Source organism: Microtus pennsylvanicus, chromosome 3 (genome assembly GCF_037038515.1).
Source record: "Microtus pennsylvanicus isolate mMicPen1 chromosome 3, mMicPen1.hap1, whole genome shotgun sequence".
NCBI lineage: Eukaryota > Metazoa > Chordata > Mammalia > Rodentia > Cricetidae > Microtus > Microtus pennsylvanicus.
The window spans coordinates 141,119,710-141,408,067 of record NC_134581.1 but is presented as its reverse complement, the minus strand read 5'-3'; the positions used below and the strand labels follow the sequence as shown (position 1 = coordinate 141,408,067).

At 49.3% G+C, this 288,358-nt stretch overlaps 1 protein-coding gene across 3 annotated transcripts; it reads right to left on the bottom strand.

Moving 5' to 3' along the window:
* Nucleotides 1–110,105: 110,105 nt before the first annotated feature.
* Pax5 (paired box 5) lies at nucleotides 110,106–287,795 on the bottom strand. 3 transcript variants are annotated; one of them, XM_075967315.1, is made up of 10 exons: nucleotides 287,410–287,795; nucleotides 274,801–274,966; nucleotides 268,986–269,183; nucleotides 259,378–259,442; nucleotides 255,874–256,002; nucleotides 226,402–226,577; nucleotides 188,983–189,112; nucleotides 153,822–153,923; nucleotides 122,412–122,498; nucleotides 110,106–116,370 (listed from the first exon to the last, which is right to left on the bottom strand). In XM_075967315.1, the coding sequence occupies exons 1-10, from the start codon at nucleotides 287,453–287,455 to the stop codon at nucleotides 116,294–116,296; spliced, it is 1,176 nt and encodes a 391-aa protein (XP_075823430.1). In that variant the 5' UTR covers nucleotides 287,456–287,795; the 3' UTR covers nucleotides 110,106–116,293. The 3 variants fall into 3 exon arrangements, with proteins under 3 accessions (XP_075823430.1, XP_075823431.1, XP_075823432.1); XM_075967316.1 differs by lacking the exon at nucleotides 287,410–287,795 and adding an exon at nucleotides 280,538–281,670; XM_075967317.1 differs by lacking the exon at nucleotides 274,801–274,966 and having other exon boundaries at nucleotides 287,410–287,792.
* Between the last annotated feature and the right edge of the window lie 563 nt (nucleotides 287,796–288,358).

The following is a 288,358-nucleotide window of genomic DNA, read 5'->3' as shown; positions in this document are numbered from 1 at the left end:
CCATTTCTCCCCAGAAATAATTGTATATGGTCCGGTAAGTTTATTGTTCAAATCTGTTTACACTTTGAGCTGCTCAACGGGATTTGCTATGAAGGGGAAGCCACTTGCAAATGATGCTTTTTATATCTATTTCCCCAAGTTTTCCAAATACTCATTTTCTTCTTCTTCAATGCATGATTTCATTTTTTTCCCCAGTTTTTGTTGTCTTCTCTCTTAGAGACAGACATAAAAAGAGAAGTGCACACTACTTATTTCTCCTTTGCTTCTGGTTCCCCTGGGTATGATGGTGGATCCCCCCACTCCACCCCTCGTGCCTTCCTTTATGCTAAGACTTTCTTCATTAAAGTCTTCGCAGGTCTGGGTTTTCCCAGGCTGTGGAGAGCATGGGGAGACATGAGAAGGCAGAGATGGGAGAACAGAAAAAAATACAAGGCAGAAACAGAACTCTAGTGGCAAATGCAGGGAGAGAATTTCCAGTGTGCAGTGTCAGGACACAGTGTGAGCCAGCTGCTGGATAGACCTGACTGCAGGATGCTGGACTCCTGGAAGCGTCAGGAACCCCGGGGGTTTTCAGGGGTTGCAGCTGTGGCCAGGCTTCTGTTCTGTCCCACTGGTTAAAGTAGCTGAGTCTAGGAGCCCATTCCTTAGTCTTCCGGGTCTCAGTTTCTTGACTGAGAAAATGGGGTACTTACAACCTCTGCACCATGGGATCATGTGGCGATTCACTTCTGGGTCCATTTAGTCCATTGTTTCCAAGGTTTGCAGAACCCTGTCACGTGCTGGAGATTGAGCAGAGGGCAAAGTCCATCTCTGTCAGGTTAGGGCGACATATGTCCATTTGTCGTATGTAAATGGACAAGGGCTGTAAGGGAGGCAGCTGTGCCCTGAACTCTGGGATCTGTGTGAGTCTCTCGGTTGAGGAGTGGGGAGAGAGAAGCAGGAAGAGGTGGGGGGGCTGGAACAAAGCAGATGGGGAGCCTCACTCCCGGGAAGCTGGCAGGATGGGGAGGGACATCTGAGATGTCTCCTGTGTGTGAGAACAATGCTCCGTACAGTATCTGTGCCTGCCATGCATGCCTGGAAGGCAGAGGTGGTGGTCCAGGTCCCACAGTGGGTGCACCAGCTCAGCAAGGGCATCAGGTTGGATGAGGGACTGGATCTTGCCTGCATTCAGGGAAGAAGGAATGTTGGCAGCTTCCATGAACTGAGGAGTGAAGAGACCCAAGTCCTGGGGAATCCCAGCTGGGTCCAGGTTGCGTAGGCACAGGGAGAGGCTGAGCCAGGATTGAAGAGCAGGCAGACCAGTCAGGAGAAACTGAGAACTCTTGCTTGATCAGGCACCTTGTTTTGTTAGGAACCTCCCTAGTTTTAGCACAGAAAGTCACCGAGCCCAGGACAATCCAGATGGCTGGTTGACCTTAGCAAGTAAGGAGGTTGTCCTTCGTCTCTTGGGAAGATGGATTTCTCTGTTGTGCAGCCAAAATTTCATCCGCAGAGCTGATTATGGCTGCACCGCTGCTGGGTGACCCCGGCAAGTGTCCCCACCACTCTTGGTTTTGTTTTTTGGGGCTGACGAGGCATTTGGGGAAAGGCCATGGGATGGTACATGTGGAACCTTAGCATGGTGTTGACATACCTGTGTCATTGACAAATACAGTTTGGCCACTATAGCCACAGGTCAGCTGATTTTATTGAATGGATGTTGCCATTGATGAGTTGTATGCTACACAGGTATTGATGTACTAAGGAAAAATACGTTGTTAGTTACACTCACTTACACACCAGTTTCAGAGATGTTAGCATGTAACAAAAACACCACCTCAGAATCAACAAACCAGGTGCATGCCAGGAACCTCTGGGGCACCAAAGCCTCTACCTTGTCTCTATTTGCCACGAAGGACAAACTTCCAGGTACAGAGTCTTTTCTAAAAATTTCTCAAGTCCAACTAGGCAAGCGTTGTGCAACAGTTTTCTCCCAGATTGAAACATTGCATGGTCCAGGGAAGCTCCTTAAGCATGAAGGTAATTAACTCAAAACAGCTTCAGGAAGTCCCTGAAACTGACCAAGATCACTAGGCCCCTCCCCCCTCCCAGAGTAAGCAATAGGACAGCTTTCAGTCCCTCTCAGACAAGCCAAGCTGCAAAGAAGACTCATGAGACTACCCAAGATGCCCGGGAAAAGCAGAAAGCAGCTGAGCTGTCTGGAAGAGGTTTAGATGAGAGTCACTTGGAAAGGACAGCCTGCAGGCTTTGCAGTGAGCTTTGGAGACTCAGCTTTCATGGGCTGTCACCCAGGCTGCGTGGTGGTGATGTAGGTATCTTTGAGTCATTTCTGCTCCTGTAAGTAAGCCACCAACCTTACTCTTGTAGTAACCCCAATAAAACTCAGGGTTCACCAAGTTGGACTTTGGTGGTGTCCATGTATTGGTCTGTCATGAGACCCCTGTCTGGGGTGTGTAGACATGTGTGTTGCATCTCCACAAGAAAGTGTGTTCACACAACAGCAAGTCCTCCACTACTGAACTGTATCCACGAACTTCCTTTTACTTTTATTTAGTCTGAAACACAGTCTTGCTTTATAGCCTAGACAGGTCTTGAGCATTTAATTATCCTGCCATAGCCTTCTTGGAGCAACTGGGATTACAGCCATGTACCATGAGACTTGCCTGTGTGTTCAGTTTTGTTTTTCTTTGATTTTTCAAGATGCAGGGTTTCTCTGTAGCTTTGAAGCCTGTCCTGGAACTAGCTCTTGTAGTCCAGGCTGACCTCGAACCCACAGAGATCCACCTGCCTCTGCCTCCTGTGTGCTGGGGTTAAAGGCGTGCGCCACCACTGCCCTGTTGTGTTCAGCTTTAAATGTCACATTGTGAGGGAACCTGTGTGGTGGACCTGGGCCGTTCCTTAAGGGAGCTTTGTCAGTCTGCTGTGGAAATAGAAGGGGCTGGAGAGATGACTCAGCTGTGAAGAGCATTTGCTACTCTTTCAGAGGACCCTGCTTTGCTTCCCAGAACCCAAATCTGGGGACTCACAATTGCCTGGGACTCCAGTTCTAGGGGAGGCAATGCCTTCACGCTCAAGCATGAGGCCATGAGCAGCATCCACTTGGATGGGGCACTGATGTCAGTTCAGGGCACAGCGGAAGTTTCTACGCAGGGTCCTGAAGCAGTATGGCATTAAGTACTCAGGGAGGAAGGCAAGGCTGAGAACACCATTCATCGGGAGACTAGACACCAGGGCATCTTAGGGGCAGCTGCCAGGTCATTCTCTCACCCCGGTGCCTAGGGAAGCCAGCTAAGGAGGCAGCTCAGTACCCCAGGGTTGCTCCTGCTGGCAGTCTGAGTAGATATGAGGAGTGGGAACAGAATTAGAAACCTGTCCCTGGAGGAAAGGTAGGAAATCTCCTCAGGCTGGTGTAGGGTAAGCTGGAGAGCTAATGTGACTGTTAAAAAGATACAGTATTGGTGAATTTCTCCCTTTTCTAGCATACTATTTTTCATTGAACAAAAATCTAGAAAAATACAAAGTAAATATGGAAGAACCAAAGAAAAAAATACAGTGAAAACCCACAATCCCACTTTGCTCCAAATTCCTTGCCCCTAATCACATCACAGGCAAGAGTAAAGTTAGGGTCTCACATACCCTATGTTTCACTATTTAATTAAAAACATTTTTATTAGGGTTACTTTCCTTCTAAAATTATTAAAGGCAGTTGGGGGTGATGGTGCAATTCTGTAATGTCAGAATCTGGGAGTCGGAGGCCAGGTAGTGCTACAGAGCATGGCCCTGGCAGAGGGAGGGAGGGAGGGAGAGAGGGAGGGACGGAGGGAGGGAGGAAGGGAGGGAGGAAGAAAGGGAGGAAGGGAAAGAGGAGTAAAGAAGGGAAGGAGAGAGAGAGCGCGCGAGAGAGCAAGTGAGCACTGGGGATATGGCTTAGTGGGTAAAGCGTTTTCTGTGCAAGTATGATAAATGAGTTTGATTCTCAGAACCTTTACAAAAATCAGGCCCAGCCGGGCGGTGGTGGCGCACGCCTTTAATCCCAGCACTCGGGAGGCAGAGGCAGGCGGATCTCTGTGAGTTCGAGACCAGCCTGGTCTACAAGAGCTAGTTCCAGGATAGGCTCCAAAACCACAGAGAAACCCTGTCTCGAAAAACCAAAAAAAAACCACAAAAACAAACAAACAAACAAACAAACAAATAAAACTCAGGCCCATGGGCTCATGCCTTTAGCACCAGCTTTGGTGGTGAGGCGGATCCAGGTGCTTGCTGGCCAGCCAAAAAAAATGAGCTTCAGTAAGAGACCTCAAAAGTAAGGTGGAGACTGAAGGAAGGACATTCCAGTGTCAGCCTCTGACTGCACACCTGCACTTGGACTTGCATAGAAGAGTGCACCTCTCCCAAAGATGCACACACGCACATCACACACACACACACGCACATCACACACACACACACACGCACATCACACACACACACATCACACACACGCACATCACACACACGCACATCACACACACACACACACACACGCACATCACACACACACACATCACACACACGCACATCACACACACACACACGCACATCACACACACACACACGCACATCACACACACACACATCACACACACACGCACATCACACACACACACGCACATCACACACACATCACACACATACACGCACATCATACACACACATCACACACACACACGCACATTACACACACACACACGCACATCACACACACACACACGCACACACACATCACACACACACACGCACATCACACACACACGCACATCACACACACACGCACATCACACACACACACGCACACACACATCACACACACACACGCACATCACACACACACACGCACACACACATCACACACACACGCACATCACACACACACACATCACACACACACACATCACACACACACACGCACATCACACACACACACATCACACACACACGCACATCACACACACACACGCACATCACACACACACGCACATCACACACACACACACGCACACACACGCACATCACACACACACATCTTACCTGTGAGATGAAAAGACAAAAATTCCAATTATAATTAGTTTATATTAAAATTTTTATTAAATTATTTCAATAAAGCTGGAATTTAAGATTTTTTTAAAAAAGATTTGATTAAATCCAATTAAATATTAAAAACAATAAAGCTGTGCTGTTTGATTGCCGAGACCCCTCTAGTCTTCAGTGCTGTGTCTTGTGCATGTCCAGACCTATGTGTAGACAGGAGTGGCATGAGTTGTTGCTGGTGCCCTCCTGTGAGGCTGTTGCCCTCCTGTGAGGCTGTTGCCCTCCTGTGAGGCTGTTGCCCTCCTGTGAGGCTGTTGCCCTCCTGTGAGGCTGTTGCCCTCCTGTGAGGCTGTTGCCCTCCTGTGAGGCTGGTGCACGTGTCCTGCTCAGTAGTAAGTCACTTTGGTGTCTGGATTACAACCCGAAGCAAAGTAAGGAAACGGACCCTCCAACTTTGGGGTGCAAGAAGCACAAGCTCGTCATGCCATCTGTTGGGGGCTGTTTGACAATAAGCTGCCTTGTCTCCTGTGTGCATAAGTTTGTCCACTGTTCAAACCTCTAGTGTATATAAGGCCCCTCCATCTTTGGTGTCAGTAGCTCTAACCTCTGGTGTACATAAGGCCCCCTTTGGTGTCAGTAGTCGTGAAAACCACACAGGGCTGTGGCATTGGGATTTGGTTCCCCTATGTCTCAAAGACAGAAGGCAGGAGCTGCTTCCTGGGGCTGACTTTGGGGGTTCTATGATGCAGCATGAGTACCCTAATACCAGGAGCAGAAGACCAGCCTTGTGAAGATGGCGTTTATGAGCTGCATCCTCACCTGGGGCAGGGCCACACTTACTCAGACTTAATGTCTAATGGTGTATACACATAAGTATAGTTTAAAATATATATTCATTAGCCCCAGGCATCCTCTTGTCTCTGTCCCCTAAGTGCGTGTGTTCCAGCTGTGCTAGCACCTCCACTTCATGGTTCCAGGTGGGTTTGGGGGATCAAACTTCAAGTATTCCTACCCACTGAGCTATCTCCTCAGTTCCAAGGTCTAATTTTCAATTAATGCTAATTAGGATTAGGAAATATTTATGTGGACTTTGAAAATATTGGGAATGTAGTCGATTATTTCTATCACAGACATTTAAAAAATATTTATAAAATATATTAAAAAATTGTTTCTCTGTAGTTTTTGAGCCTGTCCTGGAACTAGCTCTTGCAGAGCAGGCTGGCCTTGAACTCACAGAGATCCGCCTGCCTCCGCTCCCCGAGTGCTGGGATTAAAGGAGTGCACCACCACCACCCGGTTTAAAGTACTAAAATTTTAACAACTGTACAATCGTGCATAAACGAGTGTTTAATAATTTATTAATTCAGCCCTGTTTGGGTTTCCAAGTCTCATGTTTCAAATTCTTTCCTATAAACAACACCAGCATGAGCATCCTCGCATCCCCCTGGAGTGTTTTCTGGTTGAAGGGGGACACTGTGGTTAAAAGGAGACAAGCTGTTTGCACCTTCGGGACGGAGCCTGGGAGAGCGACACCTGCCGGCAGAGCTCGAATAGCCTCAGTGGTTGGAGGGTTGGTCCCACCTCTAGACCTGCGCTTGCACAAGCTCTTTCCTCTGTCTGGGCCTCAGTTTCTCCATCTATGCTAATAGGAGTTTGACTAGCGGTTTTCTCAGACCGGGGAAAAGCCAGCTTCCCTCACTTTACACTCTGTCCTTGAGACCGCTCTGCCCCCTGCTGGTCGGCGGCCGCATGTCAGAACCATCCCAGACTGGGGACACTGACAATCCTCTGGATTTCTGTTGCACCCTGTTCCCAAGTTCCCCTTTGTGCCACGGCTGTTGGGGGCTGGCGGTTTGTCTCTAAAAAATGTACAAGTGTCCTTAGTTTGCTTTCGGTTGCGATAAAGACACCATGACCCAAAGCAACGTTGGAATGAGAAGGTTTGTCTTACCCAGCTCGATCACAGTCCATCACGGAGGGAAACGGGTGTAGAAACTCAAGGCAGGAGCTGAAGCAGAAGCCACAGAACGATGGTGCTTACTGGCTTGCTACCCATGTATTACACGACTCAGGACCACCTGCCCACGGGTGGCATCACCCACAGTGAGCCAGGCTCCCACCTCAAAACTAGCCAAGAAACTGCCCTCTCCACCTCCTGTCTCCAGGTCACTCCGAGGGAGGCGGTTTCTCAACTGAGGTTCCTCTTCTCAAATAACTAATTTGTGTCCACTTGACAAAACACTGACCAGGACAACAGGCTGTAAGGGGGCAGAAGAACAGGCCACCAGTTCAACCATGGAGCGCAGAGAGACACAGACACCTCTGGATGTTTAGTTATTTGACTCCCAATGGGCCTTTCAACCCACTGGTTTAGAGAAAAGACCCCAAATCTTTGTGTATCTGGTTGAATAGTGTCACTCTCCATGACTAAATTATACACCTAGAATATGTGACTTTGACATGGGGCATAAGACGTTTAGATGATGCCATACTAGAGGGTCAAATAATGGTGGCCTGAGAAAGAGGCCCATGAGGCCTAGGGAAAAGCCAGGGAAGATGGAGGCAGAGACTACAGGGGAAGTGACAGATGATGCCAGGAGCCATTGGGAGCTGGAGAGTCCAGCAGAATCTTTCCCTAGAGTTAAAATAACATGGTCGGCAGACACCCCGATTTTAGCTATCCAGAATGGAGGGGGGCAGTAAGTTTCTATTGTCTTTGAGCCAAGCAGAGTGTGACAGTTTGTTGTGAAGCCACAGCAACCCATAAAGCAGAGACTCTGAGGGGGAGGGTGCCCGGAATCGTACTTCCAGCTGAGTGGATGGCGGTGAAAGGCCTGCACTGTCACCTCCTCTCTGCTGCCAATGGCAGTAGGACCTTGGATGAGTCCCTTGCCCTCCCTGGGCATTGGTTTCTTGGTCTGGATAGGAAGGCGTTGGACTAACCGAGAAGTTCTCAAGACAGGGTTTCTCTGTCGCTTTGGAGCCTGTCTTGTAACTTGCTCTGTATACCAGCCTGGCCTCAAACTCACAGAGATTTGCCTGTCTCTACCCCCCGAGTGCTGGGATTAAAGGTGTGTGCTACTACCACCTGGCTCTGCTAACTTCTTAAAATTGGATTGTGCCAAACCATTTTTTAAAAAAAGAATCTTATTTTTTTCAAGCTAAACACAGGACCCCATATATAAGGACTAGAACAGATATATAGGCCAGGCAGAGGGTCTGGGGAGTGGTGGAGCCCCATTCCAAGGTCACTGAACCTGTGCTGAGCTCTCTGCTGCCCCTTTGGCATTAAAACAGCTCGTGTGCATTGTCAAATGACCCAGGGATAAGACACCTTCAGTAACATTTAACTGGAATCTTTGCTAACAGCGTTTGTTTATGGACCTTCCATTTGGGCTCCAGTGGGGGCACGTGTACCCAATTCCCGGGGCTGCTGTAACAAATCTTCAGAAACCCAGTGGCTTCAGACAGCAATGGATTCTCTCACAGTCTTAGAGTCCAGAAACACAGAATTGGTTCTATGGGTTGGAAATAACAGTATGCCTGGGGCTACTCACCCAGCAGCAACATGGAGGAAGGCTTTAAGAGAGTCTTTCCCTGCCACTTCCAGCCTAGGCTTGTGTTTCCTTCCTTTCAGCCTCTGCCCCTGTGGTCATATCTCTATGATGTGTGTGTGTGTGTGTGAGAGATGAACATCCCTCACTCTCTTGTGAGAACACTGTGACTGTCATCAGGCCCATCCATCCACTCCAGAGAAAGGAGGAGTCTCTGATTCAGAATCCCCAATTTATTCTGATCATCCCACAAAGGCAAGACTTACAGAGAAGAGGGCCTGGTATCTTAAGGGCTTTTTCAGCCCACAGTGAAGGGTGTGTGTACAGCGAGTCTTGGCAGAGATCTGTTGTAATAGGAGCGGCAGGCTGCGTCCCCGGCACCTGGCCGCCCACTTGGCTAGCTTATGCCCTGAAATAATTACACGGAAACTGTATTCTTTTAAACACGGCTTGGCCCATTAGTTCCAGCCTCTTATTGGCTAGCTCTTACATATTAATCTAACCCATTTCTAATAATCTGTGTAGCCCACGAGGTGGCTTACCAGGGAAGATCTTAACCTGTGTCTGTCTGGAGTGGGAGAATCATGGTGACTCCTTGACTCAGCTTCTTTCTCCCAGCATTCTGTTCTGTTTACTCCGCCTACCTAATTTTATGTCCTATTAAAGGGCCAAGGCAGTCTCTTTATTTAACCAATGAAATTAACACAAGACAGAAGACTCTCCCCCATCAGAGATCTGATCTGTCTAGCCCCCTTATACAATCTTGAGAACAAGACATGGGACACCCCACCCTGTGTGATGACTTCTTGGAGCATGGGGAGAGATGGGGACATAAATAGCACACAGGCAAGGCAGAGCCAGTTCAGACTGGCAGAGAGACACGAACTGTTAGTGGGGACACCGAGATAAGGTAGGCCCTTGGGGAGGACAGTGTAATTTTAGTCCTTTGTGTGGTCCACTTTTCTCACTCAGATCCTCATACACACCCTGGGGAGACAGAGAAAGAAAAATTATTATTACCACAAGTACCCTCTGTTGCCAGAGGTTTCTGTCCTACCTGGTCCTGCAGCCGTTCACAGAGGTCTACATTAATTATAAACTGGTTGGCCTATTAGCTCAGGCTTCTTATTAACTCTTATAATTTATATTAACCCATAATTCTTGTCTGTGTTAGCCACGTGGCTTGGTACCTCTATTAGTGAAATGTTCTCATCTTGCTTCCCCTGTGTCTGGGTGACGGCTGCAGACTGACTCTTTCCTCTTCCCAGAATTCTCCTGTTCTCATCACCCTGCCTATACTTCCTGCCAACCAGTTTATGATTAATGTGAAAAACGGGGGCAGGGGGAAGTGCTGTGGGACAGTGGTCTGGTACCCTGAAAAGATTGGTTACTTGTATTTTAATAAAATGCTGATTGGCCACTAGCCAGGCAGGAAGTAGTCTGCAGTCATCACCCAGATACAGAGGAAGCAAGATGTGAACACCTCACTGAGAAAGGTACCAAGCCACATGGCTAACACAGACAAGAATGATGGGCTAATTTAAGATGTAAGAATTAGTTAATAAGAAGCCTGAGCTAATAGGCCAACCAGTTCATGATTAATGTAGACCTCTGTGTGTTTCTTTGGGACTGAATGACTGTGGGGCCGGGTGGGACAGAAACCTCTGTCAACAGCCCTTCATTGTTTTAAAAGTGAGGCTGCACCAAGCACTGCAGGACATGTGGATAACACACATACACAAAACTAAAATCGCCCAGTTGTCAATCTCATTGCCCATTGCCATTACTTTAGTAAATTTCTTTCTTTTTTTTAATATTTATTTATTTATTATGTATACAATATTCTGTCTGTGTGTATGCTTGCAGGCCAGAAGTGGGCACCAGACCTTATTACAGATGGTTGTGAGCCGCCATGTGGTTGCTGGGAATTGAACTCAGGACCTTTGGAAGAGCAGGCAATGCTCTTAACCACTGAGCCATCTCTCCAGCCCCCGTAAATTTCTTTCTTCACGCGGTTTTGCTGTAGCCTGCTTTTTAAGGAAACCATATAAGGAATATTTTTCATCACTAGTGTTTTTTTTTAAACTAACTGTTAAACCAGATGTACAATATTCTACCACACACCACACTTTAGCCAATCCCTATGGTCCAGATGGCCTTTACCTCTTTTTCTTCTCTTTTTTAAAACGGCTACCAGCAGAGTCGGGTTCCAGTTCCTAACTTTTTACATCTTTGTTCTTACAGCCAATTATTTTCTCCAGACAGCTCCAAGGTGTGGCGCTGCTGTGGCCAAGAGCAAGCTCATTTTTGACAGAAATCCACCCTCTGTGGGGTCATCAGGCTGCCCCTCACAACAGTGTTAGGAAGCCCCTATAACTCCGCACCTTCACCAACACAGGCTTTGCCCACCTTGGACCCTTCGAGAGTTTGACTCTCCTCAAATGTATCTCTACCTTCATGAGGGATTTGAGACATTTTCCTGTGTCAGCAGGTCATGTCCATGGAAAGGTTTGGGCTTCCTTGACAGACTTGACAAAAACCATCCTGCTGTACTGGGATGGGATTTAGTTAGTGAGGAAGCTGAGGCCGCGCAGGCAAGGGACTTACTCAAGGTCACACAGGCGAGTAAGTCTGGAGCTGATCCACAGGCTCCGGCTTCGGAATCAGTCCTCTAGTATCTGCTGTGTCACGCTGATAGATGACCCTCTCCTGTGAGTCTCTGGGAGGAGAATTCAAGCCTGCCTTGTTTCAATTTAGTCTTGATTCTTAAAATAATCTATCCTGGAACATACAGTGGAGTTAGCAGAGAAAATATGTTCTGTCACTTACTGCTAAAGGAGCCGGAGATCCACGGCCGGCTGTGACCCTTTAAGAGTGCGCCCTCCGTCCTGATAAATCAGGTGCTGGAGGGCTGTGTGGGCAGGTGGTGCTGATGGCTGTGCAGTTCGTGCAGTTATTAGCAGACTGCCATGGCTGGAGACAAGCTGGCTCAGCGGGCACCAGGAGCACCTGGATACCCAACAGTGCTGGGGTGTCACCTACCTGCACAGTCACATGCTCCAGGGATGTCCCAGCCCTCCATTGGTTTCTGTCCTGTTGGCCTGTGGCCATTTACAATGCTGGGGTTGGGAGAAGGGGACAGGGTATCGGAAGAGCTGGGGCTACAATCTGGTTCTGTGTGGTTTCCCGTGTGATCCTATCAACCCCCAGCTTCCCTCTTGTCCTGCTTGTCTGGCTAGAAGACAAAGTGGGAAGGTTGTCTCAGGGAACTGTAAGTGATCTCAGCTGCTTGAGGGGTTCTCTTCTCTCTTTTCATCTGACGGATTGTACCTCAATTTTAGTGGGGCAGGTCTCTCAGTGTAACAACTAGAGAACTGGGTTGTCTGTGTTCTAGGGTTTCCTCTATTCCAGCTTCTTAAACCATAACCAGATGTGTGTGTGTGTATGTGTGTTGGGGGGGGTGGCAGCAGAAAAAGGTTTCCAAGTACTCAATGACCAAAATTTTATTCAAAAACTAAAGGTGATTGCACCCAGGGCGTTGACATCGTTGCAGCCTTGGTTCTGAACATATAACATGTGTGTATGTTATTATGCACATGATTTCATCCTGTGTAACGCCCCCCCAGCATTGCTGCCTGGGGCTTCTTTCTGAGATGATCGTATGTTAGGAAATTGCAGTGTTTTACGTTTTTAGAGAAGTATGATGGTTTAACTATGGAAAACAAAAACTCAGTATTTCCCTCCTGCCATTCCTCAGCATTTAAGAATCAAATTAGTTTATAATTTCATTGTGGTGTCTTAGCAAGCTGGATTCTAAAAGGTTGCTCTTTGACTTGTGGCTTGAGTATCATAAAATCATGACGTGAACTTTGACCTAGGGTTAGGACAGAATTTCCAACAACTTCTGAAATTGCCCTAAGCATATTTCTACATTTTTATACTGCGTATTTATTATGCAAAGCAGCATTATCAATACTTACAGCTATGAAATCAAAATACTAATCAACTCTGAAAAATGTTAATGATGCGTTATGTCCTACGATATCAAATATTCAGGCAGGATTTAATTCTTTCTGTAAAGATAAGCATATTCATCTCATTAGTATGTAAATTTGCTTTTGTCTTTAACAAATGGTAAAGTAATATGTACCTAAGGATTGCTTTAAGATATATTTCTTTATGATTTGTTGTCAGTAAATGCTTGATTTATATACCTACTTTATACACCAAGGTTTTTGAGTTTGCACACATTTCTTGGGTGGAAGGGGTCATGGATGGAGATGCCCATCCCATGGCTGCTCTTGTGCCCTTGTCCTGTCTCCTCAGGACCTCAGACCTACAGGCTGCAGCTCCCTTGCGCCCTGTTCCTGGCAGGACTCACCGTAGAAGTGAGAAAAATCTCAGCCGTCCTGACTTTTAAGGGATTCAAGAAAACCAACTCTCCTCCTATCCTGAAGCACCGCAAGGCTTCCTAACCCTCATGGCCATTTCTAGTCCATCTCTCACACAGCACCTTTTGTCCATGCCTCGTGTCTCCCTGGGCTCCCTGGGGAAGACTCAGGTCTCTTCCATTTTTAGAGCTCTCCAAATCCAAGGAAGGCTTTTGCTATCTCTGTAAGCCCTACTCAGACGGACAAGGGCGGAGTTCAGGGCTCTTCTCAGGGACTTCTCCAGCATCCAACCTTCATCCTTATTCTCTTCTCCCAGGTTTTTCCCCCCCTCTGGGGTGGACATATAGTTGACACCAACCAACAACGAACTGCTTTCAATCCCTCTGTTCCTTTCTCTATTTTTTTTTCTGACTCATTGTTCTGATTCTGCTAAAATCACCTCATTATCTAGATCATAGTTTGGTTGAACCAAGAGCAAAGGCCGTGGGCTAGATGGTCTATTCAGTGGTTAAGAGCATACACTGGTCTCCCAGAGGACCAGGGTTCAGATCCCAGCATCCACAGCAGGCAGCCCACAGCTGCAGGTAACTCCAGCTTCAGGGGTCTAACACCCTCTTCTGGACTCTACAGGCACCTGCATTCAACGTGCACAGACCCACACAGAGACACATATACACATAATAAAAAAAACAAATATACTTTTTATCTATTTATTTATTATGTATATAACATTCTGCCTCCATGTATGCCTGAAGGCCAGAAGAGGGCATTACAGGTGTTTGTGAGCCATCATGTGGTTGCTGGGAATTGAACTCAGGACCTCTGGAAGAGCAGTCAGTGCTCTTAACCACTGAGCCATCTCTCCAGCCCCCAACAAATATACTTTTTAAAGATAGCAAAAGCTTTAGGAAAACACGGGAGGAAGACCCCACCTCATCCCTGAACATTAGCCCTCCACAGTGAGCCAGAGGACCGGGAGGCTGGGTGGCACAGGACAGACCTGGGCTGACCTTGACTAGCCATTGGCTTTTCTCTGGAGCCACACCCTGATGCCAGCTTGCCTTCAGGTGACACCATCTTCCTGCTTATGCTTCCTAGTCCTTTTGCCTCTTCTCTAAGATCATATCGTGGGTATAACCCTGTCCATATTCACGTAATGCCACTGATAAACACCCACACTGAAGACATGGTTCAGGGGAGGGTAAGGGAGTATGCATTCTCCAGCATGTGCCAGCATCAGAGCCTACCCTGGACACACACTTAATGATCTGTAGAAATTCTTTTGCTGCTTCTGTTTATTAGTGTACTAGTAGTGCATCTATCTATCTATCTATCTATCTATCTATCTATCTATCTATCTATCTTTAGTTACAGGATCTCACTGTGAAATCCTCGCTGGCCTGAAAATCACAGAGATCCACTCCTGCTTCTGCCTCCTGGATGCTAGGATCTTTTTTTAAGGTTAGGAATACCGTGCTATGGTTTGACTATGGTACCCCATCCACCCACATAGAAACTAATAGCGGAGTTTAATCCTCACCGTGAGATAGGAAAGGAATGAAAAATCCCCAGCCACAGTGGTTACAGGTAATACCACTTGGGTGTGGTTAGACCTGGATAGGATGTTGTGGTTACAGGTGATGCTATTGTAGTTAGACCTGGAGAGGGTGTTGTGGTTACAGGGATACCACTTGGGTGTGGTTAGACCTGGATAGGATGTTGTGGTTACAGGTGATGCCATTGTGGTTAGACCTGGAGAGGGTGTTCTGGTTACAGGGATACCAATGGGTGTGGTTAGACCTGGATAGGGTGTTGTGGTTTGAATCTAAAAGTTCCTCATGATTTGAATGCTTGGTTCCTAGCTGGTGGCCTTAATTTGGGAGGTTCTGGAAACTTTGGGACACGGGGCCTGGCTGGAAGAAGTGGGTTATTGTGGAGGGGTGCTTGGGGGGGGTAGATTATTCTAGGATCCTTCCTGCCTCTCTGCTTCGAGTCTACTGTGATGAGACTGCTGTGTTCTGCCATGCCTCCCTGCATTGAAGGACAGAACCCTCTGAAACCATGAGCAAGGATAAACATTCCAACTAGATTACTCCGTCAGATGTTTGGTTACAGCGATGAGAAAGTACTTCCCAGGCCAGCCAGAGGTTGACTACCGGTGGCTTCATAAGAAGAGACACACTTATACTCCCTGTCTCTCGCACAAGAAGAGACACACTTATACTCCCTGTCTCTCGCACAAGAAGAGACACACTTATACTCCCTGTCTCTCGCACAAGAAGAGACACACTTATACTCCCTGTCTCTCGTAACATGATGTCTGGGTCATCTCAAGACTCTGAGGATGAAATGGTTATCACCAGATTCTGTCCCTCAGCTTTGGACTAGAGCTGTGAGCCAAAATGAAGCTCTTGTCTTTGTAACTTGCTGTCTGCGTCACTGTGTCATGAGCAAGAGAAGCGACCAGGGTGGACTCTGAGATGAGTAGAGAGGGAGATGATAAAAATCGTGGCCCATCCGGATGACAAGGGAAAACTCTTCTTAATGTCTTGAAGCCTATCACTTTCTGTACATTAATTTTTCATTTTTACAGAGAAGGAACCAGGCTGTAGGGATTATTTTAAGTTATGATAATTCTAAAATCTTTCTGTTCTTTTAAGTATAGATCTGTGACAGCCACCTGGTAGTCCAGGAGGTGCAGAAATGTAGCTTAACCACCTCGCCTTATTGGACATTGCCTAATTTTGTTCTGCTGAACAATATGCAACTTCCCACTAGCGACACTTCGGTGGCTGTCCTTGAGACCACTCTTCACATAATATTAGTACGTTTCCCGGGTAAATACATTAGGAAGTGTGAGCAGGAGGCAGCTGCTTTTAAGTAGACCCGCACTGTCAGGCACTGGCCTTTTGATGTATGCTGGAAACAGATCCAGAGAGAAGGGTAAGGGCTGGCTGTTAGGTGCGGGGCTTGGTAACCTCCTGGCTGCTTTTCTCTCTAGGAGTGGGTGGCACAGGCAAGGAGATAACCACACTCTGGAGCACAGACAGCAGGCATTTCATAGAGGAACAATAGTATTTTGCTTTGGAGATATTGGCCAGTTGGCAAAGGCTGGGCCATTTTGAATCAGTTTCACTTCCACCAAGCTTTCGAATTTCTGCCAGAGTTTAAGACCCCCTGGGCTTGGAGATCCAAAACCTTTTTAAGGACAGGTGAATCTCTAACGTTATTGCCCTTTCTGTTCCTTGAGATGAGGGCTCGCCCTTCCTTCCTTTCTTCCTTTCTTCCTTCCTTCCTTTCTTTTTTTTTCTTTCTTTCTTTCTTTCTCTTCCTCCTTCCCTCCCTCCCCCTCTCCCTTTCTACTCCCTCCCTCCCTCCTTCCCTCCCTTTCTTTTTTGGACTTGGAATCATGTCCATGTTTAGGATATTTAAAAATGCAGCTTGGCCTTGAGGGTGGACCAAGCTGGGCTTTTGGAAGGGGGATCTGATGGATTCTGTGGCGGCAGACCTTTTAAATCACTGAAGCGTGCTGGCTGAATTTTAAAAAATAATTGTCCTTTTTAATGATGTAAAACATGTCATCAAAATTAAAAAATAAACACATTTTATTACTTCCCCAGCCCTTTCCTCCTCCTTCCCAGGGCCAGATGGGGATTGCTCGGATATTTCTGGTGTATTTCACATATTTAATAACGCCCTTGGAGGTTCTTTCAGACATGGTGAAAATATGGGATTGAACTCTGCTTATAGACACTACCCACAGGAAAGCCTCTCTCTCTCTCTCTCTCTCTCTCTCTCTCTCTCTCTCTCTCTCTCTCTCTCTCTCTCTCTCTCTCTCTCTCTCTCTCTCTGTGTGTGTGTTACTGAAGTGGGAGCGTATTATTTTAGAAGCAGCTGGGACTTCAGGTCAAAAGGCTTGTACTTTTATATTGAGCAACAAAGGAAATCTTTCTCATCCTCCCCACCCCCCACCCCGCGCCTTTTGGGGAGTGGGGGAGGTGAGAGTCAAGCCAAGTGCAGCTTCTTCAACAGCTCAGCTCTGGCTACCTCTCTGGAGCTGCTGCGAATGCAAGAAAATAATTAAAGCTTTAATTTATTTATACATCTTCTCTGCAGATATTATAGATCCAGCCACTGCCACTTGCTAATTGGTGCGCAGAGCCCGGGCTCGAGCGGGTGGCAGCTCCGAGGGCCGAGCGCCGGGTCCGCTAGGCCGCCGCCAGGAGGGGGTCCGGGACCCCCCGAGGCGAGGGACCCCCGGCCGGGCTGTCACCCCCGCGGCGGGAACAATGGCTGGCGGCCGCCGCACCTGGGTGATAGGCACCTCGGAGCCGCCACGGGACTGAGGACCTGACAGGCGCGCGCTGCCTCTTTAATAGACTGCGAGCGAGTGCTCCGGGAGAAGTCGGCGGCGGTCCCCGAGGAGCCATCATCAGGCGAGTGGTCCCCGGAGCAGGATTTATTAGCAGACAGGATGGGGAAGTTGATTAGCCTCAGCGGCTGAACGGACATCCTGTCAGCCGGGTCTCTTAATCCAATCACTTACCTGTCGGGGCGCTTGGCCGCCCGCCCCGCAGCCGCCTCCTGCCCTCCGCAGCGCTCAGCGGGACGCGGCTATCCTCTGCAGCTGCTTGGGACCGGGGACCCAGACTAAGTCCCCCAAGGTCCCGTGCTGGGCTCTCTTGCAGCGGATGCAGCCTCTACCGTATTCTGTCCTAGGATCTTCTGCTGAGCAGAAACTCACCCTTGGTGCTCCGTCCCTGTTTCCCACTCAACGAGATGCCGCTTGTGGTCTGTTTTCATTTGACCCAGCTCCGTCCTGTGTTGATGCCGCTCTTTAAGGCAGCGGTTCTCAACCTTTATAGCCGCATATCAGATATGTACATTACGATTCATAACATTAGCAAAATTACAGTTATGGAGTAGTAGTAAAATACTTTTATGGTTGAGGGTCACCACAACGTGAGGAACTGTATTAAAGAGTAGCAGCACTAGGAAGGTTGAGAGCCACTGCTTGAGGATTCTGGCAAACTAACACCTTCCTTTTTCCTGAACTTCTGTTTACAGGGTCAAACTACAGTGGATGCCTCTCTCTCTCTCTCTCTCTCTCTCTCTCTCTCTCTCTCTCTCTCTCTTCTCTAATTTTTAATTTTACAATATTTTCAATCACATTCTCTCTCAGATCCCTCCCTCCATCCAACTTCATGTTCTTTCTCTTTCCTAATAATTAAAAGCTAAATAAAAAAGTGTGTGTGTGTGTACTCTCCATGAGAAATAAACAAAAAGTGTGTGTCCACTCCCCACAAGAAATAAAAGACTGAAATCTGCTTTGTGTTGAGCACGAGACCGGCAAAGCTCTTTTTCTTTTCTTTCTTTTTTAACCATGCTTCTGGTTGGAAAGCTGGCTCACAAGCCCCAGGCTCCTCGGCAGCGTCTCCCCTCCCTCCACGGCCTTAAGTTCAGATGAAGAATGTGCCTCCATCCTACCTCTATTGCTTCCAAGCTCTACCCTTGGCCAGGTGACCTCATCTGAGACTCCAGCCTCAGTGATGACATGTCCCTTAAAGGACTGTCCAGAGGACAGAGAAGGACTGGAGGAGCTACCGGGTGCCTGGTGCAGAGGCTCTGGTCCCCCCCTCTATAGGGTCACTTTGTGTGCTTTACTCTCATCAGTAGACTGAGTTCACCAGAACAGGAGCCAGGCTTTCCTCTTCTTCTCCCTTCATGCTTCCACCGCAGTACCGGGTACAAGGCTGTGCAGACAACATGGCCGAGAGTCGGTTGAATGAATGACGGCCCATGCTGTGCACCAACTGGCAAATCGTCTCTTTGAGTGACTTGCCAAGCCCGATCTTGGGCTAATGTGAGCAGTGAGGAAGCAGGAGAGTGAGGGGCAGGGGCTCATCCACTTTCAAGGGGCCGACATTGAGATGTGAGTTCTCCTCAGCTCTTGTCAAGAGTTTAGGAATTCAGACCCTATTGATTCGCTGCATCTTCAAAGCCATCAATCATCATTAAGAAACAAGACCTGAGAGCCCCAGGATGGGGTGGCTGGCACTGGGTAATAGAGGATTTTAGACGTGCACGAACCACACACACACACACACACACACACACACACACACACGTGTGACAGACAGACACAAAGAAAGAGATAAACATAAACCATAAACACACACACATATGTATAGGCAGGGAGGGAGAGAGGGAGGAAAGGAGAGGGAGGGAGGGAGAGAGAGAGAGAGAGAGAGAGAGAGAGAGAGAGAGAGAGAGAGAGAGGAAGAAAGTTGGCTAAGACAAGCACAGAATACCTAGCCCACTAAGAGGGGATGAATTCAGAGGACTTACAGAAACCAAACACAACAGAATGCATTTTAAATTGGACTTCCTGGCTGCAGGCTTTTGTAGTTGACTACTTCTGTGGAATCTGACTTGGGAAATGCGGATCCTGAGCTTTCTCCCCCTGGGCCCTGCCATCTCCCACTGATTCCACCTTTTACTGATCAGTCTTGCCTGGGTGAATGTCAGCGTCAATGATCTCTACTAGTTCAGGCCATCTTTATTTTTTTTAGACAAACAAACAAACAGAATACTATTTCTCACGCTACTGTTGGGAGCAGTGAGACCCCAGATCCTGAATTTCTTGTTCTCCCCTGGTCTGAGTGCCTACAGCTGCTCTGAGCATGAGACCTTCAGGAGTTCCTGATGGCAGGAGAGTGGTTTCTGGTGGGTTTGGCTGGGGTGTGGCTATCTTTATATAATCTGAACACGATAAAGGGGGCATTCTTGGGGAATTCAAGGATGACCCGTGTCGCTGTCTCTCCGTCTGTGTGCGTCTGTCTGTATTCTCAACCTCCAGCCTCTTGCCCGAAGTTCGAGAACTGGGTTCAAGCACACAGAGCGCAGACACTGGGGCGCGGTGCGCGGCAGGCTACAGCTTTCCCATGCTTTATTTCTCAAGTGTATCTTGCAATGTCTGGGCAACGTGGGTGAGGGGGAACACAACAAGGAGGTGGAAATTCAACCTCAGTTTCTTCATCTGTCAAATGGGTATGATATTTAGCCTACCACCATGGGAGGAGCAGTTCAAGATTAAAACTAAGGTAATTGATAGAAATATGCTTTCAAAGCATAGAACTGTACAAAACCACACAAAATTGCTATCATGAAATTACGCCTAAAATTAGTGTTGGGCCCTGGGAAGCTGAGGTGGCTTTCCTGCCCTAAGTAAGGACATGGGCTAATGGAGAAAAGATGTGAGTACATTGGCTGCCAGGACACCAGGCAGAAGGAAACTGGGACCTCGGTAGGCACGGGCGAAGTGCTGGAAGATCAGCCCTCCTGGCAGAGGCAGCACAGTGTTGCCTCTTGAAGAGACTTGGATTAGACTGGTTGAAGAGCCGCAAGCAGAGGAGACAGTGAGTGGGATGCCAGGCAATGGAAGGTGGGTGGTGTGGTTCTGGTAAATGGGGGAGGGTCCTTGTAACACCCCACCCTCCCCACGCACCAAGTACAGTCCTGAATTGCAGACCCCTGGGGCTCTCAGCAAGGCAGAGGCAAGGTCTGAGATGCATTCCAGAAACGGTGGAGACATAGGTGAGTGTTCACAAGTGCATGTGCACCCGGAAAGAGGACTTTTCCAAACCGCAGCGTCGTCTCTTGCATCAGGGTCAGTGGAGGGACAGACTGCACGAATGGACCCTTCCTTGAGAGCTGCCGTGGAGCCAGATGCTGTACTAAGAACTGGCTTGATGTCTTGCTCCTTCGCTTCCAGCGGTGCAAACCTATTTTAAACTGGAGACAGTGATCCTGGTAGTAAGAATTTGCATGGTTGGGTACTGTACTCAATCTTATTTCATCCTCCTGATTCAATTTGAGTAGAGAGATATTACCGCGCTCTCCAGTGTGGGAGACTGAGGCCCACGCTGTTACCCTTTGTGAGGTATAGCGTCCCTTTTGGGTATGTTTGGGAGATGCGTGCTGCATTCTAGACTTTCGCAGACAACACCTCAGCGCCAGCACAGAGCTCAGGGGAGGAAGCAAGCTCTACAGACTCAAGGGCCAGCCAGTCAGGAAGGTCAATCATATTACTGAAGGTGTGGAGCTGGCACTATGAAGTACACAGAAGCCCTTTCACCTCCCACGCACTTACCTCTTTTGTTTGGTTTCTGATCCAAGGTCTCACTGTGTATCTCAGACTGACTTTGAGCTTGTGGGCGCCTCCGAGTCAGCTTCCCAAGTGCTGGGGTCACAGGTGTACCCCGCCATTTCTCACCTCCATCTGTATTTTTTGTTTCCAGTTTTACTCTAGGCATTGATGTTAGGCTTGCCCTGCCCCCTTCCAGGACCCGATGGAAGGGCTTCCTGGCCAGGGGTCCACAATGAGCCATGGTGCTGCAGTTTTGACTTTGTGCAGAACCCTGTTCTGGCCTCCTGAGGTCTCCTTGATGCAGGGGCTGCTTCCTGGGCCATTTTAGAAGTGGTCCTCACTAGGGATGGGGAGAGGGAAGAGGACTGTCACCATCACACTTCCTGCCTCACCTGCCCAGCCCATGGACACCTCCTTCAGTGGGCAGAGGTGGGCCAGGACGTGGCCCCAGTAAGGAGAATGAGTTTTCTCAGATGAGAATTCCACTGTAGAGGAGGCTCCTGCCGTTTCCAGGATGGCTATAGCTCCACCGCTTTGAGCTGCAGGCTAGAACTTGAGCTGTGGAGGTAAAACAAGGAGCTGGGACCCAGAGCTGAAGGGATGAAACCAGGATTTGCCTGCTATCTCTGAACTGTGGCGGAGGCACAGCAATCAAGGGCCAGTGCTTGGCTGTTTCACAGTGCAGAAGTGGCCTGGCCTGAGTCTGAAAATACTTGGCACTGTGACAAAGCCCTTCTAGGCCGCTGCCTGGACTTCTTTGTGCTCCTGTCCACCCCAGACTTTAACCCCTGACCCCTACTCTTTAAGAGATATCAGAAGAGGGGCAGGTGATTCCTCATGGGAGGGGTAGACAGGGCTGTGTGGTCATGTGACTCTGGCTGGCTGTGCTCAGTGGGGTGGAGGGAGAAGCGGGGTAGTGGTTTGGGAGCTAGGCAGGGTTTGAGTTCTCTCTACCCAAGGCACAGAGCAGGTGCTCAGGAAATGGGTTGTCAAGCCAGAGGGCAGCAGAGTGAGGGACAGAGGAGAGGAAACAGTGCCAGCTAAGGCCTAGAAATGGTTGAATGGGGAGGAGGCTACGGAGAGAGGATCAGAAGCACAGGCCTGGCAGCTTCTTCTCTCCTTGACATCTTTTAGTGTTCTAGGGCATCTCAGATGGCTAAGAAATACATTTTTTTTCTTAAACCTGATTCTCCCAGGGGCCCCTGCTGCTCCTTGAACTGCCTGAGTCTTCAGATGCCTGCACAAGCTCCTTGGTGTTTGTTCTGCACATAGAGGGGGCTGTTGGCAGCTTCTGAGAAGGAGCTCTATGAACAGGCAGCGCCCGGTTCAGGAAGATGCTGCTGCTGCCTGGGTGGGGCAGAGTCCTTGAAGCAGGACAGCTTGAGAACTGTCCATCTTCCTCTGCTCCCATCTATGCCCTCTGCCTGTCCACAAACCCAACAGGGAACCAGTGGTAAGCAGTTCTCCTCTGAGATTCAGGACCAAGGTACAGATGGGAGGAGGGACGGTACAGATGTGTCATGGGGTACTTCCTCATCCAGGTATCAAGGGGAACCAACTCCAAATCCACATTCCCCCGGGGACCACCTTTCTGCAGAATTGAAGATGGCAGGCAGGTGCGGGCACCTGTTTGGGAGGGAATGGAGCCTCTGGCTTGCCCTGGTCCTGGTGGAGAAAAGCAGCTAGAAGTTGGCAGATGGCCACGGCGAGGAGGTCAGGACTTGTGCCGTCACCTTCACGTGCCCCAGGTCCCCTCTGACCTCTGTGTTCTCCAGAGGGAAAAAAGTCAAGGTGATGACAAGACACATCTTCCGCATCTCCACCATCGATACAGTTGAAAGACGGGCTCGGAGCAGGTGGACTGCTTCAATTATGATGGATGAAGATGGTGACAGCTCTCGGGAGAGCTGCGGGAACCTGGCAAGTGTGCACTCAGCTATGACTCCTCTGGTAGCAATTTGACAAGATCAGAGCACTTTGTGGAAGTAGAAAGTTTAGGGACCTTGGGGTTTGCTTGGCCCGGGGATTCTGGCTGCTGAAGCCCTTAACCAGCCACATAGGGTGGCCTAGCCACTGTGGGCAACCTGCCTCGTAGGACCAGTGTGGAGGAGGGCAGAGCCATCCCTGGGGAGCTTGTGTGACTTTTGGCCTTGACCATCAGGTCTGGGACTTTCCTGCTCTGTGTCCCTTCGCTGCCACTGAGAATAGTCACCCAGGGATATCGTTGTGACTTCAGCCACAGTCTCAGAAAACAACTGGGCATCTCCTTTAAGCCAGGCACAGTGTTAGATATGGATGGGGGACAGTGCTGAGAAGAGAGTCGCTTCTGCCCTTGTGACACACCACTCTGTGTAGACCCTGAGCTCTGTGGGGCTGTGTCTGATGATGGACCTGTCACCTCTCCTCTTTGGGCTTAGGTTGGATCACCGATCTCTTCCTGGGGATGGAGTATGGGTATTAAATTGAGATAGATAGCCAACACAGAGCGCGCGCACACACACACACACACACACACACACACACACACACACAGATCATCACAGAGTGTCATTTAGCAAATGCTGCTTTCTCTCCCTCGGTTGGCCAGTTTCCTTCTATGAATTTCTTCATTCACTCGGCAGGCTCGGTCAAGCACTTTCCGTGTACCAGGCCCTGGGCGTGGCTCATGGGAACTCTGCAGGATGGCAGGTGAGGCGCTGACAGCCTCCTCTGCTTGGGGACTGAGGATTTGGTTGGATCCGACAGTGCACTGGCCCTTGCTGCCCCTTGATGGTTTCTAGGCAGAGATGTCTGTCTTGCAGGATGCTAGGAACAGCCTTGACTATAGTCCTCCTGGATTAGAAACTGAGACCCTGGTGACCTAGGGCCTTCCAAATGTGTGTGTGTGTGTGTGTGTGTGTGTGTGTGTGTGTGTGAGAGAGAGAGAGAGAGAGAGAGAGAGAGGAGACAGACAGAGACCGAGAGAGAATGTGAGTATGTATGTGTGCATGTGTGTATGTATCTGTATGTATATATGCATGCATGTGAGAATGTATGCATGTGTATATGTATGCATGTGTGTACATGTGTATGTGTGTGTATGTATCTGTGTGTGCATATCTGCTGGTGTGTTTATGTATGTGTACATGTGTGTTGGGTTCTCTGTATCCACTTAGCTCTGAAGCCATATTCAGAAATCAGTTCAGAGAGTAACCTTCCCAGAGCTTGGAGGGAGCCCCAAGTTTGGATAGCTCAGCCTAGAAATACTTCATTCTTTGAATTCTTTATGTTATATGTGGTCGGATATGTGTCCCGTGTGCATGTATGTGTGGAGTCAGAAGATAACCTCCAGCGTTGATTCTCATGGGCTTTCCACTCTTCGATTGAGAGAGTCTTACATTGGGTTTTGAATTTCACCAAATAGGTTAGTTGTCCGGGAATCTGTTTACCCTCTGACCAGCATGTTCACTGCCACACCCTGCTTTTTCTGTAGGTTCTGAAGTTCAAACTAAGGTCCTCATGCTTGCCAAACAAGCGCTCTTCTGACTGAACCATCTCTTCAGCACCCATCCTTCAGATTCTTATCAAGCAGCTGCTGTCCACACTGGGGGTTAGGAAGAGCTGGGAAGAAACGGAGACTTGGCAGACCCTACCTCTAGGTCTGGCACTAGTTGAGGGATGGTGAGTTGACAAGCATTGAGTCACATGAGTAGGTAAGGTGAGGAGGCTGCTGTCCCTTCTGTCAGAGAACAAGAGAAGGGATGCTTAGTGCACTCGGAGGGGTGTTGAGCAAGAGTGGAAGAAGCAATGCATCTGCGTCCCCATGGAGAGACCTGGGTAAACTGCTTCCAATCCCAGGATCCTCATGTGCCACGTTCTTCTGGACCTGATACTGGCAGGTCAGTGCCCCCCTACTACCCTGAGTCAGCATCCAGGGGTGCTCAACCTCTATGTCTCCTCAATAACTGTGCCTGTTATCTAGAATTTCTCTTTGTATTAGCAAGCTAATGACATCCCCAAGGTGGCTGCTGTACACCCCACCCTACTCTGGGACAGAGTATAGCTCTTATCTTTGTTGCTTTGTTTTGTGTGTGTGTGTTTGTGTGTTTTGTGAGATCGGGTTTCTTTGTGTAGCCCTGGCTGTCTTGGAACTTACTCTGTTAACCAGGCTGGCCTTGGCCTTGAACTCAGAGATCCATCCCCCTGCCTCTGCCTCCTGAGTGCTGGAATTAAAGGTGTGCTCCACCACTGCCTGTCTTTGCCTTGGGTTTTATAAGTGGGTCACACAGTGAACACTTCCTGTGCAGATGTTGGATGTTTACAGGCATATTTCAATATGCTTCTGTTTTAGTTTGAGTCTCAAATGTTTCCCACAGACCCATTTGCTGAATAACTCATGTCTATATTGGGAAGTGATAGAACCTTTAAGAGGCAGGACCCCAAAAGAAGTTAGGTCACTGGGGAAGAGGGCCAGAGGGCTTCAAACAAACCCTCTTCCTTCTAAGTTTATTCTCTCAGGATTTCTGTTATAGTGGCAGGAAGCTAATCAATCCACTGTCGGCATTTTGGCTGGAGAAGAGATTCTGATGGTGATGCCTAAAATATTAAAATCATTCACCAGCTGTGCATCTTGGGGAAAACCACACCTTCCCTGGAGCTGACTCCATGGGGAGCTGATAGAGGAGAACTGGAGGGGAAGGTGGATACCTAGAAGTGTAGTAATATGGAGCGGCGGCTGGGCTGCGTCCCCAATACCCCAGCCGCCCGGCTCCGGCTAGCTTATGCCCCAAATAATTACACGGACACTGTATTCTTTTAAACACTGCTCTGGCCCATTTCTAATAATCTATGTAGCGCCCCTAGGTGCGCTTACCGGGAAGATTCTAGCCTAAGTCCATCCTGGGTCGGAGCTGGGGCATGGTGTGCGTCTTCCCTGGAGCAGGTAGCATGGCGTCTCTCCTGCGTCTGCTCTGGAGAGGAGAGCTGTGGAGTCTGACCTCACTTCCTCTTCCTCCCGGCATTCTGTTCTGTTTACTCCACCCACCTAAGGGTGGGCCTATCCAATGGGCCTAGCAGTTTCTTTATTGCTTAGAGCCAATGAAATCAACAGATTGATATATGACACTCCCCCATCACTTCCCCTTTTTCTGTTTAAACAAAAAAAAACGAAGGCTTTAACCTTAACATAGCAAAATTACATATAACAGTTATCAAGTAAAAGTTACATCAGAAACATTTATACATATAACAAAATTGACCTTAAATCTCTATCAATGCAAATTATTCATACCTATATCATTTCCCCCTTTAAATGTAAAAGAACACTTATAAACAATATTTGGGAACATGGGCGCAGTTTTTTCTCTCCAAACTGCTTCCTGCTGAATGGGGGCGCTGTTAATCAGATCATTTAGGGTGTAACCTGTGTGCCAGGTTTATCTCAGTTGGCAGTTGAGTGACGTAATTTTTTGAGGGCGTTCGCAGGAACATTTCAGGAGGTCGTGGTCTATCATACCAAATCGGGATAGAAGAAATCCAAAGGGTCTGGTCCTCTGTGAAAACAAAAGAAGACTCTCTCCAAAGCATCATATCCTTAGATCCAAATTTTGAAATCATACCCTCATGATATCCGTTCTGGTTCCACTTGGCAGCCCTTATAATGAAATGTCTCTCTGTACTTAGCTCCTTCACAGTCAAAAATTTTAAAGAAAACACAATGTACATAATCCAGACTTTCTGTAAATTTTCCATCTTTACGCGGCTTATTTTTATTTATATCTATAACTATCTGTACTCTGTCTCTTTAAAGACTTTACTTTTACTTTTTTCTTTTTAAACCATTAACTTTATTCTCTATATTCTTTTTCTTCTCTCTCCCAAGCCTACGTACATTCATCCAACAGTGTGACTCATTCAGTGGTCTGAATCTGTCCTATTGTGAATCTGCAATATTTTACTATCCAGGAGCACTTTTGATTTGCGCCTTTAAATCATTAGGCGCTTAAGAATCTAAGCTGAGACATTCCTAAGTTAACTTTTTGCTTTTTGAGCTTATATCTGTGGACCAGGCTGTCTTTGAACTCTCAGAGATCCGCCTGTCTCTTCCTCCCAGGCATTGGGATTAAAGGCGTGTGCTACTACACCTTGAACTCACAGAGATCTGTTTATCTCTGCCTTCTAAGCACTGGGATTAAAGGCGTGTGCTACCACACCTTGAAGTCACAGAAGTTTGCTTTAAGAATTTTAACTTTTAGTCTGCATATATTTTTAACACACTTTAAACCATTCAGAAATTTTCTGTCTTTGAATCTCTCTTTACTGTATATCTCTCTTTTTCTGACGACAAGAGCCTTTAATTTGCCAAGCAATATCAGTAGGACTAAAGGCGTGGCTTTGCCAGCTAGATCCAGTCCATTCCTTAGCTTTCCAGCCTCGTGGCTGAGGTATTGGCTGCAAGGTCCCTGCCAGCCAGCGAGCTACAACAGACAACACTCAAGTCCTCTCTCTGTAGCCGGCCCTCCTGCCTCAAACAGTCAGAGTTTGCCCTGGCAGGATGGCCCAGAAAGCCGGCATTTTTAAATGGCACAGCTTTTTTCCTGCTACGGCTGAAAACCAAAAAGCATGCGTTCAGCTTTTCATCAACACCGTTTAAGTGTTTCGTGGCAGGACCTCTTAATGAGCTTCAGGCTTTGCAGCTAAAGCTGAGTCAGGAAGCCTCTTGGGGCTACCAGGTAGGAGCGGCACTCAGCACTTTAATTCTGAGACTGAGCGTGCAGCACAGAAATTCTTTTCATCCAAGTTACATCCAAATCTGACACGCAGAGCACTGCGCAGTCTGAAAACACGTCCCTGAATGGCGGCAGGAATCCGCCATGCTCTTCCGCCTGCCTAAGCCTGATTCTGCCTTCTGCCCAGGAGCAGGCGGGGAGCTCTGAGTCGTCGTCAAGGTCTCAGAGCACTCTCCTTCCGATCCGAAGCGGGAACACAAACATAAAGCCAGAGTTTGCACTGGCGGCACAGCCCCAGGAAGCCACTCTTTGAAACGACACAGCGTTTTTTCTGCTGCTGTTGCCGAATCAGGAAATCTCTCTACAGCACGCCACCAACAAACAGCAAAAATCTGTGTTAAACTCTCTCTCCCTTATTTTTACAACTTCTCAGGTTTTTTAAGTGGGTTTAGTTAGCCACACGTCTGGGCGTCATTTGTAGTAGTATGGAGCGGCGGCAGGGTTGCGTCCCCAACACCCCAAGCCGCCTGCCCTACCCGGCTAGCTTATGCCCCAAATAATTACACGGACACTGTATTCTTTTAAACACTGCTCTGGCCCATTTCTAATAATCTATGTAGCGCCCCTAGGTGCGCTTACCGGGAAGATTCTAGCCTAAGTCCATCCTGGGTCGGAGCTGGGGCATGGTGTGCGTCTTCCCTGGAGCAGGTAGCATGGCGTCTCTCCTGCGTCTGCTCTGGAGAGGAGAGCTGTGGAGTCTGACCTCACTTCCTCTTCCTCCCGGCATTCTGTTCTGTTTACTCCACCCACCTAAGGGTGGGCCTATCCAATGGGCCTAGCAGTTTCTTTATTGCTTAGAGCCAATGAAATCAACAGATTGATATATGACACTCCCCCATCATAGAAGTTATGGGCAACAACACAGAGAGAACACACGCTTTTCGGTCAGTGCTGAACTGCTTTGCCCAGACACAGCATGTGATCACACGGAGCCAATCAGTGTCCTCGGAAACTTCCTATTGCAGTGGGGAAATACGGGTTCTTTCCTCTCTGTTGTAAGCTCTGCATTGACAGAGTTCCAGTCTTGGGCTGTGGTGGGGACAGTTCAACCAGCAGGAGACACCAGAGATGTGGAGAGAGTGACAGGGATTGTGTCATGCGGGGTGGGGTCAGATGTCTTGGTCTAAATGTACCTTGTTTTTCCTGTTTAAGTGAATGTGTGTGCCATTTCCCTCTTCCCCTGAGCTGATTGGGTTTGGGTTTCTATTATGTGCAACCAAAAGATCCCAACTGATGCATCTTGGTGTGTGTGTGTGTGTGTGTGTGTGTGTGTGTGTGTGTGTATGTGCTCGTGTTTATGTGCACGTAAGTTGTGTGTGCTCGTATCTATGTGCACGTAAGTTGTAGAGACCAGAGTGTCACACTAAGTGTCTTCCACTCTTACTCTCTGCCTTGTTTCTTGGGACAGGCTTTCTCTCTGAACCCAGAGCTCACTGGTTGGCTAGACTGTCTGGCCAATGAACTCTGGAGATCTTTCAGCTCCCCCCCCCCCCCCCGGCCCCCGGCACTAGGATTATAGACATGACTGCACAACTAACAAGTCTACTTAACACCGCATTTGACTTATAGCAAAGGCTCTTAAGCATTAAGTCAAGCCAGACTCTGTGCCCATTGGTGATGGGACTGACTTTCCATATCCCCTTGCCCCTGGCTTCTTGTTGTGAGCACGTGTGTGTGTGTGTGTGTGTGTGTGTGTGTGTGTGTGTGTGTTCACTGCCCCCAGATCCCAAGACTCTCAGGCATCCTGGATGAAGCTTGAAGCTGGTGGAGGGGACTTGGGTCTTGAGCCTGCACGATGATGATGATGATGATGATGAAGGCTGCAGCGCTAGACCATATAAAACAGGACCATGGACAGCGGCACACCGCCATGCGAATACCTGCCACAGGACACAGACACAATCAAGCTGTAGCCGTCTTCCCGTGTCGAGGACTGATAATGAACAAGTAATTTATGTCCAGGAGTCAGCGGAGCCTGTCGCAGGCCAGGGCTGAAATGTTACTACGAGGGATTCCTAGGAAGGTCATTGCCCCGCTGGTGTCACTGTTAAGGATTGTCTGTAAGTGGCTTGGCCTTGGAGCTGTCCTCTGGTTCTCTTGGCATCTTGGAGGGAGAAAGCATGGTGCTCCTTTGCATATCCTGGAACCTTTGCGAAGTCTGATGTCGGCTGGTGCACGGACGAGGAGGCGCGATGCAGGCTGGACCCGAGGCTGCACGGCTGTGAGGACTTGTGAGTGTGGAGGTTGGATCTTGGCAGCCTTTCTCGGTCAGATAGCAAAGCTAAACAAAACAAGACAAAGTGGCCTCAAAGCCTTTCTGTCTGAATTAATTTGAATCAAATGTTCTGTGTCACAGGGCAGGGTCCTGAGTACAAAACAACGGAGCATTTCCTTTGCGAGCGTGAAAAGAGAGGGAGGGAGGAATAAAGCGGAGCACCAGACTGGTGGGTGTCCCCCCCCCCCCCCCCCCCCGCCCGCACTCAACCCTTTCCTGCAGGCACCGATTTCTTTCCCCATCTGTTAATGGCTAGAGAGTCGTCACCGTTCCCACCCACAGTCAGAGCATGCCGTAATGCTCCCGTTTCATGGGTGGGGAAATTGGGGTTCAGGGTCTTCCAGCTTCTGTGTTCCAGAGCTGGCTCTTTGGATTCCTGTCTCAGCGCTCTGTCCGTGGCCTGCCTTAGCTGCTGTTTCCAGACACGGAAGGATGGCTCCCCAGCACAGAAATCTCTAGGACCTTCCCTGCTCTGTCCCACCATCATTTCAGAGTAAGAGTCCCTCAGGAGGTTTCCGGTCTGACTTCCACTGGGGACCGGGGGAGACACCGGGTGCTCCGGAGACAGGGATGGCCCTTGAAGGAGGTTGGGGCACTGGTGCAGGTGCTGCCTCTGATCAGCAGGGTCGTTTTCCAGGGGAGGGGTCTAAAAGTGGGTGCCACATGCATCCCTGTGCTACAGGGCCCTTAGCAAGGGCTTCCCTCCTTCTCTTGTAAAGAGTCTGCATTGCTTATTATGGGATGTGGGTTGCTAGGTGATGGTGAGTGGTGGCCATGACACCATGCAGAGTGTGACTAGACTCATACAGGCCTTCGGAGACATTTGCTTCTGGAGAAAGTTCTGTCAGCTAAAACCGAATGGGTAGGCTGAGCGCCTCTGCCCTGGTGTCAGATGTTGAGACTCCAGGAAAGTTCGGTTTCACAAGCAAAACCACACCACGAATGGGGACCTCCCCTCCCTGGGCTTTGCTCCCTGCAGCCAAGCCGAAGTAGGTCTTCCAGTGTGTGGCAAACTGTAGGGCGCTTAGTCGTCAGGGATTCCACAGCTCAGGGAAGGTGTGCCCATTTGGAGCCCGTCCCCTCTGGGAACCAGGCTTTCCTCCTAAGTGCCCTTGTGCTGGATGCAGAAAACTAGTAATTTCCTGGTGAAGTCATAACTATTCGGGGACTCTTCATCGCTGTGATCTCAGCTCTGTCACACCCAGAATTTACTCCTCTGTCACAGTTTTCTCTGTCCCACTCTCTAGATGACTAAGAGATGGGAAGGTACAGCCACAGTATGTTTCCTTTTGTGGCCCCGGGATCCTGCTCATGTGACCTTCACCCCCATATCAGAGATGTGTGTCTTGGGCTTGATCAGTGACCTCATGAGACCCCATGGTCATGGCCAGATGGCTCTGGTTTAAGGATACTTCAGACATACTGGGCTCATTTTCAAAGCCAGTTTAGAAGAGAAAACCTACCAAGTGTAGTCACACCTGTCTCTGGCCCCTCAGGAGGCTGGTCTGTTCACAATCTTTTCACTGGCCACGGCTTTCTCTTGTAGCCAAGATTCAGTGTCTCATTTGGAAGCCAGAGTTCTCTGAGTGTCTTCCTCGTGGTTCTGGGGCTGAAGGGAATTCCTCAGGGCGAAGACGGCTCTGCCCTCTCGTTTCATGTCCCAGAGCCATTGCCTGAGGGTAGCAGTGGGTGCAGGCATGAAAGCCTCTAGTGCCTTTTCCCTTCCTGTGAGATTTGGCCCAAACATGGCGATGGAAGAAATTAGGGGTCTCCCCCTCAGCGGCAGAGTACTGCCTCCCTTGCAATTCCCCACCTGACCCCCAGGCAGAGAGGATTTGGGGAGTAAGTGGTTCTGTGGGCCATGTCTACTTCCTGACCTGTCTCTCCTTCCAACACCCAGGAAATCGCTCTGCCTGCCTCTCGACTTGCCGGGCACCTAACCAGCTCTGAGTAAGAAGGCTACTGCAGCGTAGAATGGCGCCCTGCCCTGCCGCTAACTTCCGTACATCATGCGTGTTCACCACAGCCATCAATTTTAATGGCTGCACTGTATTTCATTGTCCACAAGCTTTCCAGCTTGACAAATTGTTGAGTGCTCAGATGTTGTGGCCCTCTTTTTAAAAATTATTCTTAGGAAAATTGCCGGGTTGAATTTCCCTGGGCCAAACTCCATCTGCTCATAAGTAATGGTATTTATTTTCACGTGGACATTTGAGGAAATCCTGTACTGCTCCAACATCAGTACTGTGCACATTTCTAGAGATGTTGACATACACACACTCATCTATGCACACTGCACACACACTCACACACAGACCCCTCCTCCACAGTCACACACACACACACACACACACACACACAGCCACACAGTCTTGTTGCTATGCCAAGCTGAGCTCATTGCTTTGAATCCAGACACAACTTAAACTGCCCCTTCTTCCTTCTAGGAACTGCCGAGAATGGAAACACTCGAGGGCTGTAACCCAGGACTGTGCTATCTGCAGTAATGAGTGTGAAACCCTTGAGAGCAGTTGTCCTGTGCAGGGTGGTCTCCCTCAGGTAGCAGAGTTCATTCCAGCTGGACTTTCCCGGCCTTAGGACCAAAGGTTCTGAGTCTGTGGGACCTCCTTGCTACCTGTCCAGGTGAAAACCAAGATGGCGGTCATGCATGCAAATGGCCGGCAAGAAGTCCTCTGGCTGCAGGCCTGCCACCATAGGAAACAAAAGGAGTGAGGACAAGAAGGACACAGATTTCCATGGCATCTGGAGTATCAAGGGAGACTAAGAAGCCCATCCTCTTTAGGGACAGCTTTGTCCCCTTGTAGTGGGCACCAGGCATCCTGGACCTGCCCTGGAGACCTGCTGGAAGCAAGAGGGTGTGAGGTTGGTTGCTTGGAGAACAGCCCAGCCCTTTAGGCCCTGATTACCTGAAAGTTCTTCATCTGAGCTCCACTTGACATATCAGAAAAGGGGTCATTGGATGAACACAGACAGTACGCTGAGCTTGGATTTCAGACAAGCAGTAAATGATTTTGTAGTGAAAGCGACAGACACACTTATTTTAAAAGTTACCTTCTGGGCCAAAGAGGTGGTTCAAAATGATGACTCCATAGGCAAAGGGGCTCAGTAAGCAAAGTGCTTACTGTGTGAACACGGAGACCTGATCAGAACCTTGGCACCCACGTAGAGGCTGATGCAACTGTGCATGTCTGTAACCCCAACCCTGGGGGTGAGAGAAGACAGGCAGAGCCTGGAGCTCAGCAGCCAGCCAGCCTAGTCGAATCGGTGAGAGTCATGTTCAGTAAAAGTCCATGGCTCAGAAAATAACGTGGAGCGCTATTAAGAAGGACATCTGATGTAACCCTCTAACCGCCCCCCAAAACTCTCGCACACGCACTGCACACACCCACACAATCACATGCACACCCCTGACAGAAATAATATGTTGCTTGTGTGCCATTCAAATAGCCCATGGTGTTTCGTGCTTCTGTTTGCAGTCTGCCCGTCCTGGGCTCGAGGAACACGGTAGTGCTGTGGCATCAGAGGGGTCATTACCATTTTTTGGGCCATTGCTTCATGAGCAGAGACAGATCGAAGCGTGTGAATCCCCACTGCACCTAAATGCAGATAAACATGACGAACGGTAATGGCTCAGAGGCGCAGGTGGCAGCGTTTCCGGGAGCAGGCGAATGATGCTGCTGCAGGCGAGTATTTGGATGCCAGAGCCCCCGCCTCACCTGCATCCTCAGCGTGCAGGTCCACAAGAGGACGTTCTTTTCTGAAGACACAAGGCTCCGGCCTGGAGGGGCAAAGTGAGCAGCGCCTGAGTCCCCAGGGCAGCTCACACGGTCTGTTCCGATGCTGAGGAACCTATTTCAACCATCAATATATAAGATTGGAGACTAGTTCAACTTCTGTTAGGAACCCTCTTTCTATGGTGAGGGGAACTCTGTGCCCCTGATAGAAAGAAAGATGGAGGTGCCTTAAACACTTTCTTCGACCCTGCCCTGGCTGAAGGGACCTCAGATATACAGAAGTAGGGGTGGATGATGCTCATATTCATGAGAACTAAGCAGTAATGAAAAAGCAGGTTCTTCCTCCCTGCTTCTCCAGCCCCTGGGTCTTCCTTCCTTTGTTGGTCACTGACTATGAGGTTAAGTATTTGGGTACGCTATCCTGGATGGTTTTATTTATTGTTTAGTTTTGTTTTTCTGTCTTGGGTGATTTTATTTTATTTATTTATTAGTTTATGATTGTTATTTTGTAGTGCTAGATATGTAACCTTGGGCTTTACACACGCTAGGAGAGCACTCTATCACTGAGCTCCATCACTGGCCTTCTTGGTGATTTTGTAACACTTGTTTGGCGTTACCTCATTTTATGGAGAGGAAACTGAATTCAGAAAGGTGAAATAACACATACACATGCATGCACACATGGAGAGAGAGAGAGAGAGAGAGAGAGAGAGAGAGAGAGAGAGAGAGAGAGAGAGAGAGAGTCACATCGTTCAGTATCAGCAAAGCCATGACCTGAATTTGTACCTGTTTAACTTCAGAATCTTGCTTCTAGGGACTGGAGGAATGGCTCAGCTGTTAAGAGCACTGGCTGCTCTTTCAGAGGACCAGGATTCATTTTCCAGCACCCACACCATGGCTCATCATCGCCTGTAACTCCAGCTCTAGGAGATTTAGTGCCCTTTTCTGGTCTCTGAAGGTGCCAGGCACACATGGTACACATTCAACAGGTACATGGGTAAAACACCCATATACATAAAAGAAAAAGAAAAGTCTTTATGTTCTGGGCTATGCTGGAAATCTCTCTTGGGGAGCTGCTGCTATGGCTCCATGGCATAGCTTCAAGAGTCTATACTCCTGAGCCACATCTTCTGGCCCAGCCACTCCCACCATGACACTTGGGCTGGTTGATCAGTTACCCACTGAGGCACTTGCTCTGTGGGACCTGAAGCTGCAGACTATTGTGCCTCCAGCAGGGACTCAGGCTTGTCTGTGGTTTCCTTTTCCTCAACAGCTTGCATCTTGAGACTACTTAAACCCTGGACTCTCCCAGCCTTAGACTGTGCTTAGTTTGTGGGCATACTAGAACTATTAGTGACACTAAGTAGAGGGATTTTGGAATATGGGCAGATCTCTTCCTCTGTGATGCCTCAGATGTACCTATGGAAGGGAGGAACTCCCAAAAGTGTGTCTGGAAGGGAGGAGCACCCAAAGGTGTGTTCACTGAGATCTGCCCAGGCAAGAAGAGCCAGTGATGATCCCCCCTGATGTGAAATGCTTGTTCAACTATGCAAAGATGTGTTGCATTTGTATAAGTATATAAAGATGTATTGCTGTTTTACCTTGCCTGCCTAAGGCACCTGATTGGTCTAATAAAAAGCTAAATGGCTAATAGTGAGGGAGGAGGTATAGGAAGGACTTCCGGGCAGGGAGAGTAATTGGGAAGAGGAATTTAGGCTCAAGAAGGGAAGAAAGAAAAAGAGACTCCAGGAACAAGCCAGCCAACCAGAAACAGAGGAAGCAGGAAAGTAGGACATATAGAATGAAAGAAGGGCAAAAACCACCAAGGCAAAACATAGATGAATAGAAACAGGTTAAACTAAGTTAAAAGAGCTAGTAGACAAAGCTAAGCTAAGGTCAAGCATTTATAATTAATAAGTCTCTTTGTCTTTATTTGGAAGCTGATTGGCCACCCAAAGAAAATTCAGACTACAAATGGTACCCAATATGGGGCCTGAATTTCCAAATAGGGTCTGAGAAAGCTGGAGAGAGAGAGAGAGAGAGAGAGAGAGAGAGAGAGAGAGAGAGAGAGAGAGAGAGAGAGAGAAGAAAAAGCAAAAACTTGGATATGGCTCCTTTAAGAGGCACTGCTGTGCAGCAGATGGATACCCCAAAGTTGCAGAGAAACCTTGGGTGACTGTCCAGGCAGCCGGATGTCTTTGTCATTTCTACAGCTTTGGAAGTTGCCTTCTCTGCACTTTCTGTTTACTCAGGTAATATTGCATCCTCCTCGGGTCTCTGGTGGAGTTGAAGATGAGATAGTTATAGTTACCAAATTCAGGAAAAAAACTCATGTAAGAATTTCTTTCTGTAAAGTTTGTAAGGGGAAGAAACATAAAAGCTTATCTAAGAAAATGTTTCGAGGTCTGAAAAGATACTTTTGGGTTAGTAATACAAGTTAGGATAGAAAATAAATTAGGTACACAACTTTGGACTCACCAAGATAAGATCTGTAACGGAGTATTTTATCTGAATTTGTCAAATACAAATGGATTGGTATTGTAAATGTAATTCTTACCTGATAGTTGCTCTTATTGTATATAGTCTTACTATGTTAAAGCTAAAACCTTTGTTTAGAGGAAAAGGGGGGATGTGTAGTGATATTTTATTTGTATTTTAATAAATAAAGCTTGTCTGAAGATCAGAATGCAAAGCTAAGCCACCAGAGGTCAGGGAGTAGTGGCGCACACCTTTAATCCCAAGACTTGAGAGACAGAGGCAGATGGATCTCTGAGAGTTCAAGGCTACCCTAAGCTACACAAGATCAGCCCAGAAACAGACCCAGGTGGTGGTGACTCGCACTTTTACTCCTAGTGTTTTGGACTCACATACTTTTAATCCCAGCACCAGGGAGGTGGAGAAAGGAGTGATGTGGCTGGGCAGTGAGAGGAATATAAAGGGGAAGAAACAGGAACTCAGTGAAGTGTGGAGTCTGAGGATTCGTGGAGACAGGATCTTGCCCATTTGGTCTGAAGATTTAGTAGAGATAAAAGGTCTTTTTAGTGACTGGCTGCTTTGCTTTTCTGATATTCAGACTGAACCTCAATATATATCTCTGGGTTTTTATTATTTATGCTACGGAAATGTTGTGGAATATTTATTTACGTATGCAAAGATGTGTTGCAATTGTTTAACTATGTAAAGATGTGTTGCTGTTTTACCTTGCCTGCTTAAGGCACCTGATTGGTCTAATAAAAAACTGAACATCCAATAGCAAGGAAGGAGGTATAGGCAGGACTTCCAGGCAAGGAGAGTAAGTAGGAGGAGGCAGAGACTGGAGCATCCCTGGGACTTGCTGACCAGTCAATCTAGCCAACTGGTGAGCTCCAGGGTCAGTGGAAGCCCCTGTCTCAAAAATAAACTGGAGAAGTGATTGAGGAATACACTCAACATTGACTTCTGCCCTTGCCCCATGCACAGGAACCCCAGTGCATACCCACCCAGGTACACATGCACACAAATAGGCATGCATAGGATAGGACAGCTGGTTGTAGTGAATGTTTTATAAACAAGCCTAAATTCAAAAGTCCAAGTCATTTTCCAAAAAACAACCTAGTGATCTTAAGGTCCCAGATCTCCTTTAGAAAGGTCACTTGGGGTCACCCTGTCTCAAATATGGGGACACATTATAACTGAAGACATAGTCACTGCTTATCTAAAATTAAAATTTAATAGAACATTATTTTTGGAGTGTTGCTAGTTCGGACTGCTTCAGAAATATGGGACTCTAACACGGACACAGGGGCCCAGGTTCTCTCACATGTCAGCTCTACCACCTTCAGCTGTGTTATATACTTTACTGTGCTTAGGGGATCTAGAAAACAATGGCAACCCCATCTTCCTGTGGACAGACAACGTCCTGGAATTCTGGGAGCTGTTGGTCACGTGAAATAATACGCCTCATGGTTTTGCTTCTGGAAACAAGTTTGGTTGCCCTACCTGCACAGGTGTCCTTGATCCCACGTAGGCAGGAGGAACGTCTGGATGTGTGCTCACCCTGCAGAAAGTGCTTAGCCTTGTGAGGTTTGCCTTTATAAACCCCTGACTAATGTAATTTGGCACCATGCTCTGGGATTCCCCAGCCTCAGGTGTGGACCTGGCCAGTATCCGTGGTCCTGGCCAGTATTTAATAAAGCATCTTATTTATTAAGATTTATCCATGGTCAGACTGGTGAGTCTTTGAATGGCCCCAGGCCCATAACACAACCTGTGTGTTTACCCACAGAGTCCCAGCCATGGCATTCTGGTGACACGTCCTAGACAGAAAGATTTTGGCTGGGTAAACAGGATTGTTATTAGGTAAACAAGCCTAAAGGCACGTTTAAGTCAATGGTTAGGGAAGGACTCCCTGGAAAGGTGATAGGTGAACAGAGTTGTTTTAAAGAGGGGCTAGCTGTAGGAAGTCTGCTTACTAGGAAAATGACTCTTCCAGCAGCATCTATTCACCGGGAACCTCTCTTTGACCACAAAGGTCAGCTGTGGCAGGCGAGGGTCAACTCAGTCATTCTGGACAGGGTCTGACGCCTGTATCACCCCGAAGACCCTACCCTACTGTCATGAAAAACCCTCTTACTTTTCTGCCCCTTTTCTCTACTCTCTGTCCCGTGAGAGACAACTTTGGCAGTTTTAACAACGCAAACCTTTCTTTCTACCCATGGACTGGTCTAGTTTGGTGGTTGGTTCTGCCCCTGGCTGACAGCGTCTAAGGCTGTGATGCTCATTCCATCAACAGATGAGGAGACTGCAGGCTCAAGTCTTTTTTCCTTTATTGAAAATGGTTTTTTCATACACTGTATCTTGACCATGGTTTCCCTTCCCCAGCTCTTCCGAGTTCGTCCTCCTCTCCCCACCCACCTAACTCCATGCCCTACCCTTTTCTCTCTTCGGAAAACTAACAGGTGGAAAAAATGATGACAATGATGATAAGCCAAAGAAAAAAACACAAGAAACACACTGAAAACAAAATTCATAAAACCAAAAACGGTAACCATAATGTACAAGCAAAAGGCAAACAAGATTAAAAATAAAGCAATATGAAGACAAAACGTCTGCAAAAAATACTATTGAGTTTGTAAAAATGAAACAAAATTCAATGTTAAATCATTCATAGTGTTTTACAAACTCAATGTGCCATAAAAACAAATTCAAGGCTGCTGAATCACACAGTGTGGACTGTCTCGTACTTTAGGAACTATATTTGTATCCACATAAAGGAACCGTACAATCTTTATAAATAGAGTGATAAATAAACAAAAGGGTGTGGTTTGGAGACCTACAGGGTTGCTAGAGCCGTTGAATTCATCCAAACTCACCTGTTGAAGCCCTAGTCCTCAAGGTGGCTGTGAGGAGGTGGGACCCAGTGGCTTGGTCAAGGCGGGCAGAAGCTCCACAAATGACTCAGTGTTTGCTGCTGTGGTCTTTATCTGGTTTGCCCAGTCTCACACGGAGCCACGTCTAGAGTACACCCCAATGCTCAGGGGTGGTGGACTCTTTAAAGGGCGGGGCTCAGGGGGAGGGGCTGGGCCACTGGGTTGCTAGGATATGACTAGAAAAGTTATCACGAGAGTCCAGTTCTCTTCCTCGGTTGGGTCACGATAAAAGTCCAGTGCCAGCTTCACTCTGGTCTCTGTTTTTCTATCTCCCATGCTCTCTTTTCCACACATGCTGCAGTCATGATGTTCTCTGCACTGTGTGATGTAACCCAAGGGCCTTTGCCAGAGCAGAATCACGCCATTTGGGATTTCAGCTCCCTGAACTGTAAGCTAAGTACAGCGATTTTCAAGATGAACCAGTTTCAAGTATTTTGTGATAATGCAAAATGTTCTCCTATAACCCCCCTAAAAAGACCCCAGAGAGCTCCTATATCTCCCACTAAAATGAGAACACAGCAAGGGGACAGCTGTCTAGTGACCAGGGAGTGACGTGGAACCTCACCAGATGGGTGGCAAAATGTTGGCGAAACACAGGACCCACAGCCCCTTGGGACACCGAAGTGGGAAAAAGCTGCTCCCATAGGGACGAAGGCTGGCTGTGGACCATGCAGGGTGCAGATATGTCCATGGCCCAGAGCAGTAGGATGTCACTTAGGGGTGGGCACAGGACAGAGGCGGGTCATTCTCCTGTGAAGAGGAGGAGAATCAGCAGCTAGGAGCATGTGTTGACACGAGTTTTCAAGAAGGAACTGACATGGGAGCAGCTGGTCAGTCAGGGCTGCCAGTCTGTTGGAGGGGGCCTGACACGTCACGGAGCTGTCGGTTATTAGGAGTGGGGGCGGTGTCACAAACCCACAGGTGCTGCAGCTATGGTAATCCAGGCTGCACTGTTTTCTTCAAATAGCCCCCGCTAAACTGCATTTGATTGTCCTCACCTCTCCCCGTTTTATTGGAGACAGGGTGTTGCTCTTTTGCTCAGGCTGGTTTTGAGCTCGCTGTGTAGCTAGAGCTGTTCTGGAACTCCTGCTCAGCCTCCTGGGTACTGGGATTCCATAGGCCCTTTGCTTGCTTTCTGCATAGGTATGCCCTGAATTCCACTCACCACCCCATCTGCTGCGCCCTCCCGTCGAGGGTCTGTGTCATTCAGTGGAAAATGGTTTTCTGTACTTAATTCAAACTCAACCTCTCTGCTTTCTCCCTCCAGCCGCCCACACCCCTCTGATTGCAGAAAGATTGTCTTTGGATCTCCGAATCATTAATTTTGGTTGTGTAGCTCCTGCCTGGCAGAGCTTTTTCTGCTCTGAAAAACTCTGATTATAAATAGTTCAATAATACATGTCCTCCTGAGTTTAAGACTCTGGCTTATGTAATTGGAAATCTGGATGGGAAGCAAGTTAAAGTTGATGCCATAAAGACAGTAAAATAATTAATCACTTTGCTCTGTTTAATAGATTCAAGGGCACAAGAACAGCCCTGTGGCCAGAGCCAGTCATCAGGAATGGCACTTGCTGTCACCATGATCTTGGCAGGCCCTTGGGACACAAGGCCCCAGAAATCATCAGTGGGGGTGGGGCCTGAGGGTTGGGCCTGACCGAGACACTCACCCCCTCCAGCTCATCCACGCCCTGGTTATCAAGGCAAACTTGATGCTGCCCATCCCCACACTTTATCTGTGTCTGGGCTCAGGATTCTTGTGCATCCTCCAGCAGACAAGAACTTGGTCCAGCCACCCAGTTAGCTCCCAGGCTTATTCCTCTTCAGACCACAAAGGGCTTTGGCTTCTGCTGCCCTGTTCTGTCCTCACCTGGTGAAGTGGGCAGGGTAGCTTTGTCCTCCCTCCTCATGTGTCCCAAGGAAAACTTGAAGATTCAGCTGGCATCCGAAGAAATGGGCCATGTCCTATGTACTTTTCTCAAAGGTCCCTAGGGAGTGGCGCTGGACTTGACGCCACAGCCTGTGTTCTCTTCCTCAGCCAAGCGGCAGGATGGGAAGTGCGGGGGAGGGGGGTCCTGAGGAAGGTGATCGAGGGTAGGGCCCTGCAGTCAGTTGAGGAACGCACTGTCTGCCTTAGGATGCTCCAGGCATCATGCTGAAGGCTCTCAACATGGCGCCACATTTGTTTTTCATAACATGAAGGCGGCTTCTGTGCCAGGACCTTGTGCTGTGAGCCCGAGTCTGTCCAAGGTGATTTCTGGAGTGAGCAAGTATCCAGAGGCAGGGACAGCCAGGCAGTGGCGGTACCTCTGAAATTAGGCTGACACCCACCTTTTTTTTTTTTTTTTACTTACCTTAGAAGCCTACCACTCAGAAACTGTGTGATCTTGGGGGCAGAAATGTCTCTTCTCTGAGCCTCAGTTTTTCTGCTTGTAAAATAGGGGTGGCGGTGATGTTATTCTCACAGCCTTAAAGCCTGAATGGCCATTATTCGGAAAGTGCCTGGTGGTTGGCAGCAGGCAATTCAGAAGCTGCAGAGGTCCCACTGTTGACTGTTGAATTCGGGCAGGCAGACAGTGCAGGGACCTGGGCTTCTGAGGTTGGAAGTGCTGCAGGCTGTGCCCTCCACGCCTGTGTCTCTCAGAGTAGGACCCTAGTATGGGCTGGAGGCTGATGAAGAAGGTTGCGTAGGGTCCATTCCTTCCTCCACTTGAAATTAATAAACTCTGTTGGGGTCCCCACTTGCCCTCCCCAGCGATGCTGTCAGGCCAAGTCGCCCAGTGCTCCTATTCACTACAGAGAGAACGGGGAGGGGGGGTGCAAGGGAAATAGGAATCTTTAAATTTTCCCTCGCAGGTGGAAGGGACCCCCGGGTTCCTCTGTCAGGATCCCGGAGTAACGTGAAGTCACCTTGTGGCTGTTTGGTGGCAGGCAGGCATGCGAGCATTTCTGTCTCCAGTGAGGGATGCACTGGCCAGGGGACTCAAGGTGACTATGAGTTCTGCTCCTCCTGTGCTGGTGAATGGACCATCCATCTTGGGGGAAGGGGCCAGGCCTCACCCCGCACAGGCCTCCTGGGTGGGTGTGAGCGTTTTCCAAACACTCAGCTCACCAAGCTAAGGACAGAAGCTAGATTCTCAGGAGCTGCTGAGTGAGCTTGAGGATGTGCCTTTCACAGTGGGGGCAGATGGGAGTAGAGAAGCTGAGCTTAATCACAAGGAAATGGAGCGTGGGCATGTGGTATGTATGGTGTGTGTGTGCGTGTGTGTGTGTGTATGTGTAGTATGGATGGCTTATTTATATGACATGTATGGTATGTGTATGTGGTATTTCTATGGTGTGTGTGGATGTGTGATGTATAGAGTGTGTATGTTAGGGGTATGTGTGTAGTGTGTTTTTATAGCATGTGGGAGAAGCGTTGAGGAGGAGGCAGCAGGGTTGGGCAGAGAGGACACGCCACACAAGAGGGACAGCAAGACTAGAGGGGCAGGTGGTAAGAGGTGACTATACCTCTTGGTTGGGGTATTGGAGAGACAAGCCATTGTCATGACAAGTAAGACTCAGCCTGATTGGTTAGAGCAAGGTGGTGGAGACCTTGATCACCAAGCTCCGGATGGGGGATGCATTCTGAGAGGTCTCTGCAGCCACCACAAGTCTCCAGCCAGCAGAGCACTGTGCTTTGGAGCTCACTTCTGGAAGGCAATGTGGCAGCAATGGGAGAAGATGGATTCAGAGGGTCAAGGATGGAACAGGAGGCTGGGAGCAATGAGATGTGGGCAGAGCAACCTGAATGAGAGGGAGGGGACGCAGAGAAGACAGAGGGCTGATATCAGCAGCCTGGATGGGGCTGGGCTGGGGTCGCTGGGTTGTCTGGTCAGGGACTAAATATCTGTCAGGGCATAACTGAGTGGCTCACACTGTCTGGAGAGGGACTCTGGGACAGTGACCAAGAATCTTCTACTCTTGGAGGTCAGCAGCAAGAGCCTAAAGGAGGGAGGCGGTCTGAAGAGAGAACTGTAGAAGGAGCTGCGGTGGGCTGCATTCCCACCCAGCTCCGCACGGTTAGCTTTACCCGAAATAACAACACACAAATTGTATTCATTTAAACACTGCTTGGCCCATTATATCTAGCCTCTTCTTGGCTAACTCTCGCACCTAGACTAGCCCATTTCCAATCAGGTGTGTAGCACTCCAAGGTGTGCTTACCGGGAAGATTCTAGCCTACATCCATCCTGGGTCAGAGCTTCATCGCCTGTGTCTCAGAGAGCAGAGCTCTCACGTCTGCCCAGGAGAGCGGAGCATGGGGTCTCCGCTCCAGAGAGCAGAGCTGTGGAGTCTGAGCTCACTTCCTCTTCCTCCCAGCATTCTGTTCTGTTTACTCCTCCCACCTATGTTTTAACCTATGAGGGCCAAGCAGTTTCTTTATTGCTTAATCAACAGATCGATATATGACACTCCCACATCACTTCCCCTTTTTCTGTTTAAACAAAAAAAGAAAGGGTTTAACTTTAACATAGCAAAATTACATATAACAAAACAGTTATCAAGTAAAAGTTACAATACTTACATCTATTTTATCTTTTTTCATAACTAAGGAAAACTATAACTATCTATATATTCTTTAACTCCATCAAAGACTCCAGAAGGATATAATATTACTCAAGCAAACAAGAAATCCAAAACTCTAGAAATGACAGAGACATCTCGCTGCCTGGACAGTCATCCAAAGTTTCTTTGTACCTTTGGGGCATCCATCTTCAGCCTTCAGGCCCATGGTATCCAGCAGATATTTTCGTGAAGCAGGAAAATTCAAAGTCAGTTCAGTCACTATCTGTTGTGTCCTGCAGAATGTCTTGCAGACTCTTTCATGAATCAGGAACCCCGAAAGATCATCTCACCTTTAGGCAAGTTCAGTAGTCCTCTCTCTGTGGGTTCTCTGTGTCCAGTTTATGCAATAGTCCAGGCAAGAGCAGTTTCTTGTCCAAATGGCTATCAAACTCCATAAGGATCCTCTTCAATGCCCATCTTCTTCTTGAAGTAGATTGGTGCTGCCAGGAGCAGAGTGTCTCATTGTCATGAAAAGTCCTAAGTTATTAAAACATTAAATGCCATATTCTGCAGTCTTTGAAAGATATGAAGAATGTCTATCTAACTGAAATGTGTCTCTATATATCTAGGAAATCTAACTAACATGACTACAAGCTTGACTATTACTGATGATTATCCATTAACCTATATTTCTTAATTATACATTACATTTTTTAATGAACTACACAATCACAATATCTTAATCAATAGCAGAAATATGCATATACATATAACAAAATTGACCTTAAATTTCTATCAATAAAGCAAAATCTATACTAATACAAATTATTCATATCTATATCATATCCCCCTTTAAATGTTAAAAAACGCTTATAAATAATTTTTGGGAACATGGGCACAGTTTTTTCTCTCCAAACTGCTTCCTGCTGAATGGGGGCGTCATTAATTAGGTCTTTCATGGTATAACCTGTGTGCTAGTTTCATCTCAGTTGGCAGTTGAGCGAAGCAATTTTCTGAAGATGTTCACAGCAACCCTTCAGGAGGGCGTGGTCCGTCATACCATATCCGAATAGGAGAAATGAACAGGGTCTCATCCTCTGTGAAAACAAGATAAGAAACTCCTTTCCAAAGCATCATGTCCTTAGATCCAAATTTCAAAGTCAAGGCATTTTCAAAATATCTATGTTGGATTAGTTCATCAGCATTTATAAACAAATATCTTTTAGCAGCTGTTGCTCTTTTCTCAGCATTCAAACAATTCAAAGAGAGCATAATAGCATACAGTATCAAAAGTCCCTGTGTATTTTCCATCTTTGTGCGTTTTATTTTAACCTCTATTTCGTTTATTTTTACTTTTATTTTGTTTTTGAGACAGATTTTTTTTGTATATCTTTGACATGGAATAACTCTGTAGACCAGGCTGTCCTTGAACTCTCAGAGATCAGCCAGTCTCTGCCTCCCAGGCATTGGGATTAAAGGTGTAAACTACTACACCTTGAACTCACAGAGATCTGTTTGCCTCTGCCTTCTAGGCACTGGGATTAAAGGCGTGTGCTACCACACCTTGAAGTCACAGAGGTCAATCTCCCTCTGCCTCCCAAGTGTTGGGGATTAAAGGTGTGTACTACCACACCTAACTACCCTCTTTCTTCCTTTTTTTACTTTTAAGAACTTTTAACTTTTAGCTTGCATATATTTTTAACACACTGTAAACCATTTAGAAATTTTCTTTGTCTTTGAGTCTCTCTTTACTGTATATCTCTCTTTTTCTGACCACATGAGTCTTTAATTTACCAAGCAATATCAGTAGGACTAAAGCTGTGGCTTTGCCGGCTAGATGTAGCCCATTCCTTAGCTTTCTGTCATTCCAACCTTGTGGCTGAGGTACCAGCCAGAGCCGCGTTCAGTGCCACAAGTCTACAGTGTTTCAATGTCCCTGCCAGCAAGCGAGCTTCAGCAGCCTGTGCTTGCAAACCGCACGAACCGCCTGCGTAAAAGAGTCAGAGTTTGCCCTGGCAGGATGGCCCAGAAAGCCGGCATTTTTAAACGGCGCAGCTTTTTTCCTGCTACGGCTGAAAACCGAAAAGCATGCTTTCAGCTTTTCGTCAACACCATTTAAGTGTTTCGTGGCAAGACCTCTTAATGAGCTGCATGGTTTTGCAGCTAAAGCTGAGTCAGGAAGCCCCTCTTAGATGAGAGCACTTGTGTGCCTCTGGCAAGCAGAGCAGACACGAGAAATTACTGCTACCAAGAAAACATGCTTTACTCTTTCCCAAGCTTTCTCAGGCTTTCAGTGGATTCAGTTGTCCAAACGTCTGGGCGCCATTCTGTAGTAATAAGAGCAGCGGGCCTGCGTCCCCAGCACCCCAAGCGCCTGCTAGCTTATGCCCAAAATAACAACACACAAATTGTATTCATTTAAACACTGCTTGGCCCATTATATCTAGCCTCTTCTTGGCTAACTCTCGCACCTAGACTAGCCCATTTCCAATCAGGTGTGTAGCACTCCAAGGTGTGCTTACCGGGAAGATTCTAGCCTACATCCATCCTGGGTCAGAGCTTCATCGCCTGTGTCTCAGAGAGCAGAGCTCTCACGTCTGCCCAGGAGAGAGGAGCATGGTGTCTCTGCTCCAGAGAGCAGAGCTGTGGAGTCTGAGCTCACTTCCTCTTCCTCCCAGCATTCTGTTCTGTTTACTCCTCCCACCTATGTTTTAACCTATGAGGGCCAAGCAGTTTCTTTATTGCTTAATCAACAGATCGATATATGACACTCCCACATCAGAGAACGGACAGAGAGCAGCGCGGTTCCCCTTCCTCTGTTCTCTGGGTGGTTGGTAGAGAAACTGGCAGAAGATGATGAACGTTTCTTTTTTTTTTTAATTTTATTTATTTGGTTTTTCTTTTTCTTTTTTTTTTAAATTTATTTATTATGTATACAACATTCTGCCTCCATGTATGCCCGCATGCCAGAGGAGGGCACCAGATCTTATTACAGATGGTTGTGAGCCACCATGTGGTTTCTGGGAATCAAACTCAGGACCTCTGAAAGAGCAGTCAGTGCTCTTAACCACTGAGCCATCTCTCCAGCTCCCGATGATGAGCGTTTCTGATGAACAATGAGCCTGCACTTTAGCCTGAGGGAACCTTCCCCAGGATAAGCAGCTATGGCAGACAGGCAACGGGGTCGATGAACTGAGCTTGAGAAAGTGACCTCAGCTTCAAGGCTGATGTGTATGGCTCCTCTTGGAATCCAAGGTGGAAGGAGGTGGGAGCACAGGCAGGGAGCTTGCTTGGCTAGAGTGTCAGGAATCCCAAGCTCAGAGAAGTGAAGAGAATGACCAATGAAAAGGCTCACATTGGAAGAGCCAGCTCCAGAACTCGGCCATGAGGCTGCCCTTAAATGATGGGTCTCTGGCCACCTCCACCTGAGCAATCCCCACTCTGTCCTGCTGACACCCCAGGATAGGAGCTCAGGCTCATGAGCCTCCTCCCACAGGAACATCTTGGGCTCTCATTGGACACTTATCAGCTGCTTCCCGTGTGGCAGCCAGTCTTCCCACCTTCAGGAGTTCTAGATGCCTTTGACCTCTTTTCACTTAAGCCAAGGTCTTCAAGGGCTAGTTTAGCAGGTCTGGCTTAATTTAACTTTGAGGGCTGATTTAGGCGGGCCTGAGCACTTCCTGTATTGGTCATTATTCTAGGTTTGAGGTCATGGGTTCAGACCCACAGGGCTCACAGACCCTGGCTGAACGCAGAAAGCAAATGCGCTCTTCAGTTCGCTCAATGAATTTATGCACCACAACAGGAAGCTGCCCAGAAATAAAATAATAGCAGCATCATTTAGAGACGGCTACTGGGAAAGTGACATTTTTAGCAGGGCTGGGGAGAAGGACGCCATTCACCAAGCAGAGGGAGGTTGGAAGGGGGGCTTGTCCCTAGGCAGAGGGAACAGCATGGACCAAGGTCAGTTTCTGAAATGAGCTTGCTCCATGCTGGGCTGAGCAGCCTGCCTGGAGGGAAGGCCCGGGGTGAGCGCAGGGGAAGGCAGGCTGCACTCACTCCTGACTATAGTCAGGCTTGAGATTTTTTTTCCCCTCAGGACCTGGGGGAGCCGCTGAAGGTTTTTTACTGAGAAGTGCAGCTGTGTGATTTTCAAACAACCCCTCTGACTTTTGTGAACAGGGTGAAGACAAGCAAGGGGATTTTATTGTGGTGGCCTGCCTTCCTCCTCAGGGAATTAAAGGCGACTGAAGAGGAGACAGCACCCATCTTGTGTTGATTATTTTCTGTCCTTTCCAGACAGAGCTGAGCTGGTCTGTGCGAGCCACTGGCAGGACTCAGGTCACCACAGGCTTGCTCACCCCCATGCACGTCACTACAAATATTCCTTACATTTGGACAAAGGCCAAGTTCCCCTTCGTTCACAATCTCACCATTCAGTCTTCCGGAGCTGGAGTCTCCTTGAGTCCTGGGCAGTTGTGAGGTCAAACTCAAACCCCACTTCCTCCGTCTCCACTAGAAGCTCCAGTCCTTTGGCTCTATTGCGCTCACTGGCTCCTGGCAGGTTTTTTACCTTCAAGAAACCTGTCCAGTGGGACTCATGGTTGAAGAGGAGTTCAAACATCCACAGCAAGGGAGAGGCATGGGTCCCGCCACACAGTGGGGAGGGGTGGAGAAGGGGGAGGATGTCGTCCCTGCAACAAACACTGTGGAAGGCGTCATTCTGCGATAGCAGTCCAGGGGGAAAAGTCTGATCTTTCAGGTTATGGAGACCATGTGAGCAGGGGCTCTGAGTGCCTTCTCATGCCAGCACCTGCCTGCCGTGTGACAGTTCCTCTAGAAGTGTTTGTCACGTGAACGATGTGTTTCTTAAGCTTTCTCAAGCCCAAGATGCAGCCCTCTAAGAAACACATAGAAACGAAACAACCCTCGCCGTTTTGAGCTTCTCAGGAGCTGCAAAAGGCGCTCGTGCCCGTCAACATGCGCACGGATGAAGAGCAAAGCAGGGAGGCACCCTAATAACAGACCGCCAGCGGGGCACCCTAATAACAGAACGCCAGTGAGGCACCCTAATAACAGAACGCCAGCGGGGCGCCCCAATAACAGAACGCCAGAGAGGCACCCTAATAACAGAACACCAGAGAGGCACCCTAATAACAGAACGCCAGCGGGGCACCCCAATAACAGAACACCAGAGAGGCACCCTAATAACAGAACGCCAGCGGGGCACCCCAATAACAGAACACCAGAGAGGCACCCTAATAACAGAATGCCAGCGGGGCACCCTAATAACAGAACGCCAGCGGGGCACTCTAATAACAGAACACCAAATCGTACAAAGACACTATGCTCATTCCAGAATCAAACACTCCCGTGGCAACAGCCACCTCCGGAACTGCTGTGCAAACTGAGTCTTCAGGCTAGGTTCACTATGCAGGGTCCATTGCTCTCTCGGTCACCTGCCCTTTCTTGCATGGGGATTTCTGGAGCTCAGTTTTTTTCTCTCCCTCAGAAAGTAGTCACAGCCTCGCCCCCTCTTCAGCAGCAGCATGTTGAGAAGCTCTGTGGGCCATCTCACCCCTGACTTTGCAAATGACCAGCTCTGTGTAAATGACCATATTTTCTTCACTTTATGGGCATAATGGAACTGTGCAGCTAGATTCAAATGAAAGGACAAATGTCATTGGCCGGCATGAACAATTACAGGAAACAAAGGGAAAATAACGATTAAAGATCTTTCATTACAGCCGGCTAATTATCATGAGTTCTGGACTTAACTGTTCAGGCATAGAATTAAAAACCTTAATTATATTGTCACCTTTGTCTCTCAGCTCCCATTGCCACAAATGAATCCATTTACTGTAAGTGCTGCTGATGAGCAGAAATTGATGGCAGTCCCAGCGAGGTGGGAGAGGGGGCCCAGGAGTGTGAGGGGGGACGTCTGTACACCAGGCAGGACTACCGGGCCTGCACAGCTGGACGGCCTCTGCATTCCAGGACATTATAAATTAGGAACACTTTTAATGAGACAAATACAGGTTTGATGGATTTTATGATTTCTCTTCCCCTTCAAACCACTAACAATGCTCCTCCTCTTTCTTCCTTTCTATTACAGCAGGCGCTTGTTAAGTGATTGCGTTAATGGTCTTCTGAGACAGGTGAATGTGTGAGGACCGGGGGACCTCCCTCGTGAAGCCATCGGAGGGCTCTTTCCTCTGAAGAAGACAAGTCCCGTCTGTTGTTCCAAATGGGAGCCTTTTAAAGCCCAGAACCGTGAGTGGAAAGGCGAGAGCATTCAGAGAGCAGGACAAACCGGAAAAGAGTGCTCTAGACTGGCTGGGAGATAAAGCTCTCCACGCCAGTCGGGGATAGAGGCCACTCTGAGAGGCCAGCCACTTCAGTAAGAGGCAGGTATAGAGACCAGAGAGATGGCCGATGGCCAAACGGTCAGTGTCTTGCCTCCCGGGTGTGGTGGAATGCAGCTGGGAGTGAGGACTTGTAGAATTACAACCAATGCCAGAATCGTGATTCTGGCCGCAAACTCAGGAAACAAATTGTTCGGGCTTGGATCTAGACTCCAGCCTTTCTTGTGATTCTGCGCAAATCATCCAACTTACTTGTGCCTCAGTTTCCTCTTTTATAAGGTGAATTGGCAGTACCTACTTCTCAGGAGACTTTACAGGCTGGCAAGACGGCTCCGTGGGTAAGGACACATGCAGCCATGCTTGACAACCTGAGTTCAGTCCCTAGAATACACATGGTTGACGGAGAGAACCAACTCCTGTAAGCTGTCCCTTTTCACACACACACACACACACACACACACACACACACACACACACACACACACACACACTGTAATAAAAAAAAGTGCCCGTCATACCATAAGAATTATTGAGCATTAAATATGCTAAGTAAAACATGTCCTGGCTCAAAAGTACATGCTCATAGCATCCCCTCACCTCGCCAGCCTTCGATTTCTCATATATATGGGAGAAACCACACGTAGACTTCAGAAGTTTACAACAGCAGTCAATGAGAGAGCCTGAGTTTACCATTGCTGTGGATTGCTGCTGCGTCTGCCTGGGTCTGTGATGGAGCCAGCGTAGACATCAGTGTTTGAGGGAGACAAGGAGGGGATGTGATCCTGGGGCAAGATTACTTAAACCAGGTGGAAAGCCATCTGCTAACACTCTCGGTGGCGGTGGCTGTCTCAGGTGGAGGCTGGTTCCTGGGGCAAGCTCTGTGTCGGGTGCATGACAGGAGGGCAGGTGGTGACCTCAGCTGGTAACGAGTGAAGTCTCCACCCCTCTCTGTTCATCTGGGGATGGAGTGCAGGCCTACCCTGGTGTTGACGGAGCATCTCCTGTCTTTGGGAGAGTCGGGAGCCTGTTACCATGGTGACGTGGAGGAGTTAATGGTATGGAACTTCTCACAGGGCTGGCTTTGGGATAGCACAGTGGCACTGAGACACTGTAAACAAAAGGGGACACCTGGGCTACTCAGGGTTACCACCAAAGCCAGCTTGTGGGCACTGGAGTACAGGAGTCTGCTCCTGGGGCTTTCGTCCCACCATTGGGTTGTCCCCTCTGCTACCACGCGCTGTTTCCCCTTCCTCTTCAGGGAAGAGGTAAGGCAGGGGGATGTCAGGGAGATATCAAGTAGAGAGAAAGGGAGTGGGACTTGGAGACAGAAACAGGATCAGGAGGACAAATGCCCACCCTGGGTACGTGCAAAGTCCCTCTGGTCCCATCGTGCCCCAGTGGAAGGGTGTACAGACAGCTGGATCTCAGGAGTAACCAAACGCCTTCATTGCTTTCATTTCTCCAAAGACCCTGGCAGCAAACAAAGCAAGACTTCTGGGTCCATTTTACTGCAAGCTGTGACTGAGGTGATGAGCTGCTCCAGGTTGGTATCAGGGCCTTACAGCGGGGAGATTGACAGGGCTGAGGTCTTAATCTTCTTCAGCAAAGGCCTGGGATCCATCTTCGGTTCCGAAATAGGCTCTCTGAGGTCCAGAGGCAGCTCGGTGAGAGAAGCTGCCCGATGTGCAGGTGTAGCCCCTGCCAAGCACCAGTCCTGCATAGCTAATGGGCTCTGGGGAAGAAGGACCAGACCCTATATCACAAGAGAGCGGCTGTGCATTCTCCTTCCTCATGAGCTCCACTTCTGATCTTTGGTTGGCCTCCGACCTCAGAACCTCTGTTTCTCTGTCTGTAAAATGGGACCACATGTGACTTGTTCACCTCACAATTCACAGTAAGTTAGATACTGTATTAATTTCTTTTTTATTGCTGTAATAAAACATCATGACCAAGGCAACATATACAAGAAAGAGTTTAATTGGACTTACAGTTCCAGAAGTTAGAGTGTATAATGGCAGAGTAAGGCAGGGTGGCAAAACAGCTGGAGAAACAAAACCGAAAGTTTACATTTCAATCCACGAGAGGGAGAGAGAGAGAGAGAGAGAGAGAGCACATTGGGAATGGCCCACGTCTTTTCAAACCTCAAAGACAGTCCTCAGTGACACAACAAGGCCACACCTCCTAATCCCTTTCAAACAATTCTGCCAACTGAGGATCAAGTTTTCAAATATATGGAGGCCATTCTCATCAAACCACCACACTTATTAAGACCACGAAGGCAAGCGCTGGATGCTGGCTGGTGTGATGGCTGACCTGCTTCTATCATGGCCTTGAGGCTCTCAGCCAGGCAGAGGCCACATCCTCATCCACCTGCCTTCCCTCTTGCTCCACACTTCATTGTTTTCCAAAGTCCCAAGACGGACACACTTGAGCCTTTGGTCTGACTGTTGGGCCTTTGTTCTGGCTGTTGGGCCTTTGGTCTGACTGTTGAGCCTTCAGTCTGGCTGTTGGGCCTCTACTCTGGTTGTTGGGCCCTTGCTCTGGTTGGTTCTTCCATCTGGAAGATCTTCCCCGACAGGAACGGTGCCACCCCTGCACCGCAGGAGCACATGGGGACAATGACTGAGCACCGGAAGGACTCAGCTCGGGCTGCACCTCTATCAATGCTGCGCATCTGTGGAGACTGAGGTTTACAGTAGGCAGCTGCCCTCTGTGAGTGAAAGCAGAGGGCCCCGCCCCTGGCCCAAATCAGTGAGTTCAATGCCACCTCCCTGTCACTAATTTAATCTGGGACCCACTCCCAAGGCCAGGTAGGCTGGGAAGAATCAGGGTTCTTAACCACTGAGCCATTGCTGCATCCCCATGAATCAGGGTTCTTTAGTTACAGATAATAAAAACAACTTCAGCTGTTTAGGGAAAATGAGGGACTTTTGGTAGAAAGTTGGTCGTGCATGGAATCTGAGCTGTGCTTGGGGAGCAGGACTCAGCTGGATCTCTAGAGATCCCTCCTGGATCTGTACTGCAGAACTGGCTGCCAGGGCAGTCCCTACCTTTATCACAGCAAGGGATTGTGCAGAAATAAGAAAACAGCCTCTAGACACAACAGCGGGGTAGAATGGCCTTGGGTCTGCCCTGCTTCCCGACTGGCCAGGACGCCTGCGGGCGCTTCTGTACAAGTTGAAGCACAGAAGGGCAGCCCGTACTTCCTTGCCAGATATTCTCATGAAACCTGAAGCATGTCCTGGCTGCCAGGGCCTCTTGCAAATGTAGCTTTTGGTCGTGATTCTACGTTACAGTATCCCCATGGCTGTGTCCCAGAGAGGATATTTGTTTCTTTCCTACTTGCTGCGACCTGACCAAGAGGTGACTTAAGGAAGCAGAGGTTCATTTCGGCTCATGGCTAAGGGAATACAGCCCCTCAGAGTGGGGAGGGCACTGTGGCAGTGGGAATAGTTCTCTCTCCATCGGGATGGCAGGAGGCTGCTTGCTCACATCTTGGAGACTCGGGAAGCAGAGAAAGCTGATTTTCAGTGATGAGTTCCTTCTTCCCTTTTCATTCAGCCCGTGACTCTGGCCCACAGGGCAGTACTGTCCACATTCAGAGTGGTTCATACCCACACGATTAATCCTCGCTGGAAGAGCCATTGCGGAAAACCCGGAAGTGCTCCTCACCCAATGCCCTAGGTGTTTCTTCTCCATTCAAGTTGACAATCAAAAATGCCCCATAGCAACCAGAGTGCAGTCTTTCTTTTAGTGCAAGCTCATGGGACTCAGTAAACCATTTAGTACATAGGAAGGGGAGGGGTGTGAGGCACAGGCCAGAGTTTCTTATCCTGGCTGCATACTGGAAAGTCCACCTCACTTCTCAGCCTTCTGGCTAAGACCAAGAGAAAGGTACAGGTGCAAGTCCACCAGCAGCCAGGAGGTGGCGCTGTCCAGCCTGGGGTGGGCTTCAGGCTTCAGTCTTATTCAGGGATGCTAACATGTAGCTCAGGTTGAGACAAGCTGGACCATGTGTTCTGCCATGATCTGATGAGTCAGGATGGAATAGTGCCATCCTTATATTTTAACCAGAGGATGTGTTTGGTTTCACCAAATCCTTGAAGAATAAAAGTAAGATTCTCTTCGTGGTGAGGAAATGGAGGCTGGGGGTGCCGAGGAGACCAGGAAGGTAGCGATCAGCTAGAAGAACATTCTTGTTCCGTTTCTGTTGCCGTGACCAAAAGCAACTCAGGGAGAGCAACAGGTTCATTTGTCTTACAAATCCAGGTTGTGGTCCCTCATTTGGGGGAAATCGAGGCAGGAACTGGGGTTTTTTTTTTTTTTTTTCGAGACAGGGTTTCTCTGTGGTTTTTGGAGCCTGTCCTGGAACTAGCTCTTGTAGACCAGGCTGGTCTCGAACTCACAGAGATCCGCCGAGGCAGGAACTGGGTATCTAGTCATGTCACATGCACAGTAAAGGAGTGAGAGAAATAAATGTCTTTATGGTCACTGGTGTCCAGTCTCTTGTCTACACGCACACAGCCTGGAATTGAGGCCCAAGGAATAGTCTTATTTCCCAACTCAATTAAGACACGCCCGCAGGCCAGTCTGTCCTAAACAACCCCCATAGAGGTTCTCTTCCCCAGTTATTCTAGATTGTTCCAATTTGACAAATACAGACAACAAACCGATGAAGAAGATGATTTTGGTGGCCTTGTCTTGTGAAGCATCACCACCAACAATGGGGAGTCTTCAAGTACGCCCATTCTGCTTTGGGAGGAGTCAAGAGCGTGGACTGTCCATTGAGGGTCAGGCTTCAGGGACTGTCCCCTTCTGGTCCCAGCCAGTCTTTCCATCCAGCTACAAGAGGCCCCAGGGCTTTGTCTGTTTACTGGGACAAGGTCTTGAACTTTCCATCTCCTGCCTCTGCCTCCCTTGTGCTGAGATTACAGCTATGAACACCAAATTCTTTCTGTTCTTCGAGGAAAGATTCCGGATTCCTCCTGCCCTGGCCCAGTTAAAGAAGCTGGGTGGGAAAAGGAAGCGGTTCTGGTTTGGAGTTGGTTTCCTTCTGGGAGACCATTGGTGTAGAGGCTCCTAACACTCAAAGAATCCTGGACAGGCTGTACATAGACTAGGCCCTGTGATTGGCTGCCTGCGCCTTCCCAGGAGGATCTGACCTCTTGTCTGTGACCAAGATTCATTCATCACGCCGAGCATCTCCCACATTGAAGGAGATGGGATTATGGATGGCACCGAGAGAAAAATGGGTCTCAGCTTCTGAGTAAATGGATTTATCTATTCCCAGGCTCCGGGTCGGACCAGGCTGGGGGGAAGAAGTCATTTATCTCTTTGAGAGATGATTTTAGAAATACAGTCATGGATGTGTCATTTCTGTGCTTCCCAACCTCAGGGTGAGGGAAGAAGGACCGAGTGTCTCCTGCCCAGGGAAGACAGCAGGAGGGCCCACTGCAACCAAAGCCTGCCTGACAGCAGAATCCGGACACCAATGCTAATTACGACATCCTTTCTGAATGGGAGTCGGGGTGGTTCCTCTTCACTTCCTTTTGATTATCTCAGGGCAATTCTGAGAGAGCCAGGGCGAATTAAACAGAGTTGCTGTGGACATTATTACGGCTCCTCTCTGGGTTTAAATGAGTCTCTTGAAAATAGGTCCTTTTATTCTGTTTGCCTCTCCTTAAATGGTAGCCCAGCCCTAAAGGCGTGGACTGATGGTGCATATCTTTGCTTTGTAATGAGCCAGCCTGTTTATCACTTCTGGGGTCCCGGAATTGGGAATGCAGATGGGCTTGCTGGGGCCATGGCTCCCACCTAACCTCTCCGGTTCCCTAGGACCAAAGGAAGCTCCACTCCCAACCCTTCAGTTTTTAAAGAAGGCCCTGTCAGTTCACAGCAGTGGATGTGAGGTGAGTATGGGGGCGCAACGGGAGTCTTTGTGTTCTGTGCGTGCCTGGACCTTGATTTGGGGACAGGATCTGTGAGAGACGATTTTAATGAATGAGGGAAGTAGGTACTCACAGAGTGGCAACAAATGACTTTCAAGCAGTAAAGAGGAGGCCATGCCCAGGTGTTTGCCATCAGCTGGGGGCCCAAAAGCTCTGTCCTGGCACAGACACACTGGCACACTGATCTTACCCTGGTTTCTAATTCTGGAACGTAATGACAAAGTTGTGACTGACATTTTTCTAGTCCTTCCATGATCTTGGCTGCATCTACAGTATAAGTCTTTGGTGACTCTTGCTGCACTGCCAGGCCTTGGGAGATGGGTAGGGAATACATAGTCCACTGGCTCTGTCCACGGATCTCTCACCTGGAGGGAGATGGGCAGGGAATACATAGTCCACTGGCTCTGTCCACGGATCTCTCACCTGGAGAGAGATGGGAAGGGAACAGTCCATTGGCTCTGTCCACGGATCTCTCACCTGGAGGGAGATGGGCAGGGAATACATAGTCCACTGGCTCTGTCCACGGATCTCTCACCTGGAGAGAGATGGGAAGGGAACAGTCCACTGGCTCTGTCCACGGATCTCTCACCTGGAGGGAGATGGGCAGGGAACAGTCCACTGGCTCTGTCCACGGATCTCTCACCTGGAGGGAGATGGGCAGGGAATACATAGTCCACTGGCTCTGTCCACGGATCTCTCATCTGGAGGGAGATGGGCAGGGAACAGTCCATTGGCTCTGTCCACGGATCTCTCACCTGGAGGGAGATGGGCAGGGAACAGTCCACTGGCTCTGTCCACGGATCTCTCATCTGGAGGGAGATGGGCAGGGAACAGTCCACTGGCTCTGTCCACGGATCTCTCACCTGGAGGGAGATGGGCAGGGAATACATAGTCCACTGGCTCTGTCCACGGATCTCTCACCTGGAGGGAGATGGGCAGGGAACAGTCCACTGGCTCTGTCCACGGATCTCTCATCTGGAGGGAGATGGGCAGGGAATACATAGTCCACTGGCTCTGTCCACGGATCTCTCATCTGGAGGGAGATGGGCAGGGAACAGTCCACTGGCTCTGTCCACGGATCTCTCATCTGGAGGGAGATGGGCAGGGAACAGTCCATTGGCTCTGTCCACGGATCTCTCATCTGGAGGGAGATGGGCAGGGAACAGTCCACTGGCTCTGTCCACGGATCTCTCATCTGGAGGGAGATGGGCAGGGAACAGTCCACTGGCTCTGTCCACGGATCTCTTACCCGGGCACATTTCAGCCTCTCTATTTGTGCCATGGCTGTAGTGTGGCTCATCCAACCCCTCTCTACACTTCCCTGCAGGCACTGTCTTGAGAAAGCATCCTAACATGCCACTTCTCTAACTCCCATCATGTGACCTAACATCTCCCAAGTGTCTGATTTAGGTGTGTTTCTAACCCATCTGGTCCTACCCTCCACTAAATTTTCTGTGGATTTCAATTAGCCAAGCAAAAGAACTCACCATGTTCTCCAGGTGATATATTTTCAAATCTCCAAGCCTTCGGAAAAAAATCATTTGTTCTGGTTACTCTCATTATTTCGGGACAGGATTCTATGTGGCAACAGTTCTCAAACTCACTATGTAGCCGAGTAAGGTGGTTTGAATGAGAATGGCCCTCATAGGCTCTTGTGTTTGAATGCTCAGTCTCCAGTTAGTGGAACTGTCCAGGAAGGATTAAGAGGTGTGGCCTTGTAGAAGGATGTTTGTCACTGTGGATGGACTTTGAGGTTTCAAAAACCCACACCAGGTCTAGTCTGTCTATCTATCTATCTATCTATCTATCTATCTATCTATCTATCTATCTACCATCTATTTCTTCCCACTACCTGTGGATCAGGATATAAATCTCTCAGTTCCTGCTCCAGTGCCATGCATGATGTTCATGGACTAATCCTTTAAAACTATAAGCAAATCCTCAATTAAATGTTTTTTTTTCCCCATAAGACTTGCCTCTTCACAACAATAGAATAGTAACTAAGACATCAAAAACTGACCCTGAACTCCTGATTCTCCTGCCTGATTCTCCTCCAGGGTGCTGGGGTTACAGGTGTGCACCACTAAACACAGGCTCCAGCTCCCAGCCTTTCACAAGGTATCCTTTTTCTTGTATCTCTTCTTGCCTTCACCATGGCTTCACAGACCTCATGGCTAGCAGGTGCTCATTGGCCAGATGTGTGTATCTGCAAACAAAGATAAATCTTTTTTTCTCTTTTTGAGTCTACGAGAATACGCTTGAAAAATTTAGACAATCTCTCAGGAAGAAGAAACCTGGAAGCCCTGCATGGGCTGTTAATATTTTGGTATATGCATTTGCAAAACATAACCTTTAGCTCTTCTTATTTCAAATGTAGACAAAATTGAGAACATTTTCTCGTTCCCCGTGGTACACCCTCTCTTTAATCAATGCAGCAATTTTCCCATGTAAAATTATAAGTTGGAACACTTCTGAATGATGATGTATAAATCGTCTATAGTGCTTGAAAGCTATTTCTCTCCCTCCCCTCTATCCCCTTCCTCCCCACCTGATTATTCACAGATGCTTTCCACGGCTAAAGAGTATTGCTTGTGAAGACATACCCTAGTCTATTCCATGAAGCCATCCCCTATTTTGGAATATTGATAATGACCGTAAGCACGTCTGTGACTATTTTACTCGAGAGTAGACTCAGAGAAGCCTACTTCTTTCGGGGTCAGAGAATAGGAACAGCTAAGTTGGCTTTCCAATTGGTTGTGCTCACTTATATCTCCATAAGCGGCATGAGAGAATGTCCATTCAGCTCATCCTAGCAAGAATTAGACATTAAGTGTGTGAAGTCTTACCAGCAATGAAAGAGTGAAGGAATGAATGGGGAGAGCTTTTGTGGGGGTGAGACTATCTCCCTGGGATGTGGCCATCATGCTGTCCCTGTCCTGTGAACTCAGATGCCACCGTGTGTGTGTGTGTGATATCCAGGGGTAGCGAGGGCAGCAGAAGGATGACTTCCAGACTGTCCCCTCAGCCAGTCAGTCTGTGAAGTGACCATGCCGCCATGCATGTGACCAGGCTAATGTCTCCTCCCTTACTGCTTGGATCAATACTGTACTCACTGCAGATTAGCTAAACGAGCCAGCACAGCTGGGAATGCGCTTGCAGAGACAATGACTGTGGGAAATGCGGTCGTATTTTAGCCACATGCACGAGCCTCTTAAATATCGATATATATTTATTTGCTTGCTTGACAAAAATAGATCTGATTCAAGTCATGAGATTAATTCAAATGATTAGACTGTAAATGGCCCTTGTTGTGCAAACCGTGGTGAATCCCTGACTTTTCCCATGGTTGCTATTGTTCAGATTGCCCTGGAAACATCCCCAAGCAGGCAGTGGTTGGCTCATACTGTTGTCTGCCAGTTTTCTGTGGGCAGAAACATCAGATGAGGAAAATAATTCCTATTTGGGTAGTGTTAACTCACTTGATCCTTGTTACCACTTGGAAGGCCCAGTAAGCGTTGACTTAGTAAATTAATTCATCTATCTCACAAATAACTATGAAGGAGGGGCACTCATGTATTGTCCTAGGCTTTTTCAGTGCAGCTTGAACCAGGGAGGGAAAAAAATGGCTTTACATAAATTTGTGTAAAGATGCAAATTTGTGAAGCAGGTGCTGTAAAGAGAAAGATCAGTGGGTCTAGGAAGAGAAACTGGGTGGGACGTCCTTCATTTCAGTGAGTGTCTGGAGGAGAGGTCTCTGAGGAGGTCATGTTAAAGTTGAGGTTTGGTGCCAGGGCCAGAGGGGAGGAAGTGGCTAACACTGGCATGAGCTGGGAATGAGAAGCCAGAGTGGGTGAGAACAGACAAATCATGTAGGATCTGTGGGAGAAGCAGATATCCAGAGCCCCATGGAATGCAGTAAGCAATGTGGCTTTTGCTCTACAGGGCAGAGGAAGCCTTGAAAGTTCTTTATACAGGGAAAGGAATGGCCCAATTTCTATTTTTAAAAGATCACTCTAGGGAGAGTGTAGTGAGAAGGCCGCTTGGTTGTTCCAGCCGCTTAGCCCTGAAATGATCACACAGAAACTATATTATTTAAAACACTGCTTGGCCCATTAGCTATAGCTTTTTATTTGCTAACTCTTATATCTTAATAAATTAACCCATCTCCATTAATATGTACATCACCATGAAGTTGCGGCCCACAGCAAAGTTTCAGCATGTCTGTCTCCATGGTTTCTCTCTGACTCCATCCTTCTTTCTCCCAGCATTCAGTTTAGTTTTCTCCACCTAGCTCTGTTCCCTTATAGCTCTGCTATAGGCCCAAAGCAGTTCCTTTATTCACCAATGATATTCACAACATACAGAGGGGAATCCCACATCACCATAGAGGAGAAATGTTGCCTATTCACCTCCAGAGCTGGTCCAGAAGAATAATGAATGTAAGTAGGTGAGTTGTGATGTGGGGACCTTGGGTAGACCCCTGTACAGGCCTTTCTGGGATGTGAGGGCTTCAAGCTTTTTCTTTTTTCTTTTTCTTTCTTTTTTTTTGGTTTTTCGAGACAGGGTTTCTCTGTGGCTTTGGAGCCTGTCCTGGAATCAAGCTTTTGTTTCTGCATTTTGTCTGAGTCCATATCTCATCTCACGGATATGAAGTGATTGGTGCTGGCATGATTCTTGGTCATGGAAGGGCATAGAAAGGTCATGGAAAGGTCATGGAGAAGAAAAGACTTCTGGGACTTTGGTGTTGACAGTGTTATCTCAACTCTGAAATGTCAGTTTTTGTCCTGGAGGGTAGCATGGGCCTTTCCTGGCTGTGGCAGGTCATTGGGGCCTGGTGGAGGAGTGTCCTCGGGGTGCCGCTCCTTACCCAGCCTCTGGACTGATAAAGATGGACATTGTGGTAGTTTGGGGTCTCCTGTCCACCATCTTAGTTTCTTAATGCCTTTTCTGTGAATTTTGTCTGAAAGTTCCTGGTTGTTTCTGGTTGGATTAGTCTAAATCAGGTTCCCCCTCTGGATCCAGTCCCTGGGATGCTCAATGCTGGCCGATTCTGGAGCCAGGAATGGGGCCAGTCTCTTTAAATCACACAGACCGTGAGCTAGGCAGAGATGGTGATCCAGCATGAAGGCCAAAGCCTTCATAAGGGGTACTGGGCAGGCAAGAGAAAAAGATGAGCTATAGAGTCCCCAAAGAGCATGGCCAAGAGGCCAGTCACACTGTCCTCTATTCCCCTAAGGCTGGTGTGGGAAGCGGAGTGGGTTTATTTAGAGGGATGGTCAGAGAACAAGAGAAAACCAGGGGGGCGGGGACAAGCGGCACATATGAGCTCCATGGAAGTACTTCCTGGACACAGGGCAGTGGGCATTGAAAGGGGCCTTGGCCACATGAGGAGTCTTTGGACTCTCGTGGAGGAGTGGATGGTGAGCAAGAAATGCCATATGATTTACTGAAAATGTCACAAAGGCAGTCCACACCAGTGGGGTGTGGGCTAAATCAGTGGCTTTCAAACGTTTGCTTCTGTGACCCACAGAGACAGATTTACAATCACACACACATACACACACACACACGCTTCTGAAACAAAAGTTTCACAAAGCAATTTCTTTCGCTGCAAACAATATATTCTGACATTTATCCCTTCTCTTATCTCATTTTAAAATCACTTTCAGTTCAGTAAATTGATTTCCCAGCCCAGAGTTTGAACACCTGGGCTGGATGACCTCTGAGGTCCCTGAAACTCAGTGAGTCTGGGAGTCTGGAAGAGCATCCTTGTGTGATGATGTTGGGGAGCGGAGAGAAAACCTGTCTGTGTTTGTCCTTCCCTGGGTTGTTCTAGGTTTGGGCTGGGCTCTTTAAAGCAAAGGGGCACCTCAGAGAGTATTTTAGGCCAGATTCTGAGTCTCCCATGCCCAAGTGCTTTCTATATAGGTAGGGGTCTGAGCTTTGATAGGACCCTGTCCCTGAATTGGGGTGCTTGAGAGGGGGTTAAAATTGGGGCAAGCATCAGATGACTTGCCTCTCTTCCTGTTGGGGTTCTGAGTTCCTCTCTCCTGAGTCCCTCATGCTCACCCCTTGCCCAGGACCTTGTTTATCCCATTCTGAAACCATCTTCTTCTAGAGATATTCCTAGTCTCCCCTTCATCTCATCCTCAGTTTCTTCAAACTTCTCAAAGATCTTAGTCGCAACAACCTAAGGGGTAGAGGGGTAGAGACAAAATGAATTCTGACAAAGATAATTGCGTGACTGCTCGGTAGCTTGGACCTAAACATGGCTGTACCCTGTCAGTTTTTATTCCATTCAAAGCTTGCATACCGAAGTCAGTGTTCTCCTGTAGGCGAGGGGAGAGTGGGGATGCCGACAGAGGAATGATGCAGGGGTGGGGTGCTGAGGGGAGAATGGTACAGGGGTGGGGGTGCTGGGATAGGAATGGTGCAGGGGTCAGAAACAAGGTGCATGCCCCCCTGTGGAGCCCCTCTGGGACCTGGGCTGCATTGCAGAGCCCTGGGCTTCCTTTGGTCTGGGGACCTAGGGAATCTCTGAGGTAGATAAACAGACACGTGAAGGGCTTTGGGGACCATCACATTGACACTGCTGCTGGGCTGGGAATCACAGTTTTAATCAACACTGAGTTTCTTGATGAAGCAGGTACAGGATCTCCCCCCACTGGATAAGTTGAGGGAGCCATTGGCAGGAGGGGTCACAGTGACCTTGCAGGCTTGTTCTGCAGCTGGCTCTCCTCAGAGTTCCCTGCCATCACCGTTGACAGGAGTCTTGGGACAGCTGCTGCCCTTGGATGTGTGTGCTCTCACATCCAAATTCTGCTATTCCAAGCCTTCCGGCTTTGCTCATTGACCTCCACACCAAATGCAGGCTCCTGGTCTCTGTTGGATCAGGGTTCTGCACAGGGATGTTCCTGTGGGTGGACCATGTGGTTTTTACCTGTGGCCACCTTCTTCCATGTCCCAATTTTCACTGTGTAGAATCTAAGTCCCCACTCTGGTCCTCAGAATCTTCTTCAGCACAGCCACCACGCAGCTTCCACTGGAGACTGGGGTGAAACATGTTGTCGCCAGCTCTTTATCGCCACCCAAAGAAACAAGTTAAAAGAGCAAGGGCTTATTTTGGCTCCTGGTTGTAGAGGGATCAGTTCCTCAGGGTGGGGATGGCACGGTAGAACCGTTTACTCTACACGGTGGTGGTGGAGTGTGTGATGGAGGGAAGCCAGTCCCTTGCTGCCACCGGGAAACAGTAAGGAGACAGGAAGCAGCCAGGATAACATGCTTCCAATGCTCAGTTTCTAGTGATGTATTTCTCCTGGTCTCGCCCCACATCTGAAGTTTCCAGAACCTCTCTAAGTGGCACCAGCATCTAGGGACCAAGCATTTCAATCCTGAGCCTTTGAGGGGCTTTGCGTATTCAAACCATCACCCTATTTACCACCCTGGATCTCAGGGAGACAATCAAAATTTAATTGACATGAGTGTATTTAATACTATCAGAATTGGGCCCGCAGAGGTGACTCAGGGGCTAAGAGCACCGGCTGCTTTTACAGAGTACCAAGTTCGAATCTCAGCACCCACGTGGCAGCTCACAACCATCTGTAACTCCAGTTACAAGGGATCCCATTCCCCCTTCTGGCCTCTGTGGACGCACATACACCCAGGCATACACATATGCGAATAAAACAAATATTTAAAAATGAAGAAAAGCCACTCTAGGGATTTAGTTTGCATGCCAACTGTGGCACAGGTGCCGGAAGTTGGTCTGGCGCTTGTCACAAGAGTTTGTCATAGTGATTGTTGGTGAGGATTACTGTATATAGTATTGTACCAGAATTTATTTTTGGGGGGTGGGGTGGGGTCTATAGCTTTGGAGCCTGTCCTGGCACTCGCTCTGTAGACCAGGCTGGCCTCGAACTCACAGAGATCCGCCTGCCTCTGCCTCCCAAGTGCTGGGATTAAAGGTGTGACCCACCATTGCCTGGCTCAGGCTTTCTTTTTTTTTGGGCCACCAACCAACTCCCAAATCATAACAAGAAGACTTATTATTAGTAATAAATCTCAACCTTAGCTTATGCTTATTTCTGGCTAGTGTTTTTTTCCCTTTAACTTAACTTAATCTGTTTCTCTTCATCTACATTTTGCCTCCAGGCTTTTTGCCTTTCCTTCTGTTGTCCTGTGCTGCTGGCTGGTGGCTGCCTGACTGGCCCCAGGTGTCCCCTCTTTCTCCCTCGTTCTCTCCTCTCTTCTTCTCTTGTTCTCCAGATTTCTCCTCCTGTTTATTATCCCTGCCCACCAGCCCCGCCTAGCCCTCTCTGCCTAGCTATTGGCTGTTCAGTTTTTTTTTTTGGTTTTTTTTGAGACAGGGTTTCTCTGTGGCTTTGGAGCCTGTCCTGGAACTAGCTCTGTAGACCAGGCTGGTCTCGAACTCACAGAGATCCACCTGCCTCTGCCTCCCGAGTGCTGGGATTAAAGGCGTGCGCCACCACCGCCCGGCTCAGTTTTTTATTAGACCAATCTTGGCAAGGTGAAACAAATGCAACACATCTTTACATACACAAATGTAACACACTTTTATATAATTAAAGTCATATTCCACAGCCCCAGCAAATGTAACACATCTTTGCCCGGTTAAAATAATATTCCACAGCACACTGCTTTCATTAGAACAGCATCGACAAGGGGCCAGAAGAGGCTCCCAGATCTTGGCGGTCGTCTTGAACTGTCCCTTGGAGGCACAATACTCTGAGAAACTACACAGATCACACTTGAACTCCCCACATTACATTCCTAAACATGGAGGGGACACAGCCCCCTCATCAGTTCAGTGGTATCAGCCAAATCAGAAAAATGTCCCCGAACGCTGGCTCAGGCACTCTCTATAGTGACCCGTTACCTAGAGTTAGCCGGGGCTTCTCATTACCTCTCTGTCTTGCATGATTCTCAGACCCACACCTCTGTCCTTTGCCCAGAGGTACCAGGAAAAGCTGGTGCAACAAATGCCGGACCCTGTCTGTGTATCTGGCTCCCTCCTTTGGGGTCCTTAGGGCCTTCTGCAGTATTTACAGGAATTGTTCCGGAGAGCAGAGAGACAAAGATAAGCACACAACATCAGTCTTTCACAGCTCTGCTAAGACAGAGAGCCTGGTTGGGAATCATTGTGAGGCAAGACATAGAGCCCCTCCGGAAGTTCGGGTTGAAAGGGGGCAGTGGGTTGGGGATATAGCTCGGTGGTGACACTCTTGGCCTAGCCCGAGCAAGGTCCTGAGGTTCATCCCCAACATCGTTAGGCACTGAAAAGGGAAAGGGTCACAAAAGTTCAGGACATTTCTCTTCAAAAGGCACAGGTAGGCCTCACAGGCCAGGAAAGGCCTCTGCCACCTCCAGTATTTCAGAGGTTGGGCTTGCATTTGCTGCTCTTGAGGTTTCTTGCATCGTTTGCTGTCTCATTGATTTTCCTGCTTGCTCATCTGCTCCTGTGTGGTCCACTAGGGCCTCCACTGTAGGGCACTTTCACCTGGAGCTTTTAAGGCCTCCTGCTCCCATCCATTCTCTGTTCTTGGGGAGAAGCTGTGTCTGGGCCAGCCTATGAGAGACGGGCCAGCCTATGAGAGACAGGTCTTCGGCCCAATCAACTGAGAGCAGGGAAAGGTGGCCACATTCTAAGCTTTCTTCTAAGAAATGGCAGGAAGGAAGGATGCAGCAAGCATCTCCAATAGGAATAGCATCCATCCTCTGAGCTGTCACATGGAGTGTGGCCTCCCCTAAGTTTGTCTTTTAGGACTTCAGCTCCCTCAGGGGAAACCCATGCCCGTGCCTGTGCCTGTTCCTGACGTTGTCAGGATGCTAGATAGTCAGTCACACTAGGACAGGAGATTGTCTACCAAGGCTGAATAGTCACACCAGGACAGGAGACTGTCTACCAATGCTGGATAGTCACACCAGGACAGGAGCAGGGGACTGACTACCAAGGCTGGGTAGTCAGTCACACTAGGACAGGAGACTGTCTACCAAGACTGGATAGTCACACCAGGACAGGAGACTGTCTACCAAGGCTGGATAGTCACACCAGGACAGGAGCAGGGGACTGACTACCAAGGCTGGATAGTCACACCAGGACAGGAGCAGGGGACTGACTACCAAGGCTGGATAGTCACACTAGGACAGGAGCAGGGGACTGTCTCCCAAGGCTCACCTTGCTCCTTCCCTCTAGAACCAATCAAGGCAACTTCAAAAGAGCATTTTATGTCTGTGCTGGAAGTGGGAATGATGGGTGGCTTTATTCCCTCCTTCCATCTTGTCAGCGAGTGCTCACAGGTGTCCCCAAAGTGCCTGTGGTTAAGGTACAGACTCTAAGCCCTGATCGCTCCAGCTGAGGCATAGTCAGTGTTTAGACCTCAGAGCTGGTGGTCCTGTGAGATCAATAGTAAGCGGCCATTTAGTTCCCAGGTCAGCCCACGAAGCTATGGAGTAATAAATCTTTTGTGGGTCCCGATGGTTGTAAAAACCTCCACTGAGAAGACAATTCTCAAAGGGAATCTTTTCTTAGAGCCGAAAGGGAACTCCTAGCAGCCTATGTAGCCATCCCTAAAGGGGATCCTGGAAACCCATGTGGCCATTCCTTTTCCTGGGGGCTGGGTGTAAAAAGCCTGTGTTCCAGATCACGTCCAGCACAACATTGCAGTGTAGCTACGAGCTGGATAGGGAAACACAAGCCCACATCCACAGAGCCCCCTGAGAAAGAGTCGAATTAAAGGCAACTGGACCAAGGTTAGAGAAGATGGTGTTTAGAGTAAGAGGGTCTCTGAGAAACCAGCCGAGCTGTTCATTTCGAATGCTGACAGCTAAGGAAAAAACAACTTGAATCAGATGAGTTTCCTTAAACCCCAGAGGGTTTCCGTACATCACCTCTTCTTCCCATTGTCATGTGTATGTGTGTGTTTGCGTGTTAGCATGGATGTGTGCACACACGTGTGTGGGTGCCTGTGCATCTGGAGGCCTGAGGTTGATATCAGGATTCTTTGTGGACCCCTCTTACACCTTACTCCAGACAGGGCCTCTCAATGAAGCCCAAGGCTCGACACTGTGGCTAGCCTCTTTCTCCATCCTGCTCTGTGTTTTCCATCTCTGCCTTGCTAGGCTGGGATTACAGGTGGATGAGCAAGCCCGCTTGTCATTTTATGTGGGCTCTGGGGCGCCACATTCTGGTCCTCACATTCATGCGCCAAGCACTTTAACCACCGGACCATCACAGCCCCCTCTCCCCGAATACCTTCAAAGGGTCATCTAGGGAGATGTGGGGCAGTGCTGCCCGAGGGAAGGGCTTGCGGTGAGAGAAATGGTCCTTTGTGCACAGTCTAGTTCAGTCACCCCAACCCACGTGACTACAGGCCACTTGCCGTATGGATCGTTTTGCATAGAAACTGAGATTCCGACTTTGTTTAATTCTAACGAGCACTTTTAAGTGTGTGGAACTTAAATTTAAAAGTACCAGTCACTGCAGCTCTTGGTGGCTGTGTTGGGCAGTGCGCACAGCGTTGTTAGGCATATCAGCCAGAAGAGGAACAGATTTAGGGCTCAGAGGTAAACAATGAATTTGGAAGGAAGTGTTTAATTAAAGGTAACTAGGCCAAAGTTAGAGAAGGGGTTGCTTATGCATAAGAGGGTCTCTGAGGCAACGGACTGAGCTATGAACCGAGAAAGGTGGGGAGAAGAGGGGCTTAGTGTTTTCATTATTCTTGGGTGGGATTAAAGACGATGAAGAAACCGAAGAAACCGTGGTCTAACAGTTCCAGTGCTTGCCACCAGGGGTCCCCACTGACCTAGTGCAGCTTGGTTTCTATGGTAGCAGAGGCAGAGTTTGTGGTTGGCCATCAGCCTGTAAATACGCCCGAAGAACCTGGGGGTAGCGAATGACTCACCAATTGGTGCTAAGTACTTTAAAAATAATACCTTGATTGAGAAATTACAGCACCCCCATTTTCGCAGACTAGGCAGCTGTTAAGTCCAGAGCTGGGAAATGCACCCAGCAGACAAGTTCCGGAAGCTGAGTTGGCTGTTGTGCTATGCAGCCCCTGCAAGGAACCGGCCCCTGTCTCAGTCTTTCCTAGAATGTGGTCGCTTGATTGGGCTATCTCCACTCCCATCTTAGCTTGAAGCTTTTGGGAAGTTTTATGTAAAATATTGCATTATTTTACCTTTTCTTTCCCCAAAGTTGCTCCTTTGCACTTATTTCTTGGTTGATCACATCACACACTGAGGCTGGGACAACAAAACCTCAGAGAGGTGACCCTTGGCAACTGATAACTCAGCAGGAGCTGCGAAGTGGATGGCCACTCCCGCTGCGCACTGTGAGTATCGTGGGCCTTAAGACAGAGGTGCGAGGGGAAAAGCTGCCACTGATGGGAAATTCTCGGCTGATGTCACCTGGCGTGAGACACTGAGTAGGCATGGCCTGGCGTGCGACGGGGAGGAGAGGAAGCCTATTAGCTCTTCCCGCCTCCTCTACACATTGATTGACCTTCTTTGGATGCACATGACCAGCTAGAGCTGCACCTGAGGCCCCGGATTTCCTCCCAGGCCTTGCCCAATGCCAGGCATCTGGATTCCCCAGAAGCCCGCTCTTGAGACCTGTCCAGTAAGGCTTGGAAGCCCAGGTCCCTATAGACGTGCTAGTTAATGAGTTCTGCAAAAACTAGGTCTGTCTGTAATCGAAAAGGGAGTACATGGCCGCACAGTCCCTGAATTAATTCGGTCCTTCTTGTAAAGGAGCGAGGAGAGCGTTTCCGCCACTGCCTGCCGGATCCGGATCCGGAGAGCTCTGTGAGCATCGCTTCCGTGTGGGGACCCATTGTTTTCCGTCTCCTCAGTACAATCCGGAAAACCCTTTCCAGGTCTGTTTCTCCTGTCTCCCGCTGCCACACCAAGGCAGTTTTAGCAATGCCCTCTGCCCCCACGGGTCTCTCCTCCATTTCATACAGCCGGATGGGCAGAGTATTTAATGGCTGCTCTAGACTCAAAAGTCCCTATTATTTTATTCCCCCCTTACTCTCGTCCAGTTTTTTTTTTTTCCAGGATGGGGACAAGCAGGTAGGAAACAAATGAATCGTGAACTCATGAAGAGGAGACACCAATGCAGTGGGGGTGTGGCTGAAGAATTTGTTTGGGTCTCTGTGGGAGTGTCCATGCCCCCAGTATGCCCCACCCCCATGCTCTGGGAAAGGGAATCAGGGTGTCTGAAGTCTGCTGTCTCTTCGAGGCTATCTGGATATGGAATAAAGGGAAGAGGGAAAAAAAGACAAGGGGCTTTCAAAGTGCCAGCCTTCAAGAGGGGCAATGTCAGCCTCAGGCTGCCTCGGTCCCAGTTATTCTTCCCTAGTGTGACAGTACCAACTTTCCCTCCCTTCCTTCAGGGTTTTCTCCCCTCTCCTCAGATGCTATCCCTTGTAGGAAGTGTTCCTTCCTCAGCCTGGGATTAGTTACTCCCAGCTGCTCCTTCAAACTCTGCTGATGTGTCCATTAAACGTGTCATTTCTGTCAGGTTGTTCGTATGGTTGATTGTCAACTTGATGTGACTTGATGAGTAACGTAGGAGACTCACCCCAAGCATGTGGCAAGGGAACTTACAGAGAAGAGCAACTGAAGGAAAGAGGGGACCACAGTCACAGCGGGCAGCACTTTCTGAGGAGGTCTGAGGAGAAGGCAGCGTGTGCCCCTTTACTTCTTTCCGAATGAGGTCAGGCTCCATCCTCTCCAGCCTTCCAACACGGACTCAAACACAGTGACTCTCTGGGGGAGCATCCATGTTTTCAGAGCCTGGCTGGGACTGCTGAGGCGTCCAGCTTGGTAGACTATAGTTGCCAGGTTCTCAGCCTCTGCAGTGTGCAGATGGCCTTGCTGGACTACCGGTCCCTCCTGTGTACATAGTCTCCGTCTCATAGATCTCACATAAATACATGTATCCACATCCAAATGCGTATGTAGTCTCTTGGATCTGTTTCTCCAGAGAACCCTGTCTGATATGACTCCCTTCCACTTTACACCATCTCCACTTTTCCTGAAAGGAAGAGGCTTTGATGTCATGCCCTTGGGATGGAGTCCTGGTTTATCATCTGCCTGCTGCGTGACTTCATGAACCCCTCCTAATTCTGGCCCCAATAACTCAACATGAAACAGGAAAGCACCAAGACCCACAGGCTGTTGTGAGCAGTCTCTGAGATGCCTGCTCCCTTCTCTGGTAACTCTTTATGGCCTGGGAATTCAGGATTTAGGCTCATCTACCCTGAAATCCTGGTGTCACCATTTTCTAACCATCATGGGCTCTGTTGTAACCTCTCTGTGCCTCAGCCGCCACATCTTTGAAATGGTGACAGTATCTCACCCACGCTTGCTCCCCCAACTCTGTCTCTGTCTCTGTCTCTGTCTTTCTCTTTCTTTCTGAGAGAGGGTTTCTCTGTGTAACAGCCCTAGTTATCCCAAAACTAACTCTGTAGATCAGGCTGGCCTCAAACTCACAGAGATCTGCCTGCCTCCCAAGTGCTGAGATCAAAGGCGTGCGCCACCACTGCCCGGCCATCTTTGTCTCTTATTGGAAGGTAATGCCTGACATTATATAACACTCAAAATGTTAGCCATTGCAACTGCTGCTATTATTAGGCAGTCTGCAAGCTGGTGGGGACAGAAATCTCAGCCTACTATGCTGCCCGGTGCCTGCTAAGTACTGAACATGAGTAGCAGAGGAGAATGTTACATAGTAAATTTAGGTGTTGCATACTACAGATGTACTGGCGGGTCATGTCACTCTGTCGATCAAGAATAGTAAGATATTCTGGTGATCAGAGATCTCAGGGGAGCATATGATCCTGGACCGGATCTCCGGAGTTCCCATCCCTGCGGCGGTGGCAGCCCCTTCATCCCTTAGCCTTCCGGTTCTTCCAGAGGCGGGGAACTACAGGTAATAGACACTCATTCACTGACGGCCAGAAATTTAACCCAGAAGGAAAGAAAATCCATGGCTGCCAGCTCTCACGCACTCTGCAGCAATTGCTCACGAGTCAAGGTCGATGGCTAGACAGATGGGAAGAACCAAGAAAGGGCTGGCATTTGCTGAGGTTGCTGATTTTCAAGTGCTGGCTTCTAGTGAAACAGCAGGGGTGGGGGGAACCTCCCAGTAGAACCTGTGGGGGCCTGTGGAGACTGGAGCCTTTCTTCCAGGCCGAGGGCCTGGGATTTCCCTGAGACATGTCTTGGGAAAACTGCCTACCGTAAAAAAAATCACTTTATATCTACATCTAGATCTATGTATGAGCTGTGGCTATACACATAGCTAATGTTTATTCAGAACTAATTGCATTCCAGTTTACACTGGCCAAGCCAGGTAATACTCAGACATGCCCATGCAATAGATGCTAGTTCCTTGTTGTGAAATGGAGAAGGTAACAGGCCCCATGGGCGTTAGTCAGGGTCAGCTAGTCTATGCTGTGGTAACGAGCACCTCCCAGGTCTCGGTGGCCTACAGCACTTTTCCTAGGAATCAGCCAAGGGCACTGGTCCATGCTATTGTCATAGGCAGCCAGGCCCTGACTGACAGGACGGCTATTACATGGAACACTGCTGCTCAGTGTAACAGAGGGAGAGAGACAGAGTGGCAGATCGTGTGTGGACTCCTAAAGCTTCCCCTAGGAAGGGACAGCAGAACTGCCAGTCACACCTTCTTGGCCAAAGCAAGTCGGCCACACCTAGCTCTAAGTGGATATGTCATGTGGTCCTCTCAGGTGCCCAGAGAGCTAAAAATGCTAAGTGCACAGGAAAGAGAGCAGCCATATCACTCGCTGGTGTGTTTGGGGCATCCGATGGCCTCCTGGACGCTGCCCTTGAGCAGAATAGATGTCATTGGAACTCTGTGTGGAGATGCGCCAGATACGCTGTTATTGCTTCTATTCGCTTTGCGCGAGACAGACAGAAGGACATTGTAGCGGTGTTAGTACTCACTCTCTAGTTCTGGAATAGGTCCCAGCCCCTGAACAGTGACCCTGTCGAGAGTCCAGGCTTCCAGGATGGCATGGGGATCCATTTTTGCCCTTAGAGACAGTCTGTCACTGAATGGCACGTGCAGGATGTTATTGAGTGCTCACGGAATTGTGACAGTGAATGGCCTCTTGGATGCTCTCCTCAGGGATGGGGCCGCGGCTGTTTCAAGGGACTTAGGATCAATTCTAGAATGAACAAGGTGCCACTTTTTATTCTCACAGAGGAGTCAGGTGTGTGTGTGTGTGTGTGAAAGAGAGAGAGAGAGGCAGAGACAGACAGAGAGACAGAGAGACGAGACAGAGACAGAGACACACAGATGCCTGGCGGTGGTGGCGCTTGCCTTTAATCCCAGCACTAAGGAGGTAGAGGCAGGCGGATCTCTGTGAGTTTGAGGCCAGCCTGGTCTACAAGAGCTAGCTCCAGGACAGGCTCCAAAGCTACAGAGAAACCTTGTCTTGAAAAACCAAAAAAAAAAAAAATCTCTAACAGAGACACACAGAAAGACATAGAGACACAGAGACAGATATTATACTCAGAGAAAGAGACAAAGAGAGACAGAGACAGAGGGAGACACGGAGAAACACACAGAGAGAGAGAGAGAGAGAAAGTGAGAGAAAGAGAGGGAGAATGCAGCAAGCCCCTGTGAGCAATGACAGTACAGGCTTCAGAGAAGGAAGTTTCAACTTCCAGCTGGTAGATTTGGACAGTCTTTAAGGAGGAGGTGGCATTTGTCCTGGGCTGGATTTCCTAGTTGGTCTTTCATGGACATGCAGGAGAGTAAGGACTTTTGTTCAGGATGTTTGGAGGTGCTAAAGGGTGGCTGTGTTGGGGACAGATGTGTGTAGAAGGAGACTGTTTGTTTCCCAGTCTCCCAGAAACTATATTAATTACAACACTGCTTGGCCAACGACTTAGGCATATTCCTAGCTAGCTCTTACATCTTAAATTTACCCATTCTATTATTCTGTGTATCACCACGAGGCTGTGGCTTACCAGGTAAAGTTCTGGCGTCTGTCTTTCTCCTTCGGCAGCTACATGGTGTCTCCTTGACTCCGCCTACTTTCTCTCTATATCTCTGTTCGGATTTCCTGCCTGACTTTGTTCTGCTAAGCCATTGGCTGAAACAGCTTTGTTCATTAACCAATGGCAATAAAACATATTCACAGCACACAGAGGGGAGTCCCACATCATCCCTGATGGTGAGAGCGTCACCTCCACCAGCGGTACAGACTGATGCTGACCCATAATGAAAACGGTGAGGAAGAGAACACTGATCTCGACACAGAGAAGCAGCAGTCTGGAGGGAGAGGTGCTGGGGTCTGTCCCTTGTTCTGCTTTCCACCCTCGTCTCCCTACTTTCTACTCTGCCAAGGTTTACAGCTTCCTGGCTTTCTGGAAGGCACCAGCAGAAGGCAGGAGGATGGTAATGAAGGCTGAGCTATTTAGTGCCTAGCTCCTTCCTGGTGGCTTGACAGTAGCTATTTTTCTCTCGGTGTTTTCTCCTGATAACTTTCAGGAGAATGATGCTAATGGCTCCCTCTGCTCCTAGGGGACAGTTTAACCAGCATATCCTGGTACTCTGTTCCCTCTGTCTTGGTCTCACCCTTTCTTTCTTCCTTTCTTTTGTGTATGTTCACGTGTCTAAGAGTTCACATCTGTGAGCCATGTGGCAATCTAGAGTATCAGTCTCAGAAAGGAGGGTCTCTCACTGCCTGGAGCTCTCTGAGTAATCTAGAGTGGCTGTGTGGTAAGCCTCAGTGTTCATTGCTTCTGCCTCCCCAACACTAAAAGTACAAGTGTATGCCATCACTCCTGATTTTTAAATATATATGTTAAATAAATTATATATAACTTATTTTTATGTGTATGTATGTATGTGTGTATGCGCATGCCTGAGTGTATATATGTGTACCACATAGATGCAGCACCCTTGAAAGCCAAAAGAGGGCATCAGATTCCCTGGAATTGGAGTTACAAGCGGTTGTGAGTCACCTAGTATGGGAACTGAACTTGGGCCCTCTGGAAGAACAGCAAGTGTTGTAACCACTGAGGCATCTCTCCAGTCCCAACATTCCTAGGTTTTTAAGTGGTTTCTGGGGGCTGATCTCAGGTCCTTTTAAACAAACACTTTGCTGACTGAGGTATCTCCCAAGCCCTTGTACAGTTTTGTTTGTTTTGACACAAAGTCTGGCTATGTAGGTCAGGCTGACTTTGAGCTCACAATTCTCCTGCCTCAGCCTTCCAGAGGGCTGGAGTTACAAGGCTACAAAACTATACCAGGCTATTTGCTGATTTTTCTTAATCAGGCCATACCTGTGTAAACATCACCACCAGATTCCCTCTTGCCTTGATTCTGGGTTGGCCATCTCCTTCCTGCCTGACACAGATGGTCTAGGGACATACTTTCCACAAAGATACTGTTCAGACAGGCCGCGGTCTCAGCAGCCTCCTGGCCTTGTAGAAGCATTTGGGAGTAATGCGTGTGGGGCTCAGATAGCAGCCCAGATGCTGACACGGGGCAGCGGAAATAAAGATGCAGAGAAAAGAGCCGTGCAGCATGGCCAGGGCTTCTTTTCCAGGATCTCTGTGATCATGGCTCTGAGAGTAGCTGGCTGCTGAACATCAGAGTAGGAGAGGCAGGGGCTTAGGATCCCAGGAACACTGAACACCAGGGGCTCCTTTCAGTGTTCCCACCAGCAGGGTGGGGGTGCTGCCTCAGTCTCTTTATTAAACTGTGAGTTCTTTAGCACCAGGTTGTCTCTCCCTTCTCTCTGGTGAGATCACCTGAACTGGGCTCCGCCGGTTTGGCTTGACCTGAAAAGGTCTTTTAGGGTGGGTCCTGATTCCCTGAAGCCCCTCCATCCACATCACAGACATGTCTGACTTACAAGGATTCTAGAAAACACCATTTTATTCTTTTCCAGATGCACAACAAGCAATCAAGAACATTCCTCTTGAGTCTGGTGTGATTTCCTCTCCAGTTCACTGCCCCCGAAGCCAAATCCCAAGTCTGCTCTAATGAATATAGAAAACTCACTTGTCATTAGTTGGACAAAAGCTAATGGACTGGAGTCCTTGAGGACAGTGGGTCTCTTGAGCAAATTAAACACTCCCCTTGCAATCTTGAAGTCAATGTTAAATTGTTTATCAAACCTTCCTTCCCAGGTAGCGTTACGCTGAAGTTTCCTACTTTCTGGCCATTCGGTCAGAAAATTTTATTGAGCTGGAGACAGGAAGGAGGAGGTAATTTCAAAACTGTTTTATTCTGAGGAGGGGAAAAAAAGGGTATATTGCTGAGGGTTTGGAGAAGGGTCCATAAATATACTTCACCTCTGGTGTCACTCTGGCCTTCGCTCATAGCAGACATTCCTAATCAATCATTCGTCCCCTTCCCATTAGCTCAAGACAAAAGCCACTTGCAAACCCGGGCCTAAGGAAGGTAGCAGGGCTGAGCATCAGAAAGCCCGGTTCCAGCGCTGTGACCTCCATTTCCTCACTGAGTCTCGTTGTCCTTTTGCTCAAATGAAGACCCTTCCTTCATGTGCCGCCTGAAGGTGCCATGAAGAGCTGCAAAGAGCGTGGTTATTGCTATATGTGACCCCCTGAGGTCACATCAGCAGCACAATCATAGTGCCCTGGTTCCTCTTTCCATTTTCTGTTGCTATAAAATTATACAGAAAGCTCGGTAATTTATAAAGGAAGTTTATCTAGCTGGATTCATGACTCTAGAGTCTAGTAAGTCTAGGAGCATGATGGGAAATTCAGGGGCGTGATAACATGGTGGAAAGAGAGAGTATGTAGCACAGAGGAGGTGAAGACAAGGGGCAGCCTCACTCCGTAACCACCTGGTCTCGTTTAGCTGTGCAAGGATGAGACAAAGATTATTTGCTTGTGCAAATCTCCGAATGAGGCCTTTGGAAGTGGAATAACTTCACTTGCAGACCCCACATCAATCTCATCCAATTTGTAAGCCTTGTCTCTCCACTCAGGAGGAAAAATGAACTCAGTTCCACCCGTCAGCCCATTCCTGGAGGTCCAGAGAGAGGCCACCCTTTCTCAGGGGTTCAGGCTCAGCACCGCCAGGAGAAGAACCACAGGAAGCTTGCAGAGTGCTGGGTTAGCATATACATCTCAATCCTGTTCATTCTGAGTCCTCCCAAAGCTGAGACTCAAGGAGCACCCGAGTTTCTATTTGGGGTCTAGAGGTGATAAGGGCGTGCTGTGACAGTTTCTCTGCTCATGGATCAACGTCTTGGGCTCTTCCACCAGGACGTACAGAGGGAAGGGAACCCTAGGAGGCAGCCACCATCTCTCTCGACCTTTTCTTTGACCTCTGATTTATGACACTTATCCCTGTTTGCTCCTGAGCATAAGTCTGGCCAGAGTCAAGTACCAAAACCGTCTGTCTTCTCACACAGTGGAATAGTCTCCCATACCTGCTTTGATCTTCCTGCCTGACCTAGAAGTGTAAGTGTTGAAACTGGAGAAGGGTTGGAAGCAGATCCTGGGCATAGCCAAAGCCTTTACTTGTCTGTTTTCACCCCACTCCTTCCTCATCCTGTCTTTATTCACAGCAGACTGCCGGAGTTCCCACTGGGATTCTGTCGAGACGGGCCTCCCACCACTAGCGGGGTTGTCATGAGCCCGACCTTTAGACACAGAAGCTGCTACTGAACGCACGAGGAAGTGCAGGAGACCTTCACCAAGTACCCTGTGGTGGGAACACAGCAAGTAGCATTGTATCAGTGTGAGGTAGCTAAGGTGGGAAAGGCAAGCACGGGGAGGGGCCGGTGGACTTTGTTTCCCCCTCTTTTTTCCTTTTTCTGCATCTGTCCTGCCTTATCTCTCTGATAAAAGGAAATTAGCAGGAGGGAGGAAGATGAAGCCTCAGGAGAGAATCCTGTCTGGAGTGCCTGCCCCTGTGAGAAGACAAGCAGTTCTCAGCCTGCCAGCCTCCCTCGTGATGGAACCAGCTCTGATTGTGGTAAATGCTGACGATTCTCCTGCCACAGCCCCTCAGGGACAGATTCTGGCAAGGATGATAGATAGACCTTGGAGTGGGAGCGCAGATGATGTTTGAAAACACGGTGGCGCCCGGGGAGAACCCGTCTGGGGCTCAGGAACTGAACACGTTTTGTTTGTTTTGTTTGTTTCAGCTGATCTTCAAGAGAGTGGAGCGAAGCTGCAAAATGTGACACACATGGACACACACACGGACACACACTGACACATGCGGATATATACACGGACACGCACACACACTGACACATGCGGATATATACACGGACACGCACACACACTGACACATGTGGATATATACACGGACACGCACACACTCTGACACATGCGGATATATACATGGACACGCACACACACTGACACATGTGGATATATACACGGACACGCACACACACTGACACATGTGGATATATACACGGACACGCACACACACTGACACATGCGGATATATACACGGACACGCACACACACTGACACATGCGGATATATACACGGACACGCACACACACTGACACATGCGGATATATACACGGACACGCACACACACTGACACATGCGGATATATACATGGACACGCACACACACTGACACATGCGGATATATACACGGACACGCACACACACTGACACATGCGGATATATACACGGACACGCACACACACTGACACATGCGGATATATACACGGACACGCACACACACTGACACATGCGGATATATACACGGACACGCACACACACTGACACATGCGGATATATACATGGACACGCACACACACTGACACATGCGGATATATACACGGACACGCACACACTGACACATGCGGATATATACACGGACACGCACACACACTGACACATGCGGATATATACATGGACACACACACACTGACACATGTGGATATATACACGGACACGCACACACACACACACACTGACACATGTGGATATATACACGGACACGCACACACACACACACACTGACACATGCGGATATATACATGGACACACACACACACTGACACATGTGGATATATACACGGACACGCACACACACACACACACTGACACATGTGGATATATACACGGACACGCACACACACTGACACATGTGGATATATACACGGACACGCACACGCTGACACACACTGACACATGTGGATATATACACGGACACGCACACACTGACACATGCGGATATATACACGGACACGCACACGCTGACACACACTGACACATGTGGATATATACACGGACACGCACACACTGACACATGCGGATATATACATGGACACGCACACACTGACACACACTGACACATGTGGAGACACACACAGACACTGACACACACACTGATACATACAGAGGCATACAAACACATAGGCACACATACACACTGACACACACAGACACACAAACACACACAGGCACACACACACTGACACACAAAAACACTGACACACAGGCACACATTCAGACATACATGCACACTGACACAAATACACACACAGGTACACACATACACACAGAGACATAGACACAGACACATAGACATCTACACAGGCACACACAGACATGTAGACACACACACACTAACACGCAGGCATGCACATAGGCACACAAACACATACACACGTACACACATATACATACAAACACACACACTGACACAGACATACACACAAAGGCACACACAGAGAGACACACATGCACACTGACATACAAACACACACACCGACACAAGATACATAAACACACACACACACAGGCACACATACAGAGACACACAGAGACACAGACACAGATACACACAGACGCAGAAACATATACAGTCACATACATACACACAGAGACACAGACACAGATACACACAGACACATACACAGGTACACACAGACACACACACACTGACACACACAGATACATACACAAAAGCAACACACAGACACACATACACACTGATATACATTCACCGTAGACACACACTCACACACAGATATACACACCCACACCATTTTGTCCTCTGTTGGAGCTCATATGTGGGGTGGCTGGTATTTGACAATGTCAGAAGCCCCCACTCTGGGCCAGGCCTTGAGGGAACTCTGGAAACACAGGAAGGAGCCTGCTGGGGTCCTTGTCCTGGTGCATCAGTCGGGGGTGGGGAAACAGCATGTGAAGACAAGGATGGAGCACAATGACCCGGGCTGTGATGGAGGGGACAGCACTATGGGGAGTGAAGGGAGGGGGCGCTTGGCGTGCGTGCGTGTGTGTGCGTGTGTGTGCGTGTGTAAATGCTCATGTGTGCACACAAATGTAGAGATCATAGGACAACTTGATTCTCAACTTCCACCATGTGGGTTCTGGGAATTGAACTCAGGTTGTCAGGCTTGGTGGCAAGCCCCTTTACCCACTGAACCACTGTGTCAGCTCTGAACGTTCTCATGTCATGGCCGATACAGAAACCATCGGACAGGAGACAGAAACCTGCTGCAGTCAGTGAGAGCACCAGTCCTTTCTCCTAAGGCGCCAGAGAGACAGGGAGTGCTTTGATTTGTTTGAAGCACTGGGAATCGAACCATGACCTTGTATATACCAGGCAAGTGTTCAACCATTGAGCTACATTTATTTGTTTATATTATGTGTTTGTTTTTGAGACAGGGTCTTGTTAAATTGCCCGGGGTTGGTCTTGAACTCACTTTGTATTCCAGACAGGCCTTGAACTTGTGGTCATCTTGTTTGAGTCTCCGAGGCAGCTGGAATAGGTGCACCAACAGGTCCAGCCACAGAGTAGTTTTAATACAGTGTAGAACCCAGTAAGACTGGAGCTTTACGGGGAGAGTGCAGACAGGAGGGAGGGCAAAGGGCATAGGGGAAGAGAGGTGGGCGAGGTCATCCATGCTCTTCCTGCTGTGGGCACAACTGCCTTTGTGGGACCCGGGAGCATTTCAAGCTAGGAAGAGTGGAGCCCGGGGAGTGTGCTTTTTTGATCAGCAGGTTGGGACAGGGAGTGGTGATGGTGCAGAGAACCAGGGAGCAAGGAAGAAGGGAGAGAGTGTGGTAAGCAGTATCTGAAACATAAGCTTTATTAGGAAAAACTGGCTTCAGATTCCATCCACACAACCTTGGCAGCACTTTGGCCATTTTTGTACCAGTCAGGATAGTATAGATTATGCTGTAGTAACAAATAGCCCCGAAATCCAAGTGGCTGAAAATGAAAGCTTGCTATGAGTTCCTTACCTAGGGTTTGCTCGCACTGCTATTCATAGGGGTAACTTGGGAATGAGTTTGTGGAAGCTTCTTTTTATTACTGCTTCTCTGGTGACCAGAACAATGCAGAAAGGGCAGGGTGACACTTTCCGGTTCTTGAAGTGACCTGCTTCATTTCTCCTCTGGTTTTATTGCTTAAACTAATTTAGCCACCCTTTCTTGACAGGGCATGAAGAAGCGAGAGCTGAACTCACTGTGAACAATCCAGCTGAGACCCAAGTCTCAACTGCTTTATCTATACAGTGGGAATAAAGTCGCCAAGCTCAGATGGACACCCCGAGTCTAATGAGATAATCCATGCTACCGCCTCCATGGAATATAGTCACACTCAGACAACCACAGCCCCAAACCAAAAAAGGCGTGGGCAACCAGAGGAGACAGGAGAAGCATTCATTGCTTGTGGGGTTTCCTAGACGCCATGGTTGACTGGCCAAGGAAAAGCAACTGAGCCTGGAACAGCTGTAGCAGGAGCAGCAGCTTTGCTCGCGACCTAGCAGCAGTCCCCGGTGCTTCTGAAACTCCTGCCATCGAAAAGCTTTGGGGTCCTCGGAGAATCTTCGGGCTGAGCCGGGAGGTGTTCTCGGAGGCAGCAGCAGGTCTCCTTGCCAGGAGTATGCATTTCAAACAGCAGCTAACAGCGTTCCCACCGCCGCCACAGCCCCATGGAAATAGCATTTTTATTCCAAGAATCAGTTTCCATTCATCACCATGAAGCGCAATACCTGGGGGGAAACGGGAACTGAGACTCTGCACGCGTCTCCAAAGAAGGGAGGGTGTCTGCGCCAGCGAGTAATTAGAGCAGGGCTCTGCACACACGCCTAATCTTTATTTAAGACATTTCACTTAGGTACACATCCAAGCTATTCAAAAGTCAGTTTGGTTTGAGGCATATCTGTCATTAAACGGTTTCTCGTCCCCATTTTAAGTTACAAAAGTGCCCGGAACCATCGCGTTCAGTGTTTACCACACTGCAGGCTAAGCAACCTCACTCAGCCTTTCCCCTGACATGACTTTCAAGTTTTAGAACACTTTCTTGTGCCTTGTAGCTGAGGAACAAGAAGTAGCCTTTTTGTTTGTTGTTTTGTTTTGAGACAGGATTTGGAGCCTGTCCTGTGATGGAGGAAGGTCATTGGCTAATAAAGGAACTGCCTTGGCCCTTTTTTATTGGTTAGGACATAGGTAGGTGGAGTAAACAGAACAGAATGCCGGGAGGAAGAGGAAGTGAGGTCAGACTCCACAGCTCTCCTCTCGGGAGCAGAAGCCTCAGAGAGAGACGCCGTGCCCCGCTCCCAGGCAGACACATGCGATGAAACTCCCACCTAGAATCTTCCCGGTAAGACCTGTGCTATACATATGATAAGAAATAGGCTAGTCCAGGTGCGAGAGTTAGCCTAGAAGAGGCTAGGTAGAAATGAGCCAAGTGGTGTTTAAAAGAATACAGTTTCTGTGTAATTATTTCGGGGCAAAAGCTAGCCGAGCAGGCGGCTGGGGTGTTGAGGACGCAGCCCCGCCGCTGCTCCATATTACTACAGTCCTGGAACTAGCTCCTATAAACCAAGCTGGCCTCGAACTCACAGAGATCCACCTGCCTCTGCCTCCCGAGTGCTGGGATTAAAGGCGTGCGCCACCAAAACCCGCAGTCTTAAGCATTCCCTTAGGGGGAGAGTGGACAGACAGAATCTAGTCCGCGAGGACAATGAAAATGAAACAGCAGTTCTCCTGAGTGGAAGAGATCTTGTAGGCGCTTGGGTGACCTGGCTCACTGATCCTCTCAAGGACTGGGAAGGGTAGTGCTCCGTTTTCTCATTAAGGTGACTGGTGTGAAGAGATTGTGTGACTCCCTCAATATAACCATAGCCAAGAGTGAGGTGGAACCAGAATTATAGCCCCAAATCTAAGTCATCAGGTCTTTTGCTTTGGACCACAGCATATCTCCCTATCCTAAAGTACTGGAGGGGCTTTTATGAGAAAGCAACAACTGGACCTCTTTTCTCCATTTTTTTTTTTGGACCAACAAGAGTAGATAAAAGGAGTAAACCACAAAGGCAGATCAGAATCTGCCATTCAACCAATGTTGTTCTAAGGTCCGTGTTTCTTAGATAGAGTGAGCTTACCATGCCCAGAACTCTTCAAGAATAGGCTGAGTGGCCACGGCTACAGAAGGCTCCTTCCTAGCTTACCCTGACTCGGGGAGCCTCTGCTATTGCTCCTCCGTCCGTCCGTCCGTCCGTCCCTCCCTCCCTCTTTCCCTCCTCCCCCTCCCTCCCTCTCTCCTTTCTTTTTTTCTTCCCTCCTTTCCTTCTTTTTCTCTTTTCTGAGAATGCCTCAATGTAGCTATGGCTGGCCTGGAACTTGCTGTGTAGACCATGCTGGCTTTGAACTCACAGAGCTCTGCCTGACTCTGCCTCCTGAGTGCTGGGGTTAAAGGTGTGCGCCACCACCACCTACGTTCTGCTATCCTTTAGAAGGAGAATTTTCCAAGCACAGCACAGGTCCTGATATCCGATCATGACAAATTTTTACTGTTTCCACTTTCCTTTCTTTCTCCTGGGTGGGCATCACATATGCTTGTGTGGAGGTCAGAGGACAGTCTGGGTATGTGGTTCTCTCCCTTCATCCCACAGGCTCTGGGGATCAAACTCAGGTCATCAAGCTTGGTGGCAGCAGGCACCTTTGCCTGCTGAACCATCTCGGTGGCCCTAGAAAAACGTTTTTACATTAATATGTCCTCCCCCTGCTGATATCTGGGAGTGGGCGGCAGCTCTACACTGCAACTCTGAGGCCCGAATGAGAGATCAGTGATATCACTGAATTAAACTCATCGCCAAACAGGTCCTACACATGATAATGATGCAAATAAAAGCTTTACCTGGACCATCGACTGGCCTCAGCTCACTTCATTGATTCGTCCATTCTAAGCAGTGTGATTTTATTAGCTGCCGTGTTTTGTGTTTGCCTGCTAGCTCCATGAATTTCCCTAACTTTCACAGGGACCTTACACGTGGCGGTTTCCCCAAGGTGACACAGAGTCTTGTTTGTTGCGGGGGCAGCCTCAGGAGGAGGGAACTTAGTTATTGCAGGTTGGCCTAAAGAACCAGGCAGGAGCCAGGAACCTTTGTGGTGAGTGAGAACCGCAGGAGAGGGAGACCCAGCGGGAACACACACCAGATGTACTCCAGTTGGGGGAACAGACATAGCAGCAGCAGCTCAAAACTGGGGATGGAAGCATGCTCCTCCAAAGCTCCCAGACTGAGAGGCAAGGAACTGGGGGCTATGGTTGTGGCTCTCCACAACTGGGGGCTAGGTAGAGGGTTCACCTAGCATGCAGATAGCCCTGGCTTTTATTCCCGGTACTGCCTAGCCTAGACCAGGAGTGAAGGTGCAGCCTGTGATTCCGTGCTGCTGCCACCGGCTCTGGAGGCAAGAGGGTCAGAAATTCAAGGTCATCCTCTGCTGATAGTGAGTTCAAGGCTAGCCTAGAATATGTGAGACCCTGTCCCCATCAACAAACAAACAAACAAAGATGTGACAAAACATGCATGTGCTCATGTAGGTATATGTGTACTTGTGTGTGCACATGCATGTGGCAGTCAGAGGTTGATGTTGAGTGTCTTCCTCTATTCTCCTTCTCATGTTTTGAGACAGGGTCTCTCATTAAACCTGAAGCTCACTAACTAGATTAGACCGGCTGTCCAGGGAGTTCTGGCAACCAATCTTCCTACCTTCTCTGCCTACCCTGTACTCAGGGTACAGAGAGCTGCTACTGTCCTTGCTGGAATAGTTCCCACCAGAGAGCTCACATTTGGGCAGAGTCTGTGCTAAGCCCAGCCCAGGGAGTGTCACGAAGCAGTTGTGGGAGAACTAGTTCCCAGCTGAGGAAACTGAGGCCCGAGGCCACACAGCTGAGGCTGCTTTCTCAGGGGCCTTCATTCCTGCAGCCTCACTGCAGGCCGCTTCCCAGGTGACTCACACAACTCCTCAGTATCTGTGGTGTTTGAATAAGAACGGGTCCCATATTTGAATGCTCAGTCGCCAGGGAGTGGCACCATTTGAAAAGGATTAGGAGATGTGACCTTGTTGGAGGAAGCTGTCACTGGGGATGGGCTTTGAGATTTCAAAAGTACACACCAGGCCCAGTATCCCCTCCCCCCCACCTCTCTCTGTCTCTCTCTCTGTCTCTGTCTGTCTCTGTCTGTCTCTCTGTCTGTGTCTGTCTGTCTGTCTCTCTCTCTCTCTGTCTGTGTCTGTCTGTCTCTCTCTCTCTCTCTCTCTCTCTCTCTCTCTCTCTCTCTCTCTCTCTCTCTCTCTCACACACACACACACACACACACCTACAGACCAGAATGTAGCATCCATGCCTGCCTTCGTACCACCATGTTCATCATCATGATGATAACAGACTGACCTCTGAAGCTGTAAACAAGTCTCTAATTAAATATTTTCTTCTATAAGCTGCCTTGGTCATTCATCTCTCTATAGCAATAGAACACTAAGACACCACCCAACCTGCCATCACATGATCGGGCCTCAAACTCGATCATGTGCCTAGGTCACTCAAAGGCTTGGTTGGTAAACTGCAAATTACTGGGCCCCACTCCAGAATTTCTGATCTTGTAGACTTGAGTTCGGGGCCAGAAATTTGCACTCAGGACATGGTATCAGGTACCACTGCAACACTTGGCTCAGCCAGACATTAAGATTCCTTGCTAATATAGCACTGTTGGTCTCCTTCAAGACACCAGCCTGAGTCTGTAACTATGGAATTGATTTGTTTACTTCGCTGGTTGTTGCCACATTCACCAGACTGGAAGCTAGGGGGCAGGGCCCGACAAGGACAACATCTGTTCACCGCTGGATCACTGGCTTCCAGCGCAGTTCTTGGCATGTGGCAGAGGCTCAGTTACATCTTGACTGAATGGGTAGTGAGGGGTTGAGACACAGCCCCGGCCTGTCTGCTGAGTGGGTGCTATAGATGTCACTGTGCGCTCCCGACCTTACACCCTCCAGCTGCGCTGAACGGCTGCCACCAGATAACTGTGTCCTGAGTGGCTCTTCTGCCACAGTTCAGCTCTGTATTCTGGTAGCTCCAGAGAGGCCAAACAATCAGGATGTGAGGTGTCATAAGTGCAACGCGTCTGGCTTCTGATGGTGCCAATGTGTGGGCAGCCAGAAGTACAGGCTGAGCCCATGTGCTGCATCATTGGCCCATCTGGCCCTGCTGGGACCCCCTCACATCTCTATCTATCCATCCATCTCACTATCTAGCTACCTATCATCTATGTATATGTGTGTCTGTCTCTCTTTCTGTGTGAAGGGGGACAAGTTGTATGAATCTGCTTTCTCCTCCCACCATGTGGGTTCCAAGGATTGTACTCGGGTTGTCAGGCTTGGTAGCAAAGGCCTTTGCCAGCTGAGCCATCGCACCAACCCCTACTCCGCCTCTAAAGACCCAACCTAGGAAGCCACAGGTACTCAGGTTTGACCATGGGGAATAGTTGATGGTCTGGAGATCATGGCTGCACACTGAGAGACCCAATCCTGTAGATCCGGCCTCTCAAAAGGGAAGGAGGAAGGAAAAGGGAAACAAGGGCTGATTGAAGCCAAGAAAAGTAGACGGTGTCCCCCTCCATGTGGCCAGACAGAATGCTCACTGGATAAGATAAGCTGCACAGGCTTTGGTGGTGTTTTGAGGTCTATCTTGAATAACCTGCCTTGGGAGATTTCTATTAGAAATGACTCCACAACTAATAATGTGGTCTCTGTCACTTAACTGGAAAGTCCCTCTTGGACCCGCACAGTGAAGCGTTAAGGAAATGAAATCTCTCTCTCTTTTCCTTTTTATTTTCGGTCACATACAGCAAACTTTGATTTGCGGAGGACGTTTCTCCAGCTGACGAGTTATAAGCCATGTCTGAGCGGCCCACTGGGAACTTCCACAATCCGAGCGGCGCTTTCTAATCACTGGCGATCATTAGCATTTTAGCGGATAGATTTTTGATAAGAAAAATTTTTGCTTTGTGGGAAGAAAAAAAAAATCCTGACAGCTGATAATGTAAACAGAGTAGCAATTTTAATTAGGCCCCCAGCCTTCCTTGGGGTGGCAAACATCACACATGATCCAGATGTTTTTAGTCTTGTAGGATGAGAGCTTAAAGTGATGTCAAGGTCATGAGGCCAAACAAAATCAACTACCATTTCCTGAGCACTTACGACGAACCTGGGGCCCTGCTCCCTCACCTCAATTACTTAGTTCCGTGAGTAATTGAGAGAGAGCTAACTGCCATTATATGGTCCTTCCCATTTTACCAAAGGAACACTGAAACCCAGAGTGGTTCTCAGACCCAAGAACTGGAGGCGTGAACTAAGGTCTGTGTGTTGTAGAGTTGCCAGCCTTACCCACTGGACCACACTACCTCCCAGTTGCCATTTAAATGGGGACAGGCTGAGTGAGCAGGAGAGAGCATTAAGATCTCCCACTGCCTGGCCTCTGGGATGGCATGACAAGTCATGTGACCTCTCCCGGCTTCAGCCTCTTTGTGGGGTGTGGACTATAGCAGCCACATCTTCCTCACTGGGATCTTGGGGGTCTCCGGGAAGGAGTGGCTGCTCTCAGGGGGACATTTTCCCCCTTCGTGGATCCAGATTTCACTAATCCACACATGAGGCTGCCTGGAGGGGTCTTTCCTTGGGAACATCAGGAGTTTGTCATCAGTTCTGGGGTTTCCTTGCTTTCAGGGGCTCAGCAGTTTCCATTTCTTCAGCAGGTCAGCCTGCCGTGGGGCTGTAGCAACACTCTGTCAAAGAGCCCCGTCATGTGTGGAAGGAAGACACTCACAGCCACTGTGAGGATGAGTCGCTGTGGTGAGGAGGCCTGGACACCCAGGTGTGTACAGAGCACCTGCCTGGCACCATTGTTCCCCCCTTACTTAGGGATAGAGCCACGGTTTGATCCAGAGCATCTCAGGGTGCTGCTGTCTGACTTCCCCGGGTACAGGAGACTGCACACATTGTGAGCGTGTTCGCCATCAGTGCCCTGGATGTATGTTAAGACAGAACCTTTTTACATAGAGATTCTCTGAGTTCTAATGAAAGTTAGTTTCTCCCGAGCTAGAACAAACGGCATCATAGATTGTGTAGCGGGTCTTCCTTGTTGGACTTTCTTGGGCTGCCAAACCCCAAATAATGACATGGAGACTTACAGTTAATTATGAAAGCTTGGCCGTTAGCTTAGGCTTGTCTAACTAGCCCTTATAACTTAAATTAACCTGTTTCAACTAATCTGTGTTCTGCCGCATGGCTTTTTACCTCTCCTCCACTCGGTATGTCCGACTTCTCCCGTGTCTCACTGGTGTCTCCCGCATGCCTAGATTCTTGCCGAGTTCCTCTCTTTCCCTGGAAGTCCCACTTAACCTTCCCTGCTTTGCTATAGGCCATTTAACTGTTTATTAAACCAATCAGGTGCCTTAGGCAGGCAAGGGAAAACAGAGACACATTTTTACACAGTTTGCTGCAACATCCCACAACAAGACTGTGCACTTTCTGTGTCTGACTCTTTCCTTCTGTCACGATGTTCTGAGATTTGTCCTCAGTGTGTGTCTCTGTGTTCTGTATATTGCTCAGCAATATTCCATTGGGTGGCTAGCCCATGCCTGACTCATTCTGACATCTCAGTTTTTTTCTGCTTTTAACTGCTGTGGGTAAAATCCTATAACAATTAATTTTACCAACCTTTTCAAGAACATATTTTAATTTTTCTCGGATGAATAAATAAATAAATGAAGTTGCTGGGAAGATAAATGCTTAGCTTTTTATAAAATCATGAAACAGTTTAAAGTGGTTGTCCTATATGACACCACAAGCTGCAAAGCCCAGAAATCCCAGTTGCCTTCATTCTCCCCAGTGTCTGCTGTGGTTGGCATTATCGGTTCAGCCTTCCACCGTGGGATGGAGCGAAGGCTCATTGCGGTTCTGATTTGCATTTTTCTGACAGCTAATGCCAAGTGATGCTCTGAATGTGTCCTAGTCAGCTGTATGGAGATCTTCCTTGTAAAGTATCTGCTCAAGAGCTTATCCTTTTTCTTTAGAAATTCTGTTTTCTGCTATTTGGTGCTAGAGACTGAACCCAGGGCACTGCACGTCCTAGGCAGGCTCTCTACCACTGTGCTGCAGTCCAAGCCCAATTCTGCTGTTTTTCCTCATTATTGCATTGCTTAAGACTCCCATCGGATGGTGATGCTCTGAGTATTTCCTCTCATTTTATGCTTTACTTTTTTTTTTCTTGATGGCAATTTATTTATTTGGTTTTTCAAGACAGGATTTCTCTGTGTAGCTTTGGCACCTGTCCCAGAAGTCACCCTGCAAACCAGGCTGGAGTCGAACTCACAGAGATCCTTCTGCCTTTGCCATCCATGTCTGAGATTAAAGGCATGTGCCAGCATTGCCTGGCTATTTTTTATTTACTTATTTTTTTATTGGTGTGCATGTGTGCAACTGTATGTATGCCACAGCGTGGACCTGGAGGTTAGAGGACAATGTTCAGGAGCCAATTCTGTCCTTCCTATGTGGGCTCCAAGAATTGATCTCAGGTTATTAGGCTTGTGCAGCAAATGCTTTTACTTCCTGTAGTGGATTGGATGAGATGGTCTGCATAGGCTCATGTGTTTGAATGCTTGATCCTCAGTTAGTGGCACTGTTTGGGAAGACTAGAAGGTGTGGCTTTGTGGGAGTGGGTGTGGCTTTGTGGGAGTGGGTGTGGCCTTGTTGGAATGGGTATGGCCTTGTTGAAGTAGGTGTGGCCTTGTTGGAGCAAGTATGCCACATGGGAGTGGGCCTTGAGGTTTCAAAAGCTGGTCCAGTCTCCCTCTCTCCCTCTCTCCCTCTGCCTGCAGATCAGAATGTAAGCTGCCACCTCCTGCTCCAGCATCCTGCCTACCTGCTCACCATCACTCTCTCTGTCATAATGATAATGGGCTCACACTCTGAAACTGTGAGCAAGCCCTCAATTAAATGCTTTCTTTTCTAAGAATTGCCTTGGTCATGGTGTCCCTTCATAGCAACAGAACGCTGACGAGTACTCCTACTGATCCATCTCTCCAGCCCTTGATGGTACTTTCTGATAAGAGAAGTTTCTATTTTTATAATTCATTCTTTTCCCCCTTTTATAATTTATTTTATATATATCCTAAGAACTGTTTGTTTACCTAGAGGTAATTACTTCTCGGCCTTTTGGCTAAGATCAAGTGTTTACCTAGAGGTCAGAAACATATTCTACATTTTCTTTTAATAGTTTCACTTTTGTAAACGTCTATGCTCCATCTTGAATTAGTGTTTGTGTATGGGATGAGACCGGTCTAGAATCTTTGTTCCTCACATAGATAACCATTGTTCCAGACCATTGTCAAAGACATTTTTCTTTCTCTACTAACTGACTAGGCTTCCTTGACAAAAACCAAGTGACAATAGACATACAACCCATGTCTGGACCCTCCATTCTGTTCCACTGAAACTGCTGTCTCTCTTTTCGTCAGAATCAACTTCTTAGGTTGTTGGAGCCTAACATAATAAGTCTCGATGTTTGGTAGTGTAAATCTTCTTATTTCTAATTGATTTTTTAAAATTCTTTTGGCTATTATTGGTCCTTTGCTTGAGACAAGACCTTATTATATATCCCTGGTTGTCCTGGAACTCACTCTCAGACTGTTCTCAAACTCACAGAGATCTGCCTGCCTCTGCTTCCCTAGTTCTGGGATTAAAGGTGTACACCATCGCACCTGACTTTCAAATAAAACTTAAGGATCTTTATGACTTGGATCTTTAGATCAGTTTTAAGACAGTTAATATCATGAGAATATTGAGTCTTCTGTCAACATGGATTTTAAATTTTCCATTTCATTTGGTCATTTGAAAAGCATCTTTCTTCTGCACATTTTTGTAATTTCAGTGTGGAAAATTCAGGTCATCTTTATTACATCCACACAAGTATTTTGTGTTTTGAATGATGTTACAAATGGTATTTATTTTAACATCATTTTAAAACTGTTTGTATGTCGAATGCAATTGACTTTTCTATTGGCTTAATATATAGTGAGATTCTAAATTCACATGCTCATTCCAGTGGGTTTGTTGCATTGTGTTTTGTATACATTTAACATTTAGGTTCTCCTATACATACACAGTCATGTCCACTACAAGTAGAGACAACTTTTGTTGCTTTGTTGTTTTGTTTTTTAGGGCTTTTTTTGGGCAATTTGCATACCTTTTATTTGTTTTTCTTGTCCTATTTCATTATCTGTGCTTTCCCCTTTAACATGTCTTGATTTGGGGAAAAAACAAAAAAAACCAATCTTTGCAAAACTCTTAGTTTTTCCTGTCTTTTCTTTCTACTTCCTTCCCTCCTTCTCTCCCTTCCTTGTCTTCCTAAAGATGTACAATCAGCTATAAAACATCTTTCTGTTTACAGAATTGGAAATTTTCTAGACAAGAAGAAAAACAGCTTTAATTTATTAGTGTGAGTTGTCAATTATTTCTAGCCCTTCGGGCAGAGGTATTACTTTTTGGGTGGTGAATGCCTATTCCAAAGTCATCTCAGATGTGACACATACCACATCTGCACCAAATCACTGACTGTATTAGATACAAGTTATTCCATCTGCTTGGGTCTCTGAGTACCTACAATTAGCAGAGCCCATGCAGCTGGTCCACAGTGTACGTATGGCTTGAGATAAAAATAAAGTTTTGTTATATGAGGGCACTGAAACCTGGCACCATTTGTTACAGCAGCATTACCTAGCCTAACCTCGCTTATACCACTTGCATGACATTTCAAAGGACAGGTGACCAAGGAACGTGATGAGTAGAGATGACATATGCCAATACATTGTTTTCTTCTTTGAGTGGAACAATGGAAATGTACCCCAGAGAAGCCAGCAGCGAATCAGGACCCAGACTGTCTAATAAGGGCCTTGCATGTAAATAAGACCCCAGACATAGCAGACATGAGAAAAAGGCGCTTCCGTTCCAGCAAGCCAGAGTTCTGTCAGCATGTGCTCTGCATAATTGAAAGCATGGCATCTCCTTTCCCCCATTTCCTCCCTGCCTGCGAATGGGAAAGACAAAAAGATCTTGTCCTCAAAAATCGTCGGGAGAAATTGTGTTGATTACAAAATGCTCAGCAAATGCAAAGTCCCATCTAAGTGGCAATTTTCTCCATTGCTCTGCCAATTGTAATAAATAAATATTGTTTTTAAAGCTGGCTCCTGGCTTGCTTTCCCGTGGTCATCCCATCAAACACTCCACCATGCCTGGGGTTATTGTCCATTCTGGATCTGCCTGTGAGTGCATGGGGTCTGGGTAAGGCTGTTTACTGAGGAGTTGAGGACGCCCATCTTGTGGTAATAAAATTTGAGAACGGTGTCATAGCCCATTGGAGAGGTGATGGGTCAGAACAACTCGGGAAAAATGTACGCTCGCGCTTTAGGGGCAGGGGGCTTGTTCAGCATTTCTGCAGCCCCAGTGTGCAAAGAGCTCTTTACAGCTATTAAAATATGTCAGCTCCTGGCCTAGCTTGAATTTGGTGCTCAAGCTTCCCTGTGTCCAAGGTAGCCATCAATAGTCCAGGAAAGCTTGAAGACTGTGCACTGGCTGATAGCTGCCACCCCGTCCCCTGGCTACTCACAGTGACTGTGTTGGGAACAGTGAGGGACATAAAGTCTCTGGTGCAGCTGGTAAAGGGCTCGGCAAGACATTCATTTATTTTCTTGTTCATTTGTTTGTATACCTATTCAGTCACTGCTTCTACCAGTGCCAAGTCTGCTAACACGGACTGATATTTCAGACAGCATTCTAGCTACCTATACCTTCTAGCCCTGGAAGGTGGCTCAGCCAGGAAAGTGTTCTCTATGTGAGTATCAGGGCCCGAGTTCAGCCCTCAGTCTCTGCGTTGAATCCAGGCACAATGGCATGTTCTTGTACAGCCAGCACTAGAGAGTCAGAGACAAGAAGATACCTGGGGCTTGCTTAGTAGCCAGTTTAGCTGAATCGTTGACATCTGGCCCCCATATACGTGCGTGTGTCTGTATGTGTGTCTGTATGTGTGTCTGTCTGTCTGTGTGTGTATGAGTACACATTCATGTGTACACACACACACACACACACATATATCTCAGCCCTTAGGGAGCATATGTTCTGGTCAAATGATATAAACATCAATCAAATATTCATGCTAATAAATATTTGATTATAAAATGTAATAAGTAAGCACCACTAAAGAATAATTTAAAATTCTGAGAGGGTAAGAAAATGAAGGGAACAGACTGTGTCGGGGAAGCAGGTAAGGGAAACACCTCTTGGGGCAACCGACCACTGAGTGCCTAACAGATAAACCCAGACAGTGTTTGATGCAGATAGAGGAGGAGAATGAAGCTGGGTAGAAGATGCACTTAGTGTAAGGCAGACTGTGATGGGCCACGAGAGAGGAGCAACCGCTTTCAGGGGTGGACCAGCAGAGTTGCTTTGTTTCTGGGAACTAAGGAAGGTTGGCCACAAGAATAGTGCTTGGGCTGGGCCTAAGAAGAACTTTCTGGGTGTTTCTGGGACAGAAAGGAGGGGATGAGGCCTTTGTGTCAGGCTGGGGCTCCTCTTGACTGTTAGGCTCAGGTGCTACACAACCCTATGGCAGTGTGGTGTGACTGGAGTCCCTGGCTGAGAAATCGCCCTTTGTTCTCTCTGGAGACAGCCTTTTCCAAGATCCCAAGGAAGCTGGGGAGATGGCTCAGCTGATGAAGGGCTCGCTGCACAAGCCTGAAGTCCTGAGTTCAGATCCCCAGTACCCACGGGAAGAGCCTGGCCTGCTCATGCACACCTGTGATCCCAACATTGTGGAGCCAAGTCAACAGGTCCCTGGGGCTTGTGCACCAGCCAGCCTCCCCAAAGTGTGAGCAGCAGGTTCAGTGAGAGACCTTGCACACAAGAACTCAGTCAAGTTCTCAAAGCCTTTAGCTACCTTTGAGCTCAGAGAAGGGACACCATGGTCAGCTTTCCTTTGTCCCAATGCCCTAAGGAGACATTGCAAGACAGGCAGTTGGAGACCCAGAGTCCTGCGGCTGAGCCTTTCCCCCTAGTGACAAGACAATGTGTGTCTGAGCAGGGCACCCAATGTGGCTCACATTGAGCAGGGGGCTGAGTGCCAACTGCTGTACAAAACACAAGAAAGGGCCTTGTGCTAGTTCTGTGCCTCATTTCTGATGCGAGGGAAAGGAATTTTTTAAAAAATACATGCCGTAAGAAAGAACAGAGTAATAACTGGGCCAAAGGAATGGACACCTCTAACTTCAGGCCTGGCTGAATCAAGGCTTAAAGCAAATCCTCAGGATTCTTTTCCCCAGTTTCTTGGGTTCCCTTATTTTGTGTATTGGCCTCATTATCTCCCACCTCAGAGCTTCCTGAGGGTAGGTGGTGGCACATGCCTTTAAACCCAGCACTCGGGAGGTAGAGGCAGGTGGATCTCTGAGCTTGAGGTCAGCCAGCTCTTTTACATAGAAAATTCCAGGAAAGCTCTAGTCTTCCATTCAGTATGAAGAAGGAGTGGCTTGTAGCTTTGGCCAAGCCTGTGCCAAGACCGACTGTGATCCTAGTAAATTAGCCAACAGCAAGTAGAGCTCCAGCGGAAGCAAAACAGAGGACCTTTACCACTGGACTGAGAGAAGCAGACACACAGTCACAGGAACCCTGAGCTGGAGGGCTCTCAGAAGCTCTGAAGAGTCTCCTCCTTCCGCAGCCCCGGGGACACTGGCTCCTCCAGTTGCTGTATCCAACACCATTCATGGCACGCATGGCTGGCCTTCCATCCTTGGACTCCTTCCAGCATCTGATTTGCCTGTGACATTCCAGAGAGGCCAGAACAAGTCTGGCACACCAGAGAAGATAGCCTGTTTACACAGACCCTGAGATGAGGAGAGGAGAGGAGAGGAAAAGGGTTGGGGAGGGTGCAGAGAAAGACAAAGGCAGAGAGAGGAGTCAGGGGCGGCTGAGGCCCCAGGCTCCTATATCACAGCCAGGGAGCCTCCCACCAAACAAAGTGCCTGGGAGCCCAGCTCTGAGAATGGTGTGTGAGCCCAAAGGCAATGGAGGGTTGTCAGGAGACAGGCGAGGAGGCTGGAGGTGTGGGTGCAGTGGTTCACTGGATGGAGTCTACTGTCTTTACCACAGCCAGACACCGTAAATGGATGAAGGCCTTAGGGAGCAGACTCCTTTGGGTATAGGGTCAAGGTGTGTGCGTGTGTGTGTGTGTGTGTGTGTGTGTGTGTGTGTGTGTATGAGAGAGAGAGAGAGAGAGAGACAGAGACAGAGACAGAGAGAGAGAGAGAGAGAGAGACAGAGAGAGAGAGAAAGAGAGAGAGAGAGAACCTGGAGACTTCAGGAGTAGTTGGAGAGGTGGGATTTCAGACCAAGCACCCAGATTCACATCCTCAGTGGCATATGAGTGTCTTCTGTGGGTCTCTGGGAGAATTTAGCTCCACTTACCCAGTGTCAGCCTCATCTTGCAGACTGTCCGGTGGGTGGGGCCTGCCATTGGTGCATCTGACTATCTGCGCTCCTGTGTCATTACATATTCCTTATTGAATCTTAATTTTATTTTATGTGTGAGTCTCTTTCTTGCACGTTTGTCTGTACCAAGGGCATGCCTGCTGCCTGAGGAGGCCAGACTAGGACATCAGATCCCTTGAAACAGTTACAGATGGCTGTAAGCGGCCATGTGGGTGATGGGATTTGATCCTGGGTCCTCTGGAAGAACAACCAGTATTCTTAAGCCATCCATCCCTCTAGCCCCCTCAATACATATTCTGATGAAGCATTTCTTATAGGCGAGGGCCACAGAGAAGGACTTGACTCTGATTGAAAACCTAAGGACTTCTGAGAGGGGAAGGGATGGACCAGGACACAGTAAAACTGAATTGCATGTGAACATGTAAGATCATGATACAAATGCTAGGCCATTACACTCGTGGCTTACAAAGTGTGATGTCTAGCTGAGCCTTGTGGCCCATGCCTGTAACCACAGCCCTTGAGGGGCCAGAGAGGAGAGGAGAGGAGAGAGTTTCTACCTAGCCTGGATTCTACGGAGAGATTTTGTCTCAAAAACCAAGACCAGAAGTAAACAAGAAAAGGTAAAGTGTATTTTAAAAATGAAAGGGCCAGGGGCAAGGCTTCAGCCTTCCTTTAGCCTGGGGTTAGGGAGGGATTGGGTGTCTACTCTCTGTCCTGGGGGCGTCCATTGCCCACCAGGGACTGGCAGAAAGGAAGGCTTGGTCTGCCAGTAGGTTTTTGATCCTACCTGTCCCTGTCTGGCCTTTGCCTCTGTCTTCCTCCTCTGGAAAATGGGACCAAGTGCCTGGCAGTGGCGTTGTGGGGGTGGGGCAGCTCCAGTCAGGGGGCTAGGCTGATTGAGCGTGAGGCAGCAATGGAGGGCGCTGCTGGAAACTGGTAATTAATAAAGGAAATGCCCTGGGACTGCCGCCCAGCCGCCTCACATGACATATCTGTCGCAGGCTCGGCAAACCATTAAATGACCATTTTCTGACAGAACGGCTTCTCCGCTGCCGCAAGCTGCAATGGCTTGCCAGGGGACTGTTCTCTCTTCCCGAGATCCTCTCCTCTCCCTGCCCATCCCACTTCCTCCCTCCTCTCACTCCATGCCAACGCTGTCCTCTTTGCTGGGCTAAGGGTACCGTGTGTCTTTCCTGCGCTGTTTCTCTGGCTGTCTCTCTCCCACTCTGGGTGCCTGTGTGTCACAATGGGCGCTGGTTTCTGCCTTCCTGGTGTCCCTCTCAAACTGGTCTCCTGTCTCTGTCACTGTCTCTGTCTCTCCTTCCCTTCCCACTCTGCCACATTGTCCTCAGCTCTCTGCCTTCCTTCTCCCAAGCTGCTGTCTCTCCCACACAGCTGCCACCCCCTCCCTGGCCCACTGAACCTCTCTCTCCCTACTCCCCCTATCTGCTTTGACTCCCACCCTTCCCCCAGCCTCTCTGTGTGTCTGGTTTGGCTTCCCCCATCCCACTTCCCCCCTCCCCGGCTGCCTGACGGCTCTAGTTCATTTCTGCCTGTTTAATTGGGCCCCGGATGAGTTTGGTCGACAGGGCCATTCATCATGTGGCCGCGGCTGGCGGTGGAGCCCGGGGGAGCTGGGCTGACAGCTCCGCCAGGCTGGGATGCGGCCTGCGTCGGGAAGTTCACATATTTGGGCATTAGTGCAGCTATTAGTTTAACAAGCTTCGTTTATCCTTGTCACTACCACTTCAGCTTCCCATGTAATCATTTGAAATGTAGATTACAGCCAGACAAATGGGACAGCACAAGACGCGTGGGGTGGAGGGAGTGACACGCAGCTCGTTAGGGCCGCCTTCCTGGCCCCATCCCTTCTCAAGCAAGGCTTTGATTAGCTTAATATTCGCATGATTTCAGTGGGAAGCGCCAGTCACCTATGCCGAGCCAGGGGCTGGATGGAGGTACCCAGGGTGCATCCAGGTAAAGGGCCAGGCTCTCCTGAGTTACCAGACAATCCAGCCTGGCAATGGCACAGGAAGGGACCAGAACCTGCCCCTTCTCACCTCTCCATGATTTTTCCTTCCCAAATGAGGCGGTTTCCAATTAGACCATGACTTTTTCCTTCCACACTGGTCTTAGCAGCCTTAACCCTGGTCTGCTATCTTAAAGCTCACATGGCCTGAGGAAGGCCTGAGCTTCTCCAGACCTCACGTCTCCATGTGGAAAATGTCGGGTTCGCTGTACTTCAGGACCCATCTCACTCCAGTGTCCGAGGTGGAACCCTTCATTTCCGGCCTGTTTTTACGCGGCACACTGTGGACCAGGGGCTCTTATGCAGATAGAAACCCAGTTCTGTCCAGGAGCCCTGGGGTTCTAAAAGTCCTGTAGGGTTTGGGAGGTGGGGAGGAGACTGGGAGGAGGCTGCAGATCAGGTGGCACTGCCCACCCTGGGCACTTTCTCCATTGTCCCTCCTTTGTCTTGCAAGTCATTTCTCTGACTCCTGACATTCCCCCTTGCCTTTGGAGTGTTTTGTTTTTTTTTTAATATTTATTTATTTAGTAGACAGTGTTAGTTTCCATGTCTGCCTACAGGCCAGAATAGGGCACCAGATCTCATTACAGATGGCTGTGAGCCACCATGTGGTTGCTGGGAATTGAACTCAGGACCTCTGGAAGAACAGTCAGTGTTCTTAACCTCTGAGCCAGGTCTCCAGCCCTTGCCTTTGGAGTTTTGTATATGCCACACGTCCTCTGCCAAGAACGCACTGTCCCTTGTCCTTTCCCCAACTCTCTTTCTCAGACCTCTCTTTTTCATCCTTTACGGCCATAGTTTGAATGCTCTTCCTCCAGGAAACCTTGCTCTCTGACCCTCATGTTCCTCTCCTCTCACCTGTTCTTCAGAGTCTGAGCCACTGCATCATAGTCTAGCACACAGGACTAACCTGCTGTTGTAAACTCGCTGAGGGCAGGGCCTGCCTGTTCTGATCCCTGGTTCCTGGAAGCTGCCGGGCCAGCATGCATTGGAAGGACAGCACAGGCATGTGCAGCGATGTGCCTGAGAAGCCTTGAGAAGCAGCCATGCCCCAGTGGTCCTCATGTAACAAATGTGCTGTGTGAGACTCCCTCCTCCCCACTCCCCTCTGCCTCAGCCTGCCTGTCTCCCACTTGTCTGTGCAGCCCCTGAAACAGCAGGGGTTCCAGGGGAGGGCTCTTCTGAGTCAAAGGAGGGGCCCCCAGAAGAAGTGGCTGCCCCTTAAATAGTCCAGTTGTGAAGAAGTTAGTGATCAGCACAGGCTGAGGTGGGAGTAGGACTTGGGGTGCAATGGGAGATGGGGGAGCAGCAGCAGGGAGGGGAGGCACAATACCTGAGACCTGAGGACAAGAGGAGGAGTGTGGTGGCCAGCACCTGAGGAAGCCTTGGAGAGGAGCTGCAAACTCCAGAAACCAGCCATTGGGATGAACCAGGAAGGAAGAGAGGACAAACTCTCTGACCTTTCACTTCTCTATCCCTCCAGTGTCCCACTAATGACCCCGCCTTTGGCTACGTCCATTCATTTGAAAGTCAGAAAGTTGGAGAGTTCGGATGATTTGTTCCAGAGACCAACCTTGGATACAGGTCAGGACAGAGCAAGAAGATGTGGATGAGAGCAATGGAATGTGACTAGCGTAGCATCTCTGTGAGATGCCCCAGGAAGGCCACTTTGGGCCACAACAATCCTAGAAGGGCCACAGAAAACGATAGCTCAGAGCCAAGAGGAGGGTCCTCTAGAGAGGGCACTCCGCGAGCGGGCACGTTCTTTTTTTATCCCCTGTCATCGCCTCACCTAGCACAGCTGACCCAGAGCCATCCTCCGCTCCAGCATCCTTCCTTCCTTGGCGCTCCCTCTGCGAGGAGCTTGTCTCGCTTTCTTCCTGACACCTTCTGAATAATGACACCAGACCCCGAAAGCAACGAGTCGTGAATCAAAGTGGCTTCTTGCTATCATAAAAAAGATGTTCTAAACCCCAAACATAAAGATCGTTTTATCTTTATTAATAGTTTAATGCATCTGAGAAAGCTATTTGACATTTTTTTACACCTCCAACTCTTTCCTTCATGCATTGCTGGTCAGATTACACCAGGGTTCAGCCACTTAAATCCACTTAATAACTGACTGAATTCTACACCGAATTTACATTGAGCTACAAGCTGATTCTAGGATACAGACGAATTTTCTAGTGGGAGAAAAATCTCAGCACCCTGACTCCTAAGTTGTAAATCTGCAGTAATAATGAAAAAGGAATTAGTAAGAGGATGGGGACTGATGTCCTGTTTAGCAGCTCTTCCTGATGAAGACTCTGAAGCATGGAGTAAAGGAATGTTCCTCCATCAATAATTGGGAGTGAGACATTTTCCTCACCTGTGTAATTAAAGCAGCACACTTGCAAACACAGATGTGAGATTAATTGAAAACACATGGAATTTGCATGGTGAACAATTTGACCCTTCCCAACTGCTGGCAAGCCCGATACACGTCAGTGCATGACATTGTGAGGAGAGAGGTTTGTTATTGATGATATCTGAATTGGAGTAGCATCTAATTGGCTAATTTTTTATTGTAGATGCATTCGCACACCACCGCCACATCACAAATACATATGCAAATGCACAGCTCAGTAACTAACATATACATACACACACACTGCAGCCCAGCACACCACACACAAACATAGCCCCACACCCATACACACACATTAAACACGTATGCATAGGGCTATGTTGTACAAAGTACTCTCAAGACTCAGTGAAAAAAGCAGGGGGAAACATGTTCTCTGCCTCTTCCCAACTTCCCAGAAAGGAAAAAATATTGTAACTGTCAGAAATGTGATAGGACTGTCAAAGACATGTGGAAAAAACCCAAACACACCATGTAAGTTGTGAAAATAAATCCTAATTCCATTTGTTGCGTGACAGTGTATAAACCACACATTTTTCATCAAGATAGAAAATTAAAGCCTTTCCCGGGTTCAGAATGATGGGGAAGTTGGATAGAAACCCTTGCATTCTGGCAGAAGGAGGAACATCTGTTGGCTGGGCTCGGCCAGAAGGATGCTTCAGTACCACGGACAGCGGACTCTCACCAGCCCAGTTTCCGAATTCCTGCTTGAGGCTGTGTCCCCACACATACCCAAGGGTAATGGGTGTCTAAAAACATCACAGACACACTTCTCATCTTAAAAACTCTTTGATTAAGGACTGGATAAGTGACTCAGTGCTAAGAGCTCTTGCTGCTCCCCCAAACCCAAGTTTAGTTCCCAGCACCCACACCTGGCTGCTCACAACTGCCTGTAACTCCAGCTCGTGGGGATCTGGTGCCCTCTTCTGGCCTCCTCAGGCACCTGCACACATGTGGCATACACATAAACAGACACAGATACACAAAAATAAAATAAAATTACTCCAAACTTGTTTAGTTAAGCATAGGTTTGACTGGGGAAAGTTCTTGAACAGCCTTAGCCTTCACATGTTTGCTGAGCTGCATCTTCCACACCTCCTAATCCAGGACTGATTCTTTCCTCCACTGAAGCTCACCTGAATCCTTTCAAACCTCCAGGTACCCTGGGAATTTTTCCAATACTTAACCCCTTCCTTACCAAAAAATTCCCACCCCCTCGATAGCTGCTAATATAACTGGCATCAGTTAATCAGGCTCAGAGAATTTGAGGATGTTACTCTAGTCCACTCAAAGAAGTGTCTGTCTAACTGCACATTTGACTTCTCCTCCCCTAAGCCAGGTTTCTAATCATGAGGGAGGGTCCCAGTGCTTCTTGAGAGCTTCAGTGTTGTTAGTGGAACTCTATAGAATGTTCTTTAAGGCTGCCCAGAGACTGAACAGCAATGCCCGTGGCTCATTCTCATCGACACACTGTTCTTCCTCAAGGACACTGCATGTCAGACAGGCATCTCTGAAGAACAGACTTCTTTGTTGTGGTTTGAATGAAAATATCCCCCATAGGCCCTGGCATTTGGATAGTCCCCACTTGGAGGTGCTGTTTGCAGAAGCTTAAAAAGTATGGTCTGGCTGGAGGGAAAGGGTTTAAAAACCTCACACCTGTCCTTGCTTTCTCTCCTGGCTTCCTGCTTGTGGTTCAGGATGTGAACTCTTATCTGTCCCTTCCACTGTGTCTGTCACCTGCCCCATACTTCCCGGGCATGATGGGCTCTTATTTTGTTGGAAACATAAGCCTCAACAAATCCTTTGTTTTATGAGTTTCTGGGGTCATGGTGTTTTAGCAAAGCAATAGAAAAGTAACTAATACATCCGTTTTCAAAGTTTGCCTTTTGTGGCAAACTTTGCCCCTAAATCACTATTTTTAATAGTTCCCCTTATGAGTGGCAGTTTCTAGCAGTTTGGTATTTCTTCAGATGGGGAGTTATTTCCAAAGCTTCATTGTGACCAGAATACTGAAATTTTTAGTTAGTTACTGGCTACAAATAACTCCTGGCCAAACAACATAAGGGAGGAGGGGTTTTTGGCTCACAGTTTGGGAGTACAGTTCCACCATGGTGGGGGAGTTAAGGTGGCAGGGGTGTGAGGCAGCCAGCCACACTCTATCTGTGGTCAAGAAGTAGAAAGAAAGGGACGCTGGTGCTCGACTGGCTTTTTCTTCAGTCCAGACCCTGGCCATGGAAGAGTGCCACCTACTTTCAGACTTGTCTTTCTACCTCAGTGCACTAATCTGGAAACTCTTTCACGCAGGTTTGTCTTCGAGGCGACTCTAGAGCTGGTCAAGATGATGGCGTTAACCACCACATGCGGGGAGCAGTACTCACTGAGATCCAGATCACCAACTCAGCAGCAGCATGATACTTGGGGTTGCAGAGGGCCTCTGAGCTACCAGGACTGCCACAGGGGGGTCCAGACACAAGCGGCCCTCAGATCTCTGGCTCATCCTTGCCTCGGGGTGAGTCATGGTGACTTCTGGCCCCTTGAGTGTGGCCAATTATGGGGACCATAGAAGACTCCCTAGACTTGTGAAGCAAAAACACTGGTCTTTACAAGGCTCTATCTTAAGTCCCCATTGTGCAGATAGGGAGGCTGAATTCCAGAGGAGGACCTTCTCATCTGGATGAAAGAGGGATGGGGCAAGAAGATGACAGTTCTCTAGGGTCTGGTCTCATCTGGACCTTGGTGGGTTTCTGAAGAGGTCCAGATCCTCCGACATTTCTGCACGGGACTACCCTATCACCCCCTTTCAATTCAACTCCACTAAACATGTCTCTAAACTGAACCAGTGGAGTAGGCAATGGGGTCCTGAGGGTACCAGGGCTATGCTCCGTCAGCTCCTCCCAGTTATATTAATAGGATACGCAGATGGACAAACGGGGACAGAGGTCATAGTCCTGGCCTCCTCTGCAGCTAGATGTCACCACACAATTAAGTCAGTCAGTGGGGTGTAGGCAGACATTCCAGGTAGTAGTTTTCTAGAACCTCACTGGAGGGACATTTTCTCTTTGTCTCCTCCGTTCTGAAGCCTGGAATCCCCATGCTCTGTCTTGGGCCAAGTGGCTAAGGAGATGCTGCCTTGGGAGGGCCAAGGCTGACTGCCTCTGCTCCCCATGGGGCTCCTTGGCCAAGCTGCCATATCAGCCATGGATCACTGACCTTCAGCTCCATCTGTGAGAGCAGATCATCTGTCCTGTTTAAGCCACCGTTATTCTGAATTTGTCAGTCATTCATAGCGGATCTAACTAACTATTACCAGCAATAGAATAAATATTTAACAAGGATTTGGGGGAAAAAAAAGTCTGCTCTTTTAGCTTTGCCAAGGAAAACATCGCACTTCTTCACAACGAAATGCCCCTAAGAACCTAGACTGTGGCCTTTTAAATAAAGTGATTCCTTCTCTACATGTGCTATCAAGGGTACTAGACGGAGGCTGTGCTCAGAGGCAAGAGGCCTGAGAGTCTGCGGTGGGGAAGACGTGAGAGCCACTTGCCTGCTTTGTAAATTCCTCTTGGATTTATTTTGGTTAAAAAGTCTTTTATTTTACATTTATTTATTTGACTGCCTGACTGATTGGCATGTGTGCACTTGCAGTATGACATGCCACACAAGTGGAGGTCAAAAGGACAACTTGCTGGAGATGGTTGTCTCCTTCCACTATGTGAGTTCCCGAGATCTAGCTCAGGTGCTAGGTTTGGCAGCGAGTCCATTTGTCCACTGGGCTATATTGCTGGCCCCTATATTAATTTTTATTTATGTGTCGGTGCCTGTGTGTGTATGTGCACATGTGCTTGTGAGTGCTTATGGAGGAATCCCCTGGAGCTGGAGCCAGAGGCAGTTGTGGGTCACATGACATGGGTTCTAAGAACCAAATGCCAGTCCTCTGGAAGGACAGCAAGGACTCTTAACCACTGAGCCATTACTCCAGCCCCTTGAATTTGCCTATCACATGTTGTGTGTTATCTTAAAATATTTATTTATTTGTCTGTCTGTCATCTGTCTGTCTATCTGTCTGCCTGCCTATCTATCTATCTATCTATCTATCTATCTATCTATCTATCTATCTATCTATCTATTATTGTGTGCATAATGTATCTGTGTGCACAACAATGCCATGGCACATGCATAGGGGTCAAAGGACAATTTTGAGGCGTTGACTCTTTTCCTTCCACCTTTATATGGGCACCAGGGATGCAAGGCTTCTGTGGCAATCACCTTTGCCAGCTGAGGCCTATCATTGGCCAGTATTATTTCTTAAGTATTTATTGTGCATTTGTGTATGCATAGTTCAGAGACAATCTGAGGGAAGCTGTCCTCTTCTTCCACCAAGGGATCTGAACTCAAATCATCAGACTTGGTGGCAAGGGCCTTTACCCACTGAGCCATTTTGCTCACCTTTTTTTTAAAGCACAAGAGACAAGAGAGAGAAACAAATGAAATCGCATTTTATGCCTTTAAAGGCCTTGCCCAGGTGTACCAAATGGGCCAGTCAGTGTTGCCGAGTGGCCATCCAGCTCCTGCTTGGTGCTCAGTGCCCAGGCACGCACCTTCTTCCCATCTGGGGGGAATACAGAAAGTCCTTACAGGGCTCAGTGAGCATGCTTAGCAGGAGTGGCCCATTCTTGCTGTCTGGTGACAGTGCTGACTCCCACCTGTTTCACACAGTCCTGCATCCCAAGGACCTTGCAGACACTGTCCCTGAACTACTGAACACTCCAAGTATTTGCCTCCATGCTCAACAGAAGGGGTTTCAGCATGATTAATAAAAACCCAGAGACAGAAATTGGGGTTCAACCTAAAGGTCAGAAAAACAAAACAGTTAGCCACTGGCTCTTAGCTCTACCTCAGTCTGAAATGATGATCCTGCCTCCAGGAATCTCAGAATGAGATTATGTGTGTGAGCTGTCTCCTCTCATTTTATATTCCTCTCTAGGGCTGGGATTAAAGGCGTGCACCCCTGCGATTAAAGACATGCACTGCCTGGTTTCTATGGCAAACTAGTGTGGCTACTGGGATGAAAGGGGTGTGTGTTATCACAGTCTGGTCTGTAAGGCTTGCTCCAGTAAACAGAAGGGCAGGCCAAAATCTTGGCTGATGGAGAAGATGCTCAAACAGGTAGCTGAAGTTCCAGTCTCGCGAGGGGTTCTCTCAGCTGTTGCTGCTTGGCTTGAGGAGGAATTAGCCGTCCTCACAGGGAGGGAGTGTGTGGCCTCTCTGATGAACTTGCTTGTTCCCCTTGCTGTCCACGCCTTCTGTCTCAAGCCTCTTGCATTTGTCAATGGTGGTGGTCATGGATGGTGAGTGGAGGCGGTTAGAGAGTCAGGCCTAGTCTCTGCAGTACATCAGCACTGTAGGAAATGACTTCAACACTTGGCCTTGGTTACGTAATTCTGGAGCAACAGGAAAAACTCCGCTAAGTGTTAGTGGCTGGTAAATAGTTAGCACTTAGTAAATGCTAACAGGCCTTCTTGTTTATAACCCAGAGCTGTATTTAGAAGGGGGGCAGCAGATCAGAGAGGGTCCCCAAGCAGGTTTGCGGAGGACCTACCATGAACGGCCTTCCACCCTTCCAGGACAGAAGTATGCTAGTCTCTAAGGTGTCAGCTGGGGTTTACCTGAGGGCAGGGCAGAGCTGAGGTCTGAAGCAAGGCAGGGCGTGTTTAGGCCATTCTGAGAAAAGCCAAGGTAACAATTCTCAGCATTCGTGGGTGTTAGGCTGACGCAGTTAGTCCTTCCCCAAACCTGCTTTCTCGGTCTTCCTCATCACACGCTAGGCTGCTTCTCCGTCTCCTTTGCAATGGTCTGTGGCCACAGGACTAGGCTCTGGCTAAAAGACTCTGAATGCATATCATTTCCGCCCTGCTGATGGAAACATTTCATGGCATGGTCTCCAGGTGCTTTCCTTTTTTGCAGGCATAATGCTTTCAAATACGGCGAACTTGAAAACGGCAGAGCCAAAAAGAAGAAAGAAGCCTGGATCCTCGGGTCACCTTGTGGAAGGCTGCCTGCCTTCTGTGAGTGCCAGCGATGTGAACCCCGAACAGATTTCTATTGGGTTTGTCATTGACGTTATGCGCTACGCTTATTTCATTCTATAGGCTGGCATCGCCTTGACCAATCCGCACGTTTCCCAGTGAGGGGGAAAACGAGAGTGCATCTACGGAGTCCGTGGTGTAAGAATTTCTGGAAGTTTCCGGCGTACTTGCCATGCTCTGTAAAATACGCACAATGTTTTCATTCCACTTCACAGAAAGGCTTTCTTTACAAACGCTCTTCGGGGGCCTTCCTTATTAAAAGAGGCCGGTTTTTAGAAACCACTACTTAGCGTTTTTCGGAACTTGTTATCCTATTCAGCAGAGTCCAAGTCGGGAGGCTGTGCACTCGGACAATTACTGCTCTTGATTAGCAACAAGAACTGATGAGTTGGCCTTTCCAGTGCGCTAAGCAAGCTCAGCCAAGCAGAAAATATCACTGAAGGGGAAACAACAGGAAGTGATTTTCTTGGTTACATTAGCGCTGTTGCGATATTTACACATGTTTGTGGATGACGGGGGAACCTCCACTGCCACGTGCCCTTCCAGACAACACCGCTGATCTTCCTCCGAACCTGCCCACTTTCCCGCGACTGAGGGACCAGCGTCAGGCCTAGAAATGGGAGCTCTGCTTTAGTCTCACCCTCTCAGACAGCTCAGGGGCAGCCTGGTGGACATTTCTCTGTACCGTCTCCAGCACTGACAGGACCTCTGTCCTTTTGCAAACAGTGTCTGTGCTGGGTGAGGTGGCTCACCTGTAATGCCTGGGAGGCTGAGGCAGGAGGACCATCACGAGTTCAAGGTCAGCCTGGGCTAAAGTGAAATCCCATTTTAAACAACAAAACAAAACAATAAATAACCCTGCAAACTTGAACTATGCCTTGAATCACAGGCTGAGCTTGAACTGAGAAGCGGTTTGTGTCCTTTTGTGAATGAGCCGTGTGTGTCTTCGACCCATTTTTCTGTTGAGGAGGAGACTATCCTCATATTTCACATATAAAATTTTTGTATATTAAGGGCAGTGTATCTTTTCATATTTCTTAGATTTAGTTAACCAACCACTGATCTATTTGCCTTTGCATTTTGCTAAAAAAATTTAATCACATATAAAATCTTATCTGTATTATATAGTATTTATATTTCAAATACATTACTCCTTTCTTTTGAGACTTTTCTATCTCTTTTTGAGCTACAAAGTCATGTTTTACCCAGTACCTATAACCCTACTAATTTTATAAAAAATTGTAAAGTAACCCCTTTACTTAGTCCGGCAGATGCTGGATTAAATGCAGGTGTGAGGAAAGATCTTTCTGGAGGCCGTACTGGAGAGCTAAGAAGTGGAGGTGGTGGTGGGGCAGAAGTCTCCAGCACAGAAAGCACAGTCTAGTGGGTAGACACAGTATGAGACATGCCAAGGACAGCTGGCGTGTGACGAGCCAGCCCAGGCTGGACTTGAGTCTCTGTAGTCTTGGGTGGGGTTGTGGACAGTTCCCCAGATTCTCATCATCCTGCTGGCAGAGACCTCAGAGGGATCCTGTCTCTGTGCATCTGCACACACGCACCTTGATCTTGGCCCCAGACTGAAGGAAAACAAGTCAGCCAGTCACCCTGTGTGTAGTGCTGAAGTTACTCAGCCTTGAAAACAAATACAGAAGGAACTCTCTTTACTAAACGCCCTCAGGGTTGGCCTGAAGCAGGGCTTGAATCCTCCTAGCATCAGGGGAGAACAAGCCAAGAACAGCTTTGTTGATTTCAAAAAATTATATAAAGATCGTGTACAAGGCTTACTCCTGGAAGAAAAAGAATCAGGACGTAACAATAAGCAAACCGAAACCAAATCCGATCAGTTGGGGTGTTAATGTCTCTAGCAGTCTAAACCACGATGGCTATGTCTGCTGTAAGGAGGCTTCTGGGTACCAGCGTACCAACCACTCCACTTCCTGGTCATGGCAGGCCAAGAACCTCTCCTAAAGTCAGCTCTGGCAAGCAGGCCTGAGGTTCCCCTCCCCCCACATAGCCATGTGACAGATATGCTCGTTTCTCCCTGTCTCTGCAGCCCGCTGAGGAGGGGCTTCAGGGCCTTCCTACACCTGCCACCTCCCTACTGCTTAGGCAGCCTGACCTGCTAGGAAATGACATGGGCCCAGGTAACCATCTTTTTGGGACCACAGTCAGGTTAGCTATGAGTCTGACATACAGAGCCTCAGAGGGTAGGACCCCAGTGCACAGGGGTAAGCAGTCATTTCCCTGTATGCAGCCCCTACCAGGGTCTAGTGTGGAGGGAATCTGAGAAATGAATGGACCTGAGGTGTCGCCTTGCTCTTCAGACCCCAGCATCCCTCCTCCTGCTCTGTGGTTGATGCCAAGTGGAGAGAATTTCAGGCTGGCTGGCACTTATGCCCCTAGATTTATTACTTTTCTTTTGCTGTGACATGAGAAGAAGGATTTACTTTGGATTTCCGTTTCAGAGGGGTCAGCACCTATTAGTTTGGTCCCCTGCGCTTGGGCAGCACACCATGGTGGCGGGATCATGAGGCAGAACCAGTGAGTTCACATGCTGGCCCAGGATGTGCAGAGAAAGGGACAGGGAAAAGGCAGTAATAACAGGCTACCAGAGACCCACCCCTTTCCTCCATGAAAACACCAGAACCATGCAAAAATATGCATCACCGGGGGACAAAACTTCCGAACAGCAACTTGTGGGAAACATTTCCAATTCAATTACAATCACCCTCATCTCCTGGGGGCTTTGTCCCTCTCCTCCACTCAGCTGTCATGTGGGGCTACACCTGCCCTGGCTATCATAGACACACAGCAGGTGCAAGGGTTCCGTCCCCAGGGAAGCAGAAGCAGGAGCCTTGGTGGCTCCCTCTCTGTGATACCTACCCCCAAACACAAGCGCTTCTCTCTCAAGTTGGTGCTCTGAGCCCGAGGTTGGGAAGGAAGAAGAGCTGGGCTCTTGCACGCTCATCCCCCTTTTCCCTCCTGGAGGAATCATCTTCATCGTCACCATCCATTGCAGAAATGAATGGAGGCCACGCAGGCAGCTTTATTAAATATGAATGAGTCGCAGTCCATGGCCCCCACATGGTCACTCGCCCACTCCATCTCTGGCAATTACTGAGTTACACACACTGTGCCAAGGGGCACAGCGGTCCCCGCCTGCCCTTGCAGACTGACAAAGCCCGGCAGGGGCATGACTGGGGTCTACAGCTGCCCTGCCCCCTAATGGAAAAAAAAAAGCTACCCCTGGTTCCTGTGCAGCCCAGCTGCTCAGTTCTAATGGCTTAGAGACAGGGTTTCCCTCCCAGGACTGAGGAGTCTGGGCACCAAGCTCAGGCCAGATAGAGCTGTGCTTTGGAGACTAGGGATGAGGTATTCTGGTGTGAGAGGCTTCTGAGCTGTCAGCCCCAGGCACTTCAGGTTTGAGGAGACTCGGCCTGGGTTAAGGTCAAAAGCATAGGTGCAGGCGTATGCCCCTCACTTAGTAATTCAGCTGTGTTTACTCCATGCTCCAAGCTACTAAGTTATGAGTGTGATGTGAGCGGGGTTCTTGTTCGCTCTGGGGTAGAGGGGATGCTCAGTCAGTTGTTGATGAACAAATGGAGCAGACGATGTGGGTAGACCCGGTTTTCTCTGCGTTGAAGAAGCAGAGGTTAGTGAGCTTAGCGAAGGCTTCCATGCCAACGAGTGACACAGTGAGTGTGTGTGAGTATGGGCTGTGAGTGTGTGAAAGAATGTATGTGAGTGTGTGTCAGTGTCTGAGTGTGTGCGAGAGTGGATGTGAGCGTGTGTCAGTGTCTGAGTGTGAATGTGTGAGAATGTGTGAGTGTCTGTGTGCGAGAGTGTATGTGAGCGTGTGTCAGAGTGTTTGAGTGTGAGAATGTGTGTGAGTGTAAAGAGTGTGTAAGGGTGTGTGTGTGACAGTGTATGTGAGTGTGTATGTGCGAGTATGAGTGTATGTAAGTGATATATGTATATATAGTGTATATCAGTATGTGTGAGTGTGCTATGAGTGTGTGAGAATGCGTGTTATGTAAGTGTTGTGAGAGAATGTGAGTGTGTTGTGCAAGAGAGAGTGTGTGTATGAGTGTAAGTTTGAGTGTATGTGAGTGTGTGCGGCAGGGGCTATCACCCTTCATTGCACAGTCTGCCCCTTCTGTCACATGTACGGTCCTATATACTGGGTGTCGAAATTTGTTTCTGACCCCGGTTTAACCAAGAGCCATGAAGCTGCTGACCATGCCAGGGGCCTTCCTCAAGGTTGGCAAAGACCGTGTACGGATTAGTAAAAACAAATACAATCAAATCCTTTTTCTCAACTTAAAAAATTACTTTTATTTTAGGAACCAATAAAATTATGGCAAATATTTACAAATAATTATCTCACATAAAGGTTACATAAAATCAATTCTTCACAAGAAACAGTCACTTATGAAAAGACACAGATATTGAGACTACGCCAACCTTATTGCATGTTTCTCCAGCTAATTTAAAATAAAGGTGTTGCAGTCAACCATTTAACTTAAAATAAAACCACAAATCCCAGGTTTGACGAGAAAAAAAAGTTTAAAAAAAATTAAACCAGTATACCATCCCAGTGTCCTCCCAAGTCCCACCCGAAGCCCCGCCCTTCCCCCAACAAAAGAAAAATATGTCCAACATCTTTGGCAAATTGGCACTGCTGTAATTACATTCAAATATTATCACACACAAAAGCAACACACATCACTAAGAAAAAAAACCACCAATATTTCAAGTCAGTTCTACTAGAAAAAAAGAATATAAAACATACACACTTTTAAGAAGCTTTTTGTTTCTCAATCTGTTGGAGATAGATCGTCTCCCACTTTCAAAGGCAATTCAATTGTGTGGTTGTATTTATTTTTTTGTTTTTTTTTTGTATGTTTTTTTAACAAGCGTCTATGCAGGCATCACAAACTTTGGCGGATACAGCAGATATGCATTTCTTTGATGCTGGGCCAGTCCCTAGGACAGTGTTAACCATCTTAAAGAATGAGAAGCAAAACTCACTTGTCTTCCTGGCAGAGTTCTATCGGAATGTCATTTACATCCCCACAAATACTCAATGTCCGGAGGCCACTAGAGGGTGGCAAACCAGGGCAACATCGTCCAGCAGGAGTGTGGGGGCGGCCCTGTAACCAGGCAGAGAAGTAGCATGCTGGCCACAACAGGTCCTCATGCCCATTACCTACATTGTGCTGGTGGCTTGGGCCTGGGGCAGCTCTGTCCCTCTCTGAGCCCCAAGGACAGGCTGCTGCTGGGTCCACTCACCTTCTGTGACCAAAGGCAAGCAGAGCCAGCAAGAACTGGCATCGGGAGACACAGCAGCTCTTCTGAGTTTCATGTCCTAGTATTAGAGAGAGGGTGTGTGTGTGTGTGTGTGTGTGTGTGTGTGTGTGCTAGAGAAAGGTCTGTGTGTATGTGCGTATGACTGTGTGAGTTTGTGTGTGTGACTGTGTGAGTGACTTGTGTGTGTGAGTGACTGTGTATTGAGACTTGTACATGTATGTGTGTGTGTGCTTGTACGTGTATATGTGTGTAAACTCCCCTGTGTCCATGCACTTGAGCACACGGCATGGAGAAGAAGGCCTGACTACGAGGCTCTGAGTTTTGCATGATGTTTAAAATAGATTTGGGATTTATTTTCTTTTTAATTTTTAGCAATTAATTGGCTATTGATCGGTTGGAATGTCCAACTCTCCATTCTCTCAAATCCAATGAAATAGTTTCGTTAAAATGTCTCATGCTTGAAAACAAGGGGGGTCATTAAATAGTTTCCTTTCTGTTCCACTCTAAGTGAAATGCGCCCTTGTCAATCAAAAACCCATCGTTACATGTTCTCAAGATGAGAGGACGAAGGATGTGCCATCTGCATGGTGGTTTGGGGGACTACACCCCCATGTGCAATTTAGCAAGCGAGTGAACCAGGTCGGGGCAAGTGAGACTACAGGCTGATCTCCTGAAGTCAGGACTTAGAGACAGCGAGAGACACACAACTGCTAAGTCTCTAACCTTTTGCTAGTTTCCCTTGCTCCCCTCTCTGCCCTCTAACCAAAGCTGTCCAGGCTGAGCCTGGTCCCAACCGAGAGCTCACCAGTATGCCATGCCATGCCCACAATGAGGACAGGAACTTGGTGCTTGCTACTCAGGAGACTAAGGTGTAGGCAGAAGAATCTAGAGGTACTAAAGGGTGGCTGCGTTCAACCTCATCTGGAGGTGACACCCATGAATGGCAGTGATCAGATATGAGTACCCCATTGGTCCTAGAAGGGGCCAGGAACTGGGCCTCAGTACCAAAGACAAAAAGAAAGATGGATGCCTGCTGCTCCCAGCGTGCAGCTCACTCTACCTTCGCTGCATCTGTATCCAAACAGCACCTGTGCAAGGGACTCACTAAGTGTTCTGCAGCTGGCCCTTGGGGACCCGGCTGCCACTGCAGGAACAGCCTTTAGCTGACAGCAAGAAAGTGTGGATCAACTCTGTGGCTCCCTCATGAATATGCAAAAGGGAATCTTGAGGTCCAGGGACAACAAGGGCCAAGGAGCTGAAGGGGCCACTGGGAGGTAGGGCAGATGGAAGGCAAGATGTCGTGGCCTGACTGTCCAAGTCTGCAATCATGTGTTTTGTTTCCTTTTAAGAAATGCACATGCCTTGGACCTCTTGGAGGTTAAAGCGATAAAGGAATAAATTTACCCAGGTGCACCACTATGTGCCTGGAAACTATCACAGGCAGACTCCAGATGGGTGACAAGGCCACGGTCACCAGGGAGCTGGTCTAACTCCGAGACTTATGGGGTCAACCTGCTCTAGCCTGGCCTGGCCTGTGCAGGGGTCTCCAGGGTGACCACGATTCCAATGCCACTTGTTCCTAGTGTATGCTTGGAAGTGCTCGGTTTGTTTTTAAGATTTGCTACCCATGGCTTGTTGTTAAATTCTAGCTGAAATGTCACCTACAAAGGGGTGGATGGAGCTAAGGCTGCCAAAGACATGTCAGTCACTCTGAAGTTTGACTGCTCGTAAGAGGATTTTCACTCCTCAACGCCCTGTGGCCACATCTGGGGCTCTACACATAGAAAACCAGAAGCTCCCTCAAACCCACCGCTGCTTCCAAAGTTCTAGAAACTGTTTCTCCCTCCCATCTTCCCCAAGTGTTCTTGAAAAAACAAGGAGAGAACAGAAGGGCTTTCCACAAGACTGGTTCACAAGTTGGTGACTGACTGGCCCGATTCAGCCCATAGGCATCTTTTTCTTTTGGCCAATAGAGTGTTTTTAAAGTTTTCACTATTGAGATGCCAACCCACGGGCCAATCATGCTCTAGACACCTGGGGATGTACCATACCCTGCTGCTTTGTTCCCTGCCCAGAGGGTGGTTTCGAACCACCTGACCGGCCTCAAGTATTGCAATCTAGAGAGGCCAGGTTCTAAACCAGGCATCCTTGTATGTTGTCACAGTTTGTTCCAAAGTAGAAAGGGCAGAGAAAAGAGAAAGAAGGGATGGCTCATGGGACATTCATATTTAGACCTGCCAGGGACTGTGGCACAGGCTTGGACACATTGTCCTTGGAGCCTCAGGGTACAGCAAGGAAAGGCTTCATGGGAAAGCTCAGAGGTGTTTGTGGGAGTTTAGGTAAAGACTGAAAGTGTCAGTGTTGATGGGACCCTCAAGGCCACCAGTCCCCAGACCCTTCCTTTTACTAGACCAACTTTTGGGCTCTGTTCTTTCTTTCCGTGTTGTAGGTCTGGGGATTTCTGGAGGCCTCAGGGGTGGGAGTCTTCAAGCCATACACTTCGTGATGGGATCTCAACTCTGTGGGCAAAGAATGTGGCTCCAAGACCAGAGGATTCACTTCATCCTTATCTTCACAGTGAGCCTCGAGTGTCAGGATCTTGGCCTCGTGGGGTAGTGGAGCACTACAAAGCACTGTGCAATGTCGTTTATGAAGACAGTCTCTAAGCTGGTGACTTAGCAAGGGGACAGTGGGTTTGTTATAGCATCACAAGTTCTCCGGCTGGAGCTAGACAAGTGGTGTGAAAATGTCATTTTTCACAAAGTTCAAACAGGACTGAAGGTCCTTGGAGGAATAGCCCCGCCTTCTGCCACGGTGCTGGTGAAACCCCAGACTCTGTGTTGAGTTCTCTGGCTTGTGCATCTGCAGTGTGAGGGTGTGCTAGCTGGAGAGAGCAGGTATGTAAACGTGAAGACACCCACAATGGAGCTGGCGAGAGCAATGTGTGCGTGAGCAGTCATGTACCTCTGTGCCCTTGTGCTTCTGCCTGGCTTCTCTCCCAGGAACCACGGGGTTGTCTAATAAATACAGACTCCAGTCTGAGGTCCAGCAGCACCTCGAGTGCTTTCCTCGGAGAGAAGAGACATACAGATGGAGTTCCTTGTGTGGGCAAGATCAGGTGGCGGGGAGGGAGCCACCGTGGGGCGGGGTGGGCTTGCTGAGGAAGGGAGGTGGTGCACTGAAGGCGGTACGGGGAGGTTGTGCCCTCCAGCAGTTTGGAACTGGGAGGAGCACAGGGTGAGCATCACTATAACAGAGCAGTAGCAGGGACAGAGAAGGAGTGAGGACAGAGCCTCCTCCTACCTTAGCTGACAAAGGAAGGCTGAATGCAGGTCGCTCGTCTCCTGGGGGTGGGCTGAGGCCCCAGCTACTTTTCTCTGCTAGCAAGTTCCTCAGGTGCTAAGCCTGCTCCAAGCTCACGTGCCTTGCCTCTAACTTGGGGACAGGGATCCTTGGCAGTTCTTCCAGTCCGGAAGCCTGGTCTGGAGTACTGGGACAATGGTACCCCCTGCCATCTTCACTGCCACCTTCTCTTCCAGGTAGATGGAAGTGACAGCCACCACCATGTGTCAGAAGGGGCCCAGGTCCCAGCCTGCCTCTGCTGGGACTCCACTTTACTGAGCCTCAATTTCTTCTTTTGTCTTACTACCCTGTGGGAGGTATTGAGGCACAAAACAATGCGGGGTTGCAGGGGATGGGGTTCTGTTTGGTCTCCCTGTCTGATCCTGGGCTTCCCTAAACTGGGCCCCAGTTTCCTCTCAGAACTGAGACTCTGTGGTTCCCATTCTTGTTTCACACTTGATTGGATCATTAGCAAGATCCCATATGCTTGCTCAAAAGTGAGGGCCTGACCCAGGTGACACTGCCATTGCCTCAGCTCCCTGGGAGGAAGAGAGGAAGGGAGAGAAGGAAAAATAGTGAGATCGGCCAGCTGTCAGCCCAGCAGAAGCTCAGAGAGGTAAAAGGTCTGAGGTTCCACTAGACAGCAGACTCTAGGGACACTGTCAGGGAAATGACTGCTTGCTGTCCTCAGTTGAGACAGGGGTTCTTCTCTGCAAGAGGGACCGTGTGAAGAACAGAGGTCCCAGATGAATGAATTGTGTCACTGGGAACTCCAGACTCAAGCCCACCCTCAAATTACACACCCCCGGCTGGTTCCTCATTGCTTGTCCCGGCCCTCCCCAGCCCCTTCCTCTGTCTCCCACATATTCCTCCACCTTTCCCACAGCGAGTTCCGTCTTGACACCTTTTACGGACAGGCTGACCTGCCAGATCCCCACCACCTCCGTGCCCAGCCACACTTTGTGCTTCCCAAGGGTGGCAGAGCTGCTTGCAAGGAAGCCCAGGTCCTGGCTGATGCCCACAGAATGTGCTGGTCCTCAGTGCAGACATCAGTCCTTTCTGTTAGCCACTGTCCCTGTGGCTGGGACAGGCTTGCCCAGAATCCAGTTGTTGGGGTCCCAAAGGACAGCTGTGAACGCCATGGCTGATGTCCACAGTGACTTGAACTTGGGCATGCCTTGGAAAACACGTTCAGTTTGGTTCCAGGGGCCAGAAGGACCAGGAAAGCCTCAGGCTTGTCCCTGGTCTGGGTCCAATGATCTTTTGATCCAGAGAGCCATCCAGAGTCACAATGCCATCCACGCTTGGACGACCTCTTACTTTAGGAGAGCAGCTGTTCCAGACAGTTCTCTTGGAGTCCTTGGACTAAGAAAAGGACTATTGACGCTGTGGTGACTCAGTGGAAATGAAGGTAAGAGGCCAGGGCGTCTCCTTGAGGTGTATTTCTCTTGGGCAGAGCCTCAAGGGAAGCTTACGTCATGACCACCAGTGAGCCTTGTAGATATCAGAGAAGTGGAGTGAGCTCGAGGCCAGGCATCCTCCAGGTGGCTGCTGTCAGTTTCAAAGACAGCTTTGAGTTGGAGCACTGACAGGGCCCCAGGGCAGAGGGGGGTGTTCTGTGCAGAGCTGGAAGATATCCTGGGATGCATTGTGGGTAATCTGCTCTGTTAGACCCTCAGGTCCACAGAGAAGCAAGAAGGTATTTACATGGGTGCTGTGAAGCCAGCTGGCCTTTCCAAGACGGGCAGACGGTCAGGAGGACTGGCAGGCTGGGCTTGGCCGCAATGGTTTTCAGAACAGCAGAGAAGCCTGTCACCCCTGGGAGAAGCTCGTCAAGATTGACTCTTGAAATGGATGAGAACCCAGAAGTCCAACAGCCCTACCTGGATCCGGGGCAGGAGAAAATGGAGGGAGGGTGCTCCAAGTGTGTGTGGGATGGGGTGGGAGACGGACTTGTCGGGTCCCTCTGTCTGTCTTGGGAATCAGGAAGCTGTCTACCTCAATGATATGCATGGTGAGAGTTGGTGCACATGGCTCTGAGGGTCAGTGGCGGTCGTAGGCGGTGGCTGCAGCAGGTGGTGCAGCTCCTCGGGCTGCGGCGCTGTAATAGTATGGGGATCCTGAAAGAGACGAGAGGGCACAGAGGTCAGGCCTGGGGTTCCCCTTCCCACCAGTCTCCCCACCTCTGTCCCTGTTTGTCCTCTCATCCGCTCAGGCCACTGTCCGCTTCCCTAAGACCTTTGTCCTAATCTTTTCCCTAAACTGCCAGTCTGATCAGGGCTGCCCAGAACTGCATGTAGACGGAAGCCCCTGGTTTCTGTCCTGGCCGTGGCACGTGGTCTTTCCTTCCTTTTGTGTGGCTTCTGGCTCCTTCCAAGACATTGGGAAGAACTGGGTAGCTGTCCCTATGGACCATAAAGTCTAAAATATTTAGTGTCTGGACTTGGATAAAAATATCTTTGAGACCTTACCTATAAGAGTAAAAGGGTTCAGGTTTTTGTTTGATTGACAAGCCTTGGCCAACCTCTTTGGACTTACTGGCCACACTTCCCATTATTCCCAGCCATGTTCCATACCATACCCAAAGTCTGTGCCTGACGCTATCATCTACATGGGTCATCTCATTCAACTGTAGGGGCAGGGCCAGTGACCCCATTCTAGCAGACGCAGGACCCCTGCCTGTGGTTCCCGGCCCTATACTCCCACCCTCTCTTCTGTCTATGTCTCCTTCAAGTCCTCGGCCCTGCCCTCTCCTCTGGGGAGACTCTCCCATGAGCTCACTTTCCTCCCCAGGTTGAGTCACACGCTGTGGTCACCTCTCTCTTTGGTGTGTTTCCTCTATCTTAGGGCAGAGAATACTGAATAGGCAAGGACTAGACTCTGGCCTTCTTAGCATTTGCCCCAAGTTCCCAGCCCTGCTCAGGGAGGATTCTGGTATGAAGGCACAATGGTCCCGAGCGAGCAAGCAGGAGTGGAGAAACCCCATGGCCACCCTGTGCAATCATTGCTAGTTCGCTCCCTTCCTGACCTTAGTGGTGGCAGGGAGGGGCAACAGCGGAGAGCCACTTATTCAACATGGCCGGACACTCAGAGCTAAGGGGAAACTGACCCACACATGCTGGCTTGCATGTGCCAACCAGGGCTTAGGAGCCCGAGGCAAGGAGACTGCCCAGAGGTGGAGGCCAGCCTATGCTGAGACCCCGCCTCCGGGAAAAGAATTTAGAAAGGAGTTTGTGCCCTGGGGAGCTAGGCTTTCAGACAAACTCTGGTGACTACTGACAGAAGTGGGATTGGCCTGGGCTCAGGCATGCGTGTGGACTTGGACATGGGCGTGAACGTGGACATGGGCGTGGACCTGGACGTGGACATGGGCGTGGACATGGAGCAGCTGCAGCAGTGTATGTGGGGTGAGGCCTCTTCCTGTCTGTACCAAAATTCTTCTCCAAGGACCTGGGGAGCTGAGGATCCAGGGACCTGGGGAGCTGAGGATCCAGGGACCTGGGTAGCTGAGGATCCAGGGATCTGGCTGGATTCTCAGAACCACAAAGCTTCAAATCTTTCACATCAAGGAGACAGATGTTCAGCAATATAAAAACCCACTCATATCACACCTCAGTGCTGAATCCTGGGCTTGAACCAAAGATATGTATCCTTGGTGAGGGCTTCATCCACCATAACACAGCTCCAGGTAAACAGCAGAGCGACTGACTCTTTGCAGCTGATAGAAGTTGGGGTCCTATCAGCCGGTCTTATTGGGGTGGGCCTAATGGGCTGAATTCCCAGAAGAACGGGCTTGGAATTGTTCTGGAGTCTCATTCAAATCCAACCAACCCTGACTGGGTCTCCCCACTACTGGGCGTGGAGCCTGACCATTCTCCCGGACACCCTAACTGGGAGTGAAGCTGTGTGGTTTTCTTCACAGGCCCAACCGTGTCTTTGTGGAAGGCCATGACCAGGTGACTTTGCTCCCCTGAGCCTCAGTTGTGTTCCTCTTTAAAAAGGGGTCACAGGGGGGCAAATGTGAGGGCACCCTGAAATGAGGGTGTGATGATGCTGTGGAAATGCCACCTTCTAAGGACTTACACCCGTTAACTCTTATCCGGTAGGAACTATGATGGTTTTATGGGTGAGGACACTTGTCGAACCACGTACGGCTAGCATGCAATAGAGTTAGAGGACTCAAGCATCCTGACTTCCTTCCATGCTCCACCTCACAGGCTGATCCACTCTTGCCCCTGACTCAGGAAGACAGGGTAGCCTCAGGCAGTGAGAGTGTGGTGGCCTCTCCTGGCTGGGCTGAGGCCCAGGCAAGCCTCGCACACCCGGGAATCCCCCAAAGGCATCCTCCTGCTGCCTCCAAGGTCACGTCCCTATTCCAGACCTGACTCTTTCCTCTGTGGGATGGGACAGCAACAAGGTGGGGGTGGGGTTCATTCCCTGCAGGTCTGGAGATTGCAGGAGGATATGAAAATCATGGGGGCTATATCCACAAAGGGTCTACAAGGGGCAGGAAGTAGAAGGAAAGAAGCCCTCTCTGGCAGCCCTGTGGTGAGGTTTCCAGGTCTCTCTCACAGCTCTGTTCGCCTCTCAGGGCTTAGCCAGCCTGGGTGGCAGCCTCGGCTGAGGGTTTGATTTACCACAGAAAATGAAAACATCACCTCACAAAGCAGTCTGTCTTTCTGGCACCCATTAGACCGCCATCTAGGAATAAACTTGTCCTTCCTTCTGTCATTTTTCCCCCCTAATTCACATTATCATCAATTTACCTCTTGACACAGCCATTCCCGGCTGTCTCAGGGCTGGTTCCCTCCCTAATCCCTTTACAGCGGCCACAGGCGCCCCTATTCTAATCCTAATTGACCATGGCCTGCTTTTCCGCTGCCAACCCTGCCAGCTCTGCTTGCCTCTGCTGCCCCTTCGCCAGCCTGGGGGATCCCACAGGATGGGGGAACCCATGAGATGAGGTGCTGAGGGTAGCTGTCAGCCCTCACTCTGGCTGTTTTGGTAAAGGAGGCTTCAGCCAGGCCAGCTTGGGGTACCGGGGAGCCTGTGCAAAGCTGGTCTGAGTGGGAAGAGTGAGTTGTGATATATGTCTTCAGGGGCTCACCCAGCTTGAGGAAACACAGGCCAGGCCCCCACATTCCTGGCTTCTTTCACCCCAAACCCAAGAAGTCATCAGACTGGGTCTTTCTGTGGCAGGGCCCATATGATGGGAGCGTGGGAGCAGACCAGAGCTATTTGCAAGGCTGTGGTCAGCTGAGCCACGTGTCTTCATCTACATGCAAGCAGGATCCCTATGGAGTCAGAGCACCGGGCCTCAAGAGCTTCACGTTCAGTGCCGGTGAGAGAGGCTACCATGGTAACCAGCCTCATTTCATCCCCAAGCCAACTGAGGCCCAGGCGGGTATCATGTTGCAGGCCCACACGATTCCCACTCCTCCTATGTTGGCACTTTTCCTGTGGCACAGGCCTGCCTCTGGCTTGTCCTCCTGGCTTCCCTTGCTGCTGGGTCACAGGCATTTTACTTGAGAGCTGCCTATTAGACTCTGTTGTGTTGGACATTGATGGGGAAGGAAGCACCTTCGGCAAGTGGGCTGAGGGACGCCATTTACTAGAAACAGGTGTCAAAGGCCTCTGTGCCTGAACGGTGGTGGGGAACAGCTCCCGAGGCTGTCAAGCACCTAAGGAAAGCTGCCTCCTGCCAGCTGGCAGCCATGGGGTGCTTACAGCAGAGCAACCCGGTCATGCCTCTGAATGTGTTCCTGGCTCTTGTCCCATGCCTGTTTATCGAGTCTGCCTGGAGATCCTGAGAGCCTCTGATGTCCTTCACTAAATATGTTTTTGCTTAATTTAACCAGAGTGAATTCTGTTGTTTGCAATTATAAGTCATTAACCTGGCTCTCAAAACCAGCCAGCTGTCCTCGTCACACACAAGGCTTGAGTGTGGAGGGCTCTCACCTGTGTCTGCAGGGACCTAAGTCTCCTTCCAATTGTAACTGGCCAGCCTGAATCAGTTAGGGAGCTTGAGGGAGCTCCATCACACACTGTCTAAACATACAGGCTCTGGAGTCAAGGAGACACCTCCTCTGACACCTGCCCACATGTGACCTGGGGTGAATGAGTCTGCTCTTCTCCTCCACTCTCAGAGACAGTGGGGTGGCTCCCATAGGGCTTTGGAAAGGATAAAATGCGATGACCCCGCACCGCATTTTCCCGGTGCTAACAGAACTGTAGATAATCAGTCTTGATTCTGCTTCTGCCCTTTTCTCTAGTCCCCCCGAAAGCCCTCAGCACCTAGCACAGGGGCACCTGCTCCAGGCTCCCTCACCCCTAGCCTGTAACATCACTGGACAAAGCCTGATGTTATGGGCTGTGAACTGGCTTTTATCAGACTTGAGCAGAAAAGGCCCCCAGTGCCACCCCTCTGGACACGCCACAGCCCTGCAATCTGTTCCCAGCTTCTCAGCCTTGTTCAAAGTCCCTCGTTTGTGCATATTTCACAACTACCTCAACTCCTATGCCACCCCTGGGTGGGTTTATCCCCGCTGCTGTGCTCCTTAAGCCCCCAGAAGGGAGTATCACTGCTAATCACTGATGTCATGTAGAAAGCACACAATGGTGACTCCTCTTAGCGGGGCTTTGTGCCACCCATGGGCTGGGTTTCCGCCCTTCTCGTGTTCCCTAGGCCATGAAGTCCTGCGTAGCAGCCCTGGGTCAATGTGGCCTTAGAAAGCCATTCCCACAGGCCCTGGACCTCTTTGAGACACACTCCCTGTGAGTCTCCATATAGAATTGGGATCAGGGCTCAGCTGGAAGGAAACCAGATCTCATGAGAGTCTCAGAGTCTTTTGTAAGGCAGGCTGGGCCTCTCCCTCACACGGAGCACCAACTGCCCATGCTCCTATTTCATCCACAGGTGTGCATGGCACACCAGAATGCTAGGAGCAGTCCAGGGTCCCAAGACCATGGCCCATGCCCAGTTCAGGCGGTAGTGAGAAACGTGGCATTTGTACCATCTCTCTGTCTTGTTTTGTTTTGTTTTTTGACACAGGTTTCTCTGTAGCTTTGGAGCCTCCCTGTCCTGGAACTAGCTCTTGTGGACCAGGCTGACCTTGAACTCACAGAGATCTACCTGCCTCTGCCTCCCGAGTGCCAGGATTAAAGGTGTGCGCCACCACCGCCCAGCTCCGCGTGTCTGTCTTAATCACACCAGAGTGGGGAAGGAGTCAAGGCTAAGACTTCACAGGCCTAGGGTTTGGAAATAATTAAGAATCCGGGGAATTCGTGGGCTCTGGCTGAAGGAGGCCTTGTTAACATAGAAAGATAGGCCTGAGCAGTCTCAAATGCTCCTCCTCTCTCCACTCACTGCCCCAAGTAGAACACCTTTAGCTGACTATAGGAGTGAGATCGGTACTGTAACCTGCAAGCTGACTGGCTGGTTCTACCTGCTAAGGGGTTAAAGGGTGAAATCTGTATCCGGGACCTCTGTTTTAAGTTACTCCAACTTTGGTGGATACTCACCTGCTGGCTTCATGCAGGTTTAATTAACAAACCAAAGGGCTCTTCCAAAGCTAGTCCTGCTTGGGGTGTGTGTATGTGTCTGTCTGTCTGTCTGTCTGTGTACAAATACTGATGATATTCACAGACCAGGCTGTTCCAGCCATGGACATTCTCCAGTTGAGTCTTGGATAAAAGTTAGGCACCAGCTGAGCCCTACACAGCATGCCTTGGCAAGCCACAGGGCAGCTGGTTGCTAATAGAGCTGGCACTACTTGTGCCCACAGCAGACATCATTAATCAATCACTGGGCCTCAGAGCCCTTCGTAAGACAGTTTTCCAGGCAGCCAGCGCCATTCAATCCAAGTCTGCATTTCAGTGCCTTTTATTTTAGGGAATTTGCACTATATTTAATGGTTCTTAAGAAATACTAATTCCTCATGGGCAAGCATTTTTCTCTCTTCTTTCCTGTCTCACATTCCCTCACTTGAGCTGCAGGGAAATTGACTGCCCTGAGACCACCATAACAGCCCCTATAGTCCACATTTATGGGGTAAATGACCCATCTCACCCCAGTGGCCAGACCTCAGGAGGGACCCTGACCCAATGGAGAGGCCAAGTAGGGCAGCCAAGGACCCAGGGACCCCACAAGACAGGTACTCACCAAGCAGTCCTGGGTTGGGGAACCTCCACGAATCATTGTAGGAAGAATATTGAGGGTGGCTGTAGGGACTCCCAGAAAATTCACTCCCTGCAGTAGGTAGGAAGAGGGACAAACAGGAGACAAACGTGAAATCAGGCTCAGAAAAGGCTGTGGATTCAGGCCAGCTTAAATACTGAATATTGAAGGCACTTGTCTCCTCCAAGGGCTTCGGGCACTTTCGGTAATCCATTATAGTACATCAGGGCCACATCCTCATGCCGTGAGCTGTCTCTCTCACCCCAAAGCACTTTGTAACCTTGGGAATGGAAGGCGCGGAGTCACCAGATACAGGGTGGGGCCTCACTTGGTACACCTGCCTAGGTTTGGTCCTAGTCTGCTGGGCTGTTGGCACCGGCTGAGGCTCCTAAGGGACCCTAGTGTGGGTTGGTTCCACTCTCCACGACCTCAGCTCTAGTGTGGTCCCCCTGTGCTGTGAACGCAGAGCGACTGTGCCAAGGGCAGCCAGCTGGGTGGGGAATGAGACACAGGCCTCCCCCGTGTCTGGAGAATGTAGACAGCAGCTCTGCTGCCTCGAAGGGATGGGCTAAATGCTTAGGAAATACAACATAGGAAGTAGGCTGGGGTCTTCTAGGCCCTGTGGAGGAGACAGTTGTCCATGCTTGTAGCATGCTCAGGAAGGCATTGTGAACTGCTCATGGGTGAAGGGAGGGTAGGTTGGACCCAGAGGATGATTCACCAAGATCCAGCAACCTGAAGAGCTAAGCACCCACCCTGGCTGGTCCCTGGGTTTTCAGCAGTCCCAAGGGAGTCTCTTTTCTGCCAGCTAGGCCAGGTCACAGCTTCAAATCCCCACACTCTCTGAGCAGCAGACTATGCCCACTTCCTCCTCCCCTTTCCCTACAGCTGGGGCCCCAGAGGGCAGACTGCTTTCTCAAGTCTTCGCACTGAGTGTCTGAGAGCCTACTGTGTCTAGCGGAGGCTTTGGAGCAGGGCAAGGAAAGCCAGCGGGGCACTGAATGGTTTGCTTGAACCCCAGGTAAGGCCCTCCCCTGCTGGAGATGACAGAGGTTACATGGTCCTGGGAGACGCCCTGCGGCCAAGCGTGACTCCATGATCCCCCTAAAGGGAATGCACAAAGGCCAAAGGGCAAGAGGCTTTGGAAGAGATCAGTCCTCCTCCCAACTCATAGGAAAACCCAGGCAGAGTGTACACACACACGCGCGCGCGTGCGCGCGCACACACACACACACACACACACACACACGCACACACGCACACATGCGCAAGCACACACACTCCTGCTCAGGCCTCTCCTGGGGCCACTCCCAGCCTGACAGGCTGAGTCTTCCAATTCTCCGTTTTTTATGCCTCAGTGGTCAGGGTGTCAGGTTCCGGCATACAGAGGGAGCGCGTGGTGACAGTGCTGGGCCGCGCAGCCCAGCCTCGGCCTATCCATCAGCGCTACAGTGCCTCCTCCTCCCCCTCTCCCTCTTCCTCCTCCTCCTCTTTGAGAAGCAGGCTGGGGGGAACGTGGAGATATGGAAGCCTGGATAGGGGGACACACTGTCCCTAAGGCTCTGACACCATGAACTGCCCCAGCAGAGGGACGTCCTCATAGTGCCGTGCCTGGTCTATCTCTGATTAGCACTCTATTTCCTACTGCCTGGCCACCTCTTCCAGGAAGCCTCTCTGAGCTCCATCCCCAGTGGAGTGAGTCTCAAGGCCACTCAGCTGGAGTGAGGTGACACGGACCCCTGGAGGCCTGCGAAGGTACATGAGCAGCATCCAAATCCACTAGGAGTGAGCCTAAGCCAGCAGCACCATGTTTTTCTGCCCGCGTGGCTTCCAGAAGGCACCCTTTCCTGCTAGCACAGAGTGTCCTGCATGGCCCTCTAGTGTCTCAGCGGCCTTGCCTTGGGTGCAGTCTGGTCCTGCAGGTCTGTGTCCTGTTTCCAGCAGACAGGGTGCCCAGTAGTTCACTGGTATCCCCATGGAACAGAGTCCCTGAAGCTCTTTCCTACCCTCTTTCTGGGCCCCATGGAGTAAAGGCCCTCCCTGGGATGCTTTTCCCGACCAGCCCACCCTCCTGTCCTGCCATGGTTTATTCCACGGAGCTCATTGTATCCCAACCTGTCTTGTTCACCATGCTCATCTCGTTAATTATCTGTCTCTTCCACGAAGCTGAAAACTCCTTGGGGACAGAGTTTTGTCTGTTTATGTCTCGATCCCAAGCTTCATCGCCAGGCTTGGCAGCCATCTAGCACGCACGGATGACTAATTGTTCACTGAGCGGGTGAGCGAGAAAGGGAACGAATGAATGAAACACCCAGGTCAGCCGGGGACAAATCACCGAGTAGACCTCTCACTTGGACAACGGCCACCGCTTCGTCTTCCATCATCAGCTTCCACAGCCAGGGACCTGTTGTAGCATCTGCTGCAGGCCAAGATGTAAAGCAATTTCTGATCCATTATCTACCACAGCATCCAGTGCCCAGCAGGAAAGAAAGTCACCGGGGCCCCTATCTGGTGTGCTCAGAGTCATGGTGAGGCGGGCACATGGGTCCTTGTCCTGTGACACGCCCTGTTAGACTAGTACATTCTTGGTAAGGGGAGCGTGGCCATCTCAGAAACACGAGACTGACCCAGAGGCTATCCAGCCACCTGCTGGGGGCGCTGCAATGGTGCCTGGTTATCTGGCATGCTCTACAGTAAGCTAGCGGAGTGTACAGGGTGGAGAAGCCAGGGTCTCACTACCAGGGAAGCTATCCACAGATCTGGTCCATAGAGTACCAAAATTGATTGTGGGACAGCAGACTGACCAGGTGGATGCCAGTCCTTGATCGATTTGGCACAAAGTCTTCATGGGTTCAAATCCTGAGCCTGCCTCTTCAAAGTTCTGGGGCTTTCAATGGATCGCTCAACTCCTCTCTGTACCTCAGCACCTTCTTTGAAAAGTTAGGGCAAGTTCAAAGCTCGCGTGGTACTTGTAGGGCATCCAGAGAAGGCTCAACACACGTCAGCCATAGTGGCATGCTCCTCCATCAGTCCTCCATGTCCAGATTCTCACTGAACCTCCCAGCACCCTGTGATGCTCACGGTATTGATAAAGCTGCATCACAGTCGTTATTACTCAGGCCAGAACACAGCTCCAAGGCCAGGTTTCTGTCTCCTGGCCTTGAACTTGCTTGTCTTTAAGACACTGTTTTCCCATCCTGGGCCTCTCTTTCCTCATTTGTCAAAGGACAGAACAGACCACATGTTTTCAACCTTCCTAAGGCTGTGACCCTTTAATACGCTCCTCATGTTGTGGTGACCCCAACCATACAATTAACTTGTTACTTCATAGCTGTAATTTTGCTGTTATGAACTGTAATGTAAATATCTTTATATATTTACATATACATTTATATTCAATATAAGGCCCCAAAGGGGTCGGGATCCATAGGTTGAGAACCACTGCCATAGATCCTACCTAGATCCCTGTGTCTTTTAGGTCGAGGACCCCAACCTCCTTACCACCAGCCTGACACTGAGGGGCATCTTATTTCTGCTGGAACTTCACAATAGCAGCTTATAAAGCAAGATATATTTAGCTTAGAGTCCTGGGGCCCTTTCTGGGACCACTGAAGGGTCATGGAGCCCAGCCTTCAGGATGGGTAGAACTCCATCATCAGAGGGAGGCAGGGACTTGGAGCCAAGCTGAAAGCTGGGGCCGTGCCTTGAGGCCAGTCAGCATGTGAGGTGAGGTGTGATGGTGAGGTCTTCCGAGAAGCCCCAGCAGAGGCAGCCGCAGAGCCCCTAAGGAAGGGTCAGCACAGAAGGGTTTCCTTTAGCATGTCCCTGGCTGTGCAAGCTACTGACGGAGGTAGGGGTGGCTACAGCGAGGGAACTGGCCATTGAGGGTATAAAATCCTCCTCTAGAGCAGGCTTTCACAGGGTAGGAAACCTAAGTTCCTACTTCTAGCTTTTTGTGGGGGCTTCCCGAGGCGAAGTCAACAGACCCAAGGTCAAAGGTCACACCTTCCCTTGTGAATTTCTCCAGCAAAAAAGACTGCCCCAGCTTGGGGCTTCCTGCCTCTTTCTACTGGTTCATACTGAACCCCTTAAGTCAGAGCTTTTATTTCTTAAAAAGTAAGGTTCTGTAAGGCCCAAGTTGGGGGTGGGTTTGCGTCCTGATAGCAGTCACTCAGTCTGTGGGACCTCCATCCACAAAGCACCAAGCACAAAGAAGACCCCAAATTAACCTATAAGCCCCGCCTGCCCAAGGACCAGGAAACTTCCTGGAATGTTGGTAGTTGTAGTTCTTAAAAAGTAACAACAAAGCCTCATGGGCAAAGTACAGCGGCCCATGGTTTTGTTCATATAAGCCCCAGACAACTTGTGCCCGAGGGCCACTCCTGGAATATTCCCAGGATTGTCCTGACCAAATTTCATCTTGGTCAGTATTTAATATTTTAAATAAAGCTTCCTTCAAATTCGGGCAACTGTGGAACTGGTTTTTCTCCAGTGAATCTCAGGTTTAGCACATATTGGCTCTCCTTCAAGGCAGGTCTGGATGCTGTCTACAGTTGGACGCGTGGAATCACCAGTGCCATGGTCCTTTCCATCCTGGGCTCTGCATGGTGCATGGGAGCACAAGGGAGAACCCAGGCTGCAGCACTCCTGAGGCGGGCTGAGCTCGCTCAACCATCGGCACTTCTCAGGGTCTGTGTGGCCTTAAGTAAGGGACTAAACCTCTCTGAGCAGTCTCCTCCTCTTCAACAGGGACCAATGAAAGCATTGTCTATGGTTCGAATCTGCCCACACAAAAGTCAGGTTGGCATTCATCTCCATTAAGAAGCATTAAGAGATCGCCACACTGACATCCAAAGGGGCTGTACCAGCCTGCACTCCCACCAGCAGTGCAGGAGTGTTTCTTTTCTCACATACTCTTTAGCATAAGTTGTCAACAGTGTTTTTGATCTTGGCCATTCTTACAGGTGTAGGATGGAATCTCAGAGTTGTTTTGATTTGCGTTTCTCTGATGGCTAAGAATGTTGAACATTTTCTTAAGAGTCTTCCAGTCATTTTAGATTCCTCTGTTGAGAGTTCTCTGTTTAGGTCTGTACTCCATTTTTTATTGGATTATTTGTTCTTTTGATGATCAATTTCTTGAATTCTCTGTATATTTTGGAGATCAATCCTCTGTCTGATTATGGGTTGGTAAAAATCATTTCCCATTCTGTAGGCTGTCATTTTGTCTTGTTGACCATGTCCTTTGCTTTACAGAAGCTTTTCAGCTTCAGGAGGTCTCATTTATTAATTGTTTCTCTCAGGGTCTTGCTACTGGGGTTATATTTAGGAAATGGTCTCCTGTGTCAATACATTTAAGTGTACTTCCCACTTTCTCTTCTATGAGGTTCAGTGTGGTTGGCTTTATGTTGGTACAGCCCCTATGGATATCAGTATGGTGATTTCTCAGAAAATTAGGAAACAGTCTTCCTCAAGACCCAGCAATACCACTTTTGGGTATAAACTCAAAGGATGCACAATCGTACCACAAGGACCTGTGCTCAACTATGTTTGTAGCAGCATTGTTTGTCATAGCCAGAACCTGAAGGCAACCTAAATGCCCCTCGACCAAAGAATGAATAAGGAAAATGTGGTTCATTTACACAATGGAGTACTACACAGCAGAAAAAATGACATCTTGAAATTTGTGAGCAAACGGATGGATCTAGAAAACATCATATTGGGTGAGGTAACCCAGACCCAGAAAGACAAATATCATATGTACTCACTCATAAGTGACTTTTAGACATAAAGCAAAGGAAACCAGCCTACAAATCACAATCCCAGAGAACCTAGACAACAATGAGGACCCTAGGAGAGAAGATATACATAGATCTAATCTACATGGGAAGTGGAAAAAGACAAGATCTCCTGAGTAAACTGGGAGCATGGGGACCATAAGAGAGGATAGAAGGGGAAGGGAGAGGAAGTAAGGGAAGCAGAGAAAAATGCTATGCTCATCTTCCTGCTCAATAAAATCAACAACAACAAAAAAGAATCTTAAAAAAAAAAGAAGCATTAAAAGTGTGGGAGCTTGAACTGACTTTTGGAGGCGGGGCTTCGGGGAAGTAATTAAAGATATCAGAGTCCATGCGGGAGGACATTAACACCATGGAACTGTGGCTTCCCGAGCAGAGAAACCTGAACTGGGAGTTCTTTGGTTATCTGAGGTCCTTAACCACCTCCGAACTCAATAGGATCCTCACCAGCAAGAAGAACCTTCCCCAGATACAGCTACCTGAGTGAACCTCCCAGGCCTTGGAGCTGTGAGCTGAGGCAGCCCTTACACTCTATGAACTACGTTCTCTAGAAAGTACTGTGGCATTTGACTACAGCAACAGGAAATGGACTACAGTGAGCACTTGCATCACAGGGCCAGAGAGAAGCAACGACACACGGTACTGGAAGGAAAATGGGAAGAAACCCCTCTAACAAACTGGAACCAGGCTTTAGGAGGAATTCTCAGCTTTTGCTGAGTTCTTAGTTATGCAAAAGCAAGCCAAGATCTGGGCTTAGGGGTGAAGGCAGAGAGAGCTGAAGAGCTGGGCATGAGAAAATGGAAGGGCCAGATTGGAGGATCTTAAAGATGTACATGCCCTATATGGAATGTGTATGCGTGTGTGTGTGTGCGTGCGTGCCTGTGTGTGTGTGTGTGTGTGTGTGTACACTTTAAAATTGAGAGTCCTAGATCCAACTTTCAGGGCGAAACTCACTCCAGCCCATCTCCCATGCATCCATATGGCTTGTCATTCATTGCTGTGGTTTGAATATGGATGCCCTCTCCAAACTTCATGCAGAAACTTGAGTGTCACATGGCTATTTTGAGGGTGGTCTTTATGAGGTGACAAGGTCATTCAGAGGGACCTCAGTTCTTCTTAGGAGAGTGGGCTGTAGAGAGTCAGTCCAAACTTTCTTGCCTGGCTCGTGGGTACCCTTACCCTTCAGCTTTCTCCACAGTATCACGTCCTGGCGGGGTGCCACTGCTATGCCCGCACACTTTCCCACCTCCTGGACAGTGAGCCGAGATGGACTTCTCTTCCTTATATATTACCCAGCCTCAGATGTTTTGTGACAGCAACAGAAAACACACTGAGACAACACCTGCAGACTAGAGTTGGTGCTCTCCCCAGACATGGAAGTCAGAGATGTCTGGGTGCCGTCTTTGTGTGGCCAATGGAGTTATGATGAAGACGTGCGGTCAAAGGACACCGTAAGGACAGTGTAGATCATAGCGTCACAGGCCAGGGTGGGAAAGAAGCCTGGGAACAAGGCAAAACTGGGAAGGACATCATAGTTTTCTATGAGGCGGTAAACAAGGGCCTAATTCCCTCTTGCTTTTAGTTGAAGACCTAAGGGAGAGCATCCAGAAAAGGGTGGTTTGCCCCAGGAGGCACCGTGTGAGCAAAGGCAGGACAGAGTTGGCCAGTGGTGGCCCAGGATGGGATTCTAGCTATATGAAAAGGTCAGAGAGAAGCAGCCCAGGCCATGCCCTAGGTATGTGTAGCCTGCTCTCACCTAGAGCTGCCTACCATGGAGAAGAAAAGAGGAAATGGCCTGTAGGGGGCTGGAAAGACAACTCAGAAGGAGAGCACTTGCTTTTCCAGAGGACCAGAGTTCAGTTCCCAGCACCTACATTAGGCAGTTCACACTTGCCTGTAACTGCAGCCCCTGTGGCTTCAATGCCCTCTTCTAGCCTAGGAGGGCACCCACACACTGGTGGCATACACATATGCAGACACACAGGCATATACATAAATAAAAACGAAGTCTTTTTTGAGAGAAAAGAAAATGACTTGGGATGTCACATCGACCCAGGTTACAGACCAGGCCATGTCACTGGCAGACTTGTGGCCGTAGGCATGTGGATTTACTTCCTTGAGGTTCAGCTTCTTCCTCTCTAAGTAGGAGGGAAGGGGAGTTTCAACTTCCTAAGCTTGTGGAGAAGGTCAAGGGGCATCATGGTTATAAATAATCTGCAGACCCCAGTTTGAGGGGAAAGGGGCTGGATTTCAGCCTGACAGAGAAACTGTCATGACTGACAGAGAAAACTCCAGGCAGGGGAGAGGGGAGCCCACCCCAGGCCTCCTTCCTCAGCACAGGGCTCCGGAGAGCTTCAGAGGACACCACCCTGGCCACCCTCTTCCCGTCCTTGGCTATCCCCGGCATGACCACGCTGTTCTCTCCATCACTCTACCCTGTCACTTGTCATTTTTACATTTTAAACTAAGTTACCAACATCAGTACATTTTCTCTTAAGTATTCCGGCGTGCATATCATGAACTAATGTTCATCACTGAGATAATGAAGACATTTTCCCTTTGGATATGAAGTTTGCATGTAACGAAACCAATACATTTAAGTGTACTGATGCTTTCATTTGACAAATGCATGGACCATGTTACCCAAGCTCAGGCCTGGCAAGTTCTAGAATGTTAGCATCACCCTACAGAGAATGCTGAGAACCCAGATGTGTGCATTTAATATAATATGCTCTCAGGTAACAGTGACGACCCAGGCTCTGGTCACTGAAGGAGGCTCCTGTTGGCTACCAGAGTCCCATTGAAGTCACTGAGCTGACTAAGTTAAGGAAGAGCTCCTCTCTTAGAAGAAACATACAGCTTCAAGCTGAGCCTGATGGTAGAGGCCTGTCATTCCAGTCAATCTGGAGTCTGAGAAACAAGAGGATGGCAAGTTCAGGGTCGGCACCACAGCGAGAGTTCAAGGCCAGTCTGTGCAACACAGTGAGAATCCATCTCAAAACAGAAAGTCAGAGGAGGGCTAGGGCATGTGCAATGGCCTAGATTCGGATCCCAGTACTGTCAAAAACAAACAAACAAGCAAACAACAAAAATCAAAAAGAAAGCAAGCCGAACAAAGCATTTAGGACAGACGTGGGATCCCCAAACATCACATCCTTCCAAATACAAATGGGTCAAATACAAAAGTGAAACTCTCACGACAATGAAGTTCAGAGGGGGCTGTGATAAAATGTTCGGATGCAGTTGCCTGGGAAACCTGCGATTTCAACATCATAGGTGTTTTCATTTTCCCCTTCGCTCAAAACCCAGGGATGGCAAGAAAGTCAAAGTTTCCAAAAATTCTCAGAAGTGACAGGCAAAGCAGGCTCCTCATAGCTCTTAATTAACCCAAAACGACACCTGCCAGATGACAGGGATTTGCGAGCTCGCTGGGGGCCGACCTGTCTGCAGATGGTGGGCTCCCACCTCCGCTCCAGACCTTGGCCGGCTGCAATTAACATATGGAAAGTCTTTCAAAGTGACTTCGCAGTCAACTTCTGTTTCTGAAGGAGTCAAGCTGGGCTGGGAGAGAAAATCTTTGTGGTAAAGGATGAGGGTGGAAGAGGAAGAGGAAGAGGAAGAGGAAGGGGGAGAAGAGGTCTGGAAGGGGCTAAGGTTCCTCCCAGTCTTGTAGAACCACGTGACCGGTGGTGGATCAGGGATCAGCGGGCACCTGGACGGTTGCTGTTTGAACTGTCCATGACCACAGTGATCAAAATGAGGACACAACACAGACACAGCCAGCTTATGTGTTGTGTTATTTAATACACACATTACATACAGACAGGATATACACAGATACACAAGCATATGTATGAATATACAGAAATATACACAACATATACATAGGTATGTATGTCTGCGTGTGTCTATATTTGACAGAGCTGTGCCAAAGTCTCTCTGAGTGACCAGTAAACACCTTACTTCTTACCAAACCTCAGTTTTCTCATCTGTGAAGGTGGCAGAAACCAAGAGGTTTCTCTCTCCATCCTCCCTGAATCCAGCCTCCAGCTTGGCTCTTCAGAGGCCAAGGGATGTTTGCCCTCCCTCTCCACAGCAAGACCTTCCTGGGCTCCCAACAGGGAGGCAAAAACCCAAGCCCAGGAAAGGTCAGCCTGTCAACCTGGACAGCCCTGCATGGTGCGTATCGATCGGCCGCTGGGAAAAACCTCTTCTCCTACCAGTTCAGGTTTTCCTTCAGAAATGCCGAGGGAAGAGAAAAACCAAGAGAGAGAGAGAGAGAGAGAGAGAGAGAGAGAGAGAGAGAGAGAGAGAGAGAGAGAGAGAGAAAGAGAGAGAGAGCAGGCACAAGGAGAGAATGCACAATGGGCCCCTTTTGGCTGCTGCTGGCCCACAGCAGTGCGGGAGAGCTGCAGGGACCTGGGTGAGCGCAGGCCTGAGCACTAATGCTGCTACTGGCTGTTGCCCATATCTTCAATGCCAACTGTGGGCGCTGAGTGTGGCCTACAGTGACCACAAACTATTCCTAGGAGCCCCCACGCCCGGGTTTACTCTTCCAGGCCCCAGGTTCCACTGCTCAGATAGAATGTGTAGTCTGTCACTCGTAACAGAGACCTGAGGTAACTACCTTGAAGAGGAAACAGGTTTATTCTGGTTCATGATTTTGAGGTTTCAAAACCCGTTGGTTTGAAGTGTGTAGCAGGGCAGCCTATCATGGCAGAAGACACGACAGAGTGAAGCTGCTCACCTCACAGACAGGAAATGGAAGGGAGAAAGTGGAAAGATCTGTGGCTACAATCCCCCCTCAATGTCCCCACGACTTCGAGAATCCCATAGGCCCCACCTCTTACAGGTCAATAGCGCCAGACTGGGGCCTTTAACTTAAGGGCCTCAGGGATCCTTCCAGATCTAAACTATAGTAGTTACCAAGAAAACGCTCCTACATATCCACGAAGGTGTCTAATGATGTCAAGCTCACTGTGAGAACACACTCAGGGCAGCTTAAGAGTTGGAAAGAAAGAGTAAAATGGTTTCTTCTGACGAGATTCCACCTGAACCCAGTCATGAACTTAGGGAAACTCGTCTGGCATCTCTGATTTGGGGCTACATCTTTACACTTAGGCCCGCATACTAGTGCTGGACCGAGTTTCAGCACATCCATCTCACTGAGCATTCACAGCGGCCTTTCTCCAAGAGGTCAACATGCCTGGTAGGAGGAGCCCAGGTCCCAGACCCGTGAGCAAGTCTGTGTCAAAGGCACATGGATGTCAGCAGAGGGCAAGGTAGATTCAGGCGCAGCGTGGCAGCTGGAAATTGTTTTGACTAAGAGAGCCAGGAAGTGGTTTGTCTGGGTCTCAGAGGACGTATAACCTCATCGTTTGCTTGCTTCCAAAATTCCTATCTGCCTACCTGCCAGTCCAGGCAACACTTGGAAGCATCAAAAGGCATGGAGGGAGGGAACCCCAGCTCCTCCCAGTCCAGAGGCCGATTCAGCAGGATGTTGGACGCCTCCCCTAAAGGGCCCACGTGTTAAAGATTTGGTGCCCAGAGTGGTGCTCCTAAGAGGGACTGTGGGTCTTTCAGGTGGCCTTTACCTCTCTGAGGGTGGGTACCTCTCTCTTCCTCCTTATTCACCATGTCACTATTTTTTAAAAATATTTATTTATTATTTATTATGTATACAATATTCTGTCTGTGTGTATGCCTTCAGGCCAGAAGAGGGCACCAGACCCCATTACAGATGGTTGTGAGCCACCATGTGGTTGCTGGGAATTGAACTCAGGACCTTTGGAAGAGCAGGCAATGCTCTTAATTGCTGAGCCATCTCTCCAGCCCCACCATGTCACTACTTACTGCTAAGCCCATGTCACCCTGCCACAGGCTCAGACCAGAGAGTCTGATCTTGAACTTGAATCTCCATACCTGTTGATCTCGAATAAGCTTCTGTCTCAGGCATTTGGGTTTTTTGTTGTTGCTTTGTTTTGTTTTTCTGTAGGGGACCCAAGGTGGTGTGGACACTTGGCAAACACTGTCACAGCAGCTGCAGGGTATGGACCTTGGCTGGCAAACCTGGGAACAGGGGACACTCTGAGCTGCAGGTGAGTTTAAAATTAATGACAGAAAGATGTGTCCAGTTTTCTGCAGTCTAAGAGCATAGTGGCCCCTCTCTGTTAACAGTTGGGAGATCACTGCCAGGCCTGCCCAATGCCCGCTGGCACTTACTTGAAACGGCACTGGAAAAGTCAACAAGTTTGTAACTGAATCACAGGGGCTGCCCTGTTGTCATCCCAGCACTCACGGGACCACATAATATTGACACACTCGAAAGTTCTTTGTGAATTAAAAAGAGTGACCCAGATGATATTAAACTCAGAGTTTTATAGGACTGATTGAAAAATGAACATGTTGGGGATTTTTATCCTCTGTGTTAAAAGATGTAGTCCAGATGGTTAACACAAAAACCCACAACTGATCAAAGTAGAGATAGTGAGTGTCTGTGGAGTATCCCACCACAAATGAGACATCTGCACCACATTCCCTCCCTTCAAGGCTCAGTGGCCATCTCAGGAGAGGGGACAGAAAGATTCTAAGACCCAGAGGTCAGGGAAGACTGGAGCCAAACAGCATTTTCTGGCGATGACAGGGCCACTGCACTGTGAACTCACAGCAGCCATGGCTGCCTGCACAAGACCCGCACAAGACCACGCCAGTCGGCATTCTAGCATGAAGAGTGAGAGACGTAGGAGCCACCCCCCAGACCCCCCAACTAAGGAGCTGTAGACAGCTGACTGCTTCTGGGAGAAGAGCCAGTTTTCTTAAGAGTCCGGTCCTGGTGGGTCTGCCCTGCTCCAGTAGATGGCCCCACACCTATATATACGAATTGGATGTGAACTGGACTTGGTGGGTTATTAAAAATAAAAAGAAGAAGAAGAAGGCAGAAGTTTGGGAAGGGCTGAGGAGTGGAGGGTGGATCTGGGAGGAGTTAGGAGGGGAGAGGGGAAAATATGATGGAGATACTTTGTATGTAAGTATTAAGTTCTCAAAGAATTAACAAAATATAATGTTAAAATACATTTCAGGTGTTTCTATTACATTTCAACAAGTATCTAAAATCATTGGTTGTAAGGAAATCCTCAAACTAGGAACCAGGACTCCTGATCACGTGTCTCTTCCAGCTTGTCCCTTCCAATTATCTTAGCCTCAGTTTCCCAGAGAGGGCAACAGTAAGGTGGATGCAAGACGAGAATGGTGTCTTGGCTTTCTGCCCCTGGGGAATGCTCCGGGACCGGACCCTGGACCAGTGACTCCTGGCTTGCTTAATGATACTCCAGTCTCGATCTCTTTAATCTGTGCTCTTTGTTTATTTGTTTGTGTTTTGAAAATATTGAATTTCCTCCAGGCTGACTGTGAAGACCTTGTCCCTGGTCCTATCACCAGCTCCCGGTCTCAAAACATTGTCCCCGGCCACTCCAAGTCAGAGACCTTCTAATGTCCCAGCACATTTCCAGGGCGTATAGGGATTCCATTCAGCCTGGCGCCAGCCCAAAGCCAGTGTACCTCCCTGTGGCCTTGACCTGGCCTGTCCCTCAGAGCAGCCGTGGGTCTGGGAGTCAGCAGCCCTGTTTGCGGCTACGGCTGGGCTTTCCCTGAGCATCCTGGACTGACTGATGAGATGCAGGTGAAGGTGTCGTACCTTGCTGGGAAGTCACAGTGCTAGTCCCGACCTGCACTGCCTGCCATCAAATTTTAATGCCGCTGCTGACATATTTATGGAATGCCTCCCCAAGCTTCTGCGAGGAGACCAGACAAGATTTACCTCTGCAATTACTACTGCGATGTGTGGCTTCAGTGTGGGCTGGGAACTCCGAAGCCCAGAGCCCCGCCGCACCCCGAGGAACACACTCAATTTTGCACACCTTTCCTGCCCCCAGCATGCAGGGGTAGGACTGGGAAGTAGAGATGAATCAGATACGGTTCCTGCCCACGGAGAGCCCGCAGTCTGCAGGAGGGGGCTGTACACACATAAATTACCTTCCTCTGAGGTGGCTGGGGACCAGTGTGCTGAGACAGGTACTCGAGACAAGTTGGGGCTTGGCGGGGGGCAGGTGAGGGGAGGCCTATTTCTTTCTTCAGAGTCAGGGTTGAAAAGGAAGCCAGAGATCAGAGCCTTTGGAGTCCTCAGCTGCTATGGCTCTCCTGGTTCCTTCCTTGCAAGAAGGGGCTCCCCAAGGCTCCCATCCATCCCTAGCTGGTCTCAAGGAGTCATACCCCCTTTTCTATAGTGCACAATCCTTTGGGTGTTCCTTTCTTAAAAGAAGCCGTGGAGTGCACCCACTTCTTTCTGTTCTCCCTTCCTCGCTGGGCCAACAATTCCATTCTTAGACTCTGCTGTCCAGATTTCCCTGCAGAGCTGCCCCAGGACAGGAGCAATGTCCTGTGATTTGCAGGCTGGGGCTCAAGTCTGGATGCTCAGCATAGGTCATGCAGCCATCCACAGAGCTCTGAGACTTTAGACTACAGTACACACCACAGACTGGGTTATCTGAGGCCTTTAATCCCAGCGTGTGGGAGGCAGAAGAGTGGACCTTTGTGAGTTCCAGACCAACTAGAGTTATATAGTGAACCACTGTCTCAAAGCAATAACAAACTAACAAAATAAAACAACAACAACAAAAAACCCATCAGTCTCTAGCTTAGAACCTGGGTGGAGCCAGCTGTCAGGATATAGTGAGTCAATCTGAAAACTACGGAGAGAGGACTGGTCCTCAGAGGGGCGGGGCTGGCCTCTGGCAGAGAGCTGTTTGAAATAAAGATTCCGGAATCAGCAAGCTGAGGAGCTCACCACCTTCTGCTCAGATGTTCTCCTGGCTGTGTGCAATGGCGTTGGAGGCACGCTGGTCAACACTGTAGAATTTCCCAGCATCCTCTGAGGCTTAAGAGTCCAGGCCTCTGAAATGGGTTCCTCAGAGGTCAGTGGCTAAGAAGGCTGTCCCCAGCAGGCTAACTCCCAAGGACTTGCTGTGTGGGAGGCCTCCCATCATACTTTGGGGCTACCATTCTTCACAGTGCTTGGTAAGGTACAGGCACTGTGAAGGCAGCTGGATTTGCAGCATCCCCCTGGCTAGAACACATGCCTGGCATGCTCTTGCCTCTACTCCAAAACTCATTAAATCAAAGCCCTTCCCCAGCCTGGGCCTCAGTTTCCCCAGGAACATAGTGAGCAAGTCCACCTGGAAGTTGGTTGTCCTGATGGAAAGCTTTCTTCTTTTAAATATTTTTTAAGAGCATTGATCTATGTATGATGTATGACATATGAAGTATGTATGTATGTATGCATGTATTTGTGTACATGTTGAAGCTGGAGGACAACTTCTGGGAGTTGGTTTTCTCCTTCTACTATGTGGGTCCCAGGGATTGAACTCAAGCCGTAGGCCATGGCCGCAGGTGCCTTGACACTCAGAACCATCTTATGCTTGAGACCTCTTCTTTCTTAAATATTACTGACCCTTCACCTATGTGTCCTCTGTGACTGCCCCCACAGACTTGTCTGAGGTAGTTTTGGGGAAAGGAAGTCAAGTGGGGCAGGGGAAGGAGAGGAGAGCTATCTTGGTGATCAGGGGAGAAGAATGGAGGTGTTTCCCAGGAGAAAAGGTGCTGAGCAGGTGGAGAGGTCCCCCATGTGTTGGGAGCCTGGCCAGTGCCCACCTTGAGGCCAGGTATTAAACATTGTCACTATCTCACCCCTTTGCTCATATTCCAGGTACAGAGAGGGTGCCTGAGCTAGACCTGGAGCCAAGGGCCTGAGCAGATCAGTCAGGAGTCCCAGGCCTTTCAGAGCTCACGGTCTGGGGAACCAATCGCCCAGTAAAGCCGGAGCACAGAGATACAGAGCATAGCGTGTCAGACAGCGTTGTGCAGGGAGGAGGAGACACAAAGTAGAGCTGGAGTAGGAAGCGCCGAGGAGGAAATGAGGTTTTAGGGAGAGTGGCTCCTATGCCCTCCCTGTGAGTGAAAGGGAAGTGAGAGTTAGCCAAGTGGTATGACGGGAAGAACAGCAGAAACCGGCTGTGCAAAGGCCCTGAGGTGCGACGGGCAGAGGAGCGAAGAGTCCTGTATGGCTGGAGAGGGAAGAGAGAGGAGGGAAGAGATGGGGAGAGAGTGGTCAAAGGGTCATGGCAGGACTCTGACATCTGCCTTCAAAGGAGAACATGACCTGGTTTCGGGTCATGGGGCTGCTATTAGGAGTGGCCTGGAAGCTGGCAGTGGTGGTGCACGCCTTTAATCCCAGTGCTTGGGAGGCAGAGGAAGATGGGTCTCTGTGGGTTCAAGGCCAGCCTGGTCTACATTGCAAGTTTTGGCAGGCCAGTACCTGGGTTTCTGTTGCTGTGACCACAGGGGCTCTTACAAAGGAAAACATTTAACTGTGGCTGGCTTACAGTCCAGAGGTTTAGTCCATTGTCATTATGGCAGGAAGCAAGGTGGCATGCAGGCAGGCATGGTGCCGGAGAGGAGCTGAGAGTTCTACATCAGGACTGGCAGGCAGCAGGAACAGTCAGCGAGACTTGGCCTGGCTTGAGCTTCAGAAACCTCAGAGCCCATCTCCAATGACACATTTGCTCCAACAAGGTCACATCTACACCTTAATCATTCAAATAATGCCACTCCCCATGAACCTATGGGGACCATATTCATTCAAGCCATTGCACCCCAGCTCAATAAAATAAAATAAGATAAAGGTTTGCAGGAACAATGGTGTCTGTGAGGAGACATGGGGAAGCCATCACAAGCATTCACTACAAGACCAGTCTCTCCAAAGGATGGAAAACTCTGACTATTGGGGCCTTATGCCATAAGGCTGGGGAGGGCGGGGCCACACGTCAAATCTAAGACCATGCATGGTGGTGGACTGCTGGGTAAAATGGAATATACTCTGGTCTAGCCTTGGCTGTGCTTGGCCTGCCCATCCTCTCATTGAGCCTATGACAAGAGTAGTGGAAGATGGGACTTTAAGGTTGTGGTGAGGATTCTGGCAGAGAACAGATGTGAAAACTGAGTAAACGAAGGGTGTGTGTGTGTGTGTGTGTGTGTGTGTGTGTGTGTGTGTGATTCCACCGTGCACAGGAGTGTAGGGAGTGAGGCATCTCACTTGTCCACTAGGGGGAGCCCTGCAACCCTTTCTTCAGCAGAAATTAAATTGGCGGTTCCATGATTGAGTGTTTGCCTTGGGTGGCACCCTCAGCACCATGAAAGAAAAAAAAACTGAAATAGAACGTTCAGAAGTTCAAGGCCAGCCTGGGCAACAGAGCCAGCCTTCACCTCATAAAAAGAAAAAAGCAAAAGGTTCTGTGAGACTACAGGGCTCTATCCAAGTACCTCAAGTCACAAGGGGGAAGCATGCCCCAGCTCGATCCTCCATGAAATGGGGTAGTGCCCGACTGACTTCCAGATGGACAGTGAATGACCAGGGCCTGAGGGGTGCAAGCAGTCAATGAGGGTCAGTGCTTGGAAGAACTCAGGTAATTTCACCGCCTCTAACATGCAAGGCCTGCACCCCCTCACAAGGAGTGCAGAGAGAGGGCGCCATTGAGAAGGTGTCCATTGCATGTCGGGATAGAAGCAGAGCTCCCTCTGAGCCCAGCCATCCTGGAATCAGGAGTTGAACCACCTTCCTGCACATGTGCGGATAGAGAAGGTACTCCCAGAGCGCCATGGGGTGACTTAGAGCCCATGGGCGTCAGGGAACACCTCTCCATTCTCACGTCGCCCCATATGCCCAAGCCAGCCAAGGCCGGTGGGCCCGAGCATGGGCCAGCCTCCCCCGCAGCCCACCCGCTAGCCTGCCTCAGGCCAGCATGGTGGCAGCCCCTGCTTGCTCCCTAGGGAGTCTGCCGCCAGGCCTGATGGCGCTAGCCGAGGGAGGGAGGCCGCCAAGCTGTCAGTCTGGAGGTGCCCCTCAGAGCTCCTCCTGGCTGGAGCAAGGAGGGTGGGCCAGCTTCGGAGCTGGGCTGTCAGGGCCTTCACGGAGATGAGGCCGGAGAGGCCTGCCTGACAGCTCGCCCACCGAATTAGGACCATTTGCATGTTAATTTCTAGTGCTCCAACGGGCTGGCAGGCGGGCTGGGGTGTGCGGAGTGTGCAGAGAGGCGCACACCTCCCAGCCCGCCTGCGATGGAACAATGCTTGACTGATCTAGCTGTGTTAACGAGCAAATTATGGTAATTTTGTTATTACAAATGCATAGAAATTTCCAAAGCAGGCAGCCATTCAGGGTACCTCCCTTGCTCCTCCCTGCCCCTAAATACTGAGCCTCCTGTTTGTACACACGGATCAGCCCCGGGCTTCGGGACTGAGATTTGCACGCGCCAGCCTTCCCATCATGAATGGGACTGGAGCTGGTCACCAGTCAGGCACGCATCCCCGTGGGCAGGCCAGCCTCCAGCTGCTGTGTCCCTCAGACCTCATCCTCTTTGTATCTTCTTTGCCTCCTGGGCTTACCATTCCAGCAAAGCCACTCCCAAACACCATGTTCAAGTTGGCTTCCCTCTATCCTAAACATGAAACACGGTCACTTCTCCTCAGAGAAGCTCTTAGGGCCTCAGAACCATTTGGTCGTGTCTGTGCCCACACTGTGATCTGGGCTCAGCCACACAGAAGAGCCTGCGATTACCTAGAGAATGAATGTGGGAACAAACACCAGCGAAGTGGGACAGCCAGAGGCTAGCTCACAAGGGAGGACCCCACCCAGCTGGCTCCCTGGCCACGTAATGAAGCCAAGCCACTTCCGGAATTTACTTGCCAATTGGCAGCCCTGCCTGGTGTTTGTAATTGTCCACTGTAGAAAGAGCAACTTGCCCATGTTTCGGTTGTAAGTGCGTCTCTGGAAGGATGCCCTGGGATGCATCCAGAGAGGCCCTGCTTCCTGGGCTGGAATGAGGAGGGGTGTGGCCACTCCAGGAGCAGGGCTGGGCACAAAGGTGAGCAGTGCAGCTGCCTCGCAAGGGTGGGGTGGTCATGTGTGCAGCCCTACAAGGAATGTGGGCAGCCCTGCTGGTCTGTGATTGGGATTTCTGGCCAGCCTGATGGAGCTGAAATCCACCTTGGAAGGTGGTGAAGGATAAACCCTCAATTCCAGGACGCCTGCTGTAAAGAGGGTCTGCTTCTGGTAGCTGGGGAAGCAAGGGCTCAGTCAGTACTGGGAGGCAAAGGACTAACCCAGGGTGAAGACTTCGTGACCACAGGCCACGGGCTGTGGTCTGAGTTTTCTGTTTGCCTGATTTTCTGGGTAGGTTCCCACTTCCAGAGGGATTGAACCCAGAGAAAGAACTCAGTCATTGCATTTTGTCCAGATACCTGACTAGGGTAAAAAAGCAGAGCTGGAAGGAGCAGGACCCCCGCCCCCCGACACACACACACACACACACACACACACACACACACACACACACACACACACACACACACAATGCCTCAGGTTCCAGGCCTACTCTGCTGGTCTGGGGAGGTCACCATCTATATCCACTGGGTCAGAGCAGGAAGGGCTCTCAGAGCTGGCCAGGCCCACAGGCCCCAGCAGGAACATGATGAAGAACAAGGGGGACCAGGGTTTTTCAAACACTTATTAGAAGCTCTGGTGCCAGGAACATTCTGGAAACACCAAGTCTGTGTGCGGGTGGGAGGCAAGATGCTTCCTTTCCTTGCTTCAAGGAAGACTGGCAGGCTGGCTGTTCCTTTGCCTTCCCTGTGACTCTACCCACAGCCTCTCCTGTCCTTGCTTGGGACTCCAGGCCTCTCTTTCCACCATGGAGGGTGAAATTGCTGTAGACTGCCTGAAGACCTTTCTGGACCCCGAGAGGTATGCGTTAGCACGGAACCCATCTGCAGTCCCCAACCCAGGCCTGCTTCAACCACCTGTCCAACAGGGTGGACTTGCCCACTGTGGGCCGCCAGCTGCAGCCTCTCTTGAGACAGTGCCCACACGGCTGCCCCTCCCACCATGACCTGCTCCATCCCCTCATAAAAGAGCCCGGGAGGTGGAGGCTGCAGGGCTGATTTCTGAGTGGGGAAAGTCAGACACAGATTTTTTTGTGTCAATCAGTTTTTTTCTGTTTTCGTCTCTGCCCCCAGTCTCATTCCTGGGTGTTCTCTCTGTATGACCCCTTACCAAACGTGTTCTTGGAAAAGCAAGGCATTCCGCAAGTACCAGTGCATTTATTTCCGTCCCAGTCCCTCAGACTAGACATGGTCACAGACCAGCTCAGGCCACAACCCTTCTCTGGCGCCTCACAGAGAAAGCCACTTCTAGACACAAGTACAGAATGTCGAAGAGCCAAACTTGGAGTGGGTGAAGTCCTTCCCTTGTCCTCCGAGACCTGCACTTGCTGCGCATAGCTCTAAAGCAACCCTTTCTCCTGGGCCTCAGTTTTCATCTCTGTAAACTGGGCCAACAACTAAGCGAGGTTCAGAAATTAGAAAGCTCTGAGCAAATAAGAGGTCGTATTCTTAGCACTTGGGTGGAAAATGCCTCAAGACAGTCCCAACTGTCCTGAACTCCGGTCCGGCAGAACAGTTCCCAAAGCATTTCTGAGCTGGGATGTTCTTTAGACAAAAGAACAGGAGGAGACAGGTGTCGTTTTAAAGTCTTTCATTTCTCTCGCGTTTTCACCCCCTCCTTGCTTCTTCCTTCCTTCCTTTCCAGCCTGGCATTGAGTCTCCCTTAAGTCCTTAATTTGTGCCTCTGCACATCGGCTCCTTATAAAGACAATTCATTTGTTCAGGGTCACCGCGTGGTTTTTCATTAAAAACAAATTACCCGCATTCAGGGAGGACATCTGGGCTTCCCGGCTCCCATTAATGACTATATTTCCAGCCTCCCCGGCCTGGTTGGGCTCCTCTTGCCTGTCACCCTGCCTTCCAGGCCCCAGGAGGACAATGAGAGTGACAGCCAAGTGAAAGGGAAAGCATGAGGGATGAGAGGCGAGTCCCCTGGGAGGGGAAGGAGGGAAGAGTGGAGAGAAAAAAATAAATAGCTCAAACAGAGGGTAACAAGGGCCATTGTCTCAGTATCTTCCAGAGAGCAGCCAGAGCCAATACTGGAAGGACTAGGGCACCGTTTAAGTGGAGCACAAGCCCCGTGTAATGACACCCTGGACCCTGAGCCTGGACTCCGCTCAGGCCAGTTATGCGAGCAAGCAGCGAGGGTAGTATTTATGTGAGTTCCACCTACAGCTCTCAGACATCTACCGGGTGTTGGGACCAGGCATAGTCCCACCTCCGAGAGGAGCTCCAGACTGGGTCTAACCCCAAAAGCAATCAGGAGATGGGGGCACGTAGTCCCAACAGCTCCAAGCAGGCAGATCACAGTTGGTGGTGGCCTGGAGTTGAGCTAACCCTGGGCAAGGCCCCGGGTGTACACAGGGGAACTTAGTGCACAGTAGGTAGCCTGAGAGAGTAAGTGTTGGTTAGCATTGGCAGATGGCTAGGGATGGAGAAAGAAATACCCCAGAACCTGAAGCACAGTGTCCTAGCATCCCAGCAGAGTTTGGCGCCTCGGGGGAGGACCAGGGAAGCCATAGTCTTCCCCTGGGTCCAGAGCCTATCAGACAGGCTCCAAGTCCTCCTGGTTCTCCAGGGGCACCAAGGTCACCTAAGGCGTGATCCAAACTAGACACATCACCACCAGAACTGTTAACTCGCTTCTGAACTAGGGTGAACATGTCTGTCTCACAAGGCGCTTTCAGGGGCAACTTGGGTAACAAGTGTGTATCATTTCTCCAGATGGTAAACACCGTGCAGGTTAGGGGGTGGGTGCCAGAAGAGTGGAGATTTGGTATCATTTGAGAACACTTTCCTTGGAGGACAAAAGCCTCACCTTACTGACTCCGGCTGCTTCTGGGGGCTCTGGGCTCAGAGAGAGTTGTCTTAGGTGCAGTGAGTTAGAGGTGGTGGCTGGTCCAGCTGAGGGCTGACAGCTTACAAGGTCTTGGAAAAGAAGGGCGTGGATTCCCGCAAGCCAAAGAGGTAAAACATAGGCCAGAACTGGTTCAGGAGGGTCCCAGTGCATGCAGGACAATGCACGGCCCAGGGCCTATGTGTACCATCATGTTCTGGCCCTTGGTTTGCTCATCCCCCTCCCCTCCCTGACCAGCACAAGTTTCTCCAGGTGAGAACTGTCTTGCTAGGTCCCCGAAGGAAACAGGGCTGCTGACCTCGTCATCTGAAAGCCTTGCCTTCACTCATTGTGGTCAAGGGGGTTTAACAGGGAATCGGGTCCGTGCCAGGTCCTTCCTCCCCGGGCACCCAAGTACCACCCTGTGCCCCTACAGCACAATAACTACAGCACACTATTAATTTCGCCTTGAAAATTACAAAAACCTCATATCCATAGTCTTGCTTTGGAAACCACTTGACCATGAGCGATGTGAGAGATTATTAGCTGTGATTTCTTAGCAATCACGGTGTGGACTTGGGAACATTTGCAAAGTGAGGCAGTCTAACCTCAAATTGTTTTCAAGTATGATGAAATTTTTATGAGCATTAAATGTAATAGTTAATAAAAGTTAATGTTGCGATCTGCAGGCATTTCGCAGAACGTTTATTAATGCCAGCCTGCCAGTTTCCTTTCTGGAATCTCAGAGGCAAAGTACATCTCCCCACACTCCCCCTGAGGCATCAGACTGTCGTAAAGTCCTGAAAAGGGAATAGGCCTATGGCACAAGGCCTGTCTGGGATCCTGCCCTCCTCTTTACAGTCTTGTAGGAGATCCAGGGTGGGCCCCCTGCAGGATCTCTGGTCTGGTAGGGGCTAATATCCACGATAATGTGAGAAAAAGCAGAAGGAAGGCTGGGCAGGAGAGAGTAGGGGTTCTCAGCCTTAAGTGGTCAGACCATTGATGCCCAGTGGACAAAAGCTGGTGTGAGCCCTGGGCACTCCAGCATGAAAGGGGTGGTAGGGTGCTATCTGGCCCCACTCCTCCTAGGGCTTCAGTCTCTCCTACCCCACCCCATCCCCTGCTAAGCAAATGAGGCGATTTGCCCCCAGGCAAGATTCACGTAGATAACCAGAGAGAACTCCCCGGGGCCCTCTTGGCTGGCCTTTTGGCAAACAGTGGTACTGGAGGCATTTGCAGATAGATCTAGGCCTGAGTCAAGCTGCTTTGTACTGACTGTGGGGCCAGGGGCTGGGACAGCAGTCCTTCCTCAGCACTGGATTCACTTCTAATCTCCACATCAGAATCTGGCTTGATCATGGCCCAACGCAAGACCCAGCAAGACCATCCAGCCTCCTCAGAACTCCATGTGTCTCCCATGTTCCTCTCTGTACCAAACAAGCACCCCAACCTCTCAGCGTGGGGAGGGCCTTGAAGGCATCAGGCTCACCTCACCCCTTATGCATCCAGTGTGCACAACTCCCACAAACGCTTTCGCGTCTTCTAAAGCAAATCTTGACTGTAGCCCTTTTATCTACAAGGCCACCGCAACCTAGTCACTGTACTGTTTTCAAGGAATACCACCAGGAGACGGCCTGTGATGGTTCGAACCAGAATGGCTCCCATAGGCTCTTATGTTTGAACACTTGGTCCCCAGTTCATGGGAAAGATCTGGAGGTGTGGCCTTGTTGGAGGAGGTGTGCCACTGGAGGTGACTCTGAGGTTTCAAAAGCTAATAGTAGGCCCAGGCTTGCTCGCGCTCTCTCTCTCTCTCTCTCTCTCTCTCTCTCTCTCTCTCTCTCTCTCTCTCTCTCCTCTCTGTCTGCCACTATGTTCCCCACCATGATGATAATGGACTGATCATCTAAAAGTGTAAGCAAGCCCCCAATGAAATGCTTTAGTTTTACAAGCTGTCTTGGCCATGGTGTCTCACTATGGCACTAGAAAAGTAACAGAACAAGGGAGTTTAGAGGAAACTTAGTCAGAATCTCAGTCCAGCCTCATGTACCATGACTGGAGTCTTGGGTCAACCACCATCATCAGAGGAGCCCGAGACTGTGACACAGAGAAGTACCCAAGGTACAGTCTTCTCCTCATCTACCAGCTCCAAGGCTCCAGATTCCCAAGCTGTTGGGCACCCATTCCTGGCATGGTGGTCTTGAGAGTTTGTCCTGGCCTCCAAGGCTGTTTGGGGGGCTTTTCCAGTGAAAGTGTGGAAGGACTGTGTACCTTTGCCCATTTAGAGTAGAGATGGGGGGACTCCAGAGCTTCCTAGGCTGGCTAGATGACGTTAGTGTGGACACCAGCCCTGGAGAGGCAGGACCAGGAAACTCCTTAGTGTGGACACCAGCCCTGGAGAGGCAGGACCAGGAAACTCCTTGGTGTGGACACCAGCCCTGGAGAGGCAGGACCAGGAAACTCCTTGGTGTGGACACCAGCCCTGGAGAGGCAGGACCAGGAAACTCCTTAGGGTGGACACCAGCCCTGGAGAGGCAGGACCAGGAAACTCCTTGGTGTGGACACCAGCCCTGGAGAGGCAGGGCCAGGAAACTCCTTAGGGTGGACACCAGCCCTGGAGAGGCAGGACCAGGAAACTCCTTGGTGTGGACACCAGCCCTGGAGAGGCAGGACCAGGAAACTCCTTGGTGTGGACACCAGCCCTGGAGAGGCAGGACCAGGAAACTCCTTGGTGTGGACACCAGCCCTGGAGAGGCAGGACCAGGAAACTCCTTAGGGTGCAGTCAGTCCTGTTTCTCCACCCACTGCCCCCTGTTTTAGGAACAGGAGGCCCCAGGATCATGCACGAGGTCCTCCTATCAGTGTCTGACAGTCTGGCTGCTGGGACCAGACTCCAAATCTCCTTGCCTCAGGCAGGACCTCTGCCTTTGTAGCACCTTCTCCCGAAGTGTAACAAGACCTCTGAGGGCTTCCAGTTTCTCCCCACGCCCAGAGACATCTCGGTGGATTTATCCACATAGGACTGAGATATTTGGGAGGACACAGAGGCCTCAGGTCCTGGGTACATTCCAGAAATCTCCATCAGAGCATTGCCTCATGCCCTGATGCTCAAGAGGGTGATGATGATGCCAGCAGGGGCCTCTCCATCAGGCCCACTCTGCCTCTCCTGCTCTTCTCCTCTAGGCCTGCAAAGCTTAAGGCCCAGTCCTCCCAGGCCCCCATGTGCTCACACTGTCTGGTCCCTGGGTGCCCACACTCTCTGGTCCCCAGATGCCCATGTGCCCTGGTCCCCGGGTGCCATTGCTCTCTGGTCCCCAGATGCCCACACTCTCTGGTCCTCTGGTGCCCACACGCTCTGGTCCCCAGGTACCCACACTCTCTGGTCTCCAGGTGCCCATGCTCTCTGGTCCGTCTGGGGCTCTTAGATGACAATACTGGTCCCTTACCCAATACTGACACCTCTGATTCGCAAATCCAATCTTCAAGCTTTGGCTCAAACAATCTCTGAGACATCTCTCTTGATTGCCTTCACTCCACTCCATTGCTCCAGTCGACTCAACAATCCCTTCCTCCAACTTCCTGGGCACTGTATACATTCCTGTTTTTTTTATCTTTCATCTATCTATCTATCTATCTATCTATCTATCTATCTATCTATCTATCTATCTATCAATCATCTATCTATCATCTATCTATCTATCTATCTATCATCTATCTATCTATCTATCTATCTATCTATCTATTTATCTATCATCTATCTATCTGCACATGTGGATGTGTGTGGAGTCCATAGCACAACCTCAGGGTCACTCCTCAGGGGGCACTTTCCACCTTGTCTTAACAGTTCCCCGCTGGTCTAGAGCTCACCCAAACAAGCAAGCTGGCCAGCAGGGCCCGGGATCCTCTGGCTCTGCCCTCCCAGAGCCGGAATGACAAATGTGTGCCTCCGTACCTAGATTTTTATTTTCAATGTGGGTTCAGAGGGTTGAACTCAGGGCCTCAAGCTTGCACACAGGTGTTTCACTGAGTCATCTCCTCGATGCCATAACTTTTAACACACTACATGGGATGATTTACTTTTTAAACCTGTCTCCCAAATTAGACTGTGAGCTCCCTGAGGGCAGCAGCTGGGTCTGAAATGCCACACTGGACCCAGAACCAGCACTTAGTGTTTCTTAGAAAATGCCTGAAGAGTTAATAGCTAACAAGAGAATGGACCTCCTGTGGCTTCTTCACGTTGTGTCTGGGTTCCTTAGTCGGTTCCTAGCACGGCAGAATGACTCAGGCCACAAGAGGGCAGCAAAGAGTCAGAAACGAGCAACAGGTGTGCACTCTGGGACCCAGCCCAAGCCAGAGTTCCGCAGAAGGCCCAATGAGAGCGCAGGCAAAAAGCAGGGGGCAGGGGGGTGGGAACTCCACAGGAGGAGCAAAAGCCGTTCTTTCTCTTGAGAAGCACCCAGAGGGCAATGGCTCCACCTCCCATCAGTGCCGAGTCTCCAATTCTTCGCTGGCTAGCCTCTGGGGGCCTTTCCAAACCCGTCCAGTGCACTGGGTTCTGTTCTAACTCTGGGAAGGGTCTCTGCGCGGGGTGGGAATAAAGTGTCCCAATGATATCCGCCACCTGTGCCGGGCATGATTTTGTAAGAATTGGCAGACCGCACAGGAGTGCCTGCTAAATCTAGCCAGGTTCTAGGCCCCACCCCTTAAGCCTGACTGGCAGAACTCAGAATCAGGGATAGTCTCACCAGGGCAGGAAAAAGCCTTCCTTTTCTGACATCCTAGTCCCCAGATCCTGTGAATAGGTAAGACTCCATAGCAGAGAGAAATGAAGGTGACAGAGAGAATTACGGTCGCAGGCCAACTGTCCTGAAGCAAAGGGAATTAGCCTGGTTGGGCAATGAACCTGAGGTGAGCACGCGACTCCTTTAGCAGGAGGTAGAGGAGGGCTGGGAGGGAAAGGTGGCAGCGCACCTGAGGCCCAACACTGCCAACTTTAAATATGAAACAATGGGACCACAAGCCAAAGGATGCTTGCAGTATCCACAAGCTAGAGGGCGAAAGAAAACAGTCCTCCCTTTTACGTGTCCAGAAGGAGCTCAATACCCTGACGTTAGCCTGATTAGATTGTTTTGGGCTTCTGACTTTGAGAATTAGAAGAGAAACATTTCCGTTGTTTTAAGTCACTGGGTTATGATCGTTTGTTATGGGTGGAACAGGGAATTAACACACGAGGGTTACTGGAGAAGGCTTGTCTGTGTAGGGGAACAGAAAAGTGTTCATGAGCCAGGCGGGCTGGAAGAGAGGAGCTGAGAAAGCCACGGTGCTGCGGCCAGAGGAGCAGGTCCCTCGCCATCAGGGCACAGCACAGTCAGTCCTGCCCCACCCTGCAGCTTGCTCCAGACTTCCCTTCTGGCCCCAGATGCCCCTTCTGTCCTTGTCCTCGCCTATCACCTCCTCAGAGACCAAAACGGTCATTTCAGTGTGCAACTTCATCGCAAGGGTCCTAGAAGTCATGTTTCCCAATCCTTGAGTACAGTGCCCAGGACCACAGGGACTACAGGGCTCATAGAGCCAACATGGACCATATGGACCACAGGGCTCACAGGGCTCACAGGGCCCACAGGGCCCACAGGGCTCACAGGGCCCACAGGGACCACAGGGCCCACAGGGCTCACAGGGCTCACAGGGCTCACAGGGCCCACAGGGACCACAGGGCCCACAGGGCTCACAGGGCTCACAGGGCCCACAGGGCCCACAGGGCCCACAGGGCTCACAGGGCTCACAGGGCTCACAGGGCCCACAGGGACCACAGGGCCCACAGGGACCAGTCATGCTCCTTCATGCACATTGCCCTGACAGGTCTCCTGTCTATCAGCTTTATTCACTACAGCCTGGGGAAGATGGGAACACTGTCAGCCCTGCTGGTACTTTTGCCTAAAACTCCAGAGCAGGAGCAAAGCAAGGGGCTGGGCAGGAGCCCTTGATGCCTTGAGTGATTCTCAAAGATGTTAACCCCGTTTTTCAGACTCACTAAAGCCAAAGGGCAGCAAACTCCCTTCCCCGCTGCCCAGCGTATTTAAGAGTTCTAAATGCCATGTCAATATCTGTGGGGCTGCACAAACATCTTCAGGCTTACTCACCGATCAAGGCACTGTGGAATCTTTGGTGCAAAACTTTTGGCATTTGCTGAGACTTGATGAAAATAAGAACTGAAAACTGTCTCCACCTTAAGCAGATAGAACGTGCGGCCTTTGCTTTTGTGGATGTAACGGATCTGCAGAGGGCTGCAGGAAGGAACTCCACAAACACCCCAGAGGAGCTCACAGGAGACTACCCGGGAGCAGGAGGGGCAGACAGCCTGGCAACAGCCCTCAGGGCCAGGAAGTGGGGCGTGCCAACAAGCTGCCACTCAACACAGACCTCACAGGCCCGCTTTCTCACAGCCCAAAGTTCAGCTGCCTGAGTGGACCCTGGAGGCAGTCCCTGTTGCCTGTGCCCTGAAAGCGAATATTAGAAAGGGAAGCCTCCACTCACATGTAGGAAGCAGCAACAGCCTAGTGTTTCCCTAAAGCCCGCGGAGGCAGGGAGTCATGGGGTTTCCGGCTTCCCTGCAGATTGCACTGCAGGCCCACAGCAAGTATGGGAGACTGACTCACACAGCAAAACCATCCATCCCAGTGCGGCCACCTCAGAGCTGGGGAAAGCAGATAACGGCTCCCCCGGAGTCATGTCAACTGTTTTCTCAGAACATGTCAACAGGACCGCCACGGCTGTGAGAACTGGATCCCAACATAAATACCTCACGGGCTTAGAAACCCGAGAGGTTAAGCAGCAGAAAGCTGAACAAATGTAAGATCAAAGCCCTCAAACAGATCACGGGGTAGTCTCGTCCCAGTCCCTAGAATCTGACGTGTGAGGCTTCCTGTGTGAATCCTGTGAGTGCCAAGACAGGCTGGCAGACATGAAGAAGTTGGGAACTTGAGTGCTCTTATATGGGAGAGAAGAGAAGGGTGGTGTAGAGACTTGGCCCTGGAGCACTGCAGCTCCAGGAAGGAAGAAGCTGGAGGAGTTGAGGAGCAGCCACTTCCCAGGGCTTCCCAGGGAGTGGGACTGTGCCGGCACCAGCATCTTGGCCCAGTGATCCTAACTTCAGACTTGTTACAGAGACGTGAGAGAATTCTCCTGTTATCCCGAACACTGCACTGGGGATTTTCTTCTGCTTGTCACAGGAAATTAAAGCACCGGTTATCTGCTTTGCCCTGCTACTGTCCCCTAGCCGACACAAACAGAGGACACCTAGGACGTGCTCGGGACTATGATGGCACCCAGGCTGAGACAGCTCCGAGAGTGGTGTACACAACATAGCTGATGGAACACCAAACACTAGTGGCTCCAGGAGGGACCATCCTGGAAGTTTGTGGGCCGTGACCTTTGTGCTCAGACCTGGAGACCGAGGCTAGATCTCAACAGGCCAAGGTGGGAAGCAGTCCAGCCCAGGATACTGAATGACAGGGAGGGCTGGAAGAGGGGCCCACAAATTAAGCAAGGGCCAGACCCTGGCAATGCACTCTGGGAAAGGGGGCTAGACCACTGCTTTGTTGAAAGGCAAGGCCCTCTGTGCTGGGAAGACAGGCCATCCAAGAAACAGGTTTGGAGACAACGCAGAAACCGGATGCAACAGTGGCTAGGGCACTGAGGAGCAAGCGCTAAGCTGTCTTGATCTGGCACTGACTGCTCTGAGTGTGGGAAAAGAGAAAGGTCGGAGCCAGTCAGGAGGAGGGAGTGGTGAACAGGGCAGGAAGCAGCAGAGGGATATGGAGAAGGAAGAATTCAGGTTCCCTGAGCAGCAGGCTCCCCAACCATAATTCTGCTTTCCTCCCTTCAATTCTGTGCAGTTCCCCTCTGTGGTGGAGGATGGAGTCCCAGAAGTCCCGTGTTCTCATTGCAACAGATGGGAGATTGTGGCTTTGTATGGTCCCGTGACTCCTGCTGCTGTCCCTACTGGATGAGAAGCTACCACCATCCCACTGGGGCCTCAGCCAGGCACAGCCATTTGCATGTGGAGCCTGGTACTGGGGCTGGAGGAACGACAGGGTCCGAGGGCGGCTTTGTTTTGATAAACCAGGAAAGGTTTGGCTGCCTCTCTCAACTTGGTCTCTAGGGGAGGCCAGGGTTTTCTGGGAGGCCCATCAAGGTGATATGACTTTGATCGGCTGTAATTGGGACCAGGACCCAGGGTGACTACAGCAGTTTCCTCCTGAAAAGCCAGGGTTAGGGACTTAGGGAGCCTGTTTGCTAAGGGCCAAGCCCATTAGCAGCCCGGTGAAGTCCACTAACTTCTTTGGGTCCCAGCCATTTAGGAGAATGGGATAATGCCCTCGAGCTAGCCCATCTGACAGCATTGTTTATGTAAGCACAGAGAAAGGAGTTTGCCTGTTGATAGAGAAGTGTATAGAAAGGGAAAGAGCCGCTCTTGAATGTGGTCTGTGACCCCAACTGGCAGAGGCTGGGGAAAGAGGAGCCCAAGGGTGTGGTGGTGGCAGTGTGTGCCCACCACCTCCGTGAGCCTGGGTGCTGTATTTCTCCGGCATCCGCCACAGGGCCATCCTTGCCGCAGGAAAGAGGACGCTCTTGCTGTGCAACCTGGCAGGCCTCCCAGGTGTTGGCAAGGCCCCGGACAAGAGTGCTCGTGGAGGCCATTTCCCATATGCCTCATATTTAAAAGGCATAAATCAAGCTAACAAACCGTTAAATGAAATATGCTCCATCCTCCTACCTTGTTAAATACACTGCGCACGCAACTAGGCCAGGATGGAATTTTGAATTGTGGGGTTCCTTGATGGTCTCTGCCAGGGTACGCAGTGTGGGAAACTCCACTTGCCTGTCTGTGCCCTAACCTGCTCCACTTGTTGTCATGTGAATACACACACACACACACACACACACACACACACACACACCTGTGAAGCCTTATATATCTTACAATCAAGCTTGTTCAAGTCCCTACCAAGAGTTCACCATCAGGGGTTCACAAACAGGTTATTAGGGCATCTTCAAGAGGACAGCCCTGTGGTAGAGCCAGAAGAAGCTCAGCTCCATCTGGGTGGGCCTCCAGAGTGGAGGAAGGAGCCCCATGGTTCTGTGGACTCACCCTGGTCCATGGGATAATGGGGAGAAGGCAGCAGAGGGCATCCTTTAAAGAATGGTGATCTCTATTCTCGGTGTCAAAGCTGACACGCCACTGGTAGAGGGACAGGTTTTAAGGCTTTCATGGTGTTCAGTCTAGTGGCAAACTCAGGAGTCGACAGCCTGTCTGCCTTGAAAACACACTTCTCACACTCAAGAGTTAACACCACCAAGAGCAGCCTGTGGGGCTTCCATGTGGTTCATGTTACACAGATTGGGGAATAAAGGAGAAGTTGAGGGAGGGAAGGAAGGATAGGGGATACTCCAACTGGCTGGCCCTGCACCCTTCTGGGCCCTGACACCCAGTGAGGCTTTTTAAGCGTCACACAAGGACCCACCCTCTGATGTCCTCCTCAGCACAGCCCCGCTGCAGCCCCAGCTGCAGAAGGGGCTGAGTCAACCTCTGTTGACTTATTCAGGTTGCTTTCTCAGAAGCATGGAGGTCACCCGGGCTGCTTTGGGGCAGAGAGTGCCCTCCCACGGCCACCCCATCTGCCGCCTGCTGTGGAGATGCAGACAGTGCAAACTCACCCGGCACCATCCCTGTCAGCGTCGGTGCAGAGTAGCTGCCCTGTCCAGCGGGGGGGACGTGTGGAGGGTACCCAGGGAGAGTCGTGCTTGCCAAGTCGCGGCCTGAAGAATCAAAGCAACATATCACAGGGTGAGCATCTCTGCAGCCTGATGTTTGGCCATAGCTCCCTGGACATTCTACACGTTTGTCACTTCTGGAAGCTGAACACCAGTGTGCCCTATTCCCCATATCACTCATACAGGCTTACACACACACACACACACACCTCGGGGAGGTGGGACAATGTCAGTGCCACATACCAGGCTGTGTACTCATGTGACTTTGATTGCTCCGCCTCCACCTTGTTGCCCCTGATTGGTTCTCAGCATATGGTCCATCCTCCTCCTGTCACATGTAGCCCACCATTGCCTTCCAAGACAGGTGCACTCATCTCCCTCCTCCATTCCCAACACCATGTGGTGGGAGGACATCAGACCCTCCAGCCCCCATAGTTGGCCTTGTATTGCATTTTCCATCCCAAGACCCAGATCTCTTCCTTTATTCAGTGAACATGAAGGACCTTTCTCCCAACCCAATATTGCCTTGCCGCTGGCACATGGAGGTCAAGACCCTCCAGTGGAGGCTCGCAGCTCTTGGAGAGCAGGGATGACTTCCTGCCCATCCCCATGGCCCTGCTAGAGAGGTGGCAATCCATTAAGAGTCTTTCTCCTCAAGAATCATTGCAAGAAGAGCACGGAGAACTCCCCTTGGCTAGCCCACGCTGACATTTTGGAGACGGCAAAACAGACTTGAAGCAGAAGGGGAGCAAGTGGCTCAGATCTCAGGGGGACCCATGGCAGAGCAGGTACCTTGTGGCACATAGTAGGCATTTTGTGCATAAGTCTATAGGGTAACTAAACATCCAAAAGGCTTGTGGAAAGTAATCTCAAGGTAACTGAATGCCTTAAGCAAGGAAAGCACAACCGTGTTCCTGTCTGTGGCCCTCAAACCCTCCTGCAGGTTATATATGACAGGGAGACCAGTGACGAGACGTGGAAGCCAGACCTGGTGGCCAGACCTGGTGGCTAGAGGAGGGCCATCACTAACCAACACCCCTCAAAGAACCCACCCCAGCATGTGGCATGAGAACGTGAGCATGCCCTGAGTGATTCCACAGTCCTTCTGGGGCCATCAGTCAGTGACCATTCCCGAGGCGGCCCCATCTCACAGTCCACCAACCTTCCAGAACTTCCAGAACTCCAGAAGCCCCCAAAAGGGGTCCCCTGCCCCTGCTCATCACTTCCCTGGCTTTGAGCTGGGAACCCTGGCTCAGGTGTCTTTACATGAGATATCGGAGTTGAGCAAACATTCCAGGATTAACGTTAGAGTCCATCATCCTCGGCACGAGTTGCAACCAGGCAATCCTCTCAAGGAGGAGCAAGACAGAAGCAAACAGTCGAGTTCGCAGGACCAGAGATGATGGAGGAGGTTTACCCCATTAAGCTCCCTGTACCTCTCTGCAAAGTCAGGGCTCCAAGTCTTTGTACCCTAAGGTCAGAAGGGCACAGGGCTAAAACATTTTAGTGAGAGAAGCCACTCGGCTGGAGCAGCAAGGGTCTTGGGAGTCCGGGCAGTCCCCGCCATTCCTGTTTAAGAAGAGAGTCAAGGGGGCTAGGGAGGCTCTTCTTGCCATTTTGCAGATGGAAAACTGAGATCTGGTGGAGGAAGAGAAGCAACCAGCTTGGGGTCCACTGGACACAGCAGACTCCTCAGCCCAGGGCCTACCCTAGCTCAGGGTCCTGAGAAGGACAGTGTGTGCCCATGGAAACTCAGAGAGTCTGAGCGAGGGTGTCTGCCTCCTGGGATCCAGTTCATTCTTCAACAAGTGTCTGCCCTTTGGGTCGTGTTTGGTCAACAGTTTTTGCCGCTGGTACACAGTTTAAAACCTTGATCCTTCAAGCAAAGGTTCAGAAAATCAGAACCTTGGCAAAGAGCTCGACTCGGAAGACCATAGGAAAAAGCAATAAAAGCCACTTGGGGAGAGGAGGAGGAGGAAGGAATCAATAAATAAAAGGGGAAACAAAAAGATAGGCACAGCCAAGGGTCAGTGTTTGAAAATAAAGTGACGACTATAGCCAGACCACCCTAAACAGCCCAGTCTTGTCTGAAAAGACAGACCCAAGTCAAGGTTTAAAACAAATCCCATAGATTTATCAAGATAAATGGGCCCAGGCTGCTGCTGAGGGCCATGTCTGGGTCCGTGGTCCAGCTGCAGCTGAGCTCAGTGCTGATGTCTGTGGCCAGCCTCACCACAGGGGGCCAAAGGAACCATGTGTGATGAAATCAGAGGGCCATGCTGAGCCAGGCCCACCCTCGCTGACCCTGGGAAAACTGGCCCTGCCTCTCGCTGGACACTGCAGCCACAGAGCTGGCCCTGACCCTCACAGGAGAGCTGGCCTTGATCCCCATGGGAGAGCTGGCCTCTGTACTTGTGAGAGAAGGCCCCAACCTACACCACAGGCAAGGGAGAACCGAACCTAAGGGCAAGGGCATAGGGGAGCTTGCTCTGCCCCTTGCCTGAGTCAGGCATCCCCAGTGGCCTGGACTGACCAGCTCAGCTACCACCCAGGCCCACAGCCAGGGCTCAGGTTGGCCCACCCTAACATCTACTCCACCTAAGACCTGCTGGAGCTCATAAAGGGACTGGTCCCATGGAACGATACCCACAGGATATCCCAGGGGAGATTCAGTGAGGACCCAGTGATGATGGTGTACCAGAAACCAGAGGCTTTGAACCAGACCAGTGACAACATTTGCTAGTGAAGCTGATGGGACCAAGTATGTACTGTGTGACCCACCACTCCCAGTGCCAGCAGGATGAATGGAGAGGTGTTGGAGAGGTGGGAAAGATGGAGAAGGAAAGAAGGGTTTTGTTTTGTTTTTTTAAATTTTGTTCTTGTTCTTGCTGATTTGTTTGCTTGCTTGTTTTATTTTGGATTGATTTTTAAAAATCTTCTTTTTGGAAGGGCACTGTAGGGATGAGGAAAAGAAAAGGGGGGACTGGGAGGTAGGCAGAATTAGGATGCATGATGTGAAATTCTTAAAGAATCAATAAAGAAATGTTAAAATTTTTAAAAGATATAGAATGAGCAGAGATAGAACTAAAATAATAGAAAAATAATATTCATAAAGAAGAATATGAACTGCATACTTATAAACATGAAATTCTGGACAAAAGGTTTGATTTTTCTAGGAAAACATAAATTACCATAATTAACACAAGAGCAGCCAGAAAATACCAGCGGCCTCATAGTGTTGGGAGAGGTAGAATGAATGTCTTTATTAAGCAATAAATGCCTTGTCCACTTAGCTTCCTGAGCAAGTTTCTATTTGTTCTCGTTTGGGAGAAATTGCTTTAAATCTTCAGGGGATATATATATTCTTATGTTATTAAATGCCCTAGTCTATAAACCAAGAGAGTCTTCCCAATTCATTCCACCAACCTGGCCTAACTGTGATGTAAGCACTTAGCAGACACAGCAGAAGGATTAAGGGTTAAAGGTCAGTATCATGACTCACTCACGTGGTACTAAGTTACTTCGTTCTCGCTGCTGTCAACAGTGGGAGCAAATGACCACTATCACACCGATCGGACAACTCGGGGGAGGCAACGACAGGCTAGGACCAAACGAGTTTCATTCCAGGTATGAAAGGATGGTTCAGTATCAACATATTGGTTAGAACTTCCTATCACTATTTAAAAAAAAACTGGCTGTATGAAAGAGATGAAAAAGACATTGGCTACTATCCAAACTTCGTTCTTTATGTTAGTAAATAAGATCGAAGTACACTCTGGCCTTACACTGATTTTAAGATAGTCAATATTTTATATTATACTTCATTGTTGAAACACTTGGAGGATTTCCTATCAAAGCCAAGAATGTGACAAGGAAATTTATTAGCAAGGGAAGTTATTCTGAAAGTTTCAGGCAATACAATAAGACAAGAGGAGTTACCGGAGGATGTGGAGAAATGGCAAACAGAACTAGCCAGCTGGATTTGCTTTGGGCCTGGAAAAGTAGCTCCCCTGCTAGAGCCAGGGAAAGAGCTGGTGGGATTGTCAAGTCATGGATGGTGTCCGTAGCCTGAAAGACTAGCTCCCTCCACCTCTGACATTAAGAAATCTTCAGCTTAGTTTTCTGCGGCTTCCTCAATCTGAGCTTCCCCAGCTCCGTCAACACGTGCCAGTCACCAACCTGCTTGTACCCTCAAGCCTTTCCTCAAGGGGTTCCCATTTCAAGCAGCTTTCCTCAGGTTCCTACCCATTTGACGTCCAGTCCAGCCCCAAGTCACCTGCAGGAGTTCGCTTTTCCATACAGCCTTTTCTGGTCCTTCAGAAGGTTTCCTGTCCCCTATCCGAGAGCAATGGAAACACACTGGAGGGGAATGGACAAAGCTGAGGTGATGAGATTTTAATGACAGAACAGCCCTTGCTTTGCCACCGAACACTCTCGACACGTTAACACCATTGTCCTAACAACAGTGTGGAAGGGGAAGATGGAGGAAATGTGGATAAGTAACCTATGCACAATGGCCCATCCAGCAGGAAGCAGAGCTCAGCTTTGAGTCCAGGGCTCTGGCCCTCAGCCTGAGCCTCTACTGATACTGAGGGGTGCTGGGACTGTGGGGAGCAGTGAGAAAGGGTGGCTGGCAATTGGGAGGGCAAGTTGATAAGGTGGACAGCAGGACCAGATGAGCAGGTGACACAGAAGAGAGGGAGGAGGCCTTTGACAGGCCACTGGAAGTCACAATGGAGGTGGCTGTCAGTCTCCAGGGAAGAAGCCACGTGCTGCCCAGGACAGGGCTGTATGACACTGGACACACTACACTCACTAGCACTCAGGAGGGGGAAGACAAAAGACCACCCAGGGTCCTTTTGTTCCAGTCCAACCTCTGTGGGACCCTGGGCAAGTCAGACTACCTCTCTCTTCAGCCTCAGTTTCCCCAACTTTAAAAAGACTTCCCAGTTGAGTCTTTCAGAGCCCCTGAGGCTCTTGCAGGCCTAAGTGTGCACACGTGTGAAGGGCTGTGGGCATGAGGTTGTAAGTCCGCATAGCCTTAATCCCCCGCAGGTGTGAAGCACTGCCCAGAGGACTATAGGTACGCCTCAGGCTGCTGGAAGCAGGTTCTTCCTCAGTGGGGCTTGGTGCTGGCTCCGACCTTGCTGGGCTCGTTCTTTCCCTTTCTGGCAGTGTGCCCTATGAGAAGCTGGCAAATGGTGACGTGTGTTCTACCAGGAAACCTGCCACCGAGTCTCTTGGTTCCTGGGGGCTCCTTTGCGTTACCCTGTAGCTACGACCACTCTCCGGAACACATGGTTGTTGTTGGGAAAATTGAGGAAGTCAGACTGACAGCTTTTTGTGTCACCTCAACTTTCTGCACTTCCGCCCTGGACCAGCACCAGTCAGGATTGAGGCTGCTGATGGACACTATCCGTCTTACCTTCATCACTGACACAATTCCCTGTGGACCAGGGCGGAGGACTGCCTCCAGCTTAATGCGTTAGAGCAGCCTGCAGAAGAGTGAGGAGAGCACCAGCTCCTGCTGCGAGCCCTGCTTTACCGCTGACCCGGTATGACTCTGGGAGACTCTGCACCACTCTGAACCCCAGTGTCCTCATCTACAAAAGGCAATACTTTACCTCTCCTGCCGCCATCTTGAAAAAGAACGGTGGTGGTGGCGGGACTCCAAAGATGTAGCAAGGACATAACCACATTCAAAAATTAGGGAAATGGAAAGGAATAGTTTTTAGCTCTCCTTATTGAACAGAGAAGGTTTTTCTGCCCCTGTGGGGCCTTAGCCATATACCTTGCTTTGGACAACAGAGTACCAGTAGGTTCTCCCCAGGCAGCACTTGATGCGTGAGTGTGTGTCTGGGTGTGGCGCTGGGTACTTCTGCTGTTGCCATGAGAACACATCTCACCTAGCCTTCATCCAAGAAGCAGGGAGATAGGGTAGAGAATGTCTCATCTTCCCCTGATTCAGCCACTTCCCACTTGCTCAAAGGCATGAGCAAGACAAGCGATTGTAGGCCCTGCATCGCAGTCTGGTCTACTAAGCCTCTGATGATTGATACAAGATTTCTATGTGAGATCTACTGTTATTAATCCATATTATCTACTACAAACACACTTCCTGAGGCCTCCAAGGACTCCAGTCTGAATCCAAGCAGAGGCTGGCCACATCCTGGGGAGGAAACACAGAGAGAATTCAAGGCCTAGCTTTGCCGTGTTGGCCTCTGAGGATTCTCCTGGCCTGGAGCGTGGACCCCGTGACTCTGAGAGCATTTCCCCTGTCCCCTTCTCTATCACTTGCCTCCATCCGTGCAAAGCAATTAATAAGATACTAAGCTCTTGCTTAGCTGATCCAGAATCAACATCTCCAAACACAGCAGGACACAAAGGCTCATGTTTATGCCCCTTCTCACCAAGGAGGTTTTAAAATGAAAAGAAAATGAAGATGACCATAGCATGGAAGAACATATTTTCAAATCAATTTTCTCATAAAAGGCTTCATCTAGAATATATAAAAACATCAGAAATTAATGAGAGAAAGAGAGAGAGAGAGAGAGAGAGAGAGAGAGAGAGAGAGAGAGAGAGAAACCAATTCCAAATGAGCAAAGGACTTTCATAGGCACCTGGATGAAAAGGAGCAATAGAAGCCCAGATTAAGCTGCTCAGCGCCTTGGCCATTAGGGAAATGCAATTCAAAGCCGTAGTGACAGAGTGTTTCTCTCCTACCAGGACAGATGCATCTTAAAGACAGAATATAATCTTCTGTAGATGAAGAAACCTGGAATTCTCGTCTTCCTCTGGAGGCAATGTAAAATGGTACGCGTACTTCAGAAAGCCTGGCGGTGCCTCAGAAGGCTGGACATAGAGCTCCCATGTGACCCAGCAATTCCACCAGTTGTACCACCAATAAAAATGGGACCAAGTGCCCCTGTGAAAACCCGTCTGTGAGTTCATAGGAGCTCTGCTTGTGACAGCTCGTGTGCCTGCCAGCTGGTGGACGCAGAAAGTCCAAGGTTAGAGTCCAAAAGTCTTCCAGAAAGTCTTTGGATGAAGGACAACAAAAGCTGTGTGGACATGGATGAACACATGAAGAGAAGGTGCCAGACATTTTGGAATGCGTCTAGGGGAGAGAGCAGGGTTGGGCCAAGGCAAGCCACAGCCACAGCTGCCCTGAGGAGCATGGCCGCCAGAGGGCAGCCTTCCCTCCAGGGAGGTGAAGCTGGGTCAGGTCTGTGAGGCCAGGCCTCAAGAGCCAGGATGCCCCCATAAGCAATTCTTTCACACACCCTCCACAGTTACCTCTGAAGCCAAATCTAGACCTCAGAATGTGGCAGGGAAGGGTTAAGTCTGGGAGATACACGGGCCTGAGTTCAAATCTTACCTCCACTACTTACTACTACCTGTGTGACTTTTCAGAAAAGTAATAAGATTATCTGAGTCTTTCTTTCTATAATTGGAAAAATAGTACTTTTAAGGACTGAAACAATGGCACTCTTTATGACCGTTTTCAAAGTCTGGGAACGCTCTTGTGCAGAGGTGGTGTGTATCCCTCACCCTGGACTCTGCGCGCTGGACACTGGCCAACCAAAAGAGCCACAGCTTTTCTATGAGGTGTGCTTTGGAGCAGGACTTCTCATGCCAATCTTTAATACCAGCTATGCTTGTAGCATGGGCAATGTTCTAGGCACCGTTTGTGTTCTGTAGATAACCCTCAACACCTTCATAAGACAAGCTCTCTTCCCGGCCGTTTTCCAGACACGAGAACAAGGATGCAGAGGTTAGGTTTAGGCATTTGCCCAAGTTCACCCAGTTGGTAAAGAATGGAGCCACGTCCAAACCCTGGGCATTCTGACACCAGACAATGCCCCCCACCAACCCTACACCCTGACTCTTGTCCTCCTTCTGCCTCTGGACTGGAACTCTCCAGAGATCAAGAGCTACTGTTGTCCCTACCTTGCCTGTCCTGGCTTGGTCAGAAGGAGGTGCAGAAAGTGCCTGTCATGGTGATCTTAACCCAATGATTCAGTTCTGCTCGGCCGAAGGAGCCATGGCTCCCTCTTACCCACATCTCAGAGGCTCTTCTTTGCTACCTCTGTAAAATGACCAGACCTGGCTTACCAGTTTCTGCTCAGATACAACTTTTTCTTCCACCCAGCCCCTTCCTAGGTAGTCTGTGTGTATACTAATGGTGTGTGTGTGGGGGGGGGGGGAGGGTTTGAATCCAATTAACTTCAAATTTAGCTCATAATGAACTTATCTCATTTTGCTACCAGCTCGGTTCTCATCGTGTGGCAGTAATTAACCACTGGGGGTTGTCACTCTTAGACACATGACACAAAAATCCTCCAGCCCTTGCTTCGAGCCCTTGCAGAATTCATTACTCTGACAGTGTGCAAAGCCTTCACTTTGAATGCCATGGGACACAGACTCAACTCCCCCTCCACCTACCTGATGTAGGGAGGGAGAGACAGGACAGACACGCCACTCCATTCTCAATGGAGAGGCAGTCAATCTATGAATGGGTTTGGGCTGGGGTGAGTGGACAGGAAGCTAGTGATGACGCCTTGGCCAAGAGAGGGGCTGCTGTCCGTGGTCCTGACAACCCCGGGTAGCCAGGAAGGAGGTCTCTGCATGTAGCCTCTCCTTCCATCCCAGCTATAAAGGACTATGGTGGAACCAGTTGGAAAAAGTTCTTCCCATGCTAATACCCTATAAGTTGGTGTCCTCCGTCTTGGGACAAATAGAGAGGCTGGTGCTGCTGGCTGCTGTCAAGAGCGTCTGCCTGATACCAGCACACAGCCACCCCCCTGGCCACCCCAGAGCCTCTGAGCTGCACCTGGTAAAAAGAGGTTAAAAGTCAGTCTTGCCGTGTGTCCAGGAATGAAGCCTCTTGAAGGAGCCTCTTGAAGGAGATGGGGCTGCTCAGACGGCTAGGTATAGAGGGAGTCCTGCTTTTCACATAGTTCCCTTTCATGTGGAATATCTTGACTATGTCCATGCTAATAACTAATGTGATCTTAAATTTAAAAACATAATTTTTGCAAGCATTTATAATGAAATTTATCTTAAAATTAAAAATACTAAAATAAATATATATCCTGAAGAACAAAGAAAATACATCCAAATGTTCAGTCCCTAGACTACCAATTTTTCACCATTACCCATCCGCAAGGCCCTAGAGTCCCATCTGCCCCCACCTCACCAGCAGCAGCTCCATCCACTGCCAGGCCTGGCTAGAGTCAGGACTGTTGCCCGGCACCAGGTAGCTGCCAGAGAGGAGAGCCCCTGATGGTGGAGGAGGCCAAACAAAGCACAGACATCCAACATCCCACTAAAGGCTCAAAGAGGCAGGTCCACTGGATCCTGGGCTGGGAACTGTGGTACTAGAGACTGAGTGCATATCTCTCTGGAAGTTATTTTTCCCTAGTATCTTGTTATAGCAATTATGACTAAAACGATTATGTTTCTAATCTTTCAAAAGTGTATTTGCTATCTGTTGTAGGAACCATGCCTGAGACAGGGGCATGAGAGGAAGGTTTTTAGCAAGATGGACAACTGCCACGTTGGGGGAAACGGAAGAGCAATACCAAGGGCTTGGAGAGGGAATGAGGCCTGCCGCACAGCCTCTCGTGCGAACCTGCGCACAGTGTGCACGGTGCTAGCTCAAAGCCCCCACTGGCAGCTGAAATGTACAAACGGACTGCTCAGAAGTCCCTCTTCTTTTGAACTTGTCACTATCAAAGATGTGCTGTTTCACAGGGGGCCCTGCCGTAGCAACCCATCTCGGCCTACAGTGGTCAGCTAATTGAGATGAGTGGCAGCTAGCCATCACAGGAGGTCTGGCGGGCTCCTAAGGACAGGCTTATTAGCCGTTAGCTCAGGAGTGTTGTTTATCTAGAAACAATAAGCCTACTCTTCTTTTTCTCAAATTGCTAATTTCTCGCATGTAACTAATTCTGACTGGCCTGTCTCTTACTAGCCAGACTAAAAGTGTGGCCTGGGTCTGTAGAGCCAGAAGGACAAATACAAGCGCTCAGGAAGTAACTGGGCACCATTTACTTTTCCATCTCCAGTCCTCCCAGCCCTTCTTCTGGGCAAACCTCAGCCACTTCTCTGAAGTCTTTGGGATCTGTGCTCTCTCCCCAATCCTGTGTTTGGGGGATTTTCCTTTGTTTTGTTTATTAATTTTGTTTTGGTTTTGAGATAGTCCTATGTTCCCAAACACTAAAGTCACGAAGTAGCTGAGACTGGTCTTGAACTCCTCATCCTCCTGCTTCTACTTCCAAGTGTTGGGATTATAGGTGTGCACTACTATACCTGGCTAGTTAGTGTGTGTGGTCAGAAGGTACTGGAGATTAAACCCAGAACTTGCATGTGCTAGGCAAGATGTACTGCTGAGCCCTTGTGTTTTGGTTTTGAGAGAGTGACTTCCATCTGCCTGGAGTTTGAGAGCAGATGCAGGGCTTAGTCGATATTCTTGTGTACCTTTGTGGCTTCCTCTGTCTCACTGGTGACTGTTGGTCCAACACAGTGAAAGGTAGAAGGCAGAGCTCCAACTGGCAAGGCCAACAAGCAGCCCCACCACACCAGTGACTCTGGGCCTTTCTGCCAAGACCAGCTCTAATTCAGGGAGAGGAGGGGTTTGTGTTTGCGGAAGGAGGATTCACAAGGCAACTAGGGCTGGTCCAGTCACTCACTCATGCAGTATCTGAAATCTGCTCAGTGATGCTCCTGAGTGCCCCAGAGAACTCAGACAGGAGAATAGCCCTTGTAACAACCGAAACATTATGCATGTAGCTCTTACTGAGCGCCAAGCACAGGGGCTCTGTATATACATTGTATCTGAGCACCACAACCACTCTGGGAGATGGAAAACTTTGCAATCCTTAGTTTGAAATAAAGTATTCAGAGAGTAAGGGTGTGTGGTAGTTACGCTGTAACTGGCCCCCATAATCTCAGGGAGTGGCAATATTAGGGGGTGTGGCTTTGTTGGAGTGGGTGTGGCCTTGTTGGAGAAAGTTTGTCACTGTGGGGCTGGGCTTTGAGGTCTCCTATGCTCAGGATACCATGCTCAGGATGCCTGCAAGATGTAGGACTCTCACTACCACCCCAGCATCACATCTGCCTGCACAGTGCCATGCTCCCCACCATGATGATAATGAACTGAACCTCAAGCCAGCCCCAAGTAAATGTTTTCTTTATAAGACTTGCTGTGGTCATGGTGTCTCTTCACAGCAATAAAAACCCTAACTAAGACAGGGTGAAATGCATGCCGATTGAGGCTCTGACTTCAGACCCTCAACTCCCCTGTCCACACCATGCATCATCCCATATATTTGGTTTCAACAGATAAACTGCAAAATACAAAATGTACCTTCCCTTTAACTAGCAGTTCTGATTCCAAGACTTTACCATGGAGATACGCAGCAAAAAGCACCAAGACTTGCATTTAATTAGAAGAAAGGGAGGAGAAGGAATTTGAATGTGGGGATTATGGAAAGATCTCCAACATATATTATTAAATGTAGAAAACAAAATGCAAAAGAGGATTCTGTACTGTATAGTTTTATCCCTGCCAGTAAAAACTAATGGATAAGAGCCATGTGCTAAGAGACAAATAAGATGTTAAGGTGATAAATGTTTATACAAAACTGAACAAGAAAGCTGAGATTGGCAAGGAAGAAGCTTATTTTTCATTTTATATTTTCCTCTACAGTTTAAATATTTAATCACATGAATGTATTACCTTCTATTCAAAATTAACATTTTGATTCAAAATTAACTTTTCTTTTCTTAAGAGCCAGACAGTGTCCATTCCCCGAGGGTCTAGAAGGACAATGATATTTAAGATGCGTGAAGTTGCTGTCCCTTGTTCTGGAACTGAGCTGCCATAGGAGAAAGTCCTTGCTTTCCAGGATGGCCTCACGATGCCAAGAGCGTTTTGGCCATGTCACTTATACAAGTAACAAATACTCATCCAAAATTCATCAGGCCTGTTTATACCAGTGTCCAATGCTCAGTGGTGGCCTGTCCCGCCTGCCTAGAATACCCCAGTAGACAATGTCAGCCTCTCTCTGTGTGCCTATGAACAGCCAAAAGAAAGGTCTAAGGCCTGCTCTGAGTCCTTCCTGCCTCCAACTCTGGAAAAGCTAATCTTCAGAGGCACATCACTCCGACAGACTTGGTGGCTTGGTTTCCCGGGCTCCCACTAGCGTATTATGAACAGCAGACTAAAAAGTGGGGAAGGAGACTTTTGGCCTGCTCACGCTGCCATTAGGAAGAGTGACTGGTGAGTGGCAAGGACACTGTGTTGATTACTTTCCTTATTGCTGTATCAAAATACCTGGAGAAAGCAACCTGACGGCTCACCAGGTGAGAGTACCGTCCCTCATGGCGGGAAGTCATGGGGGCAGAGCATGAAGCAGATTGACAGATTACTTCCACAGTGGGGACCAGGGAGAGATGCACGGTGGCACTCAGCTCAGCTCTGCTTTTATCCAGTCCAGGGCCCCAGCCCACGGGATGGTACTGCCCACACTTACGGTGGGTCATCCCATCCAACACACTGCTCCCAGACAAGCCTGGAGGTTTGTCTGCTCGGGCATGACCCTAGGGCCAGTCAAGCTGGCAAGCAGTATTAACTATCACATTTGCAGGTAGGAAAGTGATAGCAGCAGATACCAAGCCCAAACCTCAGGGGTCAGGGTAATTAGTGGCAATACCAGTGACTGCCCACAGTCTCCCAAGGCTTCACTGCTGTACAGGGGATCAGTCATGCCTAGTCACAGAATAAGCGTGGGTGAGGTTGTCAGAAGTAGGGCACGTTTTGCCTTCCAGCCTGGCTGTGCATCTCTCACCAAGACTTGTATAGACAAAGAAGTCTGGTAAGCCACCCACCCCATAGTTTCATTAACAGAGGGTGAAAAGTTCTTTGCAGGGGGTGGCACCAGGACACACCTCTATGAGGTTAGACTGCTGATGGGTGCCAATCACACCCCTTCTCCCATATCTTCCTGCCCAGACCAAGTCATCTCCAAGCTGCTGGAGAACTAAACTACGTCTTTGCCTCTTTTTTGTTTGTTTGTTTTGTTTGAGACAGAAGCTGGCCTCAAACTCACTGTGTTGCTGAGGGTGGCCTTGAACTCCTGATTCCCATGTGCTGGGATTACAGATGTGGGTCACCATGCTTGACCCCCTTTGGTCTTTTGATGCTTTCAGAATCACACAGTTGCTAGCCTAGACTGAAGAGGACGCAGTTGCTGAGTGTCCTCCTGCCCAGGGCTGCCAGCACTGCTGCCACCTATTTCCCATACTGCTCTGCCCAGTTCTAGTAGCTACTGCCGCTGTAGAACACACTCCCCAGACCTAAGGTTGTAGGACAGCCTGTCCTCCTGGGAGATGGCGTCTGTATCTAATACATTATTGCTAAATAAAAAAAAATGAAGGCACAGGAAACACAGAGATCTCAGGAAGACGTTGTTTAGATTCAAGAACATTCCATCTGTACAAGGTAGGTGGCAAGGCAGCATGGTTAGGGACACAGGCCTCGGACTGTGGTCTCCATTAAGCTCCTGGCTCCAAGTCCGCTACACCCAACTTGGAGTGTGGCTCCATACAAGCTGCTTCTCCACATCCCAGCTTCAAATTCATAAAACAAAGACCCTTCTGTCTGTATGACAGCATTGCCGCATGGATGAAACGAACACATGTGCACACAACACTGTGCCCACTCAGCATGTCCGCTCCTGATGCCGCTGTTGTCACCTATGGCTCCCTGACCCTGCAGTTACCCTCTGTCTGTCCATATTGGTCTCAGAAGTGCCATTCTGCTTATGCCAGGTCACTTTGGAAACCTTCCATTGGTTCTCAACACTTATATGGCTAAGTGTACACTTAGTTAAAAGAATTTTCTAGACACTCAACCTACTGAGACCCAAACTCCAGCTCTGCCACTTACTAGACTTTGGAAAGGCAACAGCCAGGGAGCTGCAGATCCCTGGCCCCTCGACTTTCTTTGTCTGCTGGAGTGAACTGAGCAAAACACCTGTGCCTGCAGCTGCTCTGAGCCTGATGAGTCTGCAGCTGAAAGATCCCTACACAAGCTGCCCCTGAGCACAATAAAGGTTGGCATTCTTGTATCAAGGATGACCCGTGTCTGTGTCCCTCTTGGTCTGTCTCTGTCTATGTGTTTTGAAGTCTCTCAGCCCCGTTTCCGGCTCGCGTACCATCTTGTAGTGGCGCAGGTGCTACAGGACCGCTTAGGGTTTTCACACAGCTCCTCTTTGCTGGGACAGTCAGGAGGCTTGACTGAGACAGAGTTGTGGGCCACCCTTGCGGCCCACTCTCCACATGACCCCCTTACACATACCCCCTTTCTGCTGTGCTGCTGCCAGGTTGGGCCCTGTGTGCATCAGGTGATGATAGAACTGGAGGCCGCTGAGTGGAGAGGGACCCACTGCTTCTTCCAGTGTGCAGAGCCTTGGGAGCTACTCACCCCTCTCCCACAGTGATGCAGCCTGTGCTTTGCATGCCCTGTGGCAGGAGAGCCTGCACTGAGCCTGCACTGTGACCGGAGAGCCTGCACTGTGACCGGAGAGCCTGCACTGAGCCTGCACTGTGACCGGAGAGCCTGCACTGAGCCTGCACTGTGGCTGGAGAGCCTGCACCGAGCATGCACTGTGGCCGGAGAGCCTGCACTGAGCCTGCACTGTGGCTGGAGAGCCTGCACCGAGCATGCACTGTGACCAGAGAGCCTGCACCAAGCATGCACTGTGACCAGAGAGCCTGCACCGAGCCTGCACTGTGACCGGAGAGCCTGCACTGTGACCGGAGAGCCTGCACTGAGCCTGCACTGTGGCTGGAGAGCCTGCACCGAGCATGCACTGTGGCCGGAGAGCCTGCACCGAGCATGCACTGTGGCCGGAGAGCCTGCACCGAGCATGCACTGTGGCCGGAGAGCCTGCACTGAGCCTGCACTGTGGCTGGAGAGCCTGCACCGAGCATGCACTGTGGCTGGAGAGCCTGCACCGAGCATGCACTGTGACCAGAGAGCCTGCACCGAGCATGCACTGTGGCCGGAGAGCCTGCACCGAGCATGCACTGTGGCCGGAGAGCCTGCACCGAGCATGCACTGTGGCTGGAGAGTAGTGTGGACATTGGGGAGCTCCCACTGTCTATCAGACACTCTTACTTAAGTGCCTTGTGCCATTCAGCCATCCCCACATTCCTACGGAAGAGAGTAACCAGTGCTGTTGTTATTGAGGTGCTGAGTTCCCGCCACTGACAGCCTTGGGCATACACCAGTTCCTTCATCTACAAACTTAGACTGGTAAGCAGGAACGAAGGCTTCATATACATAAAGCCTGTGCAAATGCCCCAAGTGTCAGTTAGGCTGGTTTTACACCTAGCGCATCAATGTAGGTGTCAAGTGATGCTGGGACAGATTTAGTAATTTGCCTAAGGTTGCACAGGCAGAAAATGGACCAGATTAGGAGTGATGAGGATTGGATTTAGGACCCCAACAGCCTGTACTCTTAGTCACCAAGGCCTTTGCTCTAGTCTAGCAGAGATCAAGCATGGTAGGAGGGGCCTGCTGGTCCTTACAAGCTAAGGAGTGAGGTCAGAGCTGGAGGATCAAAGGGAAAGCCCACTGGGGCAGAACCAGCCTGGGCCGGAGAGTGAGAAAGCCCACCAGTCCCTTGCTATACCTCAGGTATGTTCCCTCCCCTCTTGGAACATCCTGCCTTGGAACCCAGAGCCCTGGTCTGCTTACTTAGGAGATCAAATAATACTAAAGAAATATTGAAGGACTGAAGGACTCAAGAAGAAGCCAGTAGGTAAAGGTCCACACCACTGATACATGTTGGTCTCTTGCAAGGGACTCGGGTCCACCCTGAACCAGCCCCACAACCTGTCCTTGTCACATCCTGAGGTCTAGATGTCAGTGTCACAGAGCCCTGTCTGGGGGGGGGGGGTGAGCACATCTGGGCAATGCTAACATCTGACACAACCTACTCTCTCCCTCATCTCTTTCTCCAATCCAATGAGTAAGGCCAGCCTTGGTAAGCAACCACCAAGAATGAGAGGAGGGTTGGGCAGGTGTGCTGCTCACCAAAGAAAACCAAGCCTGCCCTGCTGTTGCACCTCCTAGGGGGCGTAGCAAATGAATGTGCTGCAGAGAACACCCATTAAATCACACCGCTGGGCTGGCACTGCAGGCAGCCGGAGCACGGCCCTCCCCTCCCAGAGAAGCAGGTACGGTCACATGATTCTGCTTGCTCTCAGAGCCCAGAATCGCTCAGATTCCTGCTTGCAAGTCTCTGCCAGCTCAGATCTTGGTTTCTCCTGTGAAATGCAGATAATCAATCACCCCTGGCCTGCCCTGCTTCCCTTGTGGGTCATCAGGAGGCACAGGTGGGATCACGGAAGGCACGGTGGTTTGGGCCGTGCAGGGATGGGAGTTTACCATATGGGGAGCATCATGCAGGAAGGGACGTGGGAGTCAGCTGTCCTGAATTTGATTGTTGTCTACTCCCCAGCTAAAGCCCACAGTAAAGGAAACTAGCTTAGAGAGGCAGAGGCAGAGGTCACAGCCCTGGTCTCGTGACAAGCAAGAGTGGAACAGCTGGACAAAGAGGGACACATTTGTGACCCCAGCACTTGGGATGTAGAGGTAAGAAGATTAGGAGTTCAAACCCAACCTTTGCGTCATAACCTGGGATATACAGAAGAGAGAGAGAGAGAGACACAGAGACAGAGAGAGAATGAATTCTGGGTTTGATCCCACAGGACCTCCTCCTGAAGGAGATCTTTTGGACCCAGAAATTCAAGACCAGTCTAGACAACATAGTTAGACCCCAGTTTTTAAAAGCCCACTAAAAAGTCTTAAAAGGCTTTAGCAATGCTAGAGACGACTAAATGCCTATTCTGTGAGCTGTGAAGGCACGGCAAAGGTACAGCCTTGTGCAGAGAGCCAGCTTAGCCAGGCCCAGGCCTGGGTTCTAGAACCACCCTGCACGTCTCTGCACCCATGGCCTCCCTTTGCTTTCTCCAGCTCCCTCCCACTTCCATTTCCTCCCTTGAGTCACAGAGCTTAGGAAATTGGCATTGAGTTCGTCACTAGTCTTGGGCTTGGGGTCCCAGATGAAATGAACCGGAAAGTATTTTGTTTGTTTGTTTTGTTTCTTTTGGCAGCAACCCCGAGAATCTTGGTATCTGCTTGGACTCTGCAGACACACAGCCATGTAAGGAGGGTCTCTGGAGCCTTCTGAAAGCCACTGGGTAGAGAAAGATGGGGTAACACACAGAGAAACCTGATAGAGAAGGATCTGCCATTGCCCTCTGCTGCTATGCTACCAGCAAATGACAGCTGTGGCTAAGCCTCACTTCTTTGACTATTTCGTGTTGGTGTGTCCCTGAGGGCACATATGATGATCTTGTGTGTGTGCACATGAGTGTGCTTGCTTGTGTGTAAGCCAGAAGTCAACCTCTGCTGGTGTTCCTCACGAGAACACACTTTTTTTTTCCTAATTGCTTGTGTGTGTGTGTGTGTGTGTGTATGCGTCACAGTGAGTGTGTGGATGTCAAAGGACAACTGTCAGGAGTTGGGTCTCTCCTTCCATCATGTAGGGCTCAGGGATTGAACTCAGGTCGACCAGCTCAGTGACAAGAACTTTACTGGCTGAGCTATTTCACTGTCTCACTGGCCTTACCTTTTATTTTAATTTTTCCTTTTGAAACAAAATTCCTTAGTGGGGCCCTGGACTTGCTTGCCAGTGGGCCTCAGAGGTGGGTTTGTCCCTCCTTCCCTGACTCTGGGATTACAAGCACTCACCACCACTCGAGGCTCTTCATGTGTGTGCTGGGGATAGAATCAGACCTTCCCACTCGTGTGGCAAACTCTTTCTGATGGCGCCCTCTCCTTAGTCCTCCCAACCTCACTTTTTATATACTGCAAATGTGAGCAAGCCGTGGCTTTGCCTCCTGTAATTTCCAGGGTTGGAACTAGAGGAAGGAGGTGTGTGTGTGTGTGTGTGTGTGTGTGTGTGTGTGTGTAGAGAGGGAAGAGGGTTCTTCAGTGTGACATCAGCGTGAGTTAGGTTTTGCTTTGGGAGGGGTTAGGCATTTAAAGACAGAGCCTTGCTATGTAGTCCTGGTTGACCTGGAACTCCTTCTGTAGCTCAGGACGGCCTCAAACTCAAGATCCCCACTTCCCCAGTCTCCAAAAGGCTGGGGTTATAGGTGTGTGCCGCTGTGCATACACGGCACGCACGCGGGAACTGGCGGTCCTGCTGCCTGCACACTGTTTACACAACCCCAGGCAAGGCAGCTTCCAGTCCCAGTCTCCTTAGCTCCAAAAAGAAGCAAATCTACTCAGACTGAACATTTTTGTAAGTCAGAGGGAGCTGTGTGGAGTCTCAAGTCACAGACACAAAAGGCATCTCTTCTCCCCTCTGGCCTTCGGGCCCCAGGAACCCAGAGGCGCCCTCCCATCCAAGTCCTTTCTCTCTCCAGCCATCCCCACCCAAACGCAGAGAATTAAAACATGCAATCACACAGCTTCTTGACGGGAAATGCTTCGGAAATTTTCGGCTCCATTTACTCCTCAATCTAATTTTGTCCTCGGTTGCACATTATGCGGGAGATGGGATCTCATGTGGTTTGCCCGGCGCTCCACACACCAGCAGGAGGCAGCCAGCAATGCTCCTGTCTCTCCCCAGCACAGGAGAGGCACAATGAGGGCATCCAGCGGGCTCTGGTGGCCCTGGATGAGAGGGCCCAGCTCGGGCACTTCGGCACGGGTCCACCCACCCCTCCTGCAATAGCCTCCAGCCGGGGGCTAGGGAATATCCTCATAGCCAGTTCCGGTCACAGCAGAGGTTCCCACTGCCGCTCCAGCTGGGGACTAGGGAATATCCTCATAACCAGTTCCAGTCACAACAGAGGTTCCCACTGCGGCTCCAGCCTCCTGAAGAAGGCTGTGTCTGTGGCTCTTCAGTGCCTCCAGTTCACAGCCAGACACCCACTGCCCTTTTCCCAACCATTTTGATAGACCACACCACAGACAACCTGTTCTTCCTCACTTCTTCTCCATGCTTTAGCAAACTCTGTGATGCCCTCAGCATCTCCCCTTGGGCAGACGCCTCCCCGGGTACCATAGCCCTGCCCCCACACTCCCTGTCTTGAGCACACTCAGAGTCCGGCACACGCGTTGCCATCCTAGCACTTCTAAGACTGCCGGGACAGCTGTTCACTGGAAGACTCGAGCCTGACCGCCTCCAAGAGTCACCGAGGACCCCGGGACCCCGTCATCGTTCCCTGGGAGTGCCTGCACCATGTCTGGCACAGAGCCGAGACTGAGGGCACATTAGCTCAGAGAACATCTTCCCCGCCACTCCACTAGGCTCCGTCTGGGTGAAGTGCTGGGGTTTCAAGCCCATGTGGACAGGGGCTTTTGTTTCTTGCTTCTTCGTCTGTTTAGTCTCCCAGCTCCAACCAGGGAGCTTCCCTGACTTCAGTCTCCCAGCTATCCTCTGTTCCCCCCCCCCCCCCCCCCGTTGTGCTCCAGCCAGCTCTAGCCTTATGGTTCCTCCTTAACCCACACTACAGTTGGCCCAGGTCCTCACCCTTTCTCTTTTGAGAGTTTGCAACCTCTGTCACCCCGTCAAAGCTTCTTGCTATGTCTCATCCTCATTACGTTATGTCCTCTGCCAAGACCCCACCCCCAAGAGAGTCCTATAGGATACCACTTGCTATTTAGAGGCCCTGGAGATGTCTTAACTTCTGAGCCAGTTCCCTGGGAGTCCCTGTGACCCGTCCCTCCCTTGCCTCCATCTGCTTATCTCTGCTGGGTACATTCCCTCGCCATGACCACACTATTCCCTCTGCTTACAGGCTTGTCCCAGCCTGGCTACCCTCCCCATCCAAGGCTCCAGTGTAGGTTTCTGCAGGAAGCCTCCCCTGGCCACTTCCACACCTAGGGAAGGAAGAGGTGGCCCTCCTTGGCTCCCGAGTGCATGCCTCTCTCACTGTCCCTCCAGTCTTTAAAAACGTTTCCTTCTACTGACGAATATCTTGCATATCATCCTAGAACTTTCATCTGGCGATGGATGGAGATAGAGATAGAGACCCACACTGGAGCACTGGACCGAGCTCCCAAGGTCCCAATGAGGAACAGAAGGAGGGAGAACATGAGCAAAGAAGTCGGGACCACGAGGGGTGCACCCACCCACTGAGACAGTGGAGCTGATCTACTGGGAGCTCACCAAGGCCAGCTGGACTGTTACCAAAAAAGCATGGGATAAAACTGGACTCTATGAACATGGCGAACAATGAGGGCTGATGAGACGCCAAGGACAATGGCACGCGGTTTTGATCCTACGCAATGTGCTGGCTTGGTGGGAGCCTAGCCAGTTTGGATATTCACCTTCCTAGATATGGACCGAGGGGGGAGGACCTAGGACTTACCACAGGGCAGGGAACCCTGACTGCTCTTTGGACTGGAGAGGGAGGGGGAGAGGAATGGGGGGAAGGGGAGAGGAGTGGGAGGAGGGGGAAAAGAGTGGGAGGAGGGGGAGAAGAGTGGGAGGAGGGGGAGGGAAATGGGAGGCTGGGAGGACGTGGAAATTTGTTTTTTTTTCTTTATTCTCCTTTTATCAAAAAAAAAAAAAAACCGTTTCCTTCTGCTGTCCCGGGAGCTTGTTAGGAAAGGTATAGACATGACCCCATGTGACCCTCCAACAGTCTAGGAAGAGAGAGCTCTTCTTGTTTCTAGGTGTGGAGACTGTGAGTCAGAAAATTTAAAATCCTTCCCAGGCTCTTAAAGCAGAGGTCAAAGATTCTCCCTAGGACTGGCAGTTAGGCAAGTGCCCCAAACTTGATGGAGATGCTCTGTGGCTTCACCCTAGGGGAATTCCCTTGGTATCTACTTGGTGTGGCCCATGAGGGCCAACACTTCACTTTGCTTAGCCCCAGTTTCTTCCTCTGTAAATCAAAAGTTAAGGCTTTCCTTGTTGCCCTCCCTGGGAGGGAAGGAGTACCAGCAGGTAGCGGATGTTGAGTCGCTAGGAAAGCCATGGCCAGCGTGGCCGGCTGTGCAGAGGTGAGAGAGTCTGTATGGGTAGGCTTTAGGCGCTGTCCCAGTGAGGAATTTCTTGCTCATCTTAGAACCCAAGGCTCTTAACTGGCTTCTTTGAGACCATAGGTAAAGGAAGGGCTCTCATCTCCTCCCTAGACCAGAGTGTCCCGGAGATATTTAAAATCACCACTTCAATGTGCCCATCCTCCCCCCTCCCCCCCCCAATGCAACTGTGACAGTCAAGCCAAGTAAGGGGCAAGGAGGATAAAAATTCATAAAGGCTCTGCAAAGTGGAGGCCGGTGGAACGCTCCGGCTCCTGACCACCAGTGACGTCAGGATTTATAACTGTATTAAATGTGTGACAGGCAGCCTTGATATATCAGTTCTCCTTCTCCCCAAATCACAGACAATAAAAGCTTTGGCAGTGAAAGTCATTCATCATCATAAAGACCCGAGGCATCTTGGTCATCAATTTCACTCACATCCTTAATACCCTAGAGAGGGGGCAGGAGTTGAGCACCTCAAAGCGGGGAGGAAAAACACGAGGGGAGATTGAACAGGAATAATCACAAAGGTCAAAGAAGGGATTCACCCGAGAGGGTGCCAGGCGGCCACCATCACTTCCTGCTGTAGGTGCGCTCCAGTCACAGAGAGGCTGGCCACTTGGCCCCGCCCCCAGACCACGGAATGGAGCAGCTGAAACAGGGCTCCCTGAACTGGGAGTTCTGGGGACTAGGCAATAACACGTGGAACCCAGAGCCTGGGGCTGATCCCTCTGGGAACCTCTTCCTCCATCCAGAAGAGATTTTGAACTAATGAACCGAGCAGAATCTTTTCATCATCTAGCCCTACCCTGGCCGTCCTTGTCAACACTGCTCCTCTCAGTAACAACACCAGAGCTGGTGTTCTAGGTAGTGAAGGCCGCTAAAATATTCCTAGTCCGTCCAGCTGGTGAAACCACTGCACCCTTAATTGTTTTCCTCTTGGCCCTTCGCCCCCACCCCATCCCCAAACCCATCCACTTTGATAATAGACAGAAATGGGAGTCTAGAAAAGGAGACTTCAAGCAAAATTTGAAGGCTCTAGTTAGTGAGGCCGGCCAGCCTTCCCATCCCATGGATCTACCTGTTAGCCTTGTCAGGTACCCGGCTGGGGTTTTCTACAAACCCTCAAGTCTACTCTTGCACTTGGCCTCTTTTGTCCTCTCAGCCAGGAAGAGCAATATTGGATAAGGGTGCAGGAAGCCTTCTCAGCTTGAAGGTGAGGAACTGGGAACATATCTGAAGAGAACCAAACCCAAAGTCATGAGCGCTTCCTCAGAGGCTTGGCCAGAAAGTTGACAGAGAAACAGTGATGATCAGCTCTCTATTGCTTCCCCCCTCAAAACAAAAGAATGAAATAAAGTTTGGGTCTAGGTAGGAGCTGCTGGATTGGTGTGGGCTCCTCATACTGGAAGACAGTCTGTGGGATGGGGAAGCCTTCCAGGGGCTAAGCTAAGCATCCTGGGATTGCTGAACATCTCCAGTTAGCCTGGCCCAGGTAAGAATATGCTAGAATGGAGAGGGCCCAAGTTTCTGTTATGACTTGAGTCTGAGTTGCACCCCACCCCCAGGCTCATGTTTTGAATGGCTGGGTTCAGCTTGTGGCTGTAGGAGGTAGGACATGGCTGAGAAGTAGCCCAGTAGGACCTGGTCTCCGGACAGTCCACCCACTCCTGGCTCCAGACTGTGTCCTCTGCTTCCTGTCTAAACCACGGTGTAAGGAACCCGCCATGCCCACCTTCCACCAGCCACATATTCTGCTGTACCTTCTCCATGGTGACAGATGGAAATCCTCCTGAGATAGTGAGCCAACATAAGCCTACCCTTCCTTCAGCTGCTCTGCTCAGGCATGTGTCAATGATGAGAAAAATAGCAAATACGGTTTCCCAAGATAAAAGGGACATTGGCCGACTGCCATCCACTTTGTATGTGCTCTGTCCCCTGGATAACGGTCTGCCCCACTGAGATCTCCTCTGCTGTACTTCCTGTCTGTCACAAGCACAGCAGGCCTGGTGAGAGGCTCCATGGTCAAGCGCGTGGCCTCTGTAGCCTGGCTGTCTGCATTTGGATCCTGACTCAACCATTTACAAGCTGTATGGCATTCAGCAAATTTCTATGCACCTCCCCCTGTGCCTGTTGTCACACAGCAAAGTGGAGACAGTGAGAATAACCTCCTTCCAGAATGAGATGCTGACTGGACAAGTCAATATAAACCAAAAGACTGGGAACACTGCCTGGCCCAGGGCGGGGCAGAGGCAAATGTGTGTTTCCTTCCCAGGGGTGACTGTAGGTCGGCTGGGCCCTAACTTGGGTGTGCCTCTGGCTGTCCAAAATTAAGACCGTCTTTCAGGAGAGAGGCCTGGCTCCAGAGTTCACATAGATTGCCAACTTCCTCCAGGAGGTCCAGGACATCCTGAACATGGCACAATAGACACATACAGAGATCCATGAGGAAAGAAGACAGGCCCATCCAATAAACAGAGGGCACCCCAAGACTCGGGCTGACTGCAGCCTCGTCAGGCCTTCATAGACATTCTCAGAGTGTAGGAGTCCTACAGCCTCAGATAATGAAAATAAAAGCTAATAGAGATAAATTAGAGAGGCTTTTTTTTTCCTGGGCTTGGAACATCGGCAGCAGGGTGGGGAGTGGAGGCGGCAGATAGTAGAAGCCAATGGATTGGGAAAGAAATAATAATTATGATAATATCTCAAAATCAAATGTGCCTCTTTGCTCACAGAAGATATGTATGTGAGTGTGTGAATTATATCAATAACCTTGACCATGACCTAGCAGGGTGGAGTGAGGGGCGATTAGCAACAACCAATCATCATAGCTCATCTGTCCACTTGCCTTCCACTCCCCCCGAGTCCCTACTGTATTCCAAGCCGTGCACCAGGCTAGATTAGAGGAGGCAGAGAGGATTGGGAACAGGGCCTAGATGAGCGAGCATCACTTCTAACTGGGACAGTCGGGGGGAGGGAGAGCTTCTCACACACTCACACACACACACACACACACACACACACACACACACACACAGAGAGAGAGAGAGAGAGAGAGAGAGAGAGAGAGAGAGAGAGAGAGAGAGACTGCTCCCAGGAGACCTGCGCTGAAGGAAGGCACATGGGGAGAGTAACTGGTTCCCAGGCCCCAGGGTGGAAGTGTTTTATAGGCAAAGCCCTGGTCTGGCTTTCATCTTCCTTCTAGGAGTCAAACCTGGAACACCTGGTGCCGGCAGGGTGACAGGCTCTCTGTGGGTTCACAGGAAAGGGCACAGTGCTTACAGATTATGGGACATTCACCTTGTCTCCTGGGACACCTCACTACAGTCCTAGAGTGAGGGGACTGGCTGGGACTGGGACTCCCATTCCGAAGATGTGTAAAACGCGATGGCCAGAGCGGGGAGGTGTTATTCTCAGAGCCGTAGGAGTGACAGAGGCCTAGGGTGTGGTCTGACCTGACTCCAGGGCATCCATTCTTCCTTTCACACTTGGCTACCACCTCAGGGCAAACAACAGGGCATCCTAGTTAGGAGGCCAGCAGGAGCCAGGGCTCCAGTGTGACCAGATGGAAGAAGGTGAAAAGACAGGCCTATATCCAGGCGCCGAGATAGCCACTGAGGGAACCTGCTATGATAGCCACTGAGGGAACCTGCTATAGCAACAACCAGGAACTAAGACACAGGAGTTGTCTAGAATAGAAAACCAGAGTCCCTGGCTCCATGGCAGCCATCCCTTTGTGTGAAGACCTCAAAGTCTGCCTCTGCCTCAGTCTAGTTTCCTGAGACCCAGATTTCTAAAATAAGACCTAAATAGCCCAGAAAGGAGTGCCATGCCTTTCGACATCAACTCATGTGATAGTTCATCTTAATGGTCCATTTGATTGTACCAAGAACTACCTTGACAGATTCATATGTGACAGCATTGTGGGAGGCCGAGAAAGGAGGTGATGGGGCCTAGTCGTAAAAGGTGAGTCCCATGAGGCATGTCCTCGGGGTGTGTCGTGCCATGGCTTCACCCTGCATTGCTGTCCTCTTCTTCCTGGTTGCCATGGTGTGAACTGCTCTTCTCAGTCACGCTCTCCCGTAGGATGGGACAACACCCCGGAAACCATGGGGAAACACTTCTTTCCTCCCTCGGGTTGTTCTATTAGGTATTCTGGTCGCACAGCAAGGTCCTACTCCCGTGTCTGGAGGGAACTCAGCTGGAAACAGAGGTCCCCCAGCCCTCAGTCGTCAAGCTGCAGGGCGGAGGCAGGCAGACTGCTCTAGAGTCATGTAGACACCATGTCATGTGCTCAGCTCTCACAGCCTCGGGGCCAGCCTGGCTGTGCTTCAGAACACAGAAGGCTCTGTTCAGAGTCCTGTGAAGACAGGGATCTCAGTGCTATCAAAAGCAGGGCGGTGGCAGGGGTGGGAGGCAGGAGAAAACCACTCCCATTTCCAGCTGAAGGAACCCAGGCACCCTCTTTAATCCCAGCACTCAGGAGGCAGAGACAGGTGAATCCCTAAGTTTAAGGCCAGCCTGGTCTATAGAGCAAGTTCAAGGACAGCCAGGAATACAGAGAGAAACCATGTCGGAGAAAACCAAAGAACAAAACCAAATGAACACATTGAACTTTGAAGAAAGAGGCATGGTAAGCAGGGCATGGTGGCATGAAATTCCAGCACTTGGGAGGCAGAATCAGAAGGACTGTCCACTAATGTAGGACCATCCTGTTCTACATAGTAAATTCCAGACTAGTCATACATAACAAAATCCTATTTACAGACAGACAGAAGTGATGAAAAATTAACCCCGGAGAGCAGAGAAACATGGCTTTCCTTAGACAACAATGCATCCCCACAAAACCGTTCTTCGAATCCTTGGCCGAAGAGAAGGCACATACGTTCCCACCTTACCCCCACCTTACAAGCACTCGTGCACAGGGTCTCCCGGGAAGATGACACTTTCCCATTGCCTTGTTCTGCCTTGTACAGGTCTCCACGTGTGCCTCCTCCATCAAAGCAAAGGTACTGACACCTCAGGCCCCACACAGGCCGACAGCAGGGAGACCCAAGTCTTGTTGGCAGGAGGAACGAAGGAATGCGTGAACAAACCATACAAATCAGCCAGGAGCTTTGTTCTCTAGACAGGGAGAAGATCTGGAAGCTCTCTGGTCAGAACCGGCTAATGAAGTCACTGCTTTAGAAGGATGGGTCACAGCGGGATGCGTAGGGAAGCTGGAGGCCCAGAGACCCACTGAAAGGCTGTTTGGAACAATAGCCTTCCAAGCTGCCAGCGAGTGTAAAAAATAAAAAAATCTACTAGTACATTACCAGGAGGGCCATCCAGCTTCGTTTATTTTTATCCTACAAAATCCAAGGTCAGAAGCAAGTAGAGCACTTTCAGCGGAAATTAATTTTTTTAATTGACATCACACTTACCCAAATATTAATTCATTCATTCAACAAATGGTTCTTGGGAACACTGGGCTAGCCTGAAAGCAAGGCATCGCTTCTTCAATGTGCGTGTTAATTATGGAGACGCCTGTGTTTCACTTTGCCTCTCAACTGAGCAGACCTCTAGGCTTCTGGGGGCTCAGAGTGGTCTGACAAATACTAGAATTTAAAACTCTGGGATCCTAAGAACCCAAGGACCAACGACCGTGAGTTTCCTTACTGATGTGAAAACAAGCATTTTAAATCCAATTGGATTTGCCCCAAGTCATTCTGGAAGGCAAACAGACCGGCGTTGCAGGGAAAGAGGAGACTCTCCATCTTGGGTGCTGAGTCTTTTTATACAGCGGTCTAGTCTCGATGTTGTCTAGTTGGTGATGTAAAGAAAGAGTTCACTGCTACTGCAAAGGCTCATAATAGCTGCAGGTGTTCAGCAGCTAGCAAAGGATATTGGAGGGGCCCCACAAATGAAGTAGGCAGAGCTGGAAACCCAACTGCCAGAGAATGCTACCAAGTCAGGTAAGCTGGAGGGCTAGGTAGGTGTTCCCCGGGGGCATCGAAGTGGGCAGGCCTCTTTCCACATTCCCCGTGTTGACCCAAGAGGAGCAAGTCCACCAAGCTTTTGAGAGAGGTGTTTTTTGAGACAGGGTTTCTCTGTGTAGCCCTGGCTGTCCTGGAACTTGCTCTGTAGCCCAGGCTGACCTCAAACTCACAGAGATCTTCTTGCTTCTGCCTCCTGAGTACTGGGACTAAAGGTGTGTATCACCACTGCCCTGCTAAGAGAGGTGTTTTAATCTTTAGGTCAAGCCCTCTGATTTTATTGAGGCCACTTTTAAACTGTTTTGGTAGTTGCTAAACAGACAACATTCAGAAGCCTAAAAATGTAAACAGGGATTTCAAAGAGGTTCTGTGGGTGAAGGCTCTTGCCAAGCAAGCCTGGTGACCTGAGCTCAATCCCTGGAACTTCTGTATGGCTGGAAGGAGAGACCCACTTTAGGAGAGTGTCCTCTGACCTTCATGTGAGTGCCATGGCTCGTGTGTGTGTGTGTGTGCGCGCGCACACACACACACACACACACCACACTACCATTTTTGCAGATATAAACGGTTCAATAATAACGTATTCTTCTCACACTCTGTGATTAAACATGGTCGTGTGTGCCCGAGGCCCCTTCCAGGGTGTAAGATGCACAAATACAAGCATGCATTTACAGTGTCCAAGTGCACAGTTACACAAAAGGCAGCCTACTTGTGCATTGCTCTCTGCCTCGCAAGTCATAGAAAATGAATAATACTAATAACCCCAATGAGCCCTCCCATAAAGCCGCTGTGAACTTTGTATGTCTCCTCCTGGTGGACATTTTAAATCTTTCTCTGATCTTCAAGATGAAAGATGATATTTTTAGTGTTGAAAACATGTTATGCACATCAAAAACTCTTTGGGGTAGACATATGCCAAGGGCACATGCCAAGCTGAGGGATATCTGGGGCAATGCTTAGGTCTGTGAGCTCACAGCACAGATGCCAGCCTAGGCTGCAGGATCCTCAGCTCCTAACCTGAAGATGCTTCAGCTGAAGGCAACTTCTAGCATGTACCATTTGAAGGTTCTTTGCTCTTGAGATAGTAAGGTCACTGGCAGCAGAGTTGACCCAGTTTTGGTAAGGAATTGTGCAGGGCTATGTGAAGAGTCCCACTACCCTGCTTGGTAGTTTCTACTAAGTCTGAGAAACCCCAAGATCTGAGTTATAGGCTGGGCCCAACTGGCAGTTGAGAGGGAACTGAGAAATGGCCCTACCCCTGAGGCCCCTCATTCTCTCTATACATTTAGAGGACACTATCTGGGGCTGTGTCTTCTGCTGGAAGTGTGTTTTCCCCAAATAATCCCCAGACTTCTCATAACTGACATCTCTGATCACATGCTGGCACTCTGGGGAGACTGATTCACCACCTCAGCCCACTCCCCACCCAGCCTTTCGATAATCTCCCCCTTGGGATTCTGTTCCAGAGCTCCCGACATTGTGAAACCTCACTGTGTATTCATTCGGTGTTGACTGTAAATGCCACCCCCATCCCCACACACCCTTGCATGCAGGCACACCCAGGGAGGGTAGAGACTGTCCCCAGGGACCCCACAGAATGAGTAGCTACTGATATCACCCTTTCAAAGGCACGAAGCCACTTCCACAGCCCATTTTCTCCCCCTGGAAGCTGGTGGGCCAGCACTGGGTCCCAGCTCTCATGCGGTATTATGACTTTCACCGTCCTTTCCCCAAGCACTTCTCAGCAGCCTGGGTACACAGACATTTCTCAGGGTCTTGCTTTCATTTTTCATTATGACTCCACTCTGAAGGAAGAGGTATTTAGCTACGTCTGATGAGCCTCCACAAGCCTCCTAAAAAGTGGGTCAAAGGAGGTGTTCCCCACGGAAGGATGAACAATTGGCTGTTCAGAGCTGCCTGGCGGCTAGCCAGCAGGATCTTGAGTGAGAAGCAGAGCACATCTGAGCAGGAAGCCTCCTTAGAAAAGCTCCAGAGTCGCTCAGTATGAGGGGGTCGCCCACCAGGGGCCTGGAACCAACCCTGAAGATTGCCCCCAAGGGTCCAAGCTCCTCAGTTCATAAGCCAAAAGCGATGTAGAGGTTTTTAGTGTTTCTCAGATAGGGGAGATTGTCCATTGCTTGCTGCAGTAGCATTAGGGCCTGAGCTCATCTCCCTAATGCCACATGTTTAAAAGGTGGGGTAGTATTCACCCCGTAATCCCCGCGCTGAGTAGCAGAGACAGGCGGATTCCGAAGCTCCATGGCCAGCCGTCACAGCTGAGTTTGTGAACTCTGGGGACAGTGAAAAGCTCCAGTTCAAAAACAAAGTCAAGAAGGATCGAGAACGACACCCAACATCAGCCTCTGGCCTCCACGCTTATGCATACGTGTGTGTCAGAACACACAGGTGTGCACACCCACAGAACTGCAAGACACACACATGAGAAAACATCCCAACTGCACTCAGACACTTGCGCTCCCTGCCCCTCAGCCACATGTCCTGACAACAAATGTCCTGAGCCTCTTTCTGTGGACATGTGCAGGCAGAATAAGGACCCTTTGAGAGTCCCCAAGAGTTTGCCTCGCTACCCATCCCCATAGATAACTGACACTGGGATAGTCTGTGTTATACACCAAGGATGGAGGTAACGGACTCATTTATGCAAGAACCAAGATATATATTAAGCACCATGCTTAGCACTAAGCAAGGTACGCTCAAAATGCCCTCTCAAAATGCCAGATACCAATACAGACATCACCACCACCACCACCACCACCACAACCACCACCACCACCACCACCGAGCTCTTGCTAAAGATGCAGTGGATCTTGCTGGCATCACCAGAATTACAAACCAGAAATGAAAAACCAAGACAATCCCCCAAACATCGCAGTCAGGCAGCAGAAACGGTTGTTCTCCCATTTCATAACTAGAAAAACTGAAGCTTACAGAGGACATGGAATCTGCCCCCAACACAAGAGCACTTAAGTGACAAGTGTAGACTCAACCTCTCCCCTCTGGCTCCTGTTCTGAGCTCCTTCCTCTAGCCTCAGCTCCTGCTCAGATCAAGAGCGCACAGGAGTGTCTGGGGTCCTAATGCTCCCAACAGTAACTGTAGCAGGCAGAGCTGGAGACTCGGGGACTTGGCAGCTTTTCTCTCTGCCTTTGTGGGTCTCACCCACCGTGTTATAGAAGGGCCTCTGTGGATTGATGGGAGCGATGTCAGAAATGTCTCAGATTCCAGGCCACTACCAAAGTGAGCCAAAAGAGGCCTTCCTCAATGTCCTGCCATTCCAATCCGCTGATGCAAAGACCTGGTCCCCAGGGAAGAGACCACAGGGACATATGTTGGCCTAACTCCTTTATTCTCAAAGGAAAAAGGTCAGGGGGGCCCAGCTGGGGGCAAGACTGTCAGCTCTTTGACCAGTGGGGAGGCAGGCAGAAGCTAGGATCCTGGCCCCACACCCGCCATGCCCTTTTGTAGGTAGGTAAACCCAGTAGCTGCCCCATCAGCAGGCCTGGGGCCCAAGGACACACACCTGCAGGTAATTAGTCCCAATCAGGACCGGCCTAACCTGCTGACAGAGCAGGAACGGGCTGGTCATGTCACCAAATTTGCAGATGGTGAGCGGTTTCTGAAGCGTGGCCCTGGCTGGCAGAGCAGGGTTTAGCTTAATATTTAATGCGGCATATAAACGGTGCAGAGAGACTGACTCGGGCTCTAATGAGACCTTCCTTGGGCTGCCTGGTATATGGAAGCAGGGATGGGGTAACTCGGGGACTCCCATCCCCCATTCTCGTTATGGCCAGGAAAGATGGACAGAGGTAGACAGGCGGATCAACTGCCACCCACACAGCCACTAACACAGGCTGAGGGAAATGAAAAGATCCAGGGCCCAGCGGCTCTGCAGCCTTCCAAGGTCTGGAATGTTCCTGGGGTTTACTTTCTATGATGAGGGGCATTGTTGGCCGACAGACAAACAGACCATGTTTCTCTTTTTCCTTCACTATGGCCTCGTCCCACCAAACATTCAAGTAGGTGAAAACCTGTTCACAGGCGTTTGAATTGGGAACTACACTTCATTTCCATGTAAGTGTGAACCTGCCATCTCCACAGTCTTCACAGACCTCATACTTCCCTAGGACCCCAGCTGTTGTGTCTCACTTGGAGCTGTGCCAGAAGTTCCTCAACCTGCTGGTAAACCATAATGCCAGGATGAGCCTGTATAAGTCCCCCACCTATACCCCTTCGTGTGTGTGTTCTGTGCACGGGAAAGCCCTGGGTCACCTCATTATGTCCACAGTACAGCTGTTCAGGATATGTCTCTAGCAGACACACATCACTTGGCTCCTCCCGTGCTTCATAGTCCAGGCACTGTTCTGATTTTATTTACAAGTAGATGTGAAACAGGTGTGTAGACCTGGCTGACCTCAAACTCACAGAGATCTGCCTGCCTCTGCCTCCCAAGTGCTGTGATTAAAGGCGTGGGCCACCACTGCCCGCCTTATTTGTTTTTAAAGGCCCTTTTTACAGAGGCTGGAGAGATGGCTCCGCAACTAAGGGAACTGTTACTCTTAGAGGACCCAGATTTGGTTCTTAGAGCCCACACCAGGCTGCTCACAATAACCAAACACTTCAGTTCCCACAGCCCTGGTGCCCTCTTCTGGCCTATTTGGGCATGTGCACATATATGGTGCACATACAGATAAGCAGGCACACACACACACACATATAAATAGTGCTTAGCAATATTTTTTGTGTACACAAAGTTCTTTACATATTAAACAAACTAACTTTTATCATCTGTATTACATTCCCTACCATAGTTTTTATTTTTGTCTTTGGATGTTTTTACATACAAAAGGCTTTTAACATTTTTCAATTATTTGCATTTGAAAGGTTTTTAAAGGCCTTTTCTACACTAAGATTATAATTTTCCCAAAGATTTTTTTGTTCTAGTTTATTATGACTTTTTTAAAAAAAAAGTTTTGACTAACTGGAATTTGTTATAAATGATACATAAATATACATGTTTAGGGGTACACTGTGATGTTTTGATATACAGCACAATTTGTCATGACTAAATCTGGCTAGTTAGCATACTGTTAACTCAAACCATTTGTCCCCATGGAGACAGTGAAATGGGGATCTGGCCACATGTATTTGGACCTGTTTCTGCGCTGTCCATCCCAGCCCATGTGTTTGAAACCTCAACTTCTACAATAGGTTTAGTTATTATAGAATTATCACATGTTTTTGTTCTTATTTAAAATTTTATTACATTTATTATTTTTGTTTGTTTGGTTGTGCATGTGTGTGTGTGTGTGTGTGTGTGTGTGTGTGTGTGTGTGTGTTGGGCAGCAAGCACTTTACCCACTGACTGATCTTGCTGGCCCCTTGTCACCTTGTCATACGTTCTGGAATGTTCTAGAACATATACTTATTTCTTTATTTCAGAACATTTCTAGCTATCCTGCAGTGTTTATTTAGCACCATTTTGACAATTTTTCTTAAAGTCTATTGTGCTTTCCTTGGGGTTACTTTACTGTAAGAGGTGCCTTTCTGACAGTCAGTCTAGGAAGAAGCATCTCTCCATTGTTCTGTTCTGTCACTGTGGCTCTAAAGCTAAATTTATTCTCTGGGATTGTATATATTGTTGTTGAAGATTTGTTCTTCTATTATGCTAAATATTACTTCTTTATAAGGAAGCTAATGATTATGTTGATAATCGGAATATGCCTTCCATTTTGTATGTCTGCTTTTGTGTTTTGAAATTAGGTCTTACAATGCAGCCAAGGCAGGCCTCCAATTCCTGATCCTCCAGCTCAGCCTCCTGAGTGCTGGATACCACAGGTGTACCCTCCAAGGCCCTGCTCTAGAAGATCCCTGACATTTCAAAACTAAGCATAGCCCTAATTTTGGTCAGGGATGTTTATACTTCTTTTCTGTGCTATAATGTGACTTTAAAAATGAAGAAATTCAAATAAACACAAACTAATGTCTGGTCCAGGGATCTGAAAACCAATCCATGTATCTTACTCCTGACCCTCCTGCAGCCTTCTGCAGGTCTGGGAGCCCCTGTAGCACGCTGCAGGTCTGGAAGCCCCTGTAGCATGCTGCAGGTCTGGGAACCCCTGTAGCACGCTGCAGGTCTGGGAGCCCCTGTAGCACGCTGCAGGTCTGGGAGCCCCTGTAGCACGCTGCAGGTCTGGGAGCCCCTGTAGCGTGCTGCTGGCCTTTTCAACTGCAACTCTGCGGATCCAAGTATAATACACATGCCTTTCTATGCATGGTTTCTAACGTGACTATGGTGGCCTTTGGCTGGGAGCCATTGAGGCCTGTTTGAGGAGCTGCTGCCACTGAGCCCCAACCTGCCATGGTCCAAGGGACTACAGCCCAATGGGGCCAGCTCTTCTAATATTTTGAGAAATCAGAAGGCTTGGTTTGTTTTTTTTTAAAGTCTTGGCTCAAATTTTCTGAAAGCCCCATGAGGCCCAATTAGATTTATCTGAAGGCCAGATTAGCCTTAGCTAGCAAGCATGCATCTCGTTCCCACAGACAAGAATCTTAGCCTCAGTGTTCACTGGACTATTAGCTGCCTAAATAAGCATGTGCCCAAACCCACGTCCTAAGTCCTGCCCCAAACGTTTCCTCTGCAGTGCAGTTTCCTAGGGTGGCTGTGACTCAGTTTCTTACTCCATACAGTGGGCACATCTCAGCTTGGCTTCTGCCCCTGTGTAACGGTAATATTGTCATGGAGGTCCCTAGTGAACTCCGGCAGGGGTCCTGGGGAAACACCTCAGCTCCTGGAGCTCCCTGGCTGGCGTCCCTTCTGTTCACCTCACCCCTGAAGCTCAGCTGGCTTCAGGCTGCTCCCCAGCTTAGCTAAACCGAGTACCAAGTCACTCTTGCTCTGCCCAACACTCACGTCGTACCAGACCTGCACACAGGGCTTGGCTGTTTTTACCCTGAGCCCCAGGGCTGATTTGGTTATTAGGTCTCAGCGACAGGCCTCTTTTCTTGTCACTAAGGGACCCTTGGGCCTTAGAACTTGCCTCGTTCATCTTTCTGCTTCAAATACATGAGAATTTCTTGGTTCTGTTACTACTTTCAGGTTATGTCTATCAGCCAATGGGGACATCCTGCCATCTCTGGTTGGATCCCAAGTTCCAGCCCAAGTATAGCCCGCCAGCCCCTACTATCTGTGTTTCATATTCTGAAGACCCTCTGCTTCCTGCCTCGCAGAGCTGGCTGTAGTGACCATTCCAGGGCTCCACAGTGCTGGGCTGGAGAAGGGGATCCCCCACAACAGCAAGTCCTACACTGACCAGCATGAGAGGGCTCAGGGGAGTCACAGCAGACACACTTGCTGGCATTACTTTGTGCTAGGCAAGAGTCCACGCGCCTCGTGCGTGGGGACCTGGTCATCCTCACAAGAGTCCCGTACTGCAGCCATTGTCACTGTCCCCAGCATACAGATCGGGAGACCACAGCTGGAATACTGGTACAGCTCACCCAAGATAGTTGGCACACAGCAGGCTGGAGCCCTGCACTGGGGCCAGAACTCGGGCCCCGCACATGCTGGGCAGAACCCTGGCTGAGCGGCACCACCAGCCTGAGGCCCCTGGAAGCTGATGCCAACCACAGAATGTCCTGGCTCGCCAAAGGAAGAAATCCCAGACCTCTGAGTGCCTGGTGCCACCACAGGGAACCTCTGAATGCAAGCCCTGCCTCGCTCGGCACTCATTTTCCTCTAGTTTTGTGAAACAGTGCGCAGTCATGTCACATTTCAGCCACAACCTGTGTCCCGTGTTTCCCAGCAGTCTGCCACCTGACCCGAGCTGGGACCTTCTAACCCCATTAAAGTAGAGCCCAGTCATATCCAAAAGCACAAAGAACAACTTCCAACCTCACATTCTCTCTCTCTCTCTCTCTCTCTCTCTCTCTCTCTCTCTCTCTCTCTCTCTCTCCTTCCCTTTCCCTCCCAAATTCCCATCCAGGTATGCTCACCTGTAACAATGGGATAGGACTGCGGGCCTGGCACGCTGCTTCCGATGTCAGCAGGGGTGGGGCTTGTCAAGTTAGCTTTCATGTCATCCAGGCCTCCAGCCAGCGAGGCCATGGCTGAATACTCTGTGGTCTGAAAGAGGAAGCAGACATCTCAGCATGTAGCCTAGAGGCACCCTGATCAGATGCAAGGCCATGATCTGTCCACAGAGGTTCCGGGAAACCCAGGCAGAAAGGGCAGACGCAGCTCAACGGAGCAGCACATGTCTCCAGAACGGACCACTGTTCCCAGGTGAAAAGATGGGGAGGAGTTCACACAGCATCGCAAGAAGTCATATCTAACCGACAGATTTCCCGGCTCAGCCCCAGAGGCCAGGGAGGGTGTCAGAGCAAGCAAGGCAGAAATAAGAGTCTACTTGTCAAGGGCAGGGACAGCCTGGTTTCTGGTTTGGGGGCTCTCAGACAACAGGGTGGGACCCCAGAAACAAGTGTTAAGAAGGAGTTTGAGGAATCACCCAATCCAGACCCATTTCACAGATGGACAAACAGGAGTCCAAGAGAAAGAGGGCTGAGTCCTCAGAAGATCAGAGAGACTCCCAATCCAGGGGCTAGCTGATGAGAAGTTCCCAGCTCTAATTCAGCCCATAGAGCCAGCCGAGTCGCAGTTTGACCAGTGACTTTTGGATTCTGGAAGTCTATGAACACTTGTGTGCTATAAACATTCCAGGCACAGATGTCAGATTTATCAAACCCACGACAACCAGGTGTGCTGGGCAGAGAGTCGTGTCCATTTCTTTAAGTCACTTATGAAATCTAAGCCTGTGATGAGCCATCTCCTTGACATTGAAGCCATTGCAGAATGGCTTCCAGGGAAGGCAGAAAAAATACCAGCCTGGACCTTCCCACTCAAGGAAGGACGACACTGTATCCATAAACGACATGTCTTCGCTCCCCTTCCAAATCCCACTACAAACATTGAAGGACAAAGATTTCAGTTGTGTGTCCCAAGTTTTGGCCGGGGGCTTCTCTTGGCCTGGCCTTGCTAACTAATGGCGGTCACATCCTGTCTGTTCAAGATGACATACTTGGCAGGCGGGGACAGTAGTAGGTGGGTGAGGAGGCTGAGAGCCTGCAACTTGGAGTTCCTCGTGTACTTGGGATAATGATGGTTGCTATTCCTGTGGCACCACTTGGCAGGGCCAGCGGGTGGAGTCTGCAGCACCACTTGGCAGGGCCAGCCGGTGGAGCGGGACACACGTCCCTGAGGAATGGTCCCCAGAAGAAGACCTTCCAGAGGAGGAGGAGGCACTGAGGTGGGACGGGAAGATGGCGAAGACCCGCTCCTGTCTTCACTGTGACAGGTCACTCTGTATGAGCATCCCTGTGCCCCTCCCCAAGGCCTCATTCTCCATCCCATGAGGCCATGTTTGTGCCTGGGGAGTTTGGGCAGAACCTGAAGCTGGCCCGATCAGGTGTCTTTGCCTTTTGCATTTAGGTCTCTAATCCACCTGGGATTGATTTTTGTGTCTGGTATAAAAATCTAATCTCTCCCTTCTCCCCATTTCTGAATGGATAACCAGTTGCCCATTGCTGGTTATTAAAGAGTCCATTTCTTCCTGCTGATTTGTACATCTCCTTACCTATATATCAAGGTTCCGTATGTGCACAGATGGCTTTCAGCCTGGTCTATTTATCTCTCCCGGTGCCAATAACACACCATGTTAATTACTGCAGATTTCTAGTGGTCCCTGGTGCAGGTAGACCCGGGCCCTAGCCTGGCTTCTCCATGGAGTAGCCGGGCCTGCTATGGGCCTAGGGATTCTTTGCTACAGTTTTTTGAATCAGCCTCTTCTGGAAGATGATTGACCAACCCCGGGGGCTCTCCGAGCTGTCCTCAATGGGCCACACCTCGGGACCCCAGCGCCTGCAGTCCCTCTCAGCTCCACCCCAGCCCCAGCTTCTGGAGAACACTGTGTCAGGGACTTCGCCTGTGCCTTCCATCTCAAGCCAAGCTCTGCCCATGAAGGGGGCTGTGTTATTCCACTTCTCAATGTAAAAACTTGAGACGTCGATTCTAGAAGAAACCTGATGAACTTAAAGCCAACCAGCACCTCAGCCCCAGGATTCAAACATGGGTCCCTCTCACCCCAGCATCTTGACAGCTACCCTAATGGGGTTCTCTAACTGTGAGACCCAACATGTAACAGTGATGAAATCAAACAGTTGGTTCCAACTACTTAAAGTTGAGTTTCTTCGTTTTGTTTTCTTTTAGCTCGTTCTTGTTGCTATTTTGGGGTTGTTTTGAGACAGAGTTTCATGTAGCCTAGACTAGCCTAAACTTACTACGTAGCTGAAAATGACCTTGAACTTCTGATCCTCCTACATCCAGCTCCCCAGGGCCAGGATAGCTAGCATGGATCACAACACTCAATTTCCTGTTGTGCTGGGGATTGAACTTAGAGCTTCATGCATGCCAGACGGGTGCTCTATTGGCTGAGCTATATCCCCAGCTCACTGGTAGTGGAATTAGAAGGCATAGAACAGAGACCAAGGCTTTCACACCTAGAAAAGTTAAGCCCTATTTTGTAAATTGTGGTTCACATATGAGTGGGTAGAGAGGAAAATTCGTTTCCTGCTGCGAGTTAGAAACAGCAGCATTTGAAGAGCATTTCTGCATTCCATGCAACAGGGAGCTGTTGGGGAAAGGTCGCAGTCCAGATTCCCTCCCTGTAGGATGGAACTGCGGCTCATGCCCTAGAAAGCTTCTGAAATAAAAGCCCCCCAGAGGCAGCTACCTCCTGCAGTGCACTGCCATGCCTCTAGGGGGCGTCTCTTTTGAGGTGGTACCTTCTAGAGCTCCTGGATGCCTGGACAAGGGTTCTAGTTCCTCTTTCTGTGTCTCCCTGGATGCCTGAGCACAGTGAATGTATGTTTGCTTCACCCGTGCTAGGCCCTGTTGCGTGCATGCGAGTGCGCGAGACAGAAGAGACCCTCCCACAAGCTCCCGGAGAAAGATGCAGAGCCTCAGAAAGCCCATCCAAGATAGAGGAAAGCACCCGGCTGTTCATTCTCGTGGGGTGGGGTGTGGTCAGGAAAGGTTTCTGGGGGTGGGCTGAGCGAGCTCTGTCCCTTGAGTTGGAACAACTGAGCAGAGCTGAGAGGTGAAGGGAAGGAGGGGGCCAGACGGGAATGGGGCACTGGCTGAGGGAGAGGACACAAAGGTAGGCCGGTTGGAACTGGACTACCATGGATCTCTTCCGTGGAAAGAAAGCTAAATAACAAGCAGCTCCTCCAGGCCCTCAGCATCCAGTCAAGTGTCAGCACAGCCCCCACACCTTCCCTGGCCACAGTCTCCAGGACTCTATCTGCAGACATAGCTGGCAGCTGAGGCTATGCGGGAGAGCGTAGGTTTCCCCCAAGGAGACAGAGCCATTTGCAAAAGTGTGGCTGATGGGGATTTCCTGTCTCTTCATGTATTTAAATTTCCAGGTGGAAACCAATAATTGATTTTTCCGTGTCAGACAGCGTGAGTGCATGGAGTCGCTCCCAACTGTTGGGTTCGTGAGACTAGGTACTTTCGGCGTGCGGCGGCGAAGGCTCACTATGCCGGTCACTAAAGCATTTCAGGAGGCAAAGAGAAAGAACCTCACTGAAGAGTTCAGGCTTGTGAGCAGTAGTTCTCACAAAGGAGGCTTTAGCAGCTCTGTCTCCACCCAGCAGGGGCCCAGTGCTGTTGCTGGGATTTGACAATTCTTCCTCTGCTCCTCTGGGAGCAGGCTACTATCTTTTATGGGGGTGCTCAGTTGTTCCTCCAGTCTATCCTCGGAACTGCCTGTGGTGTTCTCTCTCATCTCCAGGGCTTTCGCGGGCTGGGCTTCCAACATTCCAGGCTCCTATCTTTCTCTGTCTGGAGGGGCCATCTCCATATGAAAAGAGCTCCTACACTGTCCATAGACCCAGCTCAAATCTGACCTCCTTGGTGAAGCCATCCCTGGTTCTATGAAATCATCACTCCTGTGCTTCTTGCATGACTCTGTCATTACGCCTCCATATATAACAGCTATTTGTCTCTCTCCTTTCAGAACACAGGGCCTCCCTACAGCCTCCCCGCAAGTGTGCACTGAATGAATGAATAAATTAATGAATGAATAAATTGTCCATCCACATGACATAAACTACAGATCTCAAGAATTTACTGGAGGCCAGGAATGCCAGTCCATGTTAATAATCTTAGCACCCATGAGGCAGGGGGATCCAGAGTTCCAGGCTAGCTTGGGCTACACAGTGAGATCCTGTCTCAAAAAAGCAGAAAAACAAAAGAATTAACTAGAAAGTTTTTAAACAGGAGCTCCAAGTGACAAGGTAACCCTGCCTCCTCCAGCTCGTATACCAGGTGACGGGAAAGCTGGGTCCCTGTCCAGTGTTGGCCAAAGTCCATTGGAGAAGCACATTTATTAAAGACAATAAAAGAAATGGGTCATGCAAAGGTATTTTCTTAACCTCTGGAGACACTGCCCATTAGAATATTCAAATTCCTTGCCCTTCCCTCTCTTTTCTCCCTGGGGAAAAGGTTATTTCCCATGCTGAGTTGTTCATTTGCCTCCGACTAAACAACTAGCACATTAGAAACCCACTGTGTGTCCCCTTTAGCTTTGGCAGCTGGAAGCTCAGTCAAATTCGGGGTTCAGCCAGCAGACCCACACCACTGCTGGGCCCTGGAACAACAGCCTCCCCTTTTCGCTATAGTACATTTGGACTCCCTCAGACGGACTTTAGACATGTGTAATCACTCCTCAGATCACCTCAGACAAGTCCTCTGTGGAAAATGGGGCCTAGGAGAGAGAGACTCTTGTAAAAAAAGAAGACGAGAGAGACGTAAAGATGAGAGATGAGCCAGAGATGAGAGAGGGCTCCTGGTGCCCCGTTCCTGATAGCAATGTCTGTCTTCTTCCATTTCTCTGTTACTCGGGAAGCCGGGGGCAAGCCAACGGGAGTGAATGTGGAGGGTGCGAACAGACACACACTGTGTGTTGATACACCCACACTCTGGGCTCCTCCCGTCCCAGTCACCCCCAGTCACAGAGCCCAGCTGTGTTCCCACTCTCCCCTTCTCTGAGCCATGCAAAGTCTGTCTGAAGCTGTCATGTCAGGTTCCTGCTCCCTCTCCTGGGAGCCCCTGCTGCCGTCCTCCTCCATGACCCAGAAACAAACAGTAACGGAGGCCAGGAGTTCACAGACTGCCCAGTCCCGCACAGATAACAGAACTAAACCCCTCTGCCTGCAGCCACAGACACCCCCGGCCGTACCCACCAGTTCAGACTGTGTACCCTCCTTGACAGAGAGTAGACTCCAGTTCGTGGTGGGCCTCACCCTCTCTTCAACACCAGAGTTACAAAGACACTCAGAGCTGCCGTCTCTGATGTCTGAAGTCCGAGAATCAGAGGAGTGGGCGCGCTTCATGTTTCTCTGTCATTCGAAATCTTGGCCCAATGGGAGACAGAAATGAAGCCTGGAGTGATCACAAGGGACTCTTGTCCCGGCTCAGTCTCTCCTGGACCCATTCTAGGGGGAAAGGCTATGCTAGTGAGACAGGGTGAAATGGTGTTTTCGTTCTAAATCCTGGCTGCCTGCCTTCAGGAAGCTCATGAAAATCTGATGGATGGGAGAGGGAAAGCAACCTGGAGACAAGTACTGAGCGGTTGAGGAGTCCTAGCCACAGACTCTGAGGCACGTGTCCCAAGAGAGTGTGCACGGATGTCATTTGGGTCCCTAGGAAATTACCTGGAAAAGCACTGCCTGGGGCTGCACCAAGTATTGTCTCATCAGCACCGGGCACCACTGCCATAGCATGAAGGAGAGAAGAAACAGACACGTGAGAAAGAGGGAAGTGAGAAGAGAGGCACAGCACGGGCTTGAGAGTTCAGGGTGCCACTCAGCCAGGGCTGGGCGGGGGACTTCCGTGCTGGGGTACCACGGCCTCGGACAACCCTGGGAGCCCAGTCAGAACCAGGACACCCACCCCTTCCTTCCTTTTCTTTTTTTCCCCCACTCCCCATGGTAGTGTTTAGGTGTCTGTCTGAAGGACCAGACACTTCCTCACCTCCGCCCCTACCCAGAGGAGGCTCGAGGCTAGGGAAGAGGGGGAGAGTCCTCAGGGCCTGGCCTGAAGACAGAGACTGAGGAAGTAAGGGTTCTTCCCGTAAGAACACCTCAAGGCTTCTAGAGACTTCCATCTGGGGCTGCTCACTCTATGACCTCTAATCCCTTTCTAACGCAGATAACTCTCTGCCATTATCACTGGCCCACAAGACAAAGCACCACCTCCATCCTCATGAAGTGAATTCCAAGGTGAGAAAAGAGAGGCAAGGAGGCCACCAAGCTGACAGGGACTTGGAAATATGTCAAACCGTAAAACGTGTACTAAAATAATCATGCCATAAAATGGGAAACTCGTGCTTGAAAACATCAAGGAATTGCTAACTTTTCAGGTATGATAAATGAGATGGTTGCACTCTGCTCAACATCTTTAGAAGAATCTTTGAAAGATTTGTTTCAAGCCTTAGTAGTGAAGTGGGGCACGGTAGAGCAGGGACTGAGCACCGCATTCAGCCGACAAGAGATGCTGTGCAGCCAGTCTTCTCATCCTTCTGCCACTACTCTCTAGTTTCCAGGATACACTGCATCCCTCAGAACCCAAGCAAAATAAACCCACCCCCCTTAACTGGCTGTTTCCAGGTATCTGGTCTCAGCAAGGAAGAAGTAATCTCACCAGCAGCCCTCGAGTACCGTGCCATAATGAGAGCATCCAAGAGGCCTAGAAGAGCCAGGAGTTTGTTCTCTGCCCCCTCTCCCCGTGCCTGCTCTGCTTCTCCAGCCTGCTGCATCCCTACTCCAGCCTCTGCCTTCAGGGACTGTGAATTCCAAACCATTCTGGAGAAAGGAGACCTCACACCTTCCTCCTGCCTGGTACCTTCCCTGCCACATCCTGCAGGTGAGGATGTGGGCAGATGAGGAAGAGCAGCTCAGGATGCTCATGAGCCCGGGTGTCCTCATGCCTGCTCACGCCAGCAGTCCTTCAGCCCAGAGGCAGAGACGGAGCAGAAAAAGACTTCACTCATACGTAGCCATTGCCCTAGACACAGGCCAGCGCTAGGTCTCACCTAAGTTCATGAAGTGAAACGTGAAAATGGTCACACACTTCCTGTTCTCAGCTCCTTTTCTTATCTGGAATTTGGAGATTTGTGAGCAATTTTGGAAGGCCAGGAAAACACAGAAGAGGGAATGCTAAGAGCGCAAGAACTGGAGGGCAAATCTTTTTCTATTCTCTTTCTTTTTTCTTTCCCCTTTCCTTTCCTTTCCTTTCCTTTCCTTTCCTTTCCTTTCCTTTCCTTTCCTTTCCTTTCCTTTCCTTCCACTACCCATGGCCAGGCATGTTTAAAAACAAACAGACAAGAACAACAACGAACTTGAAAAACACCAAAATGTTAGGGTGGAAAATACTTCAATGAAACTGCTAAGAAGTGGAGGCACAGAGGGGATGGCGGATTCCATAAGTGTCGGGGGTACGGCTGCCAGTCACCACGCCTAGCTCTGAGGTCATTATGGGAAACTGGGTGAAAGAGGCATGTGATTCCTCTGCATTACTCTACGTTCATCTACAACGTTCTCAAAACAAAAGGTTGCATTTGTTTTCAAACTAGCAACTGCAAACCAACAGGCTTTAGCATTCGGTCTCCACTAACCAAATTAAATGAAGCAAAATTTGAAAATAAACTTTTTGCTGCTTGTAGACTATGAAGGACACTAGTAATAGTATCTGTCGTCTACAAAGTGCAGCTTGAGGCAGGAATTGTCAAAGATCCTGGAAAGCCTCTGATCGCCCTCCTCTGTGCCCCCTAGACACGCCAGTGTGCAGATATCAACCAAGCCACGTCACCACTGCAGTCTTAACTACTCAGGGTCCCCATCCTGCAGTGAGAGTGTCAGCTTCTAAAGGAGTGACAGAGTCCCCCTTATCTTTGTGACAGCAGCTCCTGACCCGGCTCAAAACAGTGGTGACACAAATGCCTGGAACCAAGAGGACAGGGACAGGTGCCTGGCTGAGCTCTGCCAGTGGTATCTGAGGGGCTTTGCAGTGTGAGGAGAGGACAAGCGATGACGAAGGTCTTTCAGCTCTAGCAGAATAAGGGACAGGACTGGCAGAAACTGTATCTGCTGTCTCTCTAGGACGGTGGCCGTGTCTAAGTCAAAACGATTCTCAGTGGAGCAAAGGGCTTCTAAGGAGATGCATGCATGCAAAGTTGGATGGCGTATCTTCTTTCTGTCTGCAACCCCAGAGCACCCTAAAAAGCTTCCAGGGATGGGCAAAGCAGAGACATTCCAGAAAGGAGCGTGAGGTCAGAGGGCATGCCTTCCGTCCCAGGGAAACTTTCAGCAAAGAGAAATGAAGAAACCCTTCTCTGGCTTCTGGTAGGCCTTGGGTGAGCCTCAAGGCTCGGGGCCCAAAGACAAGACGCCAGCATCTATCTGGTGTTCAGAGCTGACCAAATGTGTGTCTCGGTGACAAGGAATTCACCACTTCCTGAGGGTCAACTCTACTGCCACAGAGCCAGCTTTGGGAACAGTGCTCAGACTGTTCCCTGGAGGCCTCGGGTGAGCTTTCTCTACTCCACCACCATCAAATGTCCCCTGAGTTTCCCAGGCTGGTAACTTCCTGTCTGATTCCATACAGGGCTCCAGGGGCTCCGCCGCCCCTTCTGCACCCTTTCTGTGGCTGGGGCACTTGCTTCGGATTCTGGGGTCCTCATTTCCTGGCTCCTCATGTTGCTCTCCAAGGCCATGAACACTTACTCCAACTTTATTAGAAGGAAGAAGAAGTGATTTTGTATGTGACACAAAATATAAGCATTCGCGTCCCCCTCCCCCCCACAACCAGTGTGGTATCGGCAAGCTTACATGTGTCCCCAGACACAAACTGGAAGGCCCCTCCCCACAAGGACACCCTCATTGTCCTGATCTGAACCTTGGGGCCTTTTGGGAACTGATGCCCACATCTGGGGCCATGGGAAGGGTGAGGGCCTGCAGGGCTGAGGCCTGAGGGTAGGGGAGGAAGACTCGCGTGAGGCTTGGGCCTGCTCCAGATGATCAATCAGTTCAGGTCCTGATGTGTAGAAGGAAGGAAAGTTCCAGAAACAAAGCTCCGTCTTATGCAGCCAAATGCCACAGCTTTCCCCATGACTGTCCCATCCCGCTTTAAAGCTAGCAATAAACTGGGAGGGTCATTCCTCTCAAGGAAATGTGCGATTCTTATCTACCGAGACACCTGAGTATGGGTGAAAAAAGGGGACCCTTTTCATCACGGGAGGAGAGAAGCCACCCCAAGATGACCACAGTTCGCCTTCTTTCATACTGTCCAGCTGTGAGGAGGAGAGGGAGGTTTTCCTGGGACCAAGAAAATAACAGACCACTGCCCTTCGAAGAGAGAATTATCAGATAGAGCAGGGACAGGGTACAGGTGGCGCCCCGGATGCAGTAGGGGTGGGGTGGAGAGGGAAGGGGTGGGCGGAGTGGGGCAGGGCAGACCCCTTCTTCTGACCCCCTCCACTAGCAGAGCAGAGTAGAATCACGCCTATTCTTCCCACCCCTCCCTTAAGCCAAAAGGCCACTTCCCTGCCCCTTCTGTCCCCTGTCAGAAAGGACTCACTAACAGGCAATTCTCTGCAAAGGCAAACACAGGGCGCCTGAAGAGAATGGCCTCTTTGTTACTAAAGATTCCCTAGGCCAAACAGAAACTGCGATGGAACTTCCAGAAAAAAAGAAGGCTAAGAAATCCATGAACACAGATCCACGATCTATGGTTTAGAGGATTCTGCTAGAACTCAAAGAAATCCTAACGCACCTTAAAAACTGGAAATAGCTTGCATGTTCCACGTGCTTCCTACACACAGGGGACTGCTGCAGGTTAAAAGGTATTGATTCATTTAATCCTCAGAACAATCCCGCAGGGTATCGCAAACCCCCTTACAGATGGTGAGCACGAGGTACAGGTGCCAAGTACCATGAAAGTGTGAAAACCAGCCCCCATCAGCAAATAAAAAGGGAAAAAAAGTGCAAGAGAAAGAACGCCGCCCTGATCAACCCTCGGTCACTGTCCTTAGCCCTGTCGCATCACAGATGAGAATACTGAGGCTGAGGAACATGCAGAGCAGGGGCAAATGCATGTGCTGATTCCCGAGTCTATGTTCATTTCTCTGTTTCTCGATTGCCTTGCGGTGAAGCGCTGCTGCCCAGGGCAGGGGGGGGGGGTGGCAGCTGCAAGGCCAGGTGTGACTTCTCACAGTCTCCAGCATCTTCACCTACTGCTAACTAAACCTCCCGCCTCAGTGCCCACTCCCTCTGCCCCTCAGATCCTCGCTCAATAATGACGTACGTCTTCTGGAAAATACTACCAGACTGGGGTGGAGGGGCTGCTTCGTGCTTCAGAGTACAGACTGCTCTAGCAGAGGACCAGAGTTCTGTTCTCAGGACCCAATTCCAGCCCCTGTGGTGAGATACTCACCAAGACATATAACCCAGGCTCCAGGGAATCCAGTGCCCTCTTGTGGCCTCCATGGGCAATACACTCACGGAAACACCCCTCCCACACACACACACACAAGCATAACAAATGCTACAATTTTAAATATTTTTTAAAAAATAAAACTCCCTTAGATTGGCTCAGTCACAGACATCATTAACTTCACCATTTCTCCTTTTCTTCTTAGTTTCTGTGTATATGCAAATTTCTGTGCACCAGGTACATGCAGTGCCTTCAGAGGGCAGAAGAGGGCATTAGAAGCCCTGGAACTGAAGTTACAGAAGGTTATGAGCTACCATGTGGGTGCTGGAAACAAACTCAGGTCCTCTGCAAGAGCAGCAAGCCCTCTTCACCACTGAGTTATCCCTTTAGCAACCGCCCTCCCCCCATATTCTCCCTTTTAATATTGAAGCTTGTATATGATTTGTTTGTGGTGCTTAGTGTTGAAGCAAGCCTCTGCCACAGAAAGCTCCTACGTGATAAATTCAAAGGATGGACATGCTCAGATCGAATGTCAACATTAACAATTAATCTTCACACACATGGGAAACAATAGAGAAAGGAAGGGCGTGGTATCGTTAAGGCCAAGCTGGGCACCTACCCATCAGCTTGTGGGCTCTGTTCTGTGTTCTTTACCGAAGGTGACACCCTGACTTTACTAGAAGCTGATGGAAGGAGATGCTGCCTGGCCTTAGGTTTCAGCCATTCTGGAGAAGCCCAAATTTCATCTGAGTTGACAGTAAAGAAAAGGTGGGCTCGACGGCAGTGCCGCTTTCTGCTTATGTGCCTTTCTGTCAAGGTTAAATTCGCGCCAGAGCCTCTGATTCCATTACACACTGTCTGCACTTTGCAGTAATGTGTTAATTTCATGAAGCCTGCACCTCGGAACAGGAAACAAAGCATAATAATTATTTTCAGGGCTAATGCCTATAATTTATTTAAACAAGCAAGCCGTTTGCCTTGAGACTGTACATGTAAACAAGCCCACTTCTCCTAAAGGCTCAGTTTGGTTTGGTTTAAAGCGTGCCTTGTCCCCTTTCCAGTGATGCTCACATTCATTTAGCTCCTTTCCTGCAAATCAAGGCTCAGATAACACAAATATGCTGGCTAGAAACAAGCTCTGCACAAGCAAACAAAAGCTATCAAGCCAAAGGCAACTGAGACCCATCTCCAATCCCTGCATTCATCCAACGAAACCATCTCTGAGCCCAACTACCCGGCAAAAGCCCCCAAATATCTCATTTTCATTTCCAGAAGAGGAGGAGATTTGATCCTTAAGTGGAAGACAAGTTTGGTGTAACAGGAGGCTGAGAAATCCAGGCAGGCTTCTCCTTGCCACCCCGTGTCAAGCTCACAAAGAGAAAAATCATACCATCCGACATGGTTGGGAGAGTTTAATCCAAAGCAGTGCTAATTAATACCCCGGCTTTTCCAGAAGCCGGTGCCACATACAGCTGCAAGGGCAGCAAGGCTGTTCTCCCTTCAATTTTATGGGAAGAACATTTTCATCACTAAGCCGCCTCCCATGCCCTCCTCTCTTCGCCAGATTAGCCCCAAGAAGGAAGCAGGCACGATCCATCTTTCGGTACCCCTTCGTTTCCCATTAATTTTATTATTTATATTCCGTTTGAAAAGTTATTGGCAACTCATCGTGCACCTGGCCAGAGCCCTTCTCCAACAGGCGGTGGCACCTTCCTGAGTCCCCTTATAAAGGGAAGTCTGGGCATTTGTCATCAGAACTGATCAACTTTTTTGATATCGATCTTGGAGAAAAAGTCAACCCAGTGGCAGACACCCCTCCCCATAAGCGTGGATGGTTCTAAGTGTGCCCTTCTGTGAAATCTGTGTCACAGCCCTGGGGAAGACGCTATTGTACCCTTTACTCCCAGACAAATGTCCTCAGTTTCTACCCCATTTTTAACCCAAACTGCCAGAACCCAGGCAGACCGCACTTCTTACCATTTTGTTCTCAAACCCCACGTGCTTCAGGCTGTCTCTTTCCAACCTCCTAGAGGGACCCCCAAATCCAATCTAAATGTTTCGAATTTACCTGTTTGTCTTTTATACATATAAATAGCTGCATTTCCATTCTCTCTTTGTTTCTCATTTTCATTTGGTTCTAATATCTGCATGTAAATGTCGGAAAATAGCATCTGTAATTGGAGATTATGAAGTATGGCCAGCTCCTGACAGGCTGCTAAGGAAGATGGATTATCCTCATTTTTCTGTAAATTTTGTCAATTTTGGAATTCATAAGCTATCAACACTGATCAAAATGGGACTTCACAGCTGTGTCAAAAAAGGGGGGGTGGGAGTGGGCGTGAGAGCGCACACGAGCAAGAGAGCGCAGAAGCAGCATGGGCAAAGCAGATTGGATGCCAGCATCATAGGTGCCACCCTTGGTCCCTTGGTCCCCTCCCCTCCACCCTAGGATCTCCCTCAGCCCCAGCTCTGGTCCCCTGGCTAAATCAAATAGCTAAATCACAAGACTGAGGGGCCGCAAATCCTCTAAGGCGCCCACTCCAACCCGGACTTAATTTATTGCTTGCGCTGCCTGCCTTATTTATCCCGAGGAGGAGTCCGCGGCGCTCTCTGCTCAGGCCTCAGAGGTGTTAGCTCCTTCCAGACCATCACAGCCCACTTGGGGCAATTGTGTTGGTCTCTCTCTCTCAATTTTCCCATTACTGGGAGTAAGTACTGTTGGGACTCTGTAATAGCCCGACTGCAGCCCATATCAATAACAGATGAGGTTTAATCGTCCAACACAAAAATTATTTAGGCGCAGTAAGGACATTCAATGTCATTTGCATAATGGCATTTCTATCGCACGCACCTAACCCGTCTTGCATAAACAAGGCCTTGGGACCATAAATAATAATAAATCATGACGTCTGCACGCCTCTTGTGGTAATAGGAGCCACTCTTTGTGAAAATTATTTCGGCAGGAAATGGGCACTGTAATTTTAAAGACATGTGGCGCGGTGAGACACGGTAAATCACGTGCAGCTTGGAGACCTGCCCTCAGCCTGTGGTGACATACTGGAGCACTGCAGAATGCCAGGCCTCCAGGGAGAAAACATCCTGAGCCTCTAGAACAGCCACTAGAATGTGCCACTGTCCCACCAGGATGCTCAGAGACCAGCAAGAAGGAGAATCGACTTGGACCCACAGAAGTTTCTAGGCCTCTAGGTCAGATGCCTTCTTTGTTCCCGGAGAATGGAAGCTCCCTCAGGGCAGCTGCTTTAATCCACCATGTTCCTCCTCGTCTCCTCTGTACCTAGTACAGTTTCTGGACCCAAGCTCTGGAAATATCCTGATGTCAGGTAACGATAGAAGGGGATCTCGGGACTGGGCGGTGAGAGGATGAGAAGGGCTTGGAAACCCAGCTTTGAAAAGCACAGGCAGAGGCATGTCCCCAAAGAGGAGTCCGCAATGGACTGGCACAGAAGAGCTGCTGTCCCTGATGTGGTGATGGCAGCTCAAAAACACCCAGGAGACTCTGTCATACTGCAGGCAGCTGTGCCGGAGGCGGATCACACACAGATGGCGAGGCTGGCTGGGAACGCCAGCCCTTCCTGTCAGACCCGTGGCCTCACCTCCCCAAGCTTCAACTTCCTCCTCTGTGGAACACACCTAACCTAATGCTTTGCAGGGCAACCCTGAACAGCAGACCACAGACTGCACGGAGAGGGAGCACACAGAGCTCTGTAGGAGAAGCCAGCTCAAGCACCCGCTCAGCTTCTTCCTGTGTGTGTTTTAGAACAAATACACCTCAGATTTCTATCCCAGATAAGGACATAATGACCAGTGCTACTGGGAGACAATGCGGTTGTGTGATGAAGTGCTTTGTTTACTTACACGAAGGCTTGGTATCCATGAAGCGTTAGGAGAAAGGAGTTTCTCTGTTCCTACCTCCGGGTCCTCTTCTGCTACTCTCACCCCCTGACAACACCCTGAGAAATCTCTAGCCGGATGCGCAACAAATCTCCAGACAGGAGCATCAGCCCAGCCATCCCCGCCCTGTGCTCAGTGTACACGTAGAGAGGAGATATTGTGTGGTCCACTCGTTTCCCTGAGACTCTAATGGATGAAGCATCCTACTTCCGGGCCTTGGCACTTGCTGATGGAACAAAGAGCCTATCTGGACATTTAACAGCAGACGCTGTATTTGTTTCCCAAAATAAGGAGAGAAAACATGCTCCATGCTCCATGGAGTCCAGCCTTTCTGACCTTTAGAGGCTTGGGCAGACAGCACAAAGTGCTGGGTATGGTGTGAAGGTTTAAGGTGTGGTACTCTTGAGCTCAGGAAAGAGAGGGGTTCTGGTACAAGCCTTGCTTTCACCAAAACACACCTAGTTTTGCTCGAAAGTGAAAGCCTGGAGTTTAGTTTTTAGTATTGTACCAACACTGGTTTCTTAGTTTTGGTAAATGCTGAGCTGTGGTTAGGCCAGACATTAACGCTAGGGGAAACTGGGTGATAGGTATGTGGGAACTGGCTGATCCACTTCTACAACTTTTCTGAAAACTTTCTGTAATTTTTTCAAAATTAAAGTGTATGAGGGGGAGCAGACCTCACTCACAGTCAAAAAAGAACAAATTAAAACCACAACATCTCATTTCTCGTCTTCCAGACTGAAAAGGTTGAAGCCATAGTTCCTAGAGCCAGGCCTTACTCTTACAGGGGCATGAGCCTCATAGGGGAGCAGTTTAAATCTGTATTTAAAAATTCATGGTGTTCCGGTAGGAGAAATGGAGAAAAAGAGAGGCCCCTTGGGGAAGGGAGAGGGAGGTAAATACAAGAGAAGGAAAGGGGTGGGCAAAATAACAATACGGGTGTCTGAAAAAGCCACCAGGAATTATTCTAAGAACTATTTATCCTAAAATGCAGCCATAATGCATGTGATTCCATGAATAAATATACATATATAGCTTTAATTAGCCTTTCTCATCAAGGCTCATAATCCTGCCCCCAAGAGCCGAAGACTACCTAACAAAACCCCCAACCCCAGACATGGGAGGCCTTCTTTGGTTTGTTGGTCAGGACTTTCTAAGAGAGCCCCAGAACATACAGACTACTGATGCTGCCCTTAGCTAGCTCTCAAAGGTGGAAGGTTACTCTTCCCTATTGCTGAAGGAAGACATCATGAACTTCAGACACAGAGCCCAGAGACCCCTGAGTTAAATATGACCTGAAAGCCTCCTCCCTGAAGACCAGCATTCATGGTACCAGAAGGTGCAACGCAAGCTTCCAAAGGAGGAGGCAACTGACAGGCTACCCTGCTATGGCACCTATGAACCTTATCCACAACCAGCATGGCATGATGACGTACGGACGCAGCAGTGGCGTGCTCACCTTATGGTAGCCGGCTGTTTTCTAATTAGACTTAAGACTTGCTCATCAAGAGGGAGACCTTGCCTGGTCCTGCAGGTCTAGCTAACTACTCAGTGCTAATGAAATCATGGTTATTGGAGGAGAGTCTACAGCCTTCAATGCACTAAACCAGCATAATCCATAACCACAATCTATAAACATTTGTCCTTATACCCACAGTTAAGAGCAGTTGTCTTGCCGGGCGGTGGTGGTGCACGCCTTTAATCCCAGCACTTGGGAGGCAGAGGCGGGAGAACTCTGTGAGTTTGAGGCCAGCCTGGTTTATAAGAGCTAGTTCCAGGACAGGCTCCAAAGCTACAGAGAAACCCTGTCTCAAAAAAAAAAACCATAAATAAATAAATGGAGTAGTTGTCTCCTCTCATCAAGGAAACATCTTTACTACCAAAGGAGACCACTACAGAAAACCACAGCCAATCAAAATGCACAGCTGAGGAGCCCAATCCCAATGGATACATCTACAAGACACTCCTGCACCTAAGACTCAGGGGACATTGTGGAAGAGGGCATGGAAAGAGTTGGAGGATCAGGGAGTCTGCTGTGAGGCTGTCTCTCCTAGTAACATCAGAAGCTACACTGGTAAAGTCTCACCAACATGATTGCCCAACAAGAGCTGCCAGACTGGATGGGGGAAAGACCACAAGGCCTCAACCCCACACAAGGAGCTACAGGCAAAGCTGGGAATATAAAAGTGGTCCTCCCCAGGGACAAGTACACCAACTGGTTATTCAGTGTCAAATGGTCAGCCCTGAAAACATATATACAAGTTACATCATAGGGATTAGACAAGTTCCATTTAGGAATATATATGTATAAACACACACACACACACACACACACACACACACACACACACACACACATATATATATGCATGTAATAAAAATTAGTGGAAGAAGAGGTCATGAATTTGAAAGAGAATGGGGAGGGATATGTGGAAGGGTTTGGAGGGCAGAAAGGGAAGGGATAACTATTATAATTAAATTATAATCTCAAAAATAAATAAACAAAAATATTTTTAAAAAGAAAAAATTCATAATGCACATATACCAAGCCAGCCATTCTATCCCTGAGAACATATGTCAGGAGAGTGTCTCACAGACAGAAAGAAACATGAGGGGAAATGCTCACTACAAACTTTTAAGAAGAAAACTATCAGAAGCAACCAAAAGCACACACCCTACACAATCTTCGATAGCTCACACGGTAGAATGTTATTATAACTGTTATAAAGAGAATAAAACAAAGCTGGGTGCAGTGGTGCACACTGGGAGATGGAGGCAGGAGGGTAAGGCATTCAAGACCAGTCTCATCTATATTAGCAAGTTCGAGGCCAGCGTGAGCTATATGAGACCTTGTTTCAAAATTTAAAGAAAAAAAAAAGAAAAGCAGCAGCACATTTTAAAACAACATCTATGTAGTGTGTGTGTGTGTGTGTGTGTGTGTGTGCACATTAATGCCACAACGTACACATGGCAGTCACAGCACAAGCTGCAGAAGACAGTTTTATTTTCTTTTCCATCGTGTGGACTCTGGATCAGACTCAGGGGGTCAGGCTTGGTGGCAAGTGACTTTACCCTTGAGCCATCTCACCAGCTCCAAAAAGCAGCATTTTATTTCTGTGGAACAATCCCAAGAAACGCTCGTTAACAGAAGACAGCAAAAATAGAAAACTGAACACAGTGTGCTACCATCTGTGTTCCAAAGTAGGAGGTCACAGCGGCTATGCTGCACCTGTGCTTCTCCAGCACCTTTCACCTTGTTTTGGGGGTCTCCCACTGTCCTGGAGCTGGTCAATTAGGCTACTCTGGGATGGGTGCGGTGAAGGGTGTGCCCGGACACTTTCCCACCTGAATGGTTCATAGGGTCCCACTGGCAGTGGCTCCGGTCCCATCTCCCATTCCTCATTTCAAATGGCCATCCTGGTCTCCAGGGCACGAGCCTGGGGTTTCACACACCTAGAGTGACTTTTCAAAGCCAGAACTTGGTGTTGCCATGGAGCTAATCGCATTTGCTGCCTTCAGCGTTCTTGGAGACCTAACTGAGAGAGCTTGTGAGTTCAACCCTTGCGTGCTTGCCTACCCACAAGCCACACCTTTGCAGATGGTTTAGTATAAGGAAAAGAGTTAGATCACTGTCCAAGGAAAAAGAGTAAATATTATCTCAAGAGCATTTTCATAATAAAAGTCCCTGAAATCGAGAAACTTCGAGAGGGACAAAGAAGTCTTCCAACAACTTTTAGTCTATTGAACATTATCAAATTGGTTAACATCGATTGCTCTATAACTCATTTCCCACTTTCCAGGAAAGACTGAAGAGAGCTCACATAATGCAAAAAAATACAGAGAAGTGTAGAGGGGGGATAAAAGAAAGCCCAAATCAGAGCCTGAAATAGGAGCAAGGAGCCAACGAGATGACTCAGCGGGAAGAGGCATTTGTCACCCAGCTTGGTGACCTGAGTTTGATAGTCAGGATTCATGTGGTGGAGAGAACAGACTCCTGAAGGTTGTCCTCCACCCTCCACATGAGCACGTACACAGGATAAATAAAGCATGGAGACAAATAACAACTGTAGTAATGAAAATGGATCACACATGACATGGTGGGCATAGTCTCTCCACTTCACAGGGATCCTCGGCTAACTCTCCTACAGCTCAAGAAAGCTCACTCTCATTATGTCCATTTTGCAGACTGAGAAACTGAGACTTAGCAAGGCTACCTCGCCTGTCCAAGATTCTGAGGTTGATGGTTGTTGGAGCCAGGCTAGAACTCACAGCCTTGATGACCCTGATCTCCACACCCCCAAGACCAAGATGATCAAGATGAGAAACAGATGGAGATGCTGCAGGAGGAGCCACTCTTGGTTCTCCTCACTACCACCTGGAGAAGAGAAAGCGACGAGCAGCTTCACAGAGGCCATGAGAGGAGACCTGTGTGGTACTCAGCGCTCTCAGACTGACTGTCATCCGGGCACTATTTCTCCCAGCCCCCTAAGAATCAATGGAGTCATTGACGGTCATCCCATGGGTGACCTTATACAGAGGAGGTCATGGATCACCTCAAAGTGCAACTCAGGGAAAGTAACACTGAGGACACCATCTAGGTGGCCCAGTCACCCAATTGAAAACATTTTAGAATAAGTGGAAGACATAGACGTTGTACGCTGCCCAGCAGTGCTCCCCAGGAATCACATGTATGGGCTGAACTAGCAACAGTGGGAAGCACTCTAAGTCCTAGCCAACGATAACAGAGAAACCTCTGTCTTTAGACACATGCAGACCTGGCTAGGAGAGGTACTGGTATCCTCTTGGGAAAGCCAAGCGGCCTGAAAGAGACCCAGGCTGGAGTCACTGACAGACCGCGTTGGGAAGAGTGTCTGTAGAAGTGTCTTGGATCCTCTCCAACAAAGAGCGCTACAGTCAAGACCTTAGAATCCTTACTGTCAGAAGACTATGATCTGGAAGACTCTTGGGACAGATGTAACCACACTCCTGTCTCTGCCATAAAAAAAAAAGGAAATAAAAACTCCCTTTGGATAGCTGGTTTTGACCAGTGCTGCTTCCAGTATCTTCCAACATCGAATTGATGTCAAGATAAACAAATCAAATAGATGGTGGAAGAGATTGGTATTTCTAGATCAGTTCAAACAGAAAATAGTAGCTTTTATTTTAAGATACTAAAGTCATAGCTATTCTTTCTAGCGAATTCCACCCACTGGTCCACGTCCCTCTGTCGTTGTCCATGAGAGTTAGTTAGAAGATCATATGTGGAACCAACATTGGGGTGATTGTTTCTAGAGGTCTCCACCTACTGAGTCTGGGACAGGTTCTTATTGCGGTAAAGAAGCTTCTTTTTCTAGAACTATGACAGCATGCTTGATTTTTTTAGATTCCTGACTAGCTCCAGGACCTATTCCATGGCTTAAAATTGGGCTGGAGAGATGGCTCAGCAGTTAAGAGCATTCCTGCTCTTCCAAAGGTCCTGAGTTCAATTCCCATCAACCACATGGTGGCTCACAACCATCTGTAATGAGATCTGGTGCCCTCTTCTGGCCTGCAGACATACACACAGACAGAATATTGTATACATAATAAATAATAAAATAAATAAATAAATAAAAAATATATATAAATAAAATAAATAAATATTGTTAAAAAAATTCAGGTGGTCCACTTGTGCTCTGGGAAATACACACAGGAACGAATGTGAGGAGCAGCGATGCCTGCCTTGTGGTGGAATTCTTCTTTTTTTAATCTCTTAAAGCAATCTTCTCCCATTTTACATACCAATCCAATTCCCTCTCTCTCCTCTCCTCCTGCTCCCCGAACCTTCCACCCCACTTGAACCCCCATCCACACCTCAGAGAGAGTAAGGCTTCCCATGGGGAGTCAACAAAGTCTGCATATCACTTTGGAGCAGAACCAAGTCCCTCCTCCCCCCATATCTAGGCTGAGCAAGGCATCCCTCCAAAGAGAATGGGTTCCAAAAAGCCAATTCAAGCACTAGGGATAAACCCTGGTCCCACTGCCAGTGGCCCCACAGACTGCCCTAGCCTCACAACTGTCGCCCACATTCAAAGGGCCTACTTTGGGCCTATGCAGGGCCCCCCCCACCCCTGCTGTCAGTCCAGAGTCAGTGAGCTCTCACTAGTTCAGGTCAGGTGCTTCTGTGGGTGTCCCCATCATGATCTTGACCCCTTTGCTCATATTATCATTCTTCTCTCTCTTCGACTAGACTCTGGGAGCTCAGCCCGGGGCTAGCTGTGGATCTCTGCATCTGCTTCCAGTAGTTACTGGATGAAGTTTCTGTGATGAAAATTAAGGCCATCATCAATCTGATTACAGGGGCAGGCCAGTTCAGGCACTCTCTCCTCTACTGCTTAGGGTCTTAGCTGAGGTCATCCTTGTGGATCCCTGAGAATTTCCCTAGTGCCAGGTTTCTTGCTAGCCCCATAATGGCTCCCTCAATCAAGAAATCTCTTTCCTTGTTCTCCCTCTCTGTCCTTCCCCTATCTCAACCATTCCATTCCCTCATGTTCTCCTCTCCCTTCCCTTCCCTCTCCCCCTCCCAATTTTCTCAGGAGTTCTTTCTATTTTTGCTTCACATGGGTATCTATGTATCTCTCTCTTAGGCTTCTCCTGGCTACCTAGATTCTCTGGGGTTGTGGATTATAGGCTGGTTAGCCTTTGCTTTATGTCTAATATCCCCTTATGGGTTCAGTAGCTGGGCCACACCCCTTGGAGAAACTTGAAGCAGTTCTTGACCACTAGGCAGTTCCACAACAGACTGTGTGAGCCCATGACCCCCTTTCTGTACTTAGCTCCCAACCTTCAGAACAATACAATGATGAGTCGGCCAAGGCAAAACAGGGCAAAGTGATCGCCTTTACCAGATCCCATACATCGATGTTGGCCTTTTCTTTCTTGTCTGTTTATTTTATTTTAATTTGGTGCATTATACATACTGCACACACACCCCACCACTGAGCTTCTCCCTCAGGTCTTAAAGAGAATCAAAAGTGTCCTCCTCAAACCCCATGCTGCCCAGGACACAGGCAACAAGGGACTTTTTCTCCAGACAGCCCATATTCTGTAAATTGGTGGCCAGATTCCATCCTACATGCATTCATAATAAATTAACATGCCTGTTCCTAGAAGAACGTCCCACAGAGAAGCCACAGCAGATCCAGATGTGGCCTCGGGAGGCCACCAATCCATACTCAACACCCAAAAGCGAAGAGCTCCGAAGCTGAAAAGATGAGAATATTTTCCTGAAAGGTTTTCTAAGGATTGAACTGGATGATGCAAAGTAATTAATCGTGTGCATTGTCCAGATTATGTACACACACATATAACATTTAATTACATGTATGCACGTGTGTATACATAGGTATAAACTAAGAACAGTATAGAGAACATGTATATGTAAGTCTATAGTATAGGCCTTCCGGAACCATCGCTCACACCTTGTTGCACCTCCTACTCGGGCCGCCCAGACAGAGCACACTCACGTCCATGCCCTTTTTGTCACTCATCCTCCTCCCCTTTGCTTTCCATGTGACAATCCCTTGCTGGGGCAGGCGGGAGCCCTGTCTGTATCGTTTAGACATTCTCTGGGGGTGTCAGAATCCGGATCAGTAACCCGCGAGTGTCTCCTGAGTGCAGGGTTAGATTCCAACACCAGACTGATCCTGGCTTCTCCTTAGGGCCCTGCCATGTGGGCCATGCAGTGCAGCCCGAGCGTGAGTGACAGTGACAAGCGTCTCTGGGAACAGCTCCCTCCCTTCCTCCAGGAGGGATCTTCCAAGCCTCGCTGGCTGGCCCCTCTGAATCTCTCTCTAAGTTTGTAGCACCTCCCGCCCCTCCGCTTTGAGCAATATCCAACTCCTGTCATGTCCCCTGCTTCTCCAGAAAGGAAACAGGAATGCCCTTGTTTGCAGAACTAGAACTATTCATGTCCAACCAGAATTAATAATTTATTACAAGGGTTTCTCAGCTCCTCCAGCAGAAGTCCTAAAAGTGGTACAAATTGTTATTTTCATTGCTTTAACAGGATTTCCCCTAGAAGCCTGAGTTCATTTGCCAGTATAATCTGTAGCCAGTAAATGCAGAGAAAGTCTGGGGAGGAGAAAGCCCCAGCCACTCAATGGCACAAAGGCTCTACCGCTGCAGGCAAATGGGGCCCCTGGACCATTGCAGGGGGAATGGGACCTCTGGACCACTGCAGAGGGGATGGGACCTCTGGACCACTGCAGGGGAGATGGGACCTCTGGACCACTGCAGGGGGAATGGGACCTCTGGACCACTGCAGAGGGGATGGGACCTCTGGACCACTGCAGAGGGGATGGGACCTCTGGACCACTGCAGAGGGGATGGGACCTCTGGACCACTGCAGAGGGGATGGGACCTCTGGACCACTGCAGGGGGGATGGGACCTCTGGACCACTGCAGAGGGGATGGGACCTCTGGACCACTGCAGAGGGGATGGGACCTCTGGACCACTGCAGAGGGGATGGGACCTCTGGACCACTGAAGGCAGATGGAGCCCCTGGACCAGTGCTCCTCTCTACTCCAGGTCTAGGCATTCTGATGCAAACTGGATCCTGCCCCGCCCTGCCCTATCTGTTGTAGGATATTTGATCACACTGTGAAGTCAGAGATTGCATTATTTATGGAAAAAAAACCTGTTTTCTAGTTGTGGTGCCCTAGCACATACCTTTAATCCAAGAGTTTTCTGCCTGAAAATTTTTAACAGGATTAAACAAAGTCAACCATAGATCAAGAGGCAGAGAAACAACCAATTGGTAGGATATTTTTAAAATAATTTATGAAATTATTTATAAAAAGCTATAGAGAACAAGAGGGAGTCAGGAGGATGGATAGAGAGATGCATAGGATGTAGAAGGGAGGGACACTGAGTTTGAAGAGTTTTGTTTGAGACAGTGGAGGAGGCAGGAGGCTTCTGGGACGTTGGCTAAGGAGGAAGTCCAGCTAGGGGCTTTCTCTCTCTCTGAACTAGCAGGCTTTCACCCCAGCATCTGGCTCTGGAGTCTTTATTGGTAGTAAAGCCAAACCATTGAGATTTATTCAAAACAACACCTACCTGCTGGGATTTCTAGCGCTCTTTATTCTAAGCCCGTTTTACACTCATCTCACTTAATCAAGGCAGCACTGTGACAAAGGTTATCATTGTCCCTACGTGAGATATGAGGAGGCTGAGGTGAAAGCACTGACACTCGAGCATCTTTAAACACCTTTATCCAAGAAGGTAGAAAAGTAAACCCTTGCCAGGAAGTGATGGGAATCTGATGGATTCCCATGGTCATCTGTCTATGTGTTACTTTCATTGGTTAATAAAGAAACTGCCTTGGCCTTTGATAGGACAGAAAATTAGGCAGGCGGAGTAAACAGAAGAGGATGCTGGGTAGAAGGCAGTGAAGCAGATGCTATAGCTCTCCTCTCTGAGACAGAAGCAGGTTAAGAATCTTCCTGGTAAGCCACCACCTCGTGGTGCTACACAGATTAATAGAAATGGGTTAATCAAGATGTGAGAGTTAGCCTGTAAGAGGCTAGAATTAATGGGCCAGGCAGTGTTTAAAAGAATACGGTTTCTGTGTAATTATTTCGGGTAAAGCTAGCTGGGCGGGAACGCAGCCGCGGCTCACCACTACAGAGCAGGAATCATTGATCAAACCCAAAAGCAGGAGGCTCCGACAGATGCTGCAAGTAAGACTGTGCTTCCTCCAGGAAGCTCACAACCAGTGTAAGAGGTTGTAACAGTGCCTGGCCACTGGTACCCTCTCCAATGGGAGGCATGCCTCCCTTCTATCTCTGGGGCTGGCTGAAAAAGGCTAGGTCTGCAGGCTTCATGATTCTTGGCCTTACCCAACTACACCTTGCTGTCTGCTGTAATACCTCCTCAGGTCTCCGCTCACCTGCCCACGTCAATCTTCCACACACACCTGACCGCTCCAGCTTCCTCCAGACCTTCCACCTCGTGTTCACCTGCCCTGAAATTCCCTGAGTCACCGTTCAAGAGCCATCTGCTGCCAGTCTCTTCACAGAGCCCGGGGCTGTCAGATTCAGCTCAGATGTTTGAATACCAGGCTGCAGCAGGTGGTGGTCCTCAGCTCAGAACATAGGCATGACTAAAAATTCCATCATTTCCCCAAGACATAAGTCGCTTCCCTTGATTTCCCCTGGGGCCCTGGTTTTGTCCCTTGCACCACAAAGATACCTGTTTCCTCTGTGCTCCCACGGGAGCCTTCCTGAGTCAGACAATACCCTTGGTAGTCACTGTGTTTCCTTTTCTCCCGGCAAGACAGTTCCAGTTCCTTGAAGGACAAGCTTAGAGGTGGAGAAGTTGGGTGGTGTGAGCAACTGTTAACGCTGGCATTGTGGGGGGCAGTTTAGGTGAGGAACAAGAAGACAGCCTCCCATTTTTGTATATTACTGACTTACTGTTTGGATTTTTTACAATGTATTACATTCCTTCTGGAATAGACTGTATTGGGATAGACCTTATTGAAATGGACTCTGTTGGCCATTTTCTGATTTTCTGAGACTTTCTAATTTTCCTTAGACTTTTACCTTTGGGGGGAAAATGCACCCAGGGGCTGTATTAAAAATGGCTCAGCAGTTAAGAGCATTAGCAGCTACTGCAGAGGGCCAAGGTTTGTTCCCAGCACCCTCGTGGTGACTCACAGCCATATATAGCTCCAATTCCAGGGGATACAGCACCTTCTTCTGGCCTCTGAGGGCACTGCACACACACAGTACGAAGATGTGTCTGCAGGTAAGCAGACAGAGGATTCCATAAATGTTTTCAAGGTCACGCTCTGCTCCAGGTGCTGTTCCACTTCAATGCTCAGCTATGGTGTAGATGCATGGCTAGATACTCTCATTGTGTGTGTGTGTGTGTGTGTGTGTGTGTGTGTGTGTGTGTGTGTGTGTGTGTTTTCCACCAGGACTTAAAATTTTTGGCACATGGATTTTTTTTCCAGGATGTTTATTTTGGGTGTTTCAGGGTTTGTTTTTATTGTTGTTTTAATCAAATCAAATGAAGATTTATTAAGAAATACTAAGATAGAACTCTCACAAGTAGGAAGAACTCCAAGAAATTAATGCCTTTGGTTCATAATTACAGTGTGTGTGTGTGTGTGTGTGTGTGTGTGTGTGTGTGTGCACTCATGCATGTGTGAATACTGAGTTGTCATAACACACAGATGGAAACCACAGAAAAACTTGTGGAAATTCTATTCTTCCACCATGTGGGTACCCAGGATTGAATTCGGGTCATCAGGTTTTAAGCGTCTTTACCCACTGAGCCATGTCACTGGACCTTGCTTTGAATCTTCAAATATATTTTCTTTGAACTATGCATTTTACATTTTATTTATTTATTTATTATTTATGTGCACATTTGTCTGTATGAGCATGTTAGAGTCTCTGGAACTGGAGTTACGAACAGTTGTAAGCTGTCATGTAGTTTTTAGGAATTGAACCTGGGTCCTCTAGAAGAGCAGCCACTGCTCTTAACCACTGAGCCACTTCTCCAGTCCATGGACTATGCATTTTTTAACCTTATTGCACTGTGATCAGAGAACACAGTGTCTAGGGTGAGCTGCTGGAGTTGCTCGGACTTGCCGTCCCAGCTGGGGTGCTGTTAGTCCCCTAAGTTCTGTCACCGTATGTAGAGCCTGTGGTTCTGCGACTTGGCCCTCGTGCGAGCTGCTCCATGAAGCTTGTTCACTACATTGCTTGAGTCCTACAAACATCCCTGCCGGTATTTTGTCAGCATGACTGCTTCTCTGGGTTCTTAAAGTCTTCTAACGATATCGGGGAATTTGGGCTAGTAATTGTTGCTGCTGATGTTTGAGACTCTGTGGGTAAGAGCGTAGAAATTGGGGATTGCTCTGCTAATTTCCTTGGAGTTGTTTTTGCTATCATTAAAAAAAAACGACTCCTTTGTCTTCGGGGAGGTTTGGGACCTTAGAATTTATTTTCTCTGGTGGTGCTATTACCAGGCAACTTTTCTGGCTAGCATTGATGGGTCTATATTATCTATTTCATTACTCGAATTCTTTCTGTTTCATCTTGTTTCAAGTTGCTTTCTATAAATAGCATGTTTGTATGCTTTGGTTATGTCACATGACTTAGGATTTTAAAGTTTTTAATTTGACTACTTCCATAGAGTTCTATTGTTTATGATCTAACTTCCTATTTGTCTTGCATTTTTTCTTGTGCCCTTCCTCCCTCGTCTTATCTTCCTTTGGATTTCCTGAGAATCCTCTGTGTCTCTCTTTGTTTCTTCTGGTTTGGAAGTCACGCATTCTGTCACATCTAACAACACGGATTAGAGAGGACCCTGAATTTACTCCTCTGCCCCCAATAGTCCCTCACATGTCTGCCCTCTACCTGGTCAGCATGAGACCTTGGAATGCTGTAGTTGTCAGTATTGCCTGCCATTTTTATCTCTTCTACTTGTGTCTAAATCCTCAAAACTAGCCATGGTTTTGACAGTCAATATAACTTATTGAATAACCTTATTTAGATTATTCTTAATTTGCCGTTGTACTGGTTACCATGACTTCATAAAACCTACTCTCTCCTGTTTTGTGTCCTTCTTGTAGGCAATGTCTAGTTGAGTCCCCTGACTTTTCTTACACCCTCTGCCCTTCGCCATCCTCTGATGGGCCCATTCAGACCACTTACGTCCAGAGTGGTCCTTCCAGAACTGGACTGATAGCTGTTGTTTATAACTTTCTGTTGTGCGGTCTCATTCTTCTCTCCACCCTCCCCTTGCTTTATTCATTTTCCCATGATTCCATTTTGCTTCTTCTGTTAACACTTCCCTTATTCTTTTTAGAAAGTTTTATAAATTACAGTACTTCCCCTGGAATTTGTAATACACAGTTATAATGCTACGCCTACCTCCAAAGTGACATTTCTCCTCATCGGTAGGCAGTACAGGCACTTCCCGTTCCCTCCCTCCTACCCCCGGGACATTGTTGCAATCATTTCCTGTGTCTATTTATATTAATCAATTTATATTAATTACTCCACCCACTGTTACTATTATTAATTTAAACTAGTTACACTGGCTTTAGACCAGTTGAGAACATTAAAAACCATAGGTTTTATTTCATCTTCATTTACTCTGGATTCCTTTCTTGTGCAGCTTAGTTCCTGACTCGGATAATTCTCCTCTCCCTTTAATACTTGAATGCTCCCTTTCTAATGTTTTTGGATTAACTGGCTTCATTTTACGCGTATGAGTGTTTTGTCTGCATATATGTGCGTCAAATGTGTGCAATACCTGTGGAGGTCATAAGACGACGTCAGAGCTCCTGGAACTGGAGTTACAGACGGCTGTGAGCCACTGTGTGGGGGCAAGAGTAACAAGTGCTCTTCACCTCCCAACAATCTCTCCAGTCCCTGAAAATTATTTCTTAGAGAATTTCACATAATGTATTTGAATCATACTGAGCCCCATTCCTCCCCCAACTCCTTCCAGATTCACTCTCTCCTCCCTATCCCCTCAACTTCCAATCCTTTTTTCCCCAATCTCCTATTGACTCCTGGGATGGGCCATCTCCCAGAGTGAGGCTGACTTGCCAGGAGGTGCACCTTAAGCCTTTAGCACATTAAATATTAAACCTCATTCTCTGTCTACAGAGTTTCCGACCAGAAATATCTGTAATTCTTCACTTTCTTCCTCTAACAATATGGCGGGGTTTTATTTCTATTTCACTTGCTTGTTTGTTTGTTTGAGACAGGGCCTCGCTGTACAGCTCAGATTGGCCTCGAACTGAGAGACATCTGAGTGCTGCGCTTAAAGGCATGTATGTCTACGCCAAGAGATAAGGTGGTTTTCTATTTTCTCCTATCTTGCGTGACTTTGTCTTGGATCTCCTGACATTTGACTGTGATAAGCCTCCACGGGGACAGTTTGGTGCTTGTATGGGTTGGGGTTCTCCGAGATTCGGATTCTTGCATCTGTGGGTTACTCACTTGTCTTTCACTGTGGGAAACTCTTGGCCATTACCATTTCAGGTATTTATTTGTTTTCTCTTCTCACATTACATGCGTGTGGTTCTTTATATTTCCCCTGCAGTTCAGAGCTTGGGGTTTTTTTTTTTTTGTTAATTTGGGTTTTTTTTTGTTTGTTTGTTTTGGTTTGGTTTGGGTTTTGGGTTTTTTGTCTTTTTTTCCCCTCTCTCTGCATTTCAGTTTGGGAACTTCCTGTTGATACAACCTCAACAAGCTTGGTTATTCTTTGCTAGGCCTTATGCACTCTATCAGTGAGCCCAGCAGAGGTGTGCTTGACTTGGGTTCCTCTTTTCCTTCCTAGCTCTTCCTTCTGAGTCTCCCCATCATTTGCTACTACCCACATGTTTTTGCAGCCTGCCTACTTTGTCCACTAGTGCAATTAACATATCAATTATACTTATTTTAGTTCTTGAATGTTTCCAAAGTCTGTGTTGTGTGTAGTTCTTCTTGGGATACTTTCTCTCTTCTTGCTTTGTTTTCTCTTGCCTCACTTTCTATCAAAACATGCACCATGCACATGCGAGATTGGGGTTATGGCTCAGTAGTACAGTGTTTGTACCCCCCCCCCCCGTCCTCGGGTTCAGTCTCCAGCACCACGCACACAAGAAGGTCCTAAAATGTTCATATGATATATCAAGTGGTAGGAATGGCAGCAAATAGGACTTCAGTATGAGCTCGGTTCAGCGTAAGCAGGAGATCTCTAACTCTGCCTTTTCATGCTTCTTCACAATTTGCAGCAACTGTTAACCCTGGGACCTCAGTTCTCTGATAGACCAGTAAAGTCTGTTTATTTTCCATGTGCTCAGCTTTATTTTTGCAGTAAAGGTGGAAATGACAACTTCTAAACTCCACCTCTCAGAGCTGAAGCTGGAAGCCTCTAATCTCTCGCTGAAGTCACTGTCTAGCCATTCAGTGAGAGGCTTTGGTGGTAGGCACCACCTTAAATGATAAGTGATTGATTATTTAATTATAAGTCAAGTATTACTCTCTCCTGGGGGTTCAGGGTGTATGCGGGTGTGTGCTTAGCACATATGTGTGTGCAGGTACACATGGAGGCCAGAAGTCACCCTCAAATGCCATTCCTCCGCCCACCTTGTAGAGACAGGCTTTCATTGGGTTTTGGAGCTCCCCAAATTGGTGTGACCCGATGGCCAGGGAGCCCCAGAGATCTGCCTGGCTCCACCTCCCCAGCACCAGGATTCTGAGCACATGTGATGATTCATTTCAGGACTTGTGTGTGTGTGTGTGTGTGTGTGTGGTGTGTGTGTGTGTGGTGTGTGTGTGTGTGTGTGTGTGGTGTGTGTGTGTGTGTGTGTGTGTGTGTGTGTGTGTGTGTGTGTGTGTTGTGCTGGCAATCGACCCTAAGATCTCAGGCAGACACTACATGACCGAGCTACACCCTCAGCCACACCTGTGCAGAGTGGTGCTTAGGGTGAAGTCAGGGATTTTATGACTTCATTTCCCCCACTCTTTACCTTTCTCTGCTGTGTTTCTAGTTCCTCAACTCTTGTCTCCCAAGCAATTAATTTTCTATTCAGCTGTTTCTTAGCGGGCGTTTACCCTGTCATTGAACTTTTAATTCTAATGGGTACCCACCACTTTTATTTCTAGAAGTGATTTTCTAATCTGTATCTTTTTAAAAGATATTTTAGTCTTTTATAATAGTTTTTACTGTTTCTTTTAATTTTCCTGTTCTCTTAGGTTCTTGGAGTCAGATTCCCCAGCTGTCTCCTGTCTCACTCGCATTCCCTTGCAAGGTTTGCATCTTTTAAATTGTGAGGTCATTTTGAGTAGCTGTGGCTTATTCTGTATGGAGTATGCACGTGGTTGTAGAAGGGTCAAGAGGAGGGAGTTTCCACGTGCTTCTCTGAGGCACCGCTGGGATTACACCGATATAATTCAGTTAGTATAAATTTATACTTGGGTTTCTTATGCAAAGTATGATGTGAGAAACCACACCTGGATATAGCACAGGTCTGAGGCTTCAACTTCTTACTGGAAACTTTTATTCTACTCTTAGTCTCTCAAGATAAGAATGAGCCTGGCCTATGGCTTTTTCCACAGACAGTGCAGGCCTTCCAGCTGTTGGGCAGTTTGCCAGTGTATCGGTGACAACTCTAACCTCACATAGGCCAGGTCTCTGCCAAAATCAGCAGCATACTCCAACCCCTCATTCACTAGAAACACTGCAGGACGGGCACCCTGGGTCACCAGGACGGGCACTCTGGGTCATCAGGACGGGCACCCTGGGCCACCAGGACGGGCACCCTGGGCCTTTACGATGGATGCCCTGGGCCTTCACAATGGGAACCTTGGGCCATCAGGACGGGCACCCTGGGCCATCAGGACAGGCACCCTGGGCTATCAGGACACTAGCTCTGGGAGTTTGGGCTCTATGTTTCCTCTTCTTTTCAGCCCCTAAGGATACACCGCTCTCCCCAGCTCCGACACAGCAGAGTATTCTACTGTTGCCCTTGGTGCCGCGGTCCCATCATTTGAAGTACAGTGATGGGAACCTGAAGTGGTCCCGACAGTGTTAACAACCTGTGTGCATTTTAGATATAATTTGCAAACCAGGAAAGGTTTGTTCCTATAATTTTGAAGAGCTCTATAATACTAAATTCCTTAAGCTGAACCTCCAATGTGGCTTCAAAACTAACCAAGCTACTGGACAAGAATGCCTGGTTCTTCTGTCCTTTCTAATTTGTATTTTATTCTTGGAGCTGGGGTCTCGTGGGACCCAGGATGGCTCAATCTCACCATGTAGCCAAAGACAGCCGAACTTCTGCTCCCCCTACCTCTACCTCCGAAGTGCCGGAATTCTGGGCATTACTACCCTGGGTTGGTGTAGACACCGAATCCAGGGCTTTGTGTATGCTAGGCAAGTACTCTGCCAGCTGAGCTACATCCCCAGACTGTTTCTCTCTTTTAAATTGCAGATGTGGCCAGCGTAGTTTGAGGGGAAACACCTCGACCCAAGTCTGCGCGCACACAGGGCCTTAGGTGGTCTCAGCCATTATTTCTTTCTGCTGCATACCGTAGCACAGGTGGCCAGTGTCACGGACACGGCCTGTCTGCAAGAGTTCCAGGATGAATGAATGAATACATGAATGAGAGAGCATCCCAGCAAGGTGCAGGCAGCGCTGTGACAATTCCCTTGTAATCTTAAATGCCACAGACACCGAACTGGCCCGTCATCAAAAGGAGTAGAATAGACAGGAGGGGGGAAATGTAAACATCAAAATAAAAATAAGAGATGGGTTCCAATTAATTTCATACCTTACAGAACGCTAAAGCTTAAAAGAATCTTAAGGATGGCCCAGTCTAATCCAGCAACACAGATGCAGAAACTCTGGAGAAACATTGCTGAAGCCTGGGGGCCCCGTGCTCTCATACGGGGACACCTCCCTGGGTCACCCCCCAAGAATTCCCTTGCCTCGCGAAACAGACAACATGATTTGGGGGGAATCCACTCTTACACTTGATCCACAGGAAGAGAGAAGAGTGCCCAGTGGCTTAGAGAGTGTTTTCAAAGCTGCCTGGGAACACATGGGTGTCTCCGGGGCAGTGTCTACACAGCATGCCAAGAAGGCTGAGTCCCCAGACCCAGGTCATTTTCACACGTGGGGCTCTTAGCAAGGATGATGACAGGAAGGGAAGAGAGAGGGTCGTCTAGGCATACTGGGTACCTTTAGGGACCTAGAAAGTAAGAGTTACTGAACACTGCATCTCAATCCAAAGACAGGAACACTGAAGTGAAAAGAGTGTGTGTCGTGTGTGGGTGTCGTCTGTACCGCTCTTTCTTCGCACTGGGGAGCGAGACCTCGGCTCACTCCTGCCCTGCCGCAAACAGTCCCTCTACTCCTGTCGCTCCCTGCCGAGGAATGATGCTCATTTCTCATCCTCACTCTGGGCTTGCTGTGCTCCCTTGGCTAAGTCATGGTACAGCCGTCTCACTGGACCTTCGCTGTGCCGTCTGCATAGTGGGCTGAAGGAGGTTTTTGTGGGAGGAAGAAGCCATGAGTGGCTCTTTGCTGAATCTGCCACGGCCCGTGGTGAGCAGCAAGCGCACACTGGCTATGATTCTACGGTAACAGTTAACACTCTGTGATCCTGAGTCAAACAGGAGACAGGGGGTGTGGGTTTATGGGGCCGTGGGTGACTCACAAGAGTAGACAGGACTCTTGCTTGGCCTGGACCAAGGGGACAGGGATGTGTATTCAGGTGTGGACTGATGCTCCGTGCAGGGAACCAGTGAGCAGCAGATTAGAGTGTGAACAGCATCGAAGAAAGTGCCGCTAAGCACTTGCCAAGCTCTTCCTCGTGTCCACCCGCAGGCGTGTACCATACATGTGCACATGCCAGCCTGAGAGACAGGTTAGCCACCCTCTAGACACAGAAGCAGCTTGGCTCCTGTAGTGCAGGGGGGTGAGGCCCAGCCAGAGCAAGAACATCTTATGGGCAAGTGAAGGGACATGGGACAGTGAACAGTTCTGAAAAGGACAGACTAGGGAGGAAACCACAAGCAGTTCTTGTGGCGGGGTGGGCTGCGGGAGGAAAGCGCCAATGGCCACACCGGGGCAGGGCAAGAGGCAAGAAGTCCCAGTGAAGATGGATTCCCAGGAAGGAGCATGGTCCAGGCCACAGCACCTGGATTCTCTGAGACTTTCTGATCTCGGAGCAACATCAAATGTCCTCACTTGGGATCTGAGTCCCTGACTTCCTGTCACTCAGATGATAGTCCGGCCCCATGCTGGCATCCTCCAGACCTTTGCGTGTGCCCTTCCAGCTGTGCAGAACACCCTTTCCAGGCAACACTACCATCTCCACAGGCCCAGATCTGCCCAGCCCTCCAGACATCCCCAGGAACCTTCCTGTGAGTGTGGCCTGATATACCCGTCTCCCTACCCCTCCTCACCTCCTCACGACAGGACACACATACACCAGGGAGAAAAACGAGCTCCCTGAAGCCAGAGCCTCACATCCCTCCCCAATGCCCAGGTCTCTATTCTGGTTTCTGGTAGCTTCTGAGTCTGCCCCTGAAGAACAAGATCAGTCTTGTTGGGTGATGCCAACAACCAACCCCTTCCCCCGGGGAGGATGCCCATGGGAGCAGGCCAAGTTAGAAACCAGTCCACCTGCTGGCGTACAGAAGAGCCACCATGCAGTGGGCAAAGCTGCTCCGGAGAACAGGAGGTACTTCTGGCGGCTTTCTGTTAGACAAGGAACAGGCCATCTCCTGATTTAACCCCCCATGACCTTTGAACTTCCCAGGAGGTCAGCAGCACATCCCCGTCCCCAGCTGTCTCTCTGTCTCTGCCCCAATGGGAGGGAGGGCCCTGGGCCCGTTCCATTTTGCTCCTGTATTGATCTGTTGGCAGCAATGGGCTGGATAATTAGGCAGGAATTAGGGTTTCTATTACAGCCAGGAGGCTGCTCCAGCTGATTTATCACCTGAATAATTTACTGTGATTGAAAGGAAATTAAAATGAACTCCATTTGACAACTGTGAGCTTTTATGGGCTTTAGTGAAGGCTCAAAAGCCAGATTAATAGCCTAGTGTTGGTTAATAGTCTGCCGAGGGTAAATACAGCAGGCTGCAATCTGCTGCGTCCTCCCGGTGGCCGGAGGAGGGACCCACTCTGCCACAGCCAGTGCCCACCACAGTGACAACCAGCATCAACTTGAGTTTGACTGAAACAGATTCCACTGCTGGGCACACATGTGCATCTGCGCACAGCCGTGAACACACACACACACACAGACGCACAAGCACGCACGCACGCACGCACAGACATGCATGCACTCATTCAGCAGATATTTTTTGCCACCGACTTCTTTTGCTGTGTGTTAACTTTCACTCGCCTGTCATCTAGGGAAAACAGAACTAATTTTTCAATAACCATTTTGAGAAGGAAGTGCTTCGTTGGCCCAGAGTGAGTCTCCTTAACCTCTCCCACCAAGACAAAGGGGATTCTGAGTTTCCCTTGAAAGACAGTCCAAGATGGCCACCCACTCAGAGCAGAAATTAACAGGAAAGGCTCCCAACGGTGACCTCGAGGCCACCCTGGCATTAAGTTAGTGATGTTTTTCCCAGGAATGGGATGGGTAATCTGTCCAGGCCCGTGTATGTCCTGGAATGACCCACAGACTGTCTGAGGAAGGCCTAGCAAACACTAGCCAGTCCAGGAACAGATCCCAGAACCCTCCAGGACACAAAGACCCATGACACCATCTCGAACAACACGAGGACAGGGAAGAGCCTGAGGTCAGACTCTAGTCTTATAGCCTCAACCATCCTGGGCCTGAAAATGGGTATACAGTTTATTTCAAAGTTCAGATCCATAAACAGGGCCTCAGCGGTATGACCCAGCCGCTTGGGGGACATTTAAAGGGACGGTCCAGTGTGGGCCGTATTCAGTCCCTGTCACACAGAGGTGACTAACCTCGGCTCTTACTGTCAGTTGGCTGCAGCTGCTGTCGTTGTCATCGTGGTTACACAAATAAGAAAACTGAGGTCCAGAAAAAAAAGCGAAGAGTTCAACAGAGCAGAGGCAGGGCTCAAAGCAAGGTCCTCAGTCAGGACGTGCTCTTTATAGCCCCCATTAGATCATTCAGTGAAAGAAACAGCAAGCCCCGTGCCAGGCCACTAACAGAGACACAGGCCACTTGATTTGCTGGCAAGTGGATGAGATGGCCAGTCTCCACGGCCAGCAGCTCAGGGGCCCACTTCTTGGCATTACTACCATACCACTCTGGGGGAACCACAAGGGGCACAGGAAGCACCCGCCAACAGTCATTCAGAAGAGAGTGAGCAGGAGGGGGCTCGAGGAGCTCATACCCTTGATGCTTGAGTCATACCCTGCAGCAGCCCCTTGCTCAGCTCAAGTCATCATTTGTCCCTAGTGACTGGGAACAGGGCGCGAGGGTGCGTCATTCATAGTCCAGTGCCTGCCTGTGTGCAGGGAGCCCTCCGGCCTCACCTTCCATCTCTCCTCATTACGGCGTGCCTCAGAGAGGTGAAGCAGATTAGCCAGAAGACACTGAGTCAGTCATTATCCTGCCTCAGAACTCACAGTCGGGCCTGCACTGGGCCACAGCGCTCTGAAGGACACCATCGAAACACATCTTCCCAGAGCCTGCGCAGCTCAGGCCTCCTCCCTACTGGGCCTCGTCTCCTCCTGAGCCGGTATGGCCTTAGCCCTGGGATCCGTGCAGCATTCCCTCCTCAATACGATTGCCCTCGGTGCAACCCTCACAGCTAAGCCTCCCCTCTTCAGTATCCCACATCAACCATCGTACTTTCTCAGGTCTCTGGCTCCTGAGTTCACATCACACCATTCTGCGAAAGAACCGACAGGGATGCCACCTGGCTTGTGCCTCAGCCCCCTCCGAGTCTGGCACTGTTCTGGGCCCACTGCTCAGATACAGGAAATGTGTTGGACCGGTGAGCTCCAGAGTGAGCGATGAGGTGCCTGGACAGTTCTGGGCCCGTCTTGGTGAATGCCTGGTCTTGGGCCCATCTTCCCAGACATTTAGATGGATAAAGTGGAACACAGCTTCTGGGCTTCTGTGAGACTCCCACGAAATGCAGAGGGACTCGACACTCAGTGTCTGTATTTCATTCGTACTGGTTTAATGGAGATGCTGGCAACCTTGTGTGAGAAAGTCAGGCCAGGCACAGAGCCCTGGACCCTTGGTCTCTTATTTACGTCTCCCACAGCTCAGATGATATGTGGCTTCTACCAGCTCTCAGAAACACTCAGCAGTGGAGGGCGGCTCTCTGAGAGAGTCTTCTCCACAAACCCAGGTTCTAGGATGGGGTCAGCTCAGCCCAGTGCATATGGCCATGTCACTTGCATGGGAGGGGTCATTTAACTTGTGAGAGAATGAGCAACATCCTCCCTCGGTCCATACGACCAGGCTCATCTCTTCAGCGTCACCTCCCACCCTGTTCCCTGAATCCCACCACACTGGATCTTTCCACTCCTGGTCTCTCCACCTCAGCTCAGGGCCTTTGCCCTTGACATTCGCTCTGCCAGACACGTTCCCCCATGCCCATACCCCTATTGTTGTTTACTATGGCAGGGGCCAAGCTGGCTAGTCTCATAGGAACTTAGACATCTCTCTAGTACCAAGCTGTGATTCTTCTACAAATCTACAGGTTTGGGGGTGAGTCCAAGTTTATCTGCTCACTGATGGGCACATAGTATCTGGTTCCGTGCCTTCCCCGTACTAGACAGTTGCCAGTGTTTGCTTAGTGAATACTTGCTGAGCAGTATTAGGCAAGCAGCTTTGTCTCTATGGGCCTCAGTTTCCCCATCTGAAAGCAAACTGCCTAAATGGTCTGTAAAATCTCCTCATCTCAGAGGCTGGTGTCTGACTTACCTGTCAGAGCAGGGCCTTCTGATGACTGACCCCATGCCTGGCCTAGCCACACCTGCCAGGAGTCCCATGATGCCAAGCAAAGGCCAAAGATCATGAGATATCATCCATCCACTCCATTACTGTGAGCCAGAGGCCACAAAGTGAGTCTATATATCGAGATCATGTTCCTAACTGAGAGGATGGCAAAACCACCTGGAGTGGCCCAGAAGTTCATCACATACACCCCTATCCAAAGAGCCCAGGGAAAGCACACATTTGTTAGCGGCCCAGCAACCATAGGAATCACATGCCTCTGTGACTGGCTACAGACAGAGCTAGCAGGCCAAGGAGCCTCAGAGGCCCCCTGAGCAAATCCTCCTGGCCTTGTGGAATGTTGTGACCAGCCAAGCTTGGCCAACACCAACAAAAAGCCCACTTTGCAAAGACTCTCAGCCTCACTGTACAGATGCCCCTGCATCCAGGAATAACCCAGGCCTGCACAGTGGCAGCAGGTGTCGTGGGCAGGAGTCACAGCATACCTGCTCCGGCTTGATGGGCTCCGTGGTGGTGAAGATGTCTGAATAGTGCTGCCTCTCGAACACGCGGTCCAGCACCTCCAGCTGCTGCTGTGTGAACAGATCTCCCCGCATCTGCTTCCGGAGGAAGTCTCTGCCTGGAAGTGAGTGGCCGTTTGGCACTGGAGACTCCTGGATACCTTTGGTGAGCATGAGAGAGAAAGGGTAAGTGGAGGCTATTCTGCCACTCACAGAGTGGCCAGACCCTGAGGCTGGGGAGGGGGCTGGACTGACCCTCCAGCCAGCTCCCTGCCCATGACAGGGATTCAGGGGCTGCGGGACAAGGTCACCTGCTGCTAACTGCAGAGTCAGCTGCTCATAATCACATGCTAGATACAGTGCAAAGCCCATTTGTTAGGGGTTCTGTCCCTGACTTTCCACACGGACCCCTCATACATGTGCCGTGGTTTGTATTTGTGCTCCTAGTGCTTATGTGTTGCAGGTTTGATAGTGAGTGAGTGTGTAAAAGGGGTGGAGGGGAGGAGGTCATGAGATTAGTAGCACCTTCCTCTCTGGCTTTCTGTCTGGTGGTGCCTATCCTCCTGCTTCCTCTTCCCCCTCTTCATCTCAGCGCTTTGCTCTTTCACACAAGCACGTGCACACTCACACAAGGCTGAGCCTGCATCGCAGGTTTGAACTTGCAGAATCATGAGGAATTACCAAGTTACCTGCCCTGAGGAATTGCATGGCGGAAACAAAAATAGGAACTAATTCAGTATGTTACTATTCCCCCGCTTTGCAGATGAAAGCTCCAGGCCTTCAGAAATGACACAGTTTCTTTGCCCAAGGATTTGAGCTCAGGGTGAGTCAGAGACTTAGTCATGGGTGTTGTCGCCCCTTCTGTACCTCACCCTGCACATCCGTCACTGGCATCGTGCCCAGTCTGTAACACGCTGTTCTAGGAAGCTGGGAGGACACTTGTACCATTCCAGTCACACACTTGTGCTAGATGACATGACAAAAACCTGTCCAAATCCCATGTGCACTATCCCTGAGAGACAGCATTTCTGGGAGTATATTTTATAGCTGGCTTATGTATATGGAACGTGATAGATGCACAAGGCTCTTGGAACAAAAGGCTGGAAACAACCCAAGTTCATTCATAGGGAGCTGGCTAAACAGGCTGTGGCGTTACTGGAACAACGGAAAACCATGCAGCGGTGAACAGCAAGCAAACCAAGATGCAAAGACCTTCAGGATCCACGGTTATGTGAAGAATGAGCAAGGTGCAGGATCCTGATGTCCACAGCGTTTTGTGAAAACAGAGAAGAAAAGATGGTTTGGTGTGTTCTTACTAATGTTCAGATACATGTATTCTGTGTATACATATTTTCTAGCACAAATATAAAAGAAATATTGCATATAATGCATCTGCCTTTTGTTTCAGAACTTGCAAGCACTGCCTATTCTGATGCACAAGTTAAGAAAGTATCCTGCTACGTTAGCTGCCCACCATGTCTGTCTCTGGGGATGGTGTTTTTAGTTCAAAGAAAATACAATGAATTATTAATTTGAAAAATGGGGTTGAACCATCTTTTGTATGTTTTAAATTTCACACACACGCATGCGTACACACATGCCCATGAGCACGCACGTACGCATACATGCATGTATATGCACACGCGAACACCTGCAATGCTCAGCTTGCTCCCACTCAGCAACTCTCTGTCCAGCCATCCTGTCCCAGCCACTTCTGCCCCAGTGACCTTGCACTCTAGAGCACCCATCAGGTTTCTTGCTGCCATGGAGATCATATCAATTTTTAAGAGATTGCTTTCTGCCTCCCTACTTCAGCTAGCCTCTCCAGTTTGCGCGCTGCCTCCCAGGCAGCCAGCAAACTCCAAATGAAACCAACTCCCACCAAGATCTCCTCTCTTTCTCCTACTGGTTGTTTCCCCGAGAAGGCCCAACTCTGCCTTGCCTGGAGGCTTCCTGGCCAGCTAGACCCTCTAAGCTGAGAGCCCTGGAGGGTGGAGCTTCATCTCCTGAGGAAGCCCAGGGAGGGTGGCTTGACTCTGGATCCCTGTGGACAAGGTCACTGGTCACCAAGTAGGGCCCAGCACAGAGTGAGGGTTCAGAGCATGGAGCCAACTCAGGTTATGTACAACAGGTCCTTGGGCCCCTTGAGAACACTGTGTGCACTGCGGGCTCAAGCAGCTTAGCTGGGACCTGGACCCACTTCTACAGGATCTTTCAGGAAAAGAGCTGGCCTGATCCAGCTGTGACTTTCTCTACGTCAATATTGGACCCATGGGCTGCACTCAAGGGAACTCAGGCTGCTTTGATGACCCAGATGCTACCAACTTGTCCCACGCAAGCACCTCCATTCACATGCCTGATCAGTGGGGAAAGAACTAAGTGACATTTCCTTAAGAAGTCATGGGATTGCTGGGTCTAGCGGTACATGCCTGTAATCTTAGAATTCAAGAGGTGAAGGCAGGAATAGCGAGAGTTCCAGACTAGCCTATCAAAAGATTCTATGTCAAGAATAAAAACAAAAAACAAATAAGTAACAGCCATGAAAAAATTTAGGCCATTCCTAAAGATATAATTACACGTTCAATTTAGTAAATATTCAAAAAATTACCAGGTAATATTAAAAACTTAAGATGATTTTGTTTTTAAGTATGTGTACGTATAGATGTTGTGTCTGTGTGGAGGGGTTATGTGTTCATAACTGTGGGTGCCCACAGCGGCCAGAGGCCTTGATTTCCCTAGAGCTGTAGTTACAGACAGTTGTGATATGGGTGCAGAGACCTCTGCAAGAGTAATACGTACTCATAACCTCCGAGCAAGCTCTCCAACTGGCAAATTAAATTTTTATAAAGCAAACAAGAAGAGAGGATGCAGTGGCAAGGGATGCAATCTATATAGGACAGCCCACTTTCGTAAAGAGATCAAACAAGCAAACATGGGACTGCACACTGCCCGACAGTGAGCATAAAACAATGTACAGAAATACACACGTGTAGCCGTGTAAAACTAGAGGGAATGCCCCTGCCTTGGGGGTGGGCATGGGGAGAGCTTCCAAGGGGCGGGGGCTGTGTTTGAATCACAAGTAGAGGATGGGTAGGAGAGGAACAGAGAGGGAGAAACGAAGTCCCAGGAGCCTGTAGAGAGGCTCAGAGGCCACAGAAAACTTGAGTCTTACTGAAGGAGCCCTGAGCAGACTTGAGCAGCTGGGGAAAGAATTGTCCGCTTCATTCCTCAACCCTGGGCCCTGTTTCCTAAACTCTGCTTCCAACTGCATCTTTGGAGACCAGGCGCCAATCAAGATAGTGTTTGCTGTCAGCCTGTTAGCTGCAGGTTACCCAATCAACCCAGGAGTAACACAAACTACACTTCTCAATGGCCTGTGCCCTGTTTTCCAGGACAGACAGCCTGCAAGTGCACACACTTCCTCCTCCAGGATGCCTTCCGTCCTGTCCCAGTACTTTACCAGCTCCCGTTCTCAGGACTCTAGCCACCCCGCATCTCTGCAGCAAGCCCCTGGCCCTTCGTGCTCACACTGTGCTATTCGCTAGTTCATCTCTGTCGCTGCCGGATGAAGTAGCCGTGCAAAGCATTTACAACCAACAACTTCCATCTGCAAATTTGGTCAGGACCCCTCCACTGGTCTTCACTCAGCCCTCAACCTCTTCCCTCTTGCCTCAGCCCAGCTCTGCAAGTGTTGATGCAAAGGATGCAGCCACAGGCAAGATAGCCCTTTCCTTCCCGGAGTTCCACTCGTGGGAGAGGCAAACATTAACTGAAAACTAACCAGGCCAGGCCAGGCCAGGCACAAGTATCAGCCAAGGTGAGCACTCTAGCAAAAAGGAATCTGGTGCCAAGAGGGCAAGGGCATGCCAGTCTGCCTCTGGATGCTGCACACAGTGGGTGCACTGTGGGTATGAGCTACACCAAGAGATCATGTGCTCAGAGGCAGCTACAGAAATGAACACAAAAAATCATCCCCAGCACAAGGGCAAGTCTGACCCGCCAGGCAGGCAGTGTGACCGTTTGTGGTGCTTCAGAGATGTTGACTTAATTGGAGGCTGTGGTCTTAGAGGCAGGCTACAGAAAAACTCACACCGTGGATAGTATGCTTAAATATATAGACAGATATGGGCAAAAGTGCAAAAGTATACAGGGGCATGGTATCTTTAAATCTTTTTTTTTCTTTCGGCTCCAAATCAAATAATATGTAATAGACCCAGTGCTGGGCTTAGTCAACCATGGCTCATAGAATTAACATTCTGGAAGCTAGCTTCAGGGGAGCAAGGGGCAGGAAGCCCCTTCTCGGGAAACAGAGAAATGCTGGCTTCAAATTTCAGGTTAAGCCAATGTTATTCAGAACCCAGCTTTGAAGCTAAAAGCTTTATACAATTGGGTTTGGTCACGCAAAGCAGGAAGAAGCAAGATGGCCTGAGATTCCCATCTGGTGGGAGAAAGCCTTCTCTTGTGTGTCTTAAAAGATCATAAAGCCATTGCGTTTTCTTCACAGCATGGCGGATTCTGGGAGTTTGCATTTCTCTTGCAGGGTTTTGGTTTTTCCTTTGAAAACCACCACACACTTTATGTCTGAAGATGCTTGCTGAGAACAAAAAGATAAAACAAATAGGAGTCTGCAAAACCCCTCTGGCATCATGGCCTCTGGGACTCAGCCTCAGCCGGACACTGAGGAGCCCTGAGAAACCAGGTTGGAGTCTCAGCAGCAGCCGCTGGCTATTCTCAAAGTTCTGTTTCTCCACAGATCTGGAAGAGCACCAGAACCATGCAAACCTCTTCTGTCCTCACAGCTTGTCCCCAGCAGGGCAGTCAGGCCCAGTGGGAGAAGTATTAAGAGCTGGCAAACCTGGGTTCTAGCTGTGTGTGCTTGGCTAAGTGTCTCTCTGTCTCTGGGCCCCAGAGTACCCATCAGTAAACTAAGGAGGTGAGGACCACTGAGGTTCTCACTGAAGCTGAGTTACAGCGGTACACACCTGTAATCCTCGCTCCTGAAATGCTGAGGCAGGAGGATTAGGAGCTTGAGTCCAGCTTGGACTCCATAGTGAGTTTGAGGCTAGCTTGGGTCACAAAATGAAATCCTGTCTTAAAATATATATATATATATATATATATATATATATATATATATATATATATATATATATAGAGAGAGAGAGAGAGAGAGAGAGAGAGAGAGAGAGAATATAAAGCCATTTCTAACTCCTTTCTCCTTCAAAACTGACTCATATTTTGTCTGCTAAATAATATCAAATGATCACTGTCCTCTCTGTATTGCATTTATAGGCAATGCCACACACACACAGTACCAATGCCCTAAGAGATTGCTTCAGCCAACCAGCATCTAATTGTCACCGCTATGTTTAGAAATGGAAGAGCAGTAAGGAAGATTTCTTTACGGAGAGAGGCTCCTGACAGAGAAAGGAAGAAATCCCCCCCACACACACCCCTGTGTCTGTCTGTCTGTCTGTCTGTCTCTCTCTCTCTCTCTCTCTTGCCATGCCTCTCTCTCCACCTCCCTCTCTCTCTCTCCACCTCCCCCCTCCATCTCCCCCCCCTCTCTCTTCCTCTGTGTGTGAGAGAGTGTGTATATGTGTGTGCATGCCTTGTGTGTGTGTACGCGCGTGCACACGCGTGCATCCCTGTATGAGAGAAAGCGAGAGAGAGGATATGTGTGTGCATGCCTGTGTGTGCGTTGTGTGGGGGCATTCCTGTATGAAAGAGAGAGAGACAGAGAAAGACAGGAGAGAGAGAGAGAGAGAGAGAGAGAGAGAGAGAGAGAGAGAGAGAGAAGAGAGTTGCTACAATGGGACCCAAAGCTTTGGGAAGAATAGAGAAGGGCTCTATCCCTGAGCAATACCACCCAGACCTAAGGCCTCCCTTTTCTTCCCTGGAACACATTCCCCAGAGCCTCTTACAATTCCGGCAGTAGGCTTAGGCCCCACTACTGTGTTTACAGACTCTCCATCCTTCTTCTGGCCCCAGGTCTTCCCGAGGTACATCAGCTGTGGTTCCACTGTGCACCCAGAAGGCACACTGCCAACATAAAGACCCACCATTTGCCACTGGGGTCCTGAGCCAGCCTGATGGGACTCGGTTGTCACCTAAGGCATTTCCAACTTGGGTCAAATAAGCTGAAGGACTTGGAATTGATCTTTGCAAATATAGTGACCAGTTCTACAAGCAGTCTAGACAGCCATGGTGACCCATACCTGAATTCTCAACACTTAGGAAGTAGAGGCAGGAAAATCAGGAGTTCAAGACCAGACTCTGCTACACAGCAAGTTTAAAGCTAGCCTGGAACACGTGAGACCCTGTCTCAAAAATTAACAAACAAAAACAAGTAAAAGCAACATTTATAAAAACAGACCAGTCGTGTTAATCCGCATCTTAAATGTTTTGGGTGGAATTTGCAGGACCCTTGCTGTGGGCAAAATCAACTGTGGAATTTCTCCACAGGAGGGGCTCAAGATCACACGGGCCTCACCAAGGGTAAGGAACCAGAAGGGGCTGAGGCTGGCTATGTTAGCTGGGGCTACATTAGCAAAAGCATTTCTGCATCTCTCCTAGCAATGAAAGAGGCTTGGCAGAGACAGTGGGAGCTCCAGTTCTCCAACCCTCTCGATGACCTCTGCTGTCACTATCATTTGCATTGGGAAAACCCTTCAAGCCTCTCCTTCCAGGCCCAAGGACCCCAGAGCCTCTGGAGCCTCTGTGATCTGCTTTCCCAGTCAGGACCAATTTCTGCATTCCCCATCCCCACAGTGCTAAGCAGACTTCTGCCTGGCTTCTGCTGCCTCTTCCCTGCTCCTTAATGCTAGTGCACTCCGTGCCCCGCCCCGCTGAATGCTAGTTCACGCACTGCCCCGTGTTGGCACACCCTTCACCCTGCCCAGCAAGTTCAGCCTGAAAGCCACCTCCTTCCTGCAGCCCGCGGGCTTTTCACAGGTCACAACTCCAGTCTGAAGCTGACTTCTGACCATCCCTCCTGTGAGCTTGGTCTCAAGGAGCGGATCTCTATTTTGAGTCCCGGGAACTGGAGAGATTCAGTTCTTGCTCAATATCACAGAGTAAATACATAGCAGAGCACTCCCAGGCCTCTTACTATGCATGAGGATGAAGAGAATGTACTGCGGGATACTGGGGAAGCCTGGGTACTCCACATTTACAAACCCATGATACCTAAGCAACTTCTCCCCTTTCCCAGTGTGTGTATGTGTACTCATGTGCATGTGCGTGTGTGTTTTACTCAAACTGAAGCCAGAGCCTTGTACCTACTTTCTAAGCGCTCTAGCGCTGAGCCTTTTTCACCTGTTATTTTAAGACAGGGTCTCACTGGGTCAGCCAGTCTGGCCACGAGCTCACTCTGCAGGCAGGCTTTGAAGTTGCCATTCTTCTGCCAGAACCTTCAGAGTAGCTAAGATTCCATCCAGGCTTGTGCCACCAGGTCCTGCCTGAACATTTCTTTAACCTTCCTAATTCTTAATTTTCTCATCTGCAAAATGGGATGCTCACCATACCCGGAGTTACCAAAAGAGTCATTGCAAACCACAGAGCAAGACAGCTGGTGAAGAGTAGGTGCTGTTTCTAAGATGGCAGGTGTGCTAGTTCGTTTCCCTTGCTGTCTGAGGGTAGAGGCTCTGTGTGACTATCTCAAACAGGAGATGCTGATCTTCTGCTCAGTGCTTGTTGACTAAAGGAATAACCTAAGGAGATGCAAGGGGCCATGGGGCTGCATGCTCCGGGGAAACTCCACAATGGCCAGCCTCCATTATGAGTTCAGAAAACCATCCTTTGCCTCTGTGACTCTGGAGGAGCGAGAACAACAGCCACAGGTTTATTTCTCCCTAGGATTTGAAGCAGTTCACACATGTTGACATTGGGGTGGATCAGGACAGCCTAACAACCTAAGGGGGCCTGAGAAGCGGCTACCTGAGGTCAGGATGCCTGAACAGGTATAAAGCACCAAGCCAAGCAAGGTCATGGCAATCTAGGCAGGGACAATCAGAGCCAGCTGGCTGCCATTTTAGGAAATCTATGAGGGAACAAGACTTCTCTCTAGGGACCAGGGTGGCAGGGCAGGAAATAGCCCAGGGCAGCCCAAAACCCAGATAACGTTCCAGGTGATTTTATACATCCCTCCCTAAACCAGGGGCACAGGCTGAGAAAATCTGAAGTGGCACGGAGGGAAATTCCACTGGAACCACCACGATTCAGCCATTCGTTTCACCCAATCTTCCTTCGCAGGGAAGGAAAACACGAAATTGTAAAATTGGCAAATGCATTCAGGTTTGACTCGAGCAAATCTGACCGTGCTATGTGTTACCCAGTGAGTCAGAGGCACTGGTAATGGAAAGGACCCAAGGGACTAAATACCACTCCCTTGGGGATGGCACCGGTGAGGCCAGATGGCAAAGCCAGGGGCCAGACAGAAGGTCCAAATCAAGCTGCCAGCCCAGGCCACGAGGCCCCTGATGCCATCACCAAGTCCCTCAGTTTACTACTCAGGAGTACCAGGTGGGTATCTGCTGTGGCCCTTGCTCCAGAGATTTGAGGGTTCGAGTCTTAACTCCCACCCTGAGGTGGAGGATGCAGACTGTGGACACTCACACTGTTGCACCTAGAAAAGCGTTGGGAGCCTGCAAAGCAGACAGATGAGTCAAGCAGTTGACTCACCCACTCTCACAAACACCCACAAACTCACAACACCAAGTGTATTGCTGCCTTAACTTCCAAGATGAGGGAAACAAGGCTCAGGGAAGTTAAATTCCTTGCTCAAGGGCCACAGCTGAAAAGTAGAAGGCATAGGATCAGGTATTCTGGCGTGTGCTCTGAACTCAATCTAACCTACTCCGCATAATCCAGACTGGGACAGGACGGTTCAAAGGGGCTCCTTGGAAAGAATTCGACTTGAGTCCTAAGGTGAGCTGGAAAGAATTAGCCAAAGAGAGGTACTGTACAAAGTCCACTAACCCATGCAAGGCCTCCCTCCCTAACTATCTGCTCAGCTCCAAGACTCCTTATCCAAAACGGAACCCCACCCCCAGCACGCAGCAGTCTGTCTCCCTCCCCCAGCTGTGCATAAATAAATAAATAATAGTTTCAAATCATATACAGTCTGCCATCTTCACATTACCCCTATTTGAGTTTTTAAATCACTGTTTTTATTTTTCCGCCTCCAAGGACAATATAACTAGAAAGAAGGTTCATATGTTGAAGTGTATCTGTCTGATCATTGCACAAATGTTTTCAAGAGAAATCACTATATTCCTCCAAGATGGTTATGGGTTTAGGCATAGATCAAAGTGAGAGGGGAAAAAAAAGATATATCATCAGAGATCCAAAAATACTTTTCATTTGGAGAAGATACCAGGCCATTTTGATAGGGCTGATGGAATCCTTGTTCTGTCTCCATTACCTGCCTTGGGCAGCCCCAGCCAGGAGCCAACGGCCAAGATGATATTCGCCATAAGATAGTCCCCGATATATATAGATATATAGATATATATATGATCTTCAACCTCTATTGATTGACCAATTTCACAAGCAAAGACTGGTGAAATGAAGCTGAAATGAACATCATGCTTTAACTCATTGAACCTATCAGGCCTGAGTTAATCTCACTGTCCACTGTCCCTGATAGAATTCAATTGATCAATCATGTTTCGGTGATAGTACCATTTCACTGGCTTATTGCTTCTTCATTTCAGAGCTTGACCTGTTAGATATACTCGGCCTGGCTCGACTTCTCTTGGATACACAGAGACCGGCCTCTGCCTGCCAACGTGTGTCATCTCCCATCCCAGCTGGAAAGAACTCCAGAGGCTTTTGTGTGTGTCTGGTGTGTTTTCCCACCAAGCGCGCACACGAGAGGGGCGGGTTTATGGAAGACAGCAACCACAAGTGCCCAGAAGGCTCTTCTTTCTGCATGGAAGCCCTTTTTCTTCTTCCCTATGGAAGCAAGTTGACATGTTTGGGCTCTGAACTCAGCGTATTTCTACATTAGACAGCCAAGTGGTATGCCTAGGGAAAAGGTACACCGGAAAACGATAAAAATAACAATCTCTACACCTCGAACATGTTCATGCTGTGACATTTTCCTGCTTATCTGATTCTAAGGATCAAGAGTTCAAGCTCCTCCACCTAGTCTGCAAAGGGAGTTCAAGACCAGCTTAGGCTACTAGAGACCCTGTCTGTAATGAGCAAATAAAATGGCAAGGTACATACAGAGAGGAGGCTAGACTGGATCTCTAGTTCAAGCATCTTTGGGCTCTGGCATCAAAGAAGACTTCTTGGAGGAAGGTGATATTTCAGCCAAGGTTGGGTTTGGGAGCATGAGTAAGGAAGTCAAGGGGATCACGGAGAACAGAGATGAGGGGCCTGCACTCACTGACCAAGATCCCCTGGGGGTCCAGCAGTCTTTGAAGCTTACATATAATTTAAGTGACATGCTTGATTTTTTTGTTTCCACAGTTCAGGTCTTACACACAGTAGATACACAGAATACGAAGGGGTGTGTGCGTGCGTGTGTGTGTTTGGTTTTGGGGAGGGACTGTGGGGGAGACACGGTCTCGTATAGCCAGGTGTAACATTGAACTTCTGCTCCAAGAGTGCTGAGATTGCAGGTGTGTGTCAGCACAGCTGGGTTATGTAGTTCCAGGGATTGGACTCAACCCTACTGCAAGCTAAGCAAGTTCTCGCTCCACCAACTACACTTCAGCTCCAGCTGCAGGCCTTTGCTTTTAGGAAGACTTGCAGAACTTCCGACAGGAAGATCACACAGAGGGAGACCTTCTGTAGTGATAGCCCTTCGTGGGCATCTGCGGTAGGGGGGGGGGGGTCTGGTGTCTGCGTGTGTGTGCTCACATGTGGAGGTCAGAGGGGATGTTGATGTCTTCTATTGTTGCCACCTGTTTGAGACAATCACTTGCTGAACCTGAAGCTCATGAATTCAGCTAGACGTACTGACCAGCAAGCCCCACGTATCCTGTCTCCTCCTCCCCAGCACAGGGATGACAGGCTTCATGTAGAGCTTCTTGTGTGAGTGCTGAGGATATGGATTCAAGTCTTTGTGCTTATGTGGCAAGTATGTTACTGGCAGCCATCTCTCCAGCGCTGGTCAAGTGGTTCTCAGTAAAGAGTAATGGGATGAAAGGGTTTGGGAAGTCTGTGAGTCGCTGTCATTTGTGGAGGGTGGGGGTTAGGACAGTGAATGAGAGGGACCAGAGATGTCACAAAGCACAGTGGGCTTCAAGGAAGATGGCTGTGTGCTGCCAGGCTTGGGGCACATTCTTGCAATCCCAGCACTAGGATGCAGGAGGTAAAGGATCAAGGTTGTCCTCACCTGTGCATCAAGCTAGAGGCTGGGCAAGTCTGCTTGTCTCAAAAAATAATTGTCATGAACCCCACATACCTTTAGAATGACACATTCGGCAGTCAGGTTGTTAGAGACTGTGTATAAACATCAGGGCCAAGAACCTAACTCTCTTTTACTCAGAGCCACAAAACCTTGGTGTTTTAACATCTACTGACTCCGAAGAATACAACCACCATATAAATAGGAGGAAGACGGCGCTCTGCACTGGCTGGAGTTTTATCAGGACATAATCACAATTTCAGAGACTCGGTTTACTGATGGCAGGACCGCCACAGGCATTGATATTGCATAAAGCCACCGCTGTCTACATTTGTAGCTGCTGGATTCATGACAATTCTGCGCTAAGGGCAAGCGCTAACCGCCTCCCCGTGTCTCCTGGTGCAGTCCCACCTGAGCCTGTATGTAATGAAGTACACATTTCATTATCCCTTTATTTTATGTTCCCCTTTTCGTTACAGTTGGGCATTATATTACTTTTTTTAAAGGATGAGTGTTGGTAGGTTTCATTTTAGGGCAGCAAAGGGGGCACTACATCACACCATTGCCAAGAGGAGACGCTGGGATGAGGGAGTAGAGCTGGCTGGGATGAACACTATCCCAGCTCTTCCAGTCTTGCCGTTTAGAGCTATCCCCGACTGGAGACCATTTTCCTAGTCTATGCATCTGAGAAAGGACTGTCTCAGTGATGCAAAGAATTCTCCAGAGACTGTTTTAGGGACAAAAGACAGGTGCCCCAAAAACTGCTCTGGAAGCCTGCTCCTAGAGGCAAGACCTGCGTCCTCCACCTGGTTTTCAGCAAACCTCAAAGCTAGTGCAGTGGCACATGCCTGTACCCCAGCTCTCCAAAGATAGAGATGGGAGGCTTAGAAGTTCAAGGTCATCCACAACTACGTGAGATCTGATCTACAGAAAAAAAGAAAAAAGGAAAAAAAAAGAATGATTTCTCTAATTCAAATATTCTGCTGGACTACGCCAAGGAGGGCTCCAGGTTCTGCCTCCGGTTCCTTGCCTATTCTCAGCTATCCACAGCCAGGTACAGAAAGCAAAGCCAGAAGAAGAAATGGCACTGGGTCACGGAGTATGGTGACACATGCCTGTAATCCCAGCTGAGAGTGCTGAGGCAGGAGGATCAGGAGGTCAAAGCCAGACTTGACCGCACAGTGAGTTCAAGGCAGTATGGGTTTCCATGAGACCCTATCTCTCCAACAGAAAAGGCTAGAAATGTCACTCACCTGCTATCCTGCAAACGTGGACAATGAGTTTGGGGGCCACAAGAACAAAGGGGAGGAAGCAAGGTGAGCAGGGCAGGGGTCAAGGGCGCTATTGCTATCTATACCAACCGCTTGGGTTTGCATCTAGCCCCCAGTTTACTGCTTCTGTGACTTTAGACTGTTTCTTTAACTGCCCCTGGTTCCCATCTGCAAAAATGAAGGCAGCAAAGTCCCCATGCTTCCGAGGGCTGCTGTGAGCTATGCCTGTCACATAGAGAGCCTGTCACTGTCTGCCTCAGGAAGCTGAGGAGGGGGGATGATTTATTCCCAGTGGTCACACTGCATGCAACACCCAAGGGCTCTGAGGTAGAAGCAGAGGCCTGACCCTGGCCCCAGTTTCCCCGTTGATGTCTCCCACTCAGCTGGCTCTGTGAGGCAGTTTCAATTCCCTCCTTTTTGCAGATAGGGAAACTGAGGCCTGGAAAAAGAACAGAACAGGGACAAGGTTCTTACAAGCAAACCTGTGTTGCATTATCAGTCCAGACCCCCATGCAGAGCATACCCTGTTTCCTCTGAGGTTCTGCGCATCAGTCTGTACACCTGTAAATGGTGGGGGTGAAGGGGGAGGGGGAGGGGGTGGGGGCAGATCCAGTGTGTTTAGAACCAAAGAGAAACAAGATTACCAAGAAGCTGACTAGCTCACAGCTCCAAGTCAAGGCCTGAAGTCTTCTGGGATGCACCTCCGAGTCCCTGTCCTCAGAGCTCAAAGACATCCTTCTCTGCTGGGACAAGGAAGTCTGTCTATGGCAGGTGTCACGCCAGAAAGCATGAGGATGCAGACAGGAGGCAGAGCTAACTGGTTATGAAATGCTGTCCCTCAACTCCCCAAGCCACAGTATTTGAGGAAGGGATGCCTTTTGTCCCTTTTGTAAAAATAACAAAAAGTGACGGGGACCTACTTCCAAGCTCAGTGCCAAAGGCGACAGTCATAGATACAATCAGGAAGACTGGTCTGTTCAATAAGCAAGGGAACTCTATGAATTCCCATCCGGCTATGCACGATGTGTCCCTTATCCGTCCTCTGCAGCACTGTCCAAGGCGGCCCGGAGCTGCTCTCCTGATGAGCCAGGCTTGGATGTAACATTTGCTCTGTCCCCGGCCCCCGGCTTCGGCGCCCCTCTGCTCAGCGCGCGCATCATCTGCTCGGCTGCGCAGCTCCTGTGGCTCGGCTCCCGCGCCCGCACCCCCCGGGGCGGCGGAAAGCTGGCATCCGTTGTTACCATAACAAACTCAATTGTTCTCAGCAGGGCCCCGGCAAATAAAGTCATTCATTACGGGCCTCTCCCGGCCACCGTGGGCTGCGCGGCAATCAGCGGGCCGCGGGCTGCCCCCTCTCGGGCCGAGACACGCGCCAGCGCCGTTACCTGCCGGGGCCAGCCCGCGGCGCAGCGGCCGCCACGCTGCGCCCCGAGGCCCAGCCGCAGCGGCGCCGGCGGGAGCAGCTCCCGGTCGCCGATTAGTTTTATCTCGGAACGTCAATTGACTTATACTGATTGGCTTCCAGCCGCCAAATGTCAATTAAATTGCAAATGTTCAGCGGAGGCCCAGCGCGTGTCGCGATGGCAGGCAACCCCTTCCCGAGGGCGCCCAGTGCTGCCGCGGTGGGTTTGATTCCTCCTTCTACACCAGGCCCGGCAAAGCCGAGCCCTCCCGGGGCCAAGAACCTGCAGGTCCAGCCTGGGGATTGGAGGGAGGTCCGCGGGGGCACGAAACAAGCCAGTCCTGGAGTAGCTCCGGCTTCGGAAGAAGGGACCATCGCTAGGTGCCAAGGCAGGTTCCTGGGATGCAACTTTTGGCGTGGCCTTTAATAAACCCCTTCTTGCTGCTCCCGCCTGTTTTTCCTCTCCTGCCAAGGCTCAGAAGGACTTGGAGGCTTGGAATCTAACAGCCTAAGCCCCGGCTTTGAGTGTGCTGGAGGCAATGGTTGGAAACATCAGTCAATTGCCTAGTGCACACACAGCCTAGTCCTAAAGCGAGGCCTGAGCGTCCCCCTTCCCCCGGCCCAACCCTGGGAAGCAGATTCTGTTTGCTTGCAGGCTGGCTGGCTTGCTTTGAAACAAGGTCTCTTTTATCCCAGGCTAGGCAGGAACTCACTGAATAACTGAGGATTACCTTGAACTTGTGATTTTTGTTCCTGCTTCCACTCTCTGAGAGCTGGAATTACAGGTGTGCACCACCGCCACCTTTTTTTGTGTAAATCTGGGGCAGAAACTCAGGGCTTCACAGACACTATACAAGGGCTCTACCCAGCCAGGAGACACTACTTTTGTTGCTGTTGTTAAGTTCTGTTTTGTTTTTGTGACAGGATCTCTCTATGTAGGCCTGGAGCAAGCGATCCTCCTGCCTCCACCCTCTCCTACTGGAATTGTAGGTGAGCGCCACCATGATTGACTGCTGAAAAAGACCATACTGTCATTACCACTACCACCTCCAAGAGAGTACCTGGAGCACAAGGCAGGAAAATTGTCCCAGAGTCCCCAGAGGACAACTGACCAGTCGGACCTGCATTCTCCAGAAAGTCTTGGCCTTCATTGCTGTTTGTCTCCCCCCATCCCCATAGATGACAAAAGTCATCCTTGGGCAAGATCCCAAAGCAGATTGGTAAGATGTACGGCATTATGGTTCCAGTAGGTGATTGATGCCCTAGCGTTTATAGAGCACTTTCTTGGGCACTGGGACTTGCTAAATTGCCAGGCCTTTGAGGGAATTGTTCACTCTCCCTTAGCTGGTAAGAAAACAGAGCTGCGTATGGTAGCACATGCCTGAAATCTCAGCTCTTGAGAGGTGCAGGCAGGAGGATTGGGAGTTCAAGGCTGGCTTAGGCTACCCATCAAGACCTTGTCTCAAAAAGCGGAAAGAGGGGAAAGGACTGTGGGCATGTCTCGGTGAGTAGGATTGCTTGTTCTTCAGGAATAAGGCTCTGAATTTGAACCCCGGGCACCGGCATAAAATGCGGAGCATGGTTGCATGTCTGTAACCTTCATATTAGGTAGAGATAGGTGGATCCTGCGAACTCAGTGCCTACAAGTCTAGGCAAAACAGTTGCTCGGAAAGCAATAGAGGAAGATTCCTGATGTCCTTCTGTGACCTCCCCACGAGTGTGCACAGGTGTGTGCACCTACACATTCACATACATGCACCACACACATATGCCACATACATACTGCACTCACATACCAAGAAGAAAAGGGGAGAAGAAAAGGGGAGAAGAAAAGGGGAGGGGAGTTTGAGGCCCTGCAAAGCTTGCTCAAGATCAACAACAAGGGAGTGCAGAGGAAAGACTTGAGGGCCCAGCATTTGAGAGTCCGACACTCTCGGCCCTATCTCAAAGGGGCCTTGAACTAGGACAAGCCAGACTTGGACTTTGCTGTCCCCCTCTCTCCCTGCAGGGACCCAGGAGGACGACAGGTGAAGTTGATCTGGAAGGTGATCCGGAAGATTCTCTGAGCCATGCGGAAGAACAGGAAGGAACCATTTATTGGAGAGATGCAGCCTCGGGCCCCAGAGAGGCTTTGCTGTTCGCCTGTCAATGGTCTCCAGCAGACCTCCCTGTCTGCCTCTTCAGTCTGCCTCCCCGAGGTTGTCTCTTGAGAGAGCGCTACGAGGCTTCTTAACTGATAAAATGTCCAGCATTTAAAAGATACAAACCCGGCCAGTCTCCCTTTACAGAGGAGAAATGTTCACTGAACAAAAGTGCCATTCAGAGGTACTGGATGGAGTCTGTGTCTCAGAGAGAAAGGACATGAAGAGAAGATGTGTGGGGGAGGGGGGGTGAGCGTGGGAGGAGAAAGGAGAGGGGATCCTGAGCTAGAAGACTCGTCAGACTTCCAGAGTCCAAAAGGGGGTCCAGATGGAGCAGGACCACAGCTTAGGTCACACAGCAAGGCAGTGCTGAAACCCGGCAAGGGAACCCAGGCTCTTCCACCCCTGTGTGAGCTCACAGCCTACAACAGCCTCCCCATCAGGCACAACTGGACTCCGCTGAGTTTCTGCAGGATGGGGCTAAAATGCTGCCGTCTAGAGTCCTCGCTGCACCTACAAAGCACTAGGAACCCTCCTGCGCATGACATAAACCGGGTGTGCGGTACACCTCCAGTCCAGGTAATCCCGGTGGGAAAATCAGAAGCGCAAGCTCATCCTGGGCTACAAAGCAAGCTCGAGACCAGCAGAAGTCGCATCAGACCCTATCTCTATACATGAATAACTTCTGGTTGGTTCTTTTTCTTCTGAACCTAGCCAGAATAATCTTATTAATCGGATATGCCATTTTTAAACAAGAGAGAAAGCCAGACATGGTGCTTGCAATCCTAGCACTTGGAAGGCTGATGCTGGAGGATCACTGGGAGTGGGAGGCCAGCATGGCTTTACAGTGAGACCATGGGAGAAAAATAATGGAGCAGGGGCTGGCAATAGAATAGAAGATAGAGGGGCCGGGTGATGGTGGCGCACAGCTTTAATCCCAGCACTGTGGAGGCAGAGGCAGAGGCAGTGGGATCTCTGTGAGTTCAAGGCCAGCCTGGTCTACAGAGTTAGTTCCAGGAAAGTCTCCAAAGCTACAGAAAAACCCTGTCTCGAAAAACAAACAAAAACAAAGACTAGGAGATAGAGAAATACTCCCTCAAGATTTTGTACGGAATCTTAGAGTCAGGGTAAAGCAACTCTGCTCTGATATTAAAGAAATAATTTTCTCTGGCCAGTGCAAATCAACTATTATAGGTGATATTTTTAGTTACCAAGAAAGATGGGGAAGCCCCCACTTTTAACAAAGAAATCAAGGAAGACCTTCAGCCGTGAAAGCACACACAGGCAGTAGCTGGGAGGGCCCCGTACACCCCATGGTGTCACCCACGTCAGTGGCCAGCCGATACCGGAGCTAACTAGCTCCAATGTGTCCGGGAAGAGAGCCGAGCAGAGCGCTGCTGGAGAAGTTTCAGAAATGGAGACCCGAGCGGTGGCACAAGCCTGAGCTGTGTCCATCCAAGTCCCGGCTCGGGGCAGAACTGGAGATAGCTGAGGACATGCCCCTAGGGACACTCAGCCCCACACTGACACTATCCTATTGTGACACTGAGAGACGAACCAGAGTGGCAGGTCCCTGCCCACCCTGCCAAACTCTGGGCTGAGCTGGGTGATCTCGGACAACTTCCTAGACCTCTCTGAATCTCTGTGAAAATAGAGGGTCTTGGGAGTACCTGTATGGGAACTGGTTGCAGGCACTGCATTAATCATTAAATGTATGTCATCAAAACTTGCCAGTGCTGGTGATTGTATTGTTTCTCATTGTAGTTCCTGGTCTGGGCCACAGTCCAGTCACACTAGGAACACATGCTCAGGCATCAGGCAAGAGGAGAATCTTAGGCACACGTATGTATGCATGTGTGCCCTAGGCCAGAAGATCTTCCATCCCCTGTAGACTAGTCTTCCTAGCTCGCTTCTATGGGGCTTGGTGGCCATGCTGGAGGCTTTGGGTTGGACAGGAGACTAGGAGTCTGATGGATAAGGCTGTGAGTTCTATCCCACAGCCTCCCCTTACTAACCAGCCAAACCCATGCCTCAGCCACCCAGCCTCCCATATGGGACATACATGCTACCATGCACCAGACCCAGAGCTGGGCACTAAGGCGACCGCTGCAGGCCTGAGCTGGGCACTAAGGTGACCTGGTGACCGATGTAGCTGTGTATCCCACCCCAATGGGATTCACTGCTTTTGGGAATCAAGGGGGATAGATGAGTGACAGGTGTTTTATTTTTATTAACATTGCTGAAAGGACAGGTGACCAGAGGATCCCTCTTTATGGAAGTGACAAGCTGGATCCTGAGGTCCTGGAATGTCAGCTGGATTATGGTGGGGCAGGGAAGGGACACAGTACCAGAATGGGAGAGTCCTCAGCACCCTACATGCTCAGTCCGTCCCTGTGGCTGAGCTGCAGACACAACCAGCGCCTTTGTTTCCATATGGGGAAACTGAGGCTCACATGTGGCTCCCAAAGTCACCAGAGTAGTGATGGGTGAAACAGACCCCAGGTTGCCTGATGTCGGCAGGAAAGGGCAGGTGGCGCTGAGGAGCTGCCGAAGGAGCTTTGGTTTGACAGACTGAACCTGAAGTAGTGGGGGCTCCGTCTCATGAGTCAGCCAGCTTTGTTCAGAAGTTCAGAGGGCTTCTGGGGGCAATGTGTGGGTGAGAATGTTTAAACTCTCCTGTGAGCCACGGCTCAGAACGGAATTGCAGAGGAGACACTAAGTGCGAAATATAGCCTGGAGAAATCGGGAGGCAGAGACCAGCGTGGACCAGAAGCAATAGTCTGAAAGGAACTACGTTTGGACCAGGGCAGAAGCAGAGATGGAGAACAACAAGGGGGCTGAAGAAATGCTTAAGACAGAGATGCTGTGTCTTCAAGCAGGCATCTGCCAAAAGGCCTTGTTCTATGTTCATGGGCAGAGATTCAAAGCTAAGGAGGGAGGACATTGAGAACTATGCAACAGTCCCTAGGGACACACACACACACACACACACTCCGAAGCATTTCCAATCAGACATTTTATCTAAAACCAGGAAAAGTTTTACTAAAATATATTTCCTGTGAGAAGTGACCTGCCCAAGGTCACACACCAAGTAAAAGCTCAGGGTAGACCAAAGAATTCCTAGAAACATTTGTGTCGAGACATCTGGACCCCAAGGTGGAAAAGAAAAAAAGGCAGAATTAATCCCCACAACCATGGTCAGCCTCCCCACCGGCAGAGAAGGGAGACTCAGGTAAATGGAATACAAAGACAAGCCACTCCCACCCAGGAACAAGCATTACCAATTCACAGATGTCCAGTACCCACTGCCCTGGTACCCTAGACAGCAACTAAGCGGTCCTGGGTCAATGGTGCCACCTGGTGGTTGGTGCTGGGAAGTTCTAACCCTGCCTCACTTTTAATCCTTTCCCAAGGGGCCACACCTGTTTGCTCATGGCTCCCTTGATCTCACTATAAGAAACGTCTCTCACACCATCATCTTCTTGATAACTTCTTTCAATGCATCTGTTTTCCCTGGCACATCCTGGCTTGCCTCGGGGCAGGCTCTTCCTCCCCAGCTAAGTGGAGATGAATGCAAATGATAACGCACGCCGGTGAAAGTGAAGACTGGGGTGTCAGAGTGAGATCAGACATGATCACACATGGTGCTCACACGTGCATATGAGTCACCTCCCCTGATGGTCTAGAAACACCCAGAAGCCCCTGCGTAATCAGATCAAAAGTCTCCTTTCATATCTGCTTTCGTCTAGTGCCGGGCATCAAGATAGATACTAACGGCACTTTCTTATTTTATTATATTTCATTCCCAATCAGTATCATAGCTGAATTTTTCTCCCACCAAAAATATGTCCAGGAAGGGGCCTGCAAGCTAGTGTGGAACTGAACTGGGTAAAGAGATCAGTGGGTCCCCAACTCTGAGGGAGCACAAAAGGATGCAAGTTAGAGGGAAGTCAGACCTCAAACCCTACGGACATTCTGCTGGAATACAAAATGCTCAGTGGTCACGTTTCTCTGTAGAAGCAAAGGCCAAGAGGAGAGTCAGAAACTACACTACACATCCGCTGTGTGGGAAAACTGTCAAATCCCATGTGCCTTGCCACTCCCTTCCAGTTAGGACTGAGAGACCCCGGCGCCACCTCTTTTAACTGAAACCACGTATCTGCTCTCCCTGTATGAGAGATGAGCAGGCACATTCAGGGTCAGGAGCAGCCTATGCAGAAATCCCCGAAGTGTAGTCCAGAGACTCAGGGGGTTCCCAGGACCCCTCGGAAGGGGGGGGGGTCTGTGAAATTGGAACGATTTTCACCATAATGCCCTGGTGTCATTTGCGTTCACCTAAGCACACAAGTGGCGTTCTGCAGAGCCTGGGATGTGTGGCCTTATGCTACAGAGGCATCACTGAGACTCCAGCTGTCCTTTGTCAACCCAGACACTAAGGAAATTTGCACAGGTGTAGAACGGCCTCACGCCTACTAAATTTTCGGTTTGGAAAACAGTTCTTATACATGCTTTATTTATTACTATTATACACATCACTCGTTTAGTGTTGTTATTTTAATAAATACATAATTTAATTTTACCCACTTTAATTAGCCCAATAATTTAATTAGCCCTCAATGAGTTTTACATTTAAAGGGGTCCCAATACCCCAAATTTGAGACCTGCTTGTCATATCCCAGGGCTTCCCTGAACACCAAAGCAGTGAAGGGGTGTTAGAGTCTGGGAGACTGTGGGAGGCTTGGGCTAAGGAAGCATGTAAACGGGGGTGGGGAGGGGGGGGAGGGTCAGTGTCTCTGGCTCCCACGCAGGCTCTCCCTCACTGAATCAAAGTGAAACTGAAGGACCAGAGCTAGGAGGAACTGAAACCTGGCCCCCCACCCATGGGACAGGCCCCAAGCCCGAGGGAAAGACCCATGAAGCTGGCAGGAGACCACCTGGACTCTTCGCCCAGGAGCCCTTGCAGCTGGCTGCCTGGGTCTTGGCTGGAGTGCTCATGGTTTCAAAGGCTGGACAAGGAAGAGCCGGACTGGGAACTAGACATCCAGTCCTTAGCATCTCTATGGACCCCAACACGTCCTCGGGTGATACCAGAGCTTCTCGCCCTGGGGAGTATAACACAAATGATCTCAGCCCCACTGTTCTGGAAATCTACAGCATGGCTCCTTGACCTCACCCCAAGAATCTGACTTCCCAGCCCACCAGCTTCTGGCCTGTGCTGGACTCTCCCACACCCCTGACCATAAGGGTGCACACACTCGCAAGCTCACACGCCCTTTGCCACTTCGGCCTGCCTCCCATGGCTCTAGGCGGGGCGAAATTCCTTTCTCTGGGGCTGGGCGTGGATTCTAGAAGCATTAGGTTCTTGAGGCCTAGAAACTAGCACAACTGAGGTGCTAGAGCAGGCTAGGAGCAGTCACCCAAAAACCCAAAGGGTGATCATCACCCAGAGTTCCAGACTCCAACCTCCAGATGAAACCACGACCTGCAGCCAGCCCACTGCTGCCCAGCTCTGAACACTGACTTCAAGTGAGGACCTTGGTCATTGCCTGGACAACAAGAGAATTCAGGGAAGAGGCCATCCAGATGAGTGTACAGGACATCCCTCACAGGGCCAGGGAAGTCACAACAGGGGCCACAACAAAATGGCAGAAACCACCTACCTGCCCCCTAGAAGCTACTACGAGATCGGATGCCTCTGTCAGGCAAAGATCATTGCTTTCCAGGCCTCCATGACAACCCTGGAAGTAGCTATGGCCTTAGCCAGTTGTGAAGATTGAATGACCAGCACTGAGCATCCACACAAGGGAGCAAGCTGACTGGGGACAACCCAGACAGGCTGGCCAAGCTAAGCAACTTCTTGGGCAGCCCCGGCCAGACAGACGGAGGGTGCTGATGTATAATGGCTGAGATGCAGGGCTCAGAGAACACTCGTGGCCTGGCAGCACTGAGCAAAGAGAGGAGGAGAAGGTCAGCACTCATGGTCAAGTGTCTCTGAGCACCAGTGGCTGAGCTCCTCCTGCAGCAATAATAGTAAGGTCACAGTGCCTCGTAACAGTGAGGACCACAGAGGACACCAAGGAGTTTCGGGGATCCAGGTTTTCTGGGGTTTACCATCTGACCTACTCGGACACCTCGTTCTCACCCACATAATAACCTTGGAGAAGGTCATTATGGTCCTAACCTCCTAGCTGCTGGCCATGACATAAGCTGGTGACTCTAAAAACCCCTGAGACGCCCAGCCCTCCAGCCCCAGGCACTCTGCTTTTGTCCTCTACCCTGGGGGACACCAGCTGGTGTGCACTCTGCACCTCTTTCCTTGGAAAACTGAGGCTTGCTCTGCCCCCCCCCCTTTTTTTTCTGTGAAGGAGAGTGGGAAACTCAGTTCTGAAGGAAAAGAGAAAGGATACGGAGTGGCCCCTGGCTTGACAGCCGACACCTGGGGGCACTGTTGCTCAGCCTGGCTGTTTGTGGGCTCCCCAGCTTGCCCTCCTTTCCAAGCCCTGACTGTTATAAACAGGAAGTCAGCAGCGGGCAGACCTGTGAGTTTCAGCGGCCACGCAGCTTGAGCTGTGGCTGGAGCCTGCCATCCCACGCCTGAGACTGTCCTCACATCTTCAAGTCCCCAGCACCATTTATGTAGTCTGTACTTAAACCCTCTAGGGGAGCCGCTTCCTTTTAACCTCAGGATAATCCACAAGGCTCTGGCCACCTCTCCTTCCCAAATGACAAATCACAGGCTCAGTGACCAGATTACTTGCTCAAGATCTTACCACAAGAAGTCCTCAGACCATTCCTCTCCTGCTCTAGAATGGCTCCGAACCTGTGTCCCAGGTTCAACCTCGCTAAGAGGCAGAGCTCCCCAGAGATCACAGGTCTGTGAAATAAATCGTGAGGCGAGGTCTATGGCTGCCACTAACGCCCGACAGAAGAGCCTCAGCTTTGCCCATTTCTAGGAAATCTGACAGGAAGTTTCCCCACTCTTTTCCTTCCTCCTCCCAAACAATCCAGAGCCCACCAGCCTCTGGCTAGAGTGAGCGCTGGGCCTTGTTCTCCCATCCCTCCATATCACAGTCCTATAGGGGTTTGCTGGGTGGGGCTCTGACCAAATGACGGACTTTCTTATTGGGGTTGATAAGAAAGAGAAATCAAAAAACAAACAGAAAAAGTGTATGGGGTGAGGGCCTAATAGAAAACACACAGAACCCAACATGAGAGGCACCTCCAAACAAAAGGGACCGCCAGAGACACAAAAACACCCTGGCAACAAGAACAGACAGTTGTAGGAGGAGCCCACAGCCAGCTGCCCCAACCTCACTATGGGGGTCACACTGAACTTGGCATTATTTTAACAAACTGGCACCTTAGGGTCTTTCTGTCCTTCCTAAAAAGCCAGAAGCCTGTTTGCAGGGAGCCTGGCTGTCTTGAGAGGAGCTTCTGTCCCGGAGTCTACACAGGTGCTGGATCGTTAGGGTTTTCTGAGTCAGTGAAAGGGTTCTCACTCCACTGACCTCGGGTATTCAAGGCCTTTCAAACTCAGGGGAGGCGGGGAGGGAGGTCGAGGGAATCTGAATGGGGGCCCTTGAGACCAGCGGAAGAAGACAGAAGAAGGTCTCGCTGGAGATCAAAGTCCCAGGAAGCAGCAGAGGGGCTGCCCTTTCACCCATGGCTGCTAATCACAGCCCCGCCTGATGCTCCCAAGTCCAGTCTGCCGGCAGATCCTTTGGGTCTTCTGGAGACAGAGGTCTCGCCTCTGGCACTGAACCCTAAGCTCAGCAGGGTCCTGGGACAACTGCCACAGATTTTCTTTTTTCCATGAAAGGTCACAGGTGAAACCAAGGGACCAGGCTGCCTCTCCACAAGATTCAACTTGCCCTCATCCTGAAGGTCCAGGCCCCCCCCCAAGGCTCCCAGACATCTCTGAGCAAGATCTTGGCAGGGGGTGCAACCGCCCAAAACAGAACCCTTACCCAGTTCCATCCCACGGAAAAGCATATTCAGAGCCAGCCAAGATAGCAGAGGGACACATGAACAGGAAGGCCACTTCAAACTCTGCACGTCACAGAAGCACCACCTGCCTCAGCTGTCACAGCCTCCAAAAGTCACAGCAACCAAAACAGCCGCCTCCTTGGATTCCCCTGCCCTTCTGTGTTTAGCCCCTGTTCATCTCTCCCATCCTTGGTCCAGTCTAGCTGGTATGAGGGAACACGCACAATACACTAGCTGCCTTCTGCTCCCCGGAGCCCCCTTTAAACACCCAGAGGCCACAGGGACTTGATGCTGCCTCAACCACACAACTGTCCATCTGAACTTTGGGCACAATGGTCATCTCCCCAGCTATGGTCCCAGACACATCCTGGAGAGGAAGCTGGAATTGCTAGTCTGAAAGGTCTCTTGCCGACATGCTGCCAATGTCCTAAGCTGTTTGTGTGGCTCTGAAACTCTACTTGAGCAGGGTTTTCTGTGGAGGCCCTAACCTGCTAGACAGAATCCTGGGACTGAAGAGAAAGAGACTCCATTTGCCCTCCTCATTAGCTATGATCTCTCTGAAGGTTCATGGTTACCCATTCTACCAGTAAGCATTTATTGACCACCTATTACGTGTGTCGTGTTGCTCAATACAGTAGCCATTAGCCCACTATGATGGGTGAGCACTGGAAATACGGCTCATGCAGCTGACAGCTAAAGGCTTTTTCTTCTTGTTTTAAAACAGTTTGGCTATGTATCCTCGGCTGGCCTTGAACTCACCACTCAGGCTGCCTTCAGACTCACAGTCACCCAGCCTCCTGCATCATTCATTCCCCCAAGGGCTGAGATTATAGGCAAGTTCTACCGTCACATTTGTCTACTATGTTTTTCATTTCATTTCAGTGCACTTATATGTTAAAAGCAGAAACCAGGAAGGCAGACTGCTCAGGGTGGAAGGCTCCGTGGCGCAAGCTTGAGGACATGAGTTCAACCATGAACCCGTATAAAGGTAGAAGGAGAGAATCAGGTCCACAAAGCTGACCCGCAAGCGCCACATGTGCTCTGTGGCATGCGAAGGCCCTAACTCACACACATCACCCATATACAACGCTAATACTCATTAATAAATTAAAAACAAAAAGCAAATAACAAAACGAAAGTCACACAAGTTATAAAACTTCATTGTTTTGACAGGATTGACAACATCCAGTTTGAGGTTGTGTTGTGCCTGTAAAATGCACACCATATTTCAACAGCTTAGCTCCAGCAGACAGAGGCAGCACGGCATGTCCTGAGGCTCGGTTATATGTTGGAATGACAATGTTTAGACTAGGGAAATATGCTAAGATCGATTCCACTTGTTTCTGTGTAAGTGTGCGTGTGTGCACACAAAAGTGTGGGTGGGTGCACAGCATATCAAGATCAGATATTCATGTCAAATGTTTTCTCTATCACCCTCCAAATCTATCTATCTATCTATCTATCTATCTATCTATCTATCTATCTATCTATCTATCTATCATCTATTGAGACAGGACTTTCAATGAATTTGGAGCTTAGCAGTTAGGCCAGGCTGGTGAGCCAGTGAGCGCAAGGACCCTCTGCCTATTTCCCCAGAACACGATTATAGGCTCACACCACTGTTTGAAGCTTTTTAGGATGCAGAGGGTACAAACCCAGGCTCTCATGATTGTTTGGCAAGCATTTTACCAACCGAGCCTTCTTCTCAACCCCTAATTCCATTTCTTTCTTTTTCTTTCTACTCATTTTTGGGTTGGGGTAGGGGATTGCTTGGTTGATTGAATTTGTGTTTGTTTATTTTTTATCTTTTGAGACTAGGCTCCCATAACCCAAGCTAGCCTCAAACTTACTACAGTCAGAGGCTGACTTTAAACTCTTGATCTCCTGGGTATTACCACGCCCGGCTTTGATTTTAGTATTTTTTAAATACTTGCTGGTAGCCAGGCTGGCCTTTGAGTGCTAGGAGTAGAGGAGGACACGGTCACTCTTGTGTCCTTATTGTTACTCCAGAAAATGGTTAATTACACTCATGGCTTCTTTTCTGCTTCTAGTGAACAGGGATGGTGGGCCAGTCATTTCCACAACCACATTAACACCTCAGACATTCAGCGCTGTATTTCTTTTTGTTTTTAGAGACAGGGTTTCTCTGTGTAGCTTTGGTGCCTGTCCTGGAACTAGCTCTTGTAGACCAGGCTGGTCTCGAACTCACAGAGATCCACCTGCCTCTGCCTCCCGAGTGCTGGGACTAAAGGCGTGTGCCACCACTGCCTGGCTGGCACAGTATTTCTTGAGTCTCTAAAGCTGCTGTATTTTCAAACTAAATTTTCAGGGGCTATAGTCAGTATTCAGCACCTGACATGTTTGCCACCTCTCTCCCTGTCCAAGTCCCGGGGCTGGCCCTTTCTCTGTACATGCTCACTGGAGTCCCAAACTGGCACACTCTCCATTACCTTTAACTGGCACGTTCTCTCTCCTTAGCCCTCTAATGCTCTCCTGAGATGAGCCTTCCTAGACCCCTCAGATCTAAACAGGCCATTCTCTACCTTGCTCACTCGGCCCCCATGGAGAGTGTCACCTCACACTCTGCCCTGTGGAGAGACTTAGAGACTTCAGTTGATCCCCCTAGCCTGTCCTCTGCCTGAGATTGTATCCAATCACTGACTCCCCAGACCTGAGGTCTAGGTAGGGATGCTCACAGGGCAAAGTCCAAATCCAAGCTGGAGATGATAGTGCACCAGCGAGCCAAGTGGGGGACCACACCAGGATGTCTCAGCTCCACACGAAGATGCAGAGCGAGACTGTCTTCCTCCTGACCTTCGAATACCCCTTTCCTGCAGAGACTTCCTGAGGCCTGCTTATCATCCTAGAGGCCAGCACCCTTCCGTGTCCAGAGCGAGACGCCTCATCCCAGCTGGTCCCTGCTGTGCCCAGTCACTCTCTCAGTTGCCTGGGTTACCCTTTGCTCCCAAACCCTTGACCTCAAGGTCTCACTTCACCAACACCCTCAACAACATTATCCAACCTACTAACCACGCTCTGCTGCCTGCCACTCTCTCAGGACCCAGCACAGGTTCTGCTCAGCCACAGGCTGCTTCACCTCCAGAGAGGAGCTGGAGGATGGGGCAGTGACAAGCGTTCAGATAACACCAGGGGGTGAAGCCGCAGGGTTCTTCAGTGCCTTTACTTCCCAGTCTACACAAGTTGAGTGACTGCCAATGGCACAGAGCGCCCTGGACCCTCGGTTACCTTCCCTGCTAAAGTGAGGGCGCTGGCTCTTCCCCTTCACCTCTCTTTGGGGCTAATGCAGAGATCCGGGGGAATACAGAAGAAAGGATGAGGAAGCAGGAGCCCTGTGCAGGGCCCCTGGTCCTGAGGCATCTCAACAGAAACCACTTCTCTGCTGGATCTACTCTGTTCTTGTTGAAGCAGGGCAGCCATGAGGGGCCTCACTCAGGTCTCCATTTTTCTCAATCCTGCAAAACTTCTAAGACTACCAAGTCCTTCTTAGCCTCCATACCACAGACTGAGATTTCATGCAAAGTCTTCCTAGAGTTCAAGACTACTAAAGTTTCAGGACTGGGAGGACCACAGAGCACCCATTCCTACATCTCATTCTGAACAGTCATGTCTTGCTTGTTTTTTTGTTTCTGTTTCTGTTTTTTGTTGTCTTTGAGACAGGCCCTCGCCGTGCAGCCCACACTGGCTCTGGGCTCATATTCCTGTCTCCACCTGCCCAGTGCTAGGATCACAGGCACGCGCCACTACATCCCGACTTCTGCGTGCTGTCCTCTGATCCCCATGTGTGTGCCATGGCACTGGTGCACCCCCACCCATAAATAAATAAATGTTTTAAAATCAGTCTCCCCAGAGCAGCCACCATCCTCAGTAAACAAGCTGATTAACCAACCTTCAAGGCCCCCTGGCCCCTATAACCCACTGTGTGCCTGGCTGAGAGGCCAAACTGGTCAAAGACAGTTAAACTTTAACTCTCTAGCACCATGGCCTCCTGCCATCAAAACATGTCTGTTAGTAAACATTAAACTAGATTTTTTTTTTTTTTGCTTTCTCCAAAAATCTCTGCCTGAGTTTTTCAGCTGCAAAGTGGCATCCAATAACCCACCCCTTCACTATGATCAAACATAGCCAGGCACCAGCTTGATACATCTGCTTGGAGTCCATGTGACACGGAGAAAAAGATGACACCATCAACTCCATAAACCAACAGAGATGGCAGGCCCACTGCCTCCCGCAGCAAGCTGGCACAGCAACCCACTGAGTTAAACACTTCTGACATCTGTTCCGAAGTATGGGAGCAAGGGAAGGAGATGAAGCTGACTTCGAGAACCATCAATCATGCCAACTTGGACTACCACTGCACACAGAGGCCAGCTCCAATGCCTGGGGCATAGAGACCCCAGGCCAATCCACCACTGGGCTCACTAAATTTTCTAGGTGCAGATGTTAAGTGATTAGGCCTGTATTCGTGACAACAGGCATCCCTTACATGATGCTGAGGAAGAAACGTGCCAGCAGATAGATAACTGAATCAAAGTCCCTGTCATTCTGCTCTCCAGCCCCAGATCACGGCCTGCATGCATGCACACGCACACAGACACACATACACACACACACACGCACATTTTCTGACTAAGGTTTTACGGACTCCCAGGGGGGTCTTTTAGTGGGCGGAGGCCAGGTTACAGCAGCCTGTGCCCTACACAGAGGTGACCAGCTCCAATAGCGCAGGTAGCACCGGAGAAGGTGTCATCTTTGAAATCCCCAGGAGGCCCTGCTGCTCCTTCATCTCAGGTGCAAGGACAAAAAGGGGATAGTGTATTTCCCTCCACCCTTCATGATCATCTCTCCACAGAGGAGTGTTTCCAGTTCCTGCCCTTTCTCCCCACACATGCCCCTCACTGCAGAGCAAAGCAGTGGCTTCCCCTCCCCAACCCATCTCTTGCCTCCAAAACCCAAAGAGGAGACATTGTCACCGAGCTAAGACCATCTACACAGCAGCCCTGGGGTCCTCTTTCCTCAGGATCCTCTTAAAAGCAGGGAAGCACAGGCCACAGTGGAGTTTCTCACCAAAGGAGTGAAAATGGGTGGAGCCCAGCAAGGAAAGGGTCCCAGACAGGAGCTTGTCTGTCTTCCTTGTCTCAGAGAAAGGACAGAGCCTGGGAACTTGGTCCTCTGCAGGTAAGGGTGTTGAGCTGGCACTTTTGCTCACCCTCTATGAGTGCCCCTCATAGACCCTATTTGGTCCATCCCTGACAGGGATGCGTAACCATCTCTTACCTTCATCCCTCTTGCGCTTGTTGGTGTCGGCACTGGGGGACGTGATGCCCAGGATGCCACTGATGGAGTATGAGGAGCCTGCAGAGTCGGTGCTCACCGATGACACCTGCGTCACCGAGCCTGTTGACACTGTAGAAGGAGAGGGGTGTGGGCCTGTCACAAGGGTGCTCACTAGAAACACGGGGCTGGGTACAACTGCCACAGACCCAGCAGAAAAAAGTGCAAGCACAGAATAAAAAGGGAATTGCTGCTGCCAGGTGGTGGTGGCACACACCTTTAATCCCAGCACTGGGGAGGCAGAGGCAGGCAGATTTCTGTGAGTTCGAGGCCAGCCTGGTCTACAAGAGCGAGTTCCAGGATAGGCTCCAAAGCTAGAGAAACCCTGTCTCGAAAAAATAAATAAATAAATAAATAAATAAATAAATAAATAAATAAATAAATACAGGGAATTGCTAAGATCTCTGCCAGTCCAAGGGTTCAGGAGACAGGAGGGCACTGGAGGAGGGCAGCTGGTGCCACCTCCAATGCCAGGAAAAGACCTAGATGCATACTTGAATCACGTTTATCTCTGCTTACATTCCAGCCATGCCTGCATACAGATAGTCTCTCTCTCTCTCTCTCTCTGAGAGTAAATAACGTGAAATAAATGAATGCCCTCCACCGTGAAATATGGAGAAAGACAACATGTCCCCCTCCCACTGACACCCCGCTTTTCACTTGGCTGTTGCAGCACCCCAGGGTGCTACTGATTGTTTTACTGTTCGCCAAATGAGGGGAGTTGGTTTCATATGGTGAAGAGCTTCAAAGTAGTCTAGCTACGCAGCACTCACAGCTATCCTCAGGTCTAAACTTTCCCTTCCTGGAAGGGGAAACAAGGGTGGTGATTTACTGTAGCCAGGGCCAGGTCTCTAAGTCCCAGAGGGAAAAAGAGGAGGGACTTAAGCAAGTTTCACAATGACTAGAGTCCAGGGGACCTATGAAGGTCCTCTCTAGCTATGGGCTGGATTTCCACTTATGAGATGTGGGGGTTCTTCCTCTCTTCATCGAGACTAGTAGACCGCTCTCACACACCTCTCCCTGAGCCGCCAGCTGGAAGGAGATGGAGCCTTTACTCTGCAGAGCGGGGCACGGGTGGAGGAATAAGCTACTTTTCCATGGAGCAGAGGCAGTCTCTGGCTCCAGAGACCTACAGGGTACAGGGCCTTTCTGTTCACATTCAAGCTTGAGTTTAGATCTCCCTTAAGAAACACCAATGCAGCCAGGCGGTGGTGGTGCACGCCTTTAATCCCAGCACTTGGGAGGCAGAGGCAGGCAGATCTCTGTGAGTTCGAGACCAGCCTGGTCTACAAGAGCTAGTTCCAGGACAGGCTTCAAAACCACAGAGAAACCCTGTCTCAAAAAACCAAAAAAAAAAAAAAAAAAAAAAGAAAAAAAAGAAAAAAGAAAAGAAACACCAATGCAGAAATTGCTAACTTCCCTTTCCCTTTACCAGAAAAAAAAGGCTCCTCAAAATAGATGTATGCAAATCCCATGACCTCTCTGTATTGAGGTGCAAGAACAAAGGAATAAAGAGACCACTTGGCGCGTCAACAGCCACGCGGAAAACAAGGTTGGCTGTCTCCCTGACAGAACGGATGACACTTGGTTACGTATTTTGCAGTCACACTGGGCACAGAGGACTCAGGTTCCAGTTCTGTCTTCACACAGGACTTTAGAGTAGTCACTGAACCTGTGAGCTCCAACTGTCGTTGATGCTCAACAAGTCTGTAAACTATATGAAGCTGCATACATGTGAGATAAAGTTTTCATAGAAATTTCTGGGGTAAAACAAATCACTCTGCTGAATTACTGTAGAATTATTCCTGTAATGCTACTGAGGGATAGTTCGATTCTTTTTCATGCTATGTGCTCTGAAACAGTCAAAGCCACAAGTGAAATCTCAGTCACAAACACCCCCCACCACCACACCCAGGAAGCCCTTCTCAGCCCTGTCTTTCCATCCAGCAGAGAAATGGCCCCTTCCTGCTCCTCATGTAGACCTGTTTCCTGGGCTTTGGTGTTCTGTTTTGTTGGTGTTTTCATTTGTTTTTTGTTTGTTTGTTTTGTTTTTCAAACTCCCTTCCCACATTTTTCCATGGGACTAGAAGTCCTCGAGGACAGGGACTTTTGTCTGGCATTGTTCCCCAACCCCAGGGTTCTCATAGCAAGGGCATAGTAAAGTCTGTCTAATGGCAGTACAGAATGAAGAATGGTCGTGGGCAGCGAGGACTTCTATCTTACCTTCCTTCAAAGAGCCACCCTTGGGGAAATCAGAAATCACAGGGAACACCCATTTTGTATCCCTTCCCCATACAATAAGGCAGAAACTGATGCTCAGAGGTGAGACACTGGTCTAGTTGACTGGGTGAGCTAATGACAGAATTAGAGCAATAAGTCAGGTCTCTGCCAGAAGTTCAGGTTTTTCTTTAAAGAAAAAATGGCAGTGGAGGCTGGAGAGAAGGCTCACTGGCTAAGAGCACTTGCTAAGAGAACTTCAGAGGACCTGAGTTCAGTTGCCAGAACCCGTATCAAATAGCTTGACTGCCTTTAACTCCAGCTCCAAAGACTCCATCGCCCTCTTCTGGTCTCCTCAAGGAAGCACACACACATTGCACATACACACCTGGCAGTGATAAATGCACTGAATACTGCACAACCTAAGATACAGTGCTGCAGAATTCTTGGGGTCTGTGGTACCCGAATCGGCAAACGCCTGCTGAATAGCCACCTGCTTCCTTACAGTAGAGCAACTTTCCCCCAGCAACCCAGAAGTATCCCCTTGTGCCAAGTGGAGAAATGACATCAAGAACTGCCTTGATTATCAATGTCATTTTCAACTCCTCTTAGAAGAGGAAGCAAGAAAAAAGTTTAGACTTTGGAGTGTGACAAGTTAGGAGTCCACCCTTATGAATCATGGTCGCTTAGACTTCCCCTGGGACCTCAGAAACCCCTCAGGCAGCCCTCAACAGTTGGCAGCGTACGAGAGAGTGAAGCGAGAGCAAGAGAGGAAAAAAGTTTGGAAAGTTTTGCTACATCTTCACTCAAGACTGCAAGTGCACAAAGAATTGCAGAAGGCTGGTTATAGAAGAAAAAAAACACACATTCAAAACTACTTACTGGCTAATGATGCAGAAAATGTTATGAATAAGTATCCCTTTCTTGATTTATTACTTTAATTATCTGACATTCTATAGACCCCCATTAGTGGATTTTTTTTGGCTTAGATTTCAATTTTCTGTCTCCTGGTGAAAGCTATTTATCATAATAATCAGTAAAATTCAAAACCTTTTAGCGGTATTTATAAAATTCATTTGCCAGGTTCAGCCCTTGGAGAATGACAAAGAGAGAGCATTAGGACGCGTGTGAAGTGTTTTATGCAGAATTATCTGTCCATAAGAATGATTAAAAGTTCTTTAGAATATTTGGAGCCCATTAGATTTTCAAATTTTTTTTAAAAGTTCTTACCTATGCTGTGACTGGAAGCTGGGACTGCCTGGTTGGGGGGCTGCTGTACTTTTGTCCGGATGATCCTGTAGGCAGTTAGGGGGGAAAAAAGAAAAACAAATGACTATTTACCATTGAGAAGGAAAGAGAGAGACCCTGAGGCTGGGGAGTGGCTCCCTTGGTAGAGTGCTCACCTAGCATGAGCAAAGCCTTGGGCTCCATCCCCAGCAAGGATGGAGCTGTGTGTGTTGGTACCACACCCACAGTCCCAGCACTAGGGAGGAGGGGGAGGGAAGGAAATCAGAAGTTCAAAGTTATCCTCAGCTACATAGCAAGTCCAAACCTAGTGTAGTATACATGAGCCCCTATTTAAAAAAAAAAAAAAGAAGAAGAAGGAGGAGGAGGAGGAGGACGTGGAGGAGGGGGAGGGAGAGGAGGAGAACGAGGAGGAGAACGAGGAGGAGAACGAGGAGGAGGAAGAGTGAAAAAGAAATCTTAGCTAGTTTTGCAGAGATACAGCAAAGGGGCCAGGCCGGGATGGGAGATAATCGCCCGGACTGGGAACTGTGAGTTCCGAGAAGTTTTCTCCCTGGGTGTCTTGGGATGATTGGCATCACCCCTGAACCCTCGGTGCCTCTCTGTTCAGTTTCTTTTATTTTCTTTGTTTTGGTTTGTTAGGTTTTCTGGGGCAGAATCTCATGTAACTCAGACTAGCCTCAAGCTCCCTATCTACCCAAGGCTATCCTTGAAATCCTGAGCTTCCTGACTCTCCTAGGTGCTGGGATTACAGGTGTGCACTACCACACCTGGCTGAGTGACTCCTTTTCTGAAGAAAGAAGCTGATGGGCTCCTGGTCCAAGTGGGCTGAGCTGGCTCTCAGGTATATTTTCAGCCCCACCAGAGACTCTTCCCCTCACTATAACTCAGCTTCCACCTGCAGGACTAAAGAACTGAACGTATCCGTCCTATCAGTCCTCTGTTAGGGCTCTCATGTTGCTTTCTTCGCCCTAAAGACTCCACAAATAAGATTAATACACCCACCCACCAGGGAAATTAACTAGAAAGGATGTGCTTGACAAACTCTGTAGAAAGTTTCCAGCTGTGGTCTCTGAGAGACCGAAGATTCCGGTTCCCTGGCCGGAGCAGCCTTCAGGGCCGCCTTAGCAAAGGTGCAAACTGACCACAGAGCACAGAACCCAAGTTCACACCAGAACCACAAAGGATGGAGACGCCCCAGCTACTGCCAAAGATTCAGGAGCAGGTTCAACAGACTGCACACTTGCACAACCAAAACTTTATTCAATTAAAACCAACAAACTTTATAGAAAGGACCCACGCAGCTAGAGCCAGGAGTGTCCCAGTTTGCCTTCCCAGAATCCTTGTTGTGGTTCTGACATGAACCTGAGTCCATTTCACTGTGGGCCTCAGCACAACCGGGGAGTTCCCCTAGGTCATTCTCCACTTGTTTAAGTAATCAAATACTCTTCATAAACAATGAAAACCTTGCATGAAGGCTTGCTGTATTTAAGCAGTAAAGGCATCAGTGACTTCCCTGTGCCCAGAGTCTGGCAACACTGACACCCTGCAGGCGCTTGGGGAACCTTGGTGCAGACTTCCAGCAGGACCCACACATGGGGCCTCCAGGAGACCAGGGCACATAATAAAATGGTGACTTTCTCAAGAAAAGCGCTGTTCCAAACTATTACTTGGTAGAATTTTAAGTCATTATTAAAGTACCATGTGTTCATTATAGACTACTATTTACATGCCTGTATATGTGTGCATGTCTGCATGTTCCTGTGTGTGCCTGTGAATAGTGTGTGAGTATGTGTAAAGGCCAAAAGACAACCTCAGATGTTGTTACTGGGCTAGGCTGGTGGCTCCAGAGATCTGCCTGTGTCTGGTACAATGGAGCTGGGAATATAAGTGTGTGTGTGTGTGTGTGAGAGAGAGAGAGACAGAGACAGAGACAGAAAGAGAGACAGAGAGAGACAGAAAGATAGAGAAATAGAAAGAGAGAGACAGAAGAGACAGATAGAAAGAGAGACAGAGAGGAAAACAATAAACAGGCAGACAGACAGACAGAGCACAATTTTCTGGAGTCTGTCCTGTCCTTCACCATATGTGCTCCAAGGATCAAAAATCCTCAGGTTGGCAGCAGGCACCATTGCTGGCTGAGCCATTCCACAGAACTCTACTCAGCTTTTGTAAATGTGGATTCCGAGGAATCAAACTTAGGTCCCTGCTTGCACAGGGCAAGTCCTTCACCTCCTGAGCCATCTCCCCATGCAGACAATGTGGATGACATGGGGACATATAAAGACAATCTCTATCAGACATGGTGCTGCATGGCTGTAATCCCAGCACTTAGGAAGCTGAGACACAAGATTGAAAGTTCGAGGCCAGCCTGAACTATATATTGAGACCCCTATCTCAAAAAAACAGGGAAGGAAATCACTGACACTAGATACGTTATTATACCCACATTCCTGCTGTTGTATGAAGACACCATTTCCCACCAACAAATCAGAACCAAGCTGTGCACAGTATCATGTCTTGCATTTTTCACACGGCATTCCACCAGGAACTCTTCACATGCCAAACCATTGCGTCTAAATGCTCATTTTGAGGCTGCCCCGGGTTTCCAGATTCTGCTGAAAGTGGCAGGTGCCTCCCATTAACCTCACTAGATGGCCAGCCCTGCCCGGCCTGACCTTACAGCTTGGCATAGGCACCCAGGGCACTTGGCATCGTTAGCTGATATCTTGGAATAGACTTGTTCATTCGATGCTATAAGTCTAATCGTAGAGCATTTGTGTTTGGCCCCGTTAGTGAAGTCATCTGCCCTTTTCTGATGAGTCAGCTTAAACACCTCCTCAAATGCAGCCAACATGTGCACACATCTGTTTGTCTGTCACAATATTTAAAGTAATTGTTTCCACTTGGCAAACACAGAATATATAAAACAAAGACCTGGAAGCAATAATTCCTTGACCTCTTGAATTATGTTGCTACACAACTTAGTTGAGTTTTTATTTTTTTAAGATCACATTGTGAGTGTGTGTGCACGCGCGCACACACACACACACCTCAGAACAATTTGCAGGAGTCACCACCTTCCCCCTTGTGGGTCGAAGGGATCAAACTTAGGTTGTCAGACTTAGTGACAAGTCACTACCTGCTGAGCCATCCTGCCAGCCTTGATCTAATTTTTCTGTGTGTGTCTACAGATGCAGCAGATGAGTGAGCATTCAGATATGCTAGATATATGTTCAATTTCCTACTGAAGTCCAACAGAAATCCCTGCATTTTTATGAAATTTGTCGAGAAACAAAACAATGTACATATTTTCACATTTCTTTTCAAATACCTGTAAACCACTGGCAAAGCATTATGAAAGGCCATAAACCATTAACAGGCCTCTTGCAGCACAGGGAGGAAGCAAACAGACCCCAGAACCAAAGTGCTGGCACTCAATCCAGCCTTCAGTTTCTATTGCTCATCTGAAAAATGGGAGCAAGAATCATTCCTACACCATGGAATTATTATTATTAGGGCTGAATTAATAAACTACTGAGATGTGGCCGATCCATATCAAATGTCCAATAAATGTCACATGTCATCATCCTCATTACCGTCTTCATAATGACAAACGAGCAGCTTCAACTTTAAAGCATTCAGATGCTTCCCATTTGCCTAAGGCACAGGGAGCAAGTGTGATACCTCACCCAGGAGGATGAGGCAGGAGGATTCTGAGCTCAAGGCCAGCCTGGGTTTCATAGTGAGACCATTTCTAAAGTAAACGAACAAGACCCATCCTATAGTGCTAAGCATAAGCATGGCCCAAGATAACACAACAGACATACAGATGAGGAGACTGAAGTCCAGCACGCTCCAGTGATCTAGCCAGGGTCACACAGCACAGGGTGACCAGACTCCTAGCACCCAGGCCTGAGCACTTTTCCCTGAGCTACATTTGGAGGAAGCCATCCCTCTGCTAACCACATCCTGCATGAGACATAGAAACTATTTGGACTCAGAATCCTTTTTTTCAGAATCTAAATGATTTTTACATTGTAAGCATTTAAGGATTCCATTTCAGCATCCTTCCTCCCTTTTGAAAAACTAAGTCTCCCTGACCACATCTGTCATCTCTCGCACAGTTTTACTGGAAGAGATCCTTGCAGTGAATTGGAAAAGGTGAGATGGGGGCTCGGATGTAGCTGGATATTACGGTTCTCGCCTATCACACACGTACACAGTGCTGCCTTCAGGCTCCAGGACCACCTAAGCTGGGTGTGATCCCACTACGCTGAGGTAAAGGTAGAAGGGCCAGAAACTCAAGATCATCTTTGGCTACATAGCAAGTTGAAGGCCGGTGTAGGTTATATGAAACTCTGTCTCAAAAGAGGGGCGAGGGGCGAGGGGCTGAGGGGACGAGGAGATAGCTCAGCTATTGATTGTTTGCCATGCAAACATGAGGACCAGAGTTCAGAACCCAGGGAGACTCGTGTGAATGCTGGGTGGCCCGTCCACAATTCCAGCCTCAGAAGGTAGAGAACAGAGGATGACCATGGCACGGTGGCTACTTAGACTGATCGTTAGCAAGCCTTGGGTTCAACTGAGAGACCTTAGTCAACAAGGTAGGAAACCGAGGATGATTTCTGACATCAAACTCCAACTTCCACATGCACATACATACACACCACACACACACACACACACACACACACACACACACACACATAGCTAAAGAGGAGAGAGAGAGAGAGAGAAAGCCACTGAAGGAACTCCAGCCAGCCTGAGCACGGCCACCATGGCTCTTGCAGGTTGGGACTGGTTGGCTATGGGTGTCTTGTACCAAATACTGGTTCCCTCAACCACACTGCTAAAGCTACCGTCAACACAGAGATGCACGGGCCATCAGCTACACTGAGAATCCAAAAGTCTAGGACTAAACTGGGTGTATCCACAGCCGCACTGAAGCCTGCCACCGGCATGAAGAAGGAAGAAGGGGAGGGAGGGAACGTCTCAGAAGATTTGCTGCCAAAGTCAAGGTTAAAAAGCAGAAGTAAGGCTGGCATGGGGCACATGCCTGCAATCCCAGCACTCGGGAGGTCAAGGCAGGTGTATCGGCAGTCGCAGACCTGTCTGGACCACAGGGTGAGCCCCTGCCGCCAACAAACAAAACAAAAATAAATAAAGTAGTTAACAAACTACCACTCAGCAGGCTGCCTCCAGCTCCTGCAGATTGTTTTATTGTTATTTACTGAATAAATAATAAGTATGTGTAAGTTTTGAGCTTTTCCATAGAAACCTGACCTGAACCAGTAATGCTGGCCCCACTTTCCCACATGCATGCCTACCAATTGGTGCCAACCAGAGCTGGTCTCCCTCGACCAGGAATGCCACTTGTCCCAGCACTTGGCCACTCGTTTAGGAGCCACAGAACTGGGACAGAAAAGGGAGGACCCCACTCCGCCCACCATTTCAGTAAGCTCTGAGATGGCCACCTCCAGTTGACACCCTGCCTGGACTACAGGACTCTCCAGTGTGGCGGCGCAGCATCCCAGAAAGTCCCCACCAGCCCGGCAGAAGTGCTTCAGTGATATCTGGCTCCACATCAGCCCTGTTTCCAGAGGAAGTTCCTGCAGACAGCAGGATGGCACCTGCCTCTAGGGGTGAGCGGTAGCGAGGACGCTGTGGCCCCTAGGATAACTATAAATACAGATATCGCCTCTCTGGCTGTTTAAAACAGGAATAGTGAGACTCCGCCTTGGTGGGAGCACGGCTAGGAGAGAGCTATGGACTATATTTCTTTTGACCCTTGCAAGCTGGTTATCTGAAGGTGCATCATTCTCAATGCAGCAGGCTCTGCCTTCCTATAAAAAATAAAAGCAGTTCTGCAGTGGATGGCATAGGCTTTCCAGTGAGATTGGGGTCAGGGGGTGCACTGGTAAGAGACTACATCACGTTTGGGGCACTCTCACTGAAGGTGCAGTGAGGAGCCCCCGAGTGGAGCACTGCCAAGAGCTGGGGATCCAGTCAGCAAAGCATACCGTGATGCCCTGAAATGGGGAAAGAATGGGGGCGTCTCCTCCTGGCCTCCTTCCCACAGGCCTCATCTTATCATTGGTTCTACTCTGGTCTCCATCTCAATCACTTTTCCCACCTGAGCCTCAGCGCTACACCTGCCTCAGGACAGCAGGTCTGAGGGTTGTGGGAGGCCATGTGGGGACACAATAACTGACCACATGTGTGGCCTAAGATACTCAGGAAGTCCCAGAATCTAGCCATGGCCCATCGCCAGCATCAGAACCTCCAGCAGCACAGTTCTAGACACACAAAATCAGACGTGCCAGGCAGTCCTGGGCCACTCATTCAAGTCCACCCTCCAGGGCCTTTGCCACGTCTGTAACTACTTCTCGCTTTGCTTTACGTGTCTCTTTGAAATGATTTACTCTGGACTTAAATGTAGTTTAAATCACACTTGTTTATTTATTTCCTTTAGGTGACAGTGCATGTGGAGATCACAGAACAACTCCCAGGGGTTAGTTCTCTCCCTCCACCACGTGACTCCTCAGGAATGGCAACAAACTCCTTTGCTCACTAAGCCATCTCGCTGTCCCTCAGATGGATTCTATAAGGCTACCAGACCTCTCTACTGTAAGTAGGTAGGAGAAGGCTCGCAGTGTTCGATATGGCACTTAGATTTTCCTAAATCGTGTGACAATGAATTCCACCGCATTCCAGAAGATCAAGCTGGAGCCCTGCTCTGTGCTGGCCTTGAAATGAATTGCCACCATTGATCAATCTAGATGTTTCTCGTGTGCTTGTATCCACATCTGCTTGCTCACAGAGAGCCGGGTTTTAGACTCTCTGAGGAGTGGAAAGATTCTGGCTCACACTCCCAGTGGCACTCAGCTGACACTCAGGAGTGGCTGCCACCCACAGGGCTGTGCTGTCTCACCTGCCTCAGTCCCCGGAGCCTCTGGAATCTCACACATCACCTGCTTCCTTCATTAGCCATCTGCCTGCCCCACCCACCGAGGCAATGAAGTTTGTGACTGCCTGGGGCACCCAGGGTTATTCTGTGGGCCATGCCATTGTGTGTGTACCCTACATTGGGAAACACGTGGGCTCCCCAAATCCTGGCCAGGTGTTTGTGCAAGGTTACCCTACAGAGTGGACCAGCTTCTCCACTATTACCTCTATTCCTGCCTCTCCATTCTCCAGTGAGCCCCAGCTGGACACTTCCTGCCTCATAAGGATCTAAGCGGCATGGTGCCTAAACATGGGGACACTGGACTATGTCTAGTATGAGTCTAGTTGTGCTGCCAATCACATTTTAAAGCTTAGACCAAAAAAGAGAACATTAAATAGCTCATTAGTCATTTCCGTACTGATCATACACTGAAATACTTTTTTTTCTATGCTGGGTTAAGTAAATATAATCACAATTAATTATACATATTTTTTGTTTTTCTTAATATCTACCAGGAAATTTCAAATTGTATCTACTAATAATAGAGTGATATGTATTAGTAAAATTCACGTCTTCCACTAAACTTTCACTGGAAAGGTGGCTCGGATCTCTGATTTGCCACCTCTCTGTTCTGATAGCAGAATGCCATCATTCTGAAATGCAATTTACTTTTAAAAATAAAAAACAATAACCTGGATACCCAGAAAAAAATCGGGTTTGTTCTGTGTCCAGGAAATCCTGTAACGAGTCAGGTGTGGAGAACTCGCAACTGTAACCTTTCATAACTCAGAGAAAAAAAAAAACAGGCTCTACACCCCTCACCCCAGACCCCTGGCCTTGTCCCCTCCTCCTCAGGTCTACCTGCCTGGGCAAATCTAAAAGGATTGCGCCCAATTTCTGTCTTCTTCAGCACCTTGCAAGACGGCAGGGCCTCAGTAGGGATTGGGTCGATGAATTACCAGGACTTAAAAAGCCAGCACATCCATCCCATGGTGATGCTGGGCATCTGGGCCCACCGTGCTGCCATCGGGACCAGAGGAGACCTCCTCTTTCTCTCGAGAGTGGGTAGTTCTCTGTGCTCAGGCAGGCTCAGCACTAGCCGCAGTAGGGTGTGACTCTGGAGAAATCGGAATGGTTCAATTCCAGGATACCCTACTTCTTTTTCTAATGTGTGTTTTAGAGAACAAATGTCTCTGTTCAGCTCACCATCCCATCCCCAACTGTGAGCTTCTCGGTTTAATTGTTTATTTCTTTGGGTTTTTGAGGCAGGATCTCAAGTCTCTCACTTCAACTCTCCATGTCGCCCAAGGATGATGGGAACTCTACTGTAATTCCAGATACTGGGGTTACAGACCTGTACCACTACACCAGGTTTAAGAGGAACTAGGGATGTACCGCAGGGCTTCCTGCATGCAAAACAAGCAGTCTACCAACAGAGCTATACCCGTTGCTCCTGCCTGCATGCTTACATGGGTCAGAGACTGCACTATTTATAATAGAAAATTACCTTCTCCAGGCAGTGGTACATCTATAAACCCAGCATTCAGGAAGCTGAGACAGGAGGATCATTTCAAGCACATAGCAAGTTCCAGATCAAGTAGAGATACGGAGTCTACTAATCAAGTAGAGATTCTGCCCCATTAAAAAGGAAAGGAAGAGAAAGAGAGAGAGGGAGAGGGCGAGGGGAAAAGAAAGGAAGGAAAATTTTCTTCTAGAATGTAATTTTCATTTTATGTAGTATTTTATTTTTTGAGTTGAGGGTCTTGCTATGTAGCCCAGGCTGGCCTCAAAATCACTGTTTCCCCAGCCTCCAGAGTTCTTGGATTACACAGATGTATTACCACATCTATTCCAAGTCAGAAAATGATTTTTAAAGCTCTGATGGTATCGGGCAATATGCTTTGGATCATGTGAATTCCAGGAAAACGCTATTCCTGGCACCATGGTGGAGTAGGCTTTTGTCTCTCTGTGGGCGAGAGCTGAGGGTGGGAGCAGGCATCTTTTTTACTCTGGTGCACCTGATATCACTGAAGACCTACACTAGAATCATTAGAAAACCCACATTAGAGCCCTGGGCTCTCAGAAAAATACAATACAATACAACACACACACACACACACACACACACACTCAGGCTCACACAAGATTTTGCTGAGATCTCACTTCACTTTGGCAGCAGGGTTAGAACAAAGAGCTGCATGTCCCCAGCCCAAAGGGAACTTCGTTTCCCACACCTTGTGCTTCAACCTCTGTCCAAACTGGAGGCTGGACTGTCTGCCTGGGAGCCTCTGAGATGAGTTATCACTCAGACCTAGAGCCCCTGGCAGGGACAGGGTGTTTCTGAAGACCTGATCAGGGCAGTTTATACTATCTACAGTTTATACTATATGATCTACACAGGTACATAGTGAACTGGGTGATGCCAATCACTCCTGGCTCAGAAAACTCAAGTGGCCTGGGTGTTTGGCACAGTGTCCTCTCCCTCAGCTGAGAAGTCCTGTCCCTTTTAGAGAGGAGAAAGGTAACAGAGTCCAGCAAGCACCATTGTTCTCCCTGTTGACCTCCCCAAGGAGAACAAGCAGATCTTCAGAGAAGGGGAGCAGGGATCCTTCAGTAGGCCAGCCCCAGCCCACCCTGCCCTCACCTGTTGATGGAGCTGACGCTGGGCACTGTGTCATTGTCACAGACTCGCTCTGCCAGCAGCCGGTCCCTGATCTCCCAGGCAAACATGGTAGGATTTTGGCGTTTATACTCAGCAATTTTTTCCACCACTTTGGGAGTGGCAACCTTTGGTTTGGATCCACCAATCACCCCCGGCTTGATGCTTCCTGTTTCATAATACCTAGACCCAAGAGAAAAAAGGCCACAGTTAGCCATGGGAGCCCAGAAGAAAGGGCCATAGTCAGCCACAGGAGCCTGCAAAGTGGATGAACATTTGAAAGTGTGATTTAAGATGTGCTGAAAATATAAACAGCAAATCAGATTTTTAAATGTAGTACCAAACGCTATTAAATAGCTCAATAATCTTTTAAATTGCATGTCTTAAAAAATTGTATTTTTGTGAATGCATGTGTGCATGTGTGTGCCAAGCTCAGAAAGCAACTCCATCCACCGAGGAGTGCCAGGGATCGACACCTAGCCACTATGCTTGGCAGCAAGTGCTTTGATCCACTGAGCTATCTGACCGGCCCACTAAACATTTTCATATTGGTTGTATGTTGAAATGACAATCTGTACGCATTGGGTTAAATAAAATTCATAATTAAAATAAATCATACTAGTTTCACTTTCCTAAGTAGTCTATGAGAAAATTTCAAACGGCCCACATGGCTCATATTACATTTTATAATATAATTATAAAAATACATATATTGGACAATGCAACAGCAAGCTACATATTAACAAAATGTTTTCACATTCATCCACCATTTTACAGATCATTAAAAAATGCAAGTTAGTTTTTCCTCTTCTTCCTCTGAGAGCCCTGAAGCACATACACTGTTTAAGATGAATGAATGAGTGCCTGGACAATGAGGGGAAGTCCCCTTCTGTGATAGTGAACATAGCTTTACAGACGTTAGATGCTTTCCCTGAGTCACAAAGGATTAGGGTACCCAGTCAGGACTCCCTCCTGAACTAAAATTTCCCCAGAAAGATGGTGTAGACCTCCAGTTTGCTGGCCCTCCCATCCCCAGCACAATGTCCAGAGTTCTCTGAAGACTCTCTACAATTTTTTTTCCAAAAGAGAGAAACAATAACCCTGATATAAAATTAAAGAGGGTTGGATTCCAGCGTTAATGGGACATGTGTATTAGAAATCAAATCCCAAGCAATCAGAAAAACCAACCACGATTCTCGACAGCTCTTCCAGAGGCCTCCCTTGAGGTAAATGGCTGTTTCTAAGGACTTTTCCATGCTATCAGCTTTTTCTCGTTAACGCAAATAGGATGTCAGGGTTTCACAGCCAAGCCGTGCCAGAGAGAGGGGTGGCACGAAAGCTCGTTTGAGGGGAGGAGGAAAAGGGACCCGCTTCTTTTTCTGAATTCTAGCTATCACTGGATGTCTCTCTCAGTGTTTGCAGAGGAATTCCTGATTCCCTCTTCCAAAGAAGATTATCTTGAGGTTGAAAGATTTTTTTAAAGACATTTTAGAAATTATAAGTTTTAAACCTCGACTATTTATAAGAAGTAAGGTAAGGGTGGCACACATCTACAATCCCAGTACTTGGGATGGAGACAGGAGGATAGGAAGTTTTCAAGGAGATGTGGCCACATACATGCTGAGAGGGCGAGGAAGAGGAGGAATTGGAGGAAGAAGAAGAAAGGGAAGAGGAAGAGAATGAAGTGATTTTACTGGATGGATGGAAATGTGTTCTAGAGCAATGGTGGAACGTTTATAGGGTTGCTAAGCTCTCAGCTTGGGTAAGTCTGTTTAGGGCCAAGTAAGCGAATATTCTGGAAGTGAAGACATATCTATTTGTCATCGAGGAGGGTGAGTCATTTACAATTTTAAGCATAAAACAAAATCCAACTTATCTTCCTTTTTTATAAAGTTGTTAGAAGCAAAAATGTTCTTAATCACAAAAGGCTTCAACAGATACCCACAAAAAATATTTTTTGATAGAAAGTCACCTGAATTCTAGTACACAGCATCTCTGGACTACTCTACCGTCCTTTCAACCTCTCAAGAGAAAGTCAATTACTTTTAAACTTATTTACTCTTATTTTACAAGCATCGGTGTTTTGTCTGAATGTACGTCTATGTGAGGTTATTGGATCCTCTGGAACTGGCCTTACAGACAGTTGTGAACTGCCATGTGGGTGCTGGGAATTGAACCCAGGTCCTCTGGAAAAGCAGCCAGTGCTCTTAATCTCTGAGCCATCTCACCAGCTGAGAAAGCCAATTATTTACTATCACATAACAACTCCTTATTCTGGCACAACACTCTCGAGTATGGAGTTCTTCGCATTACCACATTCCTCACACATCTTTTGAAGTCAGCCGGATTTTACAGAAGAGAATATAAATGATTGGAAGACTAAGGGACTTGCCCAGCTCCTCTAGTTACAGAGACAGCCCGGATTTCAAACCAGACTTTGAGTCCAATACTCTCCGCATTACCACAAGTTTCTGCTTTGATTATAACATTTTATGCATTAGTAGCTGCAATCCTTACAATGACAGAGAGATTTACTATTTGTAGGGTTTTTTCTTCAAGCATCCTTCACTCATTCCATGAACCAATAATCACCTGGTCCTCTTAGGGCAAGGATAGTCTCGGGATAGGACTTACATATACGTAGACCACACTGTGTTCTCAGAATACATGAATCCAATAGAACCACAGTGGCCATGCAGAAACTCACCAGGCAGCAGAATAAAGTCCCCTGCTTACATGGCTGGTATGTGACAGCCCAGGGCTCCCTGCCCAGTCTGCTTGAGCAGTGCCAACTGTGGAATTCCGCGGTCTTGACACTCGAGGTCTCTGTCTTGCATTTGACTGACACGTGGGCTAGGCTCTTAGAAGGCAACACAGACACTCCCGAAACCCCAACTCAAGACTGCGTCAAGTGAGGATTCAGACTTAATAACCATCCTTTCATCTCAGCAGAACAGCCGTGCAGCCCTTTGGCTTTTACAGACAAAAGATGAACGGCAGCCACCAGCCCGGTGCCCCTCGGTGCAAAGAGCCACAAAGAGCGTTCGGTTGGGAGTGGAGAGGTGCCATGCCTGTAGTGATTCTGACACCAACTGGCTGTGTGATCTTGACCAACTCAGCCTTCCTCGGCCTCAGTTACCCTCTTCCTGTAATAGGGGAGGCTATTTGCCAAGATTCCTTTGCAGAGCTATTAGGGTAACAAGAATTCAGAATGGCCGTGAAGATTTTGGGGAAAAAAAGGACAGAGAGAGAGAATTTGCATAAAGTAGAGTGCATGGATGGGGGTTAAAATCCTCACTGTTTTATTTTTAGTGTGCGACATTCCACCAAAGTTCAAATGACCAGGCATTCACAATGAGAGGAGACAGAGGCCCTGCTCCGTGATCTGACTTGGCCTTCGTATGATGCTCAGATCCTCTACAGCTCTGAGTTCTAGACTGAATGTCCACATTCCTGTCAGCCCACATACCTTCTGGAGGGACAAGAACCCTTTCCTGCTCCCAAAGACTTTTCCTGCCTTGCTCCACAGCCTTTGAAAACCACAGCTACCACACACCAAGCACTCTATAATCTGTTACCTCGTGAATACCCATCAAATTCTTCTAGGGGGTGGGGGCAATCTGTGGGTCAAACAGGCCAAGTTCAGAAATTCCCAGTCACACTGTTTTAGGGCTGAACTTGTTTCTTAAAAGGCAGTTCTAATTAGAGTGACATTTTGTCCACTGTGGTTCTTAGTTATGAAAATAATGAGCTATGAAATTCCAATTTATTGTTGACAACTTAAACGGCCAGGCACCGGAGCGGCGCATAACTTCCGAGTGCCACTCTGCCCAGTGACAAATCTATTCTGGTCCACGGGAGTCTGCTAACCTGACTTTAGAAGGATCCCTGTCCACCTCGGTCTCCACGGGAGATGTAGAGGGCTCTGGGGCTCTAGAACATGAGACCCAGTCATTCGGATGTCTGAGAAAGGCTCTCAGCAGCTTGAAGTGTTCAAACAGTGAACAGAATGTCAGCTCAGCAAAGATGTCTCAGGAAAAACAAAGGAAGGGCCTCCCCTCTCTTCCCCCTCCCACCCCCCACAAAGAAGCATCTTACATAGAAGGTAGGGACCATTCGGCTCCAAAAGTGAGACTAGTGACTTCTAAGACAGCTTTCTCTCACCCTCTTTTCTTGTATGTTTTCTATTCTTTCTTCCCTTTGTCTTCTTTCTTCCTTCCATCTCCCTGAAGGCTACTTCCTTTTGCTGCACCCGCTCCCATCTTCCCCTAACCCACCATCTAACATGGCCACCAGGCTGGATTTCCTAGGCTCCTTCCTGAACTCAGGCTGGAAGTCATTTGCTGGCTGAGTGTTTAACAGAAGTGGGTTGAGCCCTCGTCCCCATTGCTGATATGACCCACACTGGGCAGGAAGATGAATAAGCACAGGGATAGGTGGCTCTAATGGAACTGCCAGATTCCTGTCCCTAAGACGTCTTCCTTTGGGCTTAATCAAGATCCCCTATGTGGGTTATTCCTACTATTATTAACAGTGTTGACACGGTTGGAACAATTTTAAATTCCAGCAGACAGAACAGAAAGTCATGATGTAACTGAGAAAACTTGGAAAATACTTCAAAATGCTCATGATTGACAGTCAGGTGTCAATTGTTGAACCATAATGCAAGCTCCAGAACAAAGACGAGGATCACTAACCCCAGGGAGAGAAATAGCAAGAAAGCCCTGAAGAGCTAACCTGAGAATGTGCCTGTCTGCCCGGGAAGACCTAGAACAATGTCACATACCCAGGACATTAAAAAACAAAAACAAAGAAACAAACAACAACAACAGCAACAAAACAACTATCAATATGTTTTGGGGTTATGGAGAGAGACAGAGTTCCAGAGTCATTTAGGCCCCCATTCAACCCAAGTGCTAACTTGACCAGACATATGCCAGTCAGCCCTAGAAAGGTTTATTTCCTCATTTTGAAATCTTCCTGTATCATGCTGAGGCTGGCAAAAAAGAAAAAGAAAAAGAAAGAAAGAAAAAAGAAAAATAAACATGAGGCTAACCATCTGCACAGTCCTTTGAGAGGACTATCATTGTAAGTATTTTGCTTGCAGCAAATTGCTGGGTCAAGTGGCAACTTTCAAGTGTCAGATTTGAGAGTTAGTGTTTGCTGCTGTTTTGTCTAATTTAATATGTACTTAGGATGCCTGTCACTACAAAAAAAGAAACAAAACACACAGAAAGAAAACCCTACAGCAACTTGAGAAGGCTGATGATACAACTGAAGATGATGGCTGGATTTTAAATACTGAGTGCTCTCTGAAAACATTCAAAAAGAAGATAGTGAGGGTGGGTAATATAGCTCAGTGGTAGACAATCACTTAGCACGCACACAGCCCTGCACCAAAAGAGAAGAAGGAAACTAAGGAAAGAAACAATCAACTATGGTTGTATAAAATAATGTATGCCCCCCAACCCCAGCCATTCCCTTGACCCCAGGCTCGCCTAAGAGGTTTGGAAGAAATTCCCAAGAGCCTCTGACTTTTGGGTTCCTTAAAATAATCCACCAGACTTTTGAGAAACATATTGCTCCTCCTGACAAAGTCACCCTATTCCACATGTCACTGAAAACAGGGGGTCCCACAGCTTCTTTGATTAGGAGGACCTCAATAGATGTTGCAAACTCTCAAGTACTGAGTGTGGAGAGCAAAATGCTGCCGTGTCTCACTGTCAACACTGGCACCTTGAGCAGCTGCGGACTGTCTCTTAGATCTTTCATTGAGGGAAGCCTGGAGCCCGTCCTTTACCTGCCAAGAATTTTGCTGACACAACCATGGCTGACCCGAAGCTGCCTGGAGATGTCGCAAGGCCTGACACCTTGATGGGCAAGTTCCACTATCCTTTGGCGGACTACATCTGGGAGTGGCCGTCCATTCACAAAAACCCCCCCAAGCTGATTCACTCCTCCATGTCCTGAAACAGATCAGAAACAAAGGCAAGGGGAAGGGTGGTTAGAACCGATCACATAGTAGAAGTGCCCTTCTCAGCACCCAGAGCCCTCTGCTCACAAATGCTGGCAGGCTAAATGTCTTGCACCCGGAGTCCAATCATGCAGATGACATGAGGACCTTAGGTTGCTTTTTAACACCGGTCTTAGCTTTTGTTCATCTGCAGGCAGTCAACAGAGCCACTAGTAGCTCCCCACACTGTTTTTTGTTTTTCTTTTAGTTACTAGCATTTTCCTCTTCATTTGCGGGAATCGGTAGGGGAATGTGTAAAAGAAATCTATATGAAAGGAGCACGGTCTACTACACAATGCTGAATTTGAGGGAGATCCTGGGGAGAAAATTATATCTTAGGATAATCAAATTTAAAGAGGAAAAGAAAATAGTGGAATCCATTTTCTTTTTAACAAATATCTTCGAAGTGAAAAAGGCTGTTCTAAGATCTACCTATGGAGGGGGAAAGTGTTTTTGCATCAGCAACCTAATTCAAGAACTAAAGACTTTCTTTTTAATGACCAGCATCTTCAGATCACGGAGACAAAACCTAACCGCTGCCTTAATTTAAAAATAGGAAAGAAAAATTTAAAGCCTTCCTTTAAGACGGTGAGGTTGACGCACAGGCCTGACCATTGTACCCTCTCAGAGCACACAAAAGAAAGGAGTCACAGGGTCTTCTGCACACGGCACACTCCACTGAACCAGGATTTGTTAGAAAGGTGTGCCCCTGAAATTTTGGGCAAGTTTTGCAATTTGCAAGCAGGTTAAAGTTGGTTAGGAGGAAATAAAGCAACTGAGCACCAGATTTTTACGAGTGCCATAGAATGTATTTTAAGTAAAGGGAGTCAGAGAAAGCCCCTTTTCCGCTCTGATGTTCCAACTGGTAATCACCTCCAGCTGAAAGGAAGCAGGACCTGAGTAAACTAAAAGGACCGATACAATGCAGAGTCTGTTGGCCCTTATAGCTTTGAAGCATGCTAACTTGCATTGCTGAAGATTGAAACTGAAGCCAAGTTAGAGAATTATCCTGATGCTGTTGACAACTCAGAGGCCAAGGAGGGGAAACTGCCTAGCCTAGGACAGGCTGAACTCTAGAAGAGAAGTCAAGGCACCTCCAAGGTCACACACATCCACCCCCCAACTTTAAAACAGAGAAACAACACCCACAGTTCGGCTACCACCACCCTATCCCAGTCCAAAACTGATCTACAAGCAGGCCCATGAACATCTGAAATTGAGGGATAAAACACTCCTAAAACAACCTTTATCCTTAAAAGTATCTAACAAATTCACAAATGGGTTTCCCAAAACTCCAAGTTCAGGCTATTTCCAAGAAAACCACAATTTTTAAATGGCTATTTACATCACTTAGTTCCAAACTACACTGGATTTTCCTCTGATTGTCAAAATGTACCTTTAAGGAATTTTGATTGTTCTGAAGCATTGCACACAGGAGAAGAAAAAAATAGGAAGAAAGAAAATTTTCCTGAACGGAGTTTTATAGCTAGGGACATAATTGCATAGTTTACTTAAAACAGAAAGATCTCAGCAACCCTGAGCAAGAGCTTTGTTCTGGGACAGAGATCATCTAAGGGGGAAAAGGGTGAACCAATTTTTCCAGAATAGGCTGGATCTAAGTAAAAGAAAGCATACCCATAATTGGTGTGTAGTCATTGGGAGGACACATGTCAAGGAAAGGCAGCTGAAAGACACAGCACACATTTGCTATGATCTAAGGATCCAGGCATTGCAGCCAATCTGCAGTCATTGTTTACTAAACCACTAACAATTGAGACTTCCTGCCCAAAACACGGTGGCAGCCTTCAGAGCACTTCAATGCCAAGAGCAGTTCTGTAGGGAATCTGTAGGTTTTTACCATAAGAAAACAAAAACAAAAACAAACAAACCCAAGAGTTTCCTGGAGTCAGGTCTCCCTAAATCACAGTAGACTCCCCAAACTACCTCCCTTTGGCCACCAAATACTAAGGAATTTGCAGATTCCAAGGCAAGTGCCTCCAGCTGACATGGACTAGACATAGGTGACTCTTACTTTTCTTAACTTTCTGGACAGGCCCCAGAACCTATTGGTCCTCTTGCCTCATTCATGAATCTAGCCAACAGAGCACTTTAAGACAGGCCTCAGGAAAGGTGCTAATCTAGGATTGGTAAGAAAGGAAGTCCAAAGTCTGAGGGAGAGTGGAGGTGGGACAGGGAAAGAGAGGTATGTGCACAGGGTATAGATGCTATAGACTCTCTATACTCTCTCTACCATAGAGAGGAGGGCCGAATGAGACAGAAGGCAAAGAAGGGAAGGCGAAATAGGGCACAGAGACTAGATTAGGCAGGCAGAGGGAGTGGGGGAAGGAATGGAAAAGTCTAAATAGACTAACAAATGGAAGGGGATCTCTAGAGGGCAGGTCTCTATGGGTGGGGGTTTGTTTCCTCTCCCTCCCTCTCAGGTCTTTCTCCAGCTTTGTATCTCCTCAAAGACTGAAGTCCCAAGTTCTACCGTGGGTTCCAGCTAGGTGAGGGCTCATCTGCCAGGAGGGCATAGGGCCAAGACATGAACTCGGCTATCATTCCTAAGAGGAGCAGAATTTAGAGACTGGCACAGAAATGAATGCAAACAAGTTAGGTACAAACTGGGAAACACACACAGATGCAGCAAAAGTAAAGACCGGCCCCATCTGGAAGAGCAGGGTTCGAAGGCTGATAGAACGATGGAATTGTGGATGACCCTAGGACCTTTGTGTCTCTGCTCCAGAAGGAACTAGTTTCTGCAGATGCTTCTCAGACCTTGTTAGGGGTATATTGACCACAAAGGACACTGCCCACACTCCCCCAAAACTATGGTTAGGCACAGATAATTAGGAAGGTGATGCCTGCTGCCAGCTGAAGACTGAACTACAAGAGCCCGGATCATTGAAATTCTTTCTAAATGCACCAACGCAGAAGGCAGAGGCAAACAGGATCACAGAGAGCAAGCGGACAGCCAAGTGCCGACACACATGCTGTGAAGACAGACATAGCTGGACTATAGAGGCAGAGCCTTGCATGTGTGTACACTCCAACTGGCCTCTCTGGGACCAAGTCCTTCTTTTTCCCCCCTTCCATTAATTCTCCAAAGCCAAACAGCATGCCTCTATTCCCAAGAACCAGCTGCAGCTGATCTTTGCCAGTCTTTTTTTCTCTCTAGCCTCAGTATCCTGTTCTGGAAAATGGCTGGTAACTGACAGTTTGGGTCACACTCAGGTGTGGCATTGGCCTCAAAAGTACTTTGTTAACTAGCAGGCAAAATGCTTCAGAGGGAGGAACCATCTGGGGAAGAGTCACTGTGCCAGTGTGCTTGATGGAACTGGAGGAGGATGTGGGGTACCTCTGAACTCAGAAGACTGAGCCTGTCCCTCCCAACAGAAGCTATCCTGTGCAGAATTGGTTGGGGGCTGAGGGGGGCAGAGAAGGGAGGCAACAAGGAAAAACTGACCAGAGCCAGAAATAAAGATGAAGCAAAGGACCCTGCTATACCAGCCACCTTGTAGAGCCTTTTTTCTCTGCTCTCATCGCCAGCAAATTGGGACCCAGAGACAGACTACACTGGGCAAGCACACAGCTTTGGGCACAAGAACTAAGGGTCTTTCCAAAGAAGCCAAGGGTTTCCACTAGCTCTGGAAGCAAGGCTGGCCCAGCCCCCACTGTGCTGCCAGGGAGATTGAGAATGGGAGGAGGGAGCACTTCCCGAGGAGGGGGCAGATTGAAGGCCCGGCAGGAAGGCTTAGACATTAGCAGTTGGTTAACCAGCACCTGGAAGGAGCTGCTTCTCCACACGGATGCACACTGGAAGACCACCGAGTCTGATGCTATCTCCCCAAGGGCTTGGGCATGACCTCTGGGCAGCAGAATTCTGGACAGAGAGAGGCAGTGCGGGCCTTTGGATTTCCGCCAGTAAGGGAAGAAGCAGGGGAGCCAGCCCTACCCATCTTGTTTCCCAGTTGCTTTATGACTGAGCCAACACTTGCCCACCTCTCAGTGTGTTGCCCCCAACTCATTTGTTTTCAGGTTCGCTCTGAGTAAAAGCAGACAGGCTCCAGAGCCACTTTGTGCAGGAAAATGCAATGGAAGACGCTGGAGCCCTGGTGGACTGGAAACCGCTTAAACCCAGTCCCCAAACCTGGAGGAATCGTTGGGGCTGGGACCAGAGCAAGCCGCTTCTCTGTGCGAATCTTGTTGCCGCTTGGGAGGATTACCTCCAACTAGGATATTGACACAAAGAGAAGCTGACCGGCTTGCAGCCTGCTTCGGCTGCCTAAACAAACCTTCCCCAGCGGCCAGGCCACTCGTGGAAGACACGAAGATTCTTGCCCCAGCTTGCCTTCTCTCTAGCCGGGTCTCTGCTACCTTTGTTAAATAGGGGACCCATGACTAGAGTAGATCCCGACTGGTTGAGGTTAAGCGAGCTTGCAGCCGGCTGCTAGCCACGGAGTTACTCCGCGATCTCCAGTCCACAGAGACCTGAGCTGGGCACCGGAGAGCAGTCTGCCAAAGCCTGGCGCCTTCCCCTGGCCGATTCTACAGCCAACAGAAGGAAAACGCGATTCGTTCCACTTGGAATTTCCTTGAAATCTCCGAATCTAATCCAGCGTTAACTCGCCATAAGAAGAGCGCTCATCTCGCAGGAGGCTGTGTTAATGGGTGAACTGGCCGAATCCCGGCGGGTCAGCCAGCAGGGCCCTGCCGGTGCCCGAAATGACCCTGCCGGTCTCCTACACCGCACAGGCTTTCAGAAGGCAGATGCGCCTGCATGGGACTAATTAGCTTCTTTCTTGCTTGCTTTCTTCCTTTCTTTCTTTCCTACTTTATCCCTCTCTTTTTCTTTCTAGGAGAGAAGCCACCTCAAGGCAGGCACCCTACAGAGAACGACCCAATGGTGTCTTTAAAGGTCTCTGTCAGTACTGGCCGACTCCTAAACTAAAGTGTAGCTTAGGGACCCGGACTTCGTTGATTTTTTTTTTAATCCCCTCTCCTCGACCCAAGAGACATTTGGAACCCTGGATCAGGTGCACTTTCTTAACTCTCGCTTCTTTTCTTCACACATACAGGGACCGGTTGGGGCCTCACTTTTCATTCTAAGCATTAGTCTTGGTCAGGTCCATAGCTGAAAAGGGCGCCAACAGAGTTGGGGTTTGGGGCGCTCTCTGAGACTCTCACTGACCTCTGTTAAAACTTCCTGCCCTCCAACTGGCCCAGTTCTGAGCCTTCTATGAGTATGAACCAGGGTTCTGAGAATTAGCTTCAGGAGACCAAGAAAGGCTGCAGCTCGCCTACACTACCTCGTTGCTGGAGGCGGGATTTACCGATCAGGCACTTCGGCTTTGGCGGCCAACGCGTTCCGCGTCCGCTACCTAAAAGCCTTGCACTTTGCAAAGTTGTCTACGCAGCTACAGAGGTCCCGAGCCCTCCAGAACTTATTACCTGCCCCGTAGTCCGGCACCCCCAACCCGACCCCGGCCGGAGAGTGAGAGAAGCGAGCTCGCCGCCTACTTACTATGCATGGATGCAAACGGGTCGTGCTTACAGTGTATTTCCATCGGGGCGCTCCAGACTGCAGGTCGGCCCACGCCCGTTGCCTCTCGGCGCCAAAGGGCTGCACAGGGAACTTAGGGACCAGCCCCACCAGGCCAGGCACCCTGTGAGGTGGGCTCAGAAAACACCTCTGCAGCCGTGGGGTCCCTCTCCAAGCCTCTTGCGGAAGATCGCGGAGAGCTGAGCCGAGAGGCGGGAAACGGTGCTCAGGCAGTCGGTCTGGGAGCGGGCGCCCAACTCCAGCTAGCTTCGCTCCTCCGCGGGCTCAATCGGCGCCTCCCGGCCCACACCCGAGAAGCAGAGGCCCAGGCGCCCGCGGCGTCGAGGGCATAGCGCAGGGGCCCACCTCCGGGACAGCTAGGGGCGCTCGGCGCTGGAGCAGACGCCTGCAAGAGGCCGCGAGCACACGGCCCTTCGCCTCACTCCGGGGCAGCGAGGCTCGCGAGCTGCCAGGCTGCTTCGGTCACGCTGCTTCGAGGGTCTGTCTACCCCTCGGCCTCCACCAGATCCTTCCTGTCTCCCGCTGCTCGTGTCTCTGGGGCTGAACGTGCCCCTCCGCCTCTCTCCCGCCGGCTCTCCGACGTCTCCGACGAAGTTGTAGAAGAACTCCCTCTCCGGCCGCGCAGGGGCCGCGGCGGATTCTAAGACGCTACCACTACTAAGGCTGGGAGCCCGGAGCGCCCCGAAACTGCAACCCTCGAAGCCCGGGACCCGCCGCCTTCAAAGTTCCCGCGGGCCCCGAGGCTCCCGGCCCATTCGCTCCTGGCTGTGCCCTCACGCTACCAACTCTTGGAGCCCCGCTGCCCGCTCCTGGGGGTCCGGTTGGACTATCCCTGGCTTGCCTCTTCCGGGACAGCCACCGCGTCTGCCGAGCGGTGAGCAAGGGGCGCAGGAGAGGATGCGGGTCCCTGACGCCGGGAACGCCAGGGCCGCCAGGGCTGTTGGTGCTGAGATGAAGCCCCTGCCGGCTCTAATGCCCGTGCTGCTACCGCCGCCGCCGGCGCTAGCCCTCCGCCTGCTCGGCGCGCACAGTGCGCCACCGCGCCGCCCCGGAGCCGCTTTCAGGACCCGCTGCGTGTGGACAGCGCCGCCCGGGGCTCAGCCTCCCTCCGGGCGGGGGCGGGGCGGGAGCTCACCTGCCAATCACGCCTCACCAAGCCAATCAGAACTGGGGCATCCGGCCCTAGCCCGAAGTACTGCCCTATTGGCTAAGCAACCCACGGACTCCGCCTGATTAGCCGGTACCTGGGCAATGGGAGAGAATGGGGGGAGGGGCCCAAGCGGCGGCGCCACGTTCATTGACAAACGCGTGGGGAGAAGGCCTAGTGGATCGCGGATGGAAAATGGGGAGAGACAGAGCAGGGCCCACTCAGTGTCTGGAGAGCCCAGCTCTTGATCCCACAAAACCAACCTTTCTGCAGTTGGGATTCTGGGATTGAGAATGAGAGAGTGAGGGCAACCAAGACAGTGACGAAGGGTGAGGATGAAAGAGAAGTCTCCAGAAGGCAAAAAGTAAGAAAAGCACCCACAGTTATTGGAGGAAGTCGTGTAGCGCAGTAGAGATTCGGCTTTCCGTCTAGGTGGAGGAGTTACGTGTGTATACCTGCCGCTTCAGACTCACTTTGCGCCTCGGTTTTGGCCATTTTATGGCCAGTTTAGTGAAGGAGTCTTTGATGCTGATTCCTTCCAACGGAAAAATTTCCTAATTTTATCAAGAATCTACTAAGTGACGGCGGCCGTCTCCTCTGTACCCGCCCCCCTCCGCTTTCTCGGTCTCTCCAGAGTCCCCAGTGCTGCATATTCCCCCAAAGGCAGAGTCGGGGGAATATTACTTTGAGGTTACCAGAAACTGGGCAGTCTCGAAAACTTGGACCAGGTTGTCTCAAGCAACAGAGCCATAGATCCTTTTTGCAGTCTCAGCCTAGGAGCTGATAGGTCCCTTGGGAGCTGGTGATACGCTCAGCTCAAAGCTTCTGTCAACAAGAGGATTTCCGCATCTGGTGCAAGGCCTCCTTTAAAACGGAAGGCGGAAGGCGTGCACTGGCATCCCGAGCTAATGAGAGCACCTGAAACCCGCGACTCTGTGGTTGCTTCTGTTTACAAGCGCCTGTCAGTGTGGCACCAAGTTGACTACAAACGCTGCAGTTTCCAATCGCCAGGAAAAGCTGACCTTCCCTCGCCATAGCTCCTGTCGACTTTAGGACAAAATAGAGTTCCAGCGGAATTCTGCTGATCCAGCAAAGTTCTTTAACCAGCCCACGGCTCAGGTTCTCAGAAGTGTAAGGCTCTCAGACTATAATCAAAGCTGCTGGACTTTTTTTAAAAAATGAAGTGTTTTCATTCAAGCAGCTCTCCTTCCGTGAGCCCCCTAGTGTGCTCAGATCCAACACAGACACTGAACATCCCCTTGCCCCAGCAATTGTGGGAATGTAGACTAAACACTCACCCCTTTGAATCATAAACATAAATCCACCTGAACAAGGACACTGAGATGTCCGCTTCAGTCATAACACAGAGGGGATAGAGCTCAAGCTGATCTTTGGAGGACCCTCGGGCCTTTTTTCTATTTACTTTCTGCCTGAATTTTTCCTCATTGTCCAGTCTTTCCCCCCCCCCCCCTTGCTCCACTTCTAACATCTCTATACTAGGTCGATCCTTGGGTCCACTCTCTATAGCTGTCTTGGTCACAGCTGCTTGGTACAAGTAGACAAGTTTCCCCTTGCTGACACCATCCCCACCCCCACTGGGCCACAGCTGCAGGAAAACGGCCAAGGCCAGTCTCTGGGGACTCAGAAGGCTGTGGTGTGCAAGGTGGTGGGTGGTAGCTTTCTCTCTCCATCATCTGAACCCCTCCCAGTCCTGATCCTTTGCCCCCACATCCACCTCTGCCTTAGGGCAGAAAGGTTACAACAGGAAAAAGACTGGTGGCATAGGGTTCCTTTGGCTGTATCCTGTAGTTCCACAAGAATCACTTCCAGGCCAGGTATGGGACTCTTAATTCCGGCTAGTGAGTTCAAGAGGGCTGCCCCAGAGGAAGTAGTCAGTGATACCTCATGCTCCTAACCATGCTCCTTGAGCTTCCAAACTCAGATCTAGGATCTTAAAACTGAAAGGGTTCTGGGGCAATGTCCCCCCTCCCTCACACACACACTTTACAGATGTGTAACATGAGGGTAGGAGGCAGGATACAATTTATCTGAGGTCATACTAGAGCAAGTCTGGGACAGAGGGAAGGCTGGAAGGGGAGGTGATGTCAAACCAAATAATTCATCTGGACAACCCCTGAAGGGGCCAGTGGTCCTGTATTGTTTGGACAGAATCCCCAGGGTACTCTGAGGGCAGGGTGAAACTGCAGATAGCATTCTAACAGGAACAGCCCAGATTCCCCCCTTTTACAGGCAGTGATGTTCATCTGCAGATCTGCAGGGCTGTGTTCTCCTCTGTGGAACCCAGCTTAACCAGTGAAGGAAGGTTATCACTATACTTAGTGATCTTGGGTCAGAGGAAATTTCCTTCTGAGTGGGTTTTCTTGTCACTCCTGGAGTACCTGAGCTCTGAGAACTTCAAATTCCCAAAGAAGTGAAGAGTCCTGATATGACCACCCAGTCCATCCTTACAGGCTGCCAAGCAGTGGCCCAGAGAGGTTCAATGACCAGTCTGAGGTCACATAGCTATTACCTAATAGAGCTCTGCTTCCATGCCTCACTTTTGCCTTCATCTGCAGTCTGGGTCCAGGAAGGACTAGCAGAGAGCTACACAGAGGGCATAGACCTATGGAACCAAACCACCACAGTGGTGGTGGGGGACGGGGACAAAACAAACAAAATGCACAACGTATTTCAATTAATTAATTAATTGCTTTGGCAAGTTTTGCCTGTTGGAAGAATGGCCATTTTGAGTGTATTTCAGAAGCCAAAACACCTTCAAAGAGAGGGCATCTATCTAATTCTCTCTGCACTTGGAGACTTTACTTGATGGGGGCCGCACGCCACCCCCAACCCCTCCCCTGCTCCCCATCACTCCCTCCAGTCTTCAGAAGAGTCAAGTCCTCAGCACGCTGGTGCTGCTATGGAGTTCTAGCCAGAGAGTGACTCTTGCAGCTCAATCCCAGCCCATTTGCCTGCTCTTTCTTCCAGCAAAGCAAGGTCTTTCAAGACTCAGACCGGGTGCTCAGTTGGGAAGAATCCAAGCTGCCTGGGCACTGCCGTTCTAACCTGATGGGTTCTTTTTAACCTTTAATTTGAAAAAGTACCAAAGGGGAAAAGCAACTGATCTGCGATTGCACAGCAAATGGGGCTTAGAGATGCCCATCTGATTCCTGAAAGTGGATCAAGCATCTGCCCTCCCTGGCCTGAGTTACATTGCAGGAGTCACTGGGGAGGAGAGCATTACATCAATGCTCACATTTCCTGTGCTGGGACTTGTCACCCCTACCAGCCTGTCCTTGCAGAGCTGGAGCACCAGGACAAAGTCTCTCTCCCAAGACTTAAGACTTAGCAGTTCTTTCTCCTAAGGCCTCAGCTTCTAGTGCCTGGAACAAAGAGGACAGGACGCTCTGGAGTGTTTCCCAGAGCTTTATGAGATTCTGTCCCATGCATGGGAAGTGCTATTCTCCCTTCATCTAGACCTAGTCTTGTTTGATGAGCATCATAAGCTCCTGTCCTCTGAACCTCCACCTCCACTTTTCCAAGGAAGAGGGAATCTGTTTAAGTGGCTCCTTGCTGTGTGCTGGCCTTGCTTAACACTGGGTTTTGAGTTACAGAGAAGCTAGGAGTGGGGAAGCTGGGTTTTAGAGAAGGGATTCTGGAGGAAAAAAAGTTTGGTGGCCCATGAAAGGCCTAGAAGTTGAGGGTCATTTGAGTGCTTGGACAATCCCTCAATCCTCTCCCTCCTCTGTCCTAGGCTGGGTCTCAGAGACAGGCAGAAGGGTACTCTGGCCTGAGCTGTGACTCCACCCCAAGCAGGTGACTTTTACCCTAACCCATCATTAAGGGGTGTGGCTTTTAGGATTGAAGCTCCAACCCCCCCCCAGGATTACCCCTACACAAACCCCACCTAGCCTAACCGCACAGAAGAGTGAAATGCTCTATTGATTAAACGATTATTCAGGCGATTGAACTAATCAAAGAGCCCATCGACCGCCATGAATTACATTCTTCGTGGTAGACAGCTTGTCGGGAGAGGCAGCCACTCAGACCCCTCTCGACTCACATGCATCCAACCCATTTCCAACAATAAACAACCCAGACAGGAGTACCTTTGGGCATCCCACCACTTGGAGAAGGGAAAGTTGTCTGGGAACGAAGAGTGGAAAGGGAATCGAGTTCCAGGTTTCTGCATCTGTACTGTCATGGCCAGGCTCTTCTGACCACTGTCCTCACTCTTCTGCTGTGGCTTTTTTGGACCCACAAGAATCCTGGTTTGGGGTCTAAGTTTTATCCTCTCTGCTCTTAGACTTTTTTTTTTTATCAAAATCTGGAGTAGAACTGGGGTCTCACAGATGACCCAGGAACGAGAGGAGTGGGTTTCTTGCCATAGTTCAGAGTATTTGTGTGCACATTGGCACAGGGATTAATGAGAAAAGGGGTTGTCTTACCAGGTTATGCCTGAGGGTAGACAGAGGCCTTCTGCTCTGCCTCATCTTCTCAGACATAAACACACCCGGCTACCCAGTGCCTGGGCCTCTGAGAGACACAGGGGCACTGTGCCAAGAAGACCTATGTACATACAGTCACCCCAGCTAAATGACCAGGCTAGGCACATATATACACCCTCTTGAGCTCTCCTCCATTGGAGCAGCACCCACAGGACATAGCCTGAACATACAGTGTGACACACAGACAGATACAATGTCAGGCTAGGTGAAAACCTAAAGGCAAGTGATTTGGGAAGGGAGTGGGTGGGGGCTGTCAACATGTCATCAGTAGCCCACAGACAGCTTCTTCTCACCCACCAAATTTGTGTCTGTCATAGGAGACCCTTGTACACAAATGCAATTCAGTAGTACCCCAGGAATAAGCACAGTGAGGGCCCAATTGCCCTGAATTCACATCATTTTTGATTCTGTCTCCCAATATAAGACTTGGGTCTGGCAGCACATGTTTTGGACACTATACCCCAATAGGCCCAGAGCCACGTCTGTGCCTGGAGACATGCACTTTTGTGTGCATTGATATGTATACATTGGACAGCTGTTGACATCCAAAAATGGAGGGGTCAGAGTCACCACCTCTTCCTTCCTTTCAAAGACACTTAGGAGAGGTGAACAGACCTTCAAAGCAGCAGATGCACAATGAGTGAGGTGCTTATCAAAATTATATGTTTATATATATATATATATATATATATATATATATATATATATATATATATATACACACACACACACACACACACTTGTGCTTTGGAGGATTCAAAAGAACACCCACACAAGCACCAACTCTTAAGCACACACTAATACACCCAGGGCAAGATACAAGCTTGTGAAGACACAATCAGGCACACAAACTCAAACAAAACACTCATTTAGGGGCACACAAACTCATCCACACTCATGCACACATTGAACCTGTTAGGCAAACACTCAGACCCAAACTTGCACACCTCCAGATTAACACCAACACAAGCATCAGAAACAGAAACAAACAAAAACCAAAGAAAACAGGTCTCCTTGAAGACAGCAGGACAGAGCAGTGAAAGCCCTACAAACACACGTAGAACGACAGGCCTTTCCCCCAGGAAACTCAGCACATCCCCTCTGTTTCACGTGGGCGCTAGGAATGTGTCCCATAGTTAGCATTAGCATGGATGGTGCCCGTTTCACGGTGGTCCTACCTGTCCTGATGGTCCGAGGAGTCGGGTAATTTTTCTCTAAATCCATTTTGATATTTCAGGACTTGATGAAATGGACAGGGGGGAAAAGTTTCCACTTTTTTGTGCCCTTCCTTTTTTTTTTTTGTGCTGGGGCCGCTCACAAGTCGGAATAATTCAAGCCTTCCGCTCCCCCGCCGAGCTGGGGTAGCTGATCACTGAGCTGAAACTAAACGTTTTAGGTGGAAAAAAAGCGTCCGAAGGCACCGTGAAATGATTAAGGAACTAAAGAGCTTCTCGCCATGTGAGATCATGTCCTGTTCTCGCCAACATCACAAGATGTCCCCAGACACGCCGCGCCCCCGGCGCACCGCCCCGCACTGCGGGGCTAGGAGCCGGGAAAGGGTGTCGACTTTGCGGCCTGCCCAGCGTGCCAGACGGGGCGGACCGGGCCGACCGAAGGCGTGCGAGAGGCCCGGAGAGCAGTAGTGCAGCCACGGCTGCCGCGTCGGACTTTTTTTTATAGGGGGCTGGGGGGAGGGAAGAAAGGATTCAAACTGCGCCCCGCGTTAGTCGCGCGCCTAGGGGAAGGAGCGGACTGAGGCTAAACCCGAGCTACCGGGTCACACCTGCTTCCAAACCTGCGTCTGGGGGTCTCGGCCGTGTGCGCTTTCGCTCTATATGCAAACCCTGTTTCGTAGGTGCCAGTAGGCCCGATTTTCTATTTTATAGAAAGAGCAGTTCTACCAAGCAGGTGATTTTGAATACTGTGCTAACACAATTGTCAGTCACGGGGGACGTTCCAGCATCCTCAGATTCACCCCTAGGGCGGCGCCCGCCTTCGGAGTTCCCAATTTCCCCACCCCCAATCCATTTGCAATCTCCATAGTTTTGCTGGTCTCTACTTCTAGGGCAACTTCACGTCCTTTCTGTCCCCAGGTTCCACTCAGCCTCCAGATCCCAGATCTGCTCT

Bases quoted from the DNA above. Each gene is read 5' to 3' on its own strand.
- Pax5 (XM_075967315.1), bottom strand. From the start codon at position 287,455: ATGGATTTAGAGAAAAATTACCCGACTCCTCGGACCATCAGGACAG. The intron at 189,113-226,401 runs GTATGCTGTGAC...TTCCTCTTTCAG, and splicing joins AGCCCATCAAGCCGGAGCAG to ACCACAGAGTATTCAGCCAT. The intron at 122,499-153,821 runs GTGAGTTTGCAC...TACCTACTGCAG, and splicing joins GCTGACAGGGATGGTGCCGG to GGAGTGAATTTTCTGGGAGT.